General features: G+C 48.0%; 5 protein-coding genes across 12 annotated transcripts in view; 3 read left to right on the forward strand and 2 right to left on the reverse strand.

Moving 5' to 3' along the window:
- Window positions 1-12,563, forward strand: part of PPP1R9B (protein phosphatase 1 regulatory subunit 9B) — a 91,590-nt gene extending 79,027 nt beyond the window's left edge. The window contains exons 8-10 of the mRNA XM_077314119.1: window positions 1-26; window positions 4,654-4,750; window positions 8,093-12,563. The exon at window positions 1-26 is cut by the window's left edge and continues 204 nt beyond it. Of these exons, the coding sequence (XP_077170234.1) occupies window positions 1-26; window positions 4,654-4,750; window positions 8,093-8,146 (177 nt within the window). The 3' untranslated portion in view covers window positions 8,147-12,563. The remainder of the gene's footprint in view (window positions 27-4,653; window positions 4,751-8,092) is intronic.
- A 13,712-nt stretch (window positions 12,564-26,275) lies between these two features.
- Window positions 26,276-60,344, forward strand: SAMD14 (sterile alpha motif domain containing 14). Of its 2 annotated transcripts, none has more exons than XM_077314120.1 (10): window positions 26,276-26,495; window positions 30,087-30,137; window positions 42,811-42,968; window positions 47,120-47,429; window positions 48,795-48,882; window positions 50,202-50,276; window positions 54,375-54,534; window positions 55,440-55,559; window positions 58,648-58,803; window positions 59,246-60,344. In XM_077314120.1, the coding sequence occupies exons 2-10, from the start codon at window positions 30,098-30,100 to the stop codon at window positions 59,399-59,401; spliced, it is 1,263 nt and encodes a 420-aa protein (XP_077170235.1). In that variant the 5' UTR covers window positions 26,276-26,495; window positions 30,087-30,097; the 3' UTR covers window positions 59,402-60,344. The 2 variants fall into 2 exon arrangements, with proteins under 2 accessions (XP_077170235.1, XP_077170236.1); XM_077314121.1 differs by having other exon boundaries at window positions 42,832-42,968.
- A 1,552-nt stretch (window positions 60,345-61,896) lies between these two features.
- Window positions 61,897-96,607, reverse strand: PDK2 (pyruvate dehydrogenase kinase 2). 4 transcript variants are annotated; one of them, XM_077314122.1, is made up of 12 exons: window positions 96,370-96,607; window positions 88,455-88,596; window positions 78,134-78,205; window positions 75,854-76,038; window positions 74,380-74,469; window positions 74,176-74,253; window positions 72,491-72,520; window positions 69,363-69,439; window positions 67,615-67,713; window positions 66,357-66,464; window positions 65,509-65,622; window positions 61,897-64,193 (listed from the first exon to the last, which is right to left on the reverse strand). In XM_077314122.1, exons 1-12 carry the CDS (start codon window positions 96,488-96,490, stop codon window positions 64,053-64,055), a joined length of 1,257 nt encoding a protein of 418 aa, XP_077170237.1. In that variant the 5' UTR covers window positions 96,491-96,607; the 3' UTR covers window positions 61,897-64,052. The 4 variants fall into 4 exon arrangements, with proteins under 4 accessions (XP_077170237.1, XP_077170239.1, XP_077170238.1 ...); XM_077314124.1 differs by lacking the exon at window positions 74,380-74,469; XM_077314123.1 differs by lacking the exon at window positions 72,491-72,520.
- Window positions 96,608-102,083: 5,476 nt separating this feature from the next.
- ITGA3 (integrin subunit alpha 3) lies at window positions 102,084-195,506 on the reverse strand. Of its 4 annotated transcripts, XR_013227132.1 has the most exons (27): window positions 195,023-195,506; window positions 156,466-156,593; window positions 153,129-153,211; window positions 149,988-150,237; window positions 147,732-147,815; window positions 146,471-146,678; window positions 145,479-145,568; window positions 141,650-141,843; window positions 138,179-138,267; window positions 137,172-137,305; window positions 135,519-135,605; window positions 133,769-133,836; window positions 132,686-132,822; window positions 130,792-130,938; window positions 128,258-128,355; window positions 126,635-126,800; window positions 125,440-125,508; window positions 123,599-123,678; window positions 122,413-122,490; window positions 121,762-121,864; window positions 118,698-118,874; window positions 117,234-117,344; window positions 116,403-116,516; window positions 112,337-112,435; window positions 110,954-111,079; window positions 108,739-108,905; window positions 102,084-106,312 (listed from the first exon to the last, which is right to left on the reverse strand). XR_013227132.1 is itself a non-coding variant. In XM_077315927.1 (26 exons), the coding sequence occupies exons 1-26, from the start codon at window positions 195,229-195,231 to the stop codon at window positions 106,151-106,153; spliced, it is 3,291 nt and encodes a 1,096-aa protein (XP_077172042.1). In that variant the 5' UTR covers window positions 195,232-195,506; the 3' UTR covers window positions 102,084-106,150. The 4 variants fall into 4 exon arrangements, 2 of the variants coding, with proteins under 2 accessions (XP_077172042.1, XP_077172043.1); XR_013227133.1 differs by lacking the exon at window positions 145,479-145,568; XM_077315927.1 differs by lacking the exon at window positions 108,739-108,905.
- Window positions 195,507-251,363: 55,857 nt separating this feature from the next.
- On the forward strand, window positions 251,364-264,636 carry DLX3 (distal-less homeobox 3). Its single transcript, XM_077314801.1, has 3 exons — window positions 251,364-251,892; window positions 254,899-255,089; window positions 262,406-264,636. The coding sequence occupies exons 1-3, from the start codon at window positions 251,562-251,564 to the stop codon at window positions 262,751-262,753; spliced, it is 870 nt and encodes a 289-aa protein (XP_077170916.1). The 5' UTR covers window positions 251,364-251,561; the 3' UTR covers window positions 262,754-264,636.
- The last annotated feature ends 22,362 nt before the right edge of the window (window positions 264,637-286,998 follow it).

A 286,998-nucleotide genomic window follows, 5' to 3' on the forward strand; every position in this document is an offset into this window, starting at 1 on the left:
CGACTCATCAAAGAGTACCAGCAGAAGTAAGTCTTCGTGCCTTTGTGCTCCCCCAACCCCACCTCTTTGCCCCAGAAACTTTCCCTGACCAGGCCTGGGAGGCTGCCCTCTAGGAGAGGCAGCGGGACTGAGGGGGAGCCTGACACACTCCCCTCACCACCATCGCTCTTTCCCCTTTCTGAAAGTGCCTCATGTCCAGAGGCTGTGTGTTGCCGCGGAAGGGCAGGCTGGCCATTATGGCCATTGGACCTTTCCCGAAGGGCCAGTGGCCTTCCTTCCTTCCTTCCTTCCTTCCTTCCTTCCTTCCTTCCTTCCTTCCTTCCTTCCTTCCTTCCTTCCTTCCAGTGGGAAGGAGGGTGCTGTCCAGCCCAGTCGCTTTGGGCACAGCGTGAGGAAAGTGCCACCCAGCCGTGTTGTCCAGGGCAAAGCCGCTGCTCAGTCTGGTGGGGCCACATATGCGGAAAGCACTGCCTCACGGAATCACACGTGCCATGGCAAAAGCACTGCCCAGCTCTGATGAGTCCTTTAGGTCAGGCGTAGTCAACCTGTGGTCCTCCAGATGTTCATGGACTACAATTCCCATGAGCCCCTGCCAGCTGGCAGGGGCTCATGGGAATTGTAGTCCATGGACATCTGGAGGACCACAGGTTGACTACCTCTGCTTTAGGTCATTCGTTCTCAACCTTAGGGGCTCTTCTCAGGTTCCAGGGCCCCAGCAATAGGCTGGCTGCCTGGGCAGTGAGGTGGGCTTAAAAAGGGCCTAAGCTAACTCTGCACAACGTAACTTGTCTTAGATAGATGCGAGATCTCTTGAACATTCCACCAAGAGAAGCATGGGTGTTCATTTCTTCATCTTGAATGTGTTAATTCACACAGTTAACACACAAAGGAACAGATTACATCATTTCTAGCAATTAATAATAATTATTATATTTAGATTTCTAGCTCGCCGCTCCCAGTGGTCCGTGGTGGATTACAACATATATAAAAACCCCAATAAAATACACCAGTAAAATTCCCCTAAAACTACAATTTCCAGGATATCCAGAAGTGGCAGACTAAATATAACTAAATAAACTCGCCCACTATCCAGCAAGGGAGGGCATGGGGTCGATGAGAATAACCTGCCTAAAAATTATCCGGGGGGGGGGAGGGTCAGCTCTTCCCTGGTGTGCTGGCCTCAACCTGGCTCCGTCTTACAGGCGTTGCAAAATGCCAAAAGCTCCCACAGAGAGCTTTTTTTACATCATACATGACAGGGTATTTCATCGGTTCAGTTACCAGGGGTTTCCAAAAAACCTTTCAGCTCCTCTTCTCACATTTTTCAGTCCGAGCCCCTTCAAATGCTCCAGGGCCTCCGGGGGGCCATGTAACACTGTTGAGAATGGCTGCCTTTGGGGAAAGACACTAGCCTAGCCAAATCATGCACACCAAAGACTCAGCCTGACCTGGCCAAGACTTGGTGGTGCATGGATGGCTGGGCAGGCAGGGCGGGTGCCATGGCCCCTTCTTTCTCACAGAGTGCTCTTTGTCCTGTCCCCTGGGGGACGGGCGCTGAGGCAGCCTTGGGGTGCAGTGCTAGAAAATGCTGTCAAGCCATAACTGACTTACGGCCCTCCTGTGTGCGTTTTCAAGGCAGGAGACATATTCCTTGGAGGTCTCCCATCCTCACTTCAAGAAGGACGTAGATAAAATTGAAAGGGTACAGAGGAGAGCAACGAGGATGATCTGGGGCCAAGGGACCAAGCCCTATGAAGATAGGTTGAGGGACTTGGGAATGTTCAGCCTGGAGAAAAGGAGGTTGAGAGGGGACATGATAGCCCTCTTTAAGTATTTGAAAGGTTGTCACTTGGAGGAGGGCAGAATGCTGTTTCTGTTGGCTGCAGAGGAGAGGACACGCAGTAATGGGTTTAAACTTCAAGTACAACAATATAGGCTAGATATCAGGAAAAAAATTTTCACAGTTCAGCAATGGAATAGGCTGCCTAAGGAGGTGGTGATCTCCCCCTCACTGGCAGTCTTCAAGCAAAGGTTGGATACACACTTTTCTTGGATGCTTTAGGATGCTTAGGGCTGATCCTGCGTTGAGCAGGGGGTTGGACTAGATGGCCTGTATGGCCCCTTCCAACTCTATGATTCTATGATTCAAATGTTATCCAGGAATGACCCTGCTTAGCTTCTGAGGTCTGATGAGATCAGGCTAGGCTGGGCTATCCATGGGATGGGGCCCTTCTCTCCTTCCCAGCCCACCCCCAATGGTGTAGTGGGAGCTCAGCAGGTGGTCTTTGGCCAGTCAGTCTCTCTGCTTAACTTTCCTCACAGTGAGGAAAAAAATCAAAGAAGGGAAGAGGCTATTTTGTGTGTTCACCATGGAGAAAGTAGGACAGAAATAAATGAAATTTAAAAGGAACAATGGCCTCTTACCTATAAGGTTACCGACACATCAAGGAATAGCGAAGTAGGAGAGTGACTGAAACAGATCTCCTTTTAATTTTTCTTTCTGAGATCTATAAAATCACTTTTCTATTTAATTTGTAGCCCAATTTACAGTGCAGCCCAAAGCAAAGTCTACACAGTCTGTCATCTTCTGGGTGCCATTCTTATCTTTCAGGCTTAAAGAGTTTGACTGCCCCCCCCCCTACCCCTCAGGCCAGCCCACCAGTGAACATCTTCTCCCCCCCCCGCAGATTTGAGGCACGAAGTAACTACTGACAGTGCTTTCTCTGTGGTGGCACCCCATTTCTAGAATGCCTTTCCTATCAATGTTCCCCTTGCTACAACCTTACCTTCGTTTCCTGTCCTAGTGCAAAGTATTTCTGGTCACCCAAGCCAAAAACCAAAGTTTTATCCTATCTTTTAGCTACTTTATCCCCTTGGCTTTTTATTTTCTACTCCATTAATGCTTTATGGCTTATTGGAGATTTGGCTTCTGGTTTTATGCCTGTAGAACATGCTACCATTCCAGGGTTAGGTAACTTTTGTTCTTCTGTTGATTTACTTCCCTCTCTCTGAATTTGCAGTTATTCTGGGATGTTTTTTTTAGTTGCCTCAAAGAGTTATCTGTAGAGGCAGCATACAATTAAAACCCTAAATGATCTGTATCTATGGGACCGCCTTTTCTGCTATACCCCCAAGACTGAGCAACCAAAATCTTCTCTGGGTCATAGAATCATAGAATCATAGAATCATAGAGTTGGAAGGGGCCATACAGGCCATCTAGTCCAACCCCCTGCTCAACACAGGATTAGCCCTAAGCATCCTAAAACGGTCCCTGGCTCCAGCCTGGGTTAATGCTTTGCCTAATGAGATCAGGGCCCTCAGGGACCTTAAAGAGTTCTGGAGGGCTTGTAAGACAGAGTTAGGCCTATGCTTGAGGCCAGGAAAGAACACCATGAAGGTGCTGGCCTCCTTGCTTGAGAACCCACCTAGCTTCCACTGGTTAAATGTCAACTAACCCTCTGTTCTCTAAAGTTTTAAAATCATAGAATCATAGAGTTGGAAGGGGCCATACAGGCCATCTAGTCCAACCCCCTGCTCAACGCAGGATCACCCCTAAGCATCCTAAAGCAGTTATATATGGGAAGATGGGAAGTTATAATGTTTTAAAAACCTAATTATTTTAGATAGTCTATTTATAGATGAGATTGTACTATTGTTTTATCTGCTTATTTTCTAAAACACACCAGTGACAAGAAAAAAAGAGTTTGCAAGGCTTGAGACTTTTTCTTTGTGACATATTAGCTTGTTTCTTTTCTTTCTTTTTACTGGTGGTGCATTTCCCTTTATTCGTTTATTTAAACTGGAGTAAAAAGTCACTTATGTTTTGAGAAGCCTCACTGCAAAGGGTCACAATGGTCGGGAAAGTGGAAGGCAGCAGGAAAAGAGGAGGTGCAGCGATTCAGTTGAGGAAGCCGTTAGTTTGCAAGGCCTGAGCCAAGCTGTGAAGGAGGCCAATAGGACCATGAGCACCCTGCCCTGGCCTGCAGACTGGTCCTCCCAGATAACCTGGAGATTCTCTCATGCAGTTGGACCTGGTCTATTGACTTAGATTTAGATTTTTATACCACCCTTCTTGGACTAGCTGTCTCAGGGAGGTATGCAACAAATATAACATTGATTACAATAAAAGCATAAATATTCATTTAATTTTAAAAATTAGCAAACTTAAAATACCCAGTCTCAGCTCTGATGATTTTACATTCCGCTCTGTTGGCAATAGATACAGGTAAGGAGACAGTCTAGGTGGGGAGGGAGGCCCAATCTGCTGTTCTTCTGTATTTTCCACTGGCCTCAACGGTAAGCCTGGTGGAAGAGCTCTGTCTTGCAGGCCCTGAAAAACTGAATAAGTTCCACCAGGGCCCTGATCTCTCCTGGGAGCGAGAGCCAAGAAAGCCCTGGCTGTGATTGAGGCCAAGCATACTTCCTTGGGGCCACGGACTCTCAGCCAGTTGGTGTTGGCTGATTACAGAGCTCTCTGGGGGACGCCCTCGGAAAGGCAGTCCCTTAGACAGGTTCTCCTTGCAAGTCTTCTGATAGTTCTAAACATGCACTTCCCTCCTTGCCCACACTTGTCGCCTTATTCCGCCCTCTCAAAAATGTTCTGTCCTCCTGACCATCGCTTTCCTGTTTTCCTTGCCCTGCCCTCTTCCCCAGGGAGATCGAATTCCTCAAGAAAGAGACGGCTCAGCGGCGCATCCAAGAGGAGTCGGAGCTGGCTCACAAGGAGGAAGTGGACAAGCTGCAAGAGAAGGTGGGCATCAAGGACAGCCCTGGGGGCTTGCCTTGAATCCCAAGCAGCAGAGGAAAGAAAGGCGAGAAGGGAAGAAAGAAAGGAGAGGCCTTGAATTCAGCTCAGGGACATGTGTGGGACTCATGCTCCTCATTTCTTGGTGCATGAGCGCATGGGGAGGGGACACACAGGCGTGCCAGTCTTGCTGGACATATTTAGAGATGGGAATTCATGCTTGAGTCTTGCAAGATCGCGTGTCAAGTGCTGGACCGCTAGTTCAACAATAGACCCTGCAGCTGGGGGTGGGGAGACCTGGATCCTTTGGAATCCTGTCTAGAGAACTGAATCCTGTGCTGGTGTCAAAACTGGATCCTGCATTTGAACACTGAGAGCTTAGTTAAGTCTTGCTAAATCCAGTGGATCCTTGTGTCGTATATGGAGCCTACAATGCACTGTCCTCCAGAGCTTCTGATAAAGAGAAACATAGTGGATCCCCACATCTTCACACACCAGATCCCACCGTGATCTCTTAAGGTTCTGTGGTTGGTTCTCTATCTTGATGGACATTTTGCTCCCAGACTGGACTCTCCCTCCATCATCCCCTCTGCATAAATACCCACATGCAGAGTGGATCTCTCGACCACGGGTTTCATTTGATCCTGTAACAGCTCTCATGGTTTCATGGGCTTTAGCGGGCCCTTCTCCCATCCTGGTTCCTGCATCAGGTTGTTCCCATGAGTCTGTTGTGTTAAATGTGTGTGTTGTGCGTTTGTGTGCATCGAAGTTTCTGTGCTGGGGATGTCTGGAATGAGAGCTATGTAGACTGGAAAGTCCCACTAGATGAATTTCAGCAGTGCCTCCTGCAGGATACTCTCAGCAGTGTCGCCCAGAGAAGCCTAACCACTAGCAAACACTTGACCTCCTCCTTCAGGGTGGACCTTTGCTTTGCTTGACTCCTCTCCTCACCCTGCCTCCCTGGGGACTGTGCATGTAAGCGCATGCCTGAGTCTCTGTGCACATTGCTGGTGCATTGGTGAAGTGCCAGTTGCTTCAGAAAAGAGGGGGAAGGATCACTGCAACAGGGGCTGCCAAAACCACCTGCAAGCCCTGCTCTGGGGTTCCTGCCAGGCTGCTCCCCGCAGGATTGTGACTGCTGCTTGTGAGACGCTCCCTGCGACCCAGAGAAGTGGCACTATTCTAAACGAACTCGTCAGCCTGCAGTTGCTGCAACAGGCTGAAGGGAGGAAGTCTGGGATAACCAGATACATCCCAGTCCACACTCCATTCAAGTGGATCAACAGCCCCAAGCCTAGATTGACAGAAGCCCAGAGGTTGAAAGAGCATCTGCCGGGAGCTGCTTGCAGTAGGCAAATAGCTTGACGCAACTAACGAAGTGCATTATGCACTGTAGAATGCTCCTCCCCGCTCCACCCCTGCTCTCTGAAGTAGAATTGAGGAGCCCTTTCACCATTATCTTTGATAGTCAACCCAAGCTGAACTTCCCTCTAGTGACGTCTGAGCATTTCAAACAGGCCCTGGGAATGCTGTGGCTGCCCACTGGTTCTGGATGCAATTCTCAGGACACTTTCTTGGGAGTAAGCCCCAATGAATAAAGTGGGACTCAGTTCTGAGTTGGCCTGCTTAGGCTTGCTCCTTCGGTCAGCTTTCTGAAGATCAAACCATGCAAGCAACTTTGGCCTGCCTTGTTTTCTTAACAGTGGAGCCAGCGATTTGCCCCCCATCTCCAGCCTCTAGTCCCATCCTCTACTGGCATTGTGGCCTGCTCACCGTTCAGGCTTCTGGTCAACCTTGGCAACCTGCTCCCTACTTAAACTGCAGATGGTGGCATCCAAGATTTATGGACCACTTGTCTTGAAAGGAAGAACAAGGGAAGCACCTTTCAGCAGAATATAGGTGGCAGAAAGGTCATTCTTTCCCCAAATGTGCCCGAGATTTGCATAATGGGAGGAAAATTGATTCCAAAGGAATTTCTCTAGGGTATTCAGTTCCACAGAACCCAAATCTTGCAGGACAGTTAAATGCATACCCCTCTGGGATCCCAAAAGCTCTGGCCAAACAACAATAGGTTCAGAATCAGATGTGAAGTATGAAATGAGTATGCAATTAAAGTCAGGTCTCCCACCAGCTTGAGCAGAGGGTTTCTGAACATTGGAGCTCCGTTAAGGCTTCATAGGTAGCTGATGCCTAGGACAAAAAAATACCTGGTTGTATTGATCATTGTCTTGCAAAAACCAGCCTTGTTGGTCCCAGCGGGGGCCAAGAATAAACTGGTCTGCTTTCCTGATGGGAGAAAGAAGCATCTTATGCCTGCCGGGGGGGGGGGGGATGGTGTAGGAGATGTCCTCTCATTTGGATTTTCAGGCCTGCATCCTTGCGCATATCTTTCTCAAATGGTTTCATGCGTATCCATTTGATGCCAGCTTCAGCCGGAAGAGACATGGCAGAGCTACTTCAATACACCGTCCGACTGCATCAGACAGTCACGGGTTAATAACCGGAATCAGCAAGCCTGATTTCAGATAGTAGATGGTTCAGAATCAGAGCCTGGCATGCCTTCTGCTTGCACTAGGTTACAAAAGCCAGCTGCATGGGGATGGACTATCCCATAGAGATCCTTCTGCAGCCCTTAGCTGTGTGCAGAACACAGTGCTTTGCAACTGCAGTAGTGTGCTCACAGCCTTCCTTTGCTTTGGATCAAGGCCACAGACAGGCCAACGATTTCCACCAGCATCTGTGCGCTGTTAGGTCTCGTGCAGTTGTTTGATTGCTGTAATGCAACTGGACGTTCCTGTGAGGACAAGAGAGTCCAAAAGGGGAATGGTGGTTGTAATACAATATCAAATGATATTTGAATGAAATCTCAGACACACATATGCACATTCCGATTTTGTGAGTTCTTTTCCAGCCGCTGAATGTGTTGACCAATCAAGTGAGTTTTCAGTTGTTCCCCCCCAGGAGGATTCAAGCATGTGGAAATGTGGATCCTGCAGAGGGATCAGTCATGCCAAGCAAATGGCTGGATAAAAGTTGGTTTTGATTTCACTTGTGCCAGGGGTTCTGGGAGTAATGTAGAATTGTTTCTAGAAACAGCACAGACTACGTTCCACAGCCATGCCAAGATATCCCACGCTCCCCTCGATCCTCTTGTTCCACCATTTCCCCCCTTTCTACATGTACCTTAATAGCATCTTGGACTTGCCATTTAGGTTCAGTATCTGCCCAACTTTTTCTGTCAGCCATGGGCCTTCTTCCTGGGTCCTCTGCCCCCCCCCCAACCTTCCCTTCTAAAACTCTCTTCCTGGAAATATCCTTTTTACCCCCTTTCTGTTGTGTGTTTTTCAGATCTCTGAACTGGAGGCGAAGCTGCAGACTTTGAAAAATTCCAACCCGACTTAAAAACAAAACAAAAAAGAGCAGAGGGAAAAAAACATAAACAAACCAGAGCAATTAATTCTTCTTCTTCTTCTTCCTACTTCTACTACTACTGTTATTTGCAAGGGACACCTGTAGACATTTGGCCCAGACATGTCCATTCTTTATTTTTCCCTGTCCTTTGCCTGATGCCCCATCCAACCCACCCCCACCCCAGGGAAGCCAGAACCCACACACCCTGGACCCCCCCCCCCCCAGTGAGGCTAGCCAGTCTCCTTACATTCTTGGGGAGGGTGTAAGAGATCAAGGCCATGAAAGAGCAGGTGGGTAGCCTGCAACTGGGGGGGGGCATTCAAAATGGTTTAGCCCAGTCACCTCTCAAAAGGTGGTGAATTGTTGTCTAGTTTTTATGTCCAGTGTGCGTCTCGTGTCGACTGGATGGAAGAGCTGTGGAGAGCGGGGAGGTGGTGGATCCTGTCTGTCCAGCCATTCTATGTCTCCCATCCCATTTGCCTGATGGAACACCACCGCCATGAGATCAGGACTGAGACCCACCCCCAGTCCCCAACTCCCACCCCTTGTCTTCCCGGCCCTCCAGTAGCACAGGTGGCAGCACTGCAGGACTTCACTGGTGAGAAGGGAGAGCAGCTCTTTCCATTTTGTTTCCTGGATCTGAAATCTTTTGGGTGAAGGGCTTGTGGGGAGGAGGGATGGGGGGGCCAAACTTTGAGGCTTTGGAGTTGGATGATCTTACCTTTAATTTTTCCATCCTTTTGGACAATATGAAACTATGTTTCGTGCAGTGGTGGGGAATATGACACTGTATTTTTTTTTGTATATGGGGTGGTCAGGAGGAGATTTTGCCAGCTTCAGGACTGTGAAAAGGTTTGGACCTCCCCTGCCAGCAGCTGGATGACTTTGGCACCAGGAAGAGAATCTTTTTTTGGGCTTGATTTGTTTCCTATGTGCTATGTCATCATGTCATCTGGGATGATTTTTCTGGATGTTAAACTCCTGGAGATTTATGTACAGGATGCTCTGGGAGAGTTGAGCGTGCAGACCGAAGAACAACCGCGTGTCAGCTGCAGCCACCAACCAGGACCACAGAATGTCGCAGAGAAGAGCCTCCCTTTTCCTTGAGGGGAGGGAAGGACTGTCTCTGGCTACCCCAGTGAGCTGGCTCTTCCCTTATTTCTGCACTGGCTATTCGGCAGTCGAGACCCATGAAGCTTCTGCACAGGCTCCTCAGGCCATGAGTCGGCGGTGCTGCAGTTAGCCACAGGTTCTGCTGGGCAGCAGTAAAAAGAAAAAGCAAGTTCTTCAAAGTGTGTGATAAATGCTGGGTGGATCTACTGTCAAACAGCCTTCGTTCCAAAACGAAGCAGAGGCCACGATCGTCCCTGTCCCACGTCTCACGTCTCACACACCCACGTTCCAGGGACCAGTTCATTTCGTTTTGGACCCAGTGGCTGCGAATGGCCTGCCAGCCTGTCGTTAAAGCCATGCAGGAACACCACCGCCATGAGATCAGAACTGAGATCTGTTCCGTTCCCCACTCATTGGGGACTCAGAGACTTTCCTTTTTCAGAAGACCAGCAAAGAGAACCGGTGTTAGTCGCAGGGCCCAAAGCACTGTCGGAAAATGAGAACAGCCATGCCGGATCAGACCAGTGGACCATCCAGTCCATCATCCTGCCTCCAACCAGTTCTTCCAGAGGGCACAGCAACCAAGGCCTTCCTCTCTTAGCGACTACCTGGGTCATCATCAAATGGGCTTTCTCAATGGCAGCCCAGCCCTCCAGAGGCTGCCAACCAGCCAGAAACACGGCTGCTGGTCTAACACACCGGCATTCTTTGAGTCGTCCCCTTCTGCAGTCTCCATCCTCACCCGTTTAATCAGACAGCGAACATCCATGAGTACAAGTCCCCCGTCATTAGGCACAACTGGTAATCCTCGGCAAAATCATCCTGGGCCAAGGCACAACCTTGTACACACGCAACACAGAGACGTATGGAGAAGACTGCAGGGGTAGTCAAACTGCGGCCCTCCAGATGTCCATGGACTACATTTCCCACGAGCCCCTGCCAGCGAATGCTGGCAGGGGCTTGTGGGAATTGTAGTCCATGGACATCTGGAGGGCCGCAGTTTGACTACCCCTGGAGAAGAGAATGCAGAATGGCACAAAATGGCAGCTGTGACTTTGGGAAGCTGGCCTTCGTGGCATGAGGAGTCCCCACAACAGTACTGGGGTGACTAGGAATGTGCAGTGCTGCTGTGGCACTTCCACACAACTCTGGCCCAGAGGCCACCTCTGTGTGCAGGGATGATGCTTGAACCAGTCCTCAGAGAACCTGTAAACAAGCTTACCCACTCCTTGAAACACAGCAAGGTCACCCCCACCCCACCCCCAAGAAAGGCACGGGCATTCTTTTCTCTCTGGTTTCTGTGGCTGGTTTCTGTTGTTGCTGCCTTCCTGGGAAATATTCTTCCTCTCAGGACCTGTTCAGTGATCGACCGCTTGAAGTGGGCAGGGGACGCCATGATGGGGACTCTCATGAGATCATCTTTCTCCAGACTGAGCCGGTGGGGGTCAGGAAGCGCCAGTGTTCCCCAGCCTCTTTCAGCTGCTCTCTCGGATATTGAAACAAAAAACTGTATGTTGTAAAAATGGATGCAAATCCATCATCACTCCCCCCCCCCCCCCGACTGAGGAACCCATTTGCTCCTTCATTCGCGTCCCCTTCAGCAGTGTTTTTTCCCCTTGGCACAGTTGTTTGATGTCTTTTCCAAGCTTCTCCCTTGCAGAGTGGAGTCCAAAATGTATTTTGTAAAGTGACCGCTAGAAAAGTCACTTTCTCTCTCCAAAAAGAGCCAAAATGATGCTTTTTCAAAAGCCTGTAAATTATTTTTCCCCCTACCAGTATTGCATTGGGAAAGGATTGTTCTTACAAGTTTTGTCTCTAAACTGGAAAAAAAAAACGTGGAAAATGTTCTCTTTCTCTCCCACAAGCTTTCCATGTTGAGGGTGTATCTCTGACTCTAACTTGAGAGGCATATGCCCCTCTTTTTACTGTTTACTTCTTGTGGGGGAGACTTTTAGGAGGTGCAGAGAAGAGACCTCCCTTTGAAATCCTACCTTCTTCTGCTGTGATTCCGACAGTAACTGGATGTGAGTTTTGGGGCCTAGGTAATGGAGGTCATTGTCTGGACCCACCTTGGAGGGTGGGCCACCACCTTCCCCTTGACCTTCGCGCATGGCCCAGAAAGTTCCAGATCCCATGCTGAGAAGATGGAGAGAAACCTGCCATGTTTCCTTAATATGTATCATAACTGCCAGGTATGCTTGCTGGGTTCTCCCCTCTGTGGCATTTTCATTTGGATTTGAACTTGGATTGCAGATGTACAGATGTTCTGACGGGGGGGTCCTTATCTGGTTTGGCTGTTTTCTAACGGTGAAAACATGTTCTCTCTGTTCCATCACACTCAAACACGCCACCACAAGACACAAGGACCCTGCTTGGGGCTGTTTTGTGCAGACCCAATCCCCTTTGCATCCTTTTCCTTGCCGGTTCTGCTTGCTGCTTCATCCAAGAGTGGTGGGATCCTTTCCCTGGGCATGCTTGTATGAGTGGGTGGAGAATTCTTAAGTGTCGTGATCACTATGCAGGGATCCTGGCTGCGGCAGTTTCTTCTGGATTAAAGAATCCTAAATTGAAATGTGAGATGTGTGCAAGACGATTATTCTGTGCTTGGGAAAACTGGTCGGGGGTTGCCAGGAAGGGCTGCTTTGGCCTCCCCCTCTTGACAGTGCAGTGGTCAAATGGCGTGTCACTCAGATCTGCTTAGAGGGCTCTGCATAGTTCCAAAAGTGAATCTGTGGGCAGAGGTTGCAAACTGCCTCGCCCATGATTTGGACATGGCAAAGTTGCACTGTTGCAGGCCTTTATCTCACTTCCTTCCCCAGGGACAATCGAATGCCTTGATCTGCAGAACATGTGGAGCTTCCAGGTCATTCACGGTTACAGAGGCAGGTAATACTGCAGCCGAGAGCCCGTGAACTCGTGGGAATCCCCTTTCCCCTTTGAGAGACATAGAGAATAGACTTGTAACAGAAATAAGGTGCTCCTCTCCCATCCCTATAACCCAGGGTTAAGTGGATAAAAGATTTTCATCCAAGAAGTGGGTCTAAGAAGTGTACAGTATCTTGTAAACTAAATGGATTCCAGTGAGAAGGGGGGAAATCCATGAGGGCATGTCGAGATGTAATGTTTTGAAAACAAATAAATCATCTTAAGTTTTAATTTAATCTCCTTTACACAGGTATAAATTTGTATGTATATAGTATATATATATATGTATGTATGTATGTATTGTTTCTGGTTTTGTATTCCAATTGTCCTTTCATCCGTTCATATCAGATAAACAGCAGGTCTTTGTTTCCACCCTGTTCGGTTTTTCGAACGTTGCTCTGTTCTTGGGGGGGGGGGGGGCCTTGCGCAGTCATGTCCTGCCAGCATTGCTCATCAAGGTGACTTTTGCAGCAGGGCAGGGAGAGGATTTCTCATTGGGGTGGGATGGGACAAGAAAGCGGGAGTCTAAAAATCATCTCAAACTGGACAGCACTATGTCATCTAAAAACAAATTGAAACATCACTGAGCGACCTGCAATGAAAACCTGACAAAGGAGCATTTCCGTGATGTTCTGCAGCAAACGTGCAATTTTGTGTTTGGTTGATATTGTGCCACATGATGCCCCTGATCCGAACAAGCAGTTGGTTAAAGTCCTTCTCCCAACCCTCTGGTCCCTTTGTGTTCAGTGGCGTTTGTGTTGGCTTTGTTTTTCCACGTGGCAAAGGTCCCCCAGAAGGGGATTTAGGCTGATTAAAGAAGAGTAAATGAAAACAAAGACCAACTCAACGGTGGCGGCTTCAATGCAGGGTGGATCTGCTCATGGCCATGGGGGTGAAGAGTCACCTCAAGGTTTGTATTGCCCTTCTGTCTTTGGGGTCCTTCCCATCTCAGTGGAGGAGTCAGGAATGCACGGGAGATGGGACCTTAAAGGGGACAAGAAGCTGCTTGAACCAAATAGTCATTTGGAAAGAGTTGTACATGTTCTCTCTCTGTTCTCCTGACCTTCCAGTTCTATCTATCTATCTATCTATCTATCTATCTATCTATCTATCTATCTATCTATCTATCTATCTATCTATCTATCTATCTATCTATCTATCTATCTATCATCACAGTGGAGACACAAAACTATTTACAACATAGTTCTCTCCTCCCTCAGCAACTCTATGAAGTAGTTTACGCTGAGAGAAAGTGAATGATCAAAGGTCTCCCAGTGAGTCACAGTGGCAGCATGAGGATTTGAACCTGGATCTCCCCAATCCTAGTCAATATTAGCCTTTTGATAAGGATGCCAGCATCACGGAACCTGGATCCTGCTATGAAAACATAACGCCACCTTATACTTTGTGGGAAGCCCTGCAAAATTTGGGGGTGCCTAGTGCATCTGATCAAACTGTTGCAGTCGCTGTACGCAAACCAAGAAGCCATGGACAATGGCCAGAACATTGCACAGCCATGGGGGGGGGGGCTATGTGGGATTAGGGATTGTGTCGACAGCTGTGCCATGGGATCACCAAGAGATGGACATGACTGAATGGATAACAACACCCTTATACTGAATCAGATCATTGGTCCATCCAGTTCAGTATTGTCAGCTCACGCTGGCAACAGCTCTCAAAGATCTTAGTTAGAGAACTGCATCACCTACATACTGGTCCTTTTAACTGGAGATGACAGGAAACAAATCAGATTTTTTTGCATGCTAAGCGGATCATAGAATCATAGAGTTGGAAGGGATCTCCAGGGGTTATCTAGTCCAACCCCCTGCACAATGCAAGAACTCACAATTACCTGCCCACCCACAGTGACCCCAATTTCATGCCCAAGTGATCCACCAAAAATCTCCGGAATCCAGCCCAGAGTGGAGGAAATTCACGTGCCATCCACTAAGCCAGAGCCCCTCCATGCTAAAAATTAAAAACCCTTTTTTTTCCAGAGAGGGATATTTACATGTTTACAGTAATTCTGTTATTGTATTTATCATGTACGGTAAGTTTTCTGGACATACAAATTGCAGAAACCCAAATGAGTTATCCCGATAGGTCGAGTGAGTGGGTGGAGGGCAGAGAAAGCATTCTGTTGGTAGCAGAGGGCAAGAGCCCGCAGAAAGGTCTTTCAGCTATGTGCAGAATGGTAGCAGGGGATATATTTTCACTGTCAGAGAAGTTCGGAAGTGGAATCAGTTGCTTAAAGAGATGCTCCCCCCTCACTGGCAGTCTTCAGGCAGCAGTTGGATAGATACTTTTCATGGATGCTTTATGCTCATCCTACACTGAGCAGGGAGTTGGACTAGATGGCCTGGATGGCTCCTTCCAGCTCTATGATAATAAGGCCTGTGGAATGAGGGAGAGAGAACTCCGAGGAACTGGTCGTTCTACTGGTTGTTCATGGAACAGAGTTGTTCTCTCTTGCCCCAGAGGGACAGACCAGAACCAATGGAATGAAATTAATTCAAAAGAAATTCCATCTAAACATCCGGAAGACGTTCCTGACAGTTAGAGCGGTTTCTCAGTGGAACAGGCTTCCTCGGGAGTTGGTGGATTCTCCATCTTTGGAAATTTTAAAACAGAGGCTGGATAGCCATCTGACGGAGAGGCTGATTCTGTGACGGCTCAAGGGGTGGCAGGTTACAGTGGATGAGCGATTGGGATGTGAGTGTCCTGTATAGTGCAGGGGGTTGGACTAGATGACCCCAAAGGTCCCTTCCAACTCTATGATTCTATGATTTAGGGGCACAACTAACACAACACATGAGAGTTCATACATCATCCTGTAATACTTAAGACTGGGCTTTTATGCATGTATTACTTCATTGCTTGCTTGCCTGTATTGCATTGAGGGTTCCCCCCCCCCTTTTTTCATGTTTTGCTCCCTCTACTGGTTATTTTTTACTGTAAAAGTACTGGGAAATAAGCCAGAGATACAGACATAAAATTGCACGTTGGCCACTAGAGGGCGCAAAACGTACACAAAAGGGAAAAAATGACACATTAGCAGGCTTTCTCAACCAGGGTTTGTGAGTTTTAATAGGCTGGTGACCCCTGGCCCTCGTGAGGTATGCCTGGCCTTAACCAAGGCTTTTTCAGCCCAATGGAATGAGTTCCTGGACAAGCCGAGGGCCCTGCAAAACAGAGCTCTTCCGCAAGGTATTTGGTTGAGGTCTCCACTCCGGCATGCCAATAACCTATTCCATCATCCCTGGTACAGGGATGGGGTGTGGTGGGGGGTTGGAGGGAGGGGTTTGTATGTCTAATCTTATTGTATTTTAATTGTTGTTACGAGCCACCGCAAGCTAGCTGGCTAGGAGTGGCGACACAGAAGTTTAATTACTAATTAAAATTAATAATTTAATAATTAATAATTAAATGAAGGGACTCCCGGTCGGGAAAGATGGTGAACTAGCTGGAGAAGCTTCCAAGCCCCTCAGTCTTCTGTCACTGTTTTTCGATGTTAATTAATCTCCCGGGAATTTTAAAAGAAGGTTAAAGTGCTGCTGAAAGCTTTTCGGAGATGGCACAAAGATCCCTGTTTTCAGGAAATGGGAAAGGCCGAAGAACCGTTTCTACAATCGAGCCAAGCAATGCTGGAAGGGAGGTGAGCTAATCTTTTTCAAGATTCAGAGTTCCCCGACCTGACCTATTAACCAAGAATGACAGACAAGATTTACTAAAGAACTCCTCTGCTATTTACTGCCTGCTTAGTTACTTCTCCACTGTGAGCCGTGGGAGTAGGTAACAAGCTCTCTGAATTTGTTTGTGAGGAGGGCTATTAATCGAAGACTAAGGATTTGTTTCTCAACACTGGACCAATATAAAGAGGAATGCTTCCATTGGGTGAAGGAGTTTCCGGTCTCCTGGTTACAATTAGGAATTGATTCCTGATTAAAAGGCTGAATTTCGAACAGCACAATGTTAAAGTACAGGACTTTAAAGAACAAAAGTATGATTGGGATTTTAAGGAGAAGAGCACCTGGGAAATATAAAAAGCATGCAAATGCGGCAAGGCCAAAGGGCAACTAAGAAGATCAGAACATCTGATAATTAATACTGACCAACAGGCAAGAGTTGGTGGATGAGGTGAAGGAGGTGGGAACCCTAGGGGGAAGTGACCATGTCCTCATAGAATTCCTTTTGAGATGGGGAGCCAAGGAAGCTTGTAGCCAGACGAGGATGTTGGATTTTCGTAGGGCAAACTTTAATAAACTCAGAGACATGATGAGTGTCATACCATGGACGAGAATGCTGGAAGGGAAGGGAGCATGTGAAGGGTGGGCGCTACTCAAACAGGAGCTATTGCATGCTCAATCAATGACTATCCCAGAAAGACGAAAACACTGCAGGAGCTCTAAGAAGCCTATTTGGATGAACAGAGAACTTCAAGAGGAACTAAGAAAGAAAAGGAAAATGTTCAGGAAATGGAGGGAAGGACAGAGCTCTAAAGAAGAGTACCTACAGGTTACTAGGCATTGTAGATCAATCATAAGAAAGGCCAAAGCTGAGAGTGAGCTAAGATTGGCCAGGGAAGACCATTGTAACAAGAAAAGATTTTTCAGTTATGTGAGGAGCAAACGTAAAATAAAGGAGGCAATAGGCCCACTGTTGGGTGCGGATGGACAAACTTTAACGGAAGATGCAGAGAAAGCAGAAAGGCTTAGTGCCTTTTTTACATCTGTTTTTTCCCACAGGTCAAAGTGTTTAGGCACATCTAGAGATGGCCGTAGCCAAAGGACAGTGTCTGGGTGGCAGGTTAACATGGATAGAAAGGTTGTTGAGAGGCATTTAGCTGCACTGGATGAGTTCAAATCCCCTGGTCCGGATGAAATGCACCCGAGAGTACTCAAAGGACTTTCCAGAGAACTTGCACAGCCCTTGTCCATCATCTTCGGAACCTCTTTAAGGACTGGAGATGTCCCGGGGGACTGGAAGAGAGCAAATGTTATTCCGATCTTCAAAAAACGGAGGAAGGATGACCCGGGAAACTACAGACCAGTGAGTCTGACCTCTGTTGTGGGTAAGATAATGGAGCAGATATTAAAGGGAGCAATCTGCAAACATCTGGAGGACAATTTGGTGATCCAAGGAAGTCAGCATGGATTTGTCTCCAACAGGTCCTGCCAGACCAACCTGGTTTCCTTTTTTGACCAAGTAACAGGTTTGCTGGATCGTGGAAATTCGGTTGATGTCATTTACTTGGATTTTAGTAAAGCTTTTGACAAGGTTCCCCATGATGTTCTGATGGATAAGTTGAAGGACTGCAATCTGGATTTTCAGATAGTTAGGTGGATAGGGAATTGGTTAGAGAACCGCACTCAAAGAGTTGTTGTCAATGGTGTTTCATCAGACTGTAGGGAGGTGAGTAGCGGGGTACCTCAGTGCTCGGTGCTCGGCCCGGTACTTTGTAACATATTTATTAATGATCTAGATGAGGGGGTGGAGGGACTACTCACCAAGTTTGCAGATGACACCAAATTGGGAGGACTGGCAAATACTCTGGAAGATAGAGACAGAGTTCAACGAGATCTGAACACAATGGAAAAATGGGCAAATGAGAACAAGATGCAATTTAATAAAGATAAGTGTAAAGTTCTGCATCTGGGTCAGAAAAATGAAAAGCATGCCTACTGGATGGGGGATACGCTTCTAGGTAGCACTGTGTGTGAACGAGACCTTGGGGTACTTGTGGACTGTAAACTAAACATGAGCAGGCAGTGTGATGCAGCGGTAAAAAAGGCAAATGCCATTTTGGGCTGTATCAACAGGGGCATCACATCAAAATCACAAGATGTCATAGTCCCATTGTATATGGCACTGGTCAGACCACACCTGGAGTACTGTGTGTAGTTTTGGAGGCCTCACTTCAAGAAGGACGCCGATAAAATTGAAAGGGTACAGAGGAGAGCGACAAAGATGATCTGGGGCCAAGGGACCAAGCCCTATGAAGATAGGTTGAGGGACTTGGGAATGTTCAGCCTGGAGAAAAGGAGGTTGAGAGGGGACATGATAGCCCTCTTTAAGTATTTGAAAGGTTGTCACTTGGAGGAGGGTAGGATGCTGTTTCTGCTGGCTGCAGAGGAGAGGACACGCAGTAATGGGTTTAAACTTCAAGTACAACGATATAGGCTAGATATCAGGAAAAAGTTTTTCACAGTCAGAGTAGTTCAGCAGTGGAATAGACTGCCTAAGGAGGTGGTGAGCTCCCCCTCACTGGAAGTCTTCAAGCAAAGGTTGGATACACACTTTTCTTGGATGCTTTAGGATGCTTAGGGCTAGTCCTGCGTTGAGCAGGGGGTTGGACTAGATGGCCTGTATGGCCCCTTCCAACTCTATGATTCTATGATTCTATGATTCTATGATAATGGGTGACAAAGATAAGCTGACACCCACCTAAAGGAAAAACAGTATTTCAGAGGCAAAATTACAAGCGTATCACATCTTCTTGTTTCTTTCCAAAAAGAAAAGACTGAGAACTTTAAAACTTTAGACCAGAAGATGGAAAAGGTTGGCCAATGATTTGACAAAGTAGAGACAAAGATTAAAGACCTGAGATATAAGTCGATTTCTCCGATCTGCTGGAAATCTAATTGTAAAATAGGATCTTTTTTCCACCTGTAGTGGTTGTGTAAATCCAATAAAACATTTTGCCAAAAGATACACACTAAGATACTTTCCATAACTAAAATAGAGATTCCTCTTGCCTCATAATTATTTCTATTGAATAAGGTGAAAACAAATAACCTCAATACGGATAAATTGATTCTATATATGGTATATATAATAATGGTATATAAAATAATAAAATATTATTATAAAATAATAATGGTATATAAAATAAGAGCCTCTTGTGGCGCAGAGTGGTAAGCTGTCTGTAAGCTTTGCCCATGAGGCTGGGAGTTCAATCCCAGCAGCCGGCTCAAGGTTGACTCAGCCTTCCATCCTTCCGAGGTCGGTAAAATGAGTACCCAGCTTGCTGGGGGGTAAACGGTCATGACTGGGGAAGGCACTGGCAAACCACCCCGTATTGAGTCTGCCATGAAAACGCTGGAGGGCGTCACCCCAAGGGTCAGACATGACTCGGTGCTTGCACAGGGGATACCTTTACCTTTACCTTTATATGGTATCAGGTTATCTTTTGGACAAAAATGGAAGGGACAGGCTATCCCTTCTATAGATGACTGGCTCCTAGAATCAATTTCAATGGCAGAGTTGGATAAATTGTCAAATATTATGAAGGATCAAAATACAGATTCTTTTTTGCAGACTAGGAACCCTTTACTAAAGTTTATGGAACTAACTATGCCTGGAACAGTCACAGGAGCTTTTAGATGATAGATTAAGAGGTTGCAAAGATACATTTGAAAGAAAACTGTGTTCTATTTTTCCTTCTTTCTTCATTCTGCACAGACTTAAGAAGCTATGCTTTCTTAGAGACTTAAGAACTACCATTTAAAATGAAATTTTGAAGACTTAGAGGAGGGGGGAGGCCTAAATTCGATATCACACAAAGTTCCTCTTTACTACTCTGTATTCATATTTGTATATAATGGGATTTTGTTATGGATATTTATATCAGTTCAATGTAATAGGAAATATTTTGAAATGACAAAAAATTGAAATTTAAAAAATTAAACTTTAATTATTGTTAATCATAATAATAAACATGAGGAAAAGAACTGAGCCATGGGGCACCCCCCAAGACAGCTCTCAGTGGTGTGATTGTTCCTCCTCAATTGCTAAACTCTGTCCTTGACCTTGGAGAAAGGAGACCAGCCACTGTAAAACTAGCCCCCATGTGGACAAGGCAGCCTGTGATCAACCAAGTGCTGCGACCCTGTGAGTTGAAGGCTGCTCCTTGCCAGAGGCATGGGCCTCTTTGCCTGGGGATTTGTCTGGGCATCACCGTATCCTGAAGATAAAGATTCTAGAGTCAAGGAATCTATTTTTGGAAGACATGGATACCCAAGGCCCACATCCAGTCACCTGCAAGGAGTGTGCCATGTTTGTTTCCTCCCTTAAGACAAGATAGACCACACCTATGGTGGCTCCCAGCGCTGTCAGCTGTGGATCTCTAGCTGAAACAAACTAAGTCCCTCACTCCCAGATAGACAGTAATAGACCTTTGCTGGATGCCAGCGAATGCTGGCAGGGGCTCATGGAAATTGTAGTCCATGGACATCTGGAGGGCCGCAGTTTGACTAGCCCTGCTGTAGGGTTTGCAAGGCAAGGCTTCCCACTACCTTCCTCGGCATAATAACTTTACTGATCTCCCATTCAAATCCTAACCTGGGCTGACCCTGCTTAGCATCCAGGAACTGACAGACTCAGATTAGCCCCAATAGGGGGAGAAAGGTTATTCTTGTAAACTGGTGGGGGCAGCTCTGACCCTGGTTTGTTCTTTACTACATTGCACCCTCCCCTGGCCCATCCACTGTTTCTGTTCGGGGCTTTTTTGCTCTGCTCCAGTTCCCCCACTTCCTGTCACATGACTGTGATGTTTGCAGCTTCATCAGTCTGTGCTTCTGCCTTGGAGTTCAAGGCGGATTCTCCATTTAGGTTGAGAGGGGACATGATAGCCCTCTTTAAGTATTTGAAAGGTTGTCACTTGGAGGAGGGCAGGATGCTGTTCCCATTGGCTGCAGAGGAGAGGACACGCAGTAATGGGTTTAAACTTCAAGTACAACGATATAGGCTAGATAACAGGAAAAAAAAGTTCACAGTCAGAGTAGTTCAGCAGTGGAATAGGCTGCCTAAGGAGATGGTGAGCTCCCCCTCACTGTCAGTCTTCAAGCAAAGGTTGGATACACACTTTTCTTGGATGCTTTAGGATGCTTAGGGCTGATCCTGCATTGAGCAGGGGGTGGGACTAGATGGCCTGTGTGGCCCCTTCCAACTCTGTGATTCTATTTGGAAAGGAGAACAGCCTGGCCTTTGCCTACTGATGCCAACCGCAGTGTCTATTCTCTCTGTCTTGGATTTGCCAGGTCCCCGTTGGTCACCAGCAAGGGATGCGGGGTAGGATGGCCAGATCCAGGTTGGGAAACCCCTGGGGAGGGCAGGGACCCCAGTGGGGGACCAGACCACAGAACCTACCCTCAGAACGATGTTTCTCCAGGGGAATTGATCTCTGTAATTCTGGGGAATCCCTAGGACCCAACTTGAGGATGGCATTCCTAGTCTTCCTTTTATTCATTCATTCGTTCGTTCATTCATTCATTCATTCATTCATTCATTCATTCATTCATTCATTACATTTTTATACTGCCACTCCCAGCACAGCCAGCTTGTTGCGGTTTACAATCAATAAAATACAAGCACATCCAGAAAACATCATAAAGCCATCTTCCCCAATGACTCAAAGCCCTGGTATTAACATATTATGCCACCACTATCACCTGATGTAAGAGCCTCTTGTGGCGCAGAGTGGTAAGGCAGCCGCCTGAAAGCTTTGCCCATGAGGTTGGGAGTTCAATCCCAGCAGCCGGCTCAAGGTTGACTCAGCCTTCCATCCTTCCGAGGTCGGTAAAATGAGTACCCAGCTTGCTGGGGGGTAAACGGTAATGACTGGGGAAGGCACTGGCAAACCACCCCGTATTGAGTCTGCCATGAAAACGCTAGAGGGCGTCACCCCAAGGGTCAGACATGACTCGGTGCTTGCACAGGGGATACCTTTACCTTTACCTTATCACCTGATGTAGCCCAGGGGATTACCCAGTAGTCCCAGACTCCTTCTAACACCCAGTCCTTGAAAACCCAAAGGGAAAACCCCAAAATCCGGGGGGGGGGGTGACTCAATCTAATAACCGTGGTCACTCTACCCAGCCTCAACCTAACGCCTGGTGGAAGAGCTCTGTCTTGCTGAACTGGGATAGCCCCGTCAGGGCCCTCAGCTCTTCAGGGAGCTCATTCCACCAGGTAGATCGATGCCAGGTGTGTCTCCCAGGACGACCAGCAGATTCATACCCACAGAGTGAAGCACCCTGTGTGGGGCACAAGTAGGTAAGTGGTCCTGCAGGTACACTGGACCCAAGCCACATATAGCCTTAAAGGTTAAAGCCAAGGGGAAAAGATAGCCATCCCCTCCCCACATTCCATCAGAACAAAGCCATGGAAGCAATTGGTTCCGTAGCTTGTGGCCAAGTCCATTAAGGCAGGAGGGGAAAGGCTGCAGACCCCTCTGGAGATTCCATGGACCTCTGGTTGGGAATCCCTGCTTTAAGATGTAGAAAATAAAACAAAGAACAATTCAAAGTTTGTATTGCAGTATTGCAGGGCAACTTTAACATGCATGCACAAAAGAAAACAAAAATAAAACATGATGAATAGCATGAGGGAAGTTTTTACAAAAACCAGGAAAAAATGCAGAGTGCTGAACAAGAACGCTGAAAAGGAAGCACAATTGTAGAACAACTGGGCTGATTCAATAATCTGAGGAGGATTTGGCATGGGGGGAGGGAGTATGTATGTTCTGTCCTGGTGCAGCAAGGTTTCTCTTATGCTCCAGGCAGCAAAGAGCTGGATGCCTGGCCATAGAACAGGGAAGGGTGACTGGAAAAGGAACAGCACTTCCAAAACCGATCATTTAAGAGTGTCAAGAGCAGACAAAACTCACAAACAAGCTTCTATGGAAAGTAAGCTTTAATTGGAAGTAGATCTGAACACTTTAACATTCGAAGTCAAGACTGTTCTATATCCTTAGAGCAAGCAGTTATCAATACAATTCTCCCACCGAAACCGGACCCGTTCCCAAGAGGAGGGGTCACCCTCTCACCCAGGTGCCATCCCAGGCTTCCTGCCAAGGTGCCAAAGCTAGTGTGGCCTTGGTCAGGCCGGCGCCTCAGGCTAGCAGATAAGATGTTTACAGGGACATAGGCAACAATGTATCACAGCAGGGAGACTATGCAGTGTGAAAGCAAAGAGATCAAAAGGAGGGGGGAATGAAAGGAAAACTACAGGCATAAGCATTTTGGTTACATGGGAAAGTTAGCAAGGACACAATACATCAAGATAGAGTCTCTTAGGTTCACTGAACTCAAACATGGCAGAGAGCAGGGACTGATCCTGCCAAAAGGAAGTAGGAATGAACTAGCCTCACCTGCATGGGCCAGACCTTGAGAGTTAAGTAGGGTCACCCTGGCTGGTGTCTGGAAAGGAGCCCACGAAGGAAGTCCAGGGTCACCACACAGAGGCTAAAACCACCTTCTTGAAGACCCTCTGCAGGGTGACCCAAAGTCAGCAGCAAACTGGTGGCACTTTTCATTACCAGGAGTGGACTGAGTGTAATGCTGGCTGTGTCCTGATGTCTCAGAGAGACTGTAGTTTATTCATGTCAAGGAGTGTGTTTGTGGCCAGACTCCTGGACAGCTCCTCTCCCCACGTCCTTGAGAGCCAGTGTGGTGTAGTGCAGGGGTAGTCAACCTGTGGTCCTCCAGATGTCCATGGAATACAATTCCCATGAGCCTCTGCCAGCATTTGCTGGCAGGGGTTCAATGGGAATTGTAGTCCATGAACATCTGGAGGACCACAGGTTGACTATAAAGAGCAGTGGCCTCTAGTCTAGAGAACCAGGTTTGATTCCTCATTCCTCCACATGTGGTCAGCTGAGTGAGCAGAGCCAGTCACAGTTCTCTCAGAGCTCTCTCAGCCCCATCAGATGTCTGTGATTCAGTGCAAATATTGTAATAAGTCCCACCAGCTGTCCATGCAGCATCAGCTGAGGCAGGTTGCTGCCATGGTTGTGTTGTCTTTTTCATGGCATAAGAACCTCCCTCTCCCCCCCCTCCTTTTATTCATGGAATGACAAGAGCAGAAAGCGATACAATGAGACCCAGACAACAGTGGTATCCTGTCCTTATTCAGTGGAATGGATGGGAATTCAGAGGAATGTGGAAATTGCTTGGAACCAGTATCTTATTATGCACATTATTGTATAAGCATCTGGGAAACAGCCTGCTTGGCAAAGAAGGGCATACACTAGGTGGGAATGCCGGGTTGTGGCGGCTCTAGGATATATGGGGCTACTTAAAATGCCCCTTCGTACTGACAGCATGTCCTGCATACCATCAAGATCTGCAAGCAATCCACTTTAAGATGTGTGGCTTGGAACTGCAGGTCCAAATGGCATAGGATACCATCGGACTAAGGATAGTTGCACAGGATACCCGTTTCAAATCCTGGTTCTGCAATGGAAGCTGAGTGGGTGGCCGTGGGCCAGCCTAACCTACCTCGCAAAGTCGTTGTGAGGCTAAAATGGAGATGGGGAGAGTGTTTGAAGCCACGTCCAGTCCCTGTTGGGGAGGGAGGAAATCGGACACGGTTGGCCTAAAATAAGCGTTGCTGCAAAGGGAGCAAGAAAAAGGTGTCCAGAACACTCGGTCTCATTCGCTGAGATTCAAGGCAGCGCTGTTTTTATCCCATTGACGCTTCCTGTCTTCCCAGCGGCTCCTACGAGGACGCGGCTCTTTGGTCGCTCTTTCCTGTAGAAAAAGGACAGCAACACGCGGAGCTGTCCGTTCAGCACCAGCCGCTCTCGCCTCTCGCCAGCGAATTCGGCCTCCCTCCCCTTCATTCTCCCCTCCTCCGGCTTCCCGCAGTCCCAAGAGCCAAGGAAGTCCAGGGAAGACACGAGGTGAGTTGGAATCCAGGTCTGGCCATGGGGAAGTCAGCATGTGTCTGAAACAAACTGGTAATGGCACTTTCCATTACCTACAGAAGACTGGACTTCACGCTTGCCTAAGAGCGACTGGCTTACTTGCTGGAGAGAAGGTTTGCTCCTATTAATGAATGGTACAACTTGGCCATAGAGTTCCGCAATGGAGAGAGACCTTGAACGAGGGTGGTTGAATCATTCCTGCGTCAGGAAGTCCCGCCCCCCCCTCTGTGTGTGTGTGTGTGTGTGTGTGTGTTCACACAGAATTCAAACAACGCTTGCAAACCAAAACTCTGGATTCACAGCGCAAGGAATGCATCGTACAATATTCTGTTTCATTCATTCACAATGTCACACTTCTTGCATGGAACACCGTTAGAGTTCAGGGGCACCTTTAAGACCCACAAAGTTTCATTCAAGGCATCTAAGCTTTCGTGGGCACGCACACTTGGCCAGATAACTCTGTTCTGCTGCTTCAGACCAAAACAGCTCCACACTTGAATCACGCCTCTTACATGTATGAACACCCGAGAAGTTCCCAGCTGCTCATGGGAATTGTAGTCCATGGGCATCTAGAGGACCACAGGTTGACTACCCCTGCTCTAGATCACTGCAAGCAAGCTCACGTCTAGAAGTAAGGGGGGGGGGAGTCCGGCCATCTCTGATACATGCTTGGAACTGCACCCCCCCCCTTTATAAATGCAAGTTGGGCCTTTGTTAACCTGCCGTCTGAGGCTGGCTTTAGTCTCTCTTGGTATTTACAATCTGGTTTTGAGCTGAACATAATGGGGCTTTAGGTCAGGCTCAACTCCTTAATCTGCGATTAATACAATGGCCTTTTTTCACAGTGAAGAGGAGGTCAAGCAGAATCAGCAGTGGGATTTATTCTGCATGCAAAAGTCTGGCTGTACCAGTCGAATCACTCTTTTAAGCAGTGGTGCCTCATCTGCATGAGAGATCTTGCCCACCCAGTCCCCTTTCATGTCTTACACAACTGGGGGGCCTAGAGGTGGCCAAATCCTCCCTCCTTGTCCTCCCTACAGCGCTGGTTTTTAGAGGTACACTGCCTCTGACTATGGGGTTTCCATTGAGTACTTGTAGCTAACAGCCAGCATAGTGCGGTAGTAAGAATCAGGTTGGATTTGGGAGTCGCAGGTTCAAATCTCGCACCCGTGCCCTGGAAGCTCGCTGGGAGACTCTGGGCCCGTCACCTCCTCTTGGCTTCGCCTACCTCACAGGGTTGTTGTGAGGGTCAATGGGGAAGGGGGGCGGCGTTCTGGCTCCCCACCGGGTCCGGGGGCGGCGCTTGCGGGAGCGTGCGGGGCGAGAAGGGCCGTGGACGCGTGGCCGGGGGGGGGATGGGGGGGTGGCGGGGCCGGGGGGCGGAGGCCGGAGGCTGCTTCCGGGGGCTGCCGGCTCGTCTCCGCCTCCCGCCCGGCCGACAGCGGAGGGCAGCCCGGACAGCCGCCCCGCCCGCCCGGCCCGGCCCAGCCATGAGCGCCAGCCGAGGACGCGCGCCGCCGGCAGCCGGACACGCCAGGCCGGGCAGGGCGGCGCCGAGCCGCTGACGAGGCCCGCTGGGGGGCTGAGGGCGCCGCGGTAAGTCCACGCCGGGCCCGGACGCCCCCCGGAGCAAGCAGGCAGGCAGGGAGGGGGGTGGCCCCTCCGGGGATCCCAAGGGCGCCCCCATCCAGCCCCCAGCCATCGTCTGCCCGTCTGTCGTCTGTCTGCCCCCCCCCCCCGTCCGTCTGTCTGCCTGCCTGTCTTGATCCGGCCTGCCTGGGGCGTCTCCGTCGGGCTGTGCCTGGGGCTCTGTGGGCCCAGTTTCTTGTCCGTGGCCCCCTGGGCCCTGCTGGTGGCGCCAGGTTCCCCGCGAGTCAGCGGGGAAGGGGAGAGGCCGAGATGGGCTGGGAGGGCAGGGCGGGGGGGGGGGCAAGGGGCCTCGGCTTTATTGGGGGAGACCAGAGTGCTGCCCCCCCTCTCCCCCGGACCTCTCCAGCTTGCGGGGGGGGGGGGTAGTCGATATTGTACTGATTGTACTACAGCCCCTTCGGTGGATAAAGGAGCAGGTTGCTCGTGTCTTTGCCTGATCTTGTCTTCTTGATCCAATCCGGCCCGTGGGGCTTCCCAAAACAGGACCCGCTTCCTGAGAAAGGGGCCATGTTTCCCCCCCCCCCGCCCCTGTGCCTCTTTATTCTCCAAGTGATCCCCCCCCCCCTCCCTTGCTCTTCCACTGGGGACCGGCGATTCTGCTTATGCCGTTGAACATTCTGCTGATGCGGTTGTACTGAGGCCGGCGACCTCAAGCCAGTCCCACTGGGTTGCTTTGAAACTTCAACATGAGCAGATTCTCTTTTCTCCCCCCCCCCCTCTTTTGGGTTTCTCCAGCCTTGTAAGAAATCCTGAGCAGTTAAGGCAGGGGTAATCAAACTGCAGCCTTCCAGATGTCCATGGATGACAATTCCCATGAGCCCCTGCCAGTGAACACTGGCAGGGTCTCATGGAAATTGTAGTCCACGGACATCTGGAGGGCCGCAGTTTGACTACCCCTGAAGGGATCTCCCCCTCTCAGTGCATCCCCTGGGAGACAACCAAGATGTGGTGCAAGGACCACACAGTGCTGGGAAGTGAACGGAGCCAGCATTGTGTCCTTGCACTGGACATGACACTCTGGCGGGGGTGGGGTGGGGGGTCTCAGATAAAACTCTCTTTCCTTAATTCTGTGAGACTGACCCACTGGCCTGAATTGATTGGCAGAAGAACAGATTAAATTGTAACCTATAACTCCTCTGTGGACGTTGCCTTGCTCGCTTTTACAAGACAGAATGCATGTGCTGGTTAGCTCTCTGGTTTCCTGGTGCTGGGCTTGGGCCGCTGGGTTGTGGCCCAGGTATCTTGTACTGTACCTTTGCCTGCCTTCAAGGGCCAGTGTGGAAGCTGTGTGAATCCTTAACAGCAGAAACAAACACAAAAGGGGCAGGCTCAAGAGGAAACTAAAAACATGCAGCCAAATGCAATCTCTGAAGTCTTTGAAAGGGCTCCTTCCCTTTGTGTCCTTCCTGATCGATTCTCCTTTGAATCACCCTTGTTTTTCCTATAGTCCCCCCCCCCACATAAAAAAGAAACCCTCTTTACTTTTCTCTGTCCTCCTGTCTCTTCCCAGGGATGTCCAATGTCTGAGAATACGGAAGGCATGGCAGAGGGTGTGGAAGCCTCCCTTTTCCCATTCACAGCTTCAGAATAAATACTGAGAACTGTGACATCTCCAGAAAGAAAAAAAACATGGGCTCACTGATCCTGCACATGTGCAGAAGCTCCTGTCTACCAGGCCATCTGCTCCTTCGCGGGCCTTGTTTCCCACATGCCAGAGTAGGAAGCCAGGAACGGAAGAGAGAGCCAGCATGGCCCAGTGGTTAAAGAGTGGCCGCCTCTAATCTGGAGAACTGGGTCTGATTCCCTGCTCCTCCACATGCAGCCAGTTGGGTGACCTTGGACCAGTCACAGTTCTCTTAGAGCTGTCCTCGCAGAGTATTTCTGTTAGAGCTCTCTGCTTCACCCTACCTCACAGGGTGTCTGTTGTGGAGAGAGAAAGGGAAAGGGGTTTATAAGCTGCTTTGGGACTCCTTCAGGTAGTGAAAAGCAGCATATAAATAACCAGCTTACAGAAGATGTTTGCTCTGTAGGGAGACTTGGGTGTCTCTCCTGCTTTTCAGGAACTGGTCTGAGATTCAGTTGTTTCCCCACCTCCTGAAACAATGGAAATATTGGGGAGGACTTTTGGGAAAGATCCAGGAAGTCATCCTTCAGGGTTATGACATCCTTTATGGCTTAGAAGCAACATATAGAATAATATATAGATCCATATCAGTAGCTTCATCGACATATTAGGCCTGGCTTGGTGTTCTCACTTAGAGCCAAAAGAATGGTGATAAAATATACAATGTCTTATCAGTTTCAACTTTTTCTTTCTTTCTTTCTTTCTTTCTTTCTTTCTTTCTTTCTTTCTTTCTTTCTTTCTTTCTTTCCTTTTGTGGAGGTGGGAACAATCATTTTTCCTCCTGATGCTTTAGATTTCTGCTTTCATGACCCCACCTTTCTATATTTGCCTCTGTCTTATCTAACCCTCCTCTGGACCCCCCTCTTCTTCTTTTCCCCTACCTTGGACTAAGCAGTGGTTCAGACGTGTCATGGCTTTTCCTTCTGGACTTTCCCTCTCTACACATGGAGTAGCTGTCTTCTACTAAATCAGACCCATTCAAAGTCAGTATTCAACTTCAGACTGGCAGCAACTCCCCATGGTCTCAGGCAGACGCCATTCACATCACCTACTCTCTGATCCCTTCAACTGGTGATACTGGGGATCAAACCTGGGACCTTCTGTATGCCGAGCAGATGCCCTGCCACTGAGCCACAACCCGTCCTCTTGCTTTCCCTCTAGCCACACTAGCATTCCCCAAATGCCTTAGGAAATGGACAGGGGCACGGTTAGATATGGAGGGCTGAAATCTACTCTCCTCCCCCCAGCAGTTGGATGCCAAGAGGATTTGACTGGGCAGGGGTCAGCTGTTGGCTGGTGGGCAGATGAACCAGGTCTGATACAAGAACTGGATCTGCAGGCACTCCAGGGACAGACTCAGCCCAAGCCATCAATTCCATTAAGAGGACTTACTCAAATGCATTTTGCTAATAAGTCTGAAGGCAGCTTTGCCTTTCTTCCTGTCTCACCGCTGCTGGAAATGGGAGAAACATTTAGGCTGTACGTGGTGGGTGGGCGGGGGAGGGAGGGAGGTAATGGGCCGAGTTATTTGGAGAGCCATTCAAGGCAGAAGCATGGCAGTCGAAGCCACAGATGAGGTCGGGGGGATTCTGACTAGGATTCCAAAGCTGAACACCTCAAAAGAATACCACCCCCTGAACGGCTAGTTGGCCAGATCCTGAAGCTGGTGAAAGACCCTGCAGCAGAAAGCAAATTTAGGGGAAGGATGCCTTGTTATTTATTTCCGCACTACTTTTCTCTTCAAGGGGGATTCTGAGTGACTTGCAGTTTCCTCTCGTTTTGTACTTTATCCTCACAACAATGGTTGGGGGGGGGGGGGGTTCTGGGAATGGGTTCAGGGATTGTGCTGCTCTCTTTGGATAGGGTGAGTGGAATGAACTGACTCCAGGTTTCTTGGCTCTCTCTCCTTCCAGATTGCGTCGTGATGTCTTCCTCCCAAATTCAAGATGCAGACGAGGTTTTCGGTAAGCCCCCTTTGCCTTTTTGGCTTCCTATTCCCAAACCTCCCAGTAGCTGACCCTTAAGCCAAAGCATTTGCACTTTCTAGAAGGAAAACAAATATGCCCTCCTTGCTTTGGAAATATACGTGGGAAAGGAGACATTTTGTACGTGCTCAGAGGCATGGACTCATTTCAGACCTTGCCATGAAACTGTGGTGAAAGTTAGCCATGGTTTCTTTGGGAGCCCAGGGTTTGATTCACAGTCTCTTTGGTGCTGGTATGGAGCCTGGGGAGGACAGGGTCCTCAGTGGGGCATAATGGACAGAGTCCCCCCTCCAAAGCAGCCATTTCTCCAGGGGAACTTATCTCTGTTGTCTGGAGATCAACTGTAATTCTGGAAGATCCCCAGGTCCCACCTGGAGGCTGCCATCACTACTCGTAACCTAATTCTTTTATCTGTAGGCAAAACTTAAACTTATTTTCAAAATGAGTGGGGGGATTATTGACGTATCACACCACAATGCAACCACCCCCTCTGGAACATGATGTAGAGTTTGTTTTTTTGAAACCACACGTGCACGGCTCGAGTTGTGTCCATTCTTCCCAAAATGTGTAATTGATGCCTTTGCATTCTAATGTAAACAAGAGACATGGTTTGAAGAATCCTTGCTGTACCAAGGCAGTGATGGGAATAGGCAGAAGCAATCGGCCCAACCTTGGGGAAAATACAGCACGATGGGGGGGGGTTAGGGTAGGTGTTATGATAAGGAACAAGAGCAGGGGTAGTCAAACTGCGGCCCTCCAGATGTGCATGGACTACCATTCCCATGAGCCCCTGCCAGCATTCGCTGGCAGGGGCTCATGGGAATGGTAGTCAATGCACATCTGGAGGGCCGCAGTTTGACTACCCCTGAACAAGAGCTTCCATGGGGGCAGTGGGGAAGAGCACAAAGTCACGGGAATTCACACAGCTCCACAGCTGAGTCAGAGAAACTCCTCTGAGGGATCCACCCAAGCTCTTTGACCAACAGTTCCTCACTCCCCTGCATATCCTTGGCTACAGAGGTGCCTGGCACCCAACAGAAGAGACCCCCCTCCCCAAAAAGAAGATTTGTTCTTTGATCCGCCTTTGTTGTAAACATGATTGTATCTCTCACCTCCTCCAAAATATAACAAAGGGTTGGCAGATTAGGGATAACAGGAGATTTGGAGGATGTGTCCAGTTCTCCCCAAAGTTCTCAATATCTCACAGCTGCTGAAATACGGCAAAGGGTTGGCCGATAAGAGAGGTCCGTAGGTGAGCTGAGGGATGTGGGCTTCTTCCAGGGCTGCAGCTAGAGGGTGAAAGGGCTGGAAAAGCCCACCTGGGACATGCTGACCGTACGGTCAGATTCTCGTCTCTGGAACTGCCGCAAGGAGTCTCTCAAAGCCATCTCCTGTTTACATTCCATGGTGCAATAAAATGAGAGGAAATAGTTTGGACCGGGTCTTTTGCCCAGGTATGGACAAGGCAAAATGGTCAAAGTTTCCATTTTAGCAAGCAAGTCAGTTTCAAGCAAAAGCAGCCCCCAAATACAGATCTCGAGATCCCAGTAACCTAATTAACCTCAGAGGGTTCCTGTGGGGTTATAGTGGAAAAGGGGAACTCATGCCTGCACAGAAAGTGGCGTCATTACCTTTGCTCCGTGGCCAGAGAAACTGTCCCAAGGAACAAGCTGTCCTATGCTAGGATAGTGGTGGAAAGTGGCATCAAGGTGCAGCTGACTGATGGTGACCCCATAGGATTCTCAAGGGATGAGGCCTTCAGAGGTGCTTTGCCATGGCTTGCCTGGACTTTGTTGGGGATTTTCCACCTTGGACTTCTTTGGGGATCTTCCACCCAAGTGCTAGCCAGGACTAACCCTCCTTCGGTTTGAAGATCTGATGAGATTGGCCTAGTGTGGGCCATCCAGGTCGGGGGCGGGGGGAACGAGGATGCGTCATGCAAAACCTCAGCTCAGACTATCTGAACCCTAACTAAGGCTGTGAGATTAGGATAGTTCATTCTCTCATTCAGACAATATGAAACACAGATCCATGTTACATGTAAACAGAGCAGCTCTGAAATAATTCACAAATGGCTTATGGATGAAGGCACATTGGCTGTGGGGGGAGGAGTTTTCTCTTTATGCTGAATCTGATCATTGGTCAGTCTTGTCCAGTAATAACTTCCTGGACCGACAACTCCTCCCCCCTAGTCTGGGTTGCCATCCATGAGGAGATAGAGCTGGGTGTCATCCACATACTGGTGACAACCCAGTCCATAGGGAGAAGTTGATGATAGGGAGAAGTTGATGATTTCTCTCAGAGGGCCTCCTATTTTCTGGCCACCCATTTTGAGCAACCATGATGGACAGGGACCCAAGGGCTCAAGTGGTTGCTCTCACTGACCCTAGCAACTTGCCCACTTTGGTCACTGAGAGCTGCCTGAAGCCATCAAACGTCTCCCACCTGAGATCTTCTGCTATTGCAATTCATCCCCAGACGACCCGCAGGAGAAAATGGCTGCTTGGTAGAGTGAACCGCTTGATGTTATACACTGCTGAGGTCCCTCCCCTCCCCTCCCCAATTCTGCCTTCCCCAAGGTCCACCCCCTTACTACATTTAGGTATTTAGGTATTTCCTAAAGCAGTAAAAACACAAAACTTAACTGAAAGACAGTAAGGAACCAGAAGGCTGGATGTCTGTACAATGTAAATCATGGCATTATATACAAATTTATATACAAATGAGAATTGCATGCAATGAATAAAACTCAAATGTGCTAATTTAAGGGACTCAAAGATGTGAGTTTGCCAGGTTTGCTTTGGGAAATAAAACCACAGAAGGGAGAAACTCTTCAAAGGACTAAAATCAAAAAACCTAACTGAAAGACAGGTAGGAACCAAAAGGTAAATAATTAAATTATAATGATTTATAATAAAATCATTTATAATAGGCTACTCATAGAAAAACATATGCATCATATCGTTTTGAACCATAAACCTAATGTGTTCCGACCCAAAATGGGCCTTCTTCAGAGGTCTAGCTAGTTATGGACACACATAAGGATAAAGTAAGAAGTACATAAAGCAGCAAATAAGACAACTTATTTTTTAGAATGGCAAAATCAATTGATGCAACTGATAGAAAATGTCCATTTATCAGATAATGGTCTCCCTCTTTCAAGTGGCTTGGAAGTTCCAGTGTGGGACCATGAAGCCAGCGCATATGTGAAAGAAGAGTTGGTTCTTATAAGCTGCTTTTCTCTACCCAAAGGAGTCTCAAAGTGGCTTCCAATTGCCTTCCCTTTCCTCTCCCCACCACAAACACCCTGTGAAGTGGGGGAGGCTGAGAGAGCCCTGATATTACTGAAGAAGAAGAGTTGGTTCTTATATACTGCTTTTCTCTACCTGGAAGAATCTCAAAATGGCTTACAATCTCCTTTCCTCTCCCCACAACAGACCCCCTGTGTGGTGGGTGAGGCTGAGAGAGCCCTGAGATTCCTGCTCAGTCAGAACAGTTTTCTCAGGGCTGTGGCAAGCCCAAGGTCACCCAACTGGTTGAATGTGGCTGAGCGGAGAATCAAGCCCGACTTGATTCGAAATGCATTGGATCTAAGGTTCAAAATTGTAAAGCATAGTGATCCCCAACCTGTGGGCTGTGGACCACATGTGGTCCGACTAATTGGAGGTGGGCCCCGAAGGATGCCTTCTCTCCCCCCCCAGCCCTTTACAACACACTTCATTGTTGTGGGGTGTCTGCATCTTATTTTGAAGGGATGTTTAAACATTACCATAGCGATCAGAGAGCGCTAGGGCAGTGGTTGAGAGTAGAGGAGTAAACTACCCCCCCCCCCACCGGGCCTCAGTAAAAGGCATTGAGTGGTCCCCGGTGATAAAAAGGTTGGGGACCACTGGTATAGCACATATTATGTTTTTCTATGAACAGCCTATGGGCTTTGTGTATGTTTTTAATTTCTTAATTTTGTAAGTTGCACACAATAAATGTTTATATAATTTAATGATTTACCTTGTGCAGACATCCAACCTTTTGGTTCCTACCTGTCTTTCAGTTAGGTTTTTTTATTTTAGTCCCTTGAAATTTTTCTCCCTTCTGTGGTTTTATTTCCCAAACCAAACCTGGCAAACTTACTCACATCTTTGAGTCCCTTATAATTAGCACATTCGAGTCCTATTCATTGCATGCGATTCTCATAAATGCCCAGGTAACGTGATACTATCCTGCAATGCTCTTATTCCAAAACTGATTGTGAGGATTTTCTGTGGCAACCACACATCTTCCCAAAATGTATCTGGAGCATCCAATTTAGATTGTTCAAAGCTCACAGGATACACACAGGTATGAATTGCCTCCACATTGCTAGCTACTTGGGTAAGACCACACACACACACACAGCCATGTGTTTTGTTCAGTACAGATTTCAATATGGTTGGCATGACGCCCGCTGCCTGCTGGCCATTTTCCACATCTGTCCTTCCGAGCTCCCCATCAAGGATGGAGCCGGAGAGGCCGGGGGAAGGGGGAGGGATGAAGAGGCCATTCTATCCCTGCTTTCTGTCTGGGTTTAGTGGGGCAGGAGGGGTGTGTGTGGCTTGCTTTTCATCAAAACCACTTTGGACCTTTCTGCACAAACTCAAAGCATGACCGAGAACATCTTTTCCTTGGTGTGATACTCCCCTGTCTGTTTCCTGTGTTGATCACATCATGTCCTATCCATTCTACATAGTTACTCGATTGTAAACAAGTGGAGGGAGGTGTGTTGGTTGGAGGGCTGAAAGCCAGTCTCAGACTCACAACTGGGGGGGCCAAGGGGGGCCACGGATGGGGGGTAGAGTTGCTAGATCTGTTGTGTATGCAGGGCGACAGAGATCGAGAGCTTGGATCCTAGCACTAGCATCGGGAATGCATAATTACCATAGGCTAGCTCACAGGATCCACCTGCCTATTGGTTGTTGTAGTTACCCAATCAGGGCTCTGCTTAGGGCCAATCACAGGCTTTGGTGGGCACCTCTGGACTGTATATAAGTTTGGGTGATGGACTGTTGTTTCAATTCAGTTGTTGGGAGTGATCTATAAAGAGCTACTGTTTTTGGCACACAAGTGTGTTTTATTAAACCCACCATTCAATAATATCCAGCATACTCAAATGGGTAGTTTGTTAATTAACCTTTTGAGTGACCCTTATTCTTTCAGCCTGCTGGGCAAAATGTCAAAAAACTTCAAATTATGGGTCTGGACATCTCATCCCTTAGCATGCAAGATGAAAGGACGATACTAAAGCTAATATCACAGAGACTAGAAGATCAGGATACCCAGATTCTGGGCTCCTCTAACAACAGTGTATGTTCTCCCCGCTTCTGGGATATTCCCTTATCTTACAAATCCATGCCCATGTATCTCCAAATTTTGGAGACACACCAGTTAAGAAGAGCATTTCTAGTAGCTCACTTAAACATCTTTCCCTCAAATGTCACCAGAGGTAGATTTTTGAAGATCCCTCCTCAGGATAGATACTGTTTGCATGGATGTAGTGTCCCTGACACGTTGTACCATATACTTCTGGTGTGTCCTAAGTTTGAAGTATTTTGTCGCCAGTTAGCTAATTATCTGAAGAAATTGAAATTCAGCTGTGTTAACAAGAAACACTGGATTAAAATGATACTAAATGTGAGGGACTCAGCAACTATTATAAAAGTAGCAAAGTTTTTACTGGCAATTTTAAATGAAAATCTTTTACGATAGATTTTACATCTGGAAATGTTTGAAATTTTCATTTTATGCTTTGCAATTTTATGCCAATAAAGGTACTCTGAATCTGAATATCCAGGATGGGAAAGTCCTGGAGATTCAGAGATGGAGCCTGTGGAGGACGGGAACCTCAGTGGGGGACAATGTCATGGACTCCACTCTCTAAAGCAGCCAGGGAAGGTGATCTCTGTAGTCTGAAAATGAGTTGTAATTCCAGGGGATCTCCAAGTCCCACCTGGAGGTTAGCATCTCTACTAACAACCTAATCTCACCTCAAAGGGTATCTTTGGGGCTACAGTTGAAAAGGGGAACAAATGAAACACCTTAGAAGAAGAGTGAGCATTTTTTTTTAAATCAGAGAAATAAAATAGCCATTCTCATAAAACATCTTTAAAATCTAGCTCTGGCATAGCTGGGGGAGGTGGTGGCTACACAGCAAGAGAATGGAGAGCCACCTCGGGAATTAAACCCATTTTATTAAACCCATTTTATTTTATTTTTTAAAATCACAAGATAGTGCATTGTGATGGGAAAGAAAATGAATTAATCATAGCCTGTGGAACAAACTTTCAGTTCCTTGCAAGAGAACAGCTGTGGAGGGAAGTAATTCGGAATCTTCCAGAAAAAACATCACCCAGAAAACAGTTGTTGGGTGCCCATGGGCACCACATTGAAGACCCCCTCTCCTTTTCTTGCTGTCTCTCTTCTCCAAGCCCCCCACCCCACCCCACCCCACCCTTAGGCGACTTTCCATTAAAAACATTGAAGGCTCCCTTACCGTCCGGCTTCTCATCGGAAAATGCAAATGGAGCCTACAAATAGCTTTCTGGCTCAGAAAGGTCTGGGAAATGAGGGCTTCGATTAAGCACAGCAACAACACAATTGCCAATACATCAATTTGTAACAGGGCCTAAATGTATGTAATCACCATTAGCCACTGAGGGATCTGGGGGTTTTGTCATTCATTAATGCAGCCATGGATTCTTTAAAAGTTTACGAACAGCTGAAACGGTCCATGAAAAACCAAGAACAAGATACAAAACCCATAATCCAAACATTATTTGAAGAATTCTTCTAGGCGGGACATTGTCGTTGTATGAGGTCTTTTCTTTTTGGCACCATCAGACATTGTTCCTGTGTGGTTTCTTGAGACCACTGAAGAAGCAGAAAAAAGTCTGGTGGATGACAGTGTGGATGACAGTGTGACATGGAAGACAAGGCCTCGTTTATAACTTTATGTGCGTTGTGACTAAAAAATCTTTTAAACACTTTTGAATCTCATATTTTTGCAAAGGTTTTTGCCGAACATATATGAATTGATGACACAGGGCTCTCTAGCACAGGGATTGCTGGATAGTTGTATTTATTTTTTTAAAAAGGGGCTGGGAGATTCACCAAAACAACAAAAAATGATCTTAAAAACAAATACTTAAAAAACGAAAACTCCAGGAGTTTTTCCTGCATTTGAGTGCCCGGCCCACCGAGAGGTTGAGGGTGAGATTGGTCCCTCCCGGCTGCAGCCCCCCAAGCTCCAGGGCACGATCTTCAACCGCTTGGGTGTTTTGCTTGGCCAAGAGAGTCCAGCTTGGGTGAGCTGCGGTCGACGAAACCTTTTAAAGATTGTGTCAGAGGACGGATCAGCACCAACAGGAACCAAGGAGAGTTCTGGGAACGGACCCTCCTCCTCTTTGGAAGAACCCACAGGGGACAACGCCCGGACTTGTTCATGCAGAAAGGAAGGAGCGGCTGAACCACTGACAGCAGACAAGCTGATCTGCTGATAGCTGTAGGCCCATCCTAACTGAGGCATGATCCTGCACCAGCTCAGGCGGTATCGAAGCGTAGAGCTTGGCATGCTACTGCCTTTCTGCCAATCGACCCACCTCTCTCGGGGGAGGGACGGATGCAGACTCAGCCCCTGGCCGCAAAGGCCAGACGCCGTTTTGAAGCGCTGGACACAAAGACGGGTCGCTCCACTCCTGGTAGTGAGAGGGAGGGAAGAACGGAGCAAACCCGATGCTGTGGAGACTCCATGCGGATCTACGCTGCAGCCTCCAAAATCTGGAAGAAAACCGGGTGGAGGGGGGCCGGTTCCGGCGGGAAGAAGAGCCACAAACTGAGACGAGAGGAGGTCCAAATGGGCAGGCTTGCCACCCACCAAGCCTCCGGCCCGATTCTTGCCAGTCCCGCGAGCAAGGGCTCTTCCGTCCGGCAGAAGGACAGTTCGTGCCTCTGACCACAGACCAGCTGCTCATGGGGGTGGGTTTGCAGCCCGAACCGAGCCCAAGAGAGTCCAGCGGTCTCGAGACCAGAGCCACCTCTGCCATCCGTGGCTTGAGCCACTGCTCGCCCACCTGTCCCCGGCTCAGCCGTCGTTGGCAGCCACCAGCTGGTTCATGCGCTCCCGGATGTAGACGGACTGGATCTCCTTGGTCTTGAGACAGTAGTCGCAGGCCCAGATGGCCGAGGCCTCTGTGGTGAGCAGCGCATAGGCGCTCTCCATCATGCCCATGCACTCCAGGTGGAACCACTTCTAGCAGGAGGCCTCGCACAAGATGGCGTCCTGGTCGTTGTTCACCTTGCTGTGGCACACCCCACAGGGGTACACCAGTCCGGGCAGGGGTGGGGGCCAGAGTTCCCGGTGGCCTTGCCTGGAGGGGGCGGCAGGCTGCTGGCCTCGGGGGTGCCCAAGGTTGTATTTACCTTCACACCCTGTGGAACCCCCTGGTACATGAACTGGTCTAATCAGGAATAGTAGAGTCCAGTAGCACCTTTAAGACCAACAAAGATTTATTCAAGGTGTGAGCTTTCGAGTGGTCTTAAAGGTGCTATTGGACTCTATTTTTGTTGTGCTACTTCAGATCAACACGGCTACCCACCTGAATCTGGTCTAACCAGGTACCTTGGAACCTTTATAAACTACTGTGTTGAAAACGATCTTAGCATAATTTATGAGAAAGCCAAGATTTTCGTCTTCGCTAAAACAAGAACCAAATACCAGTGGAAGGTGAAAGATAACCAAATTGAGCAAGTTTATCACTTCAAATATTTGGGTATGAATTGTAGCCAGAATAATAAGTGGGCATACTATAGGGAGAAGGTGATAAAAACCTCTATGGGGCAATTGTCTTTACTAGCAAAATGTTTCTATCCGAAGGGAAATAGGAGTTTTTCTGCTGCACTGAAGAAAATCTATGCAGCTAATGTAATCCCCCAAATGATCTTTGGAATCCCAATTTGGATTGGTGCATTCAGTGAGGAATTAGAAAATCGTCAATTCACCTTTTTTAGGCTACTGTTTTGTTTTCAGCAACTATAATTTCCAAAAATGTTGTTTTGACAGAAAGCCTTTTTGGAAACCCAGGGGATTTCCCCTGTTTGCTTTTAAAAAATATAATTTTAGCACCATTATTGGCTGATTGTTTGGACAGCAAGGCCCAATATGACAGCCAAGCCTCTAAGTAAGGAAAAGGAGGGTAAGCACGACCGGTCTTCAACAAAGGACCTTATCACTTGATCACTGGTATGCGGAGGAAGAGGCTTCAGCCATAAACCAAACTTCAAAGACAGGCTGTTCTGATTGGTACAAGGACAGGATAGGCACAAAACTGCAAACATCTACATCAACCATGGCAGAAATGAGGGTTCTGACAAAGCTCATTTCATGGAATATAGCAGGGCTGCAGATTATGATTTTCTGTAAAATATTAAGGCCCTCAATATTATTCTTATTCAGGAAATCTGGGCCCAATCTCCAATATATCTCAAAGGTTTTAAATCTTATGCCCTCACAGCCTAATCCTGGGGGATGCCCAAATGGTGGATTATCTATCTTGATTTCTTCTAATTTAAACATAGAGTTAACAAATCCATTCTTGTAGTCCCGTAGCTCAAGCCATTATGTTCAGTTTAGGAAGCCTTCCCCAAATGCTTATATTCATCTCTGTCCTGATAAATAAACCCGATCCCAGCACTGGAATTGCCTAACAACATATATGGAAGAATTGGAACAAAAATTCCCCAGAAAAGAAATAATTTCAGCAGGTGCAAGAGTAGATGCTGACAACTCAGTGATCCTTAATGATTTAGGCTTTTATCACCATTTTCATATATCTAAAGCTAAAACTTTACCAGGTGAATATTTTGATCTTCAAAATCAACTGCAACACCTTATAAGAATGAAAAAAGAAAAATTCAGTAATAACCAATGGAAACAACTCCTTCATGCTACATCTTTAAACAGCTCGATTCTGGGCTATAGTCTCAGGAGCTTTTAATAGCAAAGCCCTCTCTATTTCATTACTTTTCGAGTTTATTCTATGAGTAGAAGATTTGTGTAACACACCAATCTAAACCATTTCTAGGAGATCTACCAGATTGGCCACCTGGGACATCTGATGAAATAGTAGAATTAATTGGCCAATTAAAATATGGGAAAGCTCCAGGTCCTGATGCTATAATTCCCTAAATTCTAAAAATGAACCCTGGCTGGTACTTGCCTTTTTCTTTTTACAGTGAGTTTCTGCCAGGGGAAAACTACCCTTGATCATTGTGCTGTCTTATCCCATTTGATTAATAACTACACTAAAAAAGTAAGGTCCAGACTATTTACTGCTCTTCTAGACCTCAAAGGAGCCTTTGACTCCATTCCATGTGAACTCCTCTGGGATAAATTATCTAGGATGAACATAGATGGTTACTGTTTCTTATAAAGCAGCTCTACACCTCTACAGACTGTCCAATTAAATGTTCTCAGATAGGAAAATTAACTCCAAAAATTTCAACCAATAAACAAGTTAAACAGGGCTTTATTCTTTGCTGTATGCTGATGATGCAGTCTTATTGTCTTGCTGCAGGGTGGTTTGGAAACATCTATTAAAATGTTTCTCTGAGTTCCGTTCAATTGGAATTGAATTATGAGAAATCAAAAATCCTTGTAATCTTGAGATCCTGGAAATCATATTCATGGAAAATTACTGGTAACCAACTAGAGCAAGTCAAACATTTCATGTATCTTGGTATAGACTTTTGTTACAGTGTATCCTGGCCTATTCCTCAGGTTGATAGCAGACATGGCCAAAACTACTGCTTTGGCTATCATTCGTTTCTTCTCCAATAGAGGAAACCAATATGTGCCTGCTGCTTTGAAAGTTTTTATGCTAAAATAATCACACAATTGTTATAGAGAGCACCTTTGTGGATTGAAGCATTTGACCACTCCATAGAATGTACCCAATCTAAATTCCTGCAGACAGTTTTTGGAATTCCAAGTTATGTAACATATGCAGCTTTATGCTTGGAATCTGGTCAAAGTTTACTTGGAACAAAAGCGTGGCTAATAAACATTAAATACTGGCAGCATCTACATTATAACTCAAACCCATTGAGCCTCATCTGTCAAATGTTCAAAGAATCCATTTTTTCAAACTGGTTGATCCATATTGAAACCAAAATTTGGTCTGTAGGCATTGCCTTAGACTCATTACTCCCTCTCTCAGAATCTGAGGCTTTCCAAACGATAAAATGCAGGCTAGTAAACACTGTAATATAAAATCTTACCAGCGCAGCATACAACCTGCTCTCCCTTGAATCTGGGGATCTCACCTAAAATAGGCCAGATAGCCCTTTATTTACATCATCTCCTAATACCAAATAGGCTTGTGAGCTTTGGCTTGGTTCGGCCACCTTGGCGGTCACCAAACCCTGAAGCAGCACCATGACATGGAGAGGAGGCGCATCAGCAGTGCACCAGCTAGCAGCCGCATGCAGGTGCAGAACACCATTAACACCCCTTCTCTCTGCACTGTGGTGCTGGCCTCCTACACGCCACTTCGGGCTTCGGTGCTCGCCAAGGTGGCCAAACTGAGCTGAAGTCCCCAACCCTAATACCAAACCAACTGAGAGCCTTCTCTCTGGCCATATGCTGAACCGGTATTGCTTTGACTCGGTTCTGACAAGGAACTGTTTTGGTCAACTTGCTTGCTTTCGATAAACTTGATCTTTTACCCCAAGTCAACGATTCCTGCATTGGGCAATCTGCAGAAGCCAGAAGATTTGGAAGGCGGGACCCGGGGAGGACAGGGCTTCACGAGTAAGGGATGTCACTTCTGGGTGATCTCTAGGAATTTATTCTAATCTGTGAAGTAAAGATATGGTTGCCAACTCCAGGTTATAAAGTACTATGAGATATTCGGGGTGGCGCCTGGAGAGGGTGGGATTCAAGAAGGGAGGGATCCCCAAAGGATATGCCATAAAGTTCACCTTCCAAAGCAGCCATGTTTCTCCAGGAGAATTTCTCTCTATCCCCACAGGTCAATTGTAATCCCAGGATATCTCCAGCTACCATCTGGAGGTTGGCAATCCTCAGTAAAGATCACAGTGAGCAGAGGAAATTCCTATGTCATCACCTCCAGGGCCATTTCCCTCCCACTTCTCAAATGAATGAGGGCGGGAGATTCCCCGCCACCAGTGGGCAAGTGGCAACTAGCCCAGGAAAGCTGCCGCCTTTCCTGCGTGGCCTGGCAGGCCACAGACCGCTCTGCTTGTTTGGAGCGAGTAAGCGTGGATCCAATCCAATCTTTGACCGTGTATTTGAAAAGGGGGATGCAGAATGTTAGTGTGTACATCTGTACTCTGAACATTTTCTCTGTGTCTCCCCCCCTTCTAACCCTTCATTCCATCTCCTCCCTTCCTGTTCTGTGACCCTGCTCTGGGGGATTCATCTTAACCGTGTTTCCTCCTCCTCGCTTCCCGCCTCACTGACTTTATATTGCTCTCTGTCATGGCACGGACTCCTCCCCTCCTGCCCGCTTTCCCTTTCGGCCACCATCTCCTCCTCCATCTCCTTTTCCCTGCCCTGCCCTGCCCTGCCCCCCCCCCCACTCCCCTTTCTCTCTTTCACTCCCAGATTTTAATGATGTGATTCCAGAGACCCAGAGGCTGGACAGCAGCTTGCAGAAGGCCCGTGCTCAGCTCTCAGGCAAGGGCAGGCGGCAGCGGCCCTCCCGGTCCCGTTTGAGAGACAGTGTCAGCTCCACAGAGGGAGAGGACATCTTGGAGAAGAAGGTCAGTGCCTGGATTGCACCTCAGCCCCCTGCCCCCCACACACACAATGGCTCCAGCCACGTCTAGCGCTTGATGCTTCTGTCTGTCTAGCGCTTGATGCTTCTAGGGATCTCAGCCACCTCCCTGCCAGCCCAGTCAAAGAAGGAATTGGAAGGCTGATCCCCAAAAGAAAGCATGAGAAGGCCTTTGGGGAACATGCCTTATCTTGTAACCTGGACACCATTTTATTTCTGGGCTGTTGCCGTAAATCAGCTTTGACTTGATGGCATAGCTGATTGACGGCAACCCTGTAGGACAGGGGTGGGCAAACTGTGGCCCTCCGGACGTCCATGGACTACAATTCCTAGCGAATGCTGGCAGGGCTCATGGGAATTGTAGTCCATGGACATCCAGAGGGACACAGTTTGCCCACCCCTGCTGTAGGGTTTTCAGGGCAAGAGGTGTTGGGAGGTGGTTTGCCCTTGCTTGCCTCTGTGCAGCCACCCTGGACTTGCTTGCAGGGCGGAGAGGGCGACTGGCTCAGAGTCAGCTAGCAAGCTTCCATGGGGGCAGCATCCCTATGCAAGATATACAGCATCATATGCATGATTGATCAGAATATGGGGAATGTCCTGCAGGGGGCATTGGAGATGCTTTCTTCTTCCCCTTTCCTCATTCACACATGTGGAGGCCCCCGTGAGGAATTAAGGTGTGCGGGAGGATCATTATATAATGTTGGCAGAGTTTGAATTTGCCAAGAATTTGCATTGACTGTTTTAAAAAAATAGATTTATTTAACCGGTTAGCGGTCTAACCGTTTTGTTCTCCATTCATTCTGTTTTGTTCTGGAAGCAAGCATGCTCAAAGGAGCAGGAAGTCTCCATCTGAGCCAATCAGGAGATAATTTGAAGAAAAAAAACCCCCAGGGTGTTCCTGACCCTAATATATGAACTACACATCTCCTCCAATGCCCCCTGCAGGGCAATCCCCATATTCTGTTCACTCCTGCATATGACTCTATAGAGCAGGGGTAGTCAAACTGTGGCCCTCCAGATGTCCATGGACTACAATTCCCAGGAGCCCCCTGCCAGCGAATGCTGGCAGGGGGCTCCTGGGAATTGTAGTCCATGGACATCTGGAGGGCCGCAGTTTGCCTACCCCTGCTATAGAGCTTGCATATTCCAACACCCTGAGCAAATGCTCCCCTCAAGAATCCTAGGAGCTCCTGCAGCATGGTGTGGTGTTCAGAACATCAGATTAGGATCTACCAGGGAAGCTTGCTAGATAAAATGGAGGAGGGAAGACCAATATTGTAAATTGCTTTGGGTCCTTAGTGGGGATAAAAGAAGAATATAGCTAAACAAAAATAAACTCTTGAGGGTTGGAGCTGTCCAGGTTCTTCCTCCGTTCCTCTCCCTTTACCTACCCTCAGTGTCCCTAACGCAGTTCCTAATGCAGTCGGGTTGCCAGCTCCAGATTGGGAAAAACTTGGAGACTGCAGAGGGTGGGATTTGGAGAGGGAAGGGACTTCAGGGGGTAGAATGCCATCCAGCCCACCTGAGCAGCCATTGTCTCCTGGGGGACTGATCTCTGTTGCTTGGAGATGAGGTGCAATTTTGGGGGATCCCCAGGTATCACCTGGAGGCTGGCATCCATATAATGCATTCTCAGTCTCTATCAGACTGGTGTTTTTTTGTAACAAAATGTGAGTCTTTTCCCTTTGGTACCATGTCCCCCTTGGTGGGAAGGCGTCTCCCCCTCCAGCTGTTCAGCTGAACTTTGAACTCTCTCCATAGAAAGCAAGTGACCTGCAAGATCCAGGCAAGATTTATAATATGTAAAAGAAAAATCCTCACTCATCTGTGCCCAGCAGCCGCCTCGCACTCCTGAGTGTTGCTGGAGTTTGTCCCCAGCTAGCTGGAGCTGAATGCAAAGGTCACTGTTAACAGTAGCACGGGTCCAGGGTTGCCATCTCTGGGTGGGAAATTCCTGGAGTTGGGTCCTGGGTCCTGGGGAAGGAGGGCTTGGGGAGAAGAGGGACCGGAGTGGAGTCTTGTGCCATAGAGCCCACCCTCCCAAGCAGCCATTTTTTCCCCAGGGGAACTGGGAATCTCCAGCTGAAGCCAACTAGGTTCCTCACTCCCAGATAGACAGTGACTGACCCATGCTGAATGGGGGAGGGGAGGGGAGGGGGAAGTGGGTTTATATTTTATTGTCCACCATCTTGATATCATGTTTTTGTTCTAAATATAACTAGTCTCAAAGCCCATTTTAAAAATGGGCTTTGAAAGGGGTCCAACGGAGAAGGGAAAGCCCCACTGGTTCCGGCACCACACCAGCGTTCCATTGGGCCGCAAAGCCCTCTTGCCACCTCTTCAAGGCCACGCCCACTCTCTGCCCACTTAGCCCTTAGCAAGTTATTATAACAGCGAGTCTGCTCTTTTAGATGAATGATTTTAGGAGATTTTAATGTATTTTATTGTTTTGTAAACCACCGCAAGACATTTGAGAACAGCGGTATATAATATAAATATAAATTAAATATTTATAATAAATAAATAAACTTGAGACCAATTGTATTACCAGGAGATCTCCAGCCCCCACCTGGAGGCTGGCACGTCTATGAATGTCGCAAACGGCTGCAAAAGTGCCATAAAGCAACTACAGGAGAATGCAGAACCCTAGTGTGGTTAGTCTGTCCAGAGGTAGCTCTCCTTTTCTTCTCATGGCAACAGGGTAGGGTTGTCAGCTCCAGGCTGAGAAATACCTGGAGATTTGGGGGCGGATCCTGGGGAGGGCAGGATTATTCTACCCCTTCCGAATGCCTTCCAAAGCAGCCACTTTCTCCAGGGGAACTGATCTCTGTTGCCACTGGGAGGGAGTCACACTAACCTAGCAGCCGCATGGGAAAACTGCCCTGATACAACAGCAAGAGACATTTGCCAAGAAACAGTGCCCTCGTGGCAGTACTTCCACGCCATTTCTAGTTGCAGAGGGTCCCCAATAAGTAAGGGTCTCCAAAAAGATATTCACCCACCCACTGTAGTACTTTGCTTGCCCTTGATATGTTCAGTTTTAACAGTCTATTAAAAATGTTTCTATTTATATTCAATTTTAATCAGGCCCCTTTTTTCCCAAAAAGAAAAAAGGGGTGTTCATAATTTTTTAAAATAAAAAAACACCCAATTTAAAATTTTAAAATCATAGAATCATAGAATCATAGAGTTGGAAGGGGCCATACAGGCCATCTAGTCCAACCCCCTGCTCAACGCAGGATCAGCCCTAAGCATCCTAAAGCATCCAAGAAAAGTGTGTATCCAACCTTTGCTTGAAGACTGCCAGAGAGGGGGAGCTCACCACCTCCTTAGGCAGCCTATTCCACTGCTTAACTACTCTGACTGTGAAAATTTTTTTCCTGATATCTAGCCTATATCATTGTACTTGAGGTTTAAACCCATTACTGTGTGTCCTCTCCTCTGCAGCCAACAGAAACAGCATCCTGCTCTCCTTCAAGTGACAACCTTTCAAATACTTAAAGAGGGCTATCATGTCCCCTCTCAACCTCCTTTTCTCCAGGCTGAACATTCCCAAATCCCTCAACCTATCTTCATAGGGCTTGGTCCCTTGGCCCCAGATCATCCTCGTCGCTCTCCTCTGTACCCTTTCAATTTTATCTACGTCCTTCTTGAAGTGAGGCCTCCAGAACTGCACACAGCACTCCAGGTGTGGTCTGACCAGTGCCGTATACAATGGGACTATGACGTCTTGTGATTTTGATGTGATGCCTCTGTTGATACAGCCCAAAATGGCATTCGCCTTTTTTACCGCTGCATCACACTGCCTGCTCATGTTTAGTTTACAATCCACAAGTACCCCAAGGTCTCGTTCAAAATCAAAATGTTATATCCACAGAAGACTTGGGGACACTAAGGTTGCCAATCTCCAGATGGCCCCTGGAGATCTCTCACTATTGCAATTGAATTCCAGATAAACAAGACCAGTTCCCTTGGAGGAAAGGGCTGCTTTGGAGGGGGGGGGCTGCTGAAATCCCTCCCCTCCTCAAGGCCCACTCTCCCCAGGCCCCACCCCACAAATGTCCAGGTACTTCCAAACCCAGACCTGGATTAAGGGCATCCTGGTCAATACTCTTTACCTTTGATTTTTGCCCGCAGGTGGGTGATAGCCAAGGAAGCCCCCTCCAACGACTGCGGTCCCCACTTCACAGCTCTCTCCAGGTCTCCTCTCCGCTCTCCGGTTCCTCGCCGTTCACTCGTGGCAGCGAATTCTCCTTTGACCCCCCAACGGTTCGGAGGACAACCAATCAGGAAGAACATCTGTCATCACCCCTCATCCGCTACCGGCCTCTGACCAACACCCCTTCCCAGGAAGCCTTAGGGGGCACCCCCACCAGTTCTTCCCCCAAGTCCTGCCCCAGCTCTGACAGCTCCCCCATCTATGCGCGCAGGGAGAGGCACAGCGAAGGTACGTTTCCTCAGTACATTTGGGGACAAGGGAGGCCTCAGACATGCCGGAGATCTCAGTGTGGATTAGACAGTCCTGAGGGACCTGGAGACTCCCTGCAGATTGGACCAGATGCAAAGGTGGCTGGAATAAGCCTTTTTTGACCAGTTCTGTTCAAAGTCAATGCAGCGGTCCTCATGCTTGGGACGTGGGTGGGCCTGTGGGAGATCAACTTCCCTGCAAGCAGAAGGCCCCAAATTCATTCCCAAGCACCTCCCATTTAGAAAAAGATTTGAGTAGGAGACCTGAATCCCTGGAAAACCACTGTCAATCAGAGTAGACCACTCTGACCCTGATAAAGGTTCCTATAGATTTATCCATAGGGCACACCCCATTGCTTTGTATCAGGGGTGGGCAAACTGTGGCCCTCCAGATGTCCAAGGACTACAATTCCCATGAGCCCCTGCTACCATATGCATTTGCTGGCAGGGGCTCGTGGGAATTGCAGTCCATGGACATCTGGAGGGCCAAAGTTTGCCCACCTCTGCTTTATATGGTCTTTATGAGAAGTTAAATGGTTGTTTCATAAGAGATTTTTAAAATAATCCTCAATGTGACCTTGGTTCAATTGCACATTTTCAGCCTAACCCAGCCTCTCCCAGCTTTTTTACCATTGGGAAGCCCCTGAAACATTCTTCAGACTTCGAGAAACCTCAGAAGGGGCACCCATGTGCAGAATATGGTCGGGAAGCAGAACTGTGGACACGCCCATCCAGGGGCCTTCCCCTTCCCTCCCCCTCCAAGCACATCACTGGCCATTTTGAGGAGGGTGGTCAACATGACCATATATGGTCATATCACCCAATAAATGATTAACACATTTTAAAAAATATATAAACAATTAATTAACTCCCACCCATTTGGGAAACCCTTCCAGGGCTGCCAAGAAATCCCAGGGTTTCACCAAACCCTGGTTGAGAAAGTCTGGCTTAACCTGACTCTCACAGGGTTGTTGTGAGGATAAAACAGGCACAGCAAATGATGTAAGCAACTTCAGGTCCCGCTGGGGAGAAAGGTGGGGAATGTGAAGCAAATGTATACATACCAATAAACTCTCCTGCTCTTTTGAAGACTTTTCTACACTTTTGTTTTCAAAGTCTTAGTTTTGTCCAGGATTTAGTGCCAGTGCCTGTTTTCACTGTCAGATCCTCTGTGGAACATGAGTAGAAGCAGATGGTGCCCCTGAGGATGTGCAAAGTACCTTTCTTTTCACATAGCCCACCTCCCATTTTTGTAGGATGGGAAGGAAGGGTTTACCAGCCAGCCTAATTTTGAAACCCTTTTTGGTGTGAATCTTTCTTACCTTTTATTTGTTCCCCTTCCCAGATGACAGTCGGGATGCGAGTCCTCCAGAGCCTGCCAGCCCCACGATTGGACTTGACAAGAAAACCAGAAGGAAATTTCTCGATTTAGGGTGAGCCCCTGGAACATAGACCAGGAGAGGACCTCAAGGGTCATCTAGTCCAAACCCTGCACAGCAGAGGAAATTTACAACTACCTTGTGCACTGCGGAAGGCCTAAAAGCTCCAGGATCTCTGGGCTCATCTGGCCTGGAAGAAAATTCCTTCCTGACCCTACAGTGATACTTGGCCTTACCTTGGGCATAGAAGAAAGGCTTACAAGTGTCCAGCAGTGGCTCCTCCCTTCCTGCCTAAATTCCCAGCATTGCTGTCAGAGGACCATCTAACCTCTGCTTAGAAACCTCCAAAGACCTCCAAAGCCCACCACCTCCCAAAGAAGCCTGTTCCACTGAAGTTGGATATATTAGAGCAGGGATAGTCAACCTGTGGTGCTGGCAGGGGCTCATGGCAGGGGCTCATGGGGATTGTAGTCCATGGACATCTGGAGGACCACAGGTTGACTACCCCTGTATTAGAGGATAGCAGGGAGAAAGCAGAGGCACTTCTCCTTCCCCTGGAGTCCCATGATCCATGGATGTCTTGGGGCTTTCTCCATCTCTTTCCTACATCCATGTGATCTACATGTGCCCGTGTGTTCTATATTGGGACCTGACTTTCTGGGTTCAGATTGAGATCAGAGCCTGCTGAAATGTCTTCAGAGCGTTGCTCTTTGCCCCGCTGGGAATTCCTTTTGTGCTGATGGGGAACACGAAGGATTCGACCATGAGGCAAGCAGGGCTTCCTTCCAGGGCCATTTCAGGCTGGCAAACTGGTGTGTATGGGAGAGGAATAATTGGTACTCCCTCTGCATTCCCCATGGCTGCAGTTCCAAGACAAATTTGGCCTTGTGCACCTGGGAGTTCAAAGCAGCTGTCCTTGGAGCAGATCTGGATCTAAGAAAGGATACCAGTCTCCAGTTGGGGGTGGAGCCTGGTTTGTAGCCTCTCCACACACACACACACACACACAGAAATAGAGAGAGAGAGAGAGAGAGAGAGAGAGAGAGAGAGAGAGAGAGAGAGAGAGAGAGACTTCAGAGCTATCAGGAAGGGGGGAAATTATCCAGCCAGAAATCAACGCAATGTGCCTGGGTCACCTCGAAGTGATGAAGGTAAGTCGGGGGGCGGGCATTCTGGTTTGGGGGCAAATCTCTACGGTAAGAAGCTAATTCTTGATGTGCCAATGTTGCTTCGTATTTATTTCCAGCTTCTTCTCTCCCCGCTCCCATTAAGTTTCCCTTTATCCTCCATCAGCTGGTCCACTGGACTGGGCGGTCCTAACCCCAAGGACTATGGGTTGTGTAGTTTCCGACCATGGGCTTTCTCATCTGCAGAGTCACCCTCCGAAGAGCATCTTCTGGGAAAAGCAGGAAAGAGAAAGGGGGCAATCGGCTGTCTATGGGCAACAGGTGAGCCATGAAAAGGTCTTCCCCATGAGAAGTGCTAGTTCAGACATGACCCAAAACCAAGGTTTATTCTCTGCTGTTGCCCATGCGCAAGCAGGATGTGCAAGCAGCATTCAGCATGCAGACAAGCAGTCATATCTTAGTCTGACTCCAGGGGCATTCAACACACATTGGATAATGCACTTCCAAGGTGCTCTTGCAGCTGAATTTTTCTGTGCAAAACAGGAAAATCTGCTTCTAAAGTGCATTGAAAGTGCATTATCCAACATGTGTGGAATAAGCCCATGATTCATTGCCTTTGTGCTGTAGCAGTGGAACAACCCAGGACTAAACATGGATTAACACACCCCTTCTCCATTCTTTTCACAGGTACCTTTGCAACAAAAGCCCTGTCCAGTCGCTATGGTTTCGCCCTTTGGTGTAACGGGCAATGACTGGTTCCTTTGATCCACATGGTCGCCCATTTATGTTAATAGGATTTTCCAGCTCTGGGATCTGCAGTAGGAAACCCAGATTTTTGAGGGTACATATTCATATGTGCCCTGACCTGAATGGCCCAGGCTAGCCTGATCTTGTCAGATCTCAGAAGCTAAGCAGGGTTGGCCCTGATTGGTATTTGGATGGGAGACCATCCAAGAAATTTAGGGCCACTCTGCAGAGGCAGGCAATGGCGAATCACCTCTGAATGGCTTGAAAACCCCTAAATAATGACTACAGCTCAGCTATGGCTTGAGTGCTTTTTCCACCGCCACATTCACATGTGCCAAAGCTGGAATATGCAGAGAGCATGTATATTGAGAGGATCGGACTTAGCTTCTTCGTGTGTGTTTAGCCCACCCTGTGAGCTCTCACCTCCTTTTCTCTAGCAGATCTTGCAGCTCCCCCTTCCAATTCCTTTCTCCTCTGTTTGTACCCTGCCCCTCCTTTTGGTGACAGTGGAGTTCCTATTACATCAGGGGTAGTCAAACTGCGGCCCTCCAGATGTCCATGGACTACAATTCCCAGAAGCCCCTGCCAGCGAATGCTGGCAGGGGCTTCTGGGAATTGTAGTCCATGGACATCTGGAGGGCCGCAGTTTGACTACCCCTGTATTACATCATCACTGATCAGAGTATTACACTTTGACTGCCCCCCCCCAACACACACTCTGTATAAAAAAGCCTTGATCGTTATGGAGCCAGTTGGCTTCTAAGGCATGAAAGATCCTCACCAGTAATGGACTTAGTTATGTTCAGTCCTCCAAGTCCCAGCACTGAAAGCAAGAGCAGCAGATGACCAAGTGAAACAGAACCATAAGTAGGAATGAGCATTCAGGTTTTTCCAGTTCGAAGGTAGACCTTCAAAGGTAGACCATCTCAGTACTTTTCAGATATGTTCTAGTCACTGAGTCTTGAAACATTCTGGACATATTTAAAAATATTGGGGGCTGGCATCTTAAAGCTCCCCTACTTGCTTTGCTCCAGTTTTCCAGGTTTGGTTGGTCCATTGCTTAGATAGGTCTGGCATGGGTTATCTGGTTTGACATTGGTTCTGTTGTGCTTGTTGGTTCTGTTCATATCTGGAGACTTTGGCCAGTGGTTACTCTTGCATCTTTCTTTACCTTGGAGAAAACATGACATCCCTCCCCATATAAAAACTGTGGAAACAAGTAGGGGGCACCTTGTTCAGGGGCCTGTAGAAGTGGCCCCCTTGATCCAATTAAATTAGAAATTAGATGGTCTTTAATGGCCAAGCTGGACAAGGGTCCCTACAATATTGTTGTTGCTTACTTGGAAAACAGCCACTCAAAAGACCTTCCCCTGGAAAATAATGGACCTGATTTGTTTCAGGTGAGAAAATTCAAAATATAAAATAAATACTAGGAAACACAAATAATCCAGAATACCTTCCCCAAATCCCAAAATGAAAAATACTGATTTTTTCCTACTGCACATCCCAAATAGAGGTTTAATATAATCCTAGTTTCAGTGAGGACCATTGTATATATCCAAAGCTGCCCAGTATTCCACACAGAGTGTAGAAAGGGGCTTTAAAATTTTGATGTGGACTCTCTCTTTCCCCCCTCCACTCACTTTTGTCTTGTTTTCCTTTAACATCTGGACTGAGAAGAGTTCAGGAAAACACCAGGGCTCACACCATTCAACGTGTTAATGACATTAGGTGCTTCTTGCTTCTGCACCTCAATAATGTTAACCTTGTGGGTTTGCTTCTAAAACAGATGGCATTAGAAGGGCAGGTGTCTGAGGTGGATTTCCCTGTTGTATTTTGATATACAACTTGTGGCTATTTTACAAATGGGTGTTATTCCTGTGGTCAAAAAGATATAATCTAATATGGTGCGGTGTGATATAAATATTTCAGACCACCCTGTTTTAATACATTCCCCCTATTTTTTTCACCTAGTGAAACAGATCAGTGGAAAATGGGATTCCCCCCTCCACCTCTAGACATCAAGCTTTAATCTATTTAAATGGTAGATTACTGACTCAAATCTTTTATGATCTCCCCCACATCAAGGGAGCTGATGAGCCTGAAGCAGGCAGGCTTCTCACAGAGGTCCTCTTAAGAGGTCTACTGGCTGCCTTTTCCCTCCACAAGGGTGTGGTCTGCACGAGGCTTTTTACCCACTCCCACTTCAAATAAATCCCTGCTGTCTACACTGAATTCAATTTCCAATTTGATTGTGGGCACTTTAAGTTTTCCCTCTGCAATATGTATGATTGATCCGGAGTGACCCTACCTTTGCCCCACGATATCCAAAAGTGGATATAACCCTTGATATTTGAAAAATTGACATCAGTAAATGTGCAGATCTCTGCTTTTTGCGAATTAACTTCCGGCCCCGCGCCTCTAATGTAGCAAAGCAGTGTTCCCTGATTGGCCAGGGCATCAGTTCAAAGACTTCCTGGTTCCCTGTTGCAAGGCTTGTCTTAAAGTGACTGCACTCCAGAAGCCCTAACTTCTCTCAGCAGAGATTTGCCTCTTGTTCTTTCCCGCTCCTCTGCTGTCTCCAATCCTCTTCCCCCACCCTCCCTTCAAGAAAAGAAAGAGACTCCTGTTGCGCTTAGCTCCCCTCTCCGCTCTGAGCTTCCCCAATCAAGTGCAGAACACTTTCTGTTTCAATGGGAGGGGGGGAGGGATAGAGGAAGACCTGAGTTCAAATCGATCTGAATTCAGCAGGATCCACAGTGCAGAATCAGCCCAGATCTGGTGGGAAAAAAAAGCTTGAAAGAGAACTCTACCCACCACATCAACATTCAGTCTAAAGAATACAGATTTTTTAAAATGCAGTCCTATGCAGAATAATGTCCATTTAAATCTATGAAAATCAATGCGCTTATACCAGGGAAACTCTGCATAGGATTGCACTACAAGTATGTGCCTCTTCAGGTGTTCGTAGAGTTGTAACCTGGTCTGTGGGAAAACGTCCTGCCCCCTTTAATGGAGGCTTAATGTGTGAAGGTGGCAGCTGAACCTTTTCAGGGTACAGAGATAACAACATTACCTGGTATTTGTGTGGGTAATTACCAGACCCCTGTAGCTTTCCCATTCACCAGGAACTGAGGAGTCCTTGGGAAATGATCTATACATAGTGCTGCTCAGAGAATTTCCCCTTGGCTTTCTTGGTTAAGACCATAGAGCAGGGGTGGTTAAACTGCGGCCCTCCAGATGTCCATGAACTACAATTCCCATGAGCCCCTGCCAGCGAATGCTGGCAGGGGCTCATGGGGATTGTAGTTCAGGGACATCTGGAGGGTTGCAGTTTGACTACCCCTGCCATAGAGTCTATGGATGGTGCCATACTACTTCCTCTTATGAGTGTCAATGAATATATTCAATTTTTGTAGATATCTATCCAGTGTCTAAGAGATTCTGGAGCTTGAAAGTTTGGAAGACTTTTTAAATGGTGTGTGGGGACAGTAAGGCATCAGATCCTAATTAGCCTGGAAAGGAAATAGTTGATTTCTTTCTGCCTTTAATCTGAGCTTGTCCAAGTTGTGGCTTGTCCATGTTGGAGAGAGCGATAATTTACAAGCATGCCTCATTCCCGATCAGATCACTAATCTCGTTTTCTTGCTGTTTTCTGTCCCTCTTCTGCAGGGAGCTGGTGGAAGGCACCGGCCGCTCCTCAGCATCACCTTTCATGCCTTTCTCCTGGTTCACGGATAGCGGGAAAGGCTCTGCCTCTTCAGGCAGCACTGCCTCCCCCTCTTCCTCGCCCAAGAATGAGGCCTTCAGCCACAAGAAATCAGCCTCACAGGTGGCTGGGCAAAGGGCGGCTGGTGGTGGTGGAGGAGGAGGTGCTGAGAAAGGGGGATTTGTCTAGTCAGAGCCCCTCTGAGCTGCTTCAAGGCCTGTTCAGGGGGGAAAGACAGGCGCAATATGGATTGGGTCTTTTTTCTCCATGGGATATAAGACAGATGGAGGAGGAGGCATTTTGTGGGGGGGAGGGGAGGAGTGCCACCATCCCCCTGTGCTTTACTCTCTACCCATCTTGAGTTCTTTATTGGAGAAAGGTGGCTTGAACTGTCCCTCCTCAATCAATTCCTCAGGCTCTGAAATCTGATCTTCTGACTCTGCCTTGAATCTGACCTTTTTTTGTTTTCCTTGTGCTTTCCTAAGCCATGCCAACTGTTAGCTGGTGGCAAATTTCCCCTAAGATTACTTTCTGCACAATCCTAAAAAGTTGGAATCCGTGGGTTTCAAAGGCTGCAATGGGTTACCATCATACAGTAGATCAAACCCAGATCTTCACCCTTGCCGTCTCTTTGGTTGATCTGGCAAGCTGTCTGTCTGTAAGGATAAACCAGGTGTTGTAACCCAGTGGAAGAACCTCTGCTTTCCATGCAGAAGGTCCCTGGTTCAATCAATCAATCAATATTTGTTTACGGTCATTCAGACCAAAATTGGTCCCTGGTTCAATCACTCCCAGGCTGAAGGACAAGGTTACTTTCTGCACAACCCTAAAAAGTTGGAATCCGTGGATTTCAAAGGCTACAATGCAGAAGGCATTGGGAAACTATGGGACACTATGACCAGTTTGAATAGACCAGGGAAACTATGGGAAACTATGACTCCCAGGCAGAGATGATCCCCAGTACTGATTCAGTATTTTCTTTAAATAAATCCTCCCCAACTATTGAAACTTGTCAACTTCCTTGGCAGGAATCCACCCTAAGCGACGACTCCAGCCCTCCCAGCAGCAGCCCCAAGACCCTGAGCACGGCACCCCCCGAGACCAAGTGTTCCTACCCCTACCACACCCTGTCACAGTCATCTGATGAGGTGAGTCACGTGGCAAGCAAAGGCCCGCCTCAGCCGGGTGATTGGCAGGTGCCGCTGGCTAGATAGGAAGGAGTCTGTCCTTATCCCCTTCGTGGGGACAAGAAAGTTGTTCTGGGTGTTACAGTGGGGACACTCTGCTGCCAAGGTCTTTTAAAAAATCTGCTCTGCAAAATCCTGCCCTTTAAAATCGATTAATTTGAAATGTTTTTGTGCCACCGTTCCACAAAAATAGGGCCCCCAAGGTGGCAAACGTGAATGCATTTGTACATTGAAAGAGCATTTTAAATAATTACATAAAATAATGCGCTTAAATTTGGGAATTTCTTTCTCTGTCGATGCTGGGGCCATGAAGGAGTGGGAGAGGCTTTTGAAAAGCTCATCTGTTTCTTATTGGATTCTCTTTTCACTCATGAGGAATGCCCAGTAAGAGAAATGTGGATTCTAGAGGTCTTGATTTTCTCTCAGCTGTAGTTTGACTAAGAGGCCTAAAGCCTTTAGACCCACCTTGTCTTGGTGCCTACTAGGGGCGTCCACTTCGGCTTGGTTTGGCCACCTTGGTGATCGCCGCAGCCTGAGGCGGCCAGTGGCATGGAGAGGAGGGGTGGCGGCCGCGGAATGGCACACCGCCACCACCCCTCCGCCTCTCCACGCCCGCCGCTGGCCTCCTACGAACCACTTTGGGCTTTGGTGATTGCCGAGGTGGCCGAACGAAGTGGAAGCACTCAACCCTAGTGCATATACTTTGGTAGTGAGCACACATGTGCTCGTGCAAGGAGGAATGTCTGTCCCTGTGTGCCTTCAGCTCTGCCCCTGTGGTGGTGTTTTCACCCGCCTGTCTTTCCGTACTGCAGTGTCTCTCTCCACGCTTCGGGCGACAAGAGTATTTCATTGGGGTGGTTCACTGGGGTGTGGGGGGCGATTGCAATTCTACACTGCTGAAAGGCAAGCGGGATTTGACACTGGCACTAGAAAATGTTGACACGCAGTGATGGAGACCCACGGAGGCACTCCTGTGGCACTGGGCAAGCAGGTGGCTACTGATTGGACGAGAGCAATTGGCATAATGACATCACTTCCTGGTAGATTTTTTACACTCCTCATACAAGATCTCACCAGCCCAATAAAGATTTCCACATAAATGTCAAATAAGACCACATTTAGAATAGGAGAATTAATATAGAGTGAAAATGAGCTATAGCTGACCCAGCTTTCACCAGCAATTTTGCAACCTCAGTGGCAATTTCAGGGCTGTAGTCCTTCAGTACATGCTGGCATACCTACTCTTTCTTCACCAAGCTTGGGGCACCGAAATGTTTCTTTAGACTTCCATCTTGCGATAGGGTTAAACTAAGTCTCCTTTGGGGAACTTCATGAAAGGGGCCCTCTAGAATTATATGTCAAATTGCAGCCCTCCAGATGTCCATGGACTACAATTCCCATGAGCCCCTGCCACCTCATGGGAATTGTGGTCCATGGACATCTGGAAGGCCACAGTTTACTACCCCTGTTGTATAGAATCAGGCCTAGGCATTCCCCAAGAACAAAGCCTTTCAGGGTGGGGAATATGATGGAATCTTCCACACAGAACCTTCCATGGGAAAGAGTTCATTCTAGCATGAAAGCTCTACATAGTGACGGTGCATCAAGAGCATGAAAATACTGGGGCATCCTCTCAAAATGGTTCTGTTGATCTAATTTCAGGGAGGAACAGATCCTGGTAGAGTTGCAGGGCCTGGCAACCAGTGGGGGGACTGATTGGCAGCTGGGCCCTCACTGGCCACAAAATGTTAATATAATTTTTTATTTTTATATAGATATAGAAAAGAACAAGGAAAGAATATATCTGATTACAATATCACCCCTCCCTCTACCCCCAAAGTCCCCATTTGTTTGAAATTTCATTTTGCCAAAAATTCGACATATCTGTTGCCTGTAAATATAAAAACAAAGCAACAACAAAAAGCCCACTTCACAATAACATATTTGTATGTACTTAACATTAAACGTTTCTTATAAAACAATATGGACTTTAACCCAGTATTTATAAAAAGAAATGAAAAAAGGAAAAAAATCCACTTTATCATGACATTTCCAGCTCCTGAATTCTTCAATTCAGATCATTTTTATTCTTTAACCCAGTACTTATTTTTTTAAAGGGAAAAAAGGAAAAGCCCACTCTTTCTCCAAGATGATGTCTTGACCTTATCCCAACATTTATAAATTTTCTCATATAAGAATTCCACAGTTCTTGAGATTCTTCAACTAATTTTCTGTTGGCTATAGATGTAACCTTGTTGCAGTGACTGCATAGAAAATTAGGTTTTAACACAGTCAAAGAGCCTTCCTGACAGATATTCAACACCATATTTTCAGGTTTGAATTAGATACTTAACATTGAACATTTCTTGTAGAACAATATGAACTTTGGCCCTATAACAATACACTAATAAAAAAAATGTCAGCAAAGCACTGACGTCACTCACATTCCGCACCTGCAAGTGACATCAACATGTTGCCAAGGGACCTTTGGGCAAAACTCTGGGGTTTAATCACAGAATTCAACTCGAAGGCCAGATTGTCCCTGGCATCCCCCCCATGAAATACCCATGTTGGTTCTGAGCAAAAAGGGAGTGACATCTGAGTGTGGAGATGCTACCAGTATCCCCCCCCCCCTATTTCCACCCCCTACTGGTCAGCCTAGCAGGGAAGCACCCACTAGTGATGGTGGATCCCTTGCTCCCAGTAGGGGAACCGCAGCAGTGCCTCTTTTGCGATGTCCAGGCCCATTCCAGTGAAGGCTTCCTTCTCCCTCCTGCTACACTCAGCTGTGTTGGCGAGATTCTTCCAGGTCAGATCCCAGGAGTTGTGCCCTTTTGACACCCAGGTCCTCACCCCCCTGTTCATCCCAAGTGCTTTTGTGGTGCCAGCCTGTCTTTTGCAACCTGACCCTGCATATTGCAGGGGGTTGGACTAGATGACCCACGAGGTCCCTTCCAACTCTATGATTCTATGACCCTGAGGTGTTTCTGTGGTGCACAGCCGTCTGGGGCTCTTCTGACTCGCTTCCTTGCCATCACCCGCTCTTTAGTTCTTGGACGAGCCCCTGAGTGCGGCTTCAATGTGGAGCAGTCAGCAGGTGGGCCAGTGGCTGGAGAACCTAAGCCTGGAGCAGTACATAGCGGAGTTTGCCGCCCAAGAGGTAGACGGCCAGCAGTTACTACACCTGGATGGAGCCAAGCTGAAGGTAACTGAGGACGGGGTGGAGGCATTTCCCTCTTGTTTGTGGGTCTCTTTTGGAAACTGCACATGATTGGGACGGCTGGCCTCTCTGCTGATGTGCAGTGCAAAGGGTTTGGGAATTCTTAACATTGGTCGGGGGGGGGGGGGGGAGAAAAGGGCACAGATCGGGTAGCCAGATCCAGGTTGGGAAACACCTGAAGATTTGGGGGACTGGAGCCTGAGGAGTGTGGGTCTGGAGAAGGGAGGGACCTCAGTGGAGCATAAAACCACAAAATCCAACTTCCGAAGCAGCAGTGATCTCTGGAGATGAGCTGTAATTCTGGGGGATCTCCAGGTCCCACCTGGAGGCTGGCACCCCCCTGGGACTTTCCAAAGTGTGATCATCCTGATTCTAATGCCACATGCCTTTCTCTCTCCCTCCCCCCCCTTCCCCCCTTCCCTGGCAGGCTCTAGGAGTCAGCAATTCTCACGACCGGTCTCTTCTGAAACGGAAGTTGAAAGAGCTGAATGCCGCGGTCGAGAAGGAGAGGAAAGCTCAGGAAAAGGTGGAGAAGCAGAAGGAAAAGCAGAAGAAGAAGGAGCAGGAGCAGAAGAAGAGTTAGGCCAGCAGGAACGGGAATGACTTTCCCAGCACACGCGGCTCACACCCTTCCTCCCCTCACCCCCGGAGCATCGTGGGGAGGGCCAGGCCATCTGCAACCAGGGAAGTGGGAATGAAGAGAAGCAGGCATGGCCCTGCTGAAGGTTACAGGTCTGGGTGGGCTATACAGGGAGGCTGAACTTCTGATGGGATCAGGCGGCAAGATGACCACTGATGAACCCTCCCCAGGAAGGAGGGGGGGGGCTCTGCAAACAGCACCGCCTCCAGTGTCTGGGCTGCACTACCCTTGCAGTGCGCCAGCAAAGTCACCCTGCCTGCTGTGCCCCTGGGAGGGCGGTAGGAGGGTGGCACAGGCCCTGTCCCCACCTTCAGATGATACCTCCTGACTTTCCTGTTGATGCAGCCCCTGTACATGATGCTGTTCATTTCCAGAGGCCTTGATGGGTTCACGCTTGGTGCCAATTAGGTGTCTTGCCACACCGTCCCTTTCCCAGGAATCCTTGGGGTACCACGGCTGTCTCCTGGACACAAACCACACACACACACACACACACACACACACACACACATACACACACACAGGCACGCATGACATGCCCCATCTCCTGAAAGAGTGCACGGTTCTACTCTGTACTTCTCCATCTCTTCTCCCTGAACGGATTCTGCCTCACATCAGGCTGGATCTGTCCTCCTCTACATCTTCCTTTCTAGGAGTCTTCACTGTGGGAGGAGGCCAGACCGGAGGAAACCTGGAGCATATGAAAGCCCCGGACGTCTGCTGATATACCAGGAGACACCACAGTGGAAGAAAGATCAGTCTTTAATGGTTGCTGAGGTGCATATTTTGCGTTGTGTCAGGGCTTGGACAGAATTCAAATAGGAGAGTTCACAATGTACTTTCTAGTTGCCTCGTTCTGATGGATTAAAAAGAATGCAAAAAAGCCCACTATTTTGTAAGAATTGTCTGTTATAAGGCTGGGGGCAGAGGAAGCACAGTGGCTTTTTGAGGGGAAATGGGAAGGAAATAAAAAGGAAACATACCATGAAACATTTTACTTCATGAATCTGAAAAGGAATTAAAAAAAAAAAGAGCTTTATAGGTAAAGGTAAAGGTATCCCCTGTGCAAGCACCGAGTCATGTCTGACCCTTGGGGTGACGCCCTCTAGCGTTTTCATGGCAGACTCAATACGGGGTGGTTTGCCAGTGCCTTCCCCAGTCATTACCGTTTACCCCCCAGCAGCAAGCTGGGTACTCTTTTTACCGACCTTGGAAGGATGGAAGGCTGAGTCAACCTTGAGCCGGCTGCTGGGATCGAACTCCCAGCCTCATGGGCAAAGCTTTCAGACAGCATGTCGTTGCCTTACCACTCTGCGCCGCAAGAGGCTCTAAGAGCTTTATATATCATATCAAATCTTCTTTATGTAAGATCTATCTAAAATAAAATCCACGGTCATGCTGACCATCCAACTCTTCATTATGCTTAATATTTTATGTAGGCCTGTCCTGAGGATGCTGGCTTGTCACCTCATGTGCAGGGGCTGGATCCTGCCAGCTTTTCTGCTGTTGAAAAGGGAAAGAGCTGAGTTCTCCCCCCTACCCCCCACAAAAACAAGGCTCAGGAACAGGAGGCCTGAGGGGGCAGAAGCCATGTGGGATGGGGTGGGGGGTAAGGGTTGCCAGCCAGATCCATGCGGGGAAACTCCAGGAGATTTGGGGATGGGAAGACAGGGGCCTCCGTGGGGCACAGTGTCACAACTCTATGATTCTATGAAGGTGCTCTGGTGGAGAAGGCTGCAGAAGCTACGGCGGCCCAGGGAGAATGGGCTTGATGTTTTTGGGTGGGATCTTGCCCTGAGACTTGTATGCCTTGATGATATACTGTTTGACCCAATAGCCTATAGCCAGGGCAGCCACCTTCCTGCCCAGGCTCTGAGTCCCATGGAAACATCACAGGGTAACTACATAGAACAGTGTAACAAATATAAGAAGTGTATCCATCATAACATAACATCTCTGGCCTACAGCTTGGCACAGTCTTGTGCAAACACTGAGGCACCATCAGCGACTCACTGTGACGCAATTCTTACCCAAGAGTAATCAACTATACATTTAGCTAGAACTAACGTAGGGGGTTAAGTCCACTCGCAGTTTTGTGGAAAGCAATGAGATTTGGCAGAGGAAACCCTAAGATACCATACCATGGCACTCTCTCTCTTTCTGCCTATTGCCTGTGGTGCTGGCAGAAACACTGGCGTGGTCAGAACTCTGGCTCTGCTTCTTCCTGTCACATGACTGTGACATCAGGTGTTTGAGACTCATTGGCTTCCACTGCTGGAGATTTAAGTGTTCTTTGGTCTGGGTCTAGATGACCAGCCCACATTCCCTCCCTCTACATTGCGATTTCCCCAAATGCTAGCACACAAGGAAAACCAACGCAAATTCACAATGAAAGCCCAAGACTGCTGGAAGTCATTCATACGCACAACCCAAGGAGATAAGGTTCATTTTCTTAGTCTTTATTTTAAAACAAATCTGATTTCACGTTGTTATCCCCCCCCCCCCTTAACTGATCAAAGGAGCTACAGAACATTGTGACAGCTTGTGCGTGTATTTTGGAACAACCTCTGTGGTTTGGCCCAGATTATAAAATATATATATATACGATATATACACTGATGGTCTCTAGACCATTCAGAAGTAGACCATGCCATGGGGATGTAGAAGAAGGAGACGGTGGCTCTTACCTGCTGGGAGAGAACATGAGCACAGAACATGAAGCCAAGAGGGTCTGGGGGCAGAGAGGGCACCTGCCCACAACAACATGCCCTTTGTATGCTGGCCATGGGCAGACTCTGAAAACCAGTCGGCCCCCGAGTGGAAGTCACGCCTGCACCCGCTCCCCTATCCGGACACACACGCTCTGCCCGCCTGCCCTTCCCTTCCACTTGATAAGGATCCTGGCATGAGCCCCTAAAGAAGACAGGTCCATGCAAGGAGGTGCAAAAGCAGGAGAGACAGGGCGCTGCCGTCTCCATGCTTCACACATGGGACACCGGAGACTTTTCCGGTGAAGGTTCTGGGGAGAATCGATGCCCCACTGACTTCCGTGCATTCCCTGGAAAGAGGACATAGGCCCTGAACATAGGGCCTACACAGCAACCTTCTTTTTCCTCCGTTTTCTTGCAGGGGCACACTGGCACCTGACACCTCTCTCTCAATCCACACTCAATGACTAGGGGGACAGATCTTGCCACTACCACCCTGTTGGACCACCCTGTCACCTGGAATGACATCCCAGAAGTCCTTTGGGGGCAACAACTCCTCCAACCACTCCTGCCCGCATTTCGCAAAGAAGCACAGGCTCTTCTCGAATCCCTGCCTCTGCTGACGGCCACAAGAGGAGAGGCTGAACGCTTCGGTTCACCCGCCACTCAAGAAATCAGGCTAGATCTAGTGGCCTCTTCTACTCCATCCTTCCCCCATAACTAGCAATTGCCCTGGAGCCGTTTGCCCCTGGAGAGGCGGGCAATCTGAACAATCATCTAGTATGGGGAGATAACAGGATGCACAGAGCAAGTACAGCAACGCTCTTGTCATTAGTTGCAGAGTTAAACGCTGCTACAAGCCTCACTGGGGACTGACCATCGGGCAAGAGCCTTGTTCCTGCCCATGGCAAGCCAATGTCATCAGCAGGAAAGCCACCAAGGTCAGAAAAATAAAAATGGAGAGAATTCCTTCAGTGTAGGAGTTACTGACTCCGCAAGCCTAAGGCTGTGCTCAACAGAAAATCTGCAGCACAGCCTTATAGGCACCAGACCTGACCTCGAGATGATTCTTATGAATCTTTTCCCAATGTCTTTGAAGGTCATAGCTTGTTGGGAAAAGAATGTCACTCAAGAACTTCTGTGCGGCCCCCTCTCCTCCTGAGGCTTAGCAAAGGGATCTTCTGCACTCTCATTTCCATCAATTGTGTGTCCCTAAAGCTTTGTCTCCCCGCCCTGCCCCTGCTTTGCTCCGCATGTTTTGCTCCCTCTGGTGGTCAATTCAACATTCCTTCGAGAGTCCAGAAGAGCCCAAGAATTCTGGCCGATGCTTTGCAACAAGGACGTCGGACTCTGCCACTATCACCCGTTTTCCCCAGAGAGCCGCTATCTCTTCCCCGTCAAGAAGCGTAACACACAGGCTAGCACTTCTTCTACTTCCTTCTGTAGATCCACAAGACCCCTTTCAAAATCATAGTGCACTGCCTCTACAATAGTAATGGCAGCATGACCAAACACCATATAGGATTTTTTTTTAAAGAAAGGAACTTGGAAGGCAAATTCCAATCCACAAGAAAGAAAGGCGGGATTATATAGGTAGGGACAAGAGGGCCAGCTGTGGGGAGGCTCCATGCAGGGCTCCAGTGATACGGAGAAAGATCTATGCTACATTCTTCCCCAACCAAAGAAAGCAGTTGGGTTCCCGTCTGGCCAGCTTGTTGGCCGAGCCAGCCACTGGAGAAAGTGTCCACTGAAGTCTCATAATACAAAGATGGGTTTGCGCTGGTGATGCTTGCAGCCCCTTCCCTCTCTCCCCCAACATCAGAGTCTGGCATTTCCACCTTTCAAGGAAGGGAGAGGCCCTCTTTGCCAAGAAACAAAGGCGAGTCTTAGGTCACCCGGTAGGTGGAAGTGTTTTTCGGTTCTGTGCTGGGCACGCACCAGTCGTCGGCTTCTTGGCTGGTCTGGTAGTGGCGCCACGCTGACTTGTTGTACACGGGAAGCCGCTCCACTGAGTCTGTTGACAAGGCCTGGGAAGAAAGGAACAAAGTTTGGAATGAACTTGGCGTGTTCAACCTCAGGCTGACCATCACCATACTCTGCGTCCGCCAGCATGCATTGGTTTTAGCTTCCACCTTCAGACATTTTGGATAGGCTCTCCAGGTTGCAAACCCAGGTTCCAACTGCCCATAATGGAAACATCCCTATATACTTCCTTTAAAAAAATGGCATTCGACCCTTAATTTTGGGCATACAGACTATCTGGGAGCAAAAACGGCATATTTGTAACAGAGGACAGGTGAGTCAGGTACAGTGGTGGGAAGACAATGGTGATCTCTGTTGAATAGTGCCAGACGTTCCCCAATATTCTCAGATACATGGGGTGGAGAAGAATACACAACAGCAAGCTGGTTAGCTATTAAAGCAGGATATCATAATAGAAATGGCCTGAAATTAAGAAGAAGAAGAAAAGTTGGATTTATACACCACTTTTCACTGCCTGAAGGGATCAGTGGCTTACAATTGTCTTCCCTTCCTTTCCCCACAAAAGACACCCTGAGAGGTAGGCGAGGCTGGAGATACTATCGGCCTGTGACAAGCTCAAATTTGAGGATATTAAAAATCAACTTCTTAAAAATTATTCTTTTCACCCAATTTTTCCTTTGAATACTCTATTTTGGCCTGAATTCCTTACATTAGGCCTAACAACTGAAACTTCACTTTATAGCATTCTTAAAAAAATACACCATTGCCTTAAATCTTTTTTATGGAGACATACTATAGAATCCAAAACTTGTTGACTCAGAAGTAAATTGCTCCAAAGACCAATGTAAGTTTTCCAAAGAAACACAGCACCAATGGAAGTAATTTGTGAGAGACAGTCGGGCAGTAACAAAAAGTTACCATTCAAGTATCTGCAACTTTAGGCCAATCAGAAAAGATTTCGCAAAGCATGAGGGGCTGGCAGCCGGCGGGAAGGCAGATTTCCTCAACCCTATCAGGTGGTGACCCTGTTGGAATCCCTGCCATCATTTTTGTTAAAGGCAGATGACCACAAGACTCTGAACTCAGGACAGACTTTACAATCTTGGCTCAAGGGAGCAACCCCTATAAAAACAGGGACTTGGTCAAAACTGGACATGCGTGAAATGCAGGCGTTTGAAAACGCAGCACAGAACATGTGTCTCCCGACAAAGCATCCGCAGACACCTGGGGGGGGGGGGGCTGTGGCTCAGCAGTGGAGCAGGGGGTCCCAGGCTCAATCCCTGCCGTCTCCCGTCCTAAGGATCAAGCTTCCAGACCAATGGCCGGGCTCAGTAAAAGCAGAACTTGAAACAGACTCACCTTCAAGTAGATGACAGCGTCTGTCCCAAAGCCTTCCATAGAGAAGAGCTGGAGGTCACCTTGGAAATACTTGGCATAGAGTCTGGAAATCGGAAGCCCGTAGCCAAATCCAGCCTGGCATGAGAAGGAAAGTGACCGGCCTTTCAGCAACCCAGCTAGTGCTTGTATTCTTTGCCACCCACCACAGGGACACAGGCACAGGAGGCCTCCCTCGTGCATTCTTGCTAAAGGCAAGCCTGGAAAACTCTTTCTGGCAGATTCTCCCCCATGATCCCTTCCACTGGCTCCCCCTCCCCCCGACCTCTTTTTTCAGCTAGGAAAAAGAAGAGCTGCTTTTTTACACTCTGTGAATCCCAAAGCAGCCCTCAAACCCCTTTCCCTTCCTCTCCCCACAACGGACACCCTGTGCGGCAGGTGAAGCTGAGAGAGCTCTTACCAAACTGCTCTACAAGAACAGTTCTCAGAGAACTCTGGTTGGCCCAAGGTCAGCCAGCTGGCTGCATGTGGAGAAGTTCTCCAGGGTAGAGGCTGCTGTGCTTAACCACCCCATCACGCTGGAAGGATAATGCTTGCTGCCCCTCCTCCCACTCTGCTCCTTGCTGCTCCTTCCAGGCCAGAGAAGGGAGAGAGAGAAACTGCTGAGGGCCATGATGGCCACATTCTTCTCCCATACAGCCTGCAGGAGAAACAGCAGGGCATCTCACTGTACACAACCGCGTGGTCCCCCCCACCATTTGGCGAAATGGATTTCCAGGATTCTTTGCTTGGGAGCCTTGACACTTAAAAAGTCCTGACGTTTACTGCAAGGCTAGCCTGCCTCTTTCCACACAACCCCTTCGGTCCCATACCAGGGGCGTTCCACCGGTCCCCAGTTCTGGCTTGGGCGCTGTGGAATACATGTAGCTGAAGAGGCGTTCGATCTTGCGCAGAGGAACCCCTCCGCCTCGGTCGCTCATCTGAATCAGGGAGAAGAAGAACACATTGGCACGATTCAGACAGGACACAGAACTCCGGTTCAATTCACTACGGGTAGTGCAGCTGCCAGAAATGCCGTGTGCTGTCCTAACTACATTCTGTGAGGCTCCATCAAGCCCAGATGGGAACCCGTGGCTTGGATCACAGTGAACATCTTTGCATCTAGCAGAGTCCAACTTCCCTGCCTAGCACCTCCCGTGGCAGCCCTACAATTCCTGCCCCCTATGCATCACCTGGAGGCTGAGGAAGAATATCAGCATAAAAAACACTCTCAAATAATTTGGGACAGACATCCGGAAGGCATAAAAGGGCAGTGATAGAGGCAGGGAGCTTTCAACAAACAAACAAACAAAAAAGAACAAAACCTGCAGGGGACTTCTGTATACAAAACATTGGCGTGTAATTCACCATAAAAATAAGTGGGTGTGGTTGCTTTAGATGCTCTGCGGATCCACACCCCACCCCTGGCCAACAGCATGTTGGCATCAAATTTGTCTTATGTGCCTCTTCCTTCCCCCCTCCCCCCCTATTTTGAATACAGAAGCCAGGGATGCATAAAAGTAAGCAGGGACCCGTTGTCTGGCCAAATGTTGGACTTTAGACGTTGTTGTTGTTGTTATGTGCGAAGTCGTGTCCGACCCATCGCGACCCCATGGACAATGATCCTCCAAGCCTTCCTGTCCTCTACCATTCCCCGGAGTCCATTTAAGTTTGCACCGACTGCTTCAGTGACTCCATCCAGCCACCTCATTCTCTGTCGTCCCCTTCTTCTTTTGCCCTCGATTGCTCCCAGCATTAGGCTCTTCTCCAGGGAGTCCCTCCTTCTCATGAGGTGGCCAAAGTTAGACCTCACTTCCTCCCAAACTCTCAAATAGGAATGCCCACGGGCTGGTGGGTCTGCCTCCTTGCCTGCTGCAGGATTACCTTGCTGTGCCTCCTGCAAAGGGCTCACAGGCTTCCCTCCACAGTTACATCTGTACGCCATCCCTTCTAGGCAGGTGATACTGAAGCGGGTCACCCACCGAGTTTCATGGCAGGGTGGGAATTTGAACCCAGGTCTCCCAAATCCCTGTCCCACAGTCTAAGCACACAGCTACTTGCAGCCGCTCCTCGGTGTACCTCGTCACTTACCCGGATAGAGAGATCTTCTTGCCCCAGAGACACCATCACCTTGATGGGGGGCAACGCAGGGCTGGACTCGTGGCTTTCGACGGTGGCCCTCATGGCATTCTGGGGGAGCAACGGCAGAGCATGAGGACAGCAGCAGAGCCCTGCCTGGCCTGGGTGACTGGGGCGTCCTGAGTCCTGTTTTTGCCCCGGCATCCTCTTTTTGTTTTGTAAAGCAACCAAAGTTGGCACGTTTGCATGAAGAATTATGGCTCGGGAAGCATGAAAAAGGAAGCTCATGACACAGCAAGTGATCTAGTCCTCTGGGAGCCTGCAGGTGCCCTTGGAAATTTGACATGGTGATGGGCACAGCTGCAAAGCGGCTGTCACGAGAGGCAGAGCCAGCCACAAAACGGTGGCCACAGCTTAACTCCCACCACACAGCGGAGATCTTTGTGCTGTGGTGCAGCTGCTGCTAAAGCAACATTATAAAAAAAACCCTAAGGTCCAACCCCCTTTTGAATGCAGGGTCATTCTCAAGCATCCATGGTCAGTATCTGTCCAGCCACTGCTTAAAAGCCACCAGCAAATCCTCAGGGCCAATCAAAGCTCCAACACCCAATAAAAACCTGGTGGGAAAAAGCCTCTAATCATCCTGCCTACGTTAAAAAAAACTTGGCAGGCATCAGAATAGGTGTTGGTGGGAGCCATGTTGCCCATGAGCACCATGCTGGGGTCTCCTGATCCAGGGCACAACAAACACATTCATAGGCTCTGAGCCATTAAGCACCAACCTGTGGGTTTTTATGCATCACGTCTGCTTTGGCCCAACTACCTTCCCTACAAGCAAACGGTCAGTCCATCGGCAAGGAATGCAGGAGGATGCAATGGAGGTTTGGCCTTAGGGCAGGGGTGGGCAAACTGTGGCCCTCCAGATGTCCATGGGCTACAATTCCCATGAGCCCCTGCCAGCAAATGCCAATTGTAGTCCATGGACATCTGGAGGGCCACAGTTTGCCCACCCCTGCCTTAGGGTCTTTCTGTCAATAACTGTGGTCTGGTCTTATGGACAAACCTTGGGGGCAAAACAATCTCACCTCCACAGGTCCCCCCCCCCGCTCTTCTTTCACCATACATTCTAAAAGAGCCCACAGAGGACTTCCTCAAGACCAAAGGATATGGGGGGGGGTGGTCAAATGGCTTGTCCAGCTAGTCAACTCCAAGCTTATCCTCATGGGCAGAGGCCGGAGATGGCTGCCTTCCCAAACAGGCACCTGCCAGGGTCCTTGCCAGCTGCTACACTGCAACACTGCTTTTCTCCTGGCAAAAGAGGAAGGGGCCCTCCAGAAAAGGCTGTGTGTGTGTGTGTGTGTGCGTGTGCGTGTGGGATCACAGACCAAAGCCACATGGAGCAAGAGGGGACAGAGTGCGGGACTTGGGCACAATCGAGCAGAGGAGCTGGCATTTGCATTTTGTTCAAAAGGATGCTTTGGCCCTTGTGACGACTATATCAAGCAGCTGACCATGGCAGATGCAGGGGGAAAGCTGAGGCTAACAGACCGTGGCTTGCAGGAGGCATAATCTGAACCAAGGACGTGCTGATTTGCAGCTTCCAGCCACTGTGCAATGCCAGCACCAAGGGGAGTGCTGCTTTGGCCTGCAACAAAGGCCTTTGACTCAGGGGTGCAGCATCTCCTTCTCCTCCCCAAACTGTCAATATGTCTGGACAGGAATGCAGAGGCAGGTGAAGCTGGAAGGAGGGAAATAATTACCTTAAACAGCTCAAAGAGCATGTGGTACAAGTGAGAGGGAACATAGACCATGTGGATGGGCTGGTCGGGATGATTTGCTAGAAGCAGGAGAAAGAGAAGGTATTAAGTACATCTCAGCCACCCGCTTTGTCATTCCACTTGCTCTCTCCAAACCGGCCCCCGCCCCCAGCCTCCATGCTGCATCTATTTCCATTCACAATGCTGCCAGGGGGTGGTTTTGGATATGGCATCATCCACACAGGACAAATTGGAAGGGTCAGAGGAATGCTGGCTTTCCCAGGAAATCTGTCTTAGATCAGACCTCTAAGAGGCAATCCCCCTCCCCATTTTCCGTGTCTAGAGGTAAGTGATTTGACCAATCAAGAAACACAAGAAGGCGTCAAAAGCAGCAGCCAGCCCTGCTCATATTATACATTTTGCACTTTCCAATGGGCTCCTAGCTTGGCCTTCTTCCTGGCTAACAGAGACGGTAGGGTCAGCTCCAATTACCAGCAACTCAGGACTGTGGGTTAAAGCCTACCAGGGTCTCTGGACTCCTCTACTCTTCAGGAAAGCTCCCATCCCCATTTGGTTTTTGTCTACATATAGATCTCATAATCCCTAGCCTTTCCAATAGTCAAAGAAGGTCCCCATCCTTCTCTTCTACCTGGTGTGATCCAACCCTTGTATTTCTCTCCTCCAAGCACTTGGAAACCCTCCATGAAATATTTTCCACCACCTCCAACCTTTCCGCTGTTTTTTCAGTCCCTGCAAAACCTTTGCAATCGGCATACATTCAGATAAAATGATCCAATTGTTGCAACGACTGACCAAGGATGGAAGGTAACTGGTTGCAGAGCACTTTTGAGTGTGGAGGTCTGGACACACACGTTCTTCTTGGCTGAGCTACACTTTATTCTTGCCTCGTAGGGCAGGTGGCACTTATTTTACCCCATTTGGTGGTGGACAACAGAAAGAGATGGACTACGGAAGAGACACGAAGGCTCACGCCGGCAAAGAGGTGGTGGGGGAAGAAAGCCAAGTTCTTCCAAGGTGCTCTCATGGGTGACACAGCAGGAGGCTGATAAAAGTCACACTTCGGGTGGAGAGAAGACACAGCAGGAATTGTTTTCTCCTTCTCCCATGACACTAGGCTTGGGAAGCCAGCCCTGATCTGGCTAGTCCAATTTTGTCAGCTCTCAAAAGCTAAGCGGGCTAGTATGTGGATGGGAGACCACCAAGGAACACCAGGGTCAGGATGCAGAGGCAGGCATGGCAAACCCCCCTCTGAAAACGCCACGGGGTCAATGTAGGTAAGCTGCGACTTGATGGACAGCAAGACCCAGGACTGCAAAAGTCATGTCCTCCTTCACACAGTACACTGCAAACTGAGGGCCACTGTCTTCAATAACCTTACAAAGAGACTACAGAAATACATGGGTGACTACAGTAAGCCTCCATGTCCTGCGTCGGTGTACCTTGGAATGCCAGAGGTGGGTGGACAAAGTGGGAGGGAGAAGCTACAACAGTTGTTCCCTGCTTGATTTGCCTTCTAGGGAATCTGATTATCCACTGTGGGGAAAAGGGATGACCCTTTTGGTCAGATCCAGCAGGGCTCTTGTTATGTCCACATGACAGGCTGAGCTGATTAGGGAAGAGAAATGGGCCTCTCATACAGGAAGCAGAGACTGGAGATTTGACTGTGGGTTGTTGTTTTTTGGTGGGGGAGGATATTTTGCTGTCAAGTTGCAGCTAGTTTATGGGAACCCGTAGGTTTTTCAAGGCCAGAGACGTACAGAGGTGGTTTGCCACTGCCTGCCTTTGAGTTGTGATCCTGGTATTCCTTGGCGGACTCCCAAGCTAAGCGGACCCTGCTTAGGGTCCAATGAGATCAGACTAGCCCAGCCTGTGCAGGGTACTGTCTGCACTCACAATTTTTTTCTGCTCTGGATCCTGTCAAATTCTGATCAATCTGAACCAAGATCTTACAACAAATCTTCAACATGCCTTTTTCTGACGAAACAGGTTTCAGTCAAATGCTATCTTCTGCACTTGAATTGTTCCAATTGTTAGTCTCCGCTCTCCTTTGTGCTTGATCAGGGGAAGAGGGCAGCCACTTAACAGTACCTATAGATGCTTTTAGCATGTGTGTGTGTGTATGGTTGTCTGAGCTGTTTGAGCTGATAATTGGTCCATTGATTGGTATCCAGCAGAATCAGGGCTTTCTGTTCCAGGCTTTGCCTTTTGCATTTCAGTGCTTATATAAAGTTAAGGGGATGCTTAACACTTAATACTTTCTTTAAAAAACAATTGTAAGTGGGGGGGGAGGGAAACACTTCTCTGCCCCCCCCTGTCTCCTCCTCACTTTAAGAAACAAATCACCAAGCAACCCGCTTCTCCTCCCCACCCCCCAGTGAAGCACATGTGGTCTGATCTTTAACCCTTTCTTGTATGAGTGCTTCTCACATTACTTAAAGAGGACTTGTACCTTTTAAGCAGCACCGGAAAGGATCTGCTGCTGCTGGGAGCCAACCAACCATCAGAGACTACAGCACAATGTCCATGCTGGAAGCATGAGTGGGGGGTGGGAAAGTAAGGCCGAAATAGGCAAAGGCATCTGCACCTCAAAGAGAATGCCGTGGGCCTGCATTTCCTCCTTGAAGTGGAGAAAATCCACTCTTGGAAATGCCGGCAAATCAGTAGTGTGACTCTGCAGCCACACTACAGCTTAGCAGATGGGAAGAAAAACCCGACTACAATGTAAGTAGAAATCAGAGTCTAATGCAGATGGTTTTTCCTTAGCAGAGCCCAACGAGCTTTTAAAGCCCAGTGCACATAAGCTCCAGGTGAGAACATGCAGAAATTCCTGACATTTTGAATGGCTGCCATCTGACAAAAACCCACCCGATCCCCATGAACTCTGCTTTCCCATCATTAAAACTTCATGATGCAGACAGCAATATGTGTTTGACTTCTCCATGCTGCTATGCTGTTAAAGGCACAGGGACTTTCGGGGACTTGCTGCAACTGTTTTAAAAGGCAAGGCAAGAAGAAGCCAGGAAGGGAAGAAGCTGGGATTCTAGCAAAGCGCTAGCTGCCAAGCCACAATGCCAACTCTAGGACTGTCACTTAATCAAACTGCTACTTACTGGGCCAAGAGTGAGGTCCTGTTCCTGTTTCTGAATTACATGGACAGGGGAAAAAAGAATAATGAGGCAAGCAGTTCCTCTGAAAGCTCAAGGGAGGGAGCATTAGCAACACTTCTGAAACAAGAAAAGCACCCAACAAGCACAAGGGGGACAGTCGAAGTACAAAAGGCATTTCTCCCAATGGACTGGAATGTCATCTCTATGACCGCTGCTTTGGGTGGCTCTCCTGCAGATTCCATGCAATCACTTCAGCTTGCACAAACAGATCTTGTTCCCATTGGCAGAAATGATATTACTGCAACTCTTGCTGAAATTCAAGCATCTCTGCTGTCAAATTAAAGAATCTGAGACTGCCTTCATTGATACTTCTTATTCTCTTTCCAGCCGACAAAACTGTATAACCTTCAGAGCTCACTTGCAGAGGCTGGCATCTCTGCATTAATGTTTTCTTGGTCAAGGAGTCTGTTCCTGTGTTGTTTACTCAGAACTGAAGTCTCACTGGGTCGGATCCAACCAAGGTTGCGAGTGGCGTAAAGGAAGAGCCCCCTCTGACCACTAAACAAGCTGTGCTGGGGATCATGAGCCCTGCAAGGACGAAATCCATGCAAGATATGGGCTGTGGTACAAGGAGGAGGGAGGTACAGGGAGAGACTGATCAGAAAAGCTGGCTGGATCCAACCCACTATGTGCACCATAGCTTTCTCTTAGGCACTTGTTGCAGTTTTAAGCACACTGAGTTGAATCTATTCAATGAATGACAGATTGCCACTGGATTCACCTAATTATTTACAGACATGAATGCATTTCAGGCCTAGCTATTGGCTTATTCATAAACAAGTTCTGAACAATAAAGCCATCTGTGCATTTAAAAAGTCTTCCATAATACAAAAAGCGGGGTTGTGACTGAAGAGTCCTATGGGGTTCTACAGTCGCTCCTTTGCCACAGGCTCCACTTGTGGCCTTGGGTAAAGCGCTATAAATTCCTGCTGTCAGCCATGTTCCTCCCAGCTGAACACAGATGTTCCATTCCTGGGTCACTGCGACCAGGATGAATTCATCTGCACAGGAAAGAGCGGTTACAGCTGAATCATTTTATGTGCAGGGTTCTTATCCTTGGTCCCTTTTGGGATGGGATGGGTGAGAAACTGAAGTCCATTTGGTCTACTTACACACAGATTTTCAGGACAAATGGAGAGTCAGTGTGGCATAGGAATTAGAGGGTCAGTGTAAGAGTTGGACTAAAGCCCACAAGGTGACCCTATAGAAAAGAGCAAGACGAGGCCAGTAACTAATATGATTTCTGGCAGGGGATGAGCTTTGAGGAATCACCCCTCAGTTCCTTCACAAGAGCTCATCCTGTGCCACAAACTGAATTAGACTTTATGGTGCTACGGGCTTCTTGCTCTTTTCTACTGCTACAGACCAAGTAGCATGGCTACCTGTCTTGATCTACCTCCATGGAAGGAGACCCTGGACCTCACAGGCTTGTTGTTTACAACAATGGGGAAAAGAAGAGCTGCGTGCACTGTATCGAGCTTCTGGGGGAAAGGGGGAAAGAAAAATGGACCAGAAGCTTCTCTACCGGCCCCAGTCTCCAGCACCTCCTTGTCTGCCTGTTTGCCTCCAGCACCACTCTCTTCAACGTGCCCCCTCAAACCCATACGACTGATCTCCAGAAGACTCACCATTCACTTCCTGGATCTCTAGTTCAGGAGATGCCAAGTAGTACTTGTCACAGAGGAGTTTGGCCATGTCGTAGGCATCTAGGAAAAGCAGGGGAGAAGAACAAGTCCTGGTTAGCCACGGGCTCCTGCAAAAGAGCATGACCAAGAACCAGAAAGGAAAAGGGATGCTCCAGGGGAAACCACGAATGACCAGAGTCAACCAACCTCTGACCACCTCTGAGACGTTGCAGTGGGGGTCGATGCTGCCAATGTGTTTGGGATGTGCTGGGTTGGTGCTGCCATCAAAAATCAGGGCTGTGGGGGGAAAACAGAAAAGTAGGCAGTGTCAAAACCATGACATACTTTTGCCATATGGCCTGTTTCCCCACGGCAGTCACTTTCTCAAAAAAGGAGATAAGGTTGGTCTGACATGACTTGTTCTTGCGAAACCCGTACTGAGTCTTAGATGTTTACAAAGAGCACACTGACAAGAAGTGCCTTCCAGGGGCCATCTGGGGGGGAGGGCCATCTGATGTATGTCTCTACACCTTGGGGGTGGTGAGTTCTCCAAGTTGGGGGGAAAATACGTGGGGCCCTTTCCTGTCACCCACGTTGTCAGCTCTGTGGCTGCTGAAATGAAGCTTCCAAAGACTTCTAAAAACGTGCACCCTGTTTTCATTCTAGTCTGCTCATACAAGCCTGGATCAGTGGCTTCTGGCCCAATACTCTCATCCCAGTGTTTGTGGATGAGAAAACACACTATGAAGTGAAAGACAACCTGGACTCCTGTTGAAGTCAAAATGCAGTATTTCATGGACTGGAAAGATTTCCCCGAGGGCAAATGGGAGTGAGTTTACTGCTCAAATTTGGGCTCCTATGCTCATTTGAGCTTTTCATGAGCTCTTTCCTCTCAAGCCCACTATGTGATGATGGGAGGGAAGAATTTCTTGGGGCAGCCGGAAGTCAAAACCATGATTTATGCTTTTGCCATATAGTCTGGTTTCTGCTATTAGCATGCCCTAGCTAATATCTATGCACGTGTAGCCCTTTGATCTGTAGACTAGTTTAACTATTAAATGCACAGCACAGCCCACCCTGTTAAGGGAGGTAAATTAATTACTGTTTTTACAAAGCATTTGTATGACTATTCCTTAAGGAAAATTGGCACATTGGTGAATATTTCATTGGCATGCCCCTTGTATGTGACTCTTAGGGATCAATTTTAATGTAGCACTTGGACAACATCTCCTTTTTGCCCGGCTATAAGATAATCTCATTTCTTTTATCCCACAGATCTCAATATTACCCTTGCTGTCTCTGATTGTTTACAATAGCTCGGTGTAGTGGTTAGGAGCACCAATGTCTAATCTGGCGAGCCGGGTCTGATTCCATGCTTCTCCACATGCAGACAGTTGGGTGAACATGGGCTTGCCCCAGCACTGAGAAAGCTGTTCTGATGAAGGGAGGAGGAAGAGGAGGGGCTTTTTCACCAGCTTTTTCACTTAGCTCACACGATGTCTGTTGTGGGGAGAGGAAAGGGAAGGCAATTATAAGCCACTTTGAGACTCCTTCAAAGAGAGAAAAGCGGCATATAAGAACCAACTCTTCTTCTTCTTCTACAAAATTGGCTGGGCATAAAAACAGCCTAAGAGGGTGGGGAAAAGTACATATTAAATGTAGGCCAAAGCAAACAACTCACTGTGTTGATTGATCAGCATGCGGATGGAGATTCGGCTAAGGTAGAAGCGATCCAGGAAGTACTGAATATTCTGGTTGGAGACTGGATCATCCCCGTAAGCCTCTTTGTACTCGATTACACCTTGCGCCATGGTGGGGACCACGTCATTGTGGCGGTTCCGGATGGTAACCAGGGCATCTGTGAACCTAGAGGAAGACAGATCTTAAGGACGAGAGCTCAAATGCATACAACTGCTCTGAAATGGACAGTCTTGTTACCTTCCCAAATTGGCACTTGTACCCAGTCTGGGACTATGTGGGTCAGTTTAGGAGAGTGAGGATTCATGAATTATTTTAATTATATGGTGGATGGATTTGCAAAGTCAGGATTTGGCTCACAGATGGTGGCTCAAATCCTGGTTGGCTTCCACAAATGTGTTTGCATTTGGAAGGGCACTGAAGAAGACACTTTGTTCTGGGGTTAATAAATTAACTCCTAGTTTGATAGTTTATCAGTCATAGGATTGAGTGGCCTTCATTCAGACAACCTCACCAATTGTTTAGTTTCACTAGATCAGTTTTGCACAATGTCTGAACTGTACTACTGCCAATAAACAGCAACGGGTGCATTGGGGACTTTCAAGGAATCCCCATTCATAGCAGCTTTACTCTCTGCGTAGAGACCAAAGGAAGAGAAGGGTCCTTCTTCTACAACTATAAGCATCGAGCCAGTCATATTATGAAATACAGGCCTGAAGTGGATCTGCGGAACAAGCTAGAAGATGGCAGCCTTTGGGCCCTGCACTTAGTCAAGGCTCAGACTCAAAACTGGAACCTGCAGGTCTTTTTATGGGCTGATTCTGGCAGAAAGGACAGCTTGGTTGGGGTACCTGGGTTGGCCAAGGAATATCTCCTTAACCTCCGCTGAAGACACACAGCAAGAATTGGGCTGAACTAATTTGATCCAAGGCTCCCAAGCTGGTGTTAAAATAACATCTGTTAAATCATTCAAGTCCTTTAAAAATATCTAACAAAATTAGCCTGTGTTAAAGTGATCTCAAATTGCTTCTGACTTAGGGCAACCTTAGGAATTACTTTCCATCCCATCCTTACCAGCCTTGCTCTGGCCTTGCAAACTGAAGGCCACAGCTGCTTGACTGTATCAATTCATCTCACGTTGGGTCTTCCAGTGTTGTTTCTTCCTTGAGTGTCTATCTCAGGGGTAGTCAAACTGCGGCCCTCCAGATGTCCATGGACTACAATTCCCAGGAGCCCCCTGCCAGCGAACGCTGGCAGGGGGCTCCTGGGAATTGTAGTCCATGGACATCTGGAGGGCCGCAGTTTGACTACCCCTGGTCTATCTAATGTTGGGTCTTCCAGTGAGCCAGTGTGGTGTACTGGTTAAGAGCAGCAGACTCTAATCTGAAGAATCAGGTTTGATTTCCCCTCCTCCACCTGAGGCCTGCTGGGTTCTCAGAAGCCTCTCTCAGCCCCACTCTCTGCACCACCTCACGAGATGCCTGTTGTGGGGAGAGTAAGGGAAGGCGATTGTAAGCCACTCTGAGACACATGAGGCTTGTTGGGTGACCTTGGGCCAGTCACAGTTCTCTTTGAACTTTATCAGCCCCACCTGTCTCACAAGGTACCTGTTGTGGGAATAGGGGGAAGGGTAATTATAAGCTACTTTGAGACTCCTTAAAGTAGAAAAAAGTGAGGTATAAAAACAGTTCTGCTTCTTTTCCTACTACCTTCAGCTTTCTCTAGAGCTACTGTCTTTTCCAATGATTCTTGTCTTCAAATAATGTGCACAAAGTACAATAGTTTCAGTTTAGTTATTTTAGCATCCAGGGAGAGTTCAGGATTGATTAGAACTAGAATTTGCTTATTTGTCTTTTGGGCAGCCCACACTCTCCTCCAATACCACGCTTTAAATGAATCAATGTTCTTCCTGTCAGCTTTCTTTGTCAGCCAACATTAGAAACAACAACAATACAGTAGAGTATTGTACAGAATCAAAGGTGCATCAGCAGTCCAATATACATTTTTAAAAAACATTCAATAGCAGAGAACAAATTTTAGCACCGGATAAAAAGAAAACCTTTAACAGCAGATAAAAATGATAACGCTATTGTGGGTTATAAAAGAGAAAATCTAAAATTGTTGATGTGGATACGATGACCAGATCAATGCAGAAAAAAAAATCTAAAGTTGTGAAAGACTAGAAGACCAATTCATTGGGCATCACATTGGGCATCACATGCTCACATGTTCTCAATGCTGTCTGCCCCCAACCCAAACTCACTGTCCCAATGTTCCTTGGTCCTCTGGGTTTTTATCCAGGAATACCATGATGTCCAGCAAGCTCTGCACATACCTGGTGGAAGAAAAGAGGACAGGATCAACTGAGATTCCAAAACTGGTTGGATGCAGAAAGACCCACCCACAGGACAGTGGCTCTGCCTTGCAGTGGCCAGTCAAAGACCAACTGAACAGGCCCAGAGACTCAGATGAGAGGGAACAACTAGGGTGAGATGTCAGATGCTGTCTGAGCATGTTACTGAGATATACTGCATACACTCTGGTGTGATATAAAAATTAGACAGTTCATTACCATACTGAAAGGCAAAAAAAGCATTAATGAAAGATCCATATCAGAAAAGGAAGAAACGCAGACAACGAGTGATACCTTGCATAGGAACTTCTCTGGCTCCCACCCTGAGCTTAGGTAGAGCTCAGTGTGCTTTAAACAAGTGGTCCCCAACCTTTTTATCTCCAGGGACCAGTCAACATTTGACAATTTTACTGAGGCCCGGGGGGGGGGGGGTGGTTAGTCTTTTCTCGAGGGATGTCACCACTGCCTGAGCCCCTGCTCCACCTGCTTTCCTGCCAGCACCCCTGACTTCCCGCTGCCCACTGTGGGGTGCTGCCAGCAGCAGCTGCACAGTGCCACACCGAGGGGGAGCCCCAGCCATGGTGGCTGCTGGAGAGCACCAAAGGTGAGCCAGCGGCAGACTGGTAGGGCAGCCCCCGAGGCAGCAGCTGGGAAGGACGAGGACCTGCGGCCCAGTACCGACTGATCCACGGACTGGTACTGGTCCCTGGAGCGGGGGTTGGGGACCACTGCCTTAAACCATTTTAGAAGTGACTTTTAAAAGAAGTATTTTCCAGTTATTATTCTCTATGAACATTTTTATTGAATTTGTGCTATTGAATGGGGGACAGACTGTGGCTCAGTGGGAGAGCTTTTAACTGGCATGCCAAAGGTCCCAGGTTCAATCTCTGACATCTCTAGTTAAAAAGCTCAGGCAGCAGGTAATGTGAAAGACCCCTGCCTGAAGCCCTGGAGAGCTGGGTTAACATTACTGATCTTGATGGATCGTTGATTTGATTCAATAGACGGCAACTTCCTATGTGTTCATATGTACTTAAAATATATATGTACTAGTTTCAAAGCCCCTTTATAAAAAGGGGTTTTGAAAGGGGAGAAGGCGCGTGAGTCCAGCAGGGAGGGAACCCCCAGCAGCCGCGCTTCGCGCGACTGCTGGGGGTTCCCTTGGGCGGCGGTCTGACGCTGCGAGAGGCGCTTCGCGCCTCTCGCCGCGTCAGTCCGGGAGCAACTGCGAGCCACGCTGCGCGCGGCTCGCAGTTGCTCAGGCTGGGAATCGGAGGGACCAATCGGCAGGCGCTTTGCGCCTGCCGATTGGTCCCTCCGATTGTCTGTCGTGAGGAAGGGTCCAACCCGGACCCTTCCTCATCACAGACAAAGCCCACCTCTAGGGGGCTTAACGAATTATTTAGTCCGTGGCGCCCGTGGCGCCACGGGCTGTTTAAAGATATATGTATAATATGTATAATATATATGTATATATATATGTATAATATGTATTACGATTGTTTACTGTTATACTGTGTTGTGTTTGGTTGCAATTGTTGGTTATCGATGTACATGTTCTACAGACTGTTTTATGTATGGTTCTCTGTTATAATGTAAACTGCCCTGAGCCTCCGGGGAGGGCGGTATAGAAGTATGATAAATAAATAAATAAAATAAATAAATATATTATTAGATCCCTTGGCAAAGCATACAGCAAAATGTGTAGGGATCCAGACAATTTAATGATTTGCTCTAATGTGCACTTTATATCTTTCCTGGAGAACAACAGGCATCATTGAGCGGGGGAGGTCAAGCCTGGAGTTAGCTGCAAATTCACACATTCTGCAAACATTAAAAGGCATTCCATTGGTTTTCTACTGGTTTCCAAATGAAATTCAAGGTGGTTATGACCTACAAAGCTCTTTGTGACTTGTGGCTTATACCACCAAGACCGTTTCTACTCCTGGATGACAATTCTGCTCATCTGACAGAAAGCTGAAATAGACATTATGCATGACAATAACATAAGCTGGGATGTGGCCACCCAATCCAGCTGGCTGCCACACATCACAGGAAGCAGGTGGTTCACCTTGAATGTCCTCTGCTGGGTTCCAGAACGGGGGGGGGGGGGGGGAGAGGGGCTTTCAGTTTCACTACAGAACCATTTTCACCAGTGGTAATGTGGAGTCATAGAAAGGGGCCAACTGATCCACCTCTGCCTGGGCAGTCCTTTCCATTTGTGAAAAAGCCCCTCCTCCTCCCTCGCAGTGCTCCAGAACGCAACAGAGGACTCACCAGGTGAGAGATCGCATTGGTGGCCTTTAAGAGCACAAGCCTCAATGCACATCCTTCTTCCCACACATGACAGAATCACATTCCTGCTCCTTAATATCAGAGCTGTGTTGTGCTAGGCAACACTCTGTGCACCAACATAAGCCCCAGGCTGCATTCAGATATCCTAGAATCACAGAGCTGGAAGGGACCTCCAGGGTCATCTAGTCCAACCCCCTGCAGAATGCAGGAATCCTGACAGCAACTTGGGCCGGACAGGAATGTGGCCCACTGGTGCGCTCACCTCGTCCACGTGCAGACAATCAAAGGCTTCCAAGGTGAAGCCACCCTGAACGGAGGGTGTTCCCTTCTAGGGTATGCGGGAGTGCAGTCGTGTCCCCCTTGCCCTGCAGGCACAGAGGTCACAGGCTCTCCCCATCCTGCAGCAGGAGTTGCCTGCTGGGGAAATGGCCTGGCTCCAAAACCTACTTGGGAGAAGGGGGGAGAGGAAGAAAAGTGGGCTCCGCAACTATTAACTCTGCACTGGTGAGCAGGGTGGCTGGGCACTTCGCAGCATGTTGCTCAGCAACTGGAGAAGCATGGGGAGGGGGGTGCATGGAAACAGGCAATCCAGGCAAACAAACCAGTCATCACATGCTTGCTCAAAACGGAGCAGAGGTCAGGCTGCATGCACATTCGGTGCAGTGCCTCAAAACAGCTGCCTTTGATCTCTCCTTCTTCCCCCTCCCTCCCTTCTTGAAATTATTTTTCCTTTTTCCCCCTTCTGCTGCCAAGTAGCATCCTGTGCAGTTGCCAGCCTCTGGGTGGTGAAGATCTCCCAAAATGGCAACTGGTCTCCAGCTGACAGAGATGAATTTCTCTGGAGAAAAGGGCTGCTTTGGAGGGTGGACTGTGTAAGACCCTGATGGAGTTCCTCCCCAAGCCCCACCTTCCTCAGGCTTCCCCCCAGGTATTTCCCAAACCAATAATAGTCACCCACTCATCCCATAAAGTTTTCAAGGCAAGAGATGGGTGGGGGCAGTTGGCCATTGCTTCCTCTGGGCCTGCCGTCCTGGAGTTCCCATCCAAGGGCTAATGGGGCTGTCCAGCTGAAGGGTGCAGCAGGCCCTTTAAGGACCAACAGTTATTCCAACAGGTGGTTCCCAGAGTCAGAGCTTGCTTTTTCTGGGGCATGATTCAGGCAACCTTCAAACTGCCAGTGACTCTGGACAGAATCCACAAATGAGGATGGCCAGGGAATGCAAGCTTCCCTCCTCCTGGCTCAGTCAAATAAACCATTCAGCACCGCACCTTTCTGCCCCCTGCATGCTTAATCTCTCTTCATGAAGGGGACCCTGGTCAGAGGAAGGGAGCATCTCCTTGGCATGCAGAAGACCTCAAGTTCAGTCCCCTCCAAATCTGCATGTCTGGTTAGTGTGGGAGGTGCTACAATCACTGTGTAAAAACCATCTGTATGCCAAACTTTCCAAATATGAATTCAACAAGGAACATCTTGACTTCCTGGGGTATAGGGTGTCCTGGCATGGGCTGGAAATGGATCATGCTAAAGTGCAGGATACGTTACTCAGGAGCAACTGCAAGGTTTCTTAAGCTTTGGCAATGTCTACTGGGACTTCCTTCCCAACTTTGCCCAGGTCAGCCTTCCTCTGATGAAGTTACTAAAAACAAAGGGGGTTGGGGCAACATGGCCTGGAGCCCCCTTACAATGGACACCTTTGTGTCAGGGGGACTTTTAGGAATTGAAGCGCCTGTTTACTACTGAACTGGTACTCCGTCAGAACCCTTTGTGATGCAAGGTGATTCTAGTGGTACAGTGATGGGGGCAGTTCTCCTCCAAAGAGGGGAGGAGGGACATTTTCACTCCTGCGCTTGCCTGTCATGGAGATTCAGTGAGCCTGGACATAACTGGCCCATATATGAAAAGGAGAAGGTGGCTATAAAAATGGCCCTCACAGCCTGGCTGGAAGGGGGTTCCATCCTGTTTGAAGTCTGATCACAAGAACCTGCAAACCCTGAAGCAACCTCGCAAGCTGTCACCCAAGGAGATTCACTGGGCAGAATTCTTCTCCTGGTTTTCATTTACACTTAAGCATCTGCCCAGGAAACAGAACTTTCTGGCTGATGCTTTGTCCTGCCTCCCACAGCACAATAGCCAGACAGAACCTATGATGGACTGCCTTTCCTCCACCCACCTGGGACTCCTGGCTATTATTTGCAGCCAGTCTTTGAAGGTGATGGCTGGCCTGAGTGCTCTGCAAGCTTTGAGTTGGCTCCAGTGAGACTTGGGAGGGGATGTGGCATTTTGTGCCCTTCATTCTGACCTGGTTGAACAGGACAGGTTGTTTTTCAAAGGATCCATACCTGCAGTGCCCCGCCCTGAGGTTTTGAAACTGTGCCATGACAACATCTCCATGGACTTTATAACTGACCTACCCCCCAGTTGTTGCAAGACTGTCATTTGGGTAGTTGTGGACCTGTTTTCCAAGCAAGCCCATTTTGTTCCTTGTGCTTCCCCCTCCTACAGCACAGAAACTTGCTTGATGTTCATTCAAAATGTGTACAGATTATACATTTTCCCACAGAAGGCGGTTCTCCATTTGCGGTTCTCAATTTGTTGCCAGGTTTTGGCAGCTCTTGAAACTGTTGGGGCTGGAGCAGGCTCTCAGCTCCGGTTACTATTCGGAGAACAACGGCCAGGCAGAGAGGGCGAATCAAATCCTGGAGCAGTACCTGCAGTGTCAGTTATCAACAGGACAATCAGACCGACCTGCTCCTGTTGTGTGAGTTTGCGTATAACAATTTGGCCCATGCCATCACCGGCATGCCCCCGTGCAAGGTGGTCTATTGGGGTAACATGCAGGACGTCCCTAGCTGGAAGCCCCCCCCCCAAAAAAAAAGTCCACCTGATCTTAAAATGTGGGCTAAGTGTACGTGGAAGGCCTAGCCCCATATAGTCAAGACAACACAGCCAAGGGCAGTTATAAACTTCAGGCTGACAAAAACAGCCTCCAGAGCTCTCTTGGAAAGTGAGAGAACTTAGCTTATTTGTCCACAAGACAATAAACTGTCAACAGCCATTCTGGACGCTTAGGCTAAAGTTCGTGGGACAGCTTTCTGTGCGGTGTCTGATTAGTGATGTCGCTGTGGAACTTTTGCTACCTAAGCCTTACAAAAATGATTGGTGTCACCCAACTGGCACCCTCTCCTGTTTACACTGATGAGTACACCCACTACGAGGTCAATAAGATCCTGGAAGTTGCAGTACCTCATGGACCAGAAGGAGTTCCCTGTAAGGGAAAGGGATTGGGGGGAAGCAGCTCATGGCTCCCAGGCGGGTCCAGGTCTTTCTCTCCACCTACCCCAGCAAACTTTCTCCTATACCTGTGGGCTTAACGGGGGGCGGGGACTGATGTTGAAGGGGCAGGATGTCAGAAATGCTTGTTTTCTGCTATATATTGTATATAATTATTGAGGAATGTAGTTATAGGAACTGATATTGCTTTTATTGCCTGGTCAACTGGGTGCCTCTTTCGCTCTGTCTTCACACCATTACAAATGTTCCTGGGAGAACAGGCCAGTGTCCTTGGTAAGACCCTATCGACTTTTACTGCCCTATTTGTTATGGCATTTGATACTTTCCTGCCTGGATTCCAGTGGGAGGGGGGTTTGGAGTGCAGGGTTAAGAGCTGTAGCTTTAGAAGCCAGTTCTGGTTCACTTGCTTTGCTTTCAATAAACTGATCATTTGTAACAAGTCAAGGATTCGTTACTGGGCAATCTGCAGAAACCTCACAATCGGATCCTTGCAGGATGAGCCCAAGGGCAGAATACAGGGCTTTACTGAGCACTGCATGAAATTCCTGTTTTCAATGCCAATGACAGCTGATGTGAAAAAGAAACAAAGTAAAAAGAAGGATGCTATGTAGACCCAGCAGGGGAAACTGAGAACAGAACTGGACTGGAAACAGGGGTGACTCCAGGACAGATGGATAGAACAAAACACTGGCCGCTCAGGTGGGGCAGGGCTATCTATACCAGGGGTAGTCAAACTGCGGCCCTCCAGATGTCCATGGACTACAATTCCCAGGAGCCCCCTGCCAGCGAACGCTGGCAGGGGGCTCCTGGGAATTGTAGTCCATGGACATCTGGAGGGCCGCAGTTTGACTACTCCTGATCTATACAAACCTTTTGCTTAGCCACCTTGCGAGCGACCACAGCCCGACCCCTCCAGTCTTGTCTAAGCCCTGCTGTAATGGATTGCGCTATCTGGTTGTTGTTGTATGTGAATGTGTATATTTGTGTGTCTCCACCCCATCTGCCACAAAGCAGCATCTTCCACAGTCTTCAACTGGATAGGATGTGGATGGCTTTGCCCCACTGAAGAAGCCCCAGGCAGGACCAATGTCTCGTTCACTTTCAGTGGAGCCGAAGTGGTCCAAAGGTGACTTTACCCAAACTCTACACCAGGGTGGGAGTTCTGTCCACCTCTTTACTGCTGAGCTACTCACTGACCGAAGGCTGCCTTCTCTGAGTCAATCTGGGCTATGTGACAGGGCCTGACAAAGCTTTAAAAGGAGGACTATGTTGTTTTCCCAGCATATCTCCGGTACTCGAGCCCGGCTGGGAAAGGCAGCAGCCCTGGTGGACAGAGCCGTTATCTTTCGGGGTGGAGCCTTACCCTGGACCACGCAGGCCTTGACAACGCACTGTTTTACCCAGAAGGTGATTGCTAAAGAGGATATCTTCCTGCCCGGGCTCTGGGTACCGTGGTCCACTAAGAGAGCGTCCATACATCTGATGCTGGGTGTCCTGTCCAGGTAGACATGTGCACATCCAGTTTGTGCCGGTCCTTTTCGCACTGTCCCTGGGGCTTGGAACAGCATGCCGGAAGCACCAATGGTTGTTCCAGATGAACTTTGGAGTTGAGCTTTGGAGTGAAGCTGAGGTCCATTCTCAGTGTACCAGACTCCTTGTGGAAACCACATAGCTCTTTCCTAGCCAACAGAGCAGACAGCTCAGACACCAGCCTAGTCGACGTGATGCCCACCAGGAAAGCCACCTGCCACAAGAGGACTTCCAGTTCTGTTTGTCTGATGGGTTCAAGCAGTGGTCTTGCGGATGCCCGGATCACAAGGGATAGTCTCCAGGTGAGAAACCTGTGCTGTACCAGGGAATCAAGCTGCTTAGTGCCCTTTAGGAATTGGTGAATAGAGATACTGCCTGAGAGGGAGCAACTCCTTTGCCAGGCCCAGCACTGCACTGATTGCCGTGGCCTGCCTCTTCAGGATATTCGCCCAAAGACTTTGTTTCTTGCCCTCGTTTAGAAAGGCTACCACGTCCTTGTAATATGGGTGAAAAGGATCGATTCCTTGGCTGGACGCCAATTTGGTGAATGCTTTCCACCTGGCCTGTATCATGACATCCACTATTTCTAGGGGGAATCCTAAGTCCTGGTCGTCACTCTGGGTCAGGATGGTGAATCAGGCCTTGGAGTAGCAAGCTGGGTCTGGCTGGGAGCAGCTATGGGTCCCTTTTCCAACATTTGGGCCAGTTCTGAGAACCATGGTTGCCAGGGTCAGTGCGGTGCTATGAAGATACCTTTCCCTTCTTACCCTGTTCTGCATCCTGCTGATGAGAGGTTAATGGGGAAAGGCATATGGGAGTCAAATGAATAAAGAAACAAACATAACTGCCAGAAGGGTCAGACATATGTGGGCTAAATCCACTTCTGGATTGTGCCTCCTGAGCTTTTGGCATGCGTGCACCGGGGGCGGGGGCAATCTGAGACCTCGTAATAATCAGGGGACGGGCAGTGGCCCCTGGCCCTGTGAGCCCTAAGCCTCCTCCAGCAGGATGTCTTCTTCAGAGTCCTCTTCCCAGTATCTGCAGCCCCAAAGATAACACACAGAGGCTTTGCTCCTCCCACCCCCGGGACTCCAGGATTGTGGGCTCTGGCTCGGAAGTGGCCTTGACCTTCCCATCCAATGGGGCGGGGGGTGATCCAGTTCCCCTTAGCCAGGGGAAGACTGGGCCTATGGGGGCATGTCTCCCTGCGTCGTGTCCAGCACCATCTTGGGCCTCCTGTGCTTTCATGGCAAGACCCTACATGTGGGTCTTGTTTCCAGAGCTCTGGGATGCCCATGCCTCTGCACCTTGCTGGCACTCTTGGGGACGGAGACCTATTTGCGGGACCCGGGGACTGCTCAGCTGGGGATTAGTTGCAAGATGGGTGTGTTGGCTGCCATTCCATGTGCAGCTAGAGGCTGGTGCGGCTCTCCTCCTATTCAAGGTGCTTCTTCCTGAATTTGGGTGGGAAGTTCCTTCTTTCTTGCCAATGACTGTTGCTCTGTGCTAATGGCAGAGTTTAGAACCGGAGCTCTGGACCGCTCCCCAGGGCTCTTGGCCACTGCTCCTGCACCGGTCCTCACCTTCCGCAGCCGGGCAATACTGCGCATCAGAGCTGGATGTATACAGGCCATCTTCTTTGCCACTGCCCCATCGGTAACCGCAGCATGCTCCATGGCGTGAACATTTTTGGAGTGAACAAAAACCCGCTCTTTATCCCTGGGAATTGCGACCCTTCTAGTCTGATGGTCATTTCAAAGTTTAAGCGACTAAGAGCACAGCTCTGGTCTCCTGTCCGAGCACCAGGGCTATCCAAAACTGGAGGGCCACCCAGTGGCTAGGCAAGTAATTTGCATGGAAAGCCTTACCTACCTGAGCAAGCACAGGCGTGACTTAACCACCTTTGGATCACTTCGGCCCCACTGAAGGAGAACAGACATGCAGGCATTTTAGCTGGAAAAGTTCATTGTATCTTCGACAGTTTCAAAGGGTAGCTGGGGTTGGTCTACAGTAGAACAGCTAGATCAGAGTCCAGTGGCACCTTAAAGACCAACAACACTTTCAAGGTACAAGCTTCTGATAGTCAAAGCTCTCTTCATCAGGTCACCATTTACTTGACAGAGAGAGCTTTGACTCCCAAAAGCTTATACTCTCAAAACTGTGATGGCCTCTAAGGTGCTCCTGGACACCAATCTAGCTATTTGAGGACATGCTATTTATGTCTTATCTTTTGGTAGAAAAACAGTGGCTACATAACCTGAGTCAAAGCACCCTTCATAATGAACAAATGCCCCAAATTCTGCCCCCCCCCCCCCGAGCTCTAACAGGACAGCCTTGTTGCAAGGAGACAGGCTTAGATTAAATGTTAAAGTTTCTTAAGGACACCAGGTGAGGAAGAAAGGGATCAGGAGTGGTACAGAGAGGGAAGTCCCTCCTAGAAGTGTTTTTGCTTCTGCGTAAGAAGAGGCTTAAAAATGGAGCCCTAGAACTCACAAACAGCAGAGGCGATGACATGGCTGTTCCTAGGGCAGCCAGCTCCAGGTTGGGAAATGCCTGGAAACTTTGGTGTGGAGTCTGAGGGTGGCAGGGCTTGGGGAGGGGAAGGACATGCATGAATGCCATACAGTCTTCCTTTCCAAGCAGCCATTTTGTCTAGGTGAATCGATCTGTTGCCTGGATTTCTCCAACCACCATCTCGAAGTCAGCAATTCTACCTGCAGCCCCTCATGTGGAAGGTGAGAACTATGCAAAAACTCCCTGTGCATAGGAAAAGTAGCATCTCAGGGAACAGCCTAACCGTTTCCCAAACCTGTTTCCCAAATTTTCTATTGGCAGTTTTGTGTTTCACATCTAGCTTGGCCATCCTGACCTGCAGTAATTCAAATCATACACTGTTTTGTCCCGTCATCAATAGATTGTGAGACCCAGATTGAAAAGCTTCTCTTTCAAAAGCAGAGGGGGGGGGGATGACTTGGATAACCTTGTTAGTTTTTACCCATGCTAGAACTCTAAAGACTTGAACTGGATTAGACATATTTCCAGAACAAAATGGCAGCTCGGTCTCCTGCAGTTCTCATGGCATACCAATTGGGGGGGGGATTGGCAAAAACCCACCAGCTTTGCACCAGTTGAACAGAAGGGGTGCTCAGCACACGGTCTGGGAGAAGATTGATTTCTTTCATGATGTTGGCCAGCCGGACAGGGAGCTCTTGGCGCAGGAACGTGAAGGAGGTTTTCTCGCACGCATTGCTGGATCCTAGGGAGAAGAGAACACTGTTAATGCATCCTGCACACGCCAAGGACACACACACACTCCCCTCTAGAGAACCAAGGTCAAGACAGGACGGTGATGCCGGGTTACTCTTAGCACGCACTGCCTTTGCTTGCAGCTCACTTTTAACCCGATGGGGAACAAAGTAGCCTACATCAGTGGTCCCCAACCTGGCCGCGGTTCCCTCTCCCCGCCCCCCCGCAGTAAAAAACTTCCCCAGGCTGCAAGCTTGCGGGGGGGGGGGAGAGGGAATCAGGGCTGCGCATGCGCACATCGCATGCGTGATTTTGGCCGTGTGTGCGTGCTGCGTGGGCGGGGCAGTTGCCCCGCCGGTCCCCAGCCGGAAAAAGGTTGGGGACCACTGGCCTACATCATTTCCTCGTCTCCATTTCATCCGCACAATGACCCTAAGTGGCAGGTTTGGCTGAGAGTCTGTCACCAGCCCAACAGGCCCCCCATAAGCTTCTATAGGAGAGGGCGGATTTGAATCTGGGTCTCCCAAATTCTCATCTGACATGCTAAGAACGACATGGTAGCACAATGCACAATCCCTCCCCCGTGTTTTCTACAACCCCATCCACCTTCCTTATATCAGCGTATCTCGGGACCTTTAAAATGCTAGCCTTGTAATGCCTCGTCCCAGTAATTAACAATGGCTCCAAGTAACTCCTGCATGTTACAGTAAACAACTCTTTAGTGGGTCACCTGAAATATTTATACACCATCTCGCAGACTGGCTGTGTACCAGAGCTCAGGCAAGGCTTGACTGCCGCTACAGACGCTGTTACCGCGAACTCCGACTTTGATCAGTTTAACTCCAAAACACCTTAATTACAGTCCACGGTTCAGTCGGATACTATCCCATTAGGATTCTATCATGGTAATGGTTTGCTTCCAGGCTTCGGGGGTTGACACAGCGAGTCTAACAAGATCGCACGATAACCCTTTAGTACCATCGTGCATCTCTCTGACGTTCCTTTCACAAGCACACAAGACGGTCCTCTTTTCAGCCATGGCACGGCAGAGCCGAGCCTGCTTGGAATGCCAAGGATCAGCTAGTAAAATCAGACCTTCCAACAGCCCACCTGAACACGTGGCAGCGGCTGCACTGGTTTGCCACAGGTAGGCCTCAACCGCACCTGGCATTAGGAGATGAGGCCCATAGGCAGGAGCAGAGAGACACAAGGATGGCTTTGCTTAGAAACTGACCACCAAACTGGAATCAGGAGCCCCTGAGTGTCATTCAAGTCAGCCAGAAATTGCACCCCACAGAATTCCCCACACTGAAAAACCTTGACTTCCTTTCTGAGTCACTGGCCATCCTGGTCCTCCTGGGGCAGCACAACAAGGCATTTTAACCTTTCCCCGTTGGACCTGGGGAAAGCGGAGTGCCACTAGCATCCTCCTTGCCATCCATCCTGTGTAGAAGGCCAGCTGGGGAGAACGAAGCCCATTCCAGAAACCAGCATGGCCCAGCCAGGCTCTCCCCCTCTCTCCCTCCTCCCTTTGTAGAAAAGAAAAGAACCCTACTCAAATGCATCTAAAGGAACAGGGGGGAAATTACAAAGCCAAATTAACCCTGCAAGATGCCATGATTGGGGGGAGGGGGGTTCTTTCCCTCTTTCCCTAGAAATCCCTGCCCATTCTGTTCTTCCCTGTGGCCATCAGCAGCACCCCCTCTTTCCTAGGGGCAGATTTCCTTGCTAAACCTGTTATAACACCCAGCCGGACAAAGCATCCGGGAACACTGAGTGTCATTTGGTTGGTATTTATTAGATTACATCCAGGTATTTTTAAATATTCTGCCCCAATCTTGGCTCAGGCTTCTTAGCCCCCTACCTCTGAAACAGCCACCTGGAAGTAGTTGGGGGCAGATGCCTACTTCTACCTACCTGCTGTAAAACAGAGTTATTCTGGAGAGCTTTGTGGGCAGACTGAGCTAGAACGCAAGGAGTTCACTGATATTTTAAGAAATCGCTTTATTTATATTCCACCTTTCACCTCAATGGGGACCCCGAGAGGCTAATGTTGTTCTCACCTCTTCCATTTTAAACTCATAAAACAGGTGAGGCTGCAAGTGTATGACTGCCCCAAAGTCACCCAACTAGCTCCAGGTTGGGGAATACCTGGAGGATTTAGGGGTGGAGCCTGAAGTAGGTGGAGTTTGGGAAGGGCAGGATTCCACTGGGCTATAATACCGCCTTCTGAAGAACCCATCTTCTCCAGGTGAATGGGTCTCTGCCACCTGGAAATCACTTCTAACAGTGGGAGATCTCCAGCTACCACCCGGAGGTTGGCAACTGTATCAGAAAGCCTTCATGGTAGGAATTCGAATCTGGGTCTCTCCAGATCCTAGTCTGACACCCTGACCACATATTGGCTATCTGTTTACTGCTTTTATTTTTTTGATTGAGATTTTTATTATTTTTGTTAAGAGTTTTTAATTCAGAACCTACCCTGCATGTTGCATATTACAGAACTGCTATCTGAAGAAAAGTGTATATTGTTCTTTTGCATCACCTTAATACCACACACCACGTGCAACATTTTCCCCATTCATTTTCTCCAGTTAACATATGTTTACTGCTTTTAAACAGTATCAAAGCAAGGGAGGTCAGCCCCAGGAGAATGGGGGGTAATATTAATATGTAAATAAATAGATCAGGCAGCACAGAGGTGATGATCAACTGGAATCAAATGGCACCCTGAAAACAAACATAAAAAAATTCCCACACAATCTTTGATGAACTGCAGCCCACTCAGACCAGAGACAGAGTGGTGGACATCCGTGCCAAGTGGTAACAATCCAATCGTGCAAAATGGCCCAGAAATTCACTGCTACTACAGGCAGCATGGAAATAAATGATATTATTTGGCAGAAAACTGATGGGCAGGAACCTAAAGGTGAGAGCAATCTCAGTGGGTGGGCTGGACTAGATGACCCAGGAGATCCCTTCCAACCCTGTTATTCTATGGACTCGGGTCACCTGAGGAACAGGGGCGAAAGACACGGAAGGAAGTGTTTGGACACCCATGCCTCTAGAGAAAGCAGGGTCACACACAGTTGTCTCACACCCAGGGCCAACTGTGAAGACTACAGGTGTACACAGGCAGAAGCTAGAGCTTGTGTCACAATGAATCTCCCCAGCCTTCCCAGATTCTGTTCTGGTTTGATGGAGCAGACTAACAACGGCTCCCCACTGCTAGAGAGCAGTAGGAAACACAAGGGCAGTGGTTGAAGCACAACTTCCCACCCAAGAAGGATGTGCAAAGGTTGAGCGGCCGCCTGAGCCGTGCAAGCGACCCCTGGAAGGGACTGGAAACACAAACTCACCGTCTGCTGTGCGTCACCCACACCAGGCAGAGATCCCAGAGTGCTTTATATAGCTCCACTGTTTGGAAGGATCCCTGGAAACGGTGCTCACGTTCTGGATAAAACACCGTAGGGGGTGGAGGGGATTTGGGGGAATCTGTCACCCCTCTCCAGATTTCCAAATGCGCCCAGCCATCCCGGCTGTCCTTCACAACCTCTGAAGGACATCTCGGACTCCCTCCTCGCGACACAATGCCGTAAACAGGACGGCACTGCATTCAAGGAGCATTTCCCTCTGCTTCTGCAAGCAGCGGGGGATTTTTTAACCTGCTTTTCTTTTGACTGCCTCCTTTCCAGCACTCCAAAAGGCATGGATATTCAGCCTAGGTCAGGGGTAGTCAAAATGCGGCCCTCCAGATGTCCATGGACTGCAATTGCCAGCGAATGCTGGCAGGGGCTCATGGGAATTGTAGTCCATGGACATCTGGAGGGCCGCAGTTTGACTACCCCTGGCCTAGGTCAACGGAGAGAAAAAAACAGGCTGTGATGAACAGAACTTGTTCTCTATTAAGACCAGCACCAGATGCTAGGCTCCCAGTCTTAAAGAACCCATGCACACGGCCTCTTACAGCTTTGGCTAATGTGCCAACACAGAGAGGAACATATATGCCACTTTTCCCTACCCGAAGGAGTCTCAAAGCAGCTTCCATTCGCCTTCCCTTTCCTCTCCCCACAACAGACACCCTGTGGGGTGGGTGAGGCTGAGAGAGCCCTGATATTACTGAAAAAGAAGAGTTGGTTCTTATATGCCACTTTTCTCTACCCGAAGGAGTCTCAAAGCAGCTTCCATTCGCCTTCCCTTTCCTCTCCCCACAACAGACACCCTGTGGGGTGGGTGAGGCTGAGAGAGCCCTGATATTACTGCTCAGTCAGAACAGTTTTATCAGTGCCGTGGGGAGCTGGCTGCATGTGGGGGAGTGCAGAATCAAATCTGGTTTGCCAGATTAGAAGTCCGCACTCCTAACCACTCCACCAAACTGGCTCTTACAATTGCCTTCTTTTCGTCTCCCCACAACAGACATCCTGTGAGGGCCCTGACAGGAGTGCTCTGTGACAACAGCATTATCAGGACTGTGATGAGCCCAAGGTGACCCAGCTGGCGCCATGTGCAGGCATAGGGAATCAAACCTGTCTTGCCAGATTAGAGCTGCCACTCTTAACCAGAACACCATTATGGGTTCTGCAGACAGATCCACTGTACTACAAGTCAAGTGACTGGGGGGGGGGGGAGGAGAGAACACACCAACTCGCCAACCCAGAGTTATTTATCGTGCGGTAATTAGGGTGTTAGAATAAGACACATGAGAGTCGGGTTCAAATTCCTACTCCACAACGTTAGCTAGATGGCCCTAGAGCTGGTCCCACCCTCAGTCTAACCCACCTCACAGGACTGTTGTGAGAAAAGAAAGAAGACAAGAGAATCATGGACTAATGATGAGAATCACCGCTCAGCTCCCTGGAGGAAGAGGGGACTAGACACAGATTACATAGATCTACCCCCTTAGCATTCTCGTGTCTTCTTCCCGTAATCTGGTGAACTGTGAGTTTTGTATTTACAGAGAGTAAAGCACACCCTTACATAGCTCTCAAAGGCCTCAGAATTGTGGCCACAGTTGAGCAGGAATAGGTCAGGGGTAGTCACACTGTGGCCCTTCAGATATCCATGGATTACAATTCCCATGAGCCCCTGCCAGCTGGCAGGGGCTCATGGGAATTATAGTCCATGGACATCTGGAGGGCCACAGTTTGACTACCCCCGAAGCAATTGTTGGGAAACTGGACTAGATATTGGGCTGGACAGACCAGTGATATGGCACAATTCAGCGTGGGGATTGCACATTTGTGTGACATGATTTACAGGAAAACATTTGATGATTTCTGGACTTTGGGTGTATCCACAAGTCACTGGATATCTGGGTCATTGCTTCTCTAACAGGTCTGTTCTGTCCAAACATAAAAACCATGGCTAACAATGCTGTGTGGACACGGCCATAGATAAGGCAAAAGATCACACAGCTGGTAAAGGGAGGACTGATGGATTCAAAAGGAAGCCATTTGCTCCGTGGCACAGGCAGTGGAAAAGAGCACAGGGCAACTGCTTTGTGGAGATCTGGAGAGGGTGGGACTCTTCCAGGGGACGTTTCCTAGGGAAGGCAAGCATAGGCATGGGCATATCTATTGTCTTTGCTCCCTCCATGGAGCTCAGGGCAGACATCACAGACCACAGTGGGAGCTGGCCAAATGGGTTAAGGGAGACGAACTGGCCAAGGCCACGAACAATTCCACAGCACTTGCTGAGCTCACACCAACACAACTGCTGCTGCCCCACTCTGGTTCCACTGCAAGAAACCAGGAGATCTGGGGCATTTGTTTCAATATTTATACCCTGCTTCTCTCCACCCAACAGGGGCCCAAAGCAATGCAGAATCATACAGTTGGAAGGATTCCTTCCAGTTCCTGCAGGCCAGTGCAGTGGCAGCAGGATCCCTTCTGAACAGGCACATGTATTTGCTGAATAGACCCATGTATAAGTAATGTGGGGGCCACAGAATCATGGAGTTGGAAGGGGCCACTTAGGCCATCTCGTCCAAGCCCCTGCCCAAGGCAGGACCAGCCCAAAGCATCCAGGATAAGGATCTGTCCAGTCACCACTCGAAGATTATCAATGCATTATTCTCTTCTGCTCCATTTTATCCTCATAATCATCACTCATTAAAGCATATTAGGCTAAGAGAGAATGACTGTCCAAGGTCAGTGAGCCAGTTTCCATGGTCCAAACCTGGGTCTTCCGGACATCTGGAGGGCCGCAGGTTGACTACCCCTGGTAGAGGCTGTCCAAGGACACAGGGGATTTTGCACAACTAAGGGCGTTAGAAGGAAAGAAGCTGTAACCTGGAGTGGGAACAGTTTCTGCTTCATGGAGAGCTGTGCTGGGACATGGGTGCAAACTACACAAGCTACCACATGCACCACACTGGATATTTTTGAAATACAGCCTCCATTTGCAACTGGATAGCCTTGGATACACACGAAAATTGTGTTGCAGACAATCTAGTGTGGGGTCGGCCCTGGGTAGCACAAGGAATACTAGGGTTGTGACGTGGGGGCAGGCAAAGGCAATCCACCGCCAAAGTGATACTACATACATGCCATACAATAAATAATACATGAATAATACTCTAGTGCAGTGACTCCCAGTCTCTTCAGCATAAGGTGACCCATCCAAGGTTGCCCCAAGGTGTTTTGAGAGCCCTGGGAAAACTGTCGCCTTGACGCCCATCTGGGTCAGCAATCCATTTCCAGCAAACACTTTTGCAACATCAATGACCACAGGGCAGCTGTCCCCCTCCAAGAACCTTAAGTGGCATCCCGACAGACACCATTTTCTCCTATGAGGCTGCACTCCAGTCTTGGGCCCCTCTCTCCTCCTGCATTACTCCTCCTAATCCCCCCTAATAAACTTGCTGTCGTAACCATCAGGATGTGTTTTATTTGATCAACATGTTTATGCAGGGGCAAGGGGGGGGGATGAATGTATGATTTGGAAGCTTCTGTTTCCAGGGTCAGATCTTGTTTGCCAGAATACAAAAGGCAGCAATGGAAAGGGCAGAGAGAGGGGTGGCCTCTGACCCACTTGTAGAGGCTTCATGATCCCCTGTTGGGCCCAACCCACAGGTTGGGAAAGGTAACGTCTGTCTGGGCAGCAACTGAGTGCAGATTTTACAATCTGTGAAGGACTGGTGGCTTTTTTGGGGGGGAGGGGGCATTCACCAGGGAGTGAACACCAGACAATGAGAGAGATCACACACACCCTTGCAAGGCACAAATCTAATTGAGATGAATCCGGTTCACCCAAACAGGGATCCCAACATAATCTGAGATGCACGTCCCAAAGTGTGCAATGGAACTTACTACTGGATTAAAAAAACAACAACAACCGTATGTAGGCCCCTCTCAAAACGAAGCAGAAGCCTCGCAATGTATTTCCCCCACTAAAAGGCCCGCAATCCACCGGGGTGGTCCTTAAAAGGAAACTGCAGAGGGCTTCCTTCCCAGGCTCTAAGCTTCGCAGCCTCCCCATCAGACCCGCAGAGGGCCAACCCGTGTCCCCGCGTGGTGCGGGGCCCGCACTATGACCTAGGAGGCCAAGGTTCGAAGCCCACTCTGCCAGGGAAGCCGGCGGCGGTGACCTGGGGCCCGCCACACTTCGCCCGTCGCCGCTTAGCCTACCTCGCGGGGTTGTTGTGGGGGAAGGCGGAAAGCCTCGCCTCAGGGAGGCGAGAGGGTGCGACTGCGCAAGGTCCCCCTCCCGGGCAGGGCCAGAGGGAGGAAGACCCTTGACGACCCCCCCCAGCCCCCCTCCAGCCTCCCGCCCCCCCACGCACCGAAGTCCAGGAACTGCTTCATGGAGAGCGGCGACGGCGAGAACTTGCTGAAGTGCTCGATGTACTTGGGCGCCCCGGCCAGCGCCGACTGGCCCTTCAGCAGGCACCGCAAGAGACGCATCGCCGCCCGCCCAGGCCGCGCCACCGGCCAGCCAGCCAGCCCAGCAGCCCAGCCCGGGACCCTGCGGTGGTCGAGGCCAGCCGGGACTGACGGCGGCGCTGGCAACTCCGGGCCCCCCTCGCCAGTCTGGGCCAATCCGCGCCCGGACACGCCCCCTCGGGCGCCGGAGCCCCAATCGCGGCTTTAAAAACAAGGCCCGGGTGGCCAATGGGAAGGGACTTGCACCACGTGGCAAGGGGCGGGACGGAGTTAGAAAGGGGGTGCCAATCGCGCCTCGGAGACGCCCACTTAACCCCTCGGTGCCTGGGGGGTGGGGTGGTTGAGGCGGGCCCGTGTTGGGCTGCAGGGGGCTCGGAACTATTGCTGACGGGGGGAGGGGGCTGGGGTCAAGATGCGAGAAGAGCAGACGTGTCTTCGCGGGGCTCTTCTGGAGCGCGGCTGGGTCTACTTGTCCAAGGCCCAGATTGTTCAGGGGTAGTCAAACTGCGGCCCTCCAGATGTCCATGGACTACAATTCCCATGAGCCCCTGCCAGCGAATGCTTGCACTCGAAAGCTCACACCTTGAATAAATCTTTGTTGGTCTTAAAGGTGCCCCTGCTGGACTCTTTATTTTGTTTTATTGGGTGGTCCTGGTTAGCCTGCACTCATCAGCTCTCAGAAGCTAAGCAGGGTCTGGGCCTGGTTAGTAGTACTTGGGAGATGACCAAGGACATCCGTAGTGGCTGGGCAGAGATAGGCAGTGGCAAACCCCCACCCCTTGCCTTGGATACCCTGTAGTGTTGCCAAAAACCAGCTGCAACTTGATGGCACTTTACATAGAGTATTCATGTATTGTAAGAATATATCCTATTCCTATTTATCACTTTGTTATCATGTAATATTTGCTGCTGTTATAACATGTTGGCAGTTTCTAGTTTTTAAAACAGACTTTCTCAATCAGGGTTTTGTGAAACCCTGGGGTTTCTTTCAAATGTTGGTCACCTTTAAGACCAACAAAGGTTTATTCAGAGCGTGAGCTTTCGAGTGCAAGCACTCTTCGTCAGACTATGAACTCCTTACTTGACAGCCCTGGAAGGGTTTCCTGAATGAGTGGGAGTTAATTAATTTTTAATTTATATTATTTATATTTATATTTTTAATTTATATTACACACACACACACATACACACACATATACATACATACATACATGACTCGGTGCTTGCACAGGGGATACCTTTACCTTTTACATACATACATACACATATTTGTTAAACATTTATGAGGTGTCAACCTACCCCCCCCCCAAATGGCCAGTGATGAGCGTGGAGAGGGTGGGAACGGGAGGGGCCCCAGGTGGGCATGTACACAGCTCTGCTTCCCAGTCATATTCTGCATGATCATGCCACATCTTGAAGCCTGAAGAATGTTTCAATGGTAAAAACATTGAGAAAGGCTGTTTTTAAATAATGTCAAATGGGTATTTTTTTAAAATTAAGCATTGTGGGTGTATATTAATGGATTAATTCAGATGTGATTCAACCACCTCTAAAAGCAATTTAATAATGTTTGAATGTTTGCTGAGCCAACAGGCATCTTTTCTTAATTACCTTAGGTTGTCAGACCTTGCTTGCAAAGCCCTGGCTGCCCCAAGGCCATCCCATCTTGGAAGTTAAGCAGGATTGGTCCTGGTTAGCATTGGAATATGAGCCCACGAAGTCCAAGGTTTCTGTGCAGAGACAGGCAATGGCAAACATTTCTCAACTTGGAAACTGTAGGGGGGTCACTGTGATTTGATGGGACTTTACCAACCATCCAAGCTAAACAGTGCAGGTGAGATTCCATCATCAGAAGATGACGACTTGGGTTTTATAGCCCGCTTTTTATTACCCAAAGGAGTCTCAAAGTGGCTGATAATTCCCTTCCCTTCCCTTCCTCTCCCCACAACAGACACCCTGTGAGGAAGATGGGGATGAGAGAGCCCTGAGAGAACTGTGATTGACCCAAGGTCACCCAACGGTGAGAAAAGGAGTAGGAAATCAATCCTGGTTTGCACTGGAAATCTACCAATGACACTGGTCTGATGACTCTCGGTTATGGCCATCATTTGGTTTAGTAAGTTAATTATTCACTGTGTCAGCACCATGGAAGTCTGTCAGCTAAGCCCAGCTGCAGAACAGTGAGAGGAAGGGAAACAATCCTGGGCAGAAAACAGTGCAGAATCCAGATTAGCAACCCAGCCCTGCAGAACAGTGACCAAATCACTTCAAATTATTTTCAGCCTGAAACCTGCACACTGCACTAGCCTGTAGACACCAGTGATGCATCGTTTACAACAAGGGGTTCTCCTTTGACTGTGTTTCCAAGCTAGTTCCCCCTCGCCAAAATAGCGGTTTTAACAGCAGAAGCTTGATCAACTTTCCTTTTTGTTAATGCCAGGAGGTATTAGTTGTAGTGCCGGAAACAGGAAAACCCTGCTAACCTTTTATTTTTTTTTGCAAGGCAAAGAAAGCAGACTTCACTCAAAGTTAATCACAGGTCTCACCAGCAAAAGAAACAAACAAAGAAAGAAACCAAAGCCATCCAAACATAAAAACCAGAATTTGTTCCGTAACCCCAGACTGAACAAACAGGTCCCTTAATAGATTGAGAGCTGGGGTGAGGTGGGATGATTCAGTAGTTCTTAGATCAACCATAAGAGAGATCAATTTTAGGAAAGTAAGGAGTCATTCGGCCCTGAGCTGGATAACCTAGGTTTCTCTAGCTTTACATGGAGTTTTGGCTGTTGGCTTACCATTGTTTTGTTAAGATTGCAACAAAAAGTTTATAAGTGGCTAATGTTTGAACAATGAGAGCTAATGTTTTGGAGATGGCTTTCTGATGGGGGGAATTAATGTGTTTGCAATGGGGGTGGGAGCAAGGTTAAAATTTAGAGCTGAAAGAAAATAAATTGGTCTTCATTGTCTTTAAAATGCGGACTTTCTGCCTGTGATTTGGGAGGGAGGGTCCCTCAGGCAAGAGGTACTACACAGGAGATGGTGCAGATGGAGAGTAAGAAGGAGGAGAGTCCTAGACATAAATGTGTTGTGAAACCTTGGAAACAACAACCAAACTGATGGTAAATCCCGGTATGTGCTATTATGAGTCTGGATCCAGCAACCCAAACATGAACAAGCCAAACCCCATTCAAATGTCTGTGCTGATAGCACCCCTTTCATTGTATACGGCACTGGTCAGACCACACCTGGAGTACTGTGTGCAGTTCTGGAGGCCTCACTTCAAGAAGGACGTAGATAAAATTGAAAGGGTACAGAGGAGAGCGATGTAGATGATCTGGGGCCAAGGGACCAAGCCCTATGAAGATAGGTTGAGGGACTTGGGAATCTTCAGCCTGGAGAAAAGGAGGTTGAGAGGGGACATGATAGTATTTGAAAGGTTGTCACTTGGAGGAGGGCAGGATGCTGTTTCTGTTGGCTGCAGAGGAAAGGACACGCAGTAAGGGGTTTAAACTACAAGTACAATGATATAGGCTAGATATCAGGAAAAAAAATTCACAGTCAGAATAGTTCAGCAGTGGAATAGGCTGCCTAAGGAGGTGGTGAACTCCCCCTCACTGGCAGTCTTCAAGCAAAGGTTGGATACACACTTTTCTTGGATGCTTTAGGATGCTTAGGGGTGATCCTGCGTTGAGCAGGGGGTTGGACTCGATGGCCTGTATGGCCTCTTCCAACTTTATGATTCTATGATTCTATGTTTTCATTGATACAAACTAGAAGCTGAACAGAAGGGGCCCAGGTCTCAGCCAGATCTGGATCTGAGTACAATGCAGGGGTGATGCAATAATAGAAATAGATTTCAGAAGGCAATCCCTATATTATGGAAAGGGGGTAGTGCCAGCACACCAAAAGAATATCATGTTCTTTTTTAATGTACGTGTTCATATGAAGTCTATGCTGGAGTGCTTCAACAAAGAACGAGGTGAGAATGGGGGACTTATCAACCTTCCTTAGAGATGGATGGTACCTCCAGGGTCCTCTAGTCCAACCCCCTGTAAAAGGCAGGAAATTCACAACTACCTGCCTACCCACATGACCAGATGATGTCCCTCCATAAAAAACAGTCCTCCCCTCATTTCCCAGCCTGTAACTCATTTTATGTTTTCCACATTGGGGTCAGATGGAGGCAGTCTGCAATTGGGTTTCTGCGGTGCCCACCATTTTGAGTTTTTAAAAATGCCCATTTCCTCATCGCAATCCCCCCTCCCCCTGCTGTATCCCCCCCCCACATGGGGAAGGTGCCCTAAGCGTCCCCCTCTTCCATATGCCCTACATTTTCCCCCCTAGTAGCACCCCTTCATTCCAGGCTCCAATCCCCCTTCCCCCAAGTGGTTTTTTAATTTTAAAAATGGCTATTGCATTATGATGCTGTGGCGTTGTAACAAACAAGGACTTCCTTTTGTCCCGGGAGGACTGAAAACAAGAAAGGCCAAGCCACTGTGTATAATTTAGGATGCTTTAGGATGCTTAGGGCTAATCCTGCGTTGAGCAGGGGGTTGGACTAGATGGCCCCTTCCAACTCTATGATTCTATGAATTTCCCCCCTCAAAACCAAGTACATCAAAACAATAACAATAAAAATTTAGCCAGCTTACCCATTGTGTTTAGCTTATTTAGCTTGCAGGACCTCACCGACAGCTTCCAGAACAGCACTCAGGACTCCGGTGTGCCTGTTAAACTTAATTTATAATTCTCTGCTGTGTTGTACATGTTCTGTATTATGTATTAAAAGTTATTGTTTTGCTGCACTTGCCTTTGGGGAAAAAATTATACACAGTGGCTTGGCTTTTCTTGTTTTCAGTCTTCCAGAGACCAAAAATATCTTTGCTTGTTACGATGCTGCAGCATCATAACGCAATAACTCTGTCTAAAAATAAAAGTTGGGGAAGGGGCGAGGTGGCCTGGAGAAACCCGCAAGGCCTTCACCCACCCCACCCTGCAGCCACCGCGTGGGCGTCCTCAAGCCTCAGGGAAGTTCCAAGGCTCCAGGTGGCAATTGGGGGGGGGGGGAAGGAGTTTCTAAAGAAAACCCTCAGTGGCCAGCTGGACGCTTCTTGCCATAGAGGCTTGACTGCAGAGTGTGTCGTCCTTTGCCAGCTCCACTGTTCCAAAAAAGGGGGGAAATTCTCATTATGCTAGAATTGCATTGTAATGGTACCAGCCTTTTAAAAAGGTGTGGGGGTGGGGGAGGTTGCCAGGGTAGATGACAGAAGTGACACTACGGGGGGGGGGGGGAGGGAAATGGTGGCTGCAGATTGGGAAAGCCCAACTTTTCTTTCTTTCACATTGCCCAGCCCAGATCTGGACCCCGTAGGATCCTGCATCAAAAAATGGAATGTGGATTCTATTGATGTGGGGCAAGTCAGGACATCCCTGGGACCCCCCCTGAAGGGCCCGATTCCATGCAGAAATGGGCAAAACACTCAAACACTAACAGATACATAACAGAGACAAATCCGTCATGTGGGAATGGTCTTGGTGACCCTACACTGGGAAGAAAGTTAGTGTACCTACTTTTAAAAATAAAGAAAATAACTGTAAATATTAAACTCACAAGTTACAAATTGGAATCATTTTTATTCATAAAATAATCACCCAAGCTTATTTACAACCAAGGCACAATGACTCAAGACCTCCAGTACCATAAACAGTGATAAATTCCAGTGAGCAACAAAAATATATATATGTTTATATACATATAGCTATAGATAGATACAGTTTTAATAATTTAATACAGACAGCAGGGAGAATGCCAGAAGGCAAATCTGGAGTGGTTATGACCTGTAGGACTAACTGCTTGGCTAATGTTACCCTATTTACTTTTGTGGAAGCAAAAAGGAAAAAAAAATGAGGGTTTGTTCCCCTTTCCAGGGAATTTTTCTACAGTGCCAGAAGAACTGATACGAACTCATTGAGGGGACCGAGTTTTGTGCAGTGACTGCTGGCACCACAGCTTGATGGAGAGGAATCATGTCTGAATGGCAGGGCTCCCCACCCTTTTGGACCTTGCAGGCACCCTTGGAATTCTGACACAGCGTGGCGGTCACAGCCACAAATTGGCTGCCACAGGAGGCAGGGACAGCCACAAAATGGCTGTAGCAGCTTACCTTCAGTCACACAGTGCTTGTGCTTGGTGGTACCTGCTGCAAAAGCAACAATAAAAAATAAATCTGCGCAACCGATCAAAACTCCTCTGACCAATCAAAAGGATAAAACTTGGTGGGTACCAAGAAAGGAGCTGGTGGGTGCCATTGTGTCCCCAGGGTGCCATACTGGGGATCCCTGAATTATGGGATACATGATCACACTTCAAAGGTCCACACTGTTTGCTAATAATAGGAGTTGGGTTGCAAGCCTTGAAAACCAACACTTATGAACATAAGTCCAAACCAAACGGCCCATCTAGTCCAGCATCCTGTGTCACACAAGGGCGAACCAGTAACACTGGATGGCCAACAACTAGGCACAGAGGCCAAGGCCTTCCCCTGATATTGCCTCCTAGCACAAGTATTCAGAAGTTCTCTTTACCTGCCATGGCTAGTAGGCAATCATAGACTTATCCTCCATGAATATGTACACCTTTTAAAGGTACCTGTGCCTAGGGCCATCACTATATCCTTTGGCAGTGAATTCCACATCTTAATCCTTCATTGAGTAAAGAAGTTTCGGCTTGTCCATCCTGAATCTACTGCCCTTCAGCCTCCATCTTCTTAGGTCCCAAAAATCTAAAGCAGATTTCAGTAGAATCTCCTGAGTCAGACCCCCATAAAGGTGAAAGGGGAGAGCATCTGGGGAATGACAGGCCTAACCCAGTTTAGCTGTTCACCAAAATCAGGCCCCCAAAGCCACCCTTTTCTGATCTGAGTCCTGGGGAATTTTAAATAAGGAAGATTATATTAGAGGTTTGGGAATGGCATTCAAGATGGTTGCCTCTTTTGTTCTGATAAGTGAACATAATACTAGAATTTGAGTATCTTTAAATAATTTACTTACAACAAATGTTAAATGTAAACATTTATTGTTAGCCTAATTGTTGAGTCTTATTGTTTGAAGGGTTCATATAAATTATTCTTGTTTTGTAGAATCACAGAGTCATAGAGTTGGAAGGGACCAACAGGGTCATCTAGTCCAACCTCCTGCACAATGCAGTAAATTCACAACTGTAGAAAACTGAATGTACTTTTTAGTACTTATTCATTCATATTAAGTCTTTATCATGGCAAGGGCTTTATATTTTGTAATATTATTTATGCTTTAGGATGCTTTAGGATGCTTAGGGCTGATCCTGCATTGAGCAGGGGGTTGGACTAGATGGCCTGTATGGCCCCTTCCAACTCTATGATTCTGTGATTCTATGATTATAAATACATTTTGTACTAGAATTGTTACCTTGAACCTTTTGTTACCAGTAAAATATTGGGGGGGGGGGGCTTGCTCAGACCACAACTGATGGAAGTTGGCAGAAAAAATAGTTTTGTTTCTCACTCCAAGCAAAATAAAATATAGGAAAAGCAAGCCAGTTGGTTTATTGCGTTTGAAATTGTCCTGTTTTAGACACGGTTTCCCTCTCGTGTTGGTGCCATGCCTTCTAATGTCAGGCATGTGGGACCTGGTTGTCAAGAGGAAGAGGCCCAGGCTTGAAGGCCTCTTTTTCTTGATTATTCTCCTCACACATCCCAGTCAACAATTCCGGCACGATCAAGCTGTCTGGAGCATTTTCTCCCCCCCCCCCCTCCTTCTCCAAGGAGCTCAGAGAAGAGTACATGGGTTTGCCTTCCTCATTTTATCCTCACAACAATCCTCACAAGGTTGGGGAGGCAAAGAGACAGCAACTAGGTTTGTGTGCTTTGGCTGCCAAAGTGCACAACCCTAACAGCAACTGAGACAAACGTCACCCAGCCACCTTCCTAGCAAAAGGGCAGGTGTGAATGTGACGCTGTGACTCCCATAGTCCACCATTTTACCCACTGCACCAATTTGGCTCTCTCACTCAGGAGAGTCCACTGCTGTTTCACTCACAGTAAGGTGGACTGTTCGGGCCAAATCTGTTATCACCAATGCCGGTGTTCCCCAAACAAGTAATTTTCACCTCATCTCAAGAGAGGAGGAACTGAAAAGGGGTTTGTAAAATAAAAATTCTGCCCCACCCCACCTTCCAAGCCCATCTGCTTTGATCCCCTTTAAGCAGAGCTCTCCAAAAGCACTGGAAGAGCAACTTAGTTTTTTTAAATAGAAGTCAGTAGTTTTGCCAACACAGTAGAAGCTCCAGTGCTGATACATCCAGTGTTTACCACAATACACACTTGGGGGTGCACATAGTGAGAGAACCCACAGCCATTCACCTTTCACTCCCAATGATGCATAGTTTATAACGAGGCCCTTGGAGAAAAAAATGAAGAGCCAAAGAGGGGACTTCGAAAGCCATGGTTGTCAGCCAGCAAGCGTATAAAAGGCCCCCCCCCCCAAAAAAGCATGGTAATTAGAGAGGAAATCGTGTGGTGCTCAAGCAACCTTGCACAACAGACAGCTAACCTTGCAGAAGCATTATAGAAATACAGAGCGATCGCACACAAGGTGACCTTGTGTAAAAACATTGGGCGCATGGGCAAGAAACGGGCTCCATGGATTTCTGTGCACATGAGTGCCATGAAAAGCTGACTGCCTGCTTGCGCACCCTTGGATCAAAGGCATCTGCGAGAAAGCTCCATTGGGCATGACTGTGCACACTACAGTGGCTTGGCAGGGTTTTGGAGCGGTGGACAGACACACATTCTAAAAATGTGAGCAGAGCAGCAGGAACCTAGTGGAAGGCCACAGGGTCATGGGAAGGCAAACAACACCACGCTAGCATTAAAGCAAAGCAGGTTTGGCCCTGTAAGCTGCATGGACAGGGGACCAACTTGAACCCAGCACATAAGCTGCTGTCAGGGCAAGAGCAAGGCTATAACCATAAGAAAGCGAGGAAATAAAAAATGTGCACCTGAAAGCATTGTGGCGAGAGTCTGTCTTTGCATCCTACTAGGGTTGGCAGCTCTGGGTAGGGACATATCTGGAGATTTGAGGGTAGAACCTGGGAAGGGGAGAGCCCTCAGGGGGGCACAGTGCCAATGAAGCCTCCCTCCAAAGCAGCCGTTTTCTCCAGGGGAACTGATTTCGTTAATCTGGAGACTAGTTGTAATTCCCGAAAATGTCCTGCCACCACCTGGAGACTGGCCACCCGATGTCCAATCCTAGGGCTTGTGCACTGTTACCGATAGGGGCCTGGATCCAATGCCAAGGCAATTGGCTTTCAAAGCTATTTCTTCGCAGGAATCCCGTTCCCTGAGCCCCAGTGGTGTGTGTGGACAGGGTGGGGGGGGTGCAAAAGTGAAAATCCACCAATTCCTGCAGAACAAAAGAAGGTTGCTCTCTTGGTTCCTCCTGAGTCCCTCACAGCTTCAGTGTCCGATGAGGATCATTTCCTCCCTATGTCTGGGGAAGGATCTGAGGTACCCCCAACTTGGATCATATAACTTAGGTTTAAATAAACAGTTATTTTGTTGGTCCAGCAGCATTTACAGAAGACGACCGAAGCAGGCCCCGGAAGTGGAGAGGCAGGGCGGCAAAGAGGGAGGCGAGCAAGCATCAGTAGTATCTCTCCGGTTCCTGCCAGTTTGTGACCCACTGCTTCTTCGGCTTTGCGGGAAGGAAGCCGCCAGCGGGCTGGTAGCGATCCTCCTGCCGGATCCGAATGGCGTGGTATTTGGGGATGATTCGGTAGTAGCGGGTCCGCTTAAAGAAGTTGCACTATATGGGAGAGAGAGAGAGAGAGAGAGAAAATAAGAAATCGACCTTTAGGAGGAGTGGACAGAAAGCCACAAGCAAACAGCTTGAGAAAGACAATAAAATCAGAGTCCAGTAGCACCTTTAAGACCAACAAAGATTTATTCAGGGCGTGAGCTTTCGAGTGCTCATGCCCTGAATAAATGTTTGTTGGTCTTAAAGGTGCTCCTGGACTCTGATTTTATTGTGCTACTTCAGACCAACACGGCACCACATTTGAATCTAGCTGGAGAAAGAGATTCCGAGACCGGCAGCAGGAGAAGAGAGGAGCGAAAGGCAGGCTCAAGGAGTGTGTCAAGGCGAGGAAGAAAAACAAAGTGCGAAGGAAGCCAAGAGGGCCAGTTCAGCTGACCATTTCTGGTAGCAATGGAAAGACAACTCTGCCAGGTTTCAGCACGACGTTGGCTTGAAGAAGGAAGCTGTTGGAACCACCCTTTGTGGGCCAGAATGCAAAACCCTCTTGACAACTGAGCTGCAAGTATGGCGTACCTATGCAGCTAGACCTCAAAAGCCGCTTAATATCACTGAGGACTAGTGGCACAGCTGAGCCACATAAATTTTCACAGCCGTTTGTGCCCGGTGGAGTATAGGGTTGCCAGTTCTGGATTGGGAAATACTGGGAGATTTTTTTTGGGGGGGGGAGCCTGAGGAGGGTGGGGTTTGGGGAGGAGTACAATGCCATAGGGTCCAGCTTCCAAAGGGGTTGTTTTCTCCGGGTGAACTGCTCTCTGCTACCAGGAGATCAGCTGTAATAGTGGGAGACTGCTCAGCTCAGTCATGAGCCATGGCAATGATGACCACTGTCCTTCCAGGTCAGTGGTCAATTGGGAACTTCCATGCTATCGTACAGGGCTGGTATCTGTGTACATAAATTAAGCATCCCTCCTTATTTATAGCCCAGCCCTGTTCCATGTGGCTTTTGTACTGTTAAGTCCGAGGATCACCAGCACAGAATTTTGGTGGCCAAAAAGCTGGTTGGACAACGGCGTAACATCACTGCAGAGGAAAATGTGTAAATGACATCGCGTTTCTCTAGGGATCGCTGGAAACCCTACGAAGCTCTAGAAACCATTGTGTTTCCAAGCAATTCCTCTGGAAAGGATCTTTGTCATGCTGACTCCCTTGGTGAAGGCAAAGCAATAACAACTCAAACCATTTGATGCAGAGATTGGCCTTGTGAAAATGACTCTGCCCCTCGGACACAGGATGGACTGAAATTTCAGCTCATGAGCAGAAGAGCCTCTGTAATGATGTTGAACCATCGGGGGCAGGGAGTGGCTGAAATTGTGGATGTGCATATGACTGTTCCCAATATTGATCACTCTGCCAAAAAAGTCACATTTTGCACCAGCTCGGCCACATCAGCATAGTCATAGGGGTGAGAGAGAGAGAGAGAGAGAGAGAGAGAGAGAGAGAGAGAGAGAGAGAGAGAGAGAGAACCCTTGGCTTCAGGAGCAGGTGCCCCCTCTGAAGTCACCCAAGAAATGCCTGGCCTTGAAAGAGAAAAGGACTTGTGAGCAAGTTGGATGCTCCTAACATGCTCCTAAGAAGGCCTGGTGAGTCAGGAGGCCTGCCTGCCATTTGCAAGGGCTGATGATGTACTTCTACATCTTGAAGGCACCTCAGGGGCCCCTGTTCCTCCCCAGTCCTCAGCCTCAGGCATGGAGCTATCTGGATCAAACCCAAGGGATGTCCCTATCCACCCCCCAAAAAGGCTGGGGGGCTTTACTTGAAGACTGCTAAAATGTAGGCAGATAGCAGCATGAACAGGTAAGAGACCAACAGGCCGTCAGCTGTCTACCAGTACAATCCTATGCAGACTTCCTTCAGCCTAAGCCGTAAAGGTCTAAAAGTGGAAGCCTAAACAGAAGTTGGCTCAGTCTTCCTATGTCTCTTTTCCTTCCCCAAGAGATCGATTTCGTCTGCATGATTATTATTATATTGCAGAAATTGCCGTTTGCCTATAAATAATGGTGATTGACAAAGGTGGGTTTCTTTTTTAAAGCATAACGTAATCCAGGCTGCATTCCATGTGCTGACAGATATTCTTCTATCCTCGGACTGAAGCAATAATTTGCACTCGATTGTACTGCCTGCACCATTGTGAGTTATCTGTCTAACGCAATGGTACTGCAATATCTCACGGTGTGTGGATGCAGCCTAGGAGGTTGGAAGCACAGATGTCCTCTTCACAACCAGACTTGGGTATCCACCAAGATGCTTTAAGATCATCCACATTCTACATGCCCTGGCTTAACCCTGGGCCACAGTTCTCCATGTCAGAATCTTTTGGGTAAGAGGATGTTTTTTTAAAAGAAGCGGAAAGGTTAAAAGAGACAGCGAGCGAAGGCTAGGCCCTGTTCGACCCATCCCGCCCTGCATTCATTTACCAAGAGGTGGGGCAAGGAGGTGAGCAGTATTCCCCACCCCCACCCCGAAACAGGAACTAGTAGCTGTCGGTCAGTCGCTTAGTTTCAGACGGCTGGATCTTCCTCTTGGCTTTCTGGCCCTTGGCCTCGTACATGGCACGTGTGTTTGCCCTCCGGAAGAAACCGCACTATGAAGAAGCAGGGGGAGGGGGTAGAGGTCAGTTGCGGCAGGGAAACAGGCTGGTGTAGAGGAAAAACAACTCCTGGCCCAACACTCCAAGCAGCACACCAAACGGGCCCTCATCTTCCCACATCGTCCCAAGAAACTATCAGTGAAAACCAGGGGTAGTCAAACTGCGCCCCTCCAGATGTCCATGGACTACAATTTCCAGAAGCCCCTGCCAGCATTCGCTGGCAGGAGCTCCTGGGAATTGTGGTCCATGGACATCTGGAGGGCCGCAGTTTGACTACCCTTGGTGTAAACCCTTCAGTGGTGTGTACCATGTTCAGTTTGGACTATGCAGCAGGGCGTTCGGGACAGCACAGAAAGCAGCCCTGGAAGCCTCACCAGACAGTTCCATCCCATTCTTGGGCATGGCACACAGAGTTTTCCAATGTTCTCCTACATTCCAAGAGCCTCCCCTTCTCCCCAAGAGAATTCCCCAGCCTGCGGGATCGGAATAGAGGAACAGCCGCAGGGATTGGGGTGAGGCTGAAGTCAAGAAGAGCAAGGGGATGAAATATCTCCCATGTCTTCTTCTGTAAGCCCAGCTCTGCCAAAGAGAAGGACTGGCCTCATACCCTTGACCCTCTGCACTCCAGCCCACTAACCCACAGGGCTGTTCCTCCCCATGGATTCCCATGACCACAGGAATGAATGATCTTGCTAGGAATCAGAAGCGGCTATTGGAATGGAGGAGGATGTGACAAAACTTCCATGCACAGAGTGTTGGGAAAGGGCCAACGGCTAGCTAAGCATGACTGGGAGACGGCTGGGGCAGTGAACGCAACCATCATCTTCGCCCAGGCAGAGTGTCACCGACTCCTGGGTGTTCCCCAGAGGCTTATGTTAATCGGGACACAAGCAGCCTTTTGGGACTGTCCAACCAGTTTCTCCGGGAATGCAAAGCAACTGTTTGGAACACTCTGTTCTGAGGTCTCTGGCTGGTTTCCAGAATCGCCTGTTCAAGTGCCTGAGCTGATTGCCAGCGCCAAAGTCACGCCCTTCCTTAAGAGCGGGTGATGTTGCTGTGGAGCAAAACAAGGAGGCAGGCTTCCTTCCCGCCTGGCCCAGGCGGAACGCGTCCCTTGCCCAGCTGCATCCTCAAAGAAGCAGCTGGTAGCTTCACAGCAGCTACTATCAACCGTTCAGGGGACAGGACTGCATCGCAACGCTCCTTCAGAGACTCTGGGCACAGGGGCAGAGCTGTTGCTTTGCACACAAAAGGTCCCAGGTTTGATCCCTGGCATTTCCAGGTTCAAAAAAGGATGAAGTAGTAAGTGGCATGAAAGACCTGTGCCTGAGACCCTGCAGAGCTGCTGCCAGTCAGAGCAGACAACCCTGGCCTGAACAGAAAACGGGCCTGATGCTGTACAGCAGGGGTAGTCCACCTGTGGTCCTCCAGATGTCCATGGACTACAATTCCCATGAGCCCCTGCCAGCATTTGGTGGCAGGGGCTCATGGGAATTGTAGTCCATGGACATCTGGAGGACCACAGGTGGACTACCCCTGCTGTACAGGACAGCTTCATGTATTTGGAGGTTTGCTGGCAGAGTCCCCTGGCATTTCCAGTTAAAAGGATCCGGTAGGAAGTGATGTGAAAGATCTCCACCTAACACCCTGGAGAGCCACTGTCAGCTGTGTAGACAATACCAGCTTAGGGTCTGACTCAGTCCACAGCAGCTTCCTGCTTATTTATTTGTTTGTTTATTTGATTTGTTCACTGCTGCTCTCAGGTTAGCCAGCTCATGGTGGTTCAAAGACAATAAAACCATAACGTACAGCAAATGACAATTAAGTTACAGTCAAACAAGGTATAAATAAAATAAAATTCTGTAACACTTAACCCCATCTCCCAGCAAATTTCTGCAGCCAACTCGATGAACCCCCTTCCCACCCGACCCCATGATCCGAGGGTCCAAAGTAGGCGATCCACTTCTCGAGTGACCCTGTATAACGCAGGGCTAAGAGGGTGTCCTCCCCATTCACCCCGCCCCACCCCCGCCCCTACTCACCTTCCACAGCACGATGACAATGATTCCCAGAAGCAGGAGGCCTGCCGCAATGGAAATCAGCACCAGCCACAGCTCCAGTTCTGCTGGCTGCTCTTCGCTCAGCTCAGAATCGATGTTCACAGAGAACTGAAAGAAAGAGCACAGACAAAAGAAGGGAAGGAGAGCAGGGGAGGCTGGCTGAATACAGGCTCAGGCAGGCACTCGCTCCAGGACAGAGGCAGGGGAGGCCTGGGGAGACGAGGGCATTCTAGCATATCCTGATGACAGAGATCCATTCCCCTGGAGAAAACGGCTGCTTGGGAGGGCGGACTCTATGTTAGGCTCCCTCTGCTGAGAATTGCCCTGTTCATCGTATCTAACCCACTGACCACTTTACTCATGCATCTACGGAAGATGTCTACATGCATCACCCTACCAGAAGGCACTTTGGGAAAGTGTGGGTGCTAATCTAGATGTCCAATGACAGTACCTGGGTCTGGAGCAAGTCAGACACCTCGCCGAAGTGTCAGACATCACTGTTTTTGCTTACCTTTGGTTGCCAACCTAGAGATTTCCCAGGATTACAATTTATCTCCAGACTACCCAGTTCGGTTCCCCTGGTGAAAGTGGCTCTTTTGGAGGTAGTGGTGCCAGTCCCCAGATGGGACCGGAGGATCCCCTAGAATTACAGCTCATCTCTAGACTAAAGAGATCAGTTCCTCTGGAGAAAATGGCTGCTTGGGAGGGGGGACACCATGGCATTCTACTCGATTGAGGTCCCTCCCTGCGCCGGATCTTGCACACACTCGGATTCACCTCCAATGTCTTTTCACCTTCAGGTCTTTTCCAACATGGAGCTGGCAACCCTACTTGGAGGGTGGCATTATACACCGCTGAGGCCCCTCCCCTTCCCGAACACCACCCCCCTTGGGCTCCACCCCCCCAAATCTCCTGGTATTTCCCAATCCAAAGTCAACAACCCTACCGAATGTAACAGTCAAGATGAACGGTTCTTCATCTCCAGCATGACATCTCCACTCTCTGCTTTGAGACCTTAGAGCTGGCCAATGCCATAGAGGGGATGCTGCAGTTCTGCCTATCACAAAATGGGCTTCTGGAGAAGATGGGATGTCCTCCCTCTCACCCACAAAATGCCCAACTCAGGGCTGTGGTAGCACAGTAGGCCTAGGCCCTGAGCTGAGATAGAAAACGTGGTCTGAAAACTAGAGGGATGGATCAGATTAACAAACTTGAGTTGGCCAGAAGAATTGCTGGGGAGTTCACTCCTGCCTTGTTATGGGTTTCAATCGGAGGAGAGAGGAAAGCCAGGCATGAGGAGATCCCATGTCCAAGTCAGTCAGAGGGCAAAAGGTTGTCTCACTCAACGAATCCAGTTTCACTCACCCACACAGTGTGGTTTTTCATGTTGATGGTGGAGGTGTTGGTCCTGAGGAACAGTATCGCTTGCCCATCCACCTTCACCCGGTCAAAGTTGCTGAAGTCCTGCATTTGCATGGAGGGAGGACAAGAAAGACCAGTAAAAAGCCACATGACCAACTTTCTTTGTAATACTTCCCGCCCACTATTTATTATTATTTATGTCGTGTATGTCGTGTAGCCAGGAGATCCTGGAATTGTCTGTTAGCCAGAAAGAGACATTCGGAGGTGTTTTGCCATTGCCTGCCTCTGTGTTCCTTGAAGGTTTCCCATCCAAATACGAGCTAGGGTCAACCTTGGTTGGACTCCAAGATCCGCCTTGCCTGGGCTGTCCACTGACCTTTGAGCACATCAGCCTGCCTGACAGGCAAATGATATAGGCCACTCTGTGTGTAGGGTTACCAACCTCAAGGTGGTGGCTGGAGATCTCCTGGGATGACAACTGAAAATGACTGATCTGGAAGGTGGACTCTAGGGCAATATACCCTATTGAAGTCCCTCCTGTCCCCAAAACCCACCCTCCTCAGGCTCTTCTCCCTCCCCAAAATGTCCAGGGATTTCTCAACCTGGACCTGGAAACCCTACCTAGGTGGCCTACTCTGCCTGGTGCTGGCCCTCCAAGGACATTGCCCGGCCCTAGTTTACCACTCAGACCCTTTTAAACTGGAGGCACAGCAGACTGCACCTAGGCCCTTAGCATGCAGATCTTTTGCTCCATCTCCAGGCTACTGGGCACCAGATTTAATGCCAATTACAAAACTCATGTTGGCAGTTCACAGAATTGTATGTTGGGGAAAGGAAATTACACAGAAAACTTCAGGGCACATGTTGGAAGGTGCACGATCCAATACATTTTTGTATTTGACTCTGGGATCCAGGCTGCTAACAATTACTTTCTACATTCATAAAATGAGGAATGGGACATTCTGAGCCTAAGGAGAGGAGCAAAAGACAGAGAATGCCACAGGAGGTAAACTACAACATTCTGCCTGATTGTCTATTCCCCACGCAACATCTTAAATTTATCTCCTAAGTTAAGACAAAGATCACCAAATGTTGTTGGTTTAAGAAAGTAATCAGATACAATTTTTGATGGGGTAGTCAAATTGCGGCCCTCCAGATGTCCATGGACTACAATTCCCAGGAGCCCCTGCCAGCGTTTGCTGGCAGGGGATCATGGGAATTGTAGTCCATGGACATCTGGAGGGCTGCAATTTGACTACCCCTTGTGAGCCTTACCCAGATAGCCCAGGCAAGCCTGATCTCATCAGATCTTGGAAACTAAGTGGGGTTAGTCCTGGTTAGTATTTGGACGGGAGACCTGACCACCATGGAATACCTGGGGGGCTGTGCAGAGGCCGGCGATGCTAAACCACCTCTGAATGCCTCTTGCCTTAAAAATCCCATGGGGTTATTGCAAGTCAGATGTGACTTGGCAGCAAAAATTTTTTTAAACTGATTTCTTGGCCCAAAGAACTGCGTGTAATTGGAAGCCAGCCCCAAATGAAGCACCCATATTGGATAGCAAAGCATGGATTTGAACCTGCGTCTCCCTCATCCAACTATTACACCACGTTGGCTCTGTTCTGCATGTGAAGAGGGTGCTCTGCTACAGAGTCAGGGTCCCATGTCAAATGGTGCTCAACAGCAGGCTAGGCTGATCTCATCGGATCTTGGGAGCAAAGCAGGGCCGGCCCTGGCCAGCACTGGAAGGGCAACCTCCGAGGAACACCAGGGGAATGACGCTGGTGCAGGCAATGGCTACACTGCACGTGTGTCATACACTAAATAAATAAAACAAATAAACCAATTGAAGCAGGTCTGTCCACAATGACTAGGATTCACTATCAAGGCCTGAGGAATTTCCCTTTCCCTTATAAAACATTTTAAAGTATAATTCTCCCTGCCCCAGCTTGATGAAGCCTTCTGGTAAACTCCAGTGATCGTGGGCCATTAGATGTTTTCAAATTAGTGCTAATAAGAGGCATAGTGCGGATTGTGACATGATCCAGCAGCCCTGAAGGAACCAAAAGGACCTGGGCTGGCCAATAACTGCCTGCAGGACCTCTCTTCCAGGAACTGCCTTGGAAGACAGGAAAATGAAAGGCATTTTCAGCCTGGAGAAAAGGAGGTTGAGAGGGGACATGATAGCCCTCTTTAAGTATTTGAAAGGTTGTCACTTGGAGGAGGGCAGGATGCTGTTTCTGCTGGCTGCAGAGGAAAGGACACGCAGTAATGGGTTTAAACTTCAAGTACAACGATATAGGCTAGATATCAGGAAAAGGTTTTTCACAGTCAGAGTAGTTCAGCAGTGGAATAGGCTGCCTAAGGAGGTGGTGAGCTCCCCCTCTCTGGCAGTCTTCAAGCAAAGGTTGGATACACACTTTTCTTGGATGCTTTAGGATGCTTAGGGCTAATCCTGTGTTGAACTGGGGGTTGGACTAGATGGCCTGTATGGCCCCTTCCAACTCTATGATTCTATGATTCTAATCAAGATCAGTTTCTGGTGAGGCCAAGCACCTAGGCAGCTCAAGGCACATTCAAACTGCAGTACAAGGGTATACATTTCTGTGCAGCTTTGTGCCATACTTCATTTCTGGCAACAGCTACAGCTGCTCAAAATTACGTGCAGGAATTTGAGCTGGAACAGCATTCACATAACCCCGCTGCATTCACAGCATTCACATAAGCTGGAACAGCATGCCATAACCCTCCGCTCCCCATTTATCCTGGCTGACTAACTCCACACTATGAAAAAAGAAAACACCTGGTTCTACCTTTTGCTGGGCTGTTTCCTGTCCCAAACTTTGGAGTTTTGTATCAGGTCTGCAGCACCTTACAAAGTTTTCTTCCTTGAGCAACGGATATTTATCATCAAGGAAGATTTCCAGAGTACGGGAGCTCATTGTTGATGGTTTGAGCGATGCTAATTTCAATCTAGCTGCGGTTCAGTGGAGCAGATGTATGGAAGCTGCAGTTCACTTATCAGTAAGAACGTGCCTCCTTTCAGGATATTATTAGCACTCCGTGGAACGTCTGTGTGTATTTCATATCAGTCTTTTTCTGTCTCCCTTAGGAGTAAGTCTAACAACAACAATGGCATTTTGATAATGGTTTCAGGGGTTTGCCATGTTGCATGCCCATTAGCCCATTCCAATCCCTACGACAGCCTTGCAAGGTAGGTCAGTATTCTTATTGTAGTGTTGCAGATGGGTAGGGCACAGTTGGAGTCTGAGAAGAAAGGGCCCTAAGGCTGTCCAGTGAATTTGTGGCAGAGGAGAGATACAAACAAGGGGGCGGCACCCCAACTATGAAAATAAAAAATATATTTCTGTATGTATATTAATATGTATGTATGTATGTATGTATGTATGTATGTATGTATGTATAGAGCCTCTTGTGGTGCAGAGTGGCAAGGCAGCAGACATGCAGTCTGAAGCTCTGCCCATGAGGCTGGGAGTTCAATCCCAGCAGCCGGCTCCAGGTTGACTCAGCCTTCCATCCTTCCGAGGTCAGTAAAATGAGGACCCAGCTTGCTTGCTGGGGGGTAAACGGTAATGACTGGGGAAGGGAATGGCAAACCACCCTGTATTGAGTCTGCCATGAAAACGCTAGAGGGCGTCATCCCAAGGATTAGACATGACCTGGTGCTTGCACAGGGGATACCTTTACCTTTACCTTTTATATGTATGTATGTGTGTGTGTATATATAAAATTTCATATTCATTGTTTTGTGGTACATCCATTTTGGCCTTGACCCGAATGGACCAAGCTAGCCCAATCTCATCAGTTCTTGGAAGCTAAGCAGGGTTAGCCCTGGTTAGTACTCAGTTAGTTCTTGTGAGGCCAAGGACTTGGGTTAGTACTTGAATGGGAGACCACCAAGGAAAACCTGGAGGGGGGAGGGATGGTCATAAGTGGACTGCAACTTGCCAGTGGTTTCTGTCACCACATCAAATTTGACACAGACTTTCTGCCAGCTAAGAGTCCTCTGCAGAACCAAGGCCCCTGGGAGAAGAAAACTGGTGCTCACCTCGATGAATGTGCTGTTCCAGACGCGTGCTCGGACAACCACATTTGCCGAGGACCGGATGTCTTGCAGGGGGCACTCAAACCAGATACAGTGAGACGTGCCTTTGGAGCAGCTCTGAGAACAAAGGGAGGCTAATTAAGTAACTTTGGAAAAAGGGCACACGATGAATCATTAGTGACTGACTTGATTGATTGAATCATTAGTGGGGGGTTTTGGTACGTACAAGTTGATGCATTTTTGTGCTACAGAACTCAAAAGGGCACAGGGAAAGACAAGCCTTCACTAAAATATAACCATTCAATGGCAGCAAAGATAGAGCTCCCAGCTCTGTCTCTCTCTACTACATCCCTCCTCGCCGCTCCAAAACAGCACAAAGGAGGTAAGGCAGACATGAGCCTTCATAGTTGTTGCTTTTCTCTCCTACCTGGTCCCTTGGAAGGAAGGAAGGAAGGAAGGAAGGAAGGAAGGAAGGAAGGAAGGAAGGAAGGAAGGAAGGAAGGAAGGAAGGAAGGAAGGAAGGAAGGAAGGAAGGAAGGAAGGAAGGAAGGAAGGAAGAAGAGAAACAAAGGTTTCTTAGACCCCCCCAAATATGGGTGCCATAATGGGGATTGTTGTGGCAAGAGATCTCATTGTTTCTGTCAGGCAACCAGGCTCTGAGCCCTGCTATGATGAAAGCCACCAGCATGATGTGTGCCGATATTCATTTCAAGCATTTCTACCCTGATTTTCTCCTCTCGACAGACACAAAGGGGCGACAAAGATTAAAATCCTAAACTTGCTGAGAAAAGGCCTGGTGAGCTGAAGAAGAATGCTGTAAGCTGCTGGACTCACCAGTGACATTTCTGATTTGGCTTTCTTTGAAGCTGCCAAAGTGATAGGAAATTCACTGTTGGGGACGGTCTCCAGCTCTCGCTTCCGACGTGCCCGGCTGCTGTCAAGTAGCTGGAAAGATAGAAGGAACTGGTTATCTTTCCCCTTCGTGGTCTCCACCCGCCCCAGCCAAGTGAATGTGGCAGAAGCCACAGTGGTTTTCGCAGGGTGGCTAAAAGTGGAAAGCACTTGTATGTGCTTGCACAGCATTCACAGGAAACGCAGCAGCTGTGACTGGGGCAGTGAGGGCTCTTTGGGGAGGCACTCGCCTGGGACTACGATGGCCGCAGAATAGTCAAGTAAGACGGAAGGCGCAGTCCCTTCAGAAGCAGGATTGGGTAAGGATGACTTAGAAAAAACAAAACAAAGTTTGCATCCAGTGTCACCCTGAAGACCAATGTAGTTTTATTCTGGGTGTAAGCTTTCATGCACATGCACTGTTCTTCAGACAGAGGTCACCAACCATTGCATATCGGCAAAGGGTAGGAGAAGGTGTTGCCAGGAAGAGCTAATTAGAGTCAAGTTGCATAAGGAACTGAGCCATAAATATGGCTAAGAAAGCTTATGCCCAGAAAAAGACTTTGTTGGTCTTAAAGGAGCCACTGGACTCCAACTTTGTTCCGCAGCTTCAGAGCAACACGGTGACCCACTTGAATCTAAAAGAAAGCGGAAAATATATCTGTCTTTCCAGATATACCAAAATGGTCTGAAGTCTGTTTTATATGGGAGTCATAAAGGGCCCGTGTGCATAAAGGGCCATCCAGGCATTACTGACTTATGGCAACCCAGCAAGGGGCTTTCAAGGCAAGAAAGAAGCAGAAATAGTTTGCAATTGCTTTCTTCTGCAAAGTCTTTCTTGGTGGTCCCCCATCCAAGTACTGACCCTGCTCACTTCCAAGATCTGAGATCCAGGGATTCCCAACATGGGGTCCATGGCTCCCAAGGGGTCTGTGAGAGCTCTGGAGGGGGCCTGCAGCCTTCCCCCTCCTTCCTTAATGGACTTGTCCACAAGCTAGGGAACTGGCCACCTCCGCCTGGACAGCTCGATGGTGAGCCATAGATGCAAAAATCAAAGTGAATGAGTCGGTTGTGGTGTGGTATGGGGTGTCCAGGCGGTCTTCTCAGTTCTTGCCCTTTCTGGCCAAATACGGCGGAGCTGCCACAGTAGTAGTAAAGAGGGGGAAGGGAGTGAAAGGAGGGGGGAGAGTGTGAGTGATATCACTTCCAGTGACATGCCACTTCTGTGTGGCCAGGTGACATCAATTCAAGGGGTCCTCAAAGCCTGAATGTTGATTTCAGGGGCTCCTCCTTGGTCAGAAGGCTGAAAAAGGGCTGGGCCATCCCATGCTGCCTTTTCTTAGGTGACACGGAACACTTTTAACCAAGACATAAAACCAGGACGTCAGAGGTAGACCGGAGACTCACTGTGAGGTTGAGGTAGTTGATAACTTGCCCAGGAGGCTCACAACGCCTGTTCCCGTTCCCTTTCACTAGGATCTCTGTAGGGTATAGCAGCCATTTGCCATTACTGGCTTCATAAGGCCATTCAAAGCCTAAAGTGATCGTTCCCAAGGAACCCAGAGATTCTCCCTTTGTGGTCACCTGGAAGACAAAGGCTGGGTTATGATGATGAATTACAATTATTATTATCAACGTCATGGGCACTCAATGAAGTGAGTGAGCTTAGAACAGGTAAAAGGAAGTACTTTATCCCAAGAGTAATAAACACATGGAATTCACTGCTGCAGGAACTGGTGGTGGCTGCAAGAGGGGACTGGGTAAACTTATTGAACAGAAGTCCACCAGATGGCTCTTAGCCCCAAGATATAGATGGAACATTCTGTGTGGGGCAGTCATGCTCTGGGGGGCAACAGTGGGAGGGCTTCTGGAGTTATGGCCCCACTGGTTCACCTCCTGATGGCACCTGGGTTTTGGCCACTGTGTGACACAGAGTGTTGGACTGGATGGGCCTTTGGTCTGATCCAACATGGCTTCCCTTATGCTCTTATTTATAGCCTGCCTTTTTCACTGAGACACACAACAAATCACAATATACACAGAACAATTCAATCGGCCCAAGCCCCGCAATGGAGGAAGTTTTATTCCTTGCTCTTTTTGCCCCAGCTGCCAAGAAAAACCCGATCTAAGTAAGTGTCCAAATATCAGGCCAGCAAAATGTTACTATTTTCTATAGCCAGGCAGACGAATTTCTGAAGGACCATTCTTATTAAATGAATTTTAATTGTTACAAAAATGTAACTTTTAATAGCTATGCCAGCAATCCAGTTCTATTGTTTTGTTTACTTATTGTTACTTTACGTTTGTGCTTGCTTGCAGTGACTATTGGCCTAGGCAATAAAACCAAACTGAATGGACAATGCAATCGAGCAGGAAAGATCTCCACTAAAGAAGACAATGCAGGTGAAAGCTGAAGGCTCTTTCTCAGCATCAAATCAGTGCCTAAACCACCTCAGTCCAGTGTAGGAGAATGGAGAGGAGGCTATAAAACATGTTTGGTGTGGAGTTGGGAAATATTTACTGTAGGGTAGGGTAGAGTTGGGTACTGTAGGGTTGGGTAGAGTGATGGAAACTGAGAAGCAGCAGGGGTCACAGAATCCTTAACAGGTAATTCGCTCTTCACTCTGTGGGTGCAAATAGATTGGTGATCCCTGGCCCATGAGAAGTTTGCCTGGCCCCCTGCCCCGTGGAATGAGATCCTGAAAGAGCTGAGGGCCCTGCTGGACCTAACTCAGTTCTGCAGAGAGCTCTTACACCAGATGTTTGGTACAGCTCATCTCAAGATTACAGAAGCCCCTGAAGAAAACAGATGTTTTGGAGGATGGATTCCATGGTAGTGTACCCCACTTAGACCCCTGTCCTCCCCCCCAGGCTCCATCTCCAAATTTCCACGAGTTTCCCAAGTTGGATGTGGCAAACCTACCCCCCTTCCCATCCCCCCATCTGTGGACTTGGGGGACCTGACTTCATTTTCTTAAAAGGATGACCGCCTTAGAAGAAGGACAGCTATCCTGGGTGGAAATGTTACATTCTCTGTTATTCTTTTTTAACAAATCCCATCCTTGGCTCCCCAAGACGATGGGAGAGGAGAGGAACATTTAGATATTAATAATTAAACTACAAACAGCAGTACAATCAGAGCCAATTTAAACAAACAAGAGTAAGGCCAAAGTGCAAGGGGGGAGGGGAGGCTAGACAAGACTTATCAGCAAGGATTCTAATGAAATGCCTCCTGTCAGAAACCAAGGAAGGCCTGGAACAGCTGGTTACAGAGGTCAATGAAGCAAGCAAGAAATTTGGCCTTCTCTTAAACACTAAAAAGACAAAAATAATGACCACTGCCCAAAACAGACAAGTCACAAAAACAATTGATGGAGAAGAGATTGAATGCGTTCAAGAATTCATTTTTCTTGGATCCCAAATTGATGTGAGTGGTGATTGCAGTATGGAAATAGAATGTCGAATTGCTCTGGGTCGCTCAGCAACGACGAGCTTGAACCGAGCATGGAAAAGCAGGGACATCAGCCCGACTCCCAAATGGAGATTAGTTTGATCTAGCATATTTCCAGAAGCCACTTATGGCTGTGAAAGTTGGATGATGAAAAAATCAGAGAAGAGAAGAATCGATTCATTTGAACTCTCTGGTGCTGGAGAAGGCTTCTGTGGGTTCCGTGGACAACAAAAGTCACAAACAAGAAAATACTACAGCGCACAAGTCTAATATATCATTGGCAGGCAGAATCATGAAACTCTGGCTTGCTTACTTTGGCCATATCATGAGATCCAACTCGGTGGAGAAAGCAATTATGCTAGGATGGGTCAGTGGAAAAAGGAAACTAGGCTGACAAAGAACATGGTGGTTAGACACGATCAAGATGGACACCGGCTAAAAGAAGCGGTGCAAGATCGGAAATCGTGGCAACAGTTGAGCCACAGGATCACCAAGAGTTGGACTCGACTGAATGGCTAACATCATCACATCACAAGGCGCTATGATTTCCTGCAGCTCTTAATTGAAGAGGTGGAACTTTTAACTAACTGAAGAAGTTACAGCTTTTACTAGGAACTGAGGCCACTAATTGGAAGGAGAAAGGCACCTTTTACATAACATTTGGCACAGAGAAAAATGCACAAGCAAGTCATCCTAGTAAAGAATCCGCCACCTTTGCTACCCAAATTCGGTGTGGGTGAAGCCATTTTAATCCTCGCTCAAAGAGAATGGCACCATGTGCTCCAGATTCCTTTCAGTACAAGTGATCATCCTGGAGTTCAGATAAGGCAAAGAAAACCACAAGCTTGCTTGCTTCCTTTCTTACATTTTTATAAGATGTATTTCTTACATTTATATATCAGATGGGAACAGCCTTCTGCTCTCAAAGTAGGTCCTTCCTGGAAGTCCTTGAGTTGTATTCATCGGTATGCATTTGAGCTTTTTTTTATGCCATTAAAATTAATCTGTATCTGTATCTACCTGGAAGTCAAGTTCAATAGGGCTGCCCACGTCCTCCTCAGTCTTCATGGCCGACTCGCCCATAACCGTCCCACTAAAATACGACTGGAGCCATCGATTGACTCTGCCACAGAAAAAAATAATACATGTCTCCAGGGTTCACCTGATGCTGGACCTGATGTTTTGTTTTTTAAAGCCGGGTGGCAGATGGTCCACCTCATGCTCAGTCAAACAAGTCTTGGGAAGAGAATTAAACCTAAATGATGCAAATATACCCATTCCCCGCAATTCATGTTGCACATAAGTATGGGATTTTCTAGGTGACCTAACAGCTTTCATTCTCCATCCTCTCAGTGGTCCCCACTGTCTCCTGAAGTAGCCAGGAACACCTGAAGCTGTTTGATTCTGAATCAGACCTTTGGCCTACTCAGACTAGCAGTGGCTCTCCAGGGTCTCGGGTGGAAGTCTTTCGTATCACCCACCATGTGCTCTTTTAACTTGAGATGTAAAGCAGAGGCTCTTCCCCCGAACCACAGCCCCTCCCCAAACAACACTGGGGAACCCCTTTAGTCCCTTCTGCCTCTCATCTTCCATGGCGATAAGAAGATGGTCAACATAACCCCCCAATTTTAACAACAAACAAAGACGCAAAAGTCTTCAGTCGATACGTACATTGTCAAAGTTGCTTCAACTGTGTAGTCCACCATCAAGACCGCCCACACTGGTGTCAGATTTTCTTGGGAGCTTATCCTGACAGAGAAAACATTCAAGTTGGGGGTTTTGCCTTCCTGTATGGGTTCTTTAGTTATTTTGCTAGCACTGAAACCACAGTAGGGCTGTCCCTGTGTCACCAGGATAATGCAAGAATATCTGGGCCATATGGGAGAGTGCACCCAGCAGATCTCCCCTACACTAGGATTAGTCATGAGGCTACCTTACACCTGTCCATCAAGATCAGTGTTGCCAATTCTGATGGGCAGCAGCTGTCTGTGGTCTCTGGCAGAGTCTTTCACATCTCCCGCTACCTGCTTCTTTCCACTGGAGATGCTGGGGATTGAACCTGGGACCTGCTGCAGGCCAAGCAGATGTGTTTCTACTACTCATAGTTCCAGCCCTATCAGAATGAGCAAGTGCAGCTGACTTTTACTGAGACAGACCATTGGTCTATTGAGGTCACCTTTGTCTGACTGGCGGCAATTCTCTAGTCCTGACTTTTTAAACTGGGGATGCCAGGGATTGAACTTGGGACCTCCCGCATACCAAGCAAATGCCATGACCTGTCTTTCTCCTATCTCAGGGCAAGCAGAGGAGCAGGGAAGACTTGCACACCAGTCACAGAATCATAGAGCTGGAAGGGACCACCACAGTCATCTAGTCCAACCCCCAGAACGATGCAGGAACTCACAACTATCTGCCCATCCACAATGACCCACATTTCATGCCCACTTGATCCCTCCACCAAAAATCTTGAGAATCCAGCCTGGCTTGAAGGGAATTTGCCTCCCATCCCACAGTGGCAATCAGCAATTCCCTGGGTATGCAAGGAAGGGCCACAAGAGACAAAGACTGGCACATCCCTTCCTGCCCACCCACTCACAATCTGCCTAAGCTCATAAAATCAGCATTTCTGTCAGATGACTCCCTAGCCTCACTCAGTCCCATCTCTAGCCCTGATCAGCAATGGCATTTTTTGTTCTTACAGAAAAAGAGATAAAACATAACCCAGCCAACCCTGATATTGCTAGGGGGTCTCAGAAGCCAAGTCTTGAGTCCCCATGCTGGTAAGCTACTAGATGGGCTCCCTGATGGTCTTCCCCATTTTCAGCCTAAGCCAGCTATTGAGGACAGCAAGACTCACGTGGTCCGATTCACCTGTATGACGACCTCCTGGGTGTTCAGCGTAATTCCAATAACTTCAAACGTGATAATCAGCTCTGCCTGGAAGAAAGGTGACATTGCACAACCTTCTTGCACAGCATGTACTGCTGCATGTGGCAGATGCAAGCCAAATACTGATCACATCAGGGGTCCCACTCTGCTCGGTTGGTACGTATTACTAGGGTTGTGCGCGGCGGCATCCGAATTGGCCGTTCCAAACCAACGTAGCCAGTGCCACGCCATGGGGGGGGGGGGTGGAGTGCGGGCACCAGTGCATAACTCAGCGCTCCCCCCCCCCGCACAGTGTGGTGCTGGCTGTGTCGGTCTGGAACGGCCAATTTGGGCACCTCATTCAATCTCATCTCTAGCCCTAATCAGCAATGGCATTTTTTTGCTCTTACAGAAGAAGAGATAAAACCTTATGTATCACAGAACGGGTGGCTGAGAATAGGACTCAAATCAATGGTTTGTTGCAATGTATCTCTGGGCTCACTTCCCTTCTATAAATCAGAAAGGATGCACACCACTGAAAGTTCCATTCATCTAGAACAGCTTCTTTCAGCCATTTGACCATGGAAGTACCGCTGAAATATTTGTGGGGCTCTGAGGTACCAGAAAGTGATGTCACATCTCCCAGCCACACACACCAAGAAGTGAGAGCAGCCTCAGTGGCAAAGGCTTAAATGATTGGGGCCCACCCGCCTAGGCCCATAATTAATACTTTGGGACGGGGGGGGGGGGGGCAATCTGCCCAAATAAGGGCAGAATATATTTTTTAAAATTAAAACTTTTTCTTTCCTCTTTGCTCGGCATGAGAACCAGCAGGCACAAAGTGAGAGGGCTCTCCCCAGCTGCCATTTTGAAACCCCCATGCCGGGGCCTTTGCGGGGCCTTTGGGGTACCATATGGTACTGTGGTACCGTGGCTGGAAACCCTGATCTAAAAAATGTGTTCATATACAGGTTGTTAAGGAGTGTTTGGTTTTACAAGCAGGGCTGCACAAGATAGTCATTTTGATTTCATATTGAAAACAGTGCCTTCAAGAACAGTGCCTTTGTTTCTCCAAAAAATACCTGAATTTTTAACTGACGAAGGTGCTGCTGTCAGGGGTGGCATGCCCAGCCTGCTCAGAGCAGGGCCTCCTGAATAGCTGCACTAATTCTCATCAGCCTTGCAGATGGGCACTTTTAATGGAGGAAAATATTCCCATCATTTGTGCCTCTCCATCCTCCTATTCTCAAGCTCATGCGGCTCCTTAGAGCAGGGGTAGTCAACCTGTGGTCCTCCAGATGTTCATGGACTACAATTCCCATGAGCCCCTGCCAGCTATTTTCTCCAGGGGAACTGATGTCTTCAGCCTGGAGATGAGCTATAATTCCGCAGAATCCCCAGGTTCTGCTCGGGGACTGGCATCCCTCCTTGGGCCATTCACATGCTCTCAGCCTGAACTACCTCATAGGGTCATTGTGAGGATAAAACAGAGGAGAGGAGAATGCCAAAAGCCACTTTGGGTCCCCGTTGGGGAGAAAGACAGGATATAAATACACAAATAAAGCTGTAATTACTTTCACTATCTGGCTATAAGATGCTATTGAAGAATATTAACTGCCTGTGATCTGGGGCATTTGTAAGAATGTATGTTGGCCGGGGCAAGAGTGTTACTCCTCCGTGGAACTCCTGGGATCAAGGAACAGCTGGTAAAAGCTCCAGTGATCCAACGGGTCAAAGCCCCAGGTCACCCAAGCATCAGGAGCTCATGCTTTCTCTGAACTCAATTGCCTTGGCCCTTCAAAAGTGCTTGAGCTCTGCAAAACTACTCACCCGCTGGTTCTTCTTGAAGGGGTTGCCCAGTTCACACACGACGGTCTCCTCAAACCTGCAGGCCCCACTCTGAAGACAGTAAAGAGCCCCTTTCAGTCGGGTTGGCCACCCGCTCATTTCATGTAAAGCCCGATATACGCTTTTATAGAAAGAGAAGTGCTACGGTATAGTCGAGAGGTCGCTGGACTTTGGCTGGCACTGAGGGGAAAGGCTTCTGCCCCCGTTCCCTGCATGTTTCACTCCCAATCCAGAGTGTGCCACGTGCACCTGGAAAGTCCACTGCAAGCAAGGACATCTGACTGGCAGTACCCAGGGCAGTCCCACAGGGGACCCATGGACTTTACAATGAATGAATCAACCCATAGTGCTACCTGAGCAAGGCCAAAGAACTGTAACTATGGGAAAGAGCCGGAAGGGCATTAGAAGGATCCAGTGGGCATGAGAAAGGAGCAGCCATTTGGGGGGTTTGGCAGAGCTGTGGCTCAGTGGTAAAGCGCATGCTTTGTATGCAGAAGATTCTGAGTTCATATTGAGGAATCCACGGCTCTGTACTTGATTGAAGATCCCAAGTCAAACCTACCAAACTGAATTGGAGTACTGGCCCATCATGGTTAGACCTGGCTACTCAGACTGGCAGTGACTCTCCGGTGACTTCGGCAGAGGTCCTTCCTATTGTCTTTTATCCAAGGCTGAAGCTGAAGATGTTGGGGTCTGAACCTGGGACCTTCCATGGATGCTCTCCCACTGAGCCACATCCCTTCTTCTAAACTAATGAATACCTGAGTCTGCCTTCCACTGCATCATACCATGGGCCTATCTAGTGCTTGTACCCTTCTGCCCAGCAGCTCCTGGTGCCTACCTGTGCTGTTGCTACAGCGGCTGCTCAGACACACCAGCTCATGGTCTATTGGGTGGCACAATGGATTAGGAATTGCTTCTTGCTTGGCACCAAAATCTCCCGGTGCAGGGAGCTCATTCCAGCAGGACTGGAGGCAATGATTCTGGGGCCCCATTGTGGACTTTTGCTGAGGACCCTAGAATCACTGCTCCATCACTGTGCAAATCACGAAAAACCATTCCCCCATCCCGCCTGTAAACTTCTTGGCTTCTGTCAAAGCACTGGCTCGGGAGCTAAGTGGATATCTTATGTCTCTCCCAGCTTAGAAGTTCCTATAGAAGAGGAGGTTTCTCTCACCGGCCGGACAGAGGAAGGCAGCAATGAAGAAGGAACTGTGATGTTGAGCAGGGCCTCGTGAGCGTCCTCCCCGTTGGTGGCTGTTGATGGGAAATTGGTGACGGTGACATTCAAGTGCAGTTTCTTGACTTCCCGGCTGTATTGCAGCACCTGAGTGCCATGCCGCCTGTCACGGAGGAGGTGATAGAGTCGGGTTACAGCCAGGAAAAGAGAGGGTCTTCCTAACCAACTGCCAGGTCACCATGCATTGGTTCCCTTGGTATAGCATCTGCAAGGTGATGGGCTAAAGGGGGGGGGTCCTCTGACACAGCTGTCTTCTTGCATTTCAGGATCAGGGCTTACTTGATCTCCTCCTTGAGCTCCTCCAGGGGACCCAGTTTTTAATTTTTGTAAGAAACACGTGTCTTTCTTTGGCTGTGTTCAGATGTCACACAAAGTGATACTGCACATAAGCCCAGCTTCTTGCTGGGCTCACCCATGCACCTCACTTCTTGCCTCCTCCTTCCTTTCTTATATCCATGATGGAAAACAGACTACAATTACCCTTGGCAGATGAATGCAGACACTCCGATTCACTAGTTAGACCCCAACTTTACAAAAATATGTACCCTGGAATTCTAAACTATAGTTTAATTCAGGCTCAGCATTCTAGTATGCAAGGGGTATGGGACCAAGGGCTGCATCCAGACTAAACAGGCAATTTCCATTACTTCTCACTATAGACCCCCCCCCCCCCAAATGTCATTCCTCAGGGGCTCCATCCCCAACGAACATCATTTTGTGCAGATCAAAGGGATGCAGTGGAAGGGAGGAGGTAGGAAAGTTCTATTCTGCCAATGGAATATTTAGCCTGGATCCAATCTTAACAGTGTGATTCTAAACAGAATTATACCCTTCTAAGCTTAAATATCTAATAGACCTAGGAGGATATAAGTCAGTTTAGGATTGCACTCTAACCCATGTTGTCTGTATTTGTACATTGTGGGTAACCAGAACTCACTTTCAACCAGATTTATGTTATGTATTAATTCGTTCCATATATTCCCCATGTTGTATGTAAACCACCCTGAGCCATATGGAAGGGCACTATAGAAATCAAATCAATCAATCAATAAAAATTTTCCACAGGAAAGAAGGAGGTAGAAGCAAAGTGTATATGACACCCTTTCTTCCTTTTTCTATCAGTGGTAAAGGTGGCTGGAACCCATCCATGACTGTTGAAGACAGAGATGGTTTGCAATTGCACCAATAACGGGCATGAGATGGCTCACAAATGAAAGTTCATGATGAATTTTGGCCAATTCATGGTTCACTTTTGGCAGGGAGCAGAAAACAGGGGTCATAAACCAATATAGATTGGTTCAGTTTGCAAACTAGCCTCCTAGTTCATGCTTTGGTTTGTGATTTGGCCATGAACCATGAACCAAAACAAGCTGCAAAAATACCGTTCGTGCCCATCCCTACCCAAAGGTTCCCTATCAACCTTGCCCCCCAATGAACACATACATATGCAGAAGATTTCCACCCATTACCATCTTTTCACATATCTTGGGATTCTGCTCCAGCATTTCCAAAACCTGGTGAAAACCCCGGACAGCTGTGTCCCTTGCCAGTGACTCTCACCTGGGCAGCATTTGGTTCTGCTCATTCACAAAGGCAGCCTGAACCTGCAGGTTGCTGTTGCAGAGATTGTCAACCCCACATTCTTTCCGGAACTGAATCTGAAAGAGAAGAATCTATTTTATCAGGGGCCCCAGAACTGTTTGCAAAGTGAAGCACCAACGCACAAGGCTTGCAATGTAAAAGCACAACATAATGTCACCATGATAACAAAAAAACAACCAAGTCGAGAACATCTGTGAGCAAACCTACACACGCAATCCAACCCCCCTGAAATTAATGGGCAAGGAAAGGAGTAGGCCTTATCCAGATAGCCCAGGCTAGCCCAGTCTCGTCAAAAGCTAAGCAGGGTCAGCCCTGGCCAGTACTTGGATGGGAGACCACCAAGGAAGTCATGACTTGCTAGGCAGAGGCAGGCAAGGGCAAACCACCTCTGAGCATCTCTGGCCTTAAAAACCTTCAGGCTTGCCGAATATCAGCTGGGAGTTGTTGGCTCTTTTCTCCAACCACAGAACATGCTGTTGGTTGGTAGGAGCAGAATAGCAACCAGGCCACCTCTTGCTCAGCGCCCTGAATAGCCCTGCCTAGCCTGAGCTTGTCAGAGCTTGGAGGACAAGCAGGGTCCTCCAAGTCTGGCTAGGACTAGATGGGAGGCCAGGGCTGCAACACAGAGGCAGGCCATGGCCAACTCACCCCTGATGGGGCCACCATAAGTCAACTGCAACTTGACAGCCCTTAATGATTATTATTAATCTCTCCCTGACTGCATGTATAAATAAATAAATACACTGTGCTTCAGTGAAGCAGCTCGATAAATCTGGCTGTGTCACTTGAGAGTTTTGCTATCATCCAGTAAAGCAGAGATGCATGCAGGAGCCACCACGTGACGTCTGCACCGATCAATCTTTGCCCATCAAAAAAAGGGCTCTGGCAATGCTTGGAAAAGGACATTCATTCTGGTATACAATTTATCTTGAACCGTAGAACAGGGATTCCCAACCAGGGGTTCATGGGAGTTCTGAAGGGGGTTCATGTGAATTCTAAAATGTATGGCATTGGGGTGGGGGGGGGGCTGGGCTGTCTTCTCAGCTCCCACTTGTCTTTCCAGCCTACATGAGGCAGAGCAGCCATAGTAGTAGTAAAGGTGGGGGCAGGGAGCAACAGGCGAGCTTAGGGTGTGGGTAGTGATGTCACTTCCGGGGGTGTGACAGGGGACGTGGCCATCTGACATCACTTCTGGGGGTCCTCGAAGTCTGAACAATTTTCAGGGGCTCTGCTATGGTCAAAACGTTGGAGCGAAGGTTGCCTTAAAACCACGGCAAACACTCTTTTCCAGTAGATGGTGCCAGAGTGCAGCCTGGACAATAAAACCAACCATCAAGGGATGATGGAAAACACAGGACTTCTGACAGGCCTTTTAGGTGTATGTATGAATGTTCAGATTTGTGGGATAGTGAATACATAGCCAGACACTTGCTGTCATCTGGCTGCTTTCCTGCAAGATCTGTAATCATTTGGCTGAGCTCTAAGACGTCAGGGAATATTCACAGCTAACTTTAACAGATGAGAAGAAAAGCTACCAGCAATAGAATGCTGGTGAATAGCACAAAACCTGTAAGCAAAATGAAAGGGCAGCGCAATGCCAAGGGAGAGCATTTTTGTACATAACCTCAGGTCATAAATTGCTGTATGCCAGCATGGGCAAAACCGCTATTCTACCAGAGGGAGTATGGCAACAGAAGGCACAGAAATGCACGGGTACAGAGTGACTGATTAAATTTGTGGTACAGTAGCTGCATTGTGGCTAAAAATAAAATGGTACAACAACAAAGTGGGATTCACATTAGAAAATTACCAACACAATAGAGAAAAACTCTGAAACAGGACAATTTTAAATGCAATAAACCTACTTGCCAGTTTGTTTATTGCAATTTAAATTGTCCTTTTTCAGATGCAGTTTTTCTCTATTGCATTCAAAATAAAATGGGGCATGTACTTATTTTGGAGGACTTTAGTGTACCAAAGTCAGTTTTGCCTACTGAGACTTGCAGCAGCTCTCCAGGGTCTTAGGTAGACGTCTTCCCATCTTTATAACTTTAGCTGCCAGGGAATCAAGATGGAACTTTCTGCATGTCAGGCAGATAGATGCCCAGCCACTGAACACAGCCCAACCCCTGGTGCTGGGGTTCATGCCTACTGACTCGACTACCATCCATGGCTTGGAGGTTGGGCAGGGCCTTGGTGCAGAGAGAGGGAATGTGCATAGGCAGAGAAAACCTTACACCCGTACAAGCGTCTCAGTTTTTAGTCTGATCGGGAAATCTACTGACCTCTAAGCCAGTATCAACAAAAACTCATGGCACAATTGTGAGTGTGTGTGTGTGTGTGTGGGAGATGTAGAATGGCACAGTGTAGTAATACAAGAGCATGGTCCTGCATTAATGACCCTACGCAGAGATCAGGGTAGAAGAAGGAGACAGAAGACACAGGACATGAACATGGGGGAAAGTGTTCCTAGTTCTTTGCACACAGCCAACCTCAGCGTGTGTCTCCCGGTGCTGATCGTCATTCAGGATGGGAAACTTGTCCAGCGAGTGAAGGCCCAACCGAAAGGGCATGGGTTTTTCAGCCAGCGAGTAGTTCATGGAGAAGGCGATGGGATGCAGCTTGTCCCGGATGTCGTCCTGCAGGACAGGAGAGAGTTCATCTCAGAAAGCTCAGACCTAAACTTGGTCTTGCTCTCAGAGCCAAGAAGAGCTGTCTCTCTTCTTGCCCCTGCACTGCATAGATTTAGCCATCCTCGTGCTCTGGCCTTATAAACACCCTCGCTCTCTCCTGCTGTGTCTCTCTGAAACAGAAGGGACCATCTCATGTCGATGGACCTCTTGGCCTGGCAATTCCTACCTCATCTGAAAAAGACTCTGGAGTTGTGGGGCAAACACAGGTGTCCCTCCACCCTTCACTTTGAGATTCTATCAAATAGGAAATGCCATCCACTGAAGCACAGATCCAGGGCTGGCTCAAGGTGTTTTTGCTAAGCCCAGTCAAGTGTATCTATCCCCTCTGAGACCCATGCTACCTTCACCTGGGTCCAAGCCCTGTGGCCTTGCTAGAGGGATTCGGCTTGAACCCAGCTGGTGGTCCGAGGTCCCGGCCCAAGTCGAAGAGGCAAAACCAGTCCCCACTCGTGCTACTGACTTATTTGCTTATTATGCATTGGGAAAAGTTATGTGACCCCTCTCATGACCTGCTCCAGGCAGCTTGCAACTAAAGCAATAAAGTAGGGTTGGGGGCAAGAACAATCCAGAGGAAAAATAATGGGAGGGATCCAACCAGATCGTTTTCCTGCTAGTGAAAAAAAAAGGAGGAAGACCCATTTGAAGACCCCAAAGGGCTCTACTGGGGATCGTGGGACCTGCATAGACAACACCCATGAGGCCGAAGAAAGGATAAGCAGGGAATCTGGCTGGATCCCACTGTACATCTTTTGTTATTTCTGGAACACACAACCTGTTTGAAAACATGCTGACTCATTAGAACAGATCACTGGTCTATCTTAAGCTCTAGGAGGTCATCTCAAGAGCAGTCTAGCCTGATCTCATTGGATCTTGGAAGCTAAGCAAGGAAGAGTGACCACCAAGGAAGACCAGGGGCATGACGGAGATGCAGGCAGTAGAAGAAAAAAGGAAATCACGAGGCACAATGATATAGTAGTCTTCTCTATGTTTAGGTGAAAAGGTTATAGCATAAAGTCTAAATAGTCCAATATACTCTCACAGTAGTAGTTGTAGTATCACATTGGCAAAATGCTCATAATCGCCTGGGGATTTCAGAAAGTGCATTTTAGTGGAAGAACAACCACTGACGAAGATAGAACAGAAAGCGGGTCACTTAACCTAGGATCCCGTTTTGGTTGACTCTGTATGTTTGATCATATGTTTGACTATTTAGACCAGGGATAGTCAAACTGCGGCCCTCCAGATGTCCATGGACTACAATTCCCAGGAGCCCCCTGCCAGCATTCGCTGGCAGGGGGCTCCTGGGAATTGTAGTCCATGGACATCTGGAGGGCCGCAGTTTGACTACCCCTGATTTAGACTTTATGTTATAACCGTTTCACCTAAACATAGAGAAGACTGCTATATCATTGTGCCTCGTGATTTCCTTTTTTCTTCTGAGTCCACATTGAGGAATCCACGGAATCTATACTAAGGAATCTATACTTGATTGGGAGATGCAGGCAGTGGCAAACCGCCTCTGAACTTCCTTTGCCCTGAACATGCCATGAGGTCACCAAAAGTCAATTGTGACTTGACACCTCCGGCAGGATAATGGGAAGGGCAGGTGCTCCTATGTAGACTGGATGCCCCCCCCCCGCCCCGCTTCCTTTTCCTGTTATTAATTTTGCCACTTGCATGTCCTTCTGCTCACCCGCAGGAGGACCTTTAGTTTTGGGCACTTTCTATTCGGCATGGACAATCTTCCCGAGTAAACAGCAGAGTGCGTGCTGGCAAAGTACACCCGAGGGGGCCGGCGGTCCCGGTCAGCTTCCACAATGTAATTCAGCTCTGAAAGGATAAGGTGGGGGAAAGGCATGGAGGAAGAAGATGGGTCAGAGGCATTGTCCGGGCCCATGCGAGAAATTGAGAGATACATGCGCCATTATCACTTCCATGAGAATGTAAGAATAGTAATTCTGGATCAGACTAGTAATCCATCTGGTCCAGAATCCCTTTCCAAGCAGAGGCCATCAGAGAAACAGTTGAACAGTTCTGCAGGGCCTGCAAAAGGGAGCTCCCCCGCCAGGCATTGGGTTGAGGTCGATCTGAACCTCCACTTCCCATGGGCCCTCCTATGGCACCCACTACAATTCCACCCAACCCACTGGGCTATCAGTAAGCGTTAATTTAAGGTTCTCCATGCTTTTCTACTTAGATCCTTTCTGCCCAGCCACAGGACCTCCGTCTTTGAAGGGCTGAGCTTCAGGTAACTCTGCTTCAGCCAGCTCATCCCTGATTCCAGACAACTGGCTAAAGATTCTGGGAGTGAATCAGGGTGGCCATCCGTCAGGAGGGAACGAACGACATGGCTATTAACACAATTGATCAAGTAATATTAGCAGCACTGATCCGCCTCAGTCCAGCTGGTGGCAGAGGTCTTCCATCAGGCAACCAGTGCTGTCTCAACCCCATGGCCAGGCCGGAAGCCGGACTGGGCTGGGTCCAGGACCGAAGCTTCTTCCAGGAACGCTGTCAGTCGGCCCACGGCAGCTCTTTCCACCTCCTTCCCTAGAAACGCCGAGTGCGAGACAGGGTGGGAGTTGGCAGGCTCCCCTGGATCCAGGGATGATTTCTTCAGCAGAGGCTGAACCCCTTCCTCCTTCAGCCCCTCCGGGAATTCCCGGTGGAAAGTGAGAGCTGATTACCTCCCTTAACGTTGAGACCTAGAACTTCTTGTCCTAATAATAATAAAGAAGCACTATTAACCCAGGCAGGGTTCCAATCTCCAACTCACCAATGTTCTCTTTGTATTTGGGATCCCCGGCACTTTGGGCATAGGAGAAGCACACCTCGATATCGATGCTGTTAGTGAGGAAATGGAGAGGAGGAGGAGGAGGAGGAGGGGCAGGAGAGAAAAAAAACAGCATTCAGGCATGATTACTATTATCTCCATATCACCAAAGGAAACACTGAGGCAAATGACTCTGAGGCTGAGTATTGCCAAGAACAGAGATGGCTCAAAGACTACCACACCTATCTTGTTTGCCCTGAGCCAGGCCACTTAACGCCCCTTTTATCCCCATTCAGGATGTCCTATAGGCTTGCTTCCCTGCATGAAAAGGCAGCCAGGGAATGTGGGGTGGGGGTGTGAGGTTGAGGAGGCAGCAGCACCAATGGGGTGAAGCAGTGGGGACAGAGGCCAGGACTCCAAATCCACCCCCATGGCCTCCACCTCCCCTAATTTAGAACTCTCTCAACCAGGCCCAAACGTCTCCTTGCTTTTTCTCTCTCAAGAAGACTGCCAGAGTGTTACTGCATGTCCTCTCAGAGGGTTTTTGGTCAGACTTCTGCTGTGAGGACCCACTGGGAGCTCAGTTACCAAGCTCCAAGGGCCCAGTTCAGGTGAGGACTGTAGCACATAAGGAGAGGCTTCAGAGGCAGCCACCCTGCACTGTTTCCCCAAACTGAAACAGATCTGGGGAGCAGGTCTACCATGTTGAAGGCTGCACATGTACTCAATGGAGCCCATAAAGATTAGTCTGTCCCCTGGTGTTACCATCTTCCGCCAGTCTGTGAAGTTTCTTTTTGTTTTGTCTGGCATCTCTCCGCGATCACACCTTCCTACCCAACATTTTGAACAGTTGTTTTGTATGTATTCTAACTCTAATTTTTAATTGTTTTAATGATGCTGGTATCCATGGTTTTAGAATGTGATTTCATTGTGCATTTTTAAATTGTTAGTGGCTTTGGAGGCCTCCGTGAAGAAAGGCAGGATATAAATTTTGTCAACAAAAAAAGACATGAAGGTTTCCCCAGAAGGGCCATGTTTCATGTTGGGAAAACCTTATCCTGGGCTGTGGTCCCAATCCGAATCCAGCCCCAGTGTGCTTGGGGAAACAGTTCTGGCAGAAAGGCTGCAGTGAGGAATCCCAACAAAACCCATGAGAAAGTGCAACACGTACATGTGCCTGAGTGCAGCGTGTTTTAAATGCTGCCATGCACATATAATTGAGCTTTGTCTTTTTAGTCACATATATTCATTTATTTATTATTGGATTTTTATACAGCCTTACTCCCATTAGGGCCTGGGGTGGTTTACAATATGGATTAAACATTATTCAAATATATCCTGAACTCACTAACTATCAATTAAAATTCTGCCTAATTCTGCCCTCCCTGTCAAACCCATTATAGTATCCGCGCCTGATGTCTATGGCAGGGAACATCTGTCACGGACATGGGGAACGCGGTGGAAGGAACTTGAGCGGAGACTGTATCCCAAATCTCCTTCCCTCTCGTGTAAACCCCACCACATCTGTCTTCGCTGGGAAGAGAAGCCCATTGTTCTCCAGGCTCTTTCCAACATCCTCTGAAAGAGCTGGGAATGGGCAGCATGCTTCCCCTTCATCTTCCTTTCGGTAGGCTAAATATACACTCAGTTCCTTCAGACTGTTGCTCTCACGCCCTGCCACTCATGGGGGACGAGCAGGAGAAAACCGAGAGAACCCAGTGCGTGTGTGAGACAGGAAGAGAGAGTCCTTTACCAAGAGGCTTCATTGCATCTGGCGGGGTCCAAGGGGCTTGGGGTAACGCTGAAAGTCTTGTTGACAATGTTGATCACTGGACGGGCTCTGCAGAGAGACAGAAAGGGGGGGAGGGGGGAGTGAGGTTACCAGTCACAAAAAGAAAGGCTAGATCCAATCAGCTTTTCTGGTTGATTACCCCCTCTCCCCCAAAAAAGTTATGTTGGGGATCAGAGGACCTGCATGGGCAAAAACCACCTGGGATGCAAACTGTCATAAGAAGAAGAGTTGTTTTTTATACCCTGCTTTTCCTACAAAAAGGAAAAACTGCTTACAACCACCCACCACAGACACCCCTGTTCTCTGTGAGAACATCACTATTAGGCCCAGCCCAAGGTCACCCAGCTGCTTGCATGCGGACGAGAGGGGAATCAGGGAAATCAGTCCTCATAAACCTCTCTGCCTTTCAAAGTAGATTTTGGAGCCAAAATCTGATTGAAAAACCCTCCTTTACCTAGAAGGCTAGCCCTCATATATTGGATGGTCATGGCATGTAGACAGGCAGATGAGCACTCAGCTTATGCTCAGGGCTGCTCTCTCAGAGTGCAATGAAGGAAAAATACCAGCTGGCATCCAACGTAAAGGAATAATAATTCAGGGCCAGATTCTACCTTGGAAAAGATTACCAGGAATACCACAATCCCCTAGTAGATATTTAGCAATCATGATTTAGCTGCTGTTTTTCTAGTGGGGAAAAAGGAGGACTCACATAAATCTGTCTAGGAGATTCTCTATTCAGTCCTCAGCAAAAAAAAAAAAAAAGTGCCAATTCTATATTGCTGTATGCAGAGGAACTGATGGGGCCACAGGTATCCCTGGATATCACTGCTTTGTCTGGGAACATGGCTCTGCCCAGGTAAATGCTATAATGAACACTCAACTCCTTCAAAAACAAGCAACCACAAGGACAAGAGTTTCTTTTTTTTAAGGCACCAATGAAAGAGTGTTTTGTGGCACCTACACAGGGTCTGAGTGTCGGAAACGGATCTGAGAGACCCACATTTAAATCCACAGTTTGTCTCAGGCTGAACTTGGGTGGTTCACACTCTCTGAGTCCTCACAAGGTGAGGATGAAACGTGATGAACCTTCTTGGTTCATATTTACATATTACATATTTATACCTCGTTACTCCCCTCCCAAGGGGCTCAATTTACATCCTATTTCTTCCCCTCCTCATTTTATGCTCACAACAACAACAACCCTGTGAGGTAAGGATCGCCTTGAGAGTTGCCCAGGGTCACCCAGCAAGTTTCCCCTGCAGGGGGGGACTCAAACCTGGGTCTGCCAGATCCTAGTCTGATGCAAAATACACTACACCAGGGATAGTCAAACTGCGGCCCTCCAGATGTCCATGGACTACAATTCCCAGGAGCCCCCTGCCAGCATTCTGGCGAATGCTGGCAAGGGCTCATGGGAATTGTAGTCCATGGACATCTGGAGGGCCGCAGTTTGACTACCCCTGCACTACACCATACTGGCTCTCAAGAGATTTATTTAACAGGCTTACAAGCCAACACAAGAGCTAGCTACAGAGCCTCAGGGAGCAAAGTTGTGCATAACTCTTTCACATTTCAAACGGACCAACGGCACCGGCCCACTTTCTCCCGTCTCACCTGAGCAGCACGAGGTTTTCCGAGAGGCTTCCCACCAGGAGATCAGGGTAGGAGTTCCCGTCCACGTCCATCCCACCGCTGAAGGAATACCCAAAAGTCTTGATCCCGGGGCCGATGTCTTCCCCGCTAATGACCTGCAGCGGTGGACACAAGGTGATGGAGCTGTGATACTGCAGGGTTGCCAGATCTGCATTGGGAAATACCTGGAAATGTGGGGGATGGAGTCTGAGGAAGGTGGGGTTTGGGGGGGGGACCTCAGCGGAGTATGATGCCAAAGAGTCTACCGTCCAAAGCAGGGGTAGTCAAACTGCGGCCCTCCAGATGTCCATGGACTACAATTCCCATGAGCCCCTGCCAGCGAATGCTGGCAGGGGCTCATAGGAATTGTAGTCCATGGACATCTGGAGGGCTGCAGTTTGACTACCCCTGCTCCAAAGCATCCGTTTTCTCCAGGAGAACTGATCTTGGTCATCTGGAAATCAATTGTAACCAAAGGGGATCTCCAGGTGCCACCTGGAGTTTGGCAACGATACAGGCAACCCTAGGATGGCCGACTGGGTGGTCTATGCTGTCATGGCCTGTTGTTCTTCTATACATTAGGAGTGTCATCTGGAGATGATCAAGATGGGTAGCCGTGTTAGTCTGTCTGTAGAAAAGAGCAAGAGTTCAGTGTCACCTCAAAGACTAGCAACACTTGTGGCAGGGGAGGAGCTTCCATGAGATGCTGCCCACTTTGTCTTCACTGCCACAAGTGTTGTTAGTCTTTAAGGTGACACTGAACTCTTGCTCTTTTCCTCTGGTGATGACTTTCTTGCAGACCCCCCTAAAGGCCAGGAGGGCAGCCAGCTAACCAAACCAGGAGTGATCCAGCCTGGCTGCAGCCTGGGCCCTGCTGGGGGGGAGGGACTGGTGGCAGGACAAGGAAGGTGCTCTGCTTACTCTCCCCAGCACTTGCCACACTGATGCAGAGACTGATGCAGAGACAAACGTTAGAATGACAAGGGTACCTGCTGAGGCTCTTCAAACAGCTTCTCGCTACTGCTCTGGTAGATGTACACTTTCCCGGAGCCTTCAAATGGGGCTCCAATGGCAATATCTGTGGGCCGAAGGAAGACGAGAAAGAGCAAATGTTCACAGGGATTCATATTTGTGCCTGAGAAATGGAGTCATGAGATAAGGGGTTTCTTTTACAATATCAGAATCTTCCTTAAAAAAAAATTATCTAGACATCTCCACTGAACATAACATGAGAACATAAGAAGAGCCCTGCTGGATCACACCAAAAATTACCAAGACCTTAAGTCTGATCCAGAATTCAACTGGTAGCCAGTGTAATTTTGCTGGAGAGTGAGTCAGATGTGGGATCATCATGGTGTTCCTGTGAGGACCCCGGCTGCTGCGTTCTACACCAGCCGGAGTTTCCAGATCAAGGTTAAGGGTGGGTCTGTGTAGAGCAAATTGCAGAAGTCCAGTCTAGCGTCACTATTGCATGGATCACTGTAGCTAGGTGTACGGGGCCAAGTAGGGTGCTAGTTATATGGCTTCGTGTAGATGGAAAAACGCAAGCCGTGCTACACTCGTGACCTGCACCTCCATAGAAAGGTATAGCTAGCCAGCTATAGGAACTCCGTCTTTGAAGGGCTGACCATGCTCTGCTTGAGACATCCCATCACTGCTTCCAGACATCTGGGGGTGAATCAGGGTGGCCATTCATCAGGAGGAAGAGCTGGGTGTCATCTGCGTATTGATGGCATCCCAACCCAGACCTCCGCACCACAAAGTGCAGAGATTCCCCCAGTCCCCATGGCTAGCCGTTGATAGACTCATCCTCCATGAATCTATTTAACCCTGTTTTAAAGCTGGCAGACTGTTCCACATTTTAATCACTCTCTGGGTAAAGTAGTATTTGTTTTCTCCATCTTGAACCTACTGCCCATCTCCTTCACTGGATGCCCTCGAGTTCTAGTCTTATGGGAAAGGGGGGGAAAAGTTATTTTGTCAACTCTCTCCACTCTAGGCATAATTTTATAAACCTCTATCACAGGGGTGGGCAAACTGTGGCCCTCCAGATGTCCATGGACTACAATTCCCATGAGCCCCTGCCAGCAAATGCTGGCAGGGGCTCATGGGAATTGTAGTCCATGGACTTCTGGAGGGCCACAGTTTGCCCACCCCTGCTCTATCATGTCCCGTTAGCTCTTTTTAATTTTTTTATTTATTTATCAGCCTTTCCTCATAGGGAAGGTGCTTCAGCCCCCTAATCATCTTGGCTGCCCTCCTCTGCGCTGTTTCCAGCTCTGCAATATCCGTTTTGAGAGCAGAACTGTACATAAGATTCCAACACAGTGTTTGTCTAGGGCAGCCCTTTTCAACCTTTTGACCGTCGAGGAGCCCCTGAAATAAATTTCCAGGCTTCAAGGACCCCAAGAAGTGATGACAGCTAGCAACTCCTCCCAGCCACATCCCTGGAAGTGACATAACCCTTCCCCCTCCTTCTGTTCCCCCCCCCCCCGTCTTTACTGCTAATACAGTGGTTCCACTTCATGTAGGCCAAAAGAAGGGCAGGAACTAAGATGACAGCCTACTCACTGAACCCTCCAGGTGGAGGTGGCCAATTCCCTAACTTGTGGCCAAGTTAATTAAGGCAGGAGGGGAAAGGCCGCAGAACCCCTCTAGAGCTCCTGAGGACCCCCAAGGGGTTCCTCTAAGGGGTTCATGGACCCCTTGTTGGGAATCCAAAGTCTAGAGCAAAGATGATTTAAATGATCTTCTGCAAGCCAGACCCAAGTTTCACAAAATAAGCACAATTAAAATAATACAAGGTGTACAATGAGCAGATTGTAAACTGTTTACTTAAATCACTTTTTTCAAACATGTCAAACCGGAACTAGTTATCCATGTTTCACCATTTGTCTCTAAGCAGTGATATTATTTAAAGGCTTTCTTTTAAAATAAGGATTCAGTGCAGTTATGCAGAATATATCTTAACTTACTGAACTTTCTGTTGGATCTGTGTGTGTGTGTGTGTGTGTGTGTGTGTGCACACGCATTTGTTTGCCCTCCACTGTACTTTTTCCAGCTCTACAAGGCTGACTATGAAGGTCCCTATGGGAGGAGCTGAAATGAGTGGGGACACAAGTGGTTTTCTCTTTGATCCTGCATGTCAGGGGAAGAGGAATGTCGGGAGCTGAAGATAGTGGAGGGAAACCGCTGGCTGTATTGGTGGTGCTGGTAGGTGGGATTTGGATTCTGGGACCATGGGACTGGTTTTCTAGAAAAAGGCCTGCTGGCACAGGATGGGCTTCATTTATCCATGTTGGGGAAGACAGGAACCTGCTTAATCAGAAGAGCTTTAAACTGAAGCCACAAGGGGAAGGAGATGTCCAATGTAGAAGATTTTAATGTAGAAGAGCAAATACTGATGGCCTGCCTGGGAAGGATGGGTCAAATAGAATCAAGGGTAAGAGGCTTCAAGTGCCTATACACCAATGGCCAAACCATGGGCAATAAAAAGGAAGAGATTGAGCTTCTCATGCAGACAGAGAGATATGATTTAGTAGGCATTACAGAAACCCAGAGGAAAGCTTCCCATGATTGGATACAGTAGTGGATGGATATGAGTTGTTCAAAAGAAACAGAGAAGGTGGAAGAGGGGGTAGAGTGGTGCTGCCTGTGAGGAGAGGGCTTGCCTGTCAGGAGATCCTAGAGGAGGAGACTGACACTTTATTGGAAAGTATCTGGGTGAAGATAACAGAGGAAAAAACAAAGAATATAATGGTTGGTTCCTGCTACAGACCACCTAACCAGGGTGAAGATGTGGACACTGCTGTCCTTAAGCAGCTTGATAGAATATCTGGGCAACAGGACCTTGTATTTCGGAAGGAAAAGTCATATGCAGCACTATAGGATGGACTTGTCTTGGCAGTAGTACATGTGAATAGGATATGGGGGTCTTAGTAGAGATTCATAAGGACCATGATTGCTGTCTTTAAGTAGTTGAAAGGTTTTCACTTTGAAACGGGCAGGGAAAGGTTACTTTCGGCAGCAGAGGATAGGACCTGCAGTAATGGGTTTAAAATTACATGTAGAACGATATTGGCTAGATATCAGGAAACAATTTTCACAGTCAGAGTAGTTCAGCAGTGGAATAGGCTGCCTAAGGAGGTGGTGACCTCCCCCTCACTGGCAGTCTTCAAGCAGCAGCTGGACAGATACTCATCCTGGATGCTTTAGGCTGACCCTACATTGAGCAGGTGATTGGACTAGATGGCCTGGATGGCCCCATCCAACTCTAGCATTCTATGATTACCATAATTGTTGCTTTTAATAGCATTCCAGTTCCCCTACATGGCTGGTTTGCTGTTGCCATTGGGCAACAGTTAGGGTTAGGTTGCCCAATCCACCTCAATCTATGCAGTGCCCCATCAGACATGCCACTGTGAATATAAAAAACTCAGCTGAAAAGAAAAGCAGCCTACCTTGGAAGTCATCTTTGTCAACATCTCCAATGTGGGCCACAGACAAGCCGAAAGAAGAATTGCTAGGGCCTGTCAGGGTGCGGTTGGGGGTGTTGTGGAATGTCCCACCAAGGTTCATGTACACATAGACTGCCCCACCTTTCTCTTCTTTCCGGTCAAAGTAGTAGGGTGCTCCAACAATCAAATCCTGCCACCTACCAAAGAGAAAATGGAGAGGGGTGACCCCAGTATTCCTATAAGGCAAGTGAAGGCATTAAGCAAGCTCTGGAACTGGAGAGTGGACACAAGACAGCACAACAAGTCTCCTGTGTCATTAGGGAGGAAACAGATTTCTGAATTAGGATGTGTTTGGAAAACTCAGTCCCATTGAGTCAGAAAAACTACCAATACCAGCATTCCCTGCAGTGAGAGACACTTCTGGAACTTGTTGAAAACCTCCATTTTGATTTTTTTTAAATAAGAAAGTTATTTAAAATTTAAACATTCATACCAAAATTTATATTAGCATTTATTAAGCTAATTTAAATATATAATAAGCATTTAAAAAGGAGACCATCTAAGCATTAGTAATAAGAGCTCTCAACAATACACACATTATTTATTTCCTCCTTCCCTCTACATCCACCCATTCTGGAACTGCAAGACGGAGCTCTTCCGCCAGGATTACAGTTGAGGCTGGTGCTCTAAGGAAGATCTGGAACCCCCCCCCTCACTCTACTGGCGGCTGGAGATCAGTTCTCCCATGTCCAACCCTGGAGGATGGGGGGGGGGTTAGTTGTTTTTACTTTGCCGCGTTATATCTTGGATTTTTGTATATGTAATTGTGGATTGTATATTGTTTTGTATTGTATATTGTACATTGTTTTTAGGAGAAATTTTATTGGGGATTTTATATGTTTGTAACCTGCCATGAGCCTTTTTGGGAGTGGTGGGCTAAAAATCAAATAAAGAAACAAACAAACAAACAAGCAAGCAAGCAAACAAACAAACAAACAAACACTTCATGAAGATCTACCTGCTCAAGTATACCCCTCATTCTGGAAAGTACTACATTTCATCTAACTTTCCTATGTCTTTATTGTTCTGAATATATGTTAATTTCATTAATAAGAAACCTCAGTTGTATAAGCAAAGCCCTCCACAATCCCTTTCTTCTTTACTGCTGATTTTCCATCTCTCACTCTCAACAAGACAGACTTGGGAAAAGGGGAGAGAGTAGAAAAGAATTAAGGGGTTGGATCCAACCAGTTTCTCTGCTAGGGAGCAATGAAGGTGGGTCCACTTTGACCATGTAAAAAAACTGGGGGTCACCGGAACTGCCTGTAGTGAAGGGAATTTAAGCAAGGCTGAGGGAACAAGTTGGCTGGATTCTACCCAATGTGAGGTAAGGTTAGGATGTAGGTGCCAACTCCAGGCTGGGAAATTCCTGGAGATTTGGGAGTGGATCCTGGGTATAGTAGGGTTTAGAAAGGGAGAGCCAGTGCCTTAGAATTCACTGGTCAAGGCAGCCATTTTCTCCATGGAAACTGGTCTATGTAGTCTGGGCCCCACATGGAAGACAACAATCCCAGACCAGGAATACAGTAAGGAAGATTAATGAGAATTTTCCTTATCTGAGAATTCTCTGCAAAAGTCAAGACATTACTCATCTCTATCTAGAATTTGTAGTGCCTATGTTTGTATAGAGCCTCTTGTGGTGCAGAGTGGTAAGGCAGCAGACATGCAGTCTGAAAGCTCTGCCCATGAGGCTGGGAGTTCGATCCCAGCAGCTGGCTCAAGGTTGACTCAGCCTTCCATCCTTCCGAGGTCGGTAAAATGATTACCCAGCTTGCTTGCTGGGGGGTAAACGGTAATGACTGGGGAAGGCACTGGCAAACCACCCCGTATTGAGTCTGCCATGAAAACGCTAGGGGGCGTCACCCCAAGGGTCAGACATGACTCAGTGCTTGCACAGGGGATACCTTTACCTTTTACCTTTATGTTTTGTATAGCAGCTAACATGGAGCGACTGTGATAAGGAAGCTGAAGTTGGTTACTTATTACTTATTCGTTCTTATTCATGATATTTCAACAATATTTGTTGATATTGTTTATGATTTGTTGATATTGAATATGATTATTCAACAATATTTAAAAGATCTCTGAATCCCCAAATAAGATTTAGAGCATCACATTTCATATACCCCCACATTCAGGGGACTCCCCTGAAGAGGAAGATCACGGGAGGTGATGGTACCGCTTTACTCTGCTCTGGTTCAGCCTCACTTGGAGTCCTGTGTTCAGTTTTGGGCACCCCAGTTGAAGAGGGATGTGGACAAACTGGAGCATGTCCAGAGGAGGGAGCTAAGATGGTGAGGGGTTTGGAGACAAAGACATATGAAGAAAGGCTGGGGGAGCTTGGTCTGTTTAGCCTAGAGAGGAGACAACTGAGAGGGGATCTCATAACCATCTTCAAGTATTTAAAAGGGAGCCATATGGAGGATGGAACAGAATTGTTCTCTCTTGCCCCAAAGGGACAGACCAGAACGAATGTGATGAAATTAATTCAAAAGAAATTCCGTCTAAACATTGGGAAGAAGTTCCTGACAGTTAGAGCGGTTTCTCAGTGGAACAGGCTTCCTCGGGACGTGGTGGGTTCTCCATCTTTGGAATTTTTTAAACAGAGGCTAGATCTGACGGAGAGGATGATTCTGTGAAGGCTTAAGGGGTGGCAGGTTATAGTAGATGAGCAAAAGGAATGTGAATAGGGTTGGACTAGATGACCCAGGGGTCCCTTCCAACTCTATTATTCTATGATTCCCCCTTTGAGAGGACATGTGCTGTCTCCTGCTCCGGCTGCTCCATAGTGGGGTACCCTCAGGACAATCACACAGCCAGAGATTGGGGCCAGGCTGCACCGCAAAACAATCTTTGGACCACCCCAAACAATACATCCCCACACTCTGGAGACTGTCCCCTGCAAGCAGACATATGTTGGTACCCAGTCCAAACACCACAAATTCCTTTCTGGAGTGCCCCCAAGAGGCCTATTTTTCAAGGGAGATTTGAAAAAGGAACTGGGAATGGGTGCATGCCAGCTGCACCCCAGAACACAGAAAATGGGCGTCATATTAGAGGGCCCAGCTCTTGGTTGGAAAATTCCTGGAGATTTTGGGGGGTGGAGCCTGGAGAGGGCAGGGTTTGGGGAAGGGAGGGATTTCATTGGGGTATAATGCTGTAAAGTCCACCGTCCAATGTGGCCTTTTCCCCCAGGGGGACTGGGTTGCCTAGAAATGAGTTATAATCCCAGGAGATCTCCAGCCACCACCTGGAGGGTGACAATCCGATGGTATCCTTGTAGTGAAGGTTTCATAGAAGATGCATATTTATGGACCGGGGGGAGAGGAGTAGGGGGAGAGTGTGTAGCTCAAGGTCACCCAGCAAGCTTCCATGGCACAGTGGGGTTTGAACCTGGGTCTCCCAGATCTTAGTCTGATACAATATCCACTACACCAGGGGTAGTCAAACTGCGGCCCTCCAGATGTCCATGGACTACGATTCCCATGAGCCCCTGCCAGCGAATGCTGGCAGGGGCTCATGGGAATCGTAGTCCATAGACATCTGGAGGGCCGCAGTTTGACCACCCCTGCGACTACACCAAGCTGGCTCCAGTGGGTGGAGGATGTAGGGCAGGTTCAGTCCCTGACTTCTTCAGTTCAAAGAGTCTGTAGACAAAGTCAAGAGACTTTTGCCAGAGACCCTGGAAAGCCGCTGGATATTAAAACGGACACTGAGCTTGGTGGGCTGAAGATCTGGCACAGTCTGAGGCTGCTTCATGCCACATGCTCACGAGAGAGCTGTGTAATGACCGGACATCTGGGCACAACCGTGGACAACTAGATTAGCAGCTGGTCTTTCCTTTGTCAGGCAGCAAATGAGGCTGTAATGAAATTTTAAAGTATTCCTCGTGGAGTCTGACTGAAGCTGAGCATGGGGGTTTGGGGTTTTGGTTTTTTAAATCACACCATTACCAGGAAGTAGAAGAAATGCTTTGGGGCCAGGTCTGGCGACAACAGGTTTGTCGCATTGGAAAAAAAACAAACCTGAATTGTCCAGTACATGGATCCATTATTTGTGTGTGTGTGTATCTGTTGGGGCTCCTGAGGGGTTTCTTGGTTCAGTTTTGCCCCTTGTACCACCAGGCTGAGATATTAATTATATTTATATACCGCCCTCCCCGGAGGCTCAGATCCTAATAAAGAGTTGATTAAACTCCCAGTGGACCTGGCTTCCTTCAAACCCACGGATTTAACACTGGCAACAAAGGTGGAATCACAATGCTTGGTATAAAAGAAAGTTCAATGAGATCCACACCAAGCTACAGGACTACCTCATGGATGCCACAGCCAGACATCAGCACACTGGCTCCAGCTCCTGAGCTCTGCTGGTCATCAAGGACCCCGGTACTTGCACCCTGGTACATGCACGACTTTGTGCATCACCTCCTAAGTGACTTCCTAAGGGGGGGGGAGTGTTAAGTATGTGGCTCTGTTAATGATTCTATGGAGGACCGAGCTTGAAATCCAAGTAGGATCGCCGCCAGGGCTTTCTTGGTGGATCTTTGCCTCCTGTACCACCAGTCTGGGATCCTAATAAACAGCAGATTGAACTCCCAGTGGTCCTGGCTTCCTTCCAACCCATGGATTTAACAGTTGCATTTTTACTAAACACTCCTGGAGAGCACCTGCCTTTAAAAAGAGGAAAATGAAATTTGGGGTTTACGAAATGACGGGGAGAGCCCCAAATCCACCCCCCTCCTTTTACTCCATGAAACCAACTCACCCATCATTGTTGAGGTCAGCTAGAGCAATGGAGCTGCCAAAATACGAGCCCACCTGCTCTCCAGGGATCATCAGCTTCTTCTCAAGAGTCCTTCTAGCGTCATAGACCATCAGGAAGATGGCCCCGGTGTGGTTATAGCGGGGGGCCCCTGTGACGAAGGTGACGTCGGCATTGCGCAATACATTAGCGCCTGCCTCAATGGTATATCCTGCAAATGCGAAAGAACACAGGGGAGCTGTGCGGCCATTTTCCAGTCCTGCCTCACTTTAAGCCAGGGATGGCCAGTTCGGCTACCCCTGCTCTAAACCAACCCCCCCCCCCCCATTCCTCTGGCTGAAACAAGCAGTCACACTCCAATTAGGTCTGCTGGAACAGGGAAAAGAACTCTACATGAGCTAAAAAATAATAACTCCGTAATTTCCTTTTCTATTATTAATTCTAATACTGAATACAGGCTTGGTGTAAGCATTGAGAGCCCAGGCTCTAATCGGGAAATTTCTTTAAGATTTCTGTTCTCTCTTCTGTTGGGGGTTTCCAATAACATATTTTAAGAAGGTGGGCAACAGAGCCTTCGCTATGGAATGCCACTCCTGTTCCACAATTACTTTGACTTCTGTTCCTCCTTCCTCCTCTTGTCTGAAGGCCTTTCTTTCATCAGAAGTATGGCTTTCATCAGAAGTCTATTGGTCTGGGCAGGGGCTCTCTGCTTTCCAGATACACCTCATTCCCCCCGCCCCCAACTCTCCGAAACTTGGAAGAACATCGCTTTTTAATGCAATGTGCTGACATTACCTAGAAGTAGTTGTCAGGGGGGGCCTGGTTTGGGGGCAAAACTCTATGGTTTGAAGCAAAATCTACCATAAAGTTTTGCCCAAGAGCCACAGCATTGCCCCGACATCCCAATGTCACTTCTGGGTGACGTCAGCACATCAAGTGACATTAGAAAGCTCCTGGAAAGCTCCCCTATGCCCCACTGGCCGTGCAGGTGGACCTGGTAACCCTATCAAAAAGATATTTCCACTTGTGTCCCTCAAATGTTCTTTAGAAGTTCCACCTTTGCCCTTTTTTTAACTCCCTCCCCCTTTAAAAACACGCTTCCAATCTGTTTTCCTGCAGGGTCTTTCTCTCAAGGGCACTGAGTGCCATTCGCTGCAAAGGTTTGGTCACATCCACAAATAATTTCTGTGCGTCTGCTTCCGAAACATCCCTGGGGCTCCTTCCCTGAGCGAGCCCAATGCAAGGACAGTCTCTGGCCAGTTACCTATATAACTGTTGCCGTGTTTCTCATCCGGATAGTGGATGTCAGCCTGGTCCCAGCTTTCTCGGTGGATCACATAGTCGGTCCCTGTGCCAGAAAGAAGCAACGTGGAATTTTTCTCTCTCAAGGCAGCCTGGATGCCACTGAGCCCAAGAGCGTGGCCACCCAACCATTCCCTTCCTTGCCAGGCATCTCTTCTCCAGCCACTTTTAACAGGGATGGTCCAAAGAGGATTCTTCCCACTAGAATAAATCTATATATGAAGAGGTAGTGTGTGTGTGTGTATGTGTGTGTGTGCATAAAAGGAAAAGAGGTCTTCCTACATGGAGCCCAAAAAGGTACATGTTTAAAGCTCACAACACTGCATGGGAGGTTTCCTGTGTTAATCACTGAAGGGCAGCTCACAGCTCAGAGAGCCCACATGGTACAGTGGTTAGCATGTCAGACTAGGATCTGGGAAATCCAGGTTCGAATCCCCACTTGGGCCATGAGAGATTGCTGGGTGATCTTGGGACAGCCACACACTCTCAGCCTATCCTACCTCCCAGGGCTGTTATTAGGAGGATAAAACAGAGGAGGAGAATGATGCACGACACTTTGGGTCCCCATTGAGATAAAAAGCGGGATATAGATAAAGTGAATAATAAAAACAAAGTGTGTGCTATTTGCTGGAAACCAGATATTGGGAAAGATAACCCAAAGCAAAGTAGCTAAAGGAATGAAGTATGGGGGGAGAAAAGGGTATGGCATAACGGGTAACTAGGGCATCTAGAATCCTAGAGTGGGAAGGGGCCACACAGGCCATCTAGTCCCACCCCCTGCTCAACGCAGGATCAGCCAAAAGCATCCAGGATAAGTACCTGTCCAGGTGCTGCCTGAAGACCACCAGTGAGGGGGAGCTCACCAAAATTAAACTAGTCCCCTGCTTACAAAGCGAATTCCCCAGGAGAAAATTACGGCTTTGGGAGGATGGGTTCTAGGGTTTACATATTTTTAAAACTTGTTAAACATTTATCAGATGATATGACCCCATATGATTGTGTCAAAACACCCACCCCTCCCAAAATGACCAATGATGGGCCTGGAGGGGTGGGAAGGGGAGGGGCCCCAGGTGGGTGTGTCCACAGCTCTGCTTCCCAGCCATATTCTGCACCATCACACCACTTCTGGGGTTTCTCCAAGCATGAAGAATGTTTCAGGGGGTTCTCAACAGTAAAAAAAGTTGATAAAGGCCGAGTTAGAGAGTGGGGTGAACAAAGGGAGGCTGGAGGAAGCAGAGACTTTTGGGAAACAGGGAGGTGGACATAGGGTGCTGAGAATTTAGAGGGAGGGAATAGCCCCCAAAGCTAGAGGACGAGGAGAACTGGTTGGGGAAACAGGGAGAGAGCTGTGAAAAATATATATTAATTATAAAAATGCTGATCTGAAACAAGCGTGGTCATTGGTTGAATACTTTTAGCCTAGAGAAGACTTTTATGCATCCCGCAAGTTAAACAAACCTTCAGAACTCAATTTTGTTAGTGACGCACTTTTGTTTTAAACAAGCTGAAGAAACGTGTCTTGGTCATGATTTTTAAGGAAACACTGTTGAAGTATCAACTTTGCCAAATTAATTGCTTCCCTTGTGATGTTTTTCTAAGCCTCCTTATCCCAACCCTGTCCACTGTGAAGCATTTTAAAAAACAAAATTACAAACACCCAATTTGAGCTTTCACTAGCAAAGTGGGTAGCATTGGCTGCAGGATGCCCCCTTCCTCCTGCCCAACCTTGTTTTACCTCTAAACTGAATTAGTGCCCCCAGCGATTAGAATCCCCTTCCCCAACAGGGCTACAGGAGGAGAAAACAGGGCAAGAAAGACTATGGGAAGAAGGCTGCATACACGGGGTCGTCCACCCGAGTGGGGGGGGGGGGAGACTAGAGATCTCTTGCAATTATAACGGATCTCCAGGCGGCAGAGATCAGTTCCCCTGGAGAAAATGGCTGCTTTGGAGGGTGGAATCTATGGCGTTGTTGAGCAGGGGGTTGGACTAGATGGCCTGCATGGCCCCTTCCAACTCTATGATTCTAGGATTCTAGGATTCTATGCATTGAGCAGGGGGTTGGACTAGATGGCATGTAGTGTCCCTTCCAACTCTGTGGTTCTATGATTCTATGATTGTGCCCCAAACCCTACCCTTCTCGGGCTCTACCCCTCAGCTATCCAGGTACGTCCACACCCAGAGCCGACCACCTTAACCTTCAGGCACAAAGCTAGACACCTTGCCAGTTGTAGGCCCCTGGAGCTCCAAAGTACACATTGCTGTCAGTGAAGCCACCACTGATGCCCATCTGGCACATGCCCGTCTTCTCAAGGTCAGTGTTGGCATTGCACATCTCATTTTCATACGTCTGCCAGTCATCATCCTCATGAAGGCTCAAGTCGTTGCCGCGGACGTAGCACTTCCCCACCATGCGCCGCTGGTCCTCGTTGCCGGCCCACAAGACCCTGGTGTAGCGGTGAGCACAAGCCTGGCGGAAACCCAACCCCAAAAGGCCCCGGTCAGCACTATACTAGAAAGGAGGAAGAGCTGAAAGTCCCTACCCATCATGCCATGTGGCGAGAGCAACGTGTTCTGCACACGCAGTGTCATATGTGCCACCATGTCACTGGTCACCCCAGGTGTGTTATAAGGCAGCTCTCAGAACTGCCAGAAACTCTGTGGTAAAACCATGAAGTTTCCAGCAATTCCTAGAGCTACCTTTCAACCTTTCCAGATTTCCACCACAAGTGATGTGCTTGTGCATGCGATGCCACCACTTGGAGCTAATAATATTTGGCACAAGTGCACCACTTGGAGCAGTGGCACACAACGAGACATGGGAGCAGAGGATACCCCACCCCAACCTGGAGTCTGGCAAGCCAGGCCTCCATCTTAGCATATTTTAAGAAAGAGGTGATCTTGCAATGGAACAAATGGAGCATTAGGAGTGGGAGTTTTTTGAGAAAACCGGGATGAAGTTCCACAATTCACATTAGCCTCTCTTGCTAATGACAATTGGCACAAATGCATTCTGTTGTTCAAGGCGCCTGGCCGTCTAGCGTCTAATACCCAAAGCCATTTCTTGAATTTCATCTTAATTCCACGGAAAAACGTTTCCAAACCTTTTAAAGATGCTGATGTGGCACAGGACCAAAATAGCAGCCCTTTGAGTGGTTCACAAAAAAAAAGAAAAGAAAAGAAAAAGAAAAAAAGTCTTGCAAAAGTGGCCCTTCAGGAAGAGAGTGCAAAGAGTCCACTTGGGGAAGAGAAGAGCTGGGCACCTGCTTGGATCTGGAATATCCTAAGGGCACGCAAAGCAACGAGTGAGTCCCCCTGGCGCCACTTGGATGCAGGATCCCACTGGCAGAAGTAACTAGAGTAGCCAGGTTCACTGCTTTGGGCCCCTGCTTTTTAGATGCACCTTGCCATCCCCAACACCCCCAAAACTTATATGAAACCGGAAGAATGCCAGATTTTAACACAATGTGATGATGTCACCTGGAAGTAATGTTCAGGTTATTGGGGGGGGGGGGCACTCTGTTTTGGGGCAAAACTCTATAGCTAGAGGCAAATTCTACCATAAAGTTCTGCCCAAAAGCAAGAGCATTACTCTCCCCCTGACCCACCCACACACTCCTCTAGTGTGTCAATGCCTCTTCTGGGTGACTTCAAGGAGTTGTGTCGCTCCCAGAAAGCACCCCCACCCCCTGCTGGCAGCTCTGCTGGACCTGGCCACCCTAGAAGCCACTACCACAGGGATCCCCTACCCCGCATGACTGCTGGGGGCTCCCTTGCCTAGCGCCCGCTGTATTTTAATTACAGCGGGCTTGATTTCTAGTATCTTTAATAAAAAGGTGGCCTCTTGTGGCGCAGATCCGCGGGGTCTCAAAGCTCTGCCCATGAGGCTGGGAGTTCGATCCCAGCAGCCGGTTCAAGGTTGACTCAGCCTTCCATCCTTCCGAGGTCGGTAAAATGAGTACCCAGCTTGCTGGGGGGTAAACGGTAATGACTGGGGAAGGCACTGGCAAACCACCCCGTATTGAGTCTGCCAAGAAAACGCTGGAGGGCGTCACCCCAAGGGTCAGACATGACTCGGTGCTTGCACAGGGGAGACCTTTACCTTTTTATCTTTAATATTTTGTAAACCTCCCTGGTCATAGTGAAAAAGTGGGATATAAATATTTAAAATAAATAAATAAATACCTTAGACTGGGGTTGGCAAACGGTAGCTTCCCAGATGCCCATGGACTACCACTGCCATAAGCCCCTGCCAGCACATGCTGGAAGGGGCTGTTGGGAATTGTAGTCCATGGACACATGGAGAGCCACAGTTTGGCCACCTCTGCCTTAGACCAACCAAGGAGACTCAAGAACTCTACCAGAGTGGTAACAACAGGCTTGGGACCTGAAAGTAGTTCTTTCCCCAGCTTGTCTGCAGTAGAGAGTGGCCAAGATTATCTAACTCAAGAGGAGCCAAACCATGTTCACCAATACTGGGGTCTGGTAATGGCTGCCAAGAAATGGTCCTCTCTAGCAGATACCAGCAGCTGCGCTGACCCCAGACATCATCACGTACTCCTGAAGCTGGCAGCTGCCAGTGGGTTAGGCTCAGAAGGGTGGCAGGAGGGGTGAGGCCTGTAACTGTTAGAGAGACAGATTTTAAGAGGCTGACTCAACAAGCAGGACTCACCTGGCTAATTCCACACACAGTGGATCAGGTGTAGTCAAACTGCGGCCCTCCAGATGGCCATGGACTACAATTCCCAGGAGCCCTTGCCAGCATTCGCTGGCGAATGCTGGCAAGGGCTCCTGGGAATTGTAGTCCATGGACATCTGGAGGGCCGCAGTTTGACTACCCCTGCAGTGGATAATGCCGTGTGCTTTTGCAGCTGGATTTCCCTGTGCAAAACAGGAAAATCGGCCTCTAAAGTGCATTGAAAGTGCACATAATGTGGAATAAGGGAGAGACCAGCTTTAGGCAAGTGAATAGGAGGAAAGAGGAGACAGGCAAAGGAGACAGCAAATGGGAAAGCAGGGCAATGGAGGAAGAGGAGGTAACGAAAGGAGGAATTTAGGTATAAAGGAGGCTCTGGAATCCAAGCCAGGGAGGAGGGTGGAAGGATAGTTGTGTCTGCAATGAGCTCTCTACCCAGGAGGCAAAGACTTCTCCAGGCCTGTAGGAGAGTCTCACGCCCATTCTGAGGTTGGAGAGAGCATCCCAACGAGATTCAAGGAACAGTGGAAGGCAGTGTTCAACCTGGCATGTCCCCGTGTCGTGACAAGGTGGAAACATTTTTAGTCTGATATACTGCTCTTGAAGTTGGAAGCTCACCCCCACTCCCATGCCCCATCCCACCTCCAGCCCCTACCACCACTCACCATCACTCTTCCAGAACTGGTTCTTTGGCTTGCTATCGCCACGCCCAGCCACATGTCCTGGACGATATTGTTGTGGGGGTCACCTGAGGGTGACAAGAGAGGAGAGTGAAAGGAGAAATTACATGGGGAATCACATTCCAAGCCCCGCTCCCTAGTCCTTGCAGGGATGTTTTTTCCCCAGACATTAAAAAAATAAAAGAGCACAGATTTGATACCTCCACTAGAGAAAGGCGCAGAGCAATAACACAGGATTTGCTGAGCATTTATGTGAAACAATGGCCCATTCGGCACATGTTGGAGAATGCACTTTCAATGTGCTTTTGCAGCTGGAGTTTCCTGTATCTACTTCTAGAGTGCATTGAAAGTGCATTCTCCAACATTGCACTTAAAGGAATCAATACTGCTGATGTTTATTTACTTGATTTATACCCAACCGTTCTGCTTGATGGGGGGCCAAAGCCTACACCTTTCTCCTCCTCCCCACCACTTTAGGTCTCCATTAGGATTGTCACTCTCCAGGTGAGGCCTGCAGATGTTGTACTATTACAACTGTTCTCTAAATCAGTGGTCCCCAACCTTTTTATCACCGAGGACAGGTCAACGCTTGACAATTTTACTGAGGCTGGGGGGGTGGTAGTCTTTTGCTGAGTGACGTTGCCACCGCCTGAGCCCCTGCTCTGCTTGCTTTCCCGCCAGCACCCCTGACTTCACACTGCCTGCTGGGGGGCACTGCTAGCAGCAGCTGTGTAGTGCCATGCCGAGGGGGAGCCCCAGCCATGGTGGCCGCTGGAGAGCACCAAAGGTGAGCCGGCGGCAGAGTGGCAGAGCAGCCCCCGAGGCAGCAGCTGGGGAGGAGGACGAGGAGGAGCCGTGGCCCAGTACTGGCTGATCCAAGGACCGGTACCGGTCCCCAGACCGGGGGTTGGGTATCACTGCTCTAAATGACAGAGATCAGTTCCCCTACTCTGCAGGTGGACTCTCTGGCATTGTCCCCTGTTGAGGTCCCTCCCTCCCTCCCCAGACCCTAACCCTCTCCAGTATGGTTTGCAGCCCCCACCCCCTACAGCCAGCTCACAAGCCAGACAAAATTTCCCCCATTGCTTCTTTCCAGCCTCAGTCATATCTTGCCCCTGCACAAAAATATTAGCTGTCATCATGGCCAGTAGAGAGCAACAGATCTATCTTCCTTGAATGTCTTTCATCCTTTTTATAAGCTACCAGTGCTAATGGAAGCCAGAGTTGGTATGGAATGTGGCACAAATCAACTTAATGGAATGACTCCCTTGCATAATGAGGCAGGGCGGAAAGAAAACCGAGCTGTGATTTTTGTGATTTCAGCCACTTCCATCATGTCTTCACCCTCCAACTGTCCTATTTTGTAAATTCGAATCCCCCATCTGGGATAGGCTTTCCTAGTATGGAAGGTGTGCCAACCCTTTGAAGCAGTTCAAGTTCCTGTTTTTCTCCATCACATTTCCAGGTCCAAAGTGGTATACTTGGCTGAAATGTCAGAGGAGGATTTGGGAGACCCAGGGTTGAGCATCCACTCTGACATGGAAGTTTGCTGAGGGCCTTTGGTCTGGTCACACAGACTAACCTACCTCAAAGGGTTGTTGGGAGGATAAAATGGAGAGGACAGCCAGAGTCCTCACTGAGGAGAAAGGTGAGATATAAATTTAAAAATCTGTATTATCCATGGCAAAGAACCATGTCAAATATGGCAACTTGTACAATGGCATATCAACACTTTCTGTTTCATTTTGTAAACTCTTTCTAATCTTTACTGGTACTGAATTTGTGTATAATCAAAAGAAGGTGGTAGCAAAGTTCACATTTTCCATGCTGTTTCTTAGGCAATGCCCATGCCTGATCAGCGAAGAACTGAAACTCAATCTGCAATGTAGCAGTTAAGAGCAGCAGCCTCTAATCTGGAGAACTGGGTTTGACTCCCCACTCCTCCGCATGCAGCCAGCTTGTGACCTCTGTTCTCTCAGACTCACCTGCCTCACAAGGCACCTGTTGTGGGGGGAGGAAAGGGAGGGGATTGTGAGCTGCTTTTAAAATTCCTTCAGGTAGTGAAGTATAAAAATCAACTTTTCTTCTGCTGGCCAAAAGGACTGAAGCATCAACTGGTGGGTTGATACTCCTGAAAAACTGTTACCTCAAGGTTGTTAAATACCATTAAGAGCAACACAGCCAGAGAAAGGTGGATCTTCACCTGGTTCTAAGGACTTCAAATTGGATGTTGAGTTACCCTGTTTCTTATAATGGGAAGAGACAACATCCAAAACAGAGCCTTCAAAAACGTGGTCTCGTGTCTAGAAGCTGGCCTTAGATTTCACCGTCTTTATCCTTCCATAGCATCTGCCATCTTGGCTAGCCAGTGTTGTGTAGCAATCAAAGTGATCTAGGAGACCCTGATTTGAATCTCTGTCCTGCCATAGGAGCCCAATGGGTGGCCTTGGGTCAGGCACTCAGCTTATCCTAACTCACAGGATGGTGACCTTGAGCTCACCACAGCACAGAGAAAGCTGTTCTGACTGAGCAGTAATATCACAGATGACCCATGTGGTCCCTTCCAACTGTATGATTCTATGATTCTTCAGTAATCTCAGGGCTCTCTCAGCCTCACCCACTTCACAGGGTGTCTGTTGTGGGGAGAGGAAAGGGAAGGCGAATGTAAGCCTCTTTGAGACTCCTTCGGGTAGAGAAAAGCGGCATATAAGAAACAACTCTTCTTCTTCGTCGTCTGGGTGTGAGAATAAAAGAGAGGATGTGGCAACAATCTAATAAGCTGCTTTGTGTCTCCATTGGAGAGGAAAGGATTTTTAAAAAAATATCTAAATGAATACTTAACTGACTCCAGATTTTTATGATCAACTAAATCTGCCGAGGTCCTAGATCCACTGTTCACATAACCTTAATTGTGAAAATGTCCTAGTTACTCCTGTTTTATTAACCAGCTTTTAATTTTAATTATTTTTATGGTTCTAAAGGGCTTCTGAATGATGCCTTTTGGAAAGGGAAATGACAGAGGTGAGCAGTTGCCAGTTATTCAAGGGTGCTCCAGTCAATATTTATTACACGGCCGCATGGGTACAGCTTCCTAGTAAAGGTCTCACAACAACTAGCATTTGGCCTACTTTGTAGTATTATTAACATGTCACAGACACAGAACATGTCAGAGATGATAAAAGATTTAGCTGTTGAGGTTCAATGCTGTGAGTGGGCTCTCTTCATACGGGCTCTTTGTCAATATTCTGCTCTGAATGTCGATCGCATTTGGTTTGAACAGCCCTGTCCTCCTTCAGCTCTCCTCTTACACGGGGCCACATACTTGACACCTTGATGTTCACCCGCTGGCAGTCGTCGGTGGCAGCCGTCAGTGGGCAGGCATACATGGCACCTGTCTTTGTGGCATTCGGCAGCCCCTCGGCCACATCACGGGGGGCTCCAGCAAGCAGCCTGAAAGTGGGAGGAAAAAAAAACAGGTAAGATTTAGAGGATACTTCTAGGCAAAGTGAAATCAATTTTAGAATCCCTGGCTGAAAGTCACACTCTTCTGTGGATGGTTGCTGGGTTGTTCTGGGCTTTCTTTGTTATTCTGGGTTGCCAACCTCTAGGTGATAGCTGAAGACTTCCTGGGATTACTACTGATCTCCAGGCGACAGAGATCCGTTGACGTGGGTGCTTGGGAAAATGGGCTGCATATTATACCCCACAGAAGTCCCTCCCCACAGAAGTCCTGGGCCCCTGCGCCTAGCCTTGACCAGGGCCAAGGCCTTTTCAGTCCCACCCCCTACTTGGTGGAATGAGCTCCCAGAGGAGCTAAGGGCCCTGATGGAACTCTTCCATCCGGCTTACGGTTGAGATCAGGTTAAAGGGCGGGGAAATAATGATCAGATATCCCCACTGAATCCCCCCCTGGGAGCTGAACATTGCCCCTGGGGGCCGAACATCACCCCTTGGGCTAACATCGCCCAGCGATATGAGCAAATCCACACCTGGCAATGGAAGTGTTGAGGTGTCCAGGGTTTTATCAGAGACATGAATGGTGACAACCATCTGTGATGTAGTTTGGGATATGTATGGGTATTTTAATGGTATTTTTCATTTTATTAAAGAGCCTCTTGTGGCGCAGAGTGGTAAGGCAGCCGTCTGAAAGCTTTGCCCATGAGGCTGGGAGTTCGATCCCAGCAGCCGGCTCAAGGTTGACTCAGCCTTCCATCCTTCCGAGGTCGGTAGAATGAGTACCCAGCTTGCTGGGGGGTAAACGGTCATGACTGGGGAAGGCACTGGCAAACCACCCCGTATTGAGTCTGCCATGAAAACGCTAGAGGGCGTCACCCCAAGGGTCAGACATGACTCGGTGGTTGCACAGGGGATACCTTTACCTTTACCTTTACCTTCATTTTATTGTTATGTTTGTTGCAAACCGCCTCGAGCCAGCTGGTCCAGGAGGGATGGTATATAAATTTAAATAATTAAATCCAAGCTTCTTCAGGCTCCACCCCACTTCCCAGGTATATCCCAATCCAGAGATGGAAACTCTACCTTGGACCAGCCACATACTCTGATCTACCTCATAGGGTTGTTGTGAGGATAAAGCAGGACAGGTGAAAATCCAAGGACATCAGATTTCTCCCCCTGCTCCTCCTGAATTCCTCTGATGCAATAAACTTTGTCTGGAAACTTCCCACTCTAAAATTCACCTGAACCTTCCAAAAGGTAGCAAGGGAAAATGGCAGCTCCACAGGAGACCCCTAAGCAGCCAACCATTGCCAATGAAGGATACTTCTCTATACTCCTTCGTCCTTTGCAGCCAACTATCACTGCCATCCTTGCGTAGAAACAGCTGGAGCCAGCAGTATCTAGCATCCTGAACACACAGCTGTCTTTCCCCCCTGGCACTGGGTGGTCTCATACGCCTATTAGGTCAGAAGGGAAAGCATGCCAAGTGCACATTTCACAGTGACAGGTGGCAACAATGGAGGCAAAAATTAAGAGCAAATACGATGGAGGACCATAGGCGTGCGAAAGAGAGGTCAAGCTAGAGCAATGCAGAAAAAAACACTGGAAGACACGTGGAAAGCACAATTCTTACTAGCACACACAGCTACAAGAAAAGAGTACAGTGGAGCAGTTGTTCACCAAATTACGTCCTTCTAACTCCATTGTCCTGATCTGGATAGTCCAGGATTTCATCAGATCTTGGAAGCTAAGCAGGGCTGGCCCTGGTTAATATTTGGAAGGGTGGCCACCAAGGAAGTCCAGGGTTGCTGCGCAGAGGAAGGGAATGGTAAACTCTCTCTGTGGGTATTTTGCCTTGAAAACCCTACCTGTGGTTTCTTGACGACCCCAGATTCCTTCCTGAATTTTTGTTTTATACCTATAAGGGTTAAGATTGCTTGCCAGTCCCCTGACTTCTAGGGAACTATAAAAAGGACTGAGTTGACTGCTTTGAATTTCTGTCTGTCCAGTACTGGTTCTATAGCTCCAATCTGTAGAAGATGATGGATAGCTTCCTGGAGGAGAACTGCTTTCTTTTGACCTTTGGATATCAGTGATTGAATGAACCTGTTGGGTGGTAGAGCTGTAAACTCTATCTTGTATCCATGCTCCATGATTGATAGTATCCATTGGTCTGTGGTGGTCGTCTTCCAAATCTGGAAATATCTTTGATGCTTTGGGCTGATCCTGTGTTGAGCAGGGGGTTGGACTAGATGGCCTGTATGGCCCCTTCCAACTCTATGATTCTGTGATTCTATGATTCTATTTCTGGAGACGGCCCCTATCCTGGCATCATGCTGCAGGCTTTTTTGGCATGGTTCCTCTGTCTCTCTGCTTTGTGGAAGAGAACTGCCTTCTTTGGACTCTTCCTTGGTAGGGATAGGATCTTCCCCCTGTGAATTCTCTTTTATCTCTCTTTAAATTCTGAGATCTGAAGGAGATCTGAAATGAATGAAAAGAGTTGCATTTGTATTCCTTGCCCCGTTGTTTCGAGGTAGATGGCATGGCCTTCTTTTCATGAGTTTCCACCAGAACCTTTTCTAAGGTGCCCTCTCTGAAGAGCATTCCGCCAGAAAATCTTTCCGTGGCTAAGTTGGATTTTGACAAAGTGTCCACCCTTCAATGTTTTAGCCATAGATTGTACCAAGCTACAATATGGGCTGTCTGGGCTCTAGCTGAAAATTGCACGGCATCCTGGGAAGTGCCTGCAGCAAATTGACAAGCTCTTTTAATCTTCAGTAAGGTTCTTCTTAGCACTAAGGGATCTGCTTCCGCATCCTTTAGCAAGTCATCCCCCCAAGCCACAGAGGCCCTGGCAAAGTTTGACAAAACATCTGCCCTTATAGAAAGGGGGGTTGCCTCATGAGCTTTCTTTAGAACTGTTTCGTTCTTTTTGTCTACTGAGTCCTTTAAAACATCAAATGGTGGAAGAATCGGCAAGGGGCTTGGACAGAACTCAGCTTAAATTGACGGACAAGAGCTGGTGGATGGAGTGGATGGAGTGAAGGAAGTGCGGACTCTGGAGGGGAGGGATCGTGTCCTCCTAGAATTTCTTATTAGATGGGGGGGCCAAGGAAGTTCGTAGTCAGATGTGTCTGTTAGATTTTTGTAGGACAGATTTTAATAAACTCTGAGACATGATGAGAGTCACCCCATGGACTAGAATGCTGGAAGAGAAAGGAGCAAGTGATGGGTGAACTCTCTTTAAACAAGAGCTATTGCATGCTCAAGCCATGACAATTCCAGCAAAAAGGAAACATGGTAAGAGATCCAAGTCTGTTTGGATGAACAGAGAACTTCATGTGGAACTAAGGAAGAAAAAGGAAATGTTCAAAAAATGGAGGGAAAGACAGACCCCTAAAGATGAGTATCTGCAGGTTACTGCATCAAAGGCCAAAGCTGGGGATGAGCTGAGACTGGCCAGGGAAGAACACTATAGCAAGAAAAGCTTTCCAGATATATGAGAAGGAAACGTAAGGTAAACGAGGCAATAGGCCCACTGTTGGGTGAAGATAGAGAATCTCTGACAGAGGACAGAGAGAAAACAGAAAGCTATTTTTCCTTTGTGTTTTCCCAGATAAATATGGACACATCTAGAGATGGTAGTAGGCAAGGTATAGTGTCTGGGTGGCAGGTTGACATGAACAGAGAGCTTGTTAAAAGGCACATGATTGCACTGGATGAGTTCAAATCCCCTGGTCTGGATGTTGTGCACCCAAGAGTGTTCAAAGAACTTTCTGGAGAGCTTGTAGAACCCTTGTCCATCATCTTTAGGAACTCTTGGAGGTCTGGAGATAAGCCAGAAGACTGGAGGAGTGTGAATGTTATCCCAATCTTCAAAGAAGGGAGGAGAGATGACCCGGGAAATTACAGGCCAGTGAGTCTGACCCCCTATTGCAGGGAAGATAATGGAACAGGTTTTAAGCAGGACAATCTGCAATCATCTGGAGAACAATTTGATGATCCGGAGAAGTTAGCATGGATTTTTCTCCAACACATCCTGTCAGACCAACCTGGTTTCCTTCTTTGACCGAGTGATGGGCTTATTAGATGGTGGAAAGTTGGTAGATGTTACTTACCTATATTTCAGTGAGGCTTTCAACAGGGTTCCCCATGATGTTCTGATGGGTAAACTGGAGGACTGTAGACTGGATTTTTGGATGGTTGTGGCTGGGGAACTGGCTAGAAAACCGCACACAAAGAGTGGTTGTCAGTGGTATTTTATCAGCCTGGAGAGATGTGAGCAAAGCAGTGCCACAGGGCTCAGTACTAGGCCTGGTACTTTTCAATATTTTTTATCAATGATCTGGATTAAGGCGTACTGGGGCTCCTCGTTAAATTTGCAGATGACATCAAATTGGAAGGAGTAGTGAACACCTCAGAACACCTCAACAATATCTGAACATGCTGGAAAACTGGGCAAGGAAGAACAAGATGCAATTCAGTAAGGAGAAGGGCAGAGTTCTACATCTGGGTCACAAAAATGAGAAGCCTGCATACTGGACGGGAAAGACACTTCTAGGTAGCCCTGTGTGTGAAGGTGATCTTGGGGTACTTGTGGACTGTGAGCTAAATATGAGGAGACAGTGTGATGCAACAGTAAAGAAGGCACATGCGGTCTTGGGCTGTATCAAAAGAGGCATCACAACAAAATCACAGTCCCCGCATTAGTCAGACCTCACCTGGAGTACTGTGCGGAGTTCTGGAGGCCTCATTTCAAAAAGGACATGGACAAATTGAGAGGGTGCAGAGGAAAGCGACGGGGATGACAGAGGGCCTGGGGACCAAGCCCTAGGAGGAAAGGCTGAGGGGCCTGGGACTGTTCAGTTCAGAGAAGAGGAGCTTGAGAGGGGACTTGATTGCTGTCTTTAAGTATTTGAAAGGTCGTCACTTAGAGGAGGGCAAGGAAAGGTTCCTGTTGGCAGCAGCCATATCGGTTTATCCACATAGCACATGTAGCACGTGCTACGGGCCCTGTGGTTCAAGGGGCCCCACCCCTGCCTTGCCGGCAAAGCCCCTGAATTGAGTGACGGAGTGCACACGCAGAGAGCTTACGCACCTACTTCTGGCGCTCTTCTCCCCCACCGGCTTTGACTGAGGCCGGGAACCGCTTTGCCTGGATTGTCAAGCTGTGGAGGAGGAGGGGGGGTGAGTCAGCTGGCCAGATCTGGGGCAGTTTTTGGATTCCATCCCATTAAACACTTTGAAGGGATTTGTTCATTGCAATGTTCCAGAAGGTGGCCTTTGCAGCCTTTCTTTTGCAAGAAGACCTCCCCCCCCCCCCCCATCTTTAGGTGCTTCCCTTTTGCCTCAGCAACTCCTGGACTTGCAAAACATCCAAAACACCCATCCAAGCCGGGGCCCTGCAGAAGCTGCTCCAGCTTCCAAATACAAAAGTGTGGGGAGGGAGCCCTGCAGGAAAGCCTGGTTTCAGCTAAGATCCCAGAAGAACCCCAGACGCTTTTGTAATCTGGAGGCTGGGCAGGATAAATCTACGTAATTCTTTATTGCAGCCCAAAGATAAGGAAAAAGAACAAATTCAGGTGACAAGTTTTGCTCCACTCCTAATCAGGTTTCAGATAATTCTTTGCTATCCATTTAGAATCGTAGAATCATAGAGTTGGAAGGGGCCATACAGGCCATCTAGTCCAACCCCCTGCTCAACGCAGGATCAGCCCTAAGCATCCTAAAGCATTTGAATACATTCACACACACAGGCACAAAGCGCAACAGGAGGAAAGGGCAGGGGATGATCTGGCAGCAGCATGTGCTATGTTTGATGACCTCCCCCACAGCCTGCCAAGTGAAAAGGCAACCCACCCCCAAAGAAACAGACTCCCCCACAAGAAAACCCTGGAAGGGCATGCCAGAGCACCCCCCCCCCCCCGCAAGGCAAAGCTGAAGGCGGGGGGGGGGGGTCTGTGGGCAGCTTGGAGCTGCTGGGGCCAGCCGAGGCAGGAGGGCGCCCTCTGAACTGCAGAGAGTGGCTGGCACATGTAAAAGGATCCCTGGGAGAGACATTAATGCTCCGGAACTGAAATTACAGCCCTGAGTCTACTCAAATCTTTTAAAAATCAGGTTGTTTTATTTTTTATGCTAAGGAAGTTTAGAGTTCAGGATAATACTAGTAAATGATTTCAGCAAAGTGAAGGCCTCTGTTGCTTCCAGAGTTCCAAACTATTCCTGGGAAGGGTGCCCTGCTGTTACTGGTGCAGCAGAAATAACAGCGCCAGTTGTGCTCTGCTGGGGCCTCCCTGGCTCTGGTGCTACGGGCTCCACAAAGCCTTAAACTTGGCTTGGGCAGCAGAGGGTAGGGATCCACAGCAATGGGTTTAAACTACGTGGAGAATGATATCAGCTAGATATCAGGAAATAATTTTTCACAGTCCGAGTAGTTCAGCAGTTGACTCGACTGCCTAAGTTGGTGGGGAGCTCCCCCTCTCTGGCAGTGGCTGGACAGGTCCTTATCCTGGATGCTTTAGGCTGATCCTGCACTGAGCAGGGGGTGGGACTAGATGGCTGATCAACTCCTTCCCCTCCCCAGAAGCTGCCCTCTTCAGGCACCGGAACCTCCAGGAAGTTGTCTAACCAGAACTGGCATCTTTACCAAAAGGGCAAAATTAAAAGGAAGCACTAAACTTATGTTTGCCTCATATCACTTCAGGGTGCAGCTGGAAACATAAGTGCTCTCCCATATAGGGCCATTGATATATTTATGCCTCACTTTTCTTCCCAGTGGGGACTCAAAGTTGCTTACAACATTGTTTTCTCCAGAAAGTGTGAGTAACCCAAGGTTACCCACTGAACTTCTGTGCCAGAGTAGGAGTTTGACACTCAAACCACTACACACAAAATACGGAAGTTGCTGGTTGTAAGAAGAATTCCAGTCTAGTTTTCTCCCTGACATACTACATTTCTACCTTCAGGGACAGAAGAGTGCTCAGCCCTTACTGGAAGGAATGTGCAGTCTAAGTGCTGATCCACACCTCAATTAAAAGGTCACTATAACCATCACTCAGGTAGATCTTAATATTTATATCCCCAGAAGCAATAACACATCGGCTGGTTTCTTAAGACAAATATGTCTTGGAAGTCACATGCTAGAGGTCACAGAGGGTTGTTGAAACCATGTCAAAACATAAGACTCTCTTAAATTATACTGGAACTGTGGAGAGGGATTTCATTATGTTGTAAGTGTGCTCACTGATTACTCTTTTGAGTAAAATGACTCTGACATAAAAAGCACTTCTAGAAAGGCCGATCCTGTTTCCTGATTGAGCAACAAATCTCCTTTAAGGATCCGAGATGAATGGGACTGAATTGTTTATTATGGTCAAAGGGTGAGTTCTAGGGTACATATAGTCACTTGAGTATAAGAGACAGAGCTTTTAGGGATGCCAATCTCCAGGTGGGACCTGTGGATTCCCCGAATCACAGCTCATCTCCAGGTGACACAAAACAGTTCCCTTGAAGAAAAGGGCTGCTTTGGAGGGTGACTCAATAGCAATACACTCCGTGGACGTGTCTCCCCACCCTAAATCCAATCCACTCCCAGCTCTGCCCCCAAAGTATTTCACGCCCCAGAGCGGCAACCCTAGCTTGGAAAGAGCACAGGAGATAAAACTTGTGAATCAGATGGAGGTGGTCAACTGCGGGAGTCCCAGACTGCCTGCCTGTTTGCTTCCATTGATATCTGCTTGTATATTTGTAAAGGCAGCAAAGACACTTTGGCCATTCCCTTGCTTCTGTCAATCAGGCACAGCCACAGACCAAGCCATGCCCCCCTCCACATAGTCAGGACATTACGGACCAGGGTAGCAAGGCATGCATCCTGTGAAGTCACTGCCTGCCCATGCTATCTCCCACAGCCATCTGAATTACTGGAACAAGTGAGACAAGCCGGTGGACTCTTCCTTGGAACATCCATTGTGGGCAGAAAGGCTGACCGGATCCAGCCCCCCTGCCAGAGGTCACAAAGGAACGAAGCCACGGCGTGTCTCATCGAGTGACTCAGGTGTTTTCTATTGTGAAATAGTTTCCACTCACATCACTCCGTAGGGGCAGGCACAGGAGGATGGGCAGGGGGTCACCGTCAGGCCTGAGTCATAGACTCGGCTTCCTCCTGCCACAGTCTCTTGGCAAGCTTTCAAGGGTTGTGCCAGGCCAGGCCGAGATTAATCAAGAGGGAGAGTTTGATAGCCTCCATGTCCCCTCCCCCGCTCATCTTCTTGTCTCCCACTCCGTACAGCTTTTTGTACCTGCAAGCCATGTGCATGTATTCTGCGCCTGATGCAATGAAAGAAAGAGTGATTGACCGATTGATTGATTAGTCTTATCTGTTCCCAGACTAGCTGGCTCACAGCAGCTTACATCAGCTAAAAACATCCTTATACTGCCTCCTGCTATGAATGTTCAAGTTCCTAGTTCTAATATAACATCACATTTTCCCCTGTGACCTAATACAGGTTTCTCAACAGGGTTTCTTGATGGCTCCATAAGGGTTTTGCCAATTGGGTGAGAGTTAATTAATTTTAAATATTTTTTAATTTAAAAATGTATTGGGTGATATTATTATTGTTGTTGTTGTTGTTATTATGCTGCTGCTGCTGCTGCTGCCCAGGCATAACATCAATAGCCCTAGTATAACTAAGCTAACGGCGGGCATCACCACTCATGGCCAGGGCCACCCACTATAAAGTGCCAGCCTGCCTGCTCGCCTTCCTTCCTTCCTTTGCTGGGAGCAGAGCTGCCCTCCCCAGCAGGCAATCAAAGGCATCTCCAAAGCTAACCAGAAACGGAGGGCTTACATTCGTCCAGGATTTCCACCAATCCAAACTTCTGTCCCGAACCTCAGCTCTATCCATCTCGTTGGCAGAAGCCCAATGAGTGACACTGGGAACAGGCACTGTCTCCCAAGGAACTGCCTATCCGTTTTTGCTTTGCTTTGCTTTTGAGCTGCAATGAAGCAAAACTTGCACGCTTTGCCAGCCTATGTGCAAATTCCCCCACCAGCCTATTTTGGGTCAGGAAGTCTGACCTCCTCTCTCCGCATGGCGTGGCCTTGATCCAAATCAGGCCTCCAGGCACTCACAAATTAAGTTTCAGCACAGAATTCCTTCACTGCATGCCTGATCCACAGGACCTATGGCAGACCCACTTCCTTGGGACTGCCAGACATGTGGATTCAGACAGACATTATCATTTTCCTTTACTGCTTATTGGATGATTACGAAGAAGAAGAAGAGTTGGTTCTTATATGCCGCTTTTCCCTACCCGAAGGAGGCTCAAAGCGGCTTACAGTCGCCTTCCCTTTCCTCTCCCCACAACAGACACCCTGTGGGGTGGGTGAGGCTGAGAGAGCCCTGATATCACTGCTCAGTCAGAACAGTTTTATCAGTGCCGTGGCGAGCCCAAGGTCACCCAGCTGGTTGCATGTGGGGGAGTGCAGAATTGAACCCGGCATGCCAGATTAGAAGTCCACACTCTTAACCACTACACCAAACAGCCCCTTCACTTACGTCATTTATACCTCACCTTTCTCCCCAATGGGGACTCAAAGCAGCTTATACTATTCTCCCCTTCTCCATTTTACCCTGACAACAATCCTGGGAGGCAGGTTCAGCAGAACAGGTATGACTGGGCCAAACAAGAGTCCGGCAAGCTTCCATGTTGCGTTACCAACCTCCAGGAGGCATCTGGAGAATGTCTGCTATTACAGAAGATGGCTGCATCAGAGGGAGCGCGCTGTAGTATTATGCCGTGCTCAAGTCTTTCCCCTCCCCCAACCTCCCCCTCCCTGGGCTCCAGATATTTCGCACCCCAGAGCTGGCAACCCTGTTTCCATGGCAGGCTGGGTATTCAGTCCCGGCTCTCCCAATTCCCACTCCAAGGCTCTCACCACTACACAACACTGACTCTCTCTCTGCTGTGTGCCCACTTTTTGCTTTGAAGCTGGCTAGCCATTGCAGAACTGTTGGGGTGGAGGCACAATGGGACAGCCAAACACTTCTTTGGAGCGGGGCTGGTAGTCTGGATGCCCTTTGGGACCTCTTCTGGCTTGGTGCTGTCTAAGTGCCCTTGGTATCCAAGCAAGCTGTGGCTTTCCGTTCTCCATCCATCAAGCAGCCAGCAAGGGTCAGGGAAGTCCAACTCACATGACAAGGAAGTCATTGGCACAGAACACAATAGCTCTGAGCGGGCGCCAGGAGCTGTACCCGCCCAGCTAGGAAGAGGAAGGAGGGGAGGGGACATTCCAAGGGCAGAACCAGGGAGTGGGATGAATTCTGCTTGGCCGGGTGTCTTGCCCGGAGAGAGTTGGCTGGGTCAAAATGTGGCTTTTGTGCAGGCCCTTGTGTGTGTGTGTGTGTGTGGGGGGGGCTGAATGAGAGAGAATGTGTGTGTGGGGGGGAGCAGGAGTGAAGGGAGGGGGCAGTGTTTGGAGAGAAGGCTGTGGTGGCCTCAAATGGCAGGATTTGGGCCTGGATTAAGGAGCCGTGTGAAAATTTTCTGAGTGGCTCTCACTGGCTCTGCCTGAGCCGGGGGGGGGGGGGGGCAGGATAGAGGTTCGGCAAGGGGTAGAGGAATTAGACCCAGCAAGGCCTCCCTTTCCCGACAATAACAGGAGCCCAGTCAGGGACATCCAATGAACTTTATCAGTCAATCTGATTGATTGATTGCCCACCAGTCCCGGTCAAGTCGGCTCATGGAGAGTGACAGAGTAAAATCCCCACAATACAACTCCCCATAAAACAATTATCCCTCTCTACAGCAAAAAAAAAAAAAAAAAAAATCCTTCTCTCTCCTCTCTCAATGGACTGCCAAGAACCTCATCCCTTGGGGATCAGTTGGAAGGGGGGTAGGCAGTTGTTCTAGCCCCTTCTAGCCCCTTGTCAGCTCTGAGTAGGGAGAGGTCTGGGGGGTGGGGGAGTAGAGCCTGAGGAGGGAGGGATTTGGGGAGGGTAAACACTTCAGTGTGGCATAATGAGATATGATGCTATGCAGTCCACCTTCCAAAGGGGCCATGTCCTCCAAGGGAACTGATCTTTGTTGCCTAGAGCAGGGGTAGTCAACCTGTGGTCCTCCAGAGGTCCATGGACTACAATTCCCATGAGCCCCTGCCAGCAAATGCTGGCAGGGGCTCATGGGAATTGTAGTCCATGGACCTCTGGAGGACCACAGGTTGACTACCCCTGGCCTAGAGATCTGTTATAATCCCAGGACCACCTGAAGGTCTCTAGGAGGTCACTTTTTTCTAGACTCTGCCTGTTTTTGGGTGGTGGGTGGGAGAGATTTCCCGCAGTGTCTTAAATCTCTGAAGGCACCAAACCAGAGGATCCCCAGGCCCCAACTGGGTTCTGGCAACCCAACTCCATGCCCCACCTGGAGTCTGGCAACCATAAGCACTGGAGGTGACTAAATTTCCTGCGTTTCAGATCAGAGGACACATTTCTGCTTACGGTGAGGATCTTCCTTAGAGCTGACTCAGGTCTGATGCTGACCTCTTTGAAAACCACTGAAAGGGCCTTATGCAGCACTCTGTGTGCCTCGTCTCATTTACAAGTTCTTAATTAAGTTTATGGGCCAGACAGTAGATGGGCAGCATCTTACAGCAGCTCAGCCATCTGCTAGGCAGAGGAAAGAGATTTACGTGCAGGGCTAGCAACAGGGAGCTCATTCACGATTCAGTGGCTGCTGCAAAGACCTGTATGTGTCCAGCAACATGTCCCAATCGGTCCTCTTTGTCCTACGTAGGGTAGAAAGGATGTCCCACACAGATCAGACAGTCTGGTGACTGTCATGTGACCAGTTTACCGACAGCTTCTCACATAGCTGACTTGGCTTGGCTAGCTCATTTGAGCTATTTGTTCTGCAAACGCTTTCCTTTGTTTTTCAGGGCTCTTGGTCTTCAGGTAGGGCACACTATTTGCCCATTTCCCCTGCAGACTGCTGTGAGGGGTTATCCTGCCCTCTAAAAGGGCACAGATCAGGATATCTTGTTTGTACCATTGCTATTCTCCAACAGCGATGAAATCCAAATGCCAGCACATCAGATCTCAGTCTTGCAGAAAGCCTGGGCTATTTTTTGTTTAGTTGGGATTTGTCCCTTTTTTCAACGCTGCTTTCCTAACTTGGGCAATGTTTTGGGATCTGCATTAGCAAGCTGACCTGCAGCATCCAGAGAAAACTGCAAACTCTCCCTCTGGGCATCCCCTCCCCTGGCGCCAAGGCTGGCACAGTTGCAAAGCCAGTCCAAAAGGGATTGGCAGCCGTGCCAACTAAGCCAAGCGAAGAAACAGCAAGGGAGAGACCTGGAGGAGAGGCCTCCACACAGGCGTCATCCAGCCCCAGCCAAGATGCTTGGAGCACAGAACAGCTGCTGGAAGAAAGTGGCAAGGAGGCGCTGAACTGGCAGTGCAGGAGAACAAGGAGGAGAGAGTGGAATAAACATACCTTTAATGAAACAGAAAAGCTTTGGAGGCAGCCCCAGTACAATGATTTAATCCACACACAGGGAAAACCACAAAAGGTAAAAACCTATCCTGTCAGATTTCCTGAAGGAACAGAGCTTCCGGCTGCCTCAGTGGCTTTCCCCTGGATCACAAAGGGGGCAAGAGGATCTCCAGGGCGGAGGCTTGGCACTTTCCCTTATGATGCAGAAGGAGCCTGGAAATATGGGACAACCTCTCACCAGCCTCTCTCCAAGGTCGACACACGGTGCCAGCATTGGACTCATGTCTCCCCACCCCCACCCCCTTCATCATTTCATTCCTTGCCTTTCATTTCATTCCAGCCTGCGCAGCCAAGTTTCAGACCGGGAGGACAAAGAGACCATATTCTAGAGGCCAATTTAAGCACTTATATGCCAGTGAGGAATAGGGGAGCATTTGGCAGACGCAGAAGGCAGGCTACAGGAGAGAGGTGTCCCAGAAGCTTCCCTTTTCTTTCGCACAGTTTGACAACTGGGACCCCAAAATTGCAAAAATTCACCAACGAACGTATTCTGTGCAGGCAATGAAATCATGGAGCTCCTTCAGATTTAAGAAGAAAAGCTGGTGTTTTATACCCCACTTTTTACTACCCAAAGGAGTCCCAGAATGGCTTACAAATACCTTTCCTTTCCTCTCCCCACAACTGAAACCCTATGAGGTAGGTGGGGCTGAGAAAGCCTTAAGAGAACTGCTCTGAGAGCAGCCCTAAAAGGACTAACCCAAGGTCACCCAGCCGGCTGCATGTGGAAAAGGAGTGGGCACTCAAACCCGGTTCTCCAGGCTAGAGTCTGCCACTCTTAACCATTATGCCATGCTGGATCTTCACAGAAAGGGTAGCTGGCACAATATACAACGCAGACACCCGATCTCCAAGCAGCCACTCCGACCCAATTGGCGGTGGCCCCCATCCTGGACAGGTACGGCCTACAGTAGCCTTACTGTTTTATTTAAGAGGAACGGATTAGTTTTGCGGATTCATTTCCACCTGCCTTCCCTGAGAACTGTCACCTCTCCCATACTGAGTTGGGGACAGTGACTGCCATCCTGAAGTGGGCTTCAGGATCTGATCTTACAGCTTGGCCATTGTTGAAGGGTAACTTTCTTTCCCCCAAAGCTCCTTCAACAGTTGCCATGTTCATGCAACATACCTGGGCAGATTCAATGTGTGGAGGGGGACAGGATCAGGGGTCCCGATGCACAGGCCTGCACAGGCTTTGCACACACACCAACTGCATTTGGGGGGCAGGGGACTGCTGCCATTCCTCCTGCTCAATGGTCATTCCTAGTTAAGGTACATGAACAGGGCTTATATAGCTGCCACTTAAAAGATGCTTTCTGAAAGCTGAACTAGGGAACTGATCTCTGGTGCCTGGAGGTGAGCTGTAATTCTAGGGGTTCCCCAGGTCCCACCTGGAGCCTGGCATCCATCATGTGCTTGTTAATTCAGACTATTTTGCTAAACTTAGTGTTTAGGAATATCTGCGCTATTCCTTCAGAATCAAGCCCTCAAGGTCAGGAGAAAGCTATCATGGCTGGAAACCCAGGAAAACATGCCCCTCTGAACAAAGAGAGTGTTACTCACAAGTAGACCTGCTTAGGACTGTTCCCTGGCTCTGCTGGATTTCCAAACTGGGGGACATTTTAGTAAGTAAAATAGAGAGAGCGGAGGGGGAAGTGGTGACAACCCTTTCTTTGCTTGTAGATGGCTCACCATTAGAGTTCACCAGGTCAAAGTGGGGACCTCAGGGCCTCTCAGAATTACAAATGGATTCAAATGCCACTGGACTCTGATTTTGTTTTAGAATCACAACTGGTTGGCGGACTACCAAGATCACCTCCCTTGGAGGAAATAACTTTGAAAAGCAGGCTCTATGGTATATCACAGAGACCACATTCCTACTGAACTCTCTCCCCTCCTTAGACTTTGCCCCCAAATCCCCATGAATGTCCCAAGCTCCCTTGGCCTCCCTACCCACCACCCTCAAAGAGTTTCTTACCAGCAACAATGGTCCACTGAACAGACACATTGGCTCAGGCCGCAGGCTCCACAGCAAACCCAGATGCCAACTTGTTCCAGGTGTTCATTCAGAAAACAGCATCACAGGGTCTAATAAGTTCACCTTAATTTATTTTCAGTATTCATAGTCCACCTTTCCCACCAAGACTCAAGGCAGATTGCACAGTGTAAATCAATATGAGCAAGAGGCCGGGACATCCAATTAACAGTGCAAGAAGGTTTGGATTGCAGAGATCTACAGACAACAGAAATCTGATACACAGCAGAAACGGTGCTTAAACATGACCGTGGTCAGGAATGCAGAAATTACACAGTAATGACATCATGTGTCAGCAGCAGCCTTCTGCTGTCACCGGACTTGTGAACAAGAAGGTTGATGAAAAGCCTAATATATTTAATTGTAATGCTTTGAGCTTTTGTTAATTTGACATATGTAACCTGTTAGTATTTTTTCCATTAATAGGCTTTTTGTCAACCATCTTGGTTATCTGTTGTTTTCTAGGTTGAAGTTTCTTCCCCTTTCTGTTTTGGCTTTTTCATAGGGGTGCAACCTAAGACTATGGTTGCCAGGCCCATAACCATGAATCCCAAGAGGAAGAGAAGAAAAAGTTGGTTCATATATGCCGCTTTTCTCTACCCGAAGGAGTGTCAAAGCGGCTTACATTTGCATTCCCTTTCCTCTCCCCACAACAGACACCCTGTGAGGGGGTGAGGCTGAAAGCAGTCAGATTACTGAAGAAGTTGAGTTGGTTCTTATATGCTGCTTTTCTCTACCCGGAGGAGTCTCAAAGTGGCACCAGCCCTGGGGGGGGGGGGGGGGGGATGATCTTCCTCACTGCCCTGGCCTCAACCAAACCTCTTAACCACAAGGTAAATTAGAATCCTAGAATCATAGAGTTGGAAGGGGCCATACAGGCCATCTAGTCCAACCCCCTGCTCTACGCAAGATCAGCCATAAGCATCCTAAAGCATCCAAGAAAAGTGTGTATCCAACCTTTGCTTGAAGACTGCCAGTGAGGGGGAGCTCACCACCTCCTTAGGCAGCCTATTCCACTGCTGAACTATTCTGAAAATTTTTTTCCTGATATCTAGCCTATATCGTTGTACTTGAAGTTTAAACCCATTACTGCGTGTCCCCTCCTCTGCAGCCAACGGAAACAGCATCCTGCCCTCCTCCAAGTGACAACCTTTCAAATACTTAAAGAGGGCTATCATGTCCCCTCTCAACCTCCTTTTCTCCAGGCTGAACATTCCCAAGTCCCTCAACCTATCTTCATAGGGCTTGGTCCCTTGGCCCCAGATCATCTTCGTCGCTCTCCTCTGTACCCTTTCAATTTTATCTACGTCCTTCTTGAAGTGAGGCCTCCAGAACTGCACACAGTACTCCAGGTGTGGTCTGACCAGTGCCGTATACAATGGGACTATGACATCTTGTGATTTTGATGTGATGCCCCTGTTGATACAGCCCAAAATGGCATTTGCCTTTTTTACCCCTGCATCATAACAAACTACTATATAGTACTAATGGAGCAGTAGTTCACTGGGACTGTTGTTGGCAGAGAATTTCCCCCCTGGCATGAATTGCAAGTAAAACTATTGATGAGTCAGTCCAGTCAGATCCCCCTCAGGCAGTGATGCAGGCCACAGTGTGCTTAGTGATTTGCTCTTCAGGGATCACATTTTCAACAGGTAGCAGTTCGACATTCACAACTCATCTGGACGCTTTGGAGGAGAGCCAACTCTTAGGATAGAGGAAGTGACCCAAACCCTTTGGAAGGAAGCCATAAAGCAGTAAGAACGAGGCACACCGTGACGATAACAAGAGCCTTTCTTAATAAAATCAGATTCCAGAAGCACCTTTAAGACCAACAAAGATTTATTCAGGGCATGAGCTTTCGAGTTCAAGCACTCTTCCTCAGACTATGATCTTCTTACAGGACAGGGAATATATAGCAGAAATCTATTCTGTTACATCAGTAGACTGTGTCACAACCCAATACAGCTTGCTCCATACAACTGTGAGACATTCCTGCCAGGGAATTGCTGGTCACTTCCCAAGACCAGGGAGTCAAACTCAAAATTCCATTGCAATGCCGTATCTTACAGTCACATTATCACAAATAAAATACATAGTGAGGAATATGGATGCACAAGTTGAACAAGGTTAGCATGAATAGTGAGATAAAAAGCCTTGAGTCCTGGGTATGTCATAGTATTGAGTTTTGTAATAACGTGCATTTCTGCAATCTCCCTTTCTAGCCTGTTCTTGAAGTTCCTTTGCAATACCTCAGCTACTTTCAGGTCCATGTAAAGAGCCTTTCTTATTCACTGTCTTCGCCAATTCTCAGTCACCAGCAACCACCAGGACAGAAACCGCTGCTGATAGACCCGTTTTCCCACCTAAACTTCCCACACGTGGGAACAACATAAACCCTATAATAGCTGAATATATGACAGAAGCATAAGCAATGCACAGCCCTACCAGACCCTCTAAATCAGTGGTTCTGAACCTTCCCAATGCTGCCACCCTTTAATACAGCTCCTCCTGTTGTGGTGACCCCCAACCATAAAATGATGCCAGTGTTCTTTCACAGAAATTAAACCGAAACTGACCAATGGCGTGAAGATCCATTGTTCAGGATTGTATATAAATTGGTTTTTTTCCTGGGGTGTCTCAATTCAGTTCTGCCTCATGTCCCATCATGCCAATCTCACTCTTTTCTGCTGCTCCAGACAGACGAACGCTTTATCTCGATCTACCCCGCAAGGCTGTTGTGTAGCACCTGCAGAGGAGCAGCAACTGTGGTACCCCCCCCCCCGGCCAAGCCCTGCCGCAACCCCTGTGAAAGGGTCGTTCGACCCCCCCAAAGGGGTCCCAAACCCCAGGTTGAGAACGACTTCCCTAAATCCTCCCGCTAAAAAAAACAAACACCCATTCAAATACACTTTTATCCTGTCTACCCCCCTCCCCACACACAGTCCGCATACATCTTTTTCAAAGTAGAATCTTCATTTTTTTAAAAACACAAATGGCAAAATACTGCTTCAGGAAAGTGGTTTGTAGCCACGTACGGTTTTTTGCTGCAAACAGGAAAGGCTGTGCTTGACCTAGCTGCATTTCAACAGTGAGCATACTACTCAATGCATATCTGGATGTGGCCTTTAGGCCGCAGACTGTTTGGGAGCAGCAGTCCCATTTTACTCATTGCATGCACACTTCATATTTGTGATGCTCACTGGTGTCATCTGCAGGGGAGCAAACTTTTAACTTGGTGAAGCCCAAGTTGAGCTAGTTTGTGCCTTGCTGTGCTAGAAAGGCCTGAGGGCCAGCAGACAGCAGAAGGGGCCGTGTGCTAGCTTAGGGAGGAGCTGGGTCCACCTAGACTCAAGGAGCAAAGAGTCATGTGATAGCAGCAAGCATTTGCTGCAGGTAAGGATGCCAGCCTCCAGGTGGGACTAGGGTAGCCAGGTTCTACCAGGTTTCCTTTTTTGACCAAGTGACAGGTTTGCTGGATCGTGGAAATTCGGTTGATGTCATTTACTTGGATTTTAGTAAAGCTTTTGACAAGGTTCCCCATGATGTTCTGATGGATAAGTTGAAGGACTGCAATCTGGATTTTCAGATAGTCAGGTGGATAGGGAATTGGTTAGAGAACTGCACTCAAAGAGTTGTTGTCAATGGTGTTTCATCAGACTGGAGGGAGGTGAGTAGCGGGGTACCTCAGGGCTCGGTGCTCGGTCTGGTACTTTTTAACATATTTATTAATGATCTAGATGAGGGGGTAAAAGGACTACTCATCAAGTTTGCAGATGACACCAAATTGGGAGGACTGGCAAATACTCCGGAAGATAGAGATAGAGTTCAATGAGATCTGAACACAATGGAAAAATGGGCAAATGGGAACAAGATGCAATTTAATAAAGATAAGGGTAAAGTTCTGCATCTGGGTCAGAAAAATGAAAAGCATGCCTCCTGGATGGGGGATACGCTTCTAGGTAACACTGTGTGTGAACGAGATCTTGGGGTACCTGTGGATTATAAACTAAACATGAGCAGGCAGTGTGATGCAGCGGTAAAAAAGGCAAATGCCACACTTCTCTTGGATGCTCTAGGATGCTTAGGGCTGATCCTGCGTTGAGCAGGGGGTTGGACTAGATGGCCTGTATGGCCTCTTCCAACTCTATGATTCTATGATTCTACCCTAGTACTACTCTAGCACTGCCAGCAGGGTATAGAGGGAAGCTTTCTAGGGCTGACATGATGTGCTGATGTCATGCTGAAGACATGAGGGGTAAAGTTCTGGTTTTGGTAGTCTTTGCTTCTAACCATAGATTTTGCCCAACAACCAGAGTGCCCCTCCCCCAATGATACCTATGCACTAACATCACTTCCAGTTTTGGGGTGCAAGGTGGATCTGGCAACCATGGGTGGGGCCTGGGGATCCACCTAAATTATAGCTTTCAGGGGTCTAGAGTTGTCCAGACCCCTAACATCAGTTCTCCTGGAGAAAATGGATGCTTTGGAGGCCAGACTTAATGGCATTTTTCTCCACTGAAATCCCTGGCCTCTCCAGGCTTCACCCCCATATCTCCAAGAGTTTCCCAACCTGGAGGTGGCATCCCTACTCCCTCCACTAGTGCCCAGGAGGAACCCGGCCACCCTAGCTGCAGGTTAGGTTCCCGAGAAGGTATGTTGGCCTATGTCTCCTGCATTCCTCTTTCCAAACGACAGCTCACAGAAAAGCCAAGAACAAGCCCACGCCGACTGTCACACAGAAACTGGTAACTTCCTGTCTGGGATGGCCAGGGATTTTACCAAATTATATTGACAGTCTCAATTTTCTTTCCAGGAGGAAACTGATTCTGAGATGCTGCTAAGCTTTAGATCAGGGGTAGTCAACCTGTAGTCCTCCAGATGTCCATGGACTACAATTCCATGAGCCCCTGCCAGCGTTTGCTGGCAGGGGCTCATGGGAATTGTAGTCCATGGACATCTGGAGGACCACAGGTTGACTACTCCTGCTTTAGATGAGACGAGGGCTAGAAAACAGGCTCATAGATTTCTGCTCTCCTTTTTATTTGTGACTGCCGTATCCAAAATCTTATCCAGCCTACCTAGATTACTTTACAGTTCCCAAATATAGAAGAGCCTTTATGATGACTTGTTTAAACTCTATTCCAGTGGGCATTAGGGAAGGATCCCACTGGCTGAAATATTTTTTAGTTGTGTGTGAGAGAGTGCATTGACTCCTCATTGTTTAGGAGACTGGCCAAAATTTTACAAATTCAGAGCAAATTTCTCCCTTGATAAATGTTATGGCTTATCTCCCATCCCATCAAAAGCTGCAAATTGTTTTGGAAGGAAAAGACTGTGAAATTATTATGGCTGATCCAAATTAAACTTAATCGCTATATTTGGCTAGGATGAGGCCAGGCTGTATCATGTTTGTATATGAGAAGGAAAGTCTAGAGACTGTTGTTGTTAGTTGCAAAGTTGTGTCCGTCCCATCTTGACCCCATTGGACTGTACCATCACTGTATTTGTACCGGTAGGCATGCTGGTATTTAATATTGTTATTGTGTCTTTTGATATCCAAGATCAGTTATTTTATTATGGTTATACCTGTAGTACCAATTTATTTATATTTGGGAATGACTGTTTCTGATTGTCAGTGCTGAAGACTTTAGTCTCAAGAACTCAAATAATAAATAAATATAATACTCCAGCACTCTAGAAACACTACCATACATAGCACTGAGTGGCCAGAACTAGGGAGGCCACTTACTCCAAAACAAGTGTTATTTTTTAAAAATATTCCGCTTTTTTAAAAAAAGCACAGTGAAAGGACATGACAGACAGCAGCTGTAGATGTTCATAGAGTCCCTCACAGCAGCTGCCAAGGAAAACCTCCTGCCCCAGGGGCTAGCTTTGTGATTGATGTCATTGTGAAGATTAATGAAGTGGAGTCAAGAGCTGTTCCCACAGGCCCGAGGAGCGGGGCAGCTCATGGATCTGACAGAAACCATTTCAAGATGGGTAACCAGGTTAGTCTCTGTGTAGCAGTAGAAAAGAGCAAGAGTCCAGCGGCATCTTAAAGACTAACAATTCTGAGGCAGGGGAGGAGTTTTGTGAGTCACTGCTCGTTTTTTCGCATAGCTCAAGATGGGCAGCCAGGTTGTAATAGTGTGAGATTTCTACCCACAACCTGGAGACAGGCAACCATGGGCTACAGGAAAAGAGTCAGTGCTGAGGTCTGGAGACAGACTACAAAGATGAATGGTCTCCTCTAACCATACAATGTTGTAATTAGACCAGTGCTTTATCATTCAGAAATAGGGTTGCCAACTATGGGTTGGGAAAAACCTGGAGAATTCGGGGTGGAATATGCAGAGGGCAGGGTTTGGGAGGGAAGGGAAAGACCTCAATAGGGTATAGCCATACAATCCACCTTCTAAGTGGCCATTTTATCCAGGGTGCCTGGATCTCAAGTTCAAGCAGGGAGAGGAGGGCCAGCACCCAGGTAGGACACAGAGCAAGTATGGATCTCCTCGGGGGATCTCATTCTACCAGGTGGTGACCAGGACAGAAAATAATATGGCCCTGGTTGTGGCCAGACGTGCTTCCTTGGGGCCAGGAATCAGCAGCCAGTAGGAGCTGGCTGAGCATAGTGCTCTTTGAGGGATATAGGAGAAACAAGGCCCTGCAACTTCTCCTCTGCAACTTAGTAGAGATCACTGAAGTGTGCTTCCAAGAAGTAGCTTCAGATGGAAGTGAAATCTAACCTCCTGTGCTGAAAGTTTCCTAGGGGAATGGTTGCAAGATCCCCTCCCCATCAACATCACTTTCAAGCATCTGAGACTCTGCTACGGCAAACGTATCAGTCAGCCATTTGGAATGTAGGCTGCATTGAGGTTGAGGGAGAAGCAAGGAGAGCCATTGGTAGGGATTAGGGATGTGCACCCCAAAAAAGGTTTGGACTGTTTCAGGTTCGGAGGAACCCAATTCAGAACATTAAAGAGACATCCAAATCAGCCAATTCAGATCCAGCTTTGACCAATTCAATTCTGATGTCTCCAAAGCGACTCAGCCATTAAATGCAATGGTGCCATTGCCTTTAATAGCAATTTTCAGGTATCCATCTTCTCTATGGCTGGGGGTGGGGGTTAAGTTAGAGCAGGGGTAGTCAAACTGCGGCCCTCCAGATGTCCATGGACTACAATCCCCATGAGCCCCTGCCAGCAAATGCTCATGGGTATTGTAGTCCATGGACAACTGGAGGGCCGCAGTTTGACTAACCCAGAGTTAGAGGCTCCAGACTTTCAATGTAGCTTCAGGACCCTCTTCTTTGACTTTCCCCCCTAAAGTTTCAAGAAGATATGACCAATTTTAGGGGATTCCAAAGGTGGTTGCCCCTTCCAGCCTTCACTGTATTCAATGGAGCAAGACTAGACAAGAATATCTAAATTTTCACCATATGATCCAATGGAGCTGGATAGGGACACCAACTTTGGGTGTTCCTAGAATTGGATCCCCTGGTCCAATCTTCTCGAAACTTGAGGACCTTTGGAGAAGAGGGTTTTGAAGCAACACGGAAAGTTTGGAACCTCTAACTCAAAAGCCACCCACCCCCAGGCCACAGAGATGGAAATGGAAAAATTCGCATTGACTTTAATAGCGCCATTGACTTTAATGGCCGAATCATTTCGGAGCTGTCCAAAATGCGCTTTGGTGATTCAGACAGCCACACTCTGGCAATGCAAGCCTAAGGGCCTCAGCCGCTTTGGGCCGATCTGAAGCTGAAGCAGACCCACTTTGGACATTTTTCGGCTGAAGTGTGCATGCCTAGTAGGGATGCCACCTCTAGGTTTGAAAATACCTGGAGACTTTTGGGATGGTGCCAGGAGTGGGCAGAATTTGGGCTGGAAGGGACCTCAGTGAAGTATAATGCAATGGACTCCACCCTCCAAAGCAGCCATTTTCTCCAGGGAAACTGATCTCTGTTGCCTGGAGATGAGCCATAATTCCAGAGGATCCTCAAGTCCCACCTGGGGACTGGCATCTCTAGAGGGCAAGGGGACTGCCCAGGTTTATAATATGCAAAAAACAAAGTCAGTCCCCACATCTGCAATGCAGAAATACCTAGGCTTGCCAGCTGTGGGTTGGGAAACAGATTTTTGGGGTGGAGCCTGAGAAGGACAGGTTTGGCGAGGGGGATGTAATGTTGTAGGTTCCACTTCCAAAGTGACCATTTTTTTTCAGACGAACTAAGTTGTGATCCCAGGAGATCTCCAGCTAGGATCTGGAGGCTATACAAAAGAAGAACACCCACTATGTAGTAACAACACAACAGAGAAGAGTTTATACAGTATGAAAATGTTTGTCCAGAGAATTAAAAGCAAAAACAACATTGAATTACTCCAAAAGTGTGTCACTGTAGGACTACCACTGGAATTACAAATCCAAATGAGGAACCAGCAAAGCCTGCATTTCGCTTAGGACTGCTGGTAACCCTAGAGGGGCTGGTCCAGGCCTAGGCAAATGCAGAGGTTCCCAATGCAGAGGACACCATTGAAAGGAATCAGCTCCCATGCAGAAAATGTCTGCTTTGGAGGGTGGATTCTGGCATGGTATGAGGGTTGCTACATTCCAGATGGTCCAAATGAAGAAACACGGTTGGTTTTTTGTAGAAATACACCCAAAGCCAATACACCCAAAACCAATAGGCAAAAGGTTGTGTCTCCTTGAGATTTTTAAAATCCTAAATAATTATGCAACCAGAACGGGGTCTCAGGCATTCAATCCTGCTTTATATTGCTTCTTCAGTGGCTGCAAATGTAGTCGTAATATAACATCATCAGTATTGCAGGTACAGGATATCACATAGGCCATAGCTTATGTCAGTGGTCCCCAACCTTTTTATCACCGGGGACCAGTCAACACTAGACAATTTTACTGAGGCCCGGGGGGGGGGGGGGTAGTCTTTTGCTGAGGGACGTCGCTGCTGCCACCTGAGTCCCTGCTTCACTTGCTTTCCCACTGGCGCCCCTAAGTTCCCACCACCCACTAGGGAGCGCTGTGAGCAGCAGCTGCGCAGTGCCATGCCGAGGGGGAGCCCCAGCCATGGCGGCCGCCGGAGAGCACCAAAGATGAGCCAGCAGCAGAGGGGCAGGGCAGCCCCTGAGGCAGCAGCTGGGGAGGAGGAGCCGCAGCCCGGTACTGACTGATCCACAGACCAGTACTGGTCTCTGGACTGGGGGTTGGGAACAGCTGGCTTATGTGATATCCTGTACCTGTAATACTGATGATGTTATATGGTGTTATATTTACAATTGCTAACACTGAAGAAGCAATAGAAAGTGGGATTCAATACCTGGGACCCCGTTCTAGTTGCAAAATTATTTAGGATTTAATAAATCTCAACCTTTTGCCTATTGGTTTCGTTTGCCTTGGGTGACTTTCCAGATGGTGGCTGGAGATCTCCTGCTTTATACCTGATCTGAAGGTAACAGATAATCACCTGGAGAAAATGGCCACTCCAGAAGTTGGACTCTATGGTATTATGCCTAAACCCCATCTGCTCAGGCTCTACCCCCCCCCCCCCAATTTCCATGTATTTTCCAACCAAAGCCTGGCAACCCTGCATTTCACCCCTCTGAGGTCCCTGTCCCCTGCTCTAACCTACTGCACCAATCTCAGCATGGTCTGTTCAGCAGAAAGAGGGGAAATACTATGCACTTCTTTCCCATCTGCAAATATAGATGGAAACAAGAACTCCAGCTAATTCATGAGACAAATGAGAGCCCAAGCAATGGTGAACATTTTTCCAATGTTGCCAGCTCTGGGTTAGACAATAGCTGGAGATTTTGGGGGTGGAGCTGGGAGTGGGCAGGATTTGGAGCAGGGAGGGACCTCAGTAGAGTATAATGCTATGAGCTCCCCCCTCCACAGTAGACATTTTCTCCAGGGGATCCCCAGGTCCCACCTGGAGACTGGCATCCCTATTTTTTTGGCATGCAGCACATTAAGACGGCCAACACCAGGCAAGCAGGGAAATCCCACACTCCCTCAGAGAGACAGGCTTTCCCAGCATGCAGAGGCAGTTCTAGCCCTCAGCTGCCTCCTCCTTCTCATGGGGCCTGCGAGACTGTTTTGCTCCCTCGGAAAGGAGAAAGCCCCCTGCTTTGTCCAGAGCATTTCGAATGAATCTCTGGAATGTGCCCACAGATGCTTTTCAAGCCGGGCAGCTGTTGCTGTCAGAAATCCTCTCTGGGGCACAAGGTGTCCTTGTTCAACGGGAAGAGGCAGAGAAACCCTCCAGCTGTCGCGGGAAAGCAGCTCTGAGAGCTTTCGTGGGCCTCCCCTCTTGGTGTGTTATTAGCCCAGTGAGAGACAAAAGCAAACCATGTGGCAATGTCTTTATTTGACAGCCCTTACAAGGATGTGACAAAAGGAAAAATGCGGGAGAAAGATCAGTCTCAGGCAACAGAGGCTCTGAGACCCTTCCTACCAACACCAGATGTGGGGACTCTGGTTGCAGTTACTTCAGAGCTATTGGAAAGACACTGTGGGTGTGGAAAGATGCTTTGGGTCACATACATGGTTCCATTAACTTATGGAACTTACTGCTACAAGAAGCATGCTAGATTAGAAGGACTGAACGGGGAAGAATTCAAGGCATCCCACCAGCAACCCCTGCTTCCTCCAGGAGAAAAAATGATTACAAAATCACTGTTGGACCAGTGCCATGATGTCACTTCTAGGGTTTCTGAAGATGTGATGCCATGCCAGAGTGTTTTTTTTTAATGCTGGAAGTGATTTCATGTTGTTGCTATTAGGTGCAAAGTCGTGTCCGACGCATCGTGACCCCATGGACAATGATCCTCCAGGCCTTCCTGTACTCTACCATTCCCTGGAGTACATGACTTCATGTAGCTCTAGGAATTGCAGGAACCTCTATAATTTTACCATAGAGTTCCCAGCCATTTGTGGTATGACATGACATCTTTACTACATGATGCTGTGCCCTCCTATGTGCTAACTAGTGGCCAGACACTGCCTGGCAACCATATTTTGGTCCTTGTTCGTAATCCTAACTGAAAAGCAGGATGCTACTGGACTGGATGGACACTGGTCAGAAAACCAAAATGACTGCCAGGCTCCTGGGAGAAGAATGCAGGCTGTGTTTGCAGCACTGTGACATTTCTTCCCAAGAGAACCTAGAACTGATGGGTAGTTCTAGGACACCAGAAACTCTATGGTAAAGTCATATAAGAAACTCTGACTGCTTCTAAAGAGGATCTTAGAGCTTCACGAGGCCCCTTCAGCATTTCCCCTGGAACTGACATCATGGTGCGGGCGATGATGCATGGACCCACTCATCCCCCACCACCCCCACACACTCACCCCTGAAGCTTCCACAAGTTGCCAGGCACAGTTTGGCACCTGTACAAACAAGAGTTGTTGTGATGAAATACTTGAAACTCCTGCAGAATTTCTTCAGAACTGCACAGAAGAAATATACCAAAGAATCCCCCCCCCAAAAAAAGATTGTCATTTCGACCTCATCAAAGATTCTCTATTACTTTTAACAGCACCATCAAATATACTCTTCTGTATCCCCTCCCAAACCAGGAAACACTCAAACTAGCTAAATTTCTTCTTGGCAGGCAGGTTTTGAAAGCAGAACACCAGCATTAAAGCAGTGGCAATACCAGTAAAATCCAGGGGCAACCTGGCAAATAATCAGTGTGTGGAGGGGACTGCCCTATCACTAGCTTTCTTCCAAGGGTAAAGAAGAGAAGGAGGGTGGCTGGGGGGGGGGAAAGGCTGACATAATACTGGTCTCCATGGGAACTGCGGCCTAGGCTAAGAGAGGGAGTTAGTTAATCAGGAGGGAAAATCCAACTGATTGAAAAGGTCTTTTGTAGAACAGTATGGCCAAACCAGCAAAGAACAAGAATGTTCACGGGTCCATGGGAACTTCACACCTTGACCCTCAAAAATCCAGAGCCTTCCAGAGGTCTCCAAGGCTTAACAAGCCCCAACTAGTCTGGGATGGAGGGAGAGTGTAACCTGCCCTTTGGGGTCATACAAAATTCCAGTCTGCAAAACTAAACAGCAGGAATTCCGACACTTGCCTTCCCTAATCTCTTGAGGTAGTCCAAGGCTCTTCCGAAAGTAATGCTCAGGTATCAGAAGGGACACATGCTGAGGAGGGAAGGTAGCATGCTATAGACCAGGGGTAGTCAAACTGCGGCCCTCCAGATGTCCATTCGCTGGCGAATGCTGGCAAGGGCACCTGGGAATTGTAGTCCATGGACATCTGGAGGGCCGCAGTTTGACTACCCCTGCTATAGACTCATGTCCTCCAATCCTAGAAGCTAAGCAGGGTCGTAATTTGGAAGGGAGACCAGTTAGAGATGCCAGCCTTCCGGTGGGACAAATACCAAAGGTCCGTTAGCCACAAGAATCACCAAACCAAAAAAAAAGCTGACATGAGCGGCTATAATTGTAACAAGATTCTTTTATTAATCCCATCTCCAAATACTTGAAAAGCTGTCAAATAAAAGATGGAGCAGAGTTGTTTTCTGTTGCCACAGAGGGGCAGACCAAAACCAATGGGTTGAAATTAATTCATAAGAATTTTTGGCTAAACATCCGGAAGAAATTCCTCACAGTTAGAGAGGTTCTTCAGTGGAACAGGCTTCCTCGGGAGGTGGTGAGCTCTCCTTCCTTAGAAGTTTTTAAGCAGAGGCAAGATAGTCATTGGACAGAAATGCTAATTTAATGAATATAGGCAGATTGTAAGTGGGTGGGCAGGAAGGGATGTTCCAGTGTTTGTCTCTTGTGACCCTTCCTTGCGTACCCAGGGCATTGCTGATCACCAATGAGGGATGGTAAATTAATTCCCTCCAAGCCAGGCTGGATTCTGGAGATTTTTGGTTGGGGGGGGGGATCCCTTAGGCATGAAATTAGGGCCACTGTGGGTAGGCAGGTAGTTGTGAGTTCCTGCTTTGTACAAGGGGTTGGACCCTGGAGGTCCCTTCATGATTCCATGATTTTTTTATTCTAAATCAAAGAGCTAGAATGTGGCCCAGCTGAGTTATGGCAAGCCCACATCATTTTCAAGGCAAGGGAAGTTCAGAGGTTGCCATTGCCTGCCTCTGCCTAGCAAGTCATGACTTCCTTGGTGGTCTTTCATCCAAGTATTAACCCAGGCTGACCCTGCTTGGCTTCCGAGATCTGACCCTATCAAGCAAGTCTCTACCGCCTTCCTTTTTATATAGTACAATATCAGATCAGTGGGGAACAAAATTACACTTCTTTCTGGGCTGTTAGAAGAGGACAAAATTGAGATGGCTTGCATGGCAGAGAATTAGCTGGAAGAAAATGATGCAGTACGTTAACTCTGTCTAGTTACGTGGCTCTTTATCAACCCCATATTGACAACCAGAGAGGCAAGGATGGCTGTAATCTTCCACAAGACTGACCCCTTTTGTATATTCCCTTGTATAAAGTATTGCCAACATTGTGTCTTTGTTACATTGGTTTCCAGGGATAGGTCATGCATCCTATTTATTTACAGGCCACCTAGATTCCCCATTGGCCCCCTGTAAGAACTGAAAGAAGTATACTTGGGCTTGGTGCTAAAAAGACACCTAGACAGATCATTTTGTGGGATGTCAGGATTCAAATAAACACATTGTCAAATGGTTTGTTTGTGTCAATAATTCTTGGCTTTAGCCTAGCCTCTTTTGCTGCTATGGGCCTCTGCGATGGGTCAAACAACCTCCAGGCGGGCTTGGAGAGCTCCCAGAATTGCAACTGACCTTCAGACAATAAAGATCAGTTCCCCTGGCAAAAATGGTTGCTTTGGAGGATGGATTCTACAATATTGTATTCTGCTAAGGACCCTCCCCTCTCCAAACCCCACACTCCTCTTTCTCCACCCCCAAAATCCCCAGCTACACCCCAACCCAAAGCTGGAAGCCTTGAGCCCAACACGTAACAGAGATCACAATGTGGATATTCAGAGCAGTGCTGGCAGAAAACTTGGAGTGAGTTCAATGTGTGTTTTGCAGCTCCTTGGAAAACCAATGAGGCAACAATGCCAGGAGCAAGAAACTTGACTTCTCTGCTACTATTGCATCAGCTAGTTCATGACCTGGGATTATGACACTTGCTGACACCTAAATCCGACCCTTTAATTTCTCAGGAACAGGCATCCAGTTATAACACCATTTTAAAAAATTGTTGACATAATCTTCAAATATATTCCGATTTGGATGCTGGTTATAACATCATTCAAACAGACCAAGTGTATAATCTATCATCTGGTTCATTTATGGATCAGGTCATATTATGAGGCAAAAGAAAAAAGAAACCACAGAAAACAATCATGCTAGGAAAAGTCAGAGGCAGTAAGAAAACAGGAAGACCCAGCCTGAGATGAACTATTTCTTATGTATCATATAACATGTGTGTAGCACAGCCATGAGATCCTACAATAGGCAGCCAGGCAAGAGACATTCAAGGATAGCTTGCCATTGCCTGGCTCTGCGTCATGAACCTTGTGTTTCTTGGACAATAAATTCAACTCACTAGTGTTCCTTGGAGGTCTCCCATCCAATACTAGCCCGGGTTGACTCTGCTTAGTTTCCAAGATCTTACAAGACTGAGCTTGCATGGGCTATGTAGGTTAGGATGAAATGAACTGACTATCAAGGAAGCCTCGGCCCCCAGTTTACAAGACCTGGACAAGGCTGCTTGTGACAGGATGGTAATTCATAGGATCATCATATAAGTGACTTGATGGCACAATGTAGTCACACACCACGAAGAACATTGACATGATCTTCAGGTCTATGAAAGCCACTGGTTGTGCTCTGGAACTGTTAATTCTGTTCACTGAAATAATATATGGGCCATAGTAATGAGTCCCTGATGTCCATCATAGATCAGTCACTGTGTCAGGACATCTTCCCTTAGTCACCATTGAGAAAACCACAGCTACAGAAAAATTATGTGGCTAGTTATCACCCAGTAGCTCATCTACCCTTCCTGGACAACGAAGCAGAGGGGGTCCACCAGAGGGGATCCGCAGCCTTTCCCCTCATGCCTTAACGTACTCAGCCACAAACTAGGGAACTGGCTGCTTCTACTGCTCCCCTTTCCCCCTTCTGAATGTGAGTTATCATGGTTTCTGTGCCTGGGAGCGGGCGGAGCCTGCACCTCTACTCCCTTACCTGCCTTCTGGTGCTCCCCCCTCAATTCTCCTAAAGTCTGCCTGTTATCATGATGGTAATGTCACTTCCAGTGACTTCTGGGAGGGTGTGGTCAGCTGACATCACTTCCGGGACTCCTCAATGTCTAAACCAGGGGTAGTCAAACTGCGGCCCTCCAGATGTCCATGGACTACAGTTCCCAGGAATTGTAGTCCATGGACATCTGGAGGACCGCAGTTTGACTACCCCTGGTCTAAACAATTATTTCAGGGGGTTCTCCATGGTCAACAGGTTGAAAAAGACTATATATTCTCAATTTATTGTATGTATTATCCTGATCGCCCTGCATTGTATTTTATTTTTGCAATTCCATTTTTTGCATTCCCAGCTCTGGCCTGGGAAATGCCAGGAGATTAGGGGTGGGTGGAGCCTGAGGAGGGAAGAACTTGGGGAAGGAGGGACTTCAGTGGGGTATAATGCTATCGAGTCCCCTTTCCAAAGTGGCTCCAAGAGAAGTGATCTATCCAAAGTTGAAGAAAAAAAAAGGATCAGTATAAGGTGTGTCAATAAATGGGCTTGAGTCAAAGAATCAGACTCTTTAATAAAGCAAATGGAGACTAGCCAAAATGGGGTTCTGGACTTTTTACTACCATTTTCAATCTTACCTCCATGACTTGCTCCTATATCAACATAAAATGTACAATACTCTTTTAATTGATTTGTCAGCATTTTGTAGCACTTGGAAATTGGAGGGGGTGGGAGACAAAGAGCTGCAAAATCTGTGAAATAAATAGAGACGCATTCCAAGGAGGAATGAAATACAACCTGCTCCGGGGCCAACAACCACCATGAAGAATGAATGCTTCTTTCATGGCTAACAGTTTACTTAGTGGGCAATTGCAGCAGTCCTTGAGCTTAAGGATACAATATCCACATGGATTTTCTTTTAAAGATTGTAATCAAGTCTCCTTGATATGGATCTCTTCTAAAGGGTGGGAAGGGGAAAGAGGATCTACATGCATTTTACTTTCCATTGTACCATTTTCACGGAATCTCCCTCTTTTTTTTTAGGGGAGGACATTGCTTTGAATTTAACCTCCAAGATTTCTGCACAATCATGCAGTTCTTTGGATAAAGTTTTATCTACAAGGCATTCAATAAGTATTGCAGTAGGATTAGGGTTGTAGGAGCAACCAGAAGTCTAGAAACAGTTTGGATGCAAAACCCAAGTCCTAACACGGCATTTTAAATGAAAGAAAACTACATAGTAGGATATCACTTACAGCAAGCTACACATGGTGGCATAGACCACAGCCCTTAACCATCTCTCCAAGTGTAATGTACCCTTTCCATTGTGTATGTGCCCTTCCATCAAACGAGGTATTTCCACATTTCAAGAGGTAGGAGGGCTACCAGCTCTGGGTTGGGAAATACCTGGGGTGGGGGGGGGGGGAGCCTGAGGAGGGCAGGGTTTGGTGGAGGGATTCAGTGGGGTATAATGCCATAGAATCCACCGTCCAAAGCAGCCATTCTCTCCAGGTGAACTGATCTCTGTCATCTGGTGATCAGTTGTAATCCCAGGAGTTCTCCAGCCACAGCTGTGGATGCAAAGATATACACTTTAAGGCAGGGATAGTCAACCTGTGGATGTTCATGGACTACAATTCCCATGAGCCCCTGCCAGCATTTGCTGGCAGGGGCTCATGGGAATTATAGTCCATGAACATCTGGAGGACTACATGTTGACTACCCCTGCTTTAAGGCACTACTCAGACTGACAGCAGCAACAGAGTCTCAGCTGGAGATCTTTCCCATCACCTCCTGTCCTGTACTTTCAACTGGGGACACCAGGGGTTGAAATTGGGACCTTCTGTAGACCAATCAGATACTCTGCTACTGACACAGGGCCCCTCCTCATTGGTTTTCGGGGCATGGTCATCAAAGCAGTTGTGGCAACCCCTCTTTTTGTTTCTTTAATAACAGCTCTCAAAAAAGGTATCTGGTTGCATAGAAGGAAAGACAAGCTGGGAAAACGGGTCCCGTGATGGGACAACATGGGAACATATGTGTTTGGCGGTGCAAGAGAATGTGCACTGCTCCATGCAGATTTCATGATTATGCGCTCAGAGGGCATTCTTTCCAAGAAGACTGGAGCAAAGGAGGTTTCGGAATTAGCATATCAAAGGCAGGGAATACCTGAGAAGAGGACTGTTACAGCAGAAGTTCCTAACCACGCTCCAGTCTGGAGGCCAAGGGAGAAAAACCTCTGTGTGGGAACAGCTCTTGCTAGAGAGTACAGTTGCCATCCTCAAAGTGGCACCTGCGGATCTCCCACTATGACAACTGGCCTCCAGACAACCAAGGTCAGTGCCCCTGGAACAAATGGCTGCTTTGCAGGGTGGACTCTATGGCATAAGAACATAAGAAGAGCCCTGCTGGAACTGACCAATCCTGTCTCACACAGTGGCCAACCAGTTCCTCTGGAGGGCCAATGACCGGGCTCGGTGTGTGAGGCCTTCCCCTGAGGTTGCCTCCTGGCTCTGGGATTCAGGGGATTAATGAAGGTGGCCTCAGCCACTATGGCTAGTAGCCATTGAGGGATTCAGGGAGGATATGTCTATCTAACGCCCAAATGGCATTGTAACCTGTTGAGGTCTCACCCCTCCTCCAATCCCCCCCCCCCTGAAATCTCCAGGTGTTTCTCAATCCAGAGCTGGCATCCCTATCAGAGAGGCTGCATCCACACATCACTGGAGACTGTTCTTGTTGCACTCCAGTGGCCACAAAGGCAATTATTTCTTTGGCACAATGAGAGGGCGACCTCCATTCCACATGGAAGCAGCTCCGGATCCTCTGCATGGCGGGCGGAACGGAGGAGCCCCTGAGAAGCCACCAGGAGCAAGGAAACACCTTCATGCTCGGGATAAGAAGCCCCAAGAGATAAACAGCCATGCAAGCCTCCTGCTGCAATGAGATCCCTGAACAAGCCAAACGCCAGCATACGTACCCCAAAGGGACATTTTCTCCCTCACTGCCAAATATGGTGATGCCCAGCCCTAGTGACAATGCCCCTCCCCCATAGGTGATAAGGGGCACCAAATAATGCTTCCTTCCCTAGGCATGGTCTTTTTTAAAAAAATCACTTAGTACAGTGCAGTCACTCCAGCCATTTCATCAAAGTAATCACAAAAACCATCCAATATGCAAAAATGCAGTCTTGTGCTTCCTGATCCTGGGGAAGGTACATGCAGTGGAAAGGCATACACAAACTACTACCTTTGACTGTCATTATGGGACTCCCCATGAAGAACAAACAGCTGTGGGAATTTAATTTCCCATGTGACATGAGGATTGAAGGGGCCTGTGAGCATCAAGGGGCCCCAAGGTCTTTGTGGGGCTCCTCCTTCACTCCCTGTGTGGCAACTGGGACTCCTTACACACCAGCATGGTGTAGTGATTTAAGAGTGGTGTGCTTGGCCCAGAGAGACCCAGTTGCAAATCTAGGATCGCCTGGAGATCTGCTATTACAGTTGACTGCCCGATGATGGGATCCGTCCCCATGGAGGAAATATTTACTTTGGAGGCTGGCCCCTATGGCAGGACACCCCCTCCCCTCCCCTCCAGGCTCTTCCCCACTGACAGCCCTATTCCAATCCCAGGTCTCCCCAAGCAACTGGGTGACTTCTCTCTCACTAAGGAATGTACTCAGATGGGGTTTTAAAAGATTATTTATTAAAGTATTTTATACTCAGATCAAGATTTGTTGCAAGGATAAACGAGAGGGGAAAGCACCACACAAAAAGCAAAGGCAGAGTGAAAAAAATAATTCCTGGGCAGGATTCCAACAAGACCTAATGAATGTCAGCATCCATTCTGAAAGGCTTCTCAATTAGAACTGGGGAGAAGGGGGAATTTATATGTACCAGTTCATCACCCAAGGGTTTTTTTGGTAAGGTATGTGTGTGTGGGGGGGAGGGGTTCCCTGTTGCATTCATGTGGTTTTCCAATACTGCAATTCCCTCATTCAGATTCTGTACCTGATCTGGCTGTTGATTTCTACAAGTACGCATGAAGCTGCCTCATAGGCTAGAGCAGGGGTAGTCAAACTGTGGCCCTCCAGATGTCCATGGACTACAATACCCATGAGCCCCTGCCAGCTAACGCTGGCAGGGGTTCATGGGAATTGTCGTCCATGGACATCTGGAGGGCCACAGTTTGACTACCCCTGGGCTAGAGGATGTACTGCCAGCCACAGGAACAAACAGCTTTAAACGGGGACTAGAAAGGTTAATGGAGGACAGATCTGTCAGTGACTACTAGCCACGGGGACTGAGGGGAACCTCCATGCTCAGAGGCACTAAACCTCTGAATCCCAGAGCTAGGAAGCAACATCAGGGAAAGGCCTTGTCTCCCTGCGGTTGGCTGCCTAGATGAACTGGTCAGCCACTGTGAGAGGCAGGATGCTGGACTAGATGGACCACTGGTCTGATCCAGCAGGGCTCTCACATTCTGACTCAGACCCTTGGTCCATCAGAGTCTGCACTGTCCACTGACTGACCTTCTGCATGCCAAGTAGATGCCCTCACACTGAGCCATGGCCACTCCCTTTGACTGTTTCAGAATCAAACTGTCCCATACCCGCTTTTTGGGGAGGCACAACCCATAGCTCTGCACCAGTTGCCATCCCAGAACCTCTACTAGGAACATTTATTTATTATTTATCTGATTTATATACTGTTCCTTCCTGCAAAGAAGGTTCGGAGGGTTTGCAATAAATAATAAAAACAAATAAAACCAATACTTCTTCCCCCCTCACCTGGCCTCAGATCTCTGCACACCTGTCCCCCTGGCAGACCACACTCTCCCGTTGCCCCCTCCCACAACACGCGCGGCACGTTTGCAAAAAGACCCAGGCACATGCCCAACAAGAGGTCAGGTGGCCCCATGCCAGGGGAACTGTGCTGCTTGGAACAAGGCTGGCATGCTAGCCAGGGATTTATTAAAGATATATATGAACAGCTGACGGTGTAGCCAAAGAAGATTTACAGTGCAATTCCCATGAGAACAAAAGGCAGACCAGGAATGCATGCTACGCCTCTGAATAAGTCACACACAGGAACATTTTCAGGAGCTAAGTTTGACTCAGGCCTTACTACCTGCCTCTCCACTACAAGATAAAAGCAGCTTTTGAGAACAGGCTCCCTCTTACCTCTGAACACATGCGGAATCAGATATGTGGTCCGTCAAGGTCCATATTGTCTACTCAAACCACAGTGGTTCTCCAGAGTCTTGGGCAGAGGTCTCCCACACCACCGACTGACAGATCTTTTAACTGGAGATGCCAGGGATTGAACCTGGGCCCTTTGGCATGCCGAGCAGATGCTCCGGCACGGAGCCATAACCTTTGAAAAATTACCTCTGGTTACTCCGATTACGTTGCATTAACTCCAGCGTATGAAGCCCAGCCAACGGCTTAGAGAGGGGTGGCTTTTCTGCTCAGATGGGTTTATAAACTAGCAGCGGCCCCTGGATCAGCAGGGGGTTGCCCCTTCGGCCAAATACATTATGGAAAATCGTAGTAACAGACACAGGTCTGCTTGCAGCTCACACCACCTTCCTACTGATTGCTCTGCCTGGGGTAACCAGGTGCAGGATCGGACCGTTAGGGCAGAAGCCAAGGAGGGGAGGGGAGAGGTTGGGTTTGAGGTCACTACCCTGCATGGGACACAAACTTCAACTCCTGTGCATGTAGTACCTTGGATCAGGGCCGCGGTATGCATGGAGATGGGGCTTCAGCCGACCTTCGTGTCTCATTTTCCCAATCTCAAACAGCCTTCGGGGAGCAGAGAAGAGCAAGAGTCCAGTAGCACTCAAGCACTAACAAAAATTTTGGTAGGATGGAAGCTTTTGTGACTCACCGGATAGCTTTCCTCACTAACAAATTTTGTTAGTCATTAAGGCGCTTCTAGATTCTTGCTCTTCTCTACTGCTACAGACAGACTAACATGGCTGCCCATCTCGAGCTAGAGCCTTCTCCGTCCTGGCCCCCACATGGCAGAACAAGCTCCTGGAGGAGATCAGGGCCTTAACGGAACTCAACCCGTTCCACAGGGCCTGCAAAAGGGAGCTCCTCTGCCAGGCATTTGGTGGAGGTCGACCGGAGCCCACAACACCCACTGGGCCCCTGAACCTCCCTCCCAGGAATCCTTGCCCCTGACTTGGACAACCATGGACCTGTTTGATGGTCATTCTGCTAAACTGTTATTCTCTTGTTATTATTATGACCATTGCTGTTATTTCTATTTGATTAAAAACTGAGCTCAATGTACAGTTCCTTTATGTTCCATGTGAACCGCCTTGAGCCTCAGGGAAGGGAGGTATACTACAACTACTACTACTACAACTACTACTACTACTAATCTTTCCACCTTCATATTTTGCTAAAGGGTAGGTAGGCAGAAAGTGGGCGGGGCTGGTCCGGGTGAGGGGCCAATCCCTCACCAGGACAGACAGCAGTTCTAGCCAATCGGGTGATAGCACAATCTAGGCCCTCACCAGGACAGGCCAGAAAGCAACAGGGAAGTGGCAGGACACCGTGAGTAAAGGAGGCCTTCCCCTTGGGCCTCGAAGAGGTCCTGAGTGTGCTTCTAGGCCCGAGGGGAAGGCTGCGCTGCTGCTGCTGCTGCTGCTGCTGCTGCTGCTGCTGCTGCTGCTGCTGCTGCTGCTGCGGGGGGGGGGGGAGAAGCAGGCCTTCCCACCAGGCCCAGAAACGCCACACAAAGGGGCAATGCCACCTCTATGTGTCTGCTGGGCGGCCACAGGGCGGGGGGCTTTCAAAGCCCGTTCTCATGAATGGGCTTTGAATCTAGTACTAATACTAAGTCCTAGGGGAGGGAAATGTTTGGGGAGATTCTTGAGTGTTCCTGGGACAACATGGGCTTTGCCAAAAGCCCTAACAGCACAGCGCCGAGATTGCAGCTGGGTCAGGAGGAGCCGAAGCTTCACTGGGCCTGGCACACATTAAAACTGAGGAGAACCGGCAGGTCACACTCGCCAGCAATGCCTGACATGGGACAGGACTCCAGACCCAACCAGTGTACTGTGTAATGTGTGAAGCAGCACATAACATGTCACAAGGCCAGCTTGCGTGTGTATGAAACCAACGCAAGGGGATCTCAATGGTATTCATCCAGACACATCTCTCCTCTGGGGCGAAGGAAGACTTTGCCTTTCTTTTTTAATATGCAAAGCTTAGCGTAATCAAACAGGCAAAATAATAATAATAGTTCTTTTCATTAACTTGTTAGATTTATTGCCTTCCACTCCCAGTCTAACTGGCTCGTGGCAGGTTACAATATAAAAGCCCCACAATCAAATACATTAAACCCAACCCTTATAACCCTCATCCCCCTCCCCCAGCAAAAGTATACTCTAATTCCCCTTCCCACCCACTCGAACCCCCCAACCTGTGCAAGGGGGGGGGGAGATGTAATGGGGAATTAGCCCAATGGGGTGTTAGCTATTCCTCTGATCTTAAGGGCCCTGGCCTCAACCAAACACCTGGTGGAATGCGGGCCCTGCAGAACTGCGGAAGCACCAACAGGGCCCTCAGCTCTTCCAGGTTGGGGTCAGGGCCAAAAAGGCCCTGGCCAAGGCCAGGTGTACTTCCCACAACTCAACAGATTTGCACCTGCAGAGCAAAGGGCCCTGGCGTGGGGGCATAAAGCAATAGGCAGTCCCTCAGATGTGTGGGGCCCAGACCGTGGATGACCTTAAAAGATTAAAACCAAAATCTTAACCTTGAACTGGCAACCAATACAGGTGCCTCAGCAGCTGCTGGATATGGATCCCCAAGGGGTAGTCAAACTGCATTCGCTGGCAGGGGCTCATGGAAATTGTAGTCCATGGACATCTGGAGGGCCGCAGTTTGACTACCCCTGCTCCAAGGTGTTCCTGTGAGAACACTAGCAGCTGCACTAGTATGGTTTAGTGGTTATGTTGGGCTAGGATCTGGGAGACCCAGGTTCAAATCCCCACTTGTGCTCTGGAAGCTCAATAGGTGACCTTGTGCCGGTCACATACTCTCAACCTAACCTACCTCACAAGGTCGTTGTGAAGCCAACTAGAGGAGAGGGAAATGATGTTTAAGCCGTTTTGGGTCCCCATTGGGGAGGGAAGCGGTGACTAAATGAATAAAAGAGCAAAATAAGTAATAAAGCAAGCTTGGACTTTGCATGAAAACGAGTCGTTTATTTCATGGAGAAATGACTCATTTTTATACCGAACCCTCCAGAAGAACCTCCTTGTAAAACCAGCCAGAAACTCCAAAGGAAGCTCAGTTTTCCTCCCCAAGAAGGGATAAGGGAGCTCAGCATTTAATCCAGAGCGGGTTGGGGGGAGTCCGCCAAAGTTCACGACCAAGAAAGAAAAAAGAAAAGGACCACAAGCGTGACCGACCTGTTGTTCTCCGCACAGGCAACGCTGGGCCGTCGCTGCCCTCAGGAGGACCCGCGCACAGCCTGCAAATCTCGGGCTCCGACTCGTGCCCTTCCCGGCAGTTCCCGGGCGATCTTGTACAACTCCGGGGCCGACTTTCGGTCCCCGGGCAGCCTTGCCCCCCCCCCCTCCGCCCCTTCCCTTTCGCGCTCACTCACAGGTATCCCGGCGGGTGGGTCCGCTGGTGCAGCGCGACGGAAAATCCAAAGAAGCTGCTCGGCGTCGGGCCCGTCTTGAGCACCACAAAGCGCGTGTCCAGGTTGAAGGCGGCCCCCGGCGCGGGGCGCAGCGAGAGCCACAGCGCGCCCGCCCACAGCAGCACCTCCGGCCGCCACAGCCGGCTGCGGCCAAGCGGACTCGGAGCCATGACGTCTCCGCTCAGTGCCTCGCTGGCTTGGCGGCTGCTGCTGCTGCTGCTGCTGCTGCTCTCCGCTGCCGGCGCCGTCCTCGCGCTCCCGGCTGCCCCCGACGACTGTGCGGCGCGCGTGGAGCGGGGAGGGGGGAGGAGCGGCCCTGCGCGCGCCTGCTCACCTCGCGCCCCACCTTGCTCGGCATCGGAGCGGCCGCTTCTGGCTGCACTTTTCTTCCGGGGGAAAAAGAAAGAGTCGCCGCCGGCGGGCTTCTTAAAGGGACCCGCGCACCTGCGCGCCGCCGCGCCAACCACGCCGGCGCGGAGAGGCCAGCGGGGGGCCGAGGTAAGGGAACCGGCGGAGGGACATTTGACCCGAGCAGGTGCGCTTGTCCGTTTTGGGCAGGACATCTCCCCCCCCCCCCCAAGCTGGCGTGCCTGGCAGCTCCGTTGTTGGGCCGATGAAGCGCCATGTGAGAACAGACCACTGCGAGGGACCCTAAAGCAGGGGTAGTCAACCTGTGGTCATTCCAAATGTCCATGGACTACAATTCCCATGAGCCCCTGCCAGCGAATGCTGGCAGTGGCTCATGGGAATTGTAGTCCATGGACATCTGGAGGACCACAGGTTGACTACTCCTGCCTTAAAGGTCAACAGGAGTTCCAGGGAATAAGCCCCTTGCAGGGAGCTTGGACTCTCAAAAGCCTCCGCCGTGGAGATCTGGTGGGGCTTTAGGTCTGAACCAAGCAGCTCCCTGCGTGAAACCCACACAAACAGCGTTCCACCAACACAATCACACACACAAAAAGTTTAAGTGATCCCTCCAGCCACCGTTGGCTCAAGGTTTATCAGATGTGTCTTGACTTGGCATTGGTTCAGGTGAGGAGCTGTGTTCGTCTGAAACAACCAGAGCAAAGTTTTGAGTCCATGAAAGAACTAAACTTTGTCTTGAAGATGCCACAGGACTCAAACTTTGCCTTCTCATTAGAAGATATCTGAAGCCACAACCGTGCTAAAGGTAAGCTGACATCTGGTTCACACCTGGATGAGGACTCTGGAAAGCCCATGTATTTGATTTACTGACAAAACTGGGGGAAGTACCCCTTTCCTCCCATTGTTTTGATGGACAGAAGTTCTTCACTGTTGAAGGATATCTTTCTCTGCTAGAGACAAGGATGGAAGGAAAATATTGGATCCAGCCACAGATGAATATGAGGTTCTGAGATAGAATCATGGCATCTCCAAATTCAAAAGAACATATAATTTTTAAGGGGTTGGAAGGGTCCCTCCTTCCAGTTGGAGAGAAAGACATCCACAGCTCAGAAGAACTTGTGGGTTTTGAAATTATGGCTTTTTCCACAGTCATCTTTAGCTCCATGATTTTCTACAGCAATAATTCTGGAAACTTTATCATCACGACACCAACCCTGTGAGGTAGATTATGCTGAGAAGGAGGGGGTCATCAAAGATCCAGTGAACTTCCATGGCACAGCGAGAATTCGAACTTGGGTTTGCCAGATGGAATCAGTATGTCATGCTGAATAGTCATATATTACATTTTGATCTATTTCCCCAGTTTTGTTGCTGATATTTTAAAAGTACTTAAAAATTAGAATCCAGAGTCATCTCTGGGTTGCTTTGACAAGCATACAATATGAGATCACAGAAGCTTTTAAAGTGCATATTAATACATGTGAATTATTACATCTATTCAAATATTATTCTATGCCAACCATCAAATGCTCTCAAATACTACATAGCATTGTGTGTCAGCTATAGAATACAAATAGGTAATCACATTGGCTTTTCAAATCTTCAGAAACTATACAGCAAACATATGCACATCTTGGAAACATCTGGAGAATATTCAACATCAAATGTTCAGAGGACTACATTCTGGAAAGCAAGTGTGCTGCAGCTCAAGGGTCTGCGACAAAACAGAGATGTCAGATTTGGGTGGCACAAACTTGACTCCCAGCCAAAAAAAGAAAAATGCACACTCAAAACATTCTTTTGCTCTTAACCACAAAATGTTCCCAGGAAGTTTGTGCAATGTTGCAAACTCTTCTGATGAGGAAAGGAATGCGCTAAGAGTTGACGATGTTCTCTCTGCTTGATAGTTTCGGGATTCTGATGACAACAGAGAGGAACGGGGGCAGGCTGAGCAATGAAGGGTTACGCTCTGAGGGCTAGTAGCATTCCCATCAGCCATTGAGGAATACTGAGAAAAGGGTAATGGACAAGAAGCTAGATTGCTCAGCCTCTTCTGCAAGGCACCTCAACCTGCCCTGACTTCTCAACATCCTGAGGGGTATCTCCTTGCTGCCTGTTTTTGCAGATGTCTTTGATTTCCGAAGGGAGAGATTCTGGGGCTCAGATCAACTAAGGCAGCCCCCAAACAGCTCATGAAGCTCTTCCTTGTTGTATATGGGAACTGGTGGTGGGAGAGGTGCTTTGCACATGCTCAGTTGCATCAGCTCTGCTCCCATACAAATCTCTAACAGTTGTTAAGCTCGTCCCCTGAGGCCCCTTCTGTAGATGTTCCTGATCCTGACTTTTTGAGAGCCAGGGTGGTAGAGAGGTAAGTATCTTGGAGTAAGATCTGGGAGATTTCCTGCTCTCCCATGGAAAGCTGCTTGGCTGCCTTCAATCAGTCATGCACTTTTAGCCTAACCTACCTCACAGGGTTGTTGTGAAGATAAAATGAAGGAGCAGAGAACCAATGTGGGTATAAACTAATTAAATGTATCAATAATGCCAACTGGAGAATAGACTTTTTTCTATGGTGGCACCCCCGACTATGTAATGCCCACTTCAGATATACTTTCCCTGATATCTTTATTGGGTTCTGAATACCAGATTAAAATGGTTTTCTTTTCCCCAGCTGAATTACCACTTCTTTTGTTGCCTGCTGTGGCATGACTTTTATTGGCTATCACTGATTTCCCTTTAATCTTTTTCGAAAAGCACTTTGTGGGCTTTATGGAAAGGAAGAGTTGAAATTGCTTTTATATATATATACTAGCAAGAAAGCCCATTGCAACCAGGAATGCAATGGGCGCTAGGACCCAGGGGACACCAGGAGGTGCTTTTTTTTTCTGCTGCGTGGAGCTGTGAAAGGCTCCTACAGGGTTTTTTTTCCTGCTTCTTGGAGCTGGGAAAGGCTCCTACAGGGTTTTGTTTTCTGCTGCTTGGATCTGCGAAAGGCTCCTACAGGGTTTTTTTTTCTGCTGCTTGGAGCTGTGAAAGGCTCCTGCAGGGTTTTTTTTTTCTGCTAGCTCTCGTGGGCTTGGAGCTCCTACAGGGGTTTTTTTTCCTGCTGCTTGGAGCTGGGAAAGGCTCCTTCAGGGTTTTGTTTTCTGCTGCTTGGATCTGCGAAAGGCTCCTACAGGGTTTTTTTTTCTGCTGCTTGGATCTGCGAAAGGCTCCTACAGGGTTTTTTTTCCTGCTGCTTGGAGCTGTGAAAGGCTCCTGCAAGGTTTTTTTTTTCTGCTAGCTCTCGTGGGCGTGCCGGCTTGGAGCTCCTACAGGGTTTTTTTTTCCTGCTGCTTGGAGCTGGGAAAGGCTCCTTCAGGGTTTTGTTTTCTGCTGCTTGGATCTGCGAAAGGCTCCTACAGGGTTTTTTTTTCTGCTGCTTGGAGCTGTGAAAGGCTCCTGCAGGGTTTTTTTTTCCTGCTGCCTCTCGTGGGCGTGCCGGCTTGGAGCTCCTACAGGGGTTTTTTTTCCTGCTGCTTGGAGCTGGGAAAGGCTCCTTCAGGGTTTTGTTTTCTGCTGCTTGGATCTGCGAAAGGCTCCTACAGGGTTTTTTTTTCTGCTGCTTGGAGCTGTGAAAGGCTCCTGCAGGGTTTTTTTTTTCTGCTAGCTCTCGTGGGCGTGCCGGCTTGGAGCTCCTACAGGGGTTTTTTTTTCTGCTGCTTGGAGCTGGGAAAGGCTCCTTCAGGGTTTTGTTTTCTGCTGCTTGGATCTGCGAAAGGCTCCTACAGGGTTTTTTTTTCTGCTGCGTGGAGCTGCGAAAGGCTCCTGCAGGGTTTTTTTTTTTTCTGCTGCCTCTCGTGGGCGTGCCGGCTTGGAGCTCCTACAGGGTTTTTTTCTTCTGCTGCCTCTCGTCGCGCTAGCGGCGAAAGGCTCCTCCGGGGGTGTTTCTTTTTTGTTCTGCAGCTTCTCGGCGGCTGGAGTCTTGTGTTGTGTTTGCGGCGGGGGCTTCCTTGGGGCCGGCCTGACGGGGTGAGAGACGCTTCGCGCCTCTCACCACGTCAGGCCGGGAGCAACTGCGAGCCGCGCTGAGCGCGGCTCGCAGTTGCTGGGGCTGGGAATCGGAGGGACCAATCGGCAGGCGCTTTGCGCCTGCCGTTTGGTCCCTCCGGTTGTCTGTCATGAGGAAGGGTCCAATCCGGACCCTTCCTCATCCCGGACACATCCCGCCCCAGAACCCCTTACTGTTTTATTTAGTCCGTGGCGCCCGCGGCGCCACGGGCGGTGTACAGATATATATATAAATTTAAAACGTCTCATTCAGGAAGCTGAGAATTTATTAATCTTGGTGCATAACGAAGTTTATGGTGCTCGAATCTTACTTTGCACCCTCTGAAAGTTTCTCTCATGAATAATAAAAGGAAAGGAAAGATCTGTAGCAAAAGCTACTTCAAAGATAGCATTAGGGCTGCAGCAATAATTGCTTTTAGTGTCAAGAAACACCAAAGCCAGTCGTGTCCAGGTAGCTGTTAATGGGTCTTCTTCAAGTGAAAATTCCCGGCATCACAGAGGAGGGTGAAGCACTGGGTGCCAAAAACACTCCGGACCACTCTCCTCTTTCATCTCTTAGAGCTGCTTCGGGCAAGATTTTCTTGAACTTGGTGTGAACGGTACTCAAGTACAACATGGGGGGGGGGGATGGTGGAACATGGTAGGGGTGGAAAGTCACAGCTGACTTATGGTGACCCTGGAAGGTTTTCGAGGCAAAGAACAAAAAAGAAGGGAAAATAAAAAACCCAGCCTGAAAAGCAGGACCTCTGGCTCCTGATGTTACCCATGGAAAGACATAGCATTAGATCTACTTCCACCCAGGGGAAATGCCCTGGCTGCCTATTGAAAAAGGTGCCTATTGAAAAAGGTGCTTGGAGTACAACAGTAATAATAACAAAACACAGACCCAGGACACACAAAGGACAAATTTTTAACCCCTGGTTGAAAAAAGAATGTTTTTGTTCATATTGCGTTTGTTACTATGTGTGATTGCATTGACCTCTGATGAAGATCTTATAGATCAAAATGCATTAGGTCTAAGTTATTTGTACTATTGGTGTACATGGTAGACTGATACGTATGTGACCTATAGGGAAAAGAAGTGTTCCCTTGTTATGGTTTTTAAAATATTTAAAATTACCTTGAGTTCTGTTAAATAAATTGTTGCTTTAATAAACTTTTATACATTTTTGTCCCTTCGCCTCTTTGCCTTTTGAGGCATTCAGAAGTCATTTCCCTTTGCCTGCCTCTGAGTCACAACTCAGGTCTCCCATCCAAAGGTCACCTGGCTTAGCCTCCAAGACCTGACGAGGTGGACTTAGCCTGGGCTATCCAGGTCAGGGCCAAGTATAATACGCTTCTCCCAAATATGCACAGGTTCCCTGTCTCTTTACAATATGTGCAGGGAGTATTTCTTTCCCAGTCGGGCCCCTGCAGGCATGAATTTCCAACAGACAAGCCATTAAACATGCACACACAAGCAGGTCAGACATGAGGCGTGTGCCTTGCCGGCTGAGTCATAGTTCGTGCGGCTGTTGAAAAAAAAAAGAAGCCTCAAACTACTGTATGGTTGCTTCAGAATTCATCAGCCAATAGACGCTTTAGGGCTGTCCGTTTTTCCTTTCTTTCCAGGTTGGGATTTCAAACACTGGGCCGGATCCAGTCCATTCTTTTGCTCAATTCTTGCTCCTTACGTGGCTTTTGTCCGTGCAGGTTCTGTGATTCCCAAAATACTGTTTTTTTTTCTTTTTTGGGAGTGAGTTGGGATGTTCAAAGGGACCTCTTTTTTTCACTGAGAGACAAACTGGCCAGAGGCGTGATTATTTTTAGCGCTACAACATTGCGCTGGTATAATGTTATTTTTTAGACGTGCGGAAATGCCCTGAGTGAGCTTCCATTGGTGAAATGAGGATCCTTGGTTTGGACTAGGATCTGGTGATGCGTCCAGTCAGGAGCTGGTTTTGGACTGGGATCTGGTGACCTATTCCAGACCTTAGTCTAGGATCTCCCAGGCCCAAGTCCAACACTCTCACCCTGACATATCTGTTTGTTTTGGGCAGACTCCGAGGGCCTTTCCCTCACCCCGTGGTCCCAGCTGGCCTGCTTAGAGGAAAGGGTTTCCCAAGTGAAACGTCCAGGCCGATTGTGGCCCTGGCAGCTCCTTCCTGCTTCCGAATTCCCTCTCCGCCTGGGGTAAAGAAGGCAGGCCGCTCCTTTGAACCTTGCTCCGGGAACAGGCTGTTGTGTTGCCTCAGTGCCAGGCAGGTGTAACAACCGCCCTTTTGTTCCTGTCTGCCACCCTTTCCTTTCCATCTCTGCAGCCTGCATCTTGTTTGCATTAGGAAACTGTGACAGCGGTGGGAGAGTCTGCAGTCTACGGAAAGCAGCATTGGCTGGGAGGGGATACTCCCCAATCTCCTCGTCCCTGCGGTTCACTCCCCCCCCCATGACTCCTGGGGAGATCCAGGAGCACCAGAGAAACACCCACACCCACCCTCGGTTTTGAAAGGCACGAGCGTTCTCCTCAATAGGATAATGAATGTCGGAGTTCCAGCCGTATATTCATCAAAGTCTGCAAGAACTTCGTGTTTGTTTATTCGGGATCAGCCTGCTGACTTACTTACTCTCCAGGGGTCAGCTGTGGCTCAAACTCCACAGGGCACTAACCGCACAGCAGACTTCCTCCTCTGTGGTCCTCCCTTGGCTTGTGCTTCATGAGGTGATTTCACTCATTTGTGGTCTCCCCTCAGCCTTCCTGGTTTTGCCACCTTTTAAAACATGCTGTGAAGTTTCACAGATAATGTGCTTGATTTGCAGAGGTGCCTCTCAACTGAGGTCTCCAGTTCCCCTGGGGGGAATGGCTGCTTTGGAGGGAGGACTCTGGTACTGTGGTCCTTCCCAAATGCCACCACCCTCAGACTCCGCCTCCACAGCTCCAGAAATTTCCCAATCCAGAGTTGGCACCCCTATAATGTTTTGCTACAGGGAGACAGCCGATTGCCCTGGTTCTCAATATTTGTAGATTTCACCATTTATCATGGCCATAGATCAAGATGGGTAGCTGTGTTAGACTGTCTGTGGTATTAGAAGAGAGCAATCTGAGCATCATGTGCCACGAATACTGTTACTCTTTAAGGTGCACACAATGAAGGAAAGGGAAAAGCAAAAAAACCCAACCTGAAAAACAGGTGAGAACCAAGGAGGTTGAGGAACAAAACTCTATGCATGTATATAATAAAAGGTAAAGGTATCCTATGTATATAATACACACACACATATATACAGACATAGAATTCAGAATAATATAATTAAAAAGAAATACAAAAAGGGAACATTTGATTTCCCTTTGGATCACACACATGTAAATCAAACAAGTACACCAGTAATATGAATACTATGACCTAGGATTTTTCAAGTCAAAAGGGTCTTCATCAGAGGTCAATTCAAAAAAACTTTAAATATGATAGAATTATACGTGTCCTTTTTTCAGGGGCAAAATCCCGATATTTATGCAGCATGCCTTTGTGTTCTCTACTTTGCTGTTCTTAGTTGGTTACATTTTTCCAGGCATCTGTCTGCAGTCTTCCCAGGAATGCCGCAGCTCAAACTGTGTGTGAAATAGGGCTGGGTGCTTCGGTGCGCCTCAGCCACTTTGGCGGTCGTGGAAGCCCGAGGCGGCCAGTGCTGCAGCGCGGAGGGGCACTGATTACTCCGTTTTGTTTTCACGACAATGATTAGGGATGCCCAGGTGGGACTTGAGGAATCCTGAAATAAATCTTATCTCCAGACTAGAGATGGAGAGAATGGCTGCTCTGGAGGACCACAGGGGGGACTCCATTGCATTAAGCTCCACTGAGATCCCTCCCTGCTCCAAATCCCGCCCACTCCTGGCTCCACCCCCAACATCTCCAGGCGTTTCCCGACTCAGAACTGGCAGCTAGGGTTGTGCGCGGCGGTGTCCAAATTGGCCATTCCAGGCCACCACAGCCAGCACCGCAAGAGGGAGGGGAGGGCAGCTGTGCACACTCCCCTCCCCTCCGCGGTGCGGTACTGGCTGCAGCGGCCTGGAACGGCCAATTCGGCCGCCGCCGTGCACAACCTTACTGGCAACCCTAATCACAACCCTGTGAGGTTGGTTAGGCTGAGAGTGTATGCCTGACCCAAGGCCCTCCAGCAAGCGTCTATGGCTGGAATCAGAATTCACACCTGGGCCTGCCAAACTCTAGTCTCACACTGGAACCCCTTGTCAGACCTGGGTATGCTGTGGTGGTGGTCTGTCTCACACAAGGAATATCTGTAGTAGCCGTGCAAACCAGAGGATACCGGCGGATGACCTGAAAACAGTGAGGGATCCCGGCTTAGCAGGAAGAAAATCAACAAATTAAGGCTGGTCAGAATCTTGATTAGTTGATCTCACCGGAGACAGTGGTGCCCACCAACTCTTTCAGAGCCTTGATTCATTCAGCCCTTGTTGTACAACTATATATGGCTATTTCATATTTCACTTTTACGCGTCTTGCTTGGGTCTTTCTGCTGTTTACATAACAACTTAGTCTGTTTCACATTCTTTCCTTTTATTAGTGTCGGTTGTGAAACTATAAAGACACTAAAGGTAACTCAGCCCACAGGATATAATTTTAGCCCAGATGCTGAAGAAAAATGCTTTCTCTCGCCAGAGAAATTCAAGTTTTATATCTCTGAAATATATATATACTGGGGAACCAGCCTGCAAGCCAACAATCATCCCTCCCTTCACTGTTTGAGGCCCAGTCCCCACAAGGCCCCAGGGGAATTCTGGGTGGCCTGAACAGCACAGGGCTGGTATTTATTTTCTGTTGTGCCTTTCTGTCAACTCTGAGGCACATGGGCAAGAACGCTGCCAGCTTCCCTTCTGTGGCAGCCTATGGTGCGGGGTCAGTCCTCTGGACCCAAAAAGGCTGGGACAGTGAGAGCCTTCTGTGAGGTTCATCTTCATCATCATCATCATCATCATTGCCCGCCCCTCCCTGGCAACAGGCTCAGGGTGGCTGACAAAAATAAAACCACATCCAAAGTAAATATAAAAACATTTACAAACAATTGAAAACGTAAACAGAGAGCCCTACAGAGTGCTCTGACCCTGGCCGCATAGGTCAGAGGGATCCCTGCGTAATGTCATATCCAGTCTTCAGATGGTAAGGAAGAAGAAGAGTTGGTTCTTATATGCCGCTTTTCTCTACCCGAAGGAATCTCACAGCAGCTTACAATCCCCTTCCCTTTCCTCTCCCTACAACAGACACCCTGTGAGGTGGGTGAGGCTGAGAGAGCCCTGAGATTTCTGAACAAGAAGAAGAGTTGGTTCTTATATGCCGCTTTTCTCTACCCGAAGGAGTCTCAAAGTGGCTGGATGTGGGGGAGCGCAAAATCAAACCTGGCTCGCCAGATTAGAAGTCCGCACTCCTAACCACGACACCAAACTGGCTCTTGGAAAGGTGGGAAGCAAGGTGGGAAGCAAGGGGAGGGGCCCTTTCAGATGTCATGCTGTGCTTCAGTTGTCCTCAACCAGATGCCCGGCGGAAGAGAGCCATCCTGCAGGCCCTTCAGAACTGCCAGCTCCAACAGAGCCCGGATCTCAGTTGGCAACTTGTTCCACCAGGCTGGAGCTAAGTGAGGCCAATCAGACTTCCTTGGGGGCGGGACTTCCAGTAGGTTAGAATTTACAAAGTGCAATGCTCTTCAAAGGATGTACTCAACCAAACCCATTTTAATCCCTCTCTCCAAAAAGGTTCCTCCACCTTGGTGTGCCATCATGATAACCCTGCGAAGGAGGTTAGCCTGAGACAAGACAACTGGCCAAGTGTCACCCAGTAGGCTTCATGGCTGAGCAAAAAGAAAAAAGAGCTGGTTTTTTTATACCCTTCTTTTTACTACCAGAGGGAGTCTCACAGCAGCTTACGGTCACCTTCTCTTCCTCTCCTCGCAATAGGCTGCCACTCTTAACCACTACATCCATCCTCAGTCTTGGCATCTTCCCACCTGGGGCCTGGGTTTCTCCCAGAATAACAACCAGTCTCCAAATGGCAAAGACCAGTTCCCCTGGAGGAAATAGCTGCTTTGTAGGGTGGGTGCTCATGGCACTATGCTCCATTGGGGTCCCTTCCCTCCATCAGCCCTGCCATCCCCCGGCTCCTCCTGCAAATTTCCAGGAACTCCCAGAACTGACAGTCCTAGACATGAACCTGACCCTCGCCCAGTAGTATAACCATGAGTCTACCCTGGCTGTCATTTGATGAGCCTGCAAGGAGCAGAAGAGATAGGATCTTCTTGCAATCACTCGGTCAATATTTGAAGAGCTGGAGATGGCTCCTTTGCATACCTCCCAATTCTTTTAAATGACTTGTATAGACATAAAGTTGGGTTTCTGTCCTGGCCATCGGGTAGAGACTGGGCTGGTCGCCTTGACACATAATCTCCGTCGCCATTTGGATCAAGGCAATTCAGCTATTCTCCCCCACTCTAACATCTATATGTACCTTCTGCCACAGCTGGTTTGTCACCAGTATGTGAATGGCACCCAATTCTATCTCCTGATGGACTCCTCCCAGGATACATTTGCCAGATGTTTGGAAGCTGTGTTTGGCTGCCTCAGGCAGAGTCACCTGAAACTCAGCCCCTCCAAAACAGAGGTCCTGTGGCTGGGTAGAAGGCAGCAGGATCAGGAAGCATGCCTCCCGTCCCTGGATGGGGTGCAGCTTACTGCTGCACCTACTGCCATGAATTTGGTACTGATCTTTGATGCCTCCTTATCTATGGAGGTTCAGATCACAAGGGTAGCCCAAGTGGCATTCTACCATCTGCGCCAGGCCAGGCTACTAGTACCCTACCTGTCCCCGGAACACTTGGCCACAGTGATCCATGCAATGGTCACTTCCAGACTAGACTTTTGTAACTTGCTCCGCGTGGGTCCCTGTCCTGGACCTGAATATTATAGTTAGTGCAGAATGCAGCTGCTAGGGTCCTCACTAGATCATCTTGGAGGACCTATGTCCAGCCAGTGCTGAGGCAGCTGCATTGGTTGCCAATCCTGTTCCGGATCAGGTTCAAGGTTCTGGATCACTGTGGCCAAGTGTTCTGGGGACAGGTAGGGTGCTAGCAGCCTGGCCATCCGCAATCAGGGTCCTGCGTATTTGCGGGACTGCCTGTCTCCTTATGCTCCCTACAGGGCTCTTAGTTCTGCAGGTTTGAATGTGCTGGTGGTCCCCAGGCTACAGGAGGTGCACCTGACCTTGACCAGGACCAGGACCTTTTCAGTCCTGGCTCCAGCATGGTGGAATAAGCTCCTGGGAGAGCTGAGAGCTCTGGCACAGCTGTCACAGTTTCACAGGGCCTGCAAAACGGAGTTCTTCCACAAGCATTTGGTTGAGGCTAGGCTGTAGAAGATTTGGGTCCCTCTTCCAATGGCCCCTAATGGCCTTAAGTGCCCCGTCCATCTTGGGCAACCTCCCAAGGTTGGTAAGTGGTACTTACTGGGACTGGTTGGGGAAATTGGGGAGGGTAGTGACTGGTTTAAGCTGCTGGGAGAATGTGTTTTATTCCGGTTTTATTGTGCTTTTGTAAACCTCCACAAGCCGGAATGGTCTGGGATTGGCTGTCAATAAATCGAAATATGAATGAATTGATGAATTGATGAATTAATGAATGAGCAAGCCGAGGTCTAAAGAACCATGAGGAAGTTTTTAGGCTTGCATTAGTTCTAGGAATGTCAAACTGAAGTTGGGACCTGGAGTAGGGTTCCCAATCCCAACTTCCAGATCAGGGTTAGAAAACTCCCAGAATTACACCTGATTTCCAGACTATACAAATCACTTATTTATTGCTTATGTATCTGAAACATTTACTCCACTTTTCCTGGAGAAAATGACTACTTCAGAAGATGGCCTGCATATACCAAGCCCTCCCCCCCCAACCTCCCCCCAGGTGCCACCCTTAAATCTCCAGGTGTTTCTGAATCCGGAGTTGGCCTGGGCCAATTGCGCATTATGGAAAAGTTGCAAAAAGACTGCTAAAATGACATCTTATATCTCAACAGCATCAGTGAGTGGTTTCGCAGAACAAAATCCACTGTGTCTTTTTTAGTTATGTATTGCAAATGCTGCCTGACGTGCCTTCAGCATGTTATCACCAAGACTTCTGAAACTTGCTTTTCAACAACTTTTCCCATATCACAGCACTGAAGACACTCCTTTTGTGATGTAGAAATGTCAGAATGTTTTTGGTCTCCTCCCGTTTTCTGCTCCCAGTCCTTCACCTACCAATAGGAGCTCCAGCACTCTGCCTTTTTTTGTCAGCGTCACATGAACATGCTATTTGCCCTGGCAACCAAGCCATATTGCTGTGTAAATCAGTAGAAATTACCCTGTGGTATTCGCCTGCTGCTGATTTCTGTTCCTCCAGGATCAGCGATCATGTTTTAGTCTGAGATAGAGTGCTTACACTCAAAAGGCCATGCCTTGAATAAATCTTTGCTGGTCTTAAAGGTGCTTTTGGACTCAGTTTTTGTTATGCAATTTGATTCAGTCTGCCCTTGCCCGTAATAGCTCTCTTTGCCCGCAATTGCGATTTTTCCCAGAAAGCAGTCCTCTTAACTTGGCTCTCTGTCTTAAAGATACTGGCTTGAATTGAAGTGCTAATTGCAGTCATTAGTTGCCTCTTCCTCAAGGGATGCAAGGATGCCAATCCACTTGCATGGGCTCCATTCAAACTGAATGGCAAGGGGGAGGGACTACAGATTCAGCTTCTCAAAACGTAGAAGCATACAGTGACTTTTTTCTGTGCCGTCAAAAACGCATAACCACAAACGTTTTAAAAAGGAGCGACTTAAAGGGTGGGGTAATTAAAATGGTGTTTAGCACTGCATGCAACAGGGGCCTGGAGTTCTCCCAAGAAGTAAACCTCATCTCCATAATACAGAGACCAGAGTCCCTGGAAGAAGCAGCAGCAACCTAAGAGGGCAGATCCTCCAGCATCACAGCCCTGCTAGAGCCTTCTACTCCCCAAACTGCCCTCTTCAGGTCCCATCCCAAATCTCTAGGGATTTCTAAAACTGAAGTTGGGGAACGTAATTGGAACTCAGTGCGCTCTACATCCTTCCAGCACCCCCACCCCGTAGAGATGCCAGCCTCCAGGACCTTTTCCACCCCAGGGATCCTGCCTGGCATAGCACTCATCCAACCGTGGGCTAATTTCTATTTACAGACAACGTCAGTGCCAGTCTGGGGTGGTCCCAGGCCTCATTTGCCCCACAGCAAGGGAACCTGAAGAAAATGGAGGCTTTGGAGGATGGATTGTATGGTCTTGCATGCCACTGTCTTGCATGCCCTGTCTTCCCCAGCCCCAGATCCCCAGGAATTTCCCAACCTGGATCTGCTTGATGTAGTGGTTAAGAACAGGAGCCTCTATAGTGGAGACCTGGGTTGGACTCCCCTTTCTTCCTTATGTAGCCATACTGGTGACCTTGGGCCAATCCCAGTTCTTTCAGAGCTCTTTCAGCCTCACCAACCTCACAGGGTGTCTGTGGTGGAGAGAGGAAGGGAAGGTGATCGTAAGCCACTTGGAGACCCATAAAGCTTGCTGTGGGTGACCTGAGGCTGGTCCCAGTTCTCTCAGATCTCTCAGCTTCACCTACCTCGCAGGGTGTTTGTTGATTTAAGACTCCTTCCAGTGGTTAAGAGGAGGGTACAAAAAACTAGCTCTTCTATATCTTATTTTCTGGTGGCCAGATCTTGGCATCTCTACTTCGTCCCCTCGAAAGCCAGGATGTTTAGGTTCAGCATTTGAAATTGTGTCAGGACCCCAACTGGCCAAGTTCCCCATGTGTGCCAAAGTGTCTTAGGGAAATGCTCAGGGCTCTTTGGATCTGAACAAAAATATTCACCAATGCACAACTGTCGGTCAATTAAAAAAAACATTTTAGAAATATTGTAAATATTCACTTGTTGCTTTTGAAATTCATTGGGGGTGGGGGGAGAAGCCATTAAGAATGGGAAGGCCACTATCCTCACACCCAGCTTTGCTTTGGCAAAAACCCTTCTTTTAAGCAATGGCACTGCTAAAGCCAGCTCTGAGCTCCCCACTGCTCAGGATCCAGGAAGCAAACCCAAACATGCTGCCCTCAGCAGAATCACGCCCTGCTTGCTCCCTTGGAGTCTGGGGGCTAAGGAGCGCTCTGCCAGTATCTTAGGAATTTTGAGAAAACAAATACGGGGCAGCCCCACCCACCCCAAAGAAGAGAAATTCAAGGCTTGGAAGCCATGGAGCGGCCTCGTGGGCCCCCAAACAGCTTCCTTATCTCTGATTAACTCTGCAAATATTTGCTTGCCTCAGTGGGTGCGGAAGGGCGAGATGGCTGGCCAGGACCTTTGCTGGCATTCAGAGAGCTTTCAGATGGACCAGAGGGTGAAAAGAGAGGGAATGGGATGGATACAAAGTTCACTTCAAAAAATGCCTGCGTTCTAGCCAGGGTGGACATCAAGAGGACTGGCGGATTCAAGCAGGTAGCAGAGTTGATTTGAAGCAACAGAACGGCCTGCGGGGCGGCCTTTTCCCAAACGGCATTGAGATCGAGACAGCAGAATCTGATTAGGATCCCTGGCCCCAGGTCAATTAAACTGGCCTCACCCAGACCCAGGGCCAGCCAGGGCCTGGCGGAACAGGCTCCCAAGTGAGATCAGATTGTTGCAGGACTTTAGACAGTTCCGCAGGACTTGTAAAATCCCAATAAGCACCAGCTTGGTACAGCGGTTAGGAATGCGGACTTCTAATCTGGTGAGCTGGGTTCGATTCTGCACTCCCCCACATGCAGCCAGCTGGGTGACCTTGAGGGTGTCTGCTGTGGGGAGAGGAAAGGGAAGCCAAATATAAGCCACTTTGAGCCGCCTTTGGGTAGAGAAGAAGAAGAAGAAGAAGAAGAAGAAGAAGAAGAAGAAGAAGAAGAAGAGTTGGTTCTTATATGCCGCTTTTCCCTACCCGAAGGAGGCTCAAAGCGGCTTACAGTTGCCTTCCCTTTCCTCTCCCCACAACAGACACCCTGTGGGGTGGGTGAGGCTGAGAGAGCCCTGAGATTACTGAAGAAGAAGAAGAGTTGGTTCTTATATGCCGCTTTTCCCTACCCGAAGGAGGCTCAAAGCGGCTTACAGTCGCCTTCCCTTTCCTCTCCCCACAACAGACACCCTGTGGGGTGGGTGAGGCTGAGAGAGCCCTGATATCACTGTTTTATCAGTGCTGTGGCGAGCCCAAGGTCACTTGGAAAAAGCAGCATGTAAGAACCAACTCTTCTTCTTCAGTAATATCAGGGCTCTCTCAGCCTCACCTTCCTCACAGGATGTCGTGGGGAGAGGAAAGGGAAGGTGAATGTAAGCCACTTTGAGACTCCTTCAGGTAGAGAAAAGCTGCATATACGAACCAAATCTTCTTATTCAGTAATATCAGGGCTCTCTCAGCCTCACCTCTCTTACAGTGTCTGTTGTGGGGAGAGAAAAAGGAAGGTGAATGTGAGCCACTTTGAGACTCCTTCGGGTAGAGAAAAGCAGCATATAAGAACCAACTTTTTTTCCTTCTTCAGTGATTAAGACAACGCTTCCTAAATAAACAAACAAGGTTTTGAGTCCAGTGGCACCTTTAAAGTTTAATTCCGGGTAAAGGCTTTCATGTGCATGCACACTCCTTCAGGTGCTCCAGGTGAAAGGTGTCATCTTTGGGAAGTTCAATTTCTGGTATTCAAATGGATCCCAAGAACTAAATAACATACACCACCACCCCACCTGAGCTCTTGCCTTTAGCCTGAGAGGACAACACTAAAATGGATGGGATTCCTAGAACAACTTCTGCGAAGAAGCATCTCAGCTTTCAATTTAATGGATTCAATTATCCCAGCGAGTTTCAGCTAGGAGATGAAATTCTTTGCCCTGGTCCGGGTGGCACAACCCTTGCAGGAAAGCAAAGGCATACCCGCCCCCACCCCCCAGAATCCCTTGAAACTGTTTTAATCGGGGACAGCTCGGTGCACTCAAATGTGGAAGCTGAGAAAGGTTTTATATCTGCAATTTGGGCGGCTCACAGAGACGGAAGGTCTTGTATTTTGTGATCGTGACAGGACGTGATTTGCACAATTCAGAAGGGGTTCATGTGAGGGTTTTCTGTGCAGATGCAGCTTCCCACTCATGTCAGCCAGAACTGTGATTTTCCAGGGTTTATCTAGATCGGGGTAGTCAAACTGCGGCCCTCCAGATGTCTGTGGACTACAATTCCCAGGAGCCCCTGCCAGCATTCGCGCAAAAAAGAGTATTGTGAAGACCTGCATGATCCTGGCAGCTTGGGCTTCAAGGGAACAGAACATGGGCGCAATATCTGCAGGGGGCTAGACTGGAAACTGAGTCCTTGTACTGGACTGCCCAGGCATACCCCCATGCCCCATTTCAGTTTTGCAAAGGGGGAGACTATCATTGCTGGTGGAAACCAGGACTGTTGGCAACCATAATTAGAGGGGGAATGAAGAAGAAGAAGAAGAGTTGGCTCTTCTATTCCGCTTTTCTCTACCTGAAGGAGTCTCAAAGCGGCTTCCATTCGCCTTCCCTTTCCTCTCCCCACAACAGACACCCTGTGAGGGAGGGAAGGCTGAGAGAGCCCTGAGATTACTTCTCATTCAGAACAGCTTTATCAGTGCTGTGGCAAGCCCAAGGTCATCCAGCTGGTTGCATGTGGGAGAGGAGGGGGGAATCAAACCCAGCTCACCAGATTAGAAGTCCGTACTCCTAACCACTACACCTAACTGGTATACATCAAGTTGGGAAAAATCTGGAGATTTGGGGCGCAGAACCTGAGGAGGACAAGGTTTAACCAGAGGAGGGGCTTCAATGGGGTATGATACCATAGAGTCTGTCCTTCGAAGCAGCCATTTCCTCCAGGGGAACGGATCTCTGTGGCCAGGAGATCAGTGGTAATCCCAGGAGATCTCCAGCCACCCCTTTACAGTCAGCAGCATTACATAACCCAGTTCTCCGCCTCTGTGCACATTGGGTCACTTCTGAAGGACACTTTCAGTTGGGTGACAAATGAAAAGCGACTGAAGCTTGCTTTGCCCCTGCCAGGCTCCATGAGCAGGGATTGATTTCTTTGAATTGCCCCAGTCCAGAGATGGGCTGACCTCCACCCGGCGAAGCCGAGACTGTATTGCATAGACAGGCATATGTAAGACGTCTAATTATACGGTGCCTCCCTCTGCCCTGGCCGTAATCATAGGTGCTCCTCCAGACGATCCTGGCGGGGAAGCTGGAACCACACCTGGGCAGCCCAGGGCACCTCAGGAAGCTGAACCTGGTCGCCGCGGCCCTGGGATGCCATCCAAGGCTCCCAGGAGGGTCAGGGCCCAACGCAGTGCTCTGCCAGGGAGGCGTCACGGAGGAGGCGGCACAAAGGGACTCTGCTTAATACCCCTCCTGATTCCAGCCCCCCCCCCCCACCGCTGGCTTGGCCACCAACGCCCCACCGTGCTTTTCAGGGCACGCAAAGAACACATTTCCTCTCCAGAAGGAAAGTCGGCTGTGCCTCCAGCGTGGCCAGGCTGTCCCTAGAATGAGTCATTTCCCTTCTGTAGCCGAGGCAGCTCAGGACAGGACATGCCTGGAATTATCACCCCCTTCCCCACAGCCGAGAGATTCGGGACGGGCATCGCTCAGAGAGAGAGGCTTTCCCTGGGCGGCTTCTGAGAAAGCAAGCTGTTGCACTTCAAGCAAGATGCCTCCCCAGAGTATATCCCCTGAGCCCGTTTTTCAAGCGCCAGGCTAGGAATGTAGAACAGGAGAGTCTCTGAACATGCCCAGAGTGCTTTCTGACTTCATTTTAAACCCTAAGAGAAACATTTCCAACATGAGCTGTCATCAGCAGGGTCACCACCTTTGGGTTGGGAAATACCTGGAGATTCTCAGGGTGGCGCCTGGAGAGGGCAGGGTTTGGAAAGGGGAGGGGCTTTCAGCAGGTGAGAATGCCATAGTGGCCACCCTGAACGCCAAGGGATCCTGTCTATCTGGAGATCAGTTATAATGGCAGGGGATCTCCAGGCACCACCTGGAGGTTGGCAACCCTATTCGTTGGACAAAATTCACTCCTTCGGATCCAGACATGGACACCCACTGGCAGTGGAAATAGCCATCAGATTGCAGCTAACTCATGGTGACCCCTGTATGGTTTTCAAGGCAGGAGACCCACAGAGGTGGTTGCTGAGGCTGCCTGTGCAGAGCGAACCCGGACTTCCTCAGAGGTGCCCAAGAAAGGCTGGTATAAAACAGGATCCAATCCGAAGAGAGATCAGTTCACCTCCAGTAGGTATGAGCCACTTCTGATCAAAGTCTTCTTGAAAAAGAAAAATCCTTTCTGTGCCATTGTAGAGTTAGATTCTACAGTTCAGGGAAAGAAGCACCATTTCTTAAATAAATACTGGGGCTTTATACCAAAGTTGCAGGAAAACTCCACAACATGTCCTTTCAGATCGCAGCGAGCAAGCATTACTCCCCAGTCCTCCGCAGGATTCGAACCGAAGACAGCAGCAGTAAGGCTCATCAAACCACATCCCTGATTCTTTCCTAGAGGTAGAAGGGCAAGCTTAACCAATTCTTTTTCTGTAATTTTACTGCTCAAAATCAACTTGCGGGTGTGTGTGTGTGATTTTGAGCTGGAGAACTATTTTAGCCTAGGTTTGCCAGGTGTCACCTGGAGATCTCCCACTGTTACAACTGATCTCTGGATGAGCAACATCTCTTCCTCTTGAGAAAATGGCTGTTTTGGGGAGTAGACTCTCGGGCATTGTACCCCATTGAAGTGCCTCCTCTCCCCAAATCCTCCCCTCCCCTTCCCAGGCTCCACCCCCAGAATGTCAAGGTATGTCCCAACCCAGAGCCGGCAACCTTACCTGACCCCCTCCCTCCAAGGAGTGGTGTATAGTTTTCTCCCCTCCTCTGCTTTAGTTTCACAACACTCTTGTGAGAAAGCTTCATGGCAAAGCAGGGACTGGAACCTGCGTCTCCCGGGTTCTAGAACAGCACGTTAACCACTGCACCAAGCTGGCTACACCAGTACAGGTAAAATGTTTGGAAAACAAGGAACTAAATTGCTTTCCCTCAAACTACTCTGCTCGGTTCTTGTGCTTATACCAGCAGCCCACTGAAGAAATCCACAGATGAAACCTGCCATGGAATGCAGAGAGAGAAATGATCACCTGCTAGGATGCTTTGGGCTGATCCTGCGTTGAGCAGGGGGTTGGACTAGATGGCCTGTATGGCCCCTTCCAACTCTATGATTCTATGATTCTATGATTCTATGATTCTATGATTCTAGTTCCAGGGCAACTTTATGCAGAATAACTACACCTAGGACCAACCTGTTAAAGGTTGGTCACAGGGACTAAATCTTAAACTGGCAACCCTACCAGAAAGTTTACAAGCCAAATGCCTAGCTACACTTTGGTTGTAGAAAACTTTAAAAAACATTTTAATATGCTCCTCTCTTTTCTTCCAGCAAGCTCTTGGGATAACTAGCTTTCTCACAACATCCCCGTGAGGTAGAGCTGGCTGAGAAAGGGTGACTGAAGCGTCCCCAAAACTTCCTGGCAGAGTGAGGATTTGAACCTGGGCCTCTACACTGCTAGCCTGTTGTACCAGTGGCACCAATGCATGCCAATATTCAACAAGCTCAACTATTCCCCAGAACTGAGACCTGCTCTGTCCCTCCCCAAAGATATAAAGTAAGCCTTAGTCATCCTCCTCTATCTCTGTCCAAGTTTCCACTTTCAGTCACAGCTGACTTCCGGACTTCCTGACCGGTCCCTCTTCCTACCTGCTCCTCTGATGATAAGGGCGTGTGTAAACCTCAAAGAATGAACCACACAATGAAAACAAAAGGAGAGGACAGGAAATGCAGGCGGGGCTGGGTTGGTTCCTCTTGGGCAGAGTCTCCTCCCGGTCCTTTCCCAGAGGATGGGCATCACCACTGCAGCTGTCTCTGGCTCCTGGAAGACAGTAGCAGAGAACCGGAGCATCTATGCCAGGGGTAGTCAAACTGCGGCCCTCCAGATGTCCATGGACTACAATTCCCAGGAGCCCCCTGCCAGCGTTCGCTGGCAGGGGGCTCCTGGGAATGGTAGTCCATGGACATCTGGAGGGCCGCAGTTTGACTACCCCTGATCTATGCGGTCAGTGCAAACCAGTTTGAAATCAGTTTAACCATCTTGACTTCCAGGGTTCTCCTTGCAAAAAGGGCTAAGCCCCAAAAGAGCCCCAGGTTCAGTCCCTGGCATCTCCAGCTAAAAGGAGCAGGCAGCAGGTGGTGTGAAAGAGGCCCTGGAGAGCAGCTACCAGCCTGAGCAGGCTAAACTCAATCCTTGATGGACTGATTCAGGAGAAGGCAGCTTGATGTGTGCTTAAACGAGCTAATAAAAGCAAACTTGGGCATGCATAAAAGACAGAGCAGCCTAAAACGAAGTTGACAGCTCACAATTTCTTTTGTCGTCCAATCCCAGTTGACTTTACAGCGGCCCCTCGCAGCGTTTTCAAGGAAAGAGACCTTCAGAGAGATAGTTTGTCATTGCCTGCCCCGGTGACACAACCTGCGACTTCCTTGGGGGGTCCCCCATCCAAATACTAGCCAGGGCTGACCCTGCTTAGCGTCTGAGAACTTTAAAGAGTTTTTATTTTTAATACAGAACAGTTAAGAAAGAGATTATAAGAAAAGGAACAAAGCATCGACATCTTATATCTTTTGCACTGCAGCACAGGATTATTTTATTTCACCTCTAACCAAGTTAAAATCTTGTCCCTTTCCATTATATTGTACGTGCTCAGAGATCTACATTCTTTAATCTTTAAGCCCACAAATGGTCCATGCGTTTCCCCCTTTCCTTGTAAAAAGTCCATAAAAGGTTTCCACTGGGTCACAAAAGTAGATGTTCATTTTTTTCTCACCGAAGCAGTAAGCTTAGTCATTTCGGCCAGTTCTAACAACTTGACAATCCAGTCTTCTAATGTAGGTACATTTGTGTTTTCCAGTTCTACATAATGCTCACTTAGACCATTTATGCACTGGAGGTTTCATGCTTGGCTGCAGGCTGGAGTTTTAGTTGTGGAAGGTGGGCCCACCTCTTCCTGCACCCACACGGGGGAGCATTTGACCCGGTGCACCTCATCCGCCCCCGACTTGTACTCTTGCATGAGAGCTAGGGCAGTGAAGTTCCCAGTGCATAAACGGTCTTACTGTTGTCATATATCTAAGCAGAGTGTCATGATTATTTTCCAGTTCATTATCGATCAAACCCAACAAAAATGCTTCAGGTCTCAAACATATATTAGTCTTTAAAAACCTTTATATAAAGGTCTGCAATTGTTCCAAGAATTTCCAGGCTCTTCTACATGTCCACCACATATGGGGAGAGGTTCCTGTGTGACACCATTACAGCAGTAGGCTTGCCAACCTCCAGGTGGCACATGGAGATCCCCACTGTCACAGTTGATCTCCAGGCCAGAGGTAGTCAGCCTGTGGTCCTCCAGATGTTAATGGACTACAATTCCCATGAGCCCCTGCCAGCAAACGCTGGCAGGGACTCATGGGAATCGTAGTCCATTAACATCTGGAGGACCACAGGTTGACTACCCCTTCTCCAGGCAACCAAGATCAGTTCCCCTTGAAAAAATGGCTGCTTTGTAGGCTGGGCTCTCTGGCATTATAGTCTGATGTGCCCCCCCCCCCAAATCTCCACACATTTCTCAACCCAGAGCTGGCAGCCCTATACACTACACCAGCTCCTTTTAGGATCCAATCCAGTCTAGGATTCAGGATTCAGCCCAGCAGCCTGCCTTGATTGGGAGGGAGTATGGGTGCGAGTCCTGCTTCTTAAGGATATTGTCAGCAACTGTGTTCTGCCTTGATAATCCCTTCATGGGGCATGCATCACTGTTTACGGATGAAGCAACATCCTTCCGTCTTTCGATGCCTCGGGCATAGAAGGCAGCAGCCCTGGCGACTGTTTATTATCCTCACTCATCTGTGTGTTTACAGGATATTTATAGGACCGATATATCTTGATTTTGTTTATGCAGCTTTTTTCAGATGAAAGGAGCTCACGGTACAAACTTGGCGATGGGTAAAGATAACTTCAGTTTATCAGATGACTCAATGCAAGGGAAATGAGTTCTAGCAAAGCTCCCCTTTTTGAGTCTGGGACAGTGGAAGAAACAGAGACACTCTTTCAGAAAGTCACCTGCGTCCATCTGCCTTGGCGTCAGTGTGCTTACATGTGTGAATGTTGTAAAGCAGGGGTAGTCAAACTGCGGCCCTCCAGATGTCCATGGACTACAATTCCCACGAGCCCCTGCCATCGAACGCTGGCAGGGGCTCGTGGGAATTGTAGTCCACGGACATCTGGAGGGCCGCAGTTTGACTACCCCTGTTGTAAAGTCACAGTCGAGTTATGGCAGTCCCGTATAGTTTTCAAGGCCAGAGACAAACAGAGGAGGTTGGCCATTGGCTGCCTCTGCATGACTACTTTGGACTTTCTTGGGGGTCTCTCTGAGTATTGACCCTGCTGTGGTGACCCCATCCACTTCTCTCCATCAGAGGCAAGATTTTCCCTTCCATTCTTCCACCCTAGCAATGTGTTTTCTTCTTTGCCGAAGAATTCTGGCTGTTCCACCCTGTCACAGGCTGTTTGCTCAGCCCAGGAATGGGCTTGGGAGTCCCCTTTACCTTTAATGACACTTAAGACATTTTTATGTTCTAAATTAACAGAATATTTTATTTAACATAGAAGGAAAAGTCAGGTGAAATCAGGGGTTGAAATTTCTGAGGTAAAACTGGTACATGCACAGACTTTAGTTCTTATGTTTCAAGCTAACTAGAGTGTCTTTGGCTAAAGCTTTTATATTTGAAGCTTTCATTCCAGTGTTTTCCAAACACTCCAGCACACTTTCTCTGAGTATTCTCTGACTCTAAGTTTCCAGAAGGCTGGTATACTCTATCCAGTACCCAAGCCGCTTATCTTGAGACACCAGTACTTGTCTTGAGTTTTTAACTGGCTCTTATGATCTCCAAGGGCATTTTCTGACCACACCAGACCAGGGGTCTCTGCACTCTTCAGAGCTTTCACCTTGTGTAACTGGTTAGGGTATTTTCGTCTGTCTGTCTGTCTGTCTGTCTGTCTGTCTGTCTGTCTGTCTGTCTGTCTCTGTCTCTGTCTCTGTCTCTGTCTCTGTCCCCCCTCTCTCCACTTTCCTTGGAATCGGAATCTAACAACCCACTCATCCTTGCCAACTTGCCCCAGTTCTCCTGTCTTTGTTAAACTGCTCTCAGCCAGTGCTGAATTCTGAAACAGTCCTCCTCTTGTCTTATCTAGGGCTGAAATCAGAATAATTCTCCTTGGTATCTAGTTCAGAAGTCTTTCTCTGCTCAGATGTTGCTAACCAATCAGATCCCTTGGAACTGCCTGTCACTCAAGGCTCTCTGTGAAGATTTAATCCCTCACAGCCCTTCACCTGTTTACACAGCACTTCTAAGTTTTGTAAAAGGGCCATCCATCATACCTGATTAGTTATCAAGACCTGATATGATCAGGCTAGCCATGGTCATCCAGCTCAAGGTTTTACAGTACCAAGTGATATGCAGATTTAGAGGTAGTCCAGGCTAATCTGATCTCATCAGATCTTGGAAGCTAAGCAGGGTCAGCCTTGGTTAGCACTGGGATGGGAGACCACCTAGGAAGGCAGAGGTAGACAATGGCAAACCACTGCTGAATCCTCTTGCCTTGAACACCTAATGATTCGGCTATGATTTGATTAAGAGCCTCTTGTGGCGCAGAGAGGTAAGGCAGCAGACATGCGGTCTGACATGCGGTTTGCCCACGAGGCTGTGAGTTCGATCCCAGCAGCCGGCTGAAGGTTGACTCAGCCTTCCATCCTTCCGAGGTCGGTAAAATGAGTACCCAGCTTGCTGGGGGGTAAACGGTAATGACTGGGGAAGGCACTGGCAAACCACCCCGTATTGAGTCTGCCATGAAAACGCTAGAGGGCGTCACCCCAAGGGTCAGACATGACTTGGTGCTTGCACAGGGGGGGATACCTTTACCTTTTATGATTTGATTGCAAAGTATAAAAGTCCTGGTACCAGTGTCCATGTTCAAGTTGTGGGAAAGGAGTTGTTTAAAATGGGGGGGGGGCTCTCTGTGTGCAAGAGGAGCCCGAAGTAGCCAGCACCACGGCATGGACTGCTTCAGGCTGGAACGGCCACTTTGGCCCTAGTTGAGAGCTGTCCGAGACGTCTCTCTCCACCTATCGGTGAGGCTTGAGGAGGTCTGTGTCAATGTAGCTGAAGAAGTTGGCATACACCGGAAACCTTCCACCCAGAATTAAACTTTGTTGCTCTTAAAGGTGCCCCTGGACTTTCTTTGGTTGCTTCAGACTAGCACCGCTACCCACCTGAATCTGACTTCATGGGAGGCTGAGAAGGTGGCAGGTGCCCAGGGAACGCGTTGAGAAACCGGGGAGGATGGAAGAACCAAAGGTAAAGGATGCCACTGGTAGCCAGGGTACTGAACGCAACCCAAGCACGTGCTTGAACACTATTTTATTTTATATGTTTATGTTTATACTTCTGCCCTGCCTCAAAAAGACTCAGGGTGGATAACTGTGTCAGTGAAACACATAAAATCCTTAAAATATACAAGAATACATGAATGAAATACAGTTAAAACATTTACTATTGCCTTGAGTAAGCTAAACATTTCTACCCGACAGCTGGAGAGACACTCTGTGCGAATGCCAGGCTCTGACGTCCAGGCACGGAGCTCCATGAGGCAGCTCAGACTGTCCATTCAGCCCTGGGAAAGTGCAGGCCTCTCCAGCCACTGCTCCAAATGTCCACTGCAGCCTTGAAAGAAAACGTGACTTTCTCTGATCTGGTGAATCGAGAACTGCCAAGTCCCCAAGTGAAATCCTTCCATGTGTGGAAAGCGTCCCAGATTCTTCAGCCTTTCCTCATAGGGAAGTACAAACAGGGAGCAACTGGCCAAGGGAGAGCACCCTTCAGGCAGCAGAGGGCATCTGCTTTGCACTCAGCAGTCCCCAGGGTTTAATCCCGGCCACCTTCCCTCAAAAGGATCGGATCCTGGATGATGGGGAAGATGATGGGGAAGATCCAAAACATTAAAACATTAACAAATACAGTTAAATACAGATGGCAGTCTAAGTCTACAATAAACTCTCCCACAGCAACTCAGCTAATCCCAACTGGGACCAACAATATGGTCCTAATGATGTACAACTGGGCCATGGTCTCCCGCATTCAATATAAGAGCGCATAGGGTAGGGCAGGACCCCCTGTTCATAACTCTGGTCAATCCCCCGGGCCTCAACCAAATGCCTTGGCAGAAGAGCTCTGTCTTGCAGGCTCTGCAGAACCTAGATATCTCCGTCAGGGCCCTTAGCTCTTCCGGGAGCTCATTCCACCAGGTTGGGGCCAGGTTGGAGTGGGCTTGGGTGGCATGTTGTGGGAAGGATGGGACAGAAAAATAAAGATTACTATTATTATTAGGTCTGCCTGGTTCCCGCTATGAATGTGCACCCCTAATTATCTCCCAGCTGTGATATGACTTCTGTTCCATAGCCCAGATCTGGCAGAGGGTCAGAAGAGAGAAAGTCTCTCTTTGAATAGGCCAGCACGTCCAAAGAAGAGGCAATTTCTCATCTTTAATCTCAGAGTGGTGTCCAAAGCAGATGCTGCAGGACAGGCTGGATTTCCGCAGGCTTAGCTGTGGGAACCCTGGAGGAGACGGCTTCCTTGCCCAAGGCTCTTTTGCTGGAGGAGGTTATCCAGTAACTCTTCATGTCCCACTCTGTACAAATTCATCCCGGATGCCATATTAAAATGCCCTGTTAAGGAACTCATTTCAAAGGGAGTTTTTAAAAGGCTGATGTAGCAGTTCTGGCTCGCCCAGGGGTGGGCAAATTGTAGCTCTCCAGCTGTCCATGGACTACAGTTCCCATGAGCCCCTGCCAGTGCATGTGCTGGCAGGGGCTCATGGAAACTGTAGTCCATGGACAGCTGGAGAGCCACAGTTCGGCCACCCCTGCACGACTAGACCAAAAAAGCCCTTAATGTGAATCAGTCATCTGAAGTTGGTGATTCTCACAAAGGGCTACTACAGGCAAGTGGTTTCCCAGGCAGCTGGAAATTGAGAAAGCATTACAGGGCAATGGAGGTGGGGGAGACTTAAGCCCTCCTTTCCCCGTGCACTGTGGCCCTGATCCATGGAGAGCCCTGCCTGCCTAAGAGTTGCTCTCCCACTGGGGAATTGCCAAACAGTGTTCGACTGGTAAAGTGGGGGATTTGAACTCAGGTCTTCCTACTCGGAGTACAACTTGCTCATCTGGCAATTAGGAGATATATAAGCCCTGGAGCAGGGCAGCCTACCGCCTCTATGGAGTTAATTCTTCCCTAAAACAAAAGCTCCAGAAAATTATGTGAGGAGGGGAGACTGGTATCACTCAAGACTCACTCAGCAACATTCCAAGCTGCTATCAGAACAGCAGCCGAAAAGAAAAAAAGATTCTCGCATTAGGCAATAAATATACTTGGCAAGATTCAAAACACGGTGGGTGGTTTGTAGTTTGTGCAGAGAAGGAAGCACTCCGGCAGGACCAGTAAAATTCCGAGCCTGTGCAAAACACACACACATGCACCAGTTGTGTGCTTCTTTCGCTTCTGTCCATCAAACGGGTCTTCCAATAATGGATACCAAAAATTAAAAAAATTAAACGAAGCAGGTTTTTATGGAAAATCACCCATCCTGTGCATGAGCTGGGAGAGGGATTGCCTTTAGAACAGCTGGGTTCGGCAGCAGCTAAGCCTCCGTCCCACACAGCATGGTGGTTCCAAAACAAAGCATAGTTTATTATCCTTTGTACGCTCCCTAAAAGTCTTAAGATATTAGCTTCCCCACACATGAAAATATTTATGGATTTGGGGGTGGGAGGGACCTCAAGTAGAGTATAATTCTATGGAGTCCACCTTCAGTCCAGAGCAGCCATCGTCTCCTGGGGAGTGATCTCTTTAGAGATGAGCTGTAAAACTGGGGGATCCCCAGGTCCCACCTGGGAACTGATATCCTGACTACATTTACTTCAAACCCTGGTATGAGGCCTGTACCTCAAGCAGGCACAGGGCTTACCTGTTCCTTTGGTGGTGGCTGGCTCAAGGTAGGAACCACCTGCCAGCCACAATTCCCACTGGGCAAGGACCTCGCCCACTTTCATGAGGCATGGGGCAGGTGTCCGCTTGGGAAATGGCACTCAGAAGAGGCACAGGTGACATGTCTAAGAGTTTCATGTGTCTCTCCACGAGGGTTGCAAGATTCTTCCTGGCCACTCTTGGGAGTTGGGAGGAAGAGTTGCCAGATTCAGGTTGGGAAACTGGCATTTAGAGATGGAGCCTGGGGAGGGCAGGGACCTCAGTAAATTCCTGGAGATTGGGAGGGGTACCTGGGAAGAGAAGAGTTTGCGGAGAGGAGAAAGCTCCATGGGGGTGTAGTGTCATTCTAGGATTTGTATTTCTCAGACTCTATGGTATACCATAGAGTTTTCCCTCCAGTGCTGCCATTTTCAGGTTGGGAATTTTGTGGGTGGAACCTGAAGAGAGCAGGGTTTTAGGAGGGGAGGACTTGAATGCCATATAGCCCACCTTCCAAAAGCAGATGATCTCTGTCACCTGAATATCGGTTGGAATCCCAAGTCATCTCCAGTCATTGCCTAGAGATGGCAACCCTGCCTGCGAGGGAGCTGATCAATATGGCCTGGATGTCAGTAGCAATTCCAGAACTCCAGGCCCTACCTGGAGGCTGGCAACTGTATCTTCATCTGATGAAAATGGCACCTCCAGTGGAAGAGCCACTTACATTACAGGAAAGCTTCTTGAACCTCCAACTGCCTGCAGCAGGATGCATCCTATTGTCCAAAGCATCCAGAAAACCCCTGCTGCTGAATTGCATGCAAAATCAGGGTTTCATTCCTGCCCTGCAAGCTGCCAAGGGTCAAGCCTGTCTGGAAGATCCGCCCCTAAACCCCAGCATGTTGCCAACTGTCTACGGTCACCCAGCAGGGAAGAGAAACATTCTCTGTGAACTTCATGAGTCTTTGCCCCCCTCATCCCGTCACATTCCAAGTGCCTGATTCAACAGGCTCTGAGGATGAAGTCCTGGCTCCGAAGAAATCCGGGCGTGGTTTCTGTGTGCGCACGTGGGGGGAGCCTTGCACACACCTTAATCATCGCCTCCGGAAACCCGCAGGTGTGTCAGCAGGGATTAACTCCCTCCTCCCCACAAAAGACCTTAGCGCCCAGCCCTTGCCCAAGGAAGCAGATAGTTGCTTCTCTCCTCCTCCTTGCCCAGTAGGCATAACTCAGAGGAGGGCAGTGTGGGCAGGCCCCATCCTGAATAAAACATGCCTGGGGGCCAGGGACGTTATTGGGAGGAGAGAAGAAAGGCATGTCATAAAAATGTGGGGAATTTTAGCTGAGGTACAAGGAAGGGAGGGCATGTTGAAACATCCAGGAACCGGCAAGGTTGCGTAAGCTCCCCGACTGGCACAATTCATCTGTGACTAACCGACTTCTCCTGGCCTCTCCAGGCCTTTCATTTCTGCTCTACCCGAGCAGGGCTTCCAAAGACAAGCACTGGGTTCAAGCCCACTAGGAAACCAGCATTCACCCCTACAGATTAGAGTGAGTTTATAATTTAAAAATAAAATTGATTAACTGTTTGTGAGGAAATGGAGGCGGAGGAGGAAGAAAAAGAAGAGTCGGTTCTTATACCTAACTTTTCACTGCCCGGAGTCTCAAAGCAGCTTATAATCACCTTCCCTTCCTCTCCCCACAACAAGCACCCTGTGAGGTAGGTAAGGCTGAGAGAGCTCTGAGAGAACTGTGAGTGGCCCAATGTCACCCAGCTGGGCACGCGCAGAGGAGTAAGGAATCAAACCCAGTTCTCCAGATTTGATGCTGCCACTTTCCACCACTGCATCTCACTGGCTGTCTGATTTCTGCACATGTTCAGTTGCCCCACCATGGTTGGGCTTTGAGGATGTTTTCCACCTGTGTGGTGGAACAACATGTTACCTTCTTCCCCCACTCACTCAACAAGCCTGCCCTTCCTTCAGGACCACTAGATAGCCACACATGGGCATAGCATCTAAATCAGGTAGCAGGTGCCCAAATAAACAGGCCTGAGCAGCATAAACAGTATCCAGATATTGTGTGGATTGGAATCCTTTATGGAAAAGCAACATTGTCCTGGGGCCTTGGAGAGGGAAAGGGCACATCAGTTTACAGGGGATGGATGGTGAGCTCTCTGCCTTTCCAACCCATGGAAGAACATTACCTGAACTTGCTAGGGCTGGCAGCCCTGGGTTAGGAAATGCCTGGAGGCTTTGGGGGTTCATCTGACAGAGGGCAGGATTTGGGGCAGGGAGGCACCTCCGTGGAGTATAATGTTATGGAGTCCACCTTCCAAAGTGGCCGATTTCTCTAGGGGAACTGATCTTTGCTTATCTGGAGATGGCATCCCTAGAATTTGTTCTCTCTCCCCCAATACTAGAACTCAAGAGTATCCAATTAAGCTGGTGGGCAGTGATTCAGGACAGTCTCCTGAACTCTCAGAAAAAGTGAAAATGTAATTTGTTTTATTTATTTGACTTCGACTCTTCAAGAGGGTCCCAAAGTGGCTTAAAATTCATTCCATCTCTCTCCAGGCAGAATTCTGCAGGCTCCTCTTACTCTGGCTTATCAGATCAATCTCCCTCCTCGGCCTTTTCCTTCCGCTCCCTCCCTTGGTGCCTGGTCTTCTTCCTTGGGAAGCCTGAGGGCACAGGCCTGTAATTCTTTATGGATGTTATAATCTTGGGAGAAAGCCAACCAGCTCCTCCGCAAGTGAAGACGGAAGGGTTGCCCACAAAGCCCTTTTCTGGGTATTGTTGGACTCCCATGGACCAAAAGCCACCTGGAACTGGAGCTGCAGGAAGCAGCAAGGTTGTGAAGAAGAAGTAGCTGGGTCCTACCCAATCCTCCCTAAAGGAAACTATCAATACAAAACTAGAGCTTGTTGCTCTTTTAGAAAGCACAGAACATTTTCCCTGAGGTTCCCGGAGACTTCCCATCTAAACAATGATCAGATTTACCCTTGCTTAGCAACAAGGAAGCTGTGGATAGGGTTGTCAACCTCCAGGCGTGGCCTGGAGCTCTCCAGCTATTACGATTGATTTCCAGACAACAGAAATCATTTCCCCTGAAGAAACTGGCTGCTTTGAAAGGTAGACTTTATGGCATTGCACCTTGCTGAGGTCATAGAATCATGAAACGGACTCTGTTTAAAAATCTCCAAAGATGGAGAACCCACCACCTCCCGAGGAAGCCTGTTCCACTGAGAAACTGCTCTATTTAGACGGAATTTCTTTTGCATTAATTTCACCCCATTGGTTCGGGTCTGTCCCTCTGGGGCAAGAGAGAACAACTCTGCTCCATCTTCTATATGGCAACCTTTTAAATACTTGAAGATAGTTATCAGATCCCCTCTCAGTCGTCTCCTCTCCAGGCTAAACAGACCAAGCTCCCCCAACCTTCCCTCCTACATCTTGGTCTCCAAACCCCTCGCCACCCACCTCCTCAAGGCTATACCATTCCACACCCCCATCACCTCCTCCCTGGTCCATTTAACTGGAGATGCTGGGAACTGAACTCAACCAGCGAATCTGCTGTACTTCAGGAAGCCCTTAGAGGCCCTGAGGCCTCATTTAGTGGTCCCGGGCAGCATTTGCAAGAAGAGCCTTTGCCTGCATGAGCCAGTCCTGACTCATCCGACAACACAACGGATTATTCATGGATGATTACTCCTTACTGTCATCTCCACCAGCAGTGGCACGCTTAAGACCTGATGGGAAAGATGAGAAGAGGATGAGGCATGATGGCTGAGGCTGCCAGCCTGCACTTGCCCAGGGTTCCTTGCCCCACGCTGCCCGTCAGCATTCGAAAACCTCCTCTTGCAGCAAGGACCAAGGAGCTCGGTCATCCAAGCCAAGGGGTGCTCAGGCAGCAGATGCTGGGCTGGCTCACCCCCTGCTGGCCTGACACAAGCAGAGAGCTGATCGTTCGGCAGGTGCCATGAGCTGGTTTCTTGTGCAGCGCCAGAAAGCAGTTTGCTCACCGTGAAAAACACCGTGTAATGACAAACAAACTATTAATGATCTTCTAATTCCAAAAATACACGAATCTCCTCATTTCGTATTTATTGCTTGAAGGGTCTTATACGGGAAAAAGATTTCGCAGAAACCGTCAGTTTTTATAAATGAATTCATTAAAGAAACAAACATTCTAGTTAAACAAGCACATTATTTTTTAAGAGACTTAAACACAGAGGAATATGAAAAATTATATAGCATTCTTAAAAGACATCATATATATTTCTTGTAAAAATATACTTGTTTAAATAGTTACTATACGTTTGTTTCTAGAATGAATTCATTGACCCAACTGAGGAAGGTTTCAGAACTGAAATGTCTTTCTTCCTGTATGTATTCTAAGATTCTTCAAGTGACAAGCAAGAAATGAAGAAATTCATTTATTTGTCGTATTAGAATATCATTAATTGTTTGTTTCCCATTACACAGTATTTTTCATTCTGTGTAAATGGGTGTTAAGCACAGACTTGACGGTTTGTAACCCCCCCCCCCCCTTTATTCTTGTTTGGCAAGCAGTTTGAGCCAGTTTATAACAATAAAATAAAAACATAATAACATTCAATCAAATTCCACAGCCACCACTGTTTAGCTGGTAATTATGGTGGTAAATTATCCTTAATGGAGAAGTCTTATATAGAGGAGAAACACATTAACCCCCAGTCCCCATTCTCAAAGCCGTTTTCTGTGCCAGGGCTACCCCATTACACAAAAAGGGGGAAGAAAACCCAATTCTGCCCATTTCCCACCCTTATTATTAATCCCACTGGTCTTTCAGCAAACTAAAAGCATTTCCGCATATCGGTAAGAATAGTGTTACGCCAGCTGAATGGCGTGGCGCTAAATATTATCACACCTCCCAGCCACCCCTCATCTTTTTGCTGTCTCACTCTTGTCTGCCACCTTTTCGTGCTTCTCACCTTCCACAAATGCTGCTGGAAATGGTGGAAGAGAGCAATGACTCTTCTTTCTGTCAATCAGTTCAGGCAGCCAATCCCCTTTCTCCATGTTTGAAAGGTCCTGCGATGCCTGCTATTTTTTTTTTAATTCATACTTTTCTGTTTAAATGCCCATGCCTTTTGTGCCTTTTGTACGCCACCCGTTATGGAATCATGAGTCTTGATAATTTAAAAAAATTATCTGGTTCCTGATTTGGGGGGGGGGAGCTTTAGAGAGGCATGCTTTGTGTTTCAGCTTGGGAAAAAAATATTTCTGGCATCACCTGCATGCTTGTCTGCCTATTTGTTGCTCCAGGCTGTTCTCCGTTTGTTTGTTTTTAATTCCTGTTGCTGGGAACAAGGGAGAGGGAGGTGGGTGCAAAGGTGGTACATTGGAGGTGGAGGTAGCGCTTCTTCACCTCCATACATTTCTTTCACTGGTGGGCTCCTGGTTGTCTGCTGGGGGATAGCACTTTTTAGGTTGGTGAATCCACTTTTTGGGATTCACCAACTCGTGTTTTAAAATGGTGGATATAGAAAGCAGTTTGTTGGCCAGACACGGGAGGTTGTTGATGTCATGTGAAGCGACCAGAATATAGTGATTTCAGAGGGTATGTATGATGCTAAATTTATGGCATGCAGAATTGCCTTGACATTTTTCTTCCCCCTAATCCCCAGTTCTGTTGCTTCCTTTGGCTCTCAGAAACACCATCTGCACCCCTGTTTTCCTGCAATTCACTCTCTCATAGGCAGCTTTTCTTTTCTTTCCATTTTTTTGACAGCTAAGACATCTCTGACATATGGAGACCTCTTTGGGGCTTTCATGGCAAGAGATATGCACAGGTGACTGGCCATTGCATGGACCCTGGACTGCCTTGGTGGTCTCCCTTCTAAGCACTGACCAGGGCTGACCCGGCTTAGCTTCTGAGATCTGATGAGATCAGGCTGGCCTGGGCTATCCAGGTAATCATACTCCCTCCCCTTGCATCTTCTGAACTTTTCACACGAGGACATCCTCAGGGCAGGGAACAAAGGTGAGGGCTTCCCAAACCACAATCCCCATTTCCCATGCCATATGTGCAAGGGAAATCCAAAGCGATTCAAGAACAGACACATCACTTTGAAAGAGTGAAACATTGTCCAGATTTCCCTCCCCAGCACAGATGGAATCTCAAGAATGTGACAGCTGGAAGGAAATCCTGGACTTGCCTCTACACCTGGCAGGAGGCTCCGCCCCTCCCATAAGGCACCACCTGGCACAAGGAACGGCTTTGATGGAGGAGTCAACTGCTCCCCCCTCCCCCCTCCCTCACTGGAACAAGGAGAAAGAGGCCAACTCAGGGCCACAGGGGGCTTTGTGCTCAACTCAGTTTTCAATACCAGTTTTTAACACTTTATCAAGCAAAGGAGAGAGCACCTCTAGGCACGTGCAAAGCATCTTTCTTGCACCACTGAGATTCCATGATTGGACTTCCGTGATCGCCGAAGTGGCGGAGGCGCCCCAGCATTAAAACCACTTAGAACATTACCATTTAGGACAGGAACTGAGCCTGGGAGGTCTGGGGGGTGATGAAAAATCTGGTGTGGGGTTGGCAGCGACAAGTATACTGTTGAGACCGTCTCCTCTCACTTCCCCCAAAGGATGACCTTTTTGAAATCTTGCTGTTTCCTTTGGAGAGTACATTTTTTGACATTTATTTTGGGCTTGAATGTAAGGGAAAAAAATCTCATTTGAAACCAGTGGATTTGTATTTTATTGTTATTTTAACGTTTCAAAAACCTAGTTTTTAATTTCAACCTTTTATGGTCTGAGCGGAGCGTTGCCGCTGCCCCTGCTGCTGCTTTTGTTATTGTCATGGTGTAAGTAAATGCTAATTAACAGTCATTTAGACCAATACAAATGGTGATCTGCATAAATAATTTAACAGTTGCTAAAATATCTGAAAGAGCCTCTTGTGGCGCAGAGTGGTAAGTCAGCCGTCTGAAAGCTTTGCCCATGAGGCTGGGAGTTCAATCCCAGCAGCCGGCTCAAGGTTGACTCAGCCTTCCATCCTTCCGAGGTCGGTGAAATGAGTACCCAGCTTGCTGGGGGGTAAATGGTAATGACTGGGGAAGGCACTGGCAAACCACCCCGTATTGAGTCTGCCATGAAAACGCTAGAGGGCGTCACCCCAAGGGTCAGACATGACTCGGTGCTTGCACAGGGGATACCTTTACCTTTACCTTTAAAATATCTGAACAATGGTGAGGAGAGCGGAGGGAAGGGGGTCTCTGTGTGCGCCCTCTGCAGCCTACTTCCTTTACCCATTGCCCCCCCAGGCCTCTCCTTCACCAGCTACGTCACCACTCCAGGGGACTGTGGTCTGCTACAGCAACCTTTTGTGTATTTTAATTTTAAATATATTATGTATCGTTAAATTCTCTGTAAGCTGCCCTGAGCCTTTGGGCAGGGTATAAATGTAAAAATGAATGAATGAATGAATGAATGAATGAATGAATGAATGAATGAATGAATGAGTCTTGGAAGCACAGAAGCTTGACACAGTATCCCCAGTTTTCCGCGCTTTCCGGTTACGGGAAAATGCTGTTCAAACAAATTACAATGGTGACCTGACTCAAGTGGTAACAAGCGAAAGAAATTTTACTTACAAAAAGAGAAGCATGGCTTAAAAGGTTAACTTGTTCCAGCTCCATGCCCAGGTGGGAGAGAGGGGAGAAAGATTCTACATAAGATGCAGCAGAAGGCAAGCAAAAGCCAAAAAGGCTAATGAGAGGGTGGGGCCAACTGCCAAGTGTACCCCTGTGAGAGAATTTTCTTAACCCTTTCCCTCCCGGATCCCCTTGCATACACTTTCCACCTTCCAAATGACTGTGAAAATCCAAAATCTTCTCCGAGACCTGACATCCATCAAAGGTCCTGAAAACTACCCAACACCAAACTTAAGTGAAAATCCATAAAAATAAATATTTTCTCTCTTTTTAGAGATGCTGTCTTAAATGAGTGTTCATTGAACCATTTCCATGAGAAATCTGCAGCAATATTCCAGCCTATGTGGCCAGTTCCAATTTCACTGATGAAAATATAAGTCTCTCCATAGTTGGATTCTACAGTCTGGTTCCTTGAGGAATAAGTTCACAACTTAGCCCTGTTACTCAGAAAAGCCATAGAAGTTTTTTATTGCAAGAGAACTCCATACTAGTCAGGCAAGGCAAAGTAAAGTCCTTTTGTTATCTGTATATGCTAAGATGGAGAGAGATTGTAGGAGGCCTGTCCGGCCAACATGATGGACAGAGGAAGTGAGGGAGAGAAGGGAAGTGCCTGGAAGGAATCTCTGAGGCCAGTATTGTGGGCAACAGGCGGAAAGCCCTGTGGACAAAAGAGAGGTCAGAGAGCACCAACTCTGGTTTGGGATTCCAACATCTGAGCTAGCATTAAGCAACACTGCACCTTCAACTTATTCCAACACTGCAGAGGATGAGGGAGACTTACCAGGGGAAAGAGGACGATCCAGGACACGTTGCTGGCATCGCACAAGAAGTGACATTATCATGCTGCATTGCTGCTGTGACGGTCTGCTATTTGGGCAAAAACTGGTTCTACTGTAGAGTTTTTGCCGGAATGCCAGAGCATCACCTGGACATTGCTGGCATGATGACCTCACTTCCTGTGTGCTGCTGGCAATGTGGCCTGGACTTTCCTCTTTCTCCTGGTACGATCCCCCGCCAGCCAGCTAATTGGTGGCAGGGGGTGGGGCCTGGTGGCAGGGGACCACCGCCTCCATGGGGGGGGGGGCTGCCAACTCTGTTTCACACACCCAACTGTAAGTGTGATGTCACTTCTTTGAAGGGTAACCATTGGAGAAGTGTGTTTCAGCAGCTTCTGTAACATTTCCAGCAGTTCTGAGACATGCCTTGGGAACAATAAAATTGTTTTGAGTGGTGCTGAAGAATATCACTATGACTGTTTAATCCAGTTTTTTTGTCTTTTTTGTTTTTTTGATTCACGCTCTGACTGGGGGTCAAGCTCTTTATAGCTCTGGGAGGCCAACTAGCCCTCAGCGGACTCCCCGGAGAAGACGGCCTCAGCTGCCATTCGGAGGAAGACTTAGCAGCTAGAGGGGCTGCTTCTCATTTCAGTTTTCGCAGAGCAACGGATTACACAGACAAAATAGTTCATCAGGCTAGCGCTTACCAATTCCTTTAACAGTATTATAATATATTTTTGAGTCTCTTAAATCCAGCACACTCCAAAATCACTCTGGAAGAAACGGGCGCCCAGTTAAGTCTGAATGAAAATTCTGTGGGGCTGCTCCTGCAGGTTTCCTGGGAGATTTCTCAGGGGTTCCTCCAGGAGAAGACCAGAGATGGTTCTCCACTCCCAATTTAATCCTCTCCTTCTCGTCAATGCAAGGGCAGCCAGAGGAAAGGTTGAATAAAGATTCTGTCCTATGGAGGCCTGAGAGGTGTGGCCAGATTTGGGTTGGGAAACGGCTGGAGATTTGGGGCTGGGGCCTGGGGAGGGGACAGACTTTGGCAAGGTACAGTGCCAGAGAGTCCACCTTACAAGGCAGCTGTTCCCTTCAGGGGAACTGATCTCTACTGATCTCTACTGCAGGCAAAGCTAGACTAGACCAGCACACCAGATTCTTTGCAAGCCAAGTTTAAGGCAGAAAGAGTTCCATGAAGGGAGAATGTTTGAAAACCAAGTAGGCTGTTGGCCAGTGCCCCCTAGTGGTTTGTTGTTGTTGTTGTTATGTGCGAAGTCGTGTCCGACCCATCGCGACCCCATGGACAATGATCCTCCAGGCCTTCCTGTCCTCTACCATTCCCTGGAGTCCTTTTAAGTTTGCACCTACTGCTTCAGTGACTCCATCCATCCACCTCATTCTCTGTCGTCCCCTTCTTCTTTTGCCCTCGATCACTCCCAGCATTAGACTCTTCTCCAGGGAGTCCTTCCTTCTCATGAGGTGGCCAAAGTATTTGAGTTTCATCTTCAGGATCTGGCCTTCTAAAGAGCAGTCAGGGCTGATCTCCTCTAGGACTGACCGGTTTGTTCGCCTTGCAGTCCAAGGGACTCGCAAGAGTCTTCTCCAGCACCAGAGTTCAAAAGCCTCAATTCTTTGACGCTCGGCCTTCCTTATGGTCCAACTTTCGCAGCCATACATTGCAACTGGGAATACCATAGCCTTGACTAAACGCACTTTTGTTGGTAGGGTGATGTCTCTGCTTTTTAGGATGCTGTCTAGATTTGCCATAGCTTTCCTCCCTAGGAGCAAGCGTCTTTTAATTTCTTTGCTGCAGTCCCCATCTGCAGTAATCTTGGAGCCGAGGAAAATAAAATCTGTCACTATCTCCATTTCTTCCCCATCTATTTGCCAGGAATTGAGAGGGCCGGCTGCCATGATCTTTGTTTTCTTGATGTTGAGTTTCAAGCCAACTTTTGCACTCTCCTCCTTCACCCGCATCAACAGGCTCTTTAGTTCCTCTTCACTTTCTGCCATTAGAGTGGTATCATCTGCATATCTGAGGTTGTTGATATTTCTCCCTGCAATCTTGATCCCAATTGGTGACTCCTCTAATCCCGCCTTTCTCATGATGTGCTCCGCATACAAGTTAAATAGGCAAGGAGACAGTATACAGCCTTGCCGAACTCCTTTCTCAATTTTGAACCAATCCGTGATTCCATGTTCAGTTCTCACTGTTGCTTCTTGACCTGCATATAAATTTCTCAAGAGACAAATAAGATGCTCTGGTATTCCCATCTCTTTAAGAACTTGCCACAATTTGTTGTGCTCCACACAATCAAAGGCTTTAGCATAGTCAATGAAGCAGAAGTAGATGTTCTTCTGGAACTCCCTAGCTTTTTCCATGATCCAGCGTATGTTGGCAATTTGATCTCTAGTTCCTCTACCTCTTCGAAATCCTGCCTGTACTTCTGGAAGTTCTCGGTCCACATATTGCTGGAGCCTAGCTTGTAGGATTTTGAGCATAACTTTGCTAGCATGAGAAATGAGTGCAATGGTGCGGTAGTTTGAACATTCTTTGGCATTGCCCTTCTTTGGGATTGGAATGTAAACTGACCTTTTCCAATCCTGTGGCCATTGCTGAGTTTTCCAAATTTGCTGGCATATTGAGTGTAGCACTTTTACTGCATCGTCCTTTAAGATTTTGAATAGTTCTACTGGAATGCTGTCACCACCACTAGCTTTATTGTTGCTCAGACTTCCTAAGGCCCATTTGACTTCACATTCCAGGATGTCTGGCTCCAGGTCAGTAACTACCCCACTGTGGTCATCAGGGATGTTAAGCTCGCTCTTGTATAGTTCTTCTGTATAATTTTGCCACCTTTGCTTAATCTCTTCTGCTTCTGTGAGGTCCCTACCATTTTGGTCCCTTATCATACCCATCTTTGCATGAAACGTTCTCTTCATATCTCCAATTTTCTTGAAAAGATGTCTGGTCCTCCCCATTCTATTGTTTTCTTCTATTTGTTTGCACTGTTCATTTAAGAAGGCATTCTTATCTCTTCTAGCTTTTCTCTGGAATTCTGCATTCAATTGGGTGTATCTTTCTCTTTCTCCCTTGCCTTTCACTTCCCTTCTCTCCTTAGCTATTTGTAAAGCTTCCTCAGACAGCCATTTTGATTTCTTGCATTTCTTTTTCTTTGGGATGGTTTTAGTTGCTACCTCTTGTACAATGTCACGAACCTCCGTCCATAATTCTTCAGGCACTCTGTCTATCAGATCTAATTCCTTAAATCTATTTGTCACCTCTACTGTATATTCGTCGGGGATATGATTTAGTTCGTACCTGAGTGGCCTAGTGCTTTTCCCTACTTTCTTCAATTTAAGCCTAAATTTTGCAACAAGAAGCTCATGATCTGAACCACAATCAGCTCCTGGTCTTGTTTTTATTGCCTGTATAGAACTTTTCCATCTTTGGCTGCAGAGTACATAGTCAATCTGATTTCTGTGTTGACCGTCTGGCGATGTCCATGTGTAGAGTCGTCTCTTGGGTTGTTGGAAAAGAGTGTTTGCTATGACCATTGTATTCTCTTGACAAAATTCTACCAGCCTGTGCCCTGCTTCATTTTGTACTCCAAGGCCAAACTTGCCTGTTATCCCAGTTATCTTTTGGCTTCCTACTTTAGCATTCCAATCCCCCATGATGATAAGCACATCATTTTTTGTCGTTGCTTCTATAAGGTGTTGTAGGGCTTCATAGAACTGATCAACTTCATCCTCTTCAGCAGCAGTGGTTGGGGCATAGACCTGGATCACTGTGATGTTGAATGGTTTGCCTTGGATTCGAACTGAGATCATTCTGTCATTTTGGGGATTGTATCCCAAGACTGCTTTTCCTACTCTCTTATTGATTATGAAGGCTACTCCATTTCTTCTGCGAGATTCTTGTCCACAGTAGTATACCTGATGGTCATCTGAATTAAATTCACCCATTCCTGTCCATTTTAGTTCACTGATTCCTAAAATGTCGATGTTCAGTCTTCTCATTTCTTGTTTAACCACGTCCAGCTTGCCTTGATTCATGGATCTGACGTTCCAGGTTCCTATGGAATAAAAATCTTTACAGCATCGGACTGTCTTTTCGCCACCAGTTACTTCCACAACTGAGCGTCCTTTCGGCTTTGGCCCAGCCGCTTCATTCATTCTGGCACTACTCGTACTAGCCGTCTGCTCATCCCCAGTAGCATATTGGACACCTTCCGACCTGAGGGGCTCATCTTCCGGCGTCATATCGTTATGCCTATTGGAACTGTTCATAGAGTTTTCATGGCAAAGATACTGGAGTGGTTTGCCATTGCCTTCTCCAGTGGATCACCTTTTGTCAGAGCTCTCAGCTATGACCTGTCCGTCTTGGGTGGCCCTGCACGGCATAGCTCATAGCTTCACTGAGCTACGCAAGCCCCCTTGCCACAACAAGGCAGCGATCCTTGAAGGGGGCCCTAGTGGTTAGTGATGGGAAATTCTCATTCTCACCCACATAAATACTCTAGGAATAAAATAATTGGATTTGATGTTTCCCCCACTTGCTGTTACAAGATTTTATTCTGGCTGGTCTATCCTGGAAGTTATTCTGCCAGGCCTATGGTTTTGGCCAGGAATACAACTCTATAACATCAAATTGACTGGCAGGGGCTCATGGGACTTGTAGTCAACGGACATCTAGAAAGCCACAATTTGGCCACCCCTGTCCTGGACGATCCCACCCATGAAGCAGTTCGACCCAACCTCCTATACAACTTCATAGCGTTGCCAACTCCACATTGAGAAATTCCAGGAGATCTTAGGGGAGGGCAGGGACCTTAATGGGGTGGAGGGCCACTGAATCCATCCTTCAGAGTAGCCATTTCCCCCAGGGGACCTGCTGGATTGTGCTGGATTGTGATCCCCCCCTCATCCCTGGCACTCAAATCACCCACGTGGGGGAGGGGTATGGTCCTGTGTTGATGTGCACTCAATCACCACCCATGCATGAAGGCAAAGCATGCTGGCCAGCATTACACAACTGTTTATCTGCACAAAAGTTACAAAGTGCCCTGCTGCACCTTAAATCATGCAGGTGTATTAGATGCCGGAGGGGGAGACGGGGGAGGCAGGGGAAGGAATGTGGAGCCCTAGTTTTTGACTTAAGGTCAACTTTCTGGAGCATTCCCAGAAAGTGGTTGCTACTGTGATTGCAAATTTGCATTGTAATGCAATCATGTTAAAAAAGAAATTAAATATGGAGGGGAGATGGGGGCAGATGGGAGGAGAGTCAGTGGAGTAGGCGGAGTTGATACACATCTATGATGACATCACTGGAGGCGGGAATGGAGGAGGAAGGGGATTCGAATCCTGGGCTTCCTCACTGGATAACTGCACGTTGCCTTCCAAGAGGAGGCGGAGAAATTACAGTTTCAGAGAATTCTCAGACCATGCAGCAAACAGGGATTGCATTCAGATCGGCTCCTTGAGTGCCTGATTTTTGTGTAAAAGTTTTGTTAGTCCACAGGACTTTAGGAAAGCTAGAGAGGCATTTTTTGTTACTGTGGATACAGTCTTAGTGTTAAAGGTGCAAGACCCACAAAAAAGAAAAAGAAGCTTCAGCCAGCCTTTGATCCTGTGCACAAGCGTCCAGAGAAATTAAACCTGCCTGTAGAGACAGACCTGCATTAGGAACACAGCAGAGGTCTAAAAGCCCAGTTTCCAATCAGAATGGTTTCAATGAGTCTATAAATGGCAGAAGTACGTAACTGTGAGCCATGTGTGTTGTACCCCTGGCTACAATGACACGGATAGCTGAAAGGACACACCGGCCTCCTTTGGCAAACAAAACTTGTTTTTTCAAGCAGAAGCATTTCTTTGGCCATTCCCAAATTGCATTCTGAATTTGAGCATTCCAAGACCAATTAGAATGAAAGATTGTGCCTTAGTATTTAAAAATTTAACTTGTAAGCTGAGATCATTATGAGAGAGATTGAACGCAAAGAATCAAACACTGGAATTAAGATTGGAGGAAGGAATATAAATAATCTTTTGGTATGCCGATGACACTCCTCCTGGCCCAGGAATTAAGGAAGACCTAGAACAGATGATTACAAAGGTCAAAAGACAAATATAATGACCACTACAAAAAACAGACATGTCACAATAACAATTGATGGTGAAGAGATCGAATGCATTCAAGAATTCATTTTTCTTGGATCACAAATTGATGCGAGTGGCAATTGCAGTATGGAAAAGCAAGGACATAAGCCTGACTCCCAAATGGAGATTGATCTATCATATTTCCAGGAGTCGCTTCTGGCTGTGAAAGTTGGATGAAGAAGAAATCGGACAAGAGAAGAATCGATTCATTTGAACTCTGGTGCTGGAGAAGGCTTCTGGGGGTTCCGTGGACTGCAGAAGTCACAAACAAGGAAATCCTACAGCACATAAAGCCCAATCTATCACTGGTAGGCAAAATCACAAAACTCCACCTCAGTTACCTTGGCCATATCATGTGATCCAACTCAATGAAGAAAGAAATTATGCTAGGATTGGTCAGTGGAAAAAAGAAACGAGGCTGGCAAAGGGGGAGTGGAGTGGGGTGGGGTGTAGTTAGATACAATCCAGATGGACACCGGCCAGAACATTGCACACCTGAGGGTGGTGGTGCGGGATCGAGGACTGTGGTTTGCTGTGCCATGGGATCGCCAAGAGTCGGATATAACTGGACGGCTGACAACAACAACAATTTAAAACACATCACCTGCTCAATTGTTTTTTTCATAAAGCATCTTATCTACCCTGGGGAAGGCGGGATTTTGAGATGAGAGAGACTTCAAGGGGGTATAGTGCCATACAGCACACGCTCCAAAGCTATTATTTCCACAAGGGAAAATATATTGTCTCTCTATACTATAGAATCATAGAGTTGGAAGGGGCCAGATAGAGAGAGCATCTTGGGCAATCTCCTGCTTAATGCAAGTTCAGCCTAAAGCATTCCAGAGAGGGGACATGATAGCCCTCTTTAAGTATTTGAAAGGTTGTCATTAGGAGGAGGGCAGGATGCTGTTTCTGTTGGCTGCAGAGGAGAGGACACGCAGTAATGGGTTTAAACCAAGTACAATGATATAGGCTAGATATCAGGAAAAAGTTTTTCACAGTCAGAGTAGTTCAGCAGTGGAATAGGCTGCCTAAGGAGGTGGTGAGCTCCCCCTCACTGGCAGTCTTCAAGCAAAGGTTGGATACACACTTTTCTTGGATGCTTTAGGATGCTTAGGGCTGATCCTGCATTGAGCAGGGGGTTGGACTAGATGGCCTGTATGGCCCCTTCCAACTCTATGATTCTATGATTCCTTTATCCTTATCCATGGTTCCTCTATATATTTGTGAAACAGCCTGAGGGGTGGAACATGTCCGGCTGTCCAAGTTGGAATAGGGCCAATCAGGGTGCAGCCAGCTTTACTTTGATTGGCCCTGTCCCTGCAGCTCCCAGTCTCCGTCCCTGGATTTTAGCCTCTTTGCTCTCAGACATGCCTCCATGCCTGGAGCCATCATCAGGTAAGGAGAGAGGGCCCTGGGCAAAGGGTCCTAGTGGAGGGCCTGCTAAAGAGGGCCTCCTGCTAATGAGGGCCTCCCGGTCTGCTGACTGCCTGTCCTGGGCCTGCTAATGAACTGGCCAGCCCCCGCCCGCACCACTTGATCCAGCTGTGAGCTGCAGCCCAAAGCCACCTTAAGCTGCCTAGCTGGGGGCCAGTGGAGGAGACCCTTTGAAGCTAGTAATACAATAAAGGGATAAAGAAAGACTGAAGGATCTGGGACTCTTCAGTTTAGAACAGATGACTGAGGGGGAACAAGATAGAGGTTTATAAAATTAACAATTCAAACTTTCTCCCCCTCCCTTCTGTTGCTTGCTCCCTCTTTCCCCAGCTGTCTTGTTGCATGCAGATGGCAAGGGGTGGTCATGGCCATCAGCAGCATTGCCTCCATGCCCATATGCGCTTCCTCCCTGGCAATGGGCAGCTGTGGGCATGGGTAACCAAGCCCTCTTAGTGAACAGATGGGGAGGGCTTTTGGCTGGCAAGGTGCATGGGTGGAACTCGGGAGTAGTGGGCCCCCTTGGAGCCCCGGGGCCCAGCAGCTGCCCCCTTGAGAGAAGTTGATACTGGTTCTGTTTGCTACCAACAACAGATTCCTAATTCATTCATGGCATTGTTGTTGCATGAACAACAGAGTTAAAAAGCAACACCATAAATTGGCTGTTGTGGGCTTTCCAAGCTCTGTGCCCAAAGTCTGTTAGTTTTAGTCCCTGACGTTTGGCCAGTAACTGTGGCTGGCATCTTCAGAAGCAGGACACGTAAAGATGGGAACTTCTCCATGCCAAACTGGAAAGCCCACAACAACTAGTTGAGACTGGCCAAGAAACCCTTCAACAATTCATTAAATACCATGGGCTCTTCCGCACATTGGGCATTGTAGCGTGAAGCCTGCTGTATTGCAAAGCGCGAGAAATAATTGCGACTCACCGGCACTCCACACTTCTTGAGGTGTCTCACAGGTTTCTGGCCAGTTTTCCCACTTTAGTCTTGTTCTGCTTTGGCCTGCCTACCTATGCCAATCATTTTGGCCAACCAATCCCCTCCCAGCATGGGTGATTGACAGATTAACTTCCGGCAATCGCTGTTTTTTTTTTTTAATAGACTTATTTGTCTAAACGCCTACCCGAATCTTCATAGAGGCACAGACAATCTCAGCTGAGGCGTGTGTCCGCCTATTCGTTGCTCCAGGCTGCTCTCCATTATTAAAAAGCACTTCCTGTCCCCCGGAAGAAGGGAGAGGGAGGTGGGTGTGAGGGCGGGACATTGGAGCTGGAGGTAGCGCTTCTTCGCCTCCATACCTTTCTTTTGCTGGTGGCCTGCTGGTTGCCCGCTGGGGGAAAGTGCTTTTAGTATGGGCACTTTATGCGATTCCTCAACGCATTTTAAAATGGCGGATGTAGCGAGCAGTTTGCTGGCCAGACGCAGGAGGTTGGCGACGTCATGCGGAGCGGCCGGAATATCGAGTCTTCAGAGGGTAAGCATTTCACTATATTTACCGCATGCAGAAAAGCCCCATGAATGAATTGGGACTTTCATAAGCAACCATGAAGCTGAAGACACGAAGAATGTTCTTCCAAAACTGATGACTAAGTGGATGTTCCTTCCACATATGAATAAATGCAATGTTTGTGACACAAAGGTGTCATTCATTTCAGAGAGCTTTGCAGAGGAGAACTCCTTGGCTGCATTTAGCCCTGTTTTTGAGACTAATCAGCATACAGTTTCCATCCATGAGTTGTATGCTCAGGGATACTGAGATTTTTTTTCTTTGTTCAGAGGAAAAGAATTGTCTGTCTCTCAAGTGCAGTGGAGAAGCCAAGTTCAAACCATAAAACCCATCATAAAACCATATAAACTGAAGGCATAAATAACAGACCCAGCAATCTGGCTAATGGCAGTCCATGTGAATGGAGCAAAACCAAAATTTACATTCCTGTTTACAGAACCTAATCAACGATTCCCTGCTCTTATCTGCCCAAATGTAGTTATCTTTGACCTTTCTGCAATGCTCCAAATTTTCCATTCTCTAATAGAGGAAACCTCGGAGGAAAGCCATGTCCAAGGCACCAGTTAAGAGATTGCAAATTAGGTTACAAGAGTCACAGTTACTTTGCAACAAGTTCTAATGCGATTGTAACGACTCTGCAAGGAATTGGGGACTGGAGAGGGCCAATATCCCACTGGGTGTTTTCCCCCTTTAAGTGATTCTCAGCTAGAGATGTGCACACGTGTGCACACACACACACACACACACAAAACCAATTTATTTTTTATTTGGATTTCAGGGAGGGTGTAATTATCGGTATTTCAAATTAATTGGGTCTCCAAATTCTGTTTAATATCCATATTTCAGGTTCCCTCCCCCTCCACAGGATTCCAAAATTATGTGACACGAAAAGGAGTATCATGTCCAAATCTCACAAGGTGATGGTACCACTTTACTCTGCTCTGGTTAGACGTCACTTACACCTGCTCCGTATGGTGTCCTCACCTGGCCGCTATGCCACGCTGCCCTGTTGTTGTTGTTTTTTGCCTCGGAGTGGCTCTCCCAATCTGTTCCCACTACTGCATGGGGAGCCCTTTGCCATGCCCCTGCCCCTGTTTGCCCCCAGATTTGCGTATGCACACAACAGCCGGGGACAGTAAATCCCATCCTGGAGCCATGGGGAACATTTTAAAAAATATACGTTATTGCGTTATCATGCAATAATGCTTTCTATTTTTTTTAATGCTCCCTGCTGCTCTCTCCATAAATAAAATCATACACCAGACAGTACATGGGAGGTGAAAAGGGAGGAGGAGGGTTAAAAGAAAAAAAGTCTTTACATGGCCCTTGAAGGTAGCACATGAGGACACGTGAAAGAAAAATCCGGTGGCATGCTAAGTGCTACATTTCTGAGCATATGGGGCAGTAAAGACTTTTATAAATCAAAATCAGAGAACAATTGAGAAAGAGGGGGAGCCATAGCAAAGAATGAGACAAAAAATGTTAAGACTGGCAAAAAGGATGAGAGATTGACATGTCATGTCCTCAAAGGCAGGGGTAGTCAACCTGTGGTCCTCCAGATGTTCATGGACTACAATTCCCATGAGCCCCTGCCAGCATTTGCCCCAAGGGGAATTTGCTGTCAGGGGCTCATGGGAATTGTAGTCCATGAACATCTGGAGGACCACAGGTTGACTACCCCTGCTCGAAGGGACTTCATTTTGGCAGGACTCAGCTCATTCCAGTAAATTCTGTTGGTCAGTAAAAAGCTATTTGTGTGCTCATGAGAGCCAGTAGATGGCAATCTTTCACCAGGCAATGGATAAAGTATGAAAAGGAAAATGGAGCACCTCTTTCTCCTTTGACAAATTAACATATACATCTTTTTGGAAATGACAAGATCCCCCTCGCAAGGGTTTGGTAGGCTAGAAGAGGGGGCTTGGATAAGGAGAAATGGGACAGCTTTTATCCATTCATTTGGCAAATTTTTTATCACAATTTCCTTCTGAAAGGTCCCCAAGGACAGGCATGCTATAAAGCAGTGGTCCCCAACCCCCAGTCCGGGGACTGGTCCTGGTCCGTAGATCAGTCAGTACTGGGCCACGGCTCTTCCTTGTTCTCCTCCCCGGCTGCTGCCTCGGGGGCTGCCCTGCCACTCTGCTGCTGGCTCATCTTTGGTGCTCTCCGGCGGCCACCATGGCTGGGGCTCCCCCTCGGTGTGGCACTGCGCAGCTGCTGCTGACAGCACCCCCAGTGGGTGGCAGGAAGTCACGTGTGCTGGCAGGAAAGCAAGCAGAGCAGGGGCTCAGGCGGCAGTGGCGACGTCCCTTGGCAAAAGACTCCCCCCCCCCCGGGCCTCAGTAAAATTGTCAAGCGTTGACCGGTCCCCAGTGATAAAAAGGTTGGGGACCACTGCTATAAAGCATGCAGCTGCCATGTAAACCCTCTTGGCTGCACTAACAGCTAATATGCCACAGTGAGTTAGAGCTGGGATCCAGGAGACCAAGGTTCAAATTCCCATTTGCCAGAATATTCACCCGGTAACCCTGAGCCAATCGTGCTCTCTCAGCCTAGCCCACCTCACAGGGTTGTCGTGGAGGTAAAAATGGAGGAGAGAAGCATCAGAAAGATACCTCTGGGAAGCTTGTAAACGGGCTGTTCTCCATTTGTGATATATTAATGGCCCTTCTCACGGCATACTTCTTTAGCAAACCCTGTCTTGAACAACCCCAGCCTTGCCTTCTTTCCTTTTGGGTCAGATTTTGCACAGGGGGTTTTCGTGGACCAGACAAATTCAGGAGGCAGCGGGGAGGGGGGATGTCAGCTTAGAAAGACAGCAGCAGAGATCTTGGAGAGTGATGCAGAATGGACAGAGAAAGCACAATATACAGACCAGAGTCACTGAGGAGGAGGAGGAGGAGGAGGAGGAGGAGGAATAGAATCATAGAGTTGGAAGGTACCTCTAGGTACCTCTAGTCCAACCCCCTGCACAAAGTAAAAGAGTTGGTTCTTATATGCAATTTTTCTCTACCAGGAGTCTCAAAGCAGCCTACAATTGCCTTCCCTTTCCGTGTGAGGTTGGTGAGGCTGAGAGAGCCCTGATATTTCTGCTTGGTCAGAACAGCTTTATCAGTGCTGTGGGAAGCCCAAGGTCAACCAGCTGGCTGCATGTGGAGGAGAAGCGGGGAATCAAACCCGGTTCACCAGATTAGAAGTCTATGCTCTGAACCACTACACTACGCTGTTACAGAGGGCGAGAGCAGAGACCTGCTCACATCGCAGGTTTCTGAAACTGTTGAAAACCAAGAAGAAATAAAAAATAAAGAGCGCCTTAATAGAACTCTTTAATCCATAGATAGAACTGCCCTACTAGATCTTGCCCACCAGATGGCACTGTTGTACTGCAGATTTGAACATATAAACCCAAGCAATATCCACCTATTAACATTTTAATCCCATTGTGCTTTCCGAGCCCTCAGGGTGATTCACATGACTCCCCTCCCCCCTTGTCATTTTATTCTCTCAGCAAACCTGTGAGGTTAATTAGGCTGAGAGTCACTGTCCCAAAATTATCTCGCAAGTAGTGGAGGGATTTGAACCCAGGTCTTCCAAATCTTTGTCTGACCAGCTAACTACCAGTTTATGGAATCTGTGAGTCACCCAAGCAGTAACATTTATTTTAAACATTGTGATTTTGCCTCCAGTTGCCCATGCTGCAGGGCAAAATAGCCCAATGGGCCTAACAGGATATATCGATGAGAATTTATTGCTGATGAAGCTTGTGAGGATTTGTAGTTTTACTAGCCACTCTGTTCCTTCGTCCCTCCTCTGAAGAGCACGGTTGCTTCTTTGCACTGTGATCTGGGGTGGAAAGAGAGAAAGGGGGATTTGAACCCAGGTCTCCTTCCTCCTAGTCCAATAACATAACCACTACACCTCACTGTTTTATATTTGCATTTCTCTTCCTACGTAATGCTGGGTGACACAGGAAAGCAAAGAGCTAGCTGGGAAAAGTAAAGGGGTTTGTGTGTTACAACTCTGGACATTCTTCTACGTTTAATAGTGGAAGAACCACCAGTATCAGAGCAGAACATTGTCCAGAGTTCTTGCTTTCTACAAGGAGAGATGCTGGAACACTAACTTGCCTGGAAACTAAATCCATTGCTGTAGAAATGCAATTTCCCCCAGACTTTAAAAGATGGGTGTTTGATTGTAGGGACTTTCCTGGAGTGAGCATATGCAAAACCATGTGCTAAACTTGAGTCTGAAGTTAAGGATTTTCCCTCTTGGAAGTTGTCAAATGTTACACACAAAATTCCACCTAAAGCACACCATTTTTGTCCAAATTTGTATACTGAGATGGAAACCGTAATCCTAGTCTTCCAAGTGTGCATTTGAAACACTCATGTCGGGACCAATTTATTTAGTGTAACTATTCTTTAAGAACTATCGGTAAGCCAACTTTCAAAATACGCTATCTCAAAACACCCAAGCAAGGCTGTTTCCCAGCATGCCCCTCTCATGTTTCTATGCTGGGGGGAGGGGGGAATAAAATATGTCCGGTTGTCTCCAACCAACTTTTATGTCGGGAGAAAACAGAGGAGAGTCCCCTTGATCACCAGAAAGGGCTGCACTGGGGATCATTGAAGCTACATGAACAAAAGACGTCTAGTGAGGTAGGAGAGCTGGGGAAAAAGATGGCTAGATCCAAACCACAATGCTGTTATATATTCAAGCATGCTGGTTTCTTCCCAAATAACTTTTGGGACTGAGGCAGCCCATTTATTTCTTTCACTGATCTGTATTGTTTACAGTCCACCTTTTTCATTTGCACTCAAGGTGGATTACACAGAAGGAGTCCATACAATCAAGAGGAGGGGGCATCCAATAAGCAATGCAACAGGATTAGGGTTGGAGAACCAACCAGAAGTCTAAAAACAGAACTGAAGCAAAGCTGTATTAACATGACAATTGGATTCTCTGTTCTGTATTACTTGTCCGGGGCTGATCCTCGGGTCTTTGATAATTATAGAAACATACAACGAATAACGAGTTGTCACAAGGATTTAGATTTTCTGATAAATCCATTGAAAAGGATCCCAGAAGCCCCAAATGTGATGCTGGGGTTTGTTCAGAGGACAAACGTTGAAAAGAGAAAAAAGCCAGAAGAGATCCTAGAGCTTCTGACAAGAGGAAGAAATATTCTGAGTTGGACTCAATTGCTCTAGCATGTATGATTTTGAATAGGATCTTACTAGCATGAGAAATGAGGCTGTTGTATGGTAATTGGAATAGTTTTTTAAGTCACCCTCTTTTGGTGAACCACTTCTAACTGCTTGCATTTCAAATTCTAGTAATCTTCATTGTCTATTCTTGCTGCCCTTTGAAAATCCACATTTAATTTTCTTGCTTTGTCCCTTTTGCCTGCAGCTTTTGCTGCTTTTCTACATTCAGCTATTCTTATAGTTTCATCTGAGAGTCATTTTTCTGGCTTCTTGTGTGGTATGTGTTTAACTGCTGTTTAAACAACAGTTGATTGAATTTCTGCCACAGTTCATCAGGCATCAGGCATCTCTACTGTGTCCCAAAGTTGAAATCGGTTTTTCACCACCACTTTATATGTGAGCAGAATTCTATTTACACTGAACTTCCTTAACCCTGATGTTCTCTTGAAGTTGTGGAGTTTTATTTTGTTTTTAGCCAGTAGCAGTTCATTATCTGAAACACAATCAGTACCTGGATATGTTTTGATAGGAAGGATGGAACGGGACCATCATCGGCTGCATAAAATATAGTCAATTTGGTTCCTGTGTCGTCCATTTGGTGATGTCCACACATATAGGCGATATGTATGATGTTTGAACCAAATGTTCATGATGTGAAACTGATTTTCATGACAAAATTGTGCCAGATGATCACCTGCATCATTCCTTTTTCTAAGTCCAAAGTTGCCAGTAATGTCTCTGTCTGCTAGTAAGATCCTGCTCAAGATCCTGCTCAACAATGCATTGTAATAACCAGTGAAAGAGAATTACCAGATGTTCAACCTGGCTTTTGATGGGGGCGTGGCACTCGTGATCATATAGCAAACCTGTGCTGGATTTCAGAAAAGTCGCAGGAATATCAGAAGAATGTCTATATCTGCTTTATTGATAGCAAGAAATCTTTTGATTGTGTGGATAACAACAAATTGTGGGAAGTCCTACAAAATTTAGGACTGCCAGTGCATTTGATCAAACTGATGCAGTCACTCTACACAAACCAAGAAGCCATTGTATGTGCACCATTTGGTGACATGGTCCGGTTCAAAATAGAGAAAGGAGTTTGCCAACATAGCATTCTTTCCCGCTTTCGGTTTAACTTGTATGCTGAGATCATTATGAGACAGGTTGAACTCAAAGAATCAAATACTGGAATTCAGATTTGCGGAAGGAATAGAAATAATATCTAAATAATGACCACTGCAAAAAGCAGCCATGTTACAATAACAATTGATGGTGAAGAGATCAAATGCATTCCAGAATTCATTTTTCTTGGATCATAAATTGATGTGAGTGGCGACTGCAGTATGGAGATAAAATGTTGAATTGCTCTGAGTTGCTCAGCAGGGATGAGCTTAAACCGAACATCGAAAAGCATGAATGACAAGAGAAGAATGGATTCCTTTGAACTCTGGTGCTGGAGAAGGCTTCTGGGGGTTCCGTGGACAGCAGAAGTCACAAACAAGGAAATACGACAGTGCACAAAGTCTGATCCATCACTGGTAGGCAAAATCACGCAACTCCAACTCACTTACTTTGGCCATATCATGTGATCCAACTCAATGAAGAAAGAAATGATGCTGGGATTGGTCAGTGGAAAAAGGAAACCAGGCTGACACCTGAGGGAGGCAGTGCGGCATCGGGGATCGTGGCCATGGGATCGCCAAGAGTCAGACATGACTGAATGGCTGACAACAACAACAACAACAACAACTCTAGCATGTCCCCCAGTAATTTTACTCATAGAATCATAGAATCAAAGAGTTGGAAGGGACCTCTAGAGTCATCTAGTCCAACCCCCTGCAGAATGCAAGAAATTCACAACGACCCACCCACCCACAGTGACCCCAATGTCAGGCCCAGATGATGCTCTCCCTCCAAAAATCCAGAACCCCTGGCCAGTCCGGCCTGGAGGAAATTCACCTTTTGACCTCAAAGTGGCGATTGGCATTCCCCTGGGCATGCAGGAAAGGGCCCCCAGAGCCAAGCTCAGAGACAATCCCTTCTGCCCACCCACTAATAAGTACCCACTGCCTAAGTTCACAGAATCAGCATTTGCTTTCTTCTAGATCAGGGGGAGCTGAACTGTGGCTCTCCAGATGTCCATGGACTACAATTCCCATGGGTCCCTGCCAGCATGGTAATTGTAGTCCATGGATATCTGAGGAGCCATAGTTTGGCCCTGTTCTAGATCACTGTTTTTTCCTATTGACTCAGGATACAATTTGATGGAGAGAGAGAGGGTTGGCAGAAGGCACCACGAGATCCCTGTGAGAGATGGTTTGAAGCTGACCCCAGGTTCAAAAGTCTCCTCTCTCCCAGTTTAGCCTCCTTCCTGGGGTCCTTGTGGGAGTAAACAGGGACAGGGAGAACTCTGAGCTTCTTGAAGGAGGGGCAGGATAAAAATGGGACAGAGAGTTGACATTTGCAATGGCCACAACAGAACAACTCATCCTGGGGCTGAAACCCAGGGGTTAGATGCCACGTGCTCCGCTAAGGCTGGCGTTTTATCTCTGGTGCATGGAGTCTTTCACTGACCCCTTAGTGCCGGATGGATCCACAGGATCCAGCCCAGCAGATGTTCTCTGTTTGAATTTGGTCCCCCAATTTCCAAATGGACCTTCTCCTCCTTCTGTTATGGTTCCCCATGAGAAGTCCTGCAGGTCTTGGGGCTCTGAGAAACACAAGGAATGAAATGCTCAGTCTAACCACGCTGTCTTCTGGTTGGTCCACCAGCCGTACAAGCAAATGCCCCTTAAAAACGAGGCGCTCTCCAAGTTTCAAAAGAAAACAAGGCTTGCTTTTGAAATACCCGGCTTTAAAATGCAAGACATCTCCCCGTCAGGGCTTCAGAGACAACTGCTTTGTCCTCACTGACCCTCCGGATGAAACCTATGCACACCCACAAGCGTCTCAACACCCTAAACTTTCTCCACCTACACAAAGGCATTCTTCACCCCCACACAATTGTCACCACCTCACATTCCTGCACAGTGCACAAACACAATCTACGCAGTCAGGCCAAGCAGAGAGGTCCATAAAGCCCGGTAGCCACTCGTAAACACAGTGGCCTTTATGGATCACGTAACGCATAGCGACCCGGCACACGTGCGCTTCCCTTGCAGTCCCATGACTCCCAAAGGCCCCAGAAGATCTGAGTTACACATCTGGGCAGTCTGGAAGTTGGGAGAAGTGAATCCCGAAAAAGGTCCAGATTTGCTACACCCGTAAAGTGCACGTTCTTCCGCAGACATCCTTTCAACCCCTCAGATAGCATGTGACAATATATGCACATGAGCATTTGGCCACAAGCCAAGTAATAGCATTGGGGGGAGATACTAAGAAAAAAACCCCTGCATATTTTGCCTCTCAGTGGCACAAAGTTTTACCTGCTCTGCAAGGCTTAGGTTTCCACAGTGTCCAGAGCAGCCGTGAGAAACCCCTGGGACATTCTTCAGGCTTCCAGAAGCCCCCAAAGTGGCACAACGATGCAGAATAGGGTTGAGAAGCAGAGCCCTCCTGGTCCCCCCTCCCCCTCCAGGCCCATCCTTGGACGTTTTGGGAGGGGAGAGCGGGTCAACATGGCCATATATGGTCATATCACCCGATAAAGGTTTAACACGTTAAAAAATATATAAACATTAATTAACTGCCACTCATTTGGGAAACCCTCCAGTGCCGTCAAGAAAGCCCTGGTTGAGAAAGTGGGGTCTGGAGAAAGTGGGGTCCCACTCCTCTGCACTTTGGAAAGGCAGAAAAACAACTTCCAATCAGCCTGCTGTGGTCAATATGTGTCCATAATTTGCCCATGACCACCCAAGACTGGTGATGCAGGATTCAAACCCAGGCCCTCTAACCACTGGTTCATGCTGCTTTCCCCCACTTGTGTTCTTGCGCTGGCATTTAGGTACCCAAGAGACGTCCTTGAGAGATCTGCCTGGTCTGAAATTGTCATGAGAAATCCTGCTGATTTGTCCTTGCCTGTAGAAATTCAATTTTTACATTCTAATGGGCACAACACAACTGCTGGGGTTGAGGTGTGCAGGGTGGAAAGGGTCCTCCTGCCACAGAGTTAAAACTCTGAAGAGTTGTTTTCTGTTTAAGTGTTCTTTTGCAAAAGTAAAAGGGAACACTTACATATCCCAGATTTTAGCTAAACCTAAAACCACTCAACTAGACATATATATATATATGGATGGATGCATACGCACCTCAACGCCGCATCTCCAGATGGGGTATCTGGGGGCATTCAAGCAAAGGGGGACTTCTTTTCTGTATTGTCAACATGCCACAAGTGTGCACTACATGGTAGGGTTGTGAGTGTCCTGCATAGTGCAGGGGGTTGGACTAGATGACCCATGAGGTCCCTTCCAACTCTATTATTCTATAATTCTGTGATTCTACAATTCTTAGATGTGCTCCTGTACCAGATGCTTCAACATGAAAGAGCCAGCGCACTACAGAGGTTAGTATGGGACGAAGATCTGGGAGGCCCAGGTTCAAATCCCCGCTCTGCCACAGAAGCTTGCTGGTTCACTGTGGGCCAGTCCCACATACTCAGACAAACCTGCCTCAGAGGGTTGTTGTGACAATAAAATGCTGGACAGGTGACAAATGTAAGCCACCTTGGGTCTCTGTTGGGGAGAAAGGTGAGGTATCGATAAATAAACACCACATGTTTGTACTTTGGGAGACACAAATGCCGGCGACTGGATTCAATTTTTTTGGGATTTATACAGTTCCACAACTGGATTCAAATTCTACAGACATGCCAGGAACGGGATTCAAATTCTGTAAAATGGGAAACAATACCCATTTAGCTTGAAAGGTAGTTGAGAGAGCGTGAAAACACGGTGGCCCAGGTCCAGCTAAAATTCAGGCATCGCTGTGGCGACCACCGGAACCAGAGAGTCCCGATGGATTCAGGCCTCTGGACCTCCAGTCTGGACCTCCTTCTTTGGCCATTAACAATTACTGGGTGACATAAGGATTTGCGAAAGAGGTGCTCTGTAAAATCTGTGAAGTATCCTGGCTAGGGTTGTGCGCTTCGGTGGCCGAAGCAGCCGTTCCACCCCGAAGCACTGCTTCGGGGTGGAACGGCTGCTTCGGCCACCGAAGCGCACAACCCTATTTCCTGGCGCTGAAAACAGAAGACAGGTTGCCAGATCGTCAGCGTGAGAGTCCCCCTAAATCCTTGTGAAAGAGCAAGGCACGGCCCGAGACTTTAAAAAACAAGGCTGCCATTTATAAGCCAGGGTATGCAATCTTCCCCGATGCCCTCTTGCCACCCGACTGCCAACTAACTACCTACTCCAGCAGGCCAAGTTTATTGAGGCAGGTCCCACGCCAGTCTCCGTCGGGTCCGACACCCAAATGGACTTTAGCACCGAGGGGAGCAGAACGTGGGCTACCATCTTGATGGCTCCCACATTTAGGCCATGGATATCCCTCCCTCCCCTGTCCAACTTATGCTGTTTCCTATAATCCAGTTACCCCCCCCCACCCCCCAATCAGGGGGTGGAGAGGATTAGAAACATCTTCCTTTTTGCCCCGCGTTTCCCCATCCAGAGATTTCTCAAGAAGAGCTTTTGTGTGTTTGTGCGTGTACGTACGAGACGGTGAGTGAGTGAAGGGGTACATTTAATTTCTCATCTGCTCTTTAGGGGTTTTTTTTGTGGGTTTTTTTTTTTAAGTACAGAGAGATAGAAGGAGAGACAGAGAGAGGGAGGGGGAGAAGTCTGTTTTGCCTGCAAGGCAATATTTCTGGAGCCAATAGGAATGTAGCATCCACCCTTCCCTACTCTCTAATTAAAGGGTTTAAGCAAGCTGGCTGGGTAAGATTTCTTACACATTTTCCCTGGAGGAGGACAGGAGCAACAGCTATTACTGGAGCAATGACTGAGTAAGCCTACTCAGGAGGAGGAGAGGAGGAGGAGGAGGAGGAGGAGGGCTGTATTTGCCCAAAGCCAGAAGCCACCTTGCCTACTGTGTTTAGTTTTCATTGCTGACCGGGTGGATCTTCCGTTGGCGGGACCCCCTTCCTCACCATGAGCGGCTCCTTCGACAAGAAGATCACCAGCATCTTGACGGACATCTCCAGCTCCTTGAGTTGCCATGCGGCCACCAAGGACTCCCCCACGCTCCCCGAATCGTCCATCACGGATCTGGGTTACTACAGCGCTCCGCACAACCAGCACGAATATTACCCCAGCCAGCCTTACACCCAACCGATGAATCACTACGCATACCACCCCCAGTTTAACCTGAACGGATTAGGGGGCGCTGGGACCTACTCCCCCAAGTCTGATTACCCCTACAGCACTTCGTACCGGCAGTATGGATCTTTCCGGGACCAGCAGTTGCCCAGCCAAGAAGCAGGTAAGAACGCTTTTCATGATTGCCAAGCAGTCTGGAGGATGTAAGTCCGACTGGAAATGAACGGAGAGAGCTGTTTTTGATGGGCCTTGAGAAACCCCTGCATCGTGGAATCTCTTTCCCCCTTCCTCCCTTGGAAGCATGTGTGGAGGGAGGGTGCCCTGATGTCCCTGGTTAATACCAGACAATACTACTGTTGAATTGACAAGTCCCCCTTTGCTCGAATGCCCCCCATCCGGAGGACCCAGGACCCAGTTTGATCCTAACCACGAACCTCTGGAAAGAAGTTACATGTGCACTTTCTGTCCTTCAAGCTCTGCGCACTGAATCGGTACACTTGTGTCATTCTCAAATCCCCTGCCACATCAGTAGCATTATCGTTCCATAACAAGGAATCGACAAATTGGGACTCAATGTGGGTGACACTCTTCTCCCACCGAGACGCAATCCACTCATTCTCAAAATGAAAAACCCTAAATTTAGCTAAGAAAACACTACCTTGTTTTAGCCTGATTCCATTGCCGTACATATCACACAAAATTGACCGGGGTATAGATTGTGGATAGCAAAGTCCATCACGGAGAACTCAGAGCTATGTAACATTTAGTTCTTTGTTAAGCTGCAATGTACGGGTTAAATTAGTAGTCAACTGGTCAGGGGGTTTTCCATTCTGGAATGAGGAGAAAATGAGTTGGAGCTCCCCCCCACAATTACATTTCTTGAGTTAACACCAAGGAAGATTATTTTGAGAAAAATAAATGGTTTAGCAAGAAGAGAGTTTTTTGAGATCACCATGAGAGAGGAAAAGCTCCAGTTCATGAAAGATTGTGAACATGTTTGTGCATTTAGGTTTCAGCTTGTTCTTTATAAATTGTGTACCAGTGGACTGTTGTACGGAGACCTAGGATTCCTTCTTTTGTTTAACAGAGGATTGGATTTTTGCTGGCAACAAACATACGGCTAATTCTGTAACCTTTTTTAAAGGCAAAAAAGAGCGTGTTTTCTCCCCCTTCAGAAAATAAGCCTCAGGTTTGTTCTGTCTTTGCAAAGTTTCCAAATATTTATTATCTCTCAGTGGCTTCCGCCCCCCCCCCCTCTCCCACTCATGCAAACAGACTGCAGAACTTGGCTGTTTTCTTCTTGAAGTCGTGAGCCGTTCAAAATCCAAAACCCTGAGACTGTGGAGCATTCCATTTTGGTTGTGTCAGTGAAAAAAAAACAATAGGGAAAGGGTCACTTTAACACTAGAAGATGGAAAAACAAATTATATTTCGGACAGTTTGGTCAGAAGATGGTGTGGCTTGCCTTCTTAAAGTGTACGTGATAAAATGAAAGGGCCAATTGGGAAGGGGGGAAGCCAGTACAGCTCCCTCTCGTACAAGTAAATGTGTTGCAGACAGGTGTGTGAAGGTGAGAAATGTTTCTGTATGGAAGCAAAACTGTGACGTTGATAAGTTAAAAGACCCAAAATATTCAAGATATTTGGATATTCAAGGCCTACAATTCATGCCCTCACTCCCCACAAATATTTCAGGAAGGGACCGGGGGGGGGGGGGTTGTGGTTCCCCATGTTACCAGCCAATACTTCCTGGCAAGAAAAAAAAATCAGGGAGTGAAGTGAGACAAATAAACCGACAGCTGTAAAAAAAAAAAGTATAAGTGATGTAAAATGGAAGAGGAACAGCGCAGTAAAATGTGGGAGCAATGAGGCATAAGTTAGATCAAAACCAGCTAGGCCTAAACCGAGTTTTGTAAATGGTAAAAAATATATACATACATCTATTTTAAAAGAGAAAACCGAATGGAGAGGGACAAAAAGAGCAAATTGGAGTTCAAGAAAGGAGGGCAACCGCGGTCCGAGAATCAAGCAATGGAAAAACAAAACAAAACAAAAAAACAAAGAAATTCCAAGTGAAAAAAAGAGAAAAGAACAGAAACTGACAAAAGATAAAAGATTCTTCAAGGAGTTGATTATTTTTTCTCACAATCCGCCTCTGTAGTTCTCTGTTCAGCAGAATGCAACAAGAGTAAGGTGACCAGATTGTCCCACTTTTGGAGTGACATCTGGGGGTACCTGGCAAATTGTACTTGCGTTGAAATTTAAAAATATATATTACAATACTATTTTTGCGTTCTACGTGTTCTATGAAACTTTTTGTCTTATATAGACCAAATTTTAAATCAAGAACCCCCCCCCCCCCAGTCAATGGTGTCCCGCTTTACCAATGTTAAAATTTGGTCACCTTAAAAGAGTCTTGAACACTGCATGGGGGGGGGGATCTTAGCCTTTTAAAATTCTTAAACCATTCTGATGTTGAGTCTGTTTTATGCATCAAATACGATCATAGCAATGATCTACAGGCCTGTGTTAATCCCAGTTTTCCCCCAAATCCCTCTGGTCCTAAAAGACGTGATTTTGCAGTAGAAGTTATTGGAGGGGATGATACGGGATTCTGGGAATTGCCTGTCTGCATCCAGCACTTTTCAAACTGCTGGTGTATGAGAGATCCAAAAGAGAGATCAGAAAGACGCTGATGTAGCCGGGTCACGTTGGAGTTCTGTGTTTTAGGGTGCCATTAAATTACAATTTGAGGGTTGGGAGTTTGGGGGAGACGCGTGTCTGCATTTAGCCCGATGGAACAGAAAGAGGTTGTAGCAGACCAGTCACCATATGATTTGCTTCCATACACCATTCTGGAGTTACAGAAAACGACCTTTCTCAAAGATCCACTTCATCTGTAAATGGAATAAAGCAAAGCAAAATAGGGCCCTGGAATCTTTCCTCGTAGCAAGATTCCATTCATTCTCATCTCCAAAAGGCTGAGAATTTGGATTTTGCCACTGGAAAATCTTTGCACCCTCCAAATTGTATGGAAGATTTCGTAACAGCCAGAACCTCAGAGAACCTTTGACAATTTCTTTTTTTTTCAAGTGTTGATTTGCTAAGGTTCCCGAGTCTAACTTTAGTTTCCCTGTTTTCTTCCTTTTCCCTCCCACCCGCCTCTCCAGTTTCAGTGAAAGAAGAACCAGAACCAGAAGTGCGCATGGTAAACGGGAAGCCCAAAAAAATCCGAAAGCCGCGGACGATTTATTCCAGCTACCAGCTGGCCGCGTTACAAAGGAGATTCCAGAAGGCGCAGTACCTGGCGTTGCCAGAGAGGGCAGAGCTGGCCGCACAACTCGGACTCACCCAGACTCAGGTAAGACCCAGGAACAAAACAAAATGCCAGACTCCACTTTTGTCTTTCAGCCTGGAAACTGGCGGGGATGGGGGCCTGGGGCTGCAGTCACATCTTGGGCACTTGCCCAGTTCCATGGGCTTAGATGGGAGAGCCGGTTTGCAAGCAGGCAGGAGCCAAACCAAATATCACCAAACCCACGTAATAATTTCAGGCGTCTGGATCCAGCTCACTTGCTCTCAAGAAGGCCTCTCTCCTTGACTTCATGACACTTTTCATCAGTCAGCATCCCACTCCATTCATCCAAAACTAAAAACCTGCAGCCAAAAATCAGAGTCGATGGCTTTGAACCAATATCTGAAATCTGCAGGTTTTTTCCCGACACTCAGCTCTCTATTGAATCCCTGGGACCCATGTGCAGACTTAACCCTCTCGGCCTGGCACCTCCAACTCCAATTTGAGCGTTTTTATCCCCACCTGCGTCAATCCTTTGGTAGTTGTGCCTGTTATCCGCCCTCTCTCCAGTGACACTCTCCCAAGAGTGCTCTGCAGTGCTCAGAAAACTGGGCCAATGTACCAAGGTGAGGGTCCAAATCTCTGACTCCCCACCCATGGACTCGAGGATGGACTGTGGCTCTGAGATCTGGCTGGAGAGGGTAGGAGGACAGCACCAGAAAACCTGTGGGTGGAGTTCGGCAACTATGTGAGTCTGCATCTTCTCCTTAGGCCTCCTGAATGAAGTGAGGCGGAAGTTGTCAGGGATGGAGGGAGGCCAAACCTTCCTTTGGCTTGTAGATGAGCTGCTGAGTGTTTTGGAGGTTGCCTTGGGAAATAGGGAGTAGGCAATTGCTTAGGCGTGATAGGAAACCAACGTACACCTCCAGATTTTTCTTTCTTCTGAGGCCTTCCCAATGTCATTCGTCAAGGTCTTTGTTCTTCAAAGGTTCAGATGAGGCAGAGCCAACTGTGACGGGGCTGGTGGACCTTCTAGGGGGCAGGGCTTTGGTGCCTTGAAACACAAACTACTAGCAAAGGGAGAAGAATCAGCAAGGCAGATTGTCAGCTGGTGCTGAACAAGTTTAGGGGAATGGAATCAGGAATAACAAAGGACTGGCAGGTGCTGGCTGTTGATGGATGGGGTTTCATTGGCATTAAGGCTCACCATCCAAGACTCAGGCCCTAGTACTTGTGATAAGGAAGAGACGTATGTCTTCCTGAGCACGTGCAAAGTACTTTTTGCTCTAGCCTGACTTTCTGCACACTCCTTTTTCAGGTCTCTGGAGTTCAGAGGTGGTTTCAGAGGCAGGCTTGGGCCTGTGTGCCACTCTTTTCTTCCAAAGCAGCTACTGTCTGCAAATCCTAAACTAGCACAGCAAGATTTGGTTCCAGTTGTCCCCCAAAGGCAGCCTAAACTGATTTCTCTAATCCTCTCGCAACACGGAAAATGTTTTCTGGGAAGCCAGCCTCTTGCTGAGCATGCCAGAGGAACTCACCCGCAGATTCACATTCTAGGCTGTGGCAAGACTAGTCCTTTGACTGTGGCACTGAAGAAGGTTTCTTCTCAGAAATGTGTTACGACAGCATTACAAACGAAGAGACCGGTTGGACCAGAAGGCTTGCAAAGGGCCGTGCTGTCCAGCTCTTCCTAAGGACCAAACCACGCAGTACGTGGGAGGACAGTGATCAGATCTCCTCAGGTTTCATCTGCGGGCTGGAGCTGGAGAGAGGGGTTGATCCTGTCCTCGTGCTATTTCTCTGACAGAAATTGCTTCCCCTTTCAGCTGTTTGCCACCGCCAAGAGGAGAAACATGTATCCCTTCCTCACAGCTCTAGAGAGAAGGCAGTTTCTGTTTTGGACATGGTGGACAGGTCCCCAGCGGTTTGGCCCTGATCCGAACCGGAGCCCCCTCCTGCATGCCTAATTCTAAAAGAAAACTTTGAGAGACCACATCACAAATTTCGTCCTCAAATTTTCCCCTCCAGCACGACACTCACGTAAACTGGGGAATTCCATCAAGTTCTTTCCTGTGGAAGTTTCAGACCCCCCCCCCCAAAAAAAAATAACAACAACAACAAGAATAACATTTGATCCAATTTTTTTTCCTGATTAGCATTTGGGGTAGCAGAAGCATCAGGGCAGGGGTAATCAAACTGCGGCCCTCCAGATGTCCATGGACTACAATTCCCAGGAGCCCCCTGCCAGTATTCGCTGGCAGGTGGTTCCTGGGAATTGTAGTCCATGGACATCTGGAGGGCCGCAGTTTGACTACCCCTGCGATCAGGGTGTAAGAGTAGAAATCCTGCTTCCACTGTTTAATTCAGACTCACTGGAAGGCTCCAGGATCCAGGTGTGAGGAGGAATAGGACACAGGGAGATGGAAGACCTGAGACAGAGAGAAGCCAAAAAGAATTTCTTTCATCTCCCTTTCTAAACCCTGGAATCTTTTTTGCATGCAATTGAAGACCAAAGAACAACGTACTTTGGGACATCTTTTATTCATTGTGAAGCAACCAGTGTCTCCTACCCTCTTCACAAACATCTGGGGCTAAGGTGAAAGGTTACCACACAAACTGAAATTGTAACATTTTCTAAAAAAACATGTTTAAAAAAATGCCACAGTCTTCATAGCTATAGCCTATGGGAAAATTAGATTCAGAATTCAAAGCAAATTCCACAATCCTTTTCCTAATTCACCGTGTTCTGTCACAATCCATTTCCCCCCTGTACTTTCTAGTTTAGCAGAACAGTTTAGCAAAACGTTCCCCATTTGTATATATATATATCTTTCCCCGCTTAAGTCAACTGTGAGGTAAATCTGGGCTCCACTTGGAACTGAAATAAAATTTCATTTCTCTTTAAAAACTGGAGATTTTTAAAAGAAATGAAGAATTCAATCTTGAATAAAAAGTCACATGTTCCTCAAACATCTAAAGCAAATTTGACGTGTCACTATTAAACAAAATTGCCTTTTTAATGCGTTGCAGCGGTTTGGTCTAGATGACCCTGGAGATCCAACTCTATGATTCTAGGGAAATGTTCTGTATTAACTTGCCAAATTCAGTACTATGTTTTCGGGGGGGGGGGGAGGCTGAACTGGGAGAATATGCATTTTGAATCTTGGCTAGCAAACACCAGGCACACAATTTTAGATTTTCTTTCCCCATATCTGTTTTGGCCTGGATTCTGATCTCACCCACATGGACCCAGATTCAAATCCGTGTCCTGCTTGTTTGGCCTTAAGGAGGTCAACAAGGGATGTTAGGAATGTGAAGCCGGCCACATGCACGGATGGTAACAACAAGGCCTTTTTTATAAGCCAGCCTTTGTAATTGCCTTGATCTAAATAGAACAGGGAGGCTTGCGTGCTTCCGGGTTCTGGAAAGCCAGGAGCGCTGTGGCGTCGTGGTGGCCACCTCAGAGGACCGAAAATTGCAGCCAGTAAAATGTCCTTGGGACAAATGGGTGGATAGGATTTTTGTTTATGCAGGTGTTGATGGCCAGGAAGGAATTTCCCCCTCAGGTCAGATTGGAGTGGTTTTCGTACAGCAATGTAATGCTTGGCTCACTCACGTGAGTCACCTATAACTTGTCGCTCTGTAGGATGGTTTTGGCTCATGCCGGCACTGAGGCTCCTGTGATTATCAGAAAGGAATTTTTCTCCCAGGTCAGATTGGATAGCATGTGACCCAGGAGGGATTTGGGCTTTTCTGTAGGGCAATGTTTTGAGTCCCTCGCCTTAGTCATCTGTACTCTTTATTCTATAGGTCCTTTTCTGGTTTTCCAATCATCTAACAACAGCTTGTGAGGTAACGTGGAGAGTAGCTGACCCAAGATCACCTACCCAGTGAGATTCTTGGCTGTGTGAGGATTAGAACCTGGGTCCCCCCATCAGCTCTCTCTTCTTAACACCTAGCGTCAAATCCCCACTCCTCCATTAAGCTTTTTGGCTGTCCCACACCCTCAGCTTGGCCTACCTTACAGGATTGTTGTAAGAATAACAGGGGGAGCCACAAACACTGCCCTTATGCCTTGAAAGAAAAGCAGAACTTAAAAAAAAATGCTCGATAACTCCTTATTGTCAAATGGAACCTCGCCAAATGGCCTTGATAAAATGAAGGCTTTATGTAGTCTTCCGATACATTTTTCTCCAGTTGTGGCACAGATTTATGCTTTGGGAATTGTTGGACTTTCTTTACAAGGTGTTTGTAATTGGCAGGGATGAGACATCTTTGTGTATAGGCACTGTGTCTGTGTGTGCGTGTGCATTTGTGTCTCCTGGGATTTTTGTGGAAGTATATCAGAGATGAGAAAAGACCTTTCCTTAAAGCACACAACCGTGCACCCACAGAAAGAGTCCTGTGGAGCCTGGGACATCTTGGATGCGCCGACTGATGTGCTTTTCCTTTGGACATGAGGGGGAGCTATTCCTTTTATCTTGGCAGAACTGAACTCTTGGGATCTATCTAGTAGTTTAATCCACTTGCTTCTGCGCCCCTGTAAATGCACAGCAGCGTTCTTCTGTGTCAGTTCCCTCCCGAGATTCATTTGGGACCATTCCTGGCACTTCAGTGGCACCTGCTAAGAGACCCGAGACAGCAAAGCTGAACCACGATCCAGCTGGTCTCCAGCAGAATTGCACCACGTCAGTCTCTGTCCTGTGCGTGCTCATTCACTAGTGCCCGGCTCGCCAAGCACATCTGGCCTGTCTGCCCTGGAACTTCATCTCATCCTTCTCCGTAAGGAAGAGCCAAACATGAAGCACTCAGGGAGAACTCTGGCTGGCTTCATCCAATTTGTTCAGTTCATTCATGGCTTCACAATCCATCATTTCAATATTTAATTAATTAACCAGCAATGCCTACTTAAGGGTACAGTTTGTTAGACTGGAAACCTAATCGCTTCACACCAACAGGTTGCCAACTTCATGGCTCCAGTCACCTGTGTGTGTATATATGCTTGGGGGGGGGATCTATTCCCCAACCCCACAACGTGGCTCTTTCACAACTCAGCCAAGGCTTCATACTGCTCCTTCCTTCCCCCCCTCCTTGTTTTGACCACAGGGAGTTTCTCCCTCCTTTGCTCCTCTCCTCCCCGCCTACCACCCACTTTCTTTCGTCCTTCTTGTGCTGCTCTTGGGAAGTAGGGCACAAATGCCGTCATGTCCTGGAAGCGCTATCAAAAAAGGGTTGCAAGCCTACTGGGGCCACCCTCCCAGCCCCACCCTGCATTTCAACACCCCATCTCAACCCAGATGCTTTTGGCAGTCGCCGCTGAAGGCTTGTAAAAGGCCTGACAGCTCTAGTCACAAAAGTCTTTCCCCCCCTGAAACCAGGCCGGGAAGCCTTGCTTGGTTCAGCAAATGGGCTGGCCCAGAGATGCCAGCCGCCAGGTGGGACCTGGGGATTCTCTGGGAGTACAGCTCATCCCCAGGATGCAGAAATGGAGGCAATGGATGCTTTGGGGAGGGGGGGGGGACTCTGATATTGGGCCTTGCTGAGTTCCCTGTCCTCTCCAGGCTTCCCCCCCCCCCCTAATCCCTTGCTGGTGATCTGGCAGCCTTAGGCCAGCACCATGACTGTGCTTTTGGAAAGGAAGGGAGAGGGCATCTCCTCAGAGGAAGGCTCTGTGGAAACAGGTGAGGCCTAGTTTTGGTGCCTTTTGGAAAAGTGTCAGGGTTTCCTCCCTGTGGCCTGACAGGTTCCGGACAGCCGCATGACAGACAGAAATGAAACAAATCAGGCTTTCCCTTTCCCTTTGAGACTTCACTGAGGAAAGAGGACACGGTCAAGTAGGAAGGGACATCTGTGTTTCTTTTTAAAATGGAAACCGCCTCTTGTTCCACCTTCCTACAATTGCGGAGATGAACGTTCTTAGAGGTTTTATTTTATCCACTGCTTCCCAGCTGATCTCCAACCCTCACAGAGAAAAAGACTCTGCAAACATTATCAAAGCAGGCCCTGTTTCCCCCACCTTAGGCATCTGTGTCCTCCATAGAGATAGGATTTCTTCCTCTTTCGTTATTTTAAAAGAGGTGTTCAAGAACACCAAAGTCCCCAGTTACAGAAGACACACTGAGGGAAATGGATTCCCTATAAGATCAGCAACAAGGATATTCTTTTTCAATAAGTGCCAAGGTTGAAAACAAAAGCCAAAGCTGAAGCCAGTAGATCTAGGCTCAAATTAAACCCAAATTCTGTGGCCACCATGGCTCTGTTGTAAGGTATCTGGGATGCCACCCCAACAACAGAGTCTGCTGTAGTGAACCTGTGGTGTATACTTTGTGGGGCTTTGGGGGGGGGGGTAGAAATTGCCATCAAGTTACACCTGACCTATGGCAACCCACGGCAGTTTTATAAGACAAAGGTGTGGGCTTTTAGAAGTTGTCAGTTTACTACTAGTAGTAGTTCAAAGCCCCAATCCAGAACTGCAAAACCAGAATCCAGTGGTAATTAGAATCCACTTTAAGTCCAACAAAGTTTTATTCAAGGTATACATTTTCATGTGCATGCACACTTCTTCAGATACTAATCCAGAGGTTTGTGGGACGCAGCACACAGAGTGGGGCTCCCCATCCTCCTCCTTTGTCCCTCAAAAAGCCATCTAAGCAGTTATGGCTAGATTAACGCCATATCTGAAAAACAGGCATAATGATAGATAATACAGTAATCTTCTTTGTTAAATATCAAATAATGTTAAGGTTCAGATGTGGCACAATTTATGTTAAGTATTTGATTTGAAGAGAAGAGAGGGGGTTAGATCTTTATTGATCTATATTTGATTCAATCGTATGATGGTTCCCAAAATGCTATGTATAATTTCTTTCTTTCTTTCTTTCTTTCTTTCTTTCTTTCTTTCTTTCTTTCTTTCTTTCTTTCTTTCTTTCTTTCTTTCTTTCTTTCTTTCTTTCTTTCTTTCTTTCTGTTTAGCTTCTGAGAACCTTCTGTTCTGTATTTTCTTGAAAAAAAACTTATAATTTTTTAAAAAGATTCTGGCCAGCTTGCATCAAAGGTTCTAGTGCAGCAGAAAAAAGGGCCTGCCAGAATAGCAGTCTTGGAAAGGGGGCTCTCTATGATTCTGGTTGTTAGCATGTATTTTGCTTGGCAGCTGACTGAGGAGGGCTGCAGTTCAACAACTTCTCTGAAAATGCTGCAGTGGGAATGCTCCCTGTGCTAAGGGAGAGGTTATTCTTGGGAAGGGAAAAAGCATCGGTTCTCCACCCCAGCCCTTGAATCTGTTTACAAAGCCAGGCATAGACTTCTTCTTTTTTTAAAGTACACACACCTGTCCCCAGGGACATGAAGCCGTCCCCAATTTCACTGTTTCTTTCTTTCTTCAGGTAAAAATCTGGTTCCAGAACCGAAGGTCCAAGTTCAAGAAGCTGTACAAAAATGGTGAGGTCCCCCTGGAACACAGTCCCAATAACAGTGACTCCATGGCTTGCAATTCTCCACCCTCGCCCACCCTCTGGGACAGTAACACCCACAACAATCCAGCCAGCAGGAACCAACTTCCCCAGCCACTTTCATACAACTCCCCGCCAAGCTATCTGGAGGACCATAACTCTTGGTACCACCACCAAAACCTGACTGGGCCTCACATACAGCAGCAAGGACCTCCGCCCACTTCTGGCTCGATGCATCACCCGTCTCCAGGGCCTCCTCCCAATCCCGGAGCGGTGTATTAACCTTCTTTGCCTCCTGGATGAAACCAGTGGAGCAGGAAAAATGGAATGAGGGAGAAAGAGGAAGGGAGACAGAGAGGGAGAAACAGACACACAGCAACAAGTCAAGACGCTTTGATGTGTTTTGTAGGACATGTACACATTCCAGCTCATCTCAGGAACAAGTGAACTGCGACAGGGTTAAGATGCTGGGGAGATGAAAAAAGAAACAGGAGGAAAGCATCAGGGAGGAGAGAACTTGAGCTCCACATTCTATGGGAATTAATTTGGTTTTCACCCAAACGACGCTACCGAGCCACCCCTTTCTGCGTGGTTTCTCCGTGGGCAATTTCTTCTCCACTGCCAAAGCTAGCTTCATGCAGAAGACACCTGACTGTCTTGGTGGGAGAAGAGCCAAGACTCGTACCACACAATGCCAGGGTTTCAAACAGAAAGTAGAAGACCGGTTTCCCCCACCCTTTCTCTTTGTTTGTTCAGCATGTCGGTTAAGCTTCCCAAGCAAAATGGTTTTTAGAGAGGTGTCATCTTGAGGCCCGTGAAAAAGCTGGCAGGACTTCAAAAGCCGTCATCCGTAGTGGGATCAGGCTGTTGTTACTCACCCGTGCAAACACGGAGCAGGGGATGATTCAACAAATGCATCTCTCTTTCTTTTCTTGTTTGCCTCCCGCAAATAATATCCTGTTAACAATTTAAAAGTCAGTTCAAGATAAGGTGACCACATTGTCCCACTTTTGGAGGGACATCTGGGGGTACCTGGCAAATTGTACTTATGTTGAAATTGAAATATATATATTACAATACTATTTTTGCGTTCTATGCGTTCTATGAAACTTTTTGTTGTTCCATATAGACCAAATTTTTAATCAAGACCCCCCCTCCCCCGGGTCAATGGTGTCCCGCTTTACCAATGTTAAAATCTGGTCACCTTTTAAAGAAAGCTTGGTGAGAAATTGTCACCAAGATGGTTTTTGTTTTTTAAAGAGAGTTTTAGAGCTAAATCAAGTTCCTTAAAAAAGTATATATGATACAGAACTGGACCGTATGTCTTTAGAAAAAGCTGCCTTGGAGAACTGGTGGTTATGTAGGAAAAGGGAAACACTCAGAGCACAGTAGAAAGGAGGGATTCTGAGCTCAGGCTGTTTCATACCAGAACCCCTCCAGGTGATATACAAGATCAGGAAAACCAGTTTAGGAGATCTGAGAACCAGTTCTTCCACTAGCATGAATCTGCTGTGTTAAAAAGTCCCAATACAGAAAGAAAAGTAACATTCTGTTCTGGCAGACAAGTCCAAGTTTAATCAGGGCAATGATTTGGCTTGTGGGGTCAGATGCACATGGGTGCTCATTTGTGAGGGCTCCAAGGCAGCTCTGGGGGAGGAGTAATTTGCACATGAAAAACTGCCAGGGGAAGAAGGTCAACCCCTTCTTCCCCAACGGTCCTGACCTAAATCCCTCCCACACCTTCTTTCAAAACTTTAAAAGTAATAACGTTGGCAGGTGATCTCTGCCTATCAGGTCCAAGTTTACCTTTGGGTACTGGGAACTGAGGGAACAAAGCCAAGTCCTAGCACTGAATGAGGTAGTGGGGAGGAAAATGCTGATGTTCATAGCACTGCCAATCGGAGGACGGTCTTTTGGGAAGTAAACTGACACCCCATTTACAAAGGATTAAGAAGGCAAAGGTTCAGATCCTCGTTTGACACCTGCTGATGCTAAAGACTGGAGAGGAAGAAAAAAGATGGGGGGGGGGGGATCTGATATCACGTATTTTTACTCAAGGTTTACACCATATTAGTAGCCCAAATTCATATTGGGGTCAGACATAGAAACCCTTACCAGATTCTTGGTTTTTTATATTCTAAACTATTGGTGTGTGTGTGTGTGTTTTTAAAAAAATTACATTTATGTCAGTTCCAAACAAGAGGCTTTGATTCTGCATCATCATTACAACCCAGATATATGTTTCTTTGTGTATCTGACATCAATTGATATCACATTTGACCTTTAGGGTTTTTAAGGGGCTGGACAGGGGAGAAATGTTTATTTAAAAAAAATTTAGGAAGATATTTAAAACACGTTGGGGGATGATCTAAGTTATTTTTGTTGTTGTTGAAAAGGAAAAAGAAAATTGCTAGTTGTTTTAAGTGTTGCTCTTCTCATGCAATTTTAAGCTACTGTCAAAGCAGAGAGCTTATTTTTTTAAAAAAAGAAACCAGAACAAATCCATCTTTAATATTTTTAAAAAATAAATAAATAATGGTGTGTATGTGGTTTGTTTTTTAAAAAGAGCTTCCGCTTTAATAAGCATTCTCTTGTGTTGTACAGTCTCAAGGTTGCTATTTATGTTACCTTGTATAATACATGAAAAAGGGAGAAGAGAAATGTAAATATGGCCGATTTGTATAGAGCTTATTTCAAAGTTTTAAAAAGTATCTTTTTCTTGTTTTTTTAAAAAAACGGCTTGTGAGAGGGGGAGGAGGAAAAAAAAAACAGCATCTCATTGAGATAAAAACTGTGTTCCAGCTTCCTTTCTGCTTTGATAGTGAACAGAAACTTTATGTATAATGTTAATAAAAAATATTTTAAACCTTGCAAGACAATGCTTTTGTTACCCTTCAAAATGCGGCATCGGAGAGGAGACTGATGGCTTTTTGCTGATCTGGGGTTGCAAACGTTTGCATCGTCCTTCCAGCAATTCTTGTGCTTCCCTGGAATTCTACATTTGTGCTCAAAGCAGACAGAAGCCTTTCTTGTAGTCTTGGGTAGCCTCAGTTTGCCTTAGGGCTGTGCAGCAAAGGGAGAAGGGATTTAACCCTTCAACCTCCACTCCAGTTCACTACTGAAAATTTGCTCTCTTGCTTTGCGATTAACATTTTAAAGGGATAGGCACAATTTTTTAAACACTTTAAAATGCTTACAACAAAGGAGGGATCCCTGTTTAGAATAGAGAAACAGAGTGCAGGCTGAAAAGTTCAAGCTCCTCTCGCCCTTCCCTGCATGCCCCCAAGGCAAACTGCTAAACAAATCTGCCATTTGCATTGTAAAGGGACACACTTCCCAGCATGACCTCCTGCTCCTCTGTTTGAGCCCTCATGAGATTAAACCTCATAACAATGCAAAGTATTGTAACACTAATTCTCATAATGGCTTTAGTATACAACGTCAGCTGTTCATCAAGCTCAGAAGTGGTCATGTGACTACTCTAGCACCACTGAGGTTGTGGAATTTTGTTACTGGCTGAACAGTAATCTGCCATTTCTGTGCGTGCCAGTTTGGCCATGCCAGTCTTCAGAGTACACTCAAACAGCACTATAATTGGGTGTGGTTGCCTTGGATTATTGAAATTTGTATGGTAGAGTGTTTTCTGGCATTACCATAGAGGGAAGGTGGCATGGTACAGCTTGATCTCTAAGTAGGGTTGGTACTTGGCGGGGAGACCGTCAAAGGTGATTCTGCAGAGGACAGCAATAGAAGCCATCTCTGCTTGGGGTTGCCCTCAGTTGGCTGGGCCTTGAAAACACACATGCACATTGTTCTTGCTGTCGTGACTCCATACAGCTGACCAAGTTAAATATGGTTGACTTTCTTGCTGCCAACTTTTAGCACGCATCGTATGTTCATTCCGGCAACATGTCAAGACTCCTCATCCCCACAGTGATAGGTGAAGGAGGTAGATGGAAAGGCTACATTTTGGATACCACGTGCAGGCCAGTTCTGCCCTGAGTTCCTGGGACTGGGGGGGGGGAGGGGTAACAGATTAAAATGTAACAGATATTTATTTAGTACAACTTTACCCTACCCAAATGCTCAGGGCAGTGTACATCATTCTCCCCTCCTCCATCTTATTCTTACAATAGCCCTCTGAGGCAGGGATTCCGAAGCTGGGGTTCCCCATGGCTCCATGACTTTCCCCAGAAGCTCAGACGGCCACTGACATCACTAGATGTCACCGGAGCCCACTCCCCCTGTTGCTCTACGGGCCGAGTCTCTTTCTCCACACTGGAAATGGTGAGTGAATGCTCGATCGATTGTCTAGCTCAGGGGTAGTCAAACTGCGGCCCTCCAGATGTCCATGGACTACAATTCCCAGGAGCCCCCTGCCAGCGAATGCTGGCAGGGGGCTCCTGGGAATTGTAGTCCATAGACATCTGGAGGGCCACAGTTTGACTACCCCTGGTCTAGCTCCTGCATCTTACTTCTACGCCCACTTCTATGAAGGGGCAAATCACCACTTCCAGGGTTCCTCCAAGCCTGGAAGATATTTCAGAGGCTCCTCATGGAAGAGTGAAGATTCAAACCCAGATCTTCCAGTTCCTAGTCTGACTCTTGGAATATTACCCCAACTAGGAAGTTGAAGGAATGTCTTGTTCTCTCCCCTTATGCCTGTAGCCAGAGCTGCCCAGTTGACCCTCCAACAGTGAGGGACTGAGGCTGCCATTTGCAGCTAGGGATTGCAAGTGCAAACAACTCCACCCACATCGTATAGGCAGTTTGGAATGGGTGTGTGTGACTTCTGAGAACAGGGAGATCTACCTCCACCCACACTTCCCAATCAGCAAAGCAGGGCTCTTAGCCACCAGAGTAGTCTTCCAAAGGGTAGGGAGGTGATCAGAAACAAATACAGGGCATCAGAGATTTCACAAATGACAAAACAAGACAATACTAACAAGAAAACATTGAAGAGAACCAGGATAGCAACCAACCAAGATTTGCCTTGCTGGTCCAGACCAAAGACTTCATGAGACCTCATGGGCCTGTACCCCTGGCAAGGAATCTGGGGTGATCTTTGATGCCTCACTATCTATGGAGGCTCCGGTCATGTCGGTAGCTCAGACTGCATTTTTATTATATGATGTTTTAGGTTTATGTATTTTATGAGATGTTTTATTGTGAACTGCTGCAAGCCAGTTTACTGAGAGCGGAGGTATAAAAAATGTAAAAATAAATAAATAGATGGTTAGACATACCTGAGCAGAAACTAACCAGATACCCACTTAAGTACAAGGGGCATCATGTAGTATAAGGACAAAGTACAAACAACCCTGCTCTGTCGATGATTTCCAGAATCAAGAAATATGCTGTCTCTCATCATGATGGAAGGGCTGTGGCTCAGTGGCAGAGAACATGCCTGGCATGCAGAAGGTCCCAGGTTCAGTCCTTGGCATCTCCTGTGAAGGGATCTTTGGCAGCAGGGGAGACCTTCTGCTTTCTCTAGCTCTGAAGACCTACTGCCAGTCAAAGCATCCAATGGATGGACCAATTGCTTGATGTGGGAGGAGGCAGCTTTTCATAAAAACATTCAACAAAACTACATAATATGATTTAGAAGCTGACAGAGAACCCCACAGATTTTCTGAAAGACACTGGAATGTCTGCTCAAAGGGCTTTAGTGACTGACGCAAATTTATTCTAAGGAACATAATATATTCTAAAAACAATTTCTAAGGAAGACAGGAGAACAAGAGATGTCAGAATTGCTTCCTCCTAGATTTTTGGACTCCATGGTGGTCTCTAGTAGCTCCTAGGCAGGGCAGCAGGTAAATTCAGAAAAACAGGAAAACTAGTTGATAATAAGGAACACTGCAAAAATAAATATGAGAAGCTTATAAGCAATGCAATCTAATCCAGCTTGCATGCCCAGGAAATGTTTCTATGCCTTTTCCCTGATACATTTGCTTTCTGCCTGCAGAGAGATTGTTTTACACAGTGAGATGCTCAAGCTTGTGAGCAGTAGGATGAAATAGCATAATCTTAAAGAGGCTCTGACATCGATGGCCTAATCTTATCTAGCAAGAACAGTAGTCCTCTCTGATTGATATTAAGATGGAAGACCATCAAGGAAGCCCAGGGTCAATATGCAGACACAGGCAATAGCAAACCACCTCTTAACTTCTCTTGCCTTGAAACCCCTACACATGCGACTTGAAGGTACTTTCCCACCACCATGTCCAGGCAGAAGAGAGCCCTGTTGGTTTTTCTGCAGGACCAAAGACACCTCCGAGGTTAGCACAGATGTCGCTCCAAATGGAAGTCAAGTTCATCTTCTGTTCTGCGGCAGGACTGCTGATTGTCCAAGCCTAGCTCCTCCATAGGCTGCCAGAAAGTTCTTACAGGGACGCGATACCACATGAACAGAAATGCAGCTCCCTACACTGTGTCAGAGCACTGGCCTATCAAAGTCAAGATTGTCTCAGCTGACCCGCAATCCACCAAGTTCCACCTGACCTGCAATCTGATCCTTTTAATAGGAGACACCAGAGCTTGAACTTCTGCAATACTCCAGTGCTGACCCAGGGCTCCTCTTGGCTTGCAGTTTTGTCCTTCAGTGCCCCTGCAGGTGTTTTAAGTATGCCCTCTGCCATCTCAGCTGGGGACTTGCAGTGGAGCAAGAAGTTTTACCCCAGGAGGAGATTCAGGCCCACCTCAATAGCTGGCCTCAGAGATGCCATCAACAAGTTCCCCAGGAAGCTCTGTAGGCTGATCTCCATCAAATTACAGGGAGTGTGGGATGCATCCGTCAGAGGCCCTTCTGAGTCACTGCCGGAGACTGAGGTCATGGCAAAAATGTTCAGGAAGCACTGTGATAATGTTTTGCTCCCCTGCATGTTTAGATCAACTCTAGGAATTCAGCTATATAAGCATTGCTTCCCAGCTCCTCTGTTCCCAAGTGGTAGGAAATTCCAGTCACAGCCTTTTACAGGATTCGTCTTTTGTGAGGTGAGAGAACTGGAGACGTTTATTTTCTAAATGCAGATATAAATATATCTGCTTATTTACAGATATACAGGCCGAGCAAGGGAAAAGCAGGCAAGTGCTCCAGCAGGGAGTGGTGGTCTTTAAAGGAAGAAGAAAAGAGCCACGCTAATTGCTAAGATGGGGTCCCTGCGGGCACCTTGGGAATTCTGACACAGAGTGGTGGCCGCAGCTACAAAATGGCTGCTGGGAGAGGTGGAGCCAGCCACAAAATGTCTGCCACTAGGGTTGGGCACTTCGGCATCCAAAGCAGCTAGAAGAGAAGGCTTTCACTGGCATTTTTTAAAATTGGTGAACTGCTTCAGTGGCCCTAAGAGGACAGAAAGGTGGAGAAAAACTTTGTGAATATAAAAATAAAAAATCACCCCTGGCCATCAAAGCACCCTTTGCTCCATTCAGCAAGCACCTTTGGGCCACTAATGCACATGCCAGCTCCAGGTGGGAAACTCCTGGAGATTAGGGGATGGAGCCTGAGGACAGGGACCTCAATGGGGCACAGGGCCATAGGGTCCACCTGATGACATATCCATTTTCTCCAGAGTAAGTGATCTCTGTAGTCTGGAAATGAGCTGTAAGCCTGTATTTCCAGGCGATCCCCAGATCCCACCTGGAGACTGGCATCCCTAAAGTGTCCTAGATGGGCACTGATGGGTAAAGGATTCTTGTTGTGCCCTGTGCAAACTCCCAAAATTGCACAGGGAGCTGCAGAAAGGGAGCTCTTCCACCAGGCATTTGCCTGAGACTGACAACAGGTCCCCCCTCAGACATCCTCTCCATGGCCTGAACCAGTCTGTCCTCTTTAAGGGCCTTAGCTAACTTCCATTTCTATTATATTGTTTATAAGATCACTTCAATTGTGTTATTTAGATTGTTGTTGTTGCTGTAGAGCTCCAGTAATGGGTTTAAACTTCAAGTACAACAATATAGGCTAGATTTAAGGAAAAGAATTTTTCACAGTCAGAGTAGTTCAGCAGTGGAATAGGCTGCCTAAGGAGGTGGTGAGCTCCCCCTCACTGGCAGTCTTCAAGCAAAGGTTGGATACATACGTTTCTTGGATGCTTTAGGATGCTTAGGGCTGATCCTGTGTTGAGCAGGGGGTTGGACTAGATGGCCTGTATGGCCCCTTCCAACTCTGTGATTCTATGATTTGTTTATGTTATATATTAATTTGTTCCATGTATCCCCCATGTTGTATGTAAACCACCCAAAGCCATATGGAAGGGCAGTATAGAAATCAAATAAATAAAATAAAATAAAAATAAGAGGAAGGGGGGGGGGGAGAAGAGAATCAGCTTCATGTTCAGACTTTAAGAGCATCTGAGAATACTAAGCAAGCAATGATTTGACAGGTGAGGATGACCCCATAGGAGTTCCTGGGATGCCACAGGGGATTTCTTCCACAAAGTCACAGCCAACAGGAGACCCCATATAGTTTTCAAGGCATAAGACACTTAGTGGTGGCTCGCTATTGCCTGCCTCTGCATAGCAACCCTGGACTGCCTTGGTGGTCTCCCATCCAAATACTAACCAGGACTGACCCTGCTTAGCTTCCAAGATCTGATGCCTTTGGGTTAGCCAGGGCTGTCCAGTTCAAGGCAAATGCTGTGCATTGGAGGGAAATACAAAAGGAATTCACTCCCAGGGACTTTTTCTCCCAGTTTCATGTATTCAGCTCACTCTGTACAAAAAAGTCAGTTTCAGTTAGCATGATTGGCATGGTGGGGGGAAAATGAACTTGTCAGGCTATTTTAAGTAGTCCACATATGACAAAAAATGCTACTGTAAGCAGATTTCTGGTAGTTTACAGCGGAAGAGCAAGAAAATGGAATTCTGCTCCTAAAGATCCTTCCGCCTTCTCCTCATTTTCTTTAGATGCTGGCCATCTAATTTTGCTGGGCATCCTCTACTGGCTTATTTAACTTCTAGTGTGTTCTCTAGAGTACGCCTTGGCTCAATTGCTCACCCCCCTCCCCCAGAGCCTCTTGTTGTGAGTTTATGGCACACTCTGGCAGGCTACGTCTTTCCATTTCTTTATGTGAAATATTTACATGCCCACTTTTCTTCTGAGCATCTCAGGGCACACAGCAGGTGGAGCTTAACAGGGCCTGATAGACTGAAGAGCCTTCTTTGAGGAACTGGACGGCTTTCTGAATTCTGGAATTCTTATGAAAATTGGAGTTTAACTAGCTATCCAATGGAGTCGAGACAGCTAGAAATTAAAGGTGCAAACAGACCACCTTTTCCTCTGAAAAACATTCATATAAAGATAAAAAGGCAGTGGAGTACAGAGCATAGAGTCCTGAAATAGGTGGTGGCGGCGGCAGTAAATCTTCCCAAATTCACATGCCTCTTTACTTATGAAATTTACATTACTGCACTTTTGCCAACCGGGTTTTTTTCCCTTCCTGGCAGGGCACACCTGCCTTTACCAGCTACGTGACAGGCACAAATAAAAGGTAAAAGCTTCCCGGCTATTCCGCTGGCATGTCTGGAAAAATTTCCCTTGCTGAATTCCTATTATTACAGCTAACAAAGGGCACAGGAGGCTTGCCAGAATAATCAACTGGCCGAGCTTCAGCAAGACGTCGGGTTGAAGATGCATGGTAGAAAGTCAGGATGCAAACCATGAAACACATCTCCCACCCAAAAAAAGGAGGGGGGAAAGCACCAGCTGTGTGATAACAACGCCCTAAATCAGGATAGGGTTGCCTGTATCTTCACAGCACATTATCTTCCAGCCCCAGTATGGCATAGGGCTCAATACACTTCAAAGACATACTTCCTGGTTGCAGAACTCTGTTCTGCATGATCTAGTTGCCATAGTTTTGTCACTCGTGAGAGAAACACATTCTGTATGTGATGAGAAGCAGCCAAGGATGTCTTACAACATGGGTTGCCAACCTCCAGGCAACACCTATCATCATTGATCTTCAGCTGACCAAGATCAGATCCTCTGGAGATCCTCTGCTTTGAAGGTGCTCTAGTCTATGGCATCATACCCTGCTGAGGTCCCTCCCTCCCCAAGCCCCACCCACCTTCTCCTGGCCTCCAAATCTCCAAGTGTCGCCCAACCCAGAACTGGCAGCCCTATTTATAACAGTAGGACTCACAGGTCCCAAGATGCCTGCTTATGTTTTCTGGGGCATCTTGATGTCTTCTCCAATACTAGCTTTCTTTCACCTTTCTAGAGAAGAAGAGTCTGGGAACACTGGCTGGGAAATAGCTGCCTTCATTGCAAGAGGATGCTTGGTTCAGGACCTGCTAACGTTTTCTGGAATTTTCTCATCTTTTGTAACTGGTATCAGCTCCCATGGCAGGTATTTGGTGATGGCACCCACAACTTATTTCCAGAAGTGCCCATAGGTTCACCAAAGTTGGGGGGATATTGTTTCACAAGCTTCGGGGACAGGTCTGCACTGGCCCTGTATAACTTATTTCCCCCCCACCAAACCAATAGTATAGCTTGGCCAACGTAAGGCAGAGGATACAGTGTACCTGAGGGACCGCCTCTCCAAACATGTCCCCTGAAGAGCGTTACACTCAGCCAGTTCCAACAGGCTGGTGCCCCCTAGCCCACAAGAGGTACATCTGACCTTGACCAGGGCCAGGGCCTTTTTGGTCCTGGTCCCTACCTGTTGGAAGGAGTTCCTGGAGGAGACACGGGCCCTGTCAGAATCTACCTAGTTCTGCAGGGCTTGCAAAATGGAGTTCTCCCACCAGGCATTTGGTCAAGGTAAGGCTGCCAGAACATCTAAGAAGCCCCTCCCCCCATTAACACTCTTCCATGTAACCTGGCAATCAGCCATGGAGGGCAATGTGGGTGAAGCCTATAAGGATGTAGATGTCAGATTAGATTTTAATAGTTTTAACTTATGTTGTTTTATGTAATGCACACCACACTGAGACAGCTGGGGCAAGAGTCTTATAAATCAAATTGTAAATAAATAAATAAATAAGAGATCAGTTCACCTGGACAAAATAGCCACTTTGGAAGGTGGGCCCTGTGACATTGCACCCCCAAAAGTCTCTCCCCTCCCCAAACCCTGCCCTCCTCAGGCTCCTCAGCTCAAATCCTCAGATATTTCCCAAACTAAAGAGGAAACCCCTCATTAACAGCAGCACCCTCCCCATCCCTTGCTCCTGACTTCAGTCAGGAATTAGTCAGGAGAGAAGTATTTGATTTATTTTTAAATTATCTACCCACTAGAAAGCAAGCCCACTGTATGCGAAATACAGCGGGCGCTAGGATCCTAAGGGCCCACCCCCACCGGCATGGCGGCGCCCCCTCCCCTTCCTGGGACCCTGGCCTGAGGAAAGGAGCAGGGTCCCTGCTCCTTTCCTAGGTTTTGCTGGCTCTGAAGCTTCCTCCCCCCTCCCGGACGACTACGGGCTTCGGGGCCAGCAAAGGGACAGCCCCGCCGCACTGTCCATTTGCCAGCCCCGAAGCCTCCCCCCTGCCCGCCTCCCGAGGGACTTTGGGGCCAGCAAAGGGACAGCCCTTTGGCGGCCCCAAAGCTCCCCCTCGGCCGCCTCCCACCAGACCTTGCCCCATGGAAGCACTGCTGTCATCAGCTGTTGTGCAGGCAGAAAGCAACGCAAGGGTTATTTATCCACCTCAAGGCCTACCTGGGTGACGATGAGGGAGAGGGCCAGAAGCTCCCCCCTTTGGTGGCCCAGAATCTCCCCCCCTGGCTGCCTCCTAGCCGAGGCCCGCAGGGTAGGCTGCCCAGGCCGGCCGCCTACCTGGCATGTCGGAAGGCAGGTGGGTAATGGCGGCAGTGGGCCGAAGGCTGCCCATGTGGGGGGGGGAGGTCGGGAGGCGCTTTGCACCTCCTGACTCGCCGGGCCAGGGCCAAGGGGCCAATCGATGCCCTTCCCCATCCTGAACTGGGCCCACCCCAACCCCCCTTACTGCTTTATTTATACCACTCCCTGAGCAGTTTACAGATTCTGCAAGGCAGCATACACAGTCCCATCCCCATGTAACCCCCCGGGGAAGGGCAGCATATAAATGCAAAAATAAATAAATGAATGGATTTAAATCATAGCCTGGTGAGGTAGGTCACGCTAAGAACACGAGACTGGGCCAAGTTCACCCAGCGAACTGGCAGGGTAGGGATCCAAGCCTCGATCTCCTGACCTCGACTCTGACTCTCTAAATACGATAGCACCCTGCCCTTCGCAGACAACCCGCTGGGATGCTGGCAGTAAACCTTCTTTGAGCCTGCCACATGTAAGGAGTTGCTGTTTTTATTCTGAGATAAACAGAATGACCATGGCACTGAGACACAGGGGGTAAAAAAAATTCCTGGCCAGATTTCCACTTTAAGCCTGATCCCGTCCCTAGTTGTCTTAAAGGCAGGAGGAGTCCAGGTTGCACCTCCCAGTCTGTGAAAGTCCTTGAGGCCTTGCCAGAAGAAAGGGTGTTTTTAATATCATCAGGCCTGACACAACATAAACAAGCCACCAAACGTGTGGGGGTGGCTAAACACATCGTTTTTGTCCTCCTTCACCTCCCCTCGGCGGGGAAGGCCATGGGCTGTGACTCACTGCCAAAGGCACACCTTGCCCCACGGAGGCACTGCTGTCATCAGCTGTTGTGCAGGCTCCTTGCAGAAAGCAACGCAAGGGTTGTTTGTCCACCTCAGGGCCTACCTGGGCGGACCTAGATTGGCGATGAGGGAGAGGGATGGATGTGCCACAGATCATTTCCATTTGATCAAAGGAACAGAGGATGTGGACAACATTGAGAGGCTGCAGAAGGGAGCGACGAGGGTGATCTGGGGTCTGGGGACCAAGCTCTATGAGGAATAGACGAGAGAGTTGGGAATGTTCAGCCTGGAGAAGAGGAGGTTGAGAGGGGACGATTGTTCTTTGGGGTTTCAAGACAGCCTGGAAACCAATAGAATGAGCCTCCTCTTCCCAGCCTCCTCTTGGGTCCTATAGGAATGGTGGTCAGTAGATGCCCAGAACAAGGGTTGCCAGGTCCAGGCTGGGAGAGACCTGAAGAATTGGGTGATGGGCCCTGAGGAGGGCAGGGTGTGGAGGGGAGGTACTTCAGTGGGGTATAATGCCACAGAGTCCACCTTCCGAAGTGGCCATTTCAGCAGTTCAGCAGTGGAATAGGCTGCCTGAGGAGGTGGTGAGCTCCCCCTCACTGGCAGTCTTCAAGCAAAGGTTGGATACACACTTTTCTTGGATGCTTTAGGATGCTCTGGGCTGATCCTGCGTTGAGCAGGGGGTTGGACTAGATGGCCTGTAGGGCCCCTTCCAACTCTAGGATTCTGTGATTCTGTGATTCATTTTCTAGAGATGGTCTCCTGGAGATGAATTGTAACCCAAGGAGATCTCCAGCCACCACCTGGAGGTTGATAACTATGAAAAACCATGAGAGGCCTCTCATGGTTTTTCATATTTCTCACTTGAACCGCATAGCCCATTCATTTCGTGTCTACCACTTGCAGGGTGGCAAGCCTATTCAGAAAAGAAGAGACACACTGTGCCTGTGTTGAGATCCACTCTTCTTTCCTTCTGGATAATAAACAGATGGACTTATGAGATTCAAAGTGCTTCTGGAGCCCCAATGGGAAATACACCTGGGGCCAAGGAAGGGTCAGAGTTATCCTATTAATGACGCATCAGTTTCTAGAGCCAGCCTATCTTAACAAGCAACAATAGATCTGCCCCTCCCCTGGGATGCTGGCAGGATATGCTAGGTGGGATGCAGACAGGTTTTTCACCCAATTCTCCTCCTGACTACAACTCATCCTCTCAGGACCATTGTTTGGGCAGGTTCCAGAATCCCTAACGTAGCTTTTTGAGGTGTCAGCAGAGGAAAAACTGGTGGGATTCCACATGAAGTTCTTGAACAGCACGTATTACAATATCAGCAATGAAAGCAGGAAACTGCCCTTTGGGAGCCCTGTCTAGGGTTGCCAACCTCCTGCCAGGGCCCAGAGATCTACCGGAATTACCACTGATTACAGCTGATTTCCAAACCACAAAGATCAGCCCCCCCCAAAGGAAAGGACTGATTTGGAGGGTGCCCTGTACTGCATTTTAGCCCAACTAGGGATGTGCGTTTCAGCTCGCCTCGGCCACCTTGGCGATCACCGAAGGCCGAGGAGGTGCATAGGAGGCCAGCGCCACAGCACTGGCCTCCTATGCGCCACCTCGGGCTTTGGTGATCGCTGAGGCAGCCAAGCCGAGCCAAAGCACACATCCCTAAGCCCTACTGAATTCCTCTCCATACATGTCACCTTCCCCAGACTCTGTGCCCAAATCTCCAGGGATTTTTCCAGCTGGAGTTAGCAACCCTAATTCTACCCGAGAGCCAGCTGGGAACATGAAGTCTTGCCCTTAGCATTCTTGTTCTCCAGTGCCAAACCTAAAGACAGTGCAGTGTAGTGATCAGAGCAGGGGTAGTCAAACTGCGGCCCTCCAGATGTCCATGGACTACAGTTCCCAGGAGCCCCTGCCAGCGAACGCTGGCAGGGGCTCCTGGGAATTGTAGTCCATGGACATCTGGAGGGCCGCAGTTTGACTACCCCTGGATCAGAGTATAAGACTAGGAGACTTAGGTATGTTGTTCATTTGTGCCAGTCTATGGTTTAGATCCCACAGGCATATTCATTTGAGCTTGTCCGATTCCCTTCCTTGTCTACAGGTCCTCTGAAGGTACTGTGATCATCAGCACAGCCTTTTTGGCAGGTCAAAGGGCTCTCTCCTTCCTTTTTCATCATCAGCAAAGCTGGTCGCATCCGACCACAGCTATGACCTAACCGACATCAAAATCACAAGCTGTCATAGTCCCGCTGAATACCACATTGGTTAGACCACACCTGGAGTACTGTGTGCAGTTCTGGAGGCCCCCCTTCAAAAGAGATGTGGACAACATTGAGAGGCTGCAGAAGGGAGCGATGAGGATGATCTGGGGCCAAGGGACCAAGCTCTATGAGGAATAGATGAGAGAGTTGGGAATGTTCAGCCTGGAGAAGAGGAGGTTGAGAGGGGACATGATAGCCCTCTTTAAGGCCACCAGGAAGGTTCCCCGTAAATTACAGGGCCAGTTTGCGTCCTGTTGCCAACCTCCAGCTGATGGCTGGAGATGTTCTGCAATTACCAGGTGACAGAGATCAGTTGACCTATTTCCCAATCTAGAGCTGGAAATCCTAAATTCTCCACTGAGGTGGTAGTGTGATGTAATATGCACAACCCGAGGCTTAATGTCTCTTCAGGCCTCTCCCCCAGCAAGCAATGCTGAATAAGACTAAGATAAGGTTTCTCTGGGGAATAGTAGAGGACAGGAAGGTCTGGAGGATCATTGTCCATGGGGTCGAGGTGGGTCGGACATGACTTCGCACCTACCAACAATTAGAAAGGTTTCTCCCAGTGGGCTTTGAGTCCAGTCCGTTTCAAGAATGGAAAGGTTTGTACTGGGAAAGGGTTAACCCAGGTTGAACTCTGCCCAGCCACACACAGTCAGTCACCTTGACAATCAAGGTTCTGAACAGATTCTCCTCCTAGGGCTGCGTGCAAACACGATCCTTGTGCCGGCGGGTGGGCAGACTTTGTGGAGACAGCCACGTATTTTACTCCAAGAAGGCTGCCAACTTAGAAAAAAAAGGGGAGAGAAAACGAGAAAGGGGCGGGTGATTGACAACTTTTAAATGTTGGAAGTTCTTTAAAAAAAAACAAACCCAGAAAGACAGAGAGATCTGAACATCTCTGCTGCTAAAAGCATTCTTTCTGAGGGTCCAGCAACTCAATTGCCGAGAAAACGAGCTGTGCTTCTTCCAGAAACCTACTTTCAAAGCCAGGTGTGTGGTAACAAAACACTGCCTCTGAGAATGTGCAGAATGTTCTTTCCCCCTCAGCTGCTGAATGACTGCAGGCCATTTCCTCTCAGACCCACATGGAGACTTTAAAGCCTTGGATGTCAGAGGAGTTTCCAATAGACTTGAAACAGACCTGTCAAAATGAGAAATATTTTTCCAGGGCTCCCTGAAGGCAATCAGAAGAGCTGAGCTCGTATAACGTGGTGCCACGAGACGCCCCGACAACCTTTACTGTTTTATTCCAGAGCACAATCCTGAACTCATGCCAAAGCAAATGTGGACAGGAGCAGGAAGAAATGCCAAATATGCATATGGAAATCAGCCTCTCAGAATAAGATTTCTTAAACTTTTGGAATACAGAGATTCCGAATGATTTGGACTGGTCACAGAATTTGATTGCTTGTTTAGGCATGAGTTTCATCCCTGAAAGCTAGGTTTTCCTTTAAACTAAATGCCCTCATTCTGACACCTTTGCAAATTTTTATTTTACCTCTGTCCCCAACACCTGGCAATTACACACCCGCACACACAAATTCTCATTTTATAGTCGAGGGCTAAGCCCTGCCATTCAAAACAGGTTGACAGGTACACTGTGAATCCTACCTCAAATATGAGCTTTTCTTTACAATCTTGGGGGAATGTCACATAGAAATGCTGTCACTTATGAGAGTCAAACTGACAAGTGATTTCTCATTATCATAAAAAAAAAAAAACGGGCTCCTGCTGGATCAAAGCATGGGTCCCTCTGATTCAACATTTCCCCCTCCATCCCTAGTTGTGCCCCCACCTTACCCGGCCTTTTGAGAGTGTAAATTCTTGAACGACCTCTGTTGTTTTTTGCCTATGAAACTAGGTAGGGAGCTACTAGAGTAGAGATTCCTCCCTATTACAGATGATTCAAATGGGGCGCCGTGTTGGTCTGAAGTAGCACAATAAAATCAGAGTCCAGTAGCACCTTTAAGACCAACAAAGATTTATTCAAGGCGTGAGCTTTCGAGTGCTTGCACTTTGTTGGTCTTAAAGGTGCTACTGGACTCTGATTTTATTGCATTACAGTTGATCTCTGGATGACCAAGATCAATCCTCAGACCGGGCCCTCTCAAAGCTCCACCCACGATATCTGCAGATATTTCCCCACCCAGAGTTGGCATCCCTAGTGGAGATGGATACAGGAATGTGTTGCTGTTGTTTTTCCTGCTTCAGATCAAAGGCACGCCAACTGCATAAGCCTTTTAAACAGTAGTAAATTGTGGTTGGGTGTCTTTTAAAGTTGTGGTTCAGTTACTCAGCGATGTTTTAGCAAGTAATAAAAAAAACATTTTTGTTGATCTAGAATATGTTCAAAACAAAGCAAAAATGTCAAACAAAACATAACACTAGGGCCTTAGAATTCTCTAAGAATTCCAACTCCAACTAGAGATACCAACAGTGCTGGTTGTGCTAATTTTTACTCCATCGATCCATTTCTTTTTGACTCTCCCCTGCCCCCACCATCCTAATTCATAATCCTCCTTCAGATCTGAAATGTCCCACCCTCGTTCCTTACTGTCTTTCAGCTGTAAACTAGAATTACTTATTTACTTTTATATTCCACTTAACAGCAACGTTCAGAATTTATGTAGCGCTTTCTATGTTCAGAAAGTTCCGCACAAAGTTAACCCTTTTCCAATGTGCAGTCCATGCATGTCAACAGTGTGCGTTATCCGCAATCATCTGTATTCATACGGTCACCATGTAGTCTGAACAGTGGGCACAATTCTTATTTACACACTCAGTGCGTGCAAATCAGAACCCTGGAAAAATCAAGTGGGTTATCTGCGCACAAAAAAGCTACACATACATGCAAAACGTGTGTTCCTCTTGTTCAGACAGCAATGGAACCACATATATTGTAATGATCTATGCGCAGTTGGTAGGCTCCCAGTATACGTAACCGTAACATCAGTAAAGGGCTAACATATTTTAAACGTTACAATGTCCTGGGTGTGATCCTCAATGCCTCCCTCTCCATGGAGGCGCAGGTCACGAGAGTAGCGCGGCAGGCTTTCTACCACCTACGCCAAGCCCTACTTGGCTCCAGAACATCTAGCCGCAGTGATCCATGCGATGGTCACCACTCGCTCTATGCAGGTCTACCCTTATCCTTGATCTGGACACTGCAATTGGTTCAGAATGCTGTGGCCAGAATTCTCACCAATACACCATGGAGAGATCACATCCGGCCTGTAGTCCAACAACTCAGCTGGCTCCCAGTTGAATTCTGGATCAGGCTTAAAGGTTTTGGTTCTTACCTTCAAGGCCATACGCGGTCTGGGCCCAGTGTACCTGAGACCGTCTCTCTGCCTACACCCTACGCTCTGCCACCTCCAACTGGCTGGTGATCCCTGGCCCCAAACAAGCACATCAGTCCTCAACAAGGGCCAGAACTTTTTCTTTCCTGGCCCCCACCTAGTGGAACGAGCTCCCTGAAGAGCTCACGGCCCTACCTGAACTCCCACAATTCCACAGGGCCTGCAAAAGGGAGCTCCTCCACCAGGCATTTGCTTGAGGTTGACTGACCCAACAACATCCGCTGGTCCCCCTCAGACACCCCCACCATGATCTGAAGCAGCCTGACCTCCCTGCGGACTTGTCTTATCGTGTATTTGAAGCCGCTGTTAGATTGTTGAAATGTTATTTCTGACTGTGTTATTTGTTAGACTGTTCTATGTATTACCCCTGCAGTGTTTTATGTGAACGGCCCTGAGCCATATGGGAAGGAGGTATAAAAATAAAATAAATAAATAACCACCGTATTATCATCACCCCAGTATTGCATCACCCCAGTATTGCATGTGCGGGCTAACAGAAGCTATTGAGCCAGTTTGTAGCAGAAGCAAGATTTGAATAGGGAGATTTATTGATCGCAGCTTACTCTCTTAGCCAAATCTGCATCATCAGAAGAATACTTTTAAAGGACATTTTATATATTCATATCCCTTTGGGCGGGCATACCGGTATGGGATAGGTTTTATTTAATGCCACATAGTATTGTATTTTTATGTGTTTTGATGGAGGTTTTAATTGGGATTTTATGTATGGGAATTGTTTGTAACCCGCCATGAGCCAGCTTGCTGGCAATGGCAGGTAATAAATCCAAATAATAATAATAATAATAATAATAAAAAGTAGAATGAAAATAAAACAAAACATTCTCAAAGGAACAGAGAGATGGAGGAGTAATAAAGAGGCTCATTTAGGGATGCCAGCCTCCAGGTGGGACCTGGGGATCCCCAGGAATTACAGCTCCTCTCCAGACTACAGAGATCAGTTCCCCTGGAGAAAATGGATGTTAGAGAGTGGACTCTGTGGCCTTTCACCCTACTGAGGTCCCTGTCCTCTCCAGGCTCCATCCCCATCCCCAAATCTCCAGGAGTGCCACAGCTGGGAGCTGGCAACCAGGAAGGGGGCTAGTTTCCTAGCATATTCTGTCGCCTTTTAAATCTCACCCTTCCCTTCCTCAAAAGAGCTCAGAGAGACAAACATGGTTTTTCCTCCCAGTTCTTTCAGTGAAACAACCTTGTGAGGTAGGAAAGGCTAGGTGTGATTGATTCCGAAAGTCTTCCAGGAAGCAGCACAGAGATTTGAACCTGAGTGTCCCAGATTCTTGTCCGCCACAGGTTCAGCCTCAGCAGTGCACTAGCCAAGTGGTCATTCTAGCTTCTTGTAGGGCACGTGTGCAGTGTAGCCAGGAGATCCTAGGCTGATCTAGCAGCCAGGCAAGAAGCATTCGGAGCTGGTTTTGCCATTGCCTGCCTTCGTGTCATGATGCCCTTAGCGTTCCATGGAGGTCTTGCATCCAAGCCATAGGCCAGCTCTGGGTTGAGAAATACCTGGAGACTAAGGAGGTGGAGGTGGGTGGGATTTGGGGTGGGAAAGGACCTCAGTGGAGTATAATACTATGGAGGCCACTCTCCAAAGCAGCCATCTTCCCCCAAGGGAACCGTCACCTGAAAATGAGCCACAAAACTCGGGGATCGTGAGCTCCCACCTGGGGACTGGCATCCCTAACCAGTCCAGGTCCACCCTGCTTAGCTTCTGAGGTCTGACGAGATCAGACTTGCCTAGGGTATCCAGGTCAGGGCTATGTCCAAGCAGCGGCCACAACACAACACATTTTGCATAGGAATCGCCGTAGTAAGAGACACGCTATCAGGGCGAGAGGGGTACCTGCCACAGGTACAGACAATTCCATGTTGAGAGCTCTGGAAGACATAGCCATGAAAGGGGAAATCTGGGGGACGGAGGTGTAGATCATGCAAAACCAATAGGAAACGGAGGCTCTTCAGCCTTGGGAGGGAGCGATTCGGAGGTGGACCTGACAGAAGCCAGATCGTGGTGTCATTCCTGCTTCCTCCCCACAGTCCCTGATGTCCTGCTGCCACAGGAAGCTCTTATGACACGGGAAGAGAGACATTCCACCCAGGGGTGACAGCCCAAACTCTCCTCACCCTAAGCTCAGCCACGTGCCAGCTTCAAAGTTGTCCGACTTGTTTTGCTGACGAGGCCAAACAGTGACTTGTTACCAAACCGGTGGGGCAGAGAGGGTGGCGGCTACAGCCCAAGGAGACGGTGAGACAATCAGGGTGCGGTTGGCAAGATTTGGGACATTCCCTCCCAGTTGTCCCTGCTCTGTGGGTGTGTGGCTTGTCAACACGGAAGAGCCTACCCCTGTCCTTCAAGAGGAGGCATGCTTGCTGGGGGCCAGTCACACCCTCTCCGCCTAGCCTACCTCACAAGGCTGTTCTGAAGATGAAGTGAGGAAAGAGTAGCATGTGGGTCATGCTGAGTTCCTAAGACCCAAACTGTACATCGACGTTTTTAACTGGTTGGGTTCAGGGGTGGAAAATGGCTTCTGAAAAACAATAGATTCTAGATGAAATTCCCTCCCCAAGTTCCCCCTTCACAGACACCATGCCCACAACTTCAGAAATTTCCCAGACTGGGGTTGGAAAATAACCTTTCCCCCAACGAGGGTAGCCAGGCACCTGCTGGAGGTAGGGGATCCCCTGCCCCTGGGCCCCAACCCCCACCATTGAGGCCCAGGCAATGTGGCATGGTCACTTTCAGCATGTAGCGGAAGTGGTGTCATCATGTCGGCAACATCCAGGGGACACTCTGGTATTTGGGCAAAAGCTCCGTGGTAGAGGCCATTTTTACCATAATGTTTTTGCCCAAATGCCCGAGGGTTGCCAGGATGATCTCATTTCCAGTACACACCAGCAATGGTGTTGCCACATCACAGGCAACATAGCCTGGGTGTCCCTCGTGCTCCTGGTATGTTACCTTATCCCCCACCAGTTGCCTTGAGGGATCCGGCAACCCTACCTCTAGACTTCAGCTCCATGGGGAAACAGCTGCCAGGGGCAGGAGCTCTTCCTCCCATGGCAGAGGCCTGAGCCCATTTGGGCTGTCCGTTCTTTAAAACAACAGCTGCTGTGGCTATGAAGAACTCAGACCCAACTCATTTAAAACACAGACGTAGATTGACCCTCTGGACTAGGCTAGATTATTTATTTACTTATTTGTTGATTTGATTTGATTTGATTTTTAGCCCACCACTCCCAAGAAGGATCGTGGCGGGTTACATCAGATAAAAATTCCCCATTAAAATATATCCCTAAAATACATAATCCATAATATCCAATCCAGTGTCCAAGACATATGTGGTGACCTAACAACTAAAAAAACCCTAAATACTGACTGCAATGCTGGGGGTAGACATGAGAAAAACAGATCTCAAGCCGCTGGTAGAATGGTCCGGGAGAGGGGGGTCCAGATCTTCCTGGTGCGCCAGCCTCAACCATAAACCATAATACTTTCTCCCTGAGTCTGCTACAGGGATGTGGCACTGTCACAGTGCAGAGGGGGAGGCAGGAGCCCCTCATCCCCATGCTATGGCCCCCACCAGGATGAGGGCCCTACCGAGTTTTGAAAAGTAAAAAATCCAGGCTCAAAAATGACACTGCGTCCCCTTTGGCATATTCACTCAGGGATACGGTATCGTCTAGTTGTTAGGCCCTTTGAAAGGGTCAGACATTTGTTTCTCTAAGCACACTACATTAGTAATCTGTGTTGCCAACTCTGGGTATGGAAATTCCTGGAGATTTTTGGTGTGGAGCCTGGGGAGATCATGGTGAGGAGGGGATTGAACGCCACTAGGTCTAGCTTTTGAAGCAGTTATATTCTCCAGAGGAACCGTAACCTGGAGACCGGTGGTAATGCCAGGAGATCTCCAGCTGCCATCTGGAGACTGGCAGCCATAAGTAGCAGGCACCTTTGCAACAAATGTTATCAGACTTTTTTGTCTGGTGTCGTGGTCAGACTGTTGGGCTAGGACCTGGAAGCCCCACGTTCAAATCTCTTGCTATGGAAGCTCATTGGGTTAACTCTATGCCAGTCATTCTCTCTCAGTATAACTTCCCTCTCATAGGCGTTATGAGGGTAAAATGGAGAAGGGGAGAGTCTGACCTTGATGGACCAAGAGCCTGATTCATAGAATCATAGAAGAGTCTGGTTGTCAGCCACTTTGAGTCTCCATTGAGGGGAAAAGGAAGGTGTAAATACCATTCAATAAATTAATATTCCAGCCCATAAATGCATGAATCATGAAGGGGGGGGGAGTTATTTATACTCCCAAAATATAAATACTGGTAATATCTTACAATCATCATCCACCTGGAACCTCAGGACCCAGTAAAGTGTATCTGTTTTCACCCACTCCTCCTCACCCTCTCTCACCCCCAACTTGCTTGGGGTCTGGCCTTTGCTACCATCTGGTTTCTTTCAAGCTTCCACAAAAACAAGCGCCCTCAACCCTCTGATAGTTTTCGTTGGCAGCCAACTGATTGCTTGTAGCTAGAGCTGAAATTAAAAAATTGCAAGCCTTTGAAATTCAACAAGCGGTTCACATCTTCCAAGTCAGATCTGGACGTCGACAGTTGATTGCCAGAATCAACAATTTCACACCAAATCACTTCTTTAAGATTTGGCTGTTTCATCAAATGAACCTATCCAGTACACAGAACTCCATCTCTGGTCGACAATCCAAAACTGTCCCAAATTGCCTGAGTGGAACGCTAGCTTTCAGATCCTATCTCATGTTGACCACTGCATGTTCGACACGGTCAGATACTGAGAGACGTTGCCTGCCTGTCAAACGTTGTCAGAAATTGGTACAGACCGCATCATGTTGACTCTTGAGTAGCATCCAACTGCAATACATGAACACATGGAACTGCCTGGTCCTGAATCAGGCTCTTGGTCCATCAAGGTCAGCATCATCTACTCAGGCTGGCAGTGGCTCTGCAGCCTCTCAGGCAGAGGTCTTCCACAAGAGCTCCTATTTAATCCTTTTAGCTGCAGAAGTCGGGACCTGAACTAGGGACCTTCTGTATGCTGAGAAGATGCTCTGTCTCTGAGCCATTCATCCACTCATCCACAGCAAAAGTTGTTGAATTTCAAATGAAGTCAGATGAATCAAAGTGGTATGATGACTGATGGAGCTGAGGCAAGGGTATGTTCCATCTGTGGCATGTTTCTCTTCTTACCTCCGGGGGTATGGGGATGGCTTTTACACTTGCAGCAAGTGTCAATTAGTGGCTCTGCTGGAGGAGAACGTGCGGGGATTAGAGGAACGCTTGAACATGCTGCAAAATATAAAGGAGGGTGAAGCACAGAACTCATGAAGCACTCTTGAGAGAGCAAACACACGAGCACCAAACACAGGAGGGTAATGCATGGAAGGCTGTTATGCATAGGAGTAGAAGCATAAGGAGAAGCTCTGCCCCATTGATGCTCAGCAATGGGTCCCAGGATCTGCCTGAGGATGTTGATTCATGAACACAGGAACATGAGCAATTCCCCAATCCCCCACGAAGACCAGGAAACAAGTCACAGGCCCCCACAGGTGTGAGTTCTAGGCCTGCTCCCAAGGGTACAAAGAAACAGGGACTGCTAATTGGGGATTCACAGTGACCATGTGATTGTGGAATTTACAATTGTGGGAAAGAGTAAAGCTTTACGTAGTCGAATGTATAGGCTGGACTTCAAGAAGGCAGATTTTAACAGACTTAAAGGTATGTTGGGTAGAGTCCCGTGGTCAGACAGACTTAAAGAGATGGGAGTCCAAGAGGGCTGGGAGTTTCTTAAAAGTGAAATACTCAATCACAAACAATTCCCTTGAGAAGAAAATATGAATGAGCCCAAGGAAGCCAAAGTGGCTCCATAAGCAGCTATCAAAGGATTTGAGGAATAAAAAAGAGTCATGTAGGAAATGGAAGGAAGGCTTTATTATCAAAGCTGAGTAGAAACAAATAACCAATGACTGTAGGGAGAAAAGCTAAAGTTCAATATGAGCTTAGGCTAGCAAGAAGCGCTAACCATAGCAAAAAAAAAAGGTTCTTTAGTTATATTTCAAGTAACAGTAGGGATTCTGTAGGACCACTGCAAGGGCAAGAAAGTGAAATTATAACAGATGATGAAGAGGGGGCTGAACTGCTTAACTCCTATTTCTCCTCAGTCTTCTCTAGTGAGGGGAATAGTACTCAATGGGGCAAAAACGTAACACAACAGGGAGGATGAGAATGGTGGCCTAGGATCACTGTGGGGGCAGTCCAT

The sequence above is a fragment of the Paroedura picta genome, chromosome 16 (assembly GCF_049243985.1).
Source record: "Paroedura picta isolate Pp20150507F chromosome 16, Ppicta_v3.0, whole genome shotgun sequence".
Taxonomy (NCBI): Eukaryota; Metazoa; Chordata; class Lepidosauria; order Squamata; family Gekkonidae; genus Paroedura; species Paroedura picta.

Coding starts and splice junctions, on each gene's coding strand:
- ITGA3 (XM_077315927.1), bottom strand. CDS start 195,231: ATGGCTCCGAGTCCGCTTGGCCGCAGCCGGCTGTGGCGGCCGGAGGTG. Junction 128,356..130,791: donor ACCGGGAGACACACGCTGAG/GTTGGCTGTGTG, acceptor CTTCTCTTTCAG/ATTCAGTTCCGGAAAGAATG. Junction 122,491..123,598: donor ATACAGGTGAATCGGACCAC/GTGAGTCTTGCT, acceptor TTTCTCTGTCAG/GATAAGCTCCCAAGAAAATC.
- PDK2 (XM_077314122.1), bottom strand. CDS start 96,490: ATGCGTCTCTTGCGGTGCCTGCTGAAGGGCCAGTCGGCGCTGGCCGGG. Junction 88,597..96,369: donor GAAGCAGTTCCTGGACTTCG/GTGCGTGGGGGG, acceptor TCTTCTCCCTAG/GATCCAGCAATGCGTGCGAG. Junction 69,440..72,490: donor AGGACCTCACTCTTGGCCCA/GTAAGTAGCAGT, acceptor TCCTGCTTCTAG/CAAATCATCCCGACCAGCCC.
- DLX3 (XM_077314801.1), top strand. CDS start 251,562: ATGAGCGGCTCCTTCGACAAGAAGATCACCAGCATCTTGACGGACATC. Junction 251,893..254,898: donor GTTGCCCAGCCAAGAAGCAG/GTAAGAACGCTT, acceptor CCGCCTCTCCAG/TTTCAGTGAAAGAAGAACCA. Junction 255,090..262,405: donor TCGGACTCACCCAGACTCAG/GTAAGACCCAGG, acceptor TTCTTTCTTCAG/GTAAAAATCTGGTTCCAGAA.
- SAMD14 (XM_077314120.1), top strand. CDS start 30,098: ATGTCTTCCTCCCAAATTCAAGATGCAGACGAGGTTTTCG. Junction 30,138..42,810: donor AGATGCAGACGAGGTTTTCG/GTAAGCCCCCTT, acceptor TTTCACTCCCAG/ATTTTAATGATGTGATTCCA. Junction 47,430..48,794: donor CAGGGAGAGGCACAGCGAAG/GTACGTTTCCTC, acceptor TCCCCTTCCCAG/ATGACAGTCGGGATGCGAGT.